At 47.3% G+C, this 286434-nt stretch overlaps 5 protein-coding genes across 8 annotated transcripts; 4 read left to right on the top strand and 1 right to left on the bottom strand.

Moving 5' to 3' along the window:
• The first annotated feature begins 196 nt into the window (after positions 1-196).
• XYLB (xylulokinase) lies at positions 197-48489 on the top strand. Of its 2 annotated transcripts, XM_045536516.1 has the most exons (19): positions 197-337; positions 2216-2298; positions 10511-10580; positions 15879-15959; positions 18123-18209; positions 18825-18953; positions 19914-19979; positions 21296-21368; positions 23193-23311; positions 25977-26058; positions 27849-27889; positions 28490-28605; positions 29438-29553; positions 30602-30675; positions 32929-33025; positions 38908-38966; positions 40429-40516; positions 43279-43373; positions 48102-48489. In XM_045536516.1, the coding sequence occupies exons 1-19, from the start codon at positions 281-283 to the stop codon at positions 48177-48179; spliced, it is 1611 nt and encodes a 536-aa protein (XP_045392472.1). In that variant the 5' UTR covers positions 197-280; the 3' UTR covers positions 48180-48489. The 2 variants fall into 2 exon arrangements, with proteins under 2 accessions (XP_045392472.1, XP_045392479.1); XM_045536523.1 differs by lacking the exon at positions 48102-48489 and having other exon boundaries at positions 32929-33021; positions 43279-43372.
• A 6895-nt stretch (positions 48490-55384) lies between these two features.
• On the top strand, positions 55385-57450 carry LOC123641168 (cysteine and glycine-rich protein 2-like). The gene has a single exon (XM_045555693.1). The coding sequence runs from the start codon at positions 55601-55603 to the stop codon at positions 56180-56182; it is 582 nt and encodes a 193-aa protein (XP_045411649.1). The 5' UTR covers positions 55385-55600; the 3' UTR covers positions 56183-57450.
• Positions 57451-68680: 11230 nt separating this feature from the next.
• On the top strand, positions 68681-97239 carry ACVR2B (activin A receptor type 2B). Its single transcript, XM_045555679.1, has 11 exons — positions 68681-68769; positions 91499-91706; positions 92056-92165; positions 92336-92487; positions 92575-92718; positions 93307-93450; positions 93761-93909; positions 95186-95300; positions 96031-96169; positions 96262-96392; positions 96936-97239. Exons 1-11 carry the CDS (start codon positions 68718-68720, stop codon positions 97128-97130), a joined length of 1539 nt encoding a protein of 512 aa, XP_045411635.1. The 5' UTR covers positions 68681-68717; the 3' UTR covers positions 97131-97239.
• Positions 97240-110258: 13019 nt separating this feature from the next.
• On the top strand, positions 110259-158137 carry EXOG (exo/endonuclease G). 3 transcript variants are annotated; one of them, XM_045536481.1, is made up of 6 exons: positions 110259-110454; positions 111691-111840; positions 115386-115525; positions 117059-117135; positions 119372-119486; positions 135526-136217. In XM_045536481.1, exons 1-6 carry the CDS (start codon positions 110292-110294, stop codon positions 135985-135987), a joined length of 1107 nt encoding a protein of 368 aa, XP_045392437.1. In that variant the 5' UTR covers positions 110259-110291; the 3' UTR covers positions 135988-136217. The 3 variants fall into 3 exon arrangements, with proteins under 3 accessions (XP_045392437.1, XP_045392447.1, XP_045392455.1); XM_045536491.1 differs by lacking the exon at positions 135526-136217 and adding an exon at positions 156958-158137 and having other exon boundaries at positions 110287-110454; XM_045536499.1 differs by lacking the exons at positions 110259-110454; positions 111691-111840 and adding exons at positions 112562-112580; positions 112674-112733.
• On the bottom strand, positions 157564-253567 carry SCN5A (sodium voltage-gated channel alpha subunit 5). Its single transcript, XM_045536507.1, has 28 exons — positions 253432-253567; positions 236794-237118; positions 234204-234322; positions 226345-226434; positions 224846-224974; positions 217874-217965; positions 214154-214384; positions 212577-212640; positions 211147-211288; positions 210422-210619; positions 209201-209380; positions 208163-208537; positions 202504-202636; positions 201307-201545; positions 192814-192987; positions 191148-191504; positions 186382-186822; positions 184691-184852; positions 181838-181958; positions 180885-181039; positions 173566-173739; positions 169487-169609; positions 168956-169237; positions 166715-166768; positions 165985-166122; positions 165199-165303; positions 163757-164027; positions 157564-161080 (listed from the first exon to the last, which is right to left on the bottom strand). The coding sequence occupies exons 2-28, from the start codon at positions 237064-237066 to the stop codon at positions 159843-159845; spliced, it is 6060 nt and encodes a 2019-aa protein (XP_045392463.1). The 5' UTR covers positions 237067-237118; positions 253432-253567; the 3' UTR covers positions 157564-159842.
• Positions 253568-286434: the final 32867 nt, after the last annotated feature.

Below are 286434 nucleotides of genomic sequence, written 5' to 3'. Positions count from 1 at the left end.
TGAGGACGCGGAGGCGCGGACTCGGGAGGCCGGCTGCGCTGGGGAACCGTTTACTGCACAGGTGAGAAGGCCGAGGCCCAGGCGATGCCGGTGGCGGTCCCCGCTCCGGTCCCCCAGCAGGCGGCGCCAGCGCGCAAGGCCGCCTCGTGACTCGGGTCCGGAGTCCGGCCGGGCGGAGCGAGGGGCGGGCTCCTGCGTCTCTGGGCGTTGGGCGCGGCGACAGACACGCCGCGGGACCGACAGACGGACGGACGGACGCGCAGCCGGACTCTCCAGGGCCATGGCCGAGCGCGCCGCCCGCCGCTGCTGCCTGGGCTGGGACTTCAGCACGCAGCAGGTACAGTCGCGAGGACACCTCCTCCGCGCCGCCGGGCGGGCTGGCACCCGCGCCGAGAAGCCTGGGCCCAGCCGCGGGCGCGCCTCCCGCTCAGGCCTCCCCGGGCCCCGGGTGCGTCGCTCGGCCATGCCCTGCTAGTGCCCTCTGACCGCAAGATGCGACGTCCACCCGCCCGGACCCCGGCTCTCCCGGAAACGGCAGGCGTCCCCGAACGGGACCCCGGGTGCCCAGAGGGGCTGGAGGACTCGGCGGGTTCGTGCACTGTCATGGGCACTGAGTGACAGGGACCCGAAGGAGCTCAGCTACTGTAAAGCAGGGGAACAGGTAGACATGTGCACATGCATCACCGGTGACCTGGAACCAAATAACTGCCTGAAACATCGTTTTCAAAAGTGAATTGGGTACAGTGTACAAATGGACTTCGCCCTTCCCTGTGACCGACCTTGGTTGGCACCAGCGTGCCTTGGTCTGTAGACACAGGACTGCTGGCCAGAGGTCTGTGCCACCGCCAGGTCCCTGCAGACAGGGCGAAAAGAGTCATAATTTGCCTTCAAGCTGGGTGTAGGGTGGCCAGAGGCTCCGTCTTTTTTTTTTTTGGGACAGATTCTCGCTCTTTTGCCCGGGATAGAATGGCGTGGCGTCAGCCTAGCTCACAGCAACGTCAGACTCCTGGGCTCAAGCGATCCTCCTGCCTCGGCCTCCCGAGTAGCAGGGACTACAGGCATGCGCCACCATGCCCGGCTAATTTTTTTTTCTATATATATTTTTAGCTGTCCAAATCAATTTTTTCTATTTTTAGTAGAGACAGGTTCTCGCTCTGCTCAGGCTGGTCTCGAACTCCTGACCTCGAGTGATCGGCCCGCCTCAGCCTCCCAAGTGCTAGGATTACAGGTGTGAGCCACCGCGCCCGGCCTCCAAGTACTTTTAAGAAGGAGCCTCTCTGGGTCGGGCGCGGTGGCTCACGCCTGTAATCCTAGCACTTGGGAGGCTGAGGCGGGCCGATCACTCGAGGTCAGGAGTTCGAGACCAGCCTGAGCAGAGCGAGAACCTGTCTCTACTAAAAATAGAAAAAATTGATTTGGACAGCTAAAAATATATATAGAAAAAAAAATTAGCCGGGCATGGTGGCGCATGCCTGTAGTCCCTGCTACTCGGGAGGCCGAGGCAGGAGGATCGCTTGAGCCCAGGAGTCTGACGTTGCTGTGAGCTAGGCTGACGCCACGGCACTCACGGGCACCAAAAAAAAAAAAAGTACTTGGGAAATATACACAGTTGCAGCCAAACCCCTCTCCTCAAATGGGTCAAGGGAGGCAGGTCCCCGAGGGGAAAGTTCTGTGGGCATCGGGATGAGTGGAGTTGCCTTGCTAGGCCTGTTTCCCCAACTGTCCAGGAAAGGAGTTATGCTCCTGAGCTTGGAGATCTGCTTCAGTGGGACATTGTGTCTCTGGGCAGTGATCATGGCCTGTGGGAACATTGCCTGGTCTCTCAGACCCCAGCGGACAGGGACCCCAGAGACATCTCCAAACCTTGCTTCCCGTTTCTTCCCTTCTGGGACTCTCTCAGGCCCCCTTGTCAGATGCAGGCGCTAGCGCATCTCATCTGTGAACATCTACCTCTAGAGGGTCTTGGCTTTGGCTGTTTGGGGAGCACAGATTCCTTGAGATAGGTGGGTCTCTCTACTCAGCCTGTTTCTTTATTTTACTAAATCTTTGAGTGCACCCCCAGATAAAGCCTCTGTTGCTACGATTACCATGACGTATCCCTGCCTTTAAGGAGACCTCTAGACTGAACTACTGCTAGGGCTTCACTTGGTGATGTTAGTACCCCTGGACCAGTATAGAAGCTGAGAAAAATTCTATTTTTTAAAATGCCTTCCAGGTGAAAGTTGTTGCTGTTGATGCAGAGTTGAATGTCTTTTATGAAGACAGTGTGCATTTTGACAGAGACCTTCCAGAATTTGGGTATGTACCTTGTGTGCATGTGTGTTTGTGGGGAGGTGGTGGTTTGGGGATCCTCCCACAACCTTTTACATTCACAGACTGCACTACTTTGGCTTCACTGAACTGCAGGAGTGGTGGTTGTGGTAGACCTCTCAGCATCTTTTTTCTATACCTGGAGTGATGTCTCCCCTGTTCCTTCCCAGTTGCATTCATGCATTCATTCATACATGCAGTAAGTATCAGTTGAGACTACTTTGTGCCAAGCATTGTGCTGGGCCCTGGGGTTGATGGTATACCAGAAAGAGAAATGGTCCTTGCTCTCCCAGAGCTTCCCATTGAGTAGGGAGGCTGATATCAACCAAAGAATCTCACAAAAGAGTATTTGGTTATAAACTCCAAGAAGGCCTCTGAAGGAAAGGAACTCATTTCTCCAAGTGCCACCCAGACTTGGGTGGAAGAGCCCAGGAGGGTCCCTAAGGAAGTAGTGCTTAAGCTGAGATCTGAGTGAGTGAAGTTAGCCAAGTGATGGAAGAGCATTCCAGGCAGAAGGAACAGTGTGTGCAAAGGCCCTGTGTCAAGAAAGAGCACAGTTCATTGATGGAATAAAGATAGCCAGTGTTTCTTGAGAGCAGAGAGGAGAGCCCTACGGGCCATGGTACCGAGTCTGTTTTTGTTGTGAAAGCCATGGTCAACCACTGAAGAGCCATAAGGGGTACAGGTGAGGTGTGATAGGTTGTATTTCTGTTTTGAAAAGATCTCTTTGGGTGCAGTGGGAGAGTAAATGGGGGGTGACCAGAGTAGGGAGACCATTGAAAAGGTTTTTATAGGTCATGCAGACAAGAAATGGTGGCTATGAGAGAATGAGAGAGCTGGGTAGCGAAATGGACAGGTCCTGGTGCAGAATTGAATGTGAGGTGTGAGGGTGAGGTTTCTGGCTGGCCTTTAGGAGGGATGGCGCGCTGTGGGAAAGAATGGCCTTTGGAGCGAAAGATCTTAAGTTCACTGTTGGATTAGTCTGCTAGGGCTGCCATAACAAAACACCACAGACCGGGTGGCTTAACACATTGATTGCCACACAAAAAAATCAGAAACTCTTCCATGGGGCCACAGTGTTTTATTACAAAAATAGAATAAAAACTTTGAGTGTAATTTAAAGGTAAATATAAGTAGAAAAATGAAATTTATTGACTTCTATTCATTTAATCCACATTTTTAGAATTAAATTGTCAATATTGAATGTAACAATAAGAACATCAACAAGTAAGATTTTGCATATGCTTCACGTGGCCCCAGAGTCAAAACTAGAGTGAGTTGAATACAACTCTCATGGCAGTTAATGTGTTAAACAGCAGACATTTATTTTCTCACAGTTCCGGAGGCTGGAAGTGCAAGATCAAAGTGCTGGGCGGGTGGTTTTCCTCTGAGGCCTGTCTCCAGGGCTTGCAGACGGCTGTCCTCTTGCTGCCTCTCCACATGGTGGGCGCTCTATACAGAACTGCTCAGTGTCTGCGTCCTACTCCCTTCTTTTTATAAGGGCATCAGTTACACTGGATTAGGGCTCACCCTAATGACTTCATTTGAACTTAATTACCTTTTTAAAAGCCCTGTTTCCAAAAACAGTGACATTCTGAGGTCCTGGGGTTTAGGATTTCAGCATATGAATTTTGGGGGTACACAGTTAAGTCCATAACAGCTGTGGACTTCTTGATTTTGAGGTAGCTCTGTGAGGTCGTATTAGAATTATCCCTTCCCATCTGTGTTAGATGCACGTCCTCTTGGAAGCCTTCCCTGCTGGCCCTTGTGCACCTCTTATGACCCGTCACATCTTGTTGCCATCTTTTTCCCCCTAGCTAATGTGGCCACTTTGAGCTGAGGTTGGAAGCTGTCTTGCTTTCGTATGTTGTATTATTGCAGGCCTTGTATGTTTGAGTTTTGGCAGTTTGTGTCTTTCAGGGAATTGGTCCATTTCATCTAAGCTATCAAATGTGTGGCTATAGTGCTGTTCACAATATTCCTTTATCATCTTTGGATGTCTATGGGATCAGTAGTGGTGACCCTTCTATCATTTCAAATATTGCCAATTTATGTCTTCTCTCTTTTTTCTTGTTTAGCTTGATTAGAGGTTTATCAATTATATTGGTGTTTCCAAAAAATCAACTTTTGGTTTTGTTGGTTTTTCTCTGTTTTTTTCCTCTTTTCATTTTCACTGATTTGTGCTCTAATTTTTACTTCTTCTGCGTGCTATAGGATTAAATTGCTCTGCTTTCTCTAGTTACCTGAAATGGAAGCTTAGATTATTGATGTTATGTTTTTTTTCTAATATATGCATGTAATCCCATAAATTTCTCTTTAAGCCCAGATGTATTTGTGGGATGCTTCAGCTACATCCTACAAATTTTCATAAGTTAGATTTGCATTATTTTTAGTTCAAAAGATTTTTTAGTTTCTCTTGAGACTTATTTGATGCCTAGATTATTTAGAAGTATGTTGTTTAGGCCGGAAGCAGTGGCTCATGCCTGTAATCCCAACACTTTGTGAGACTGAGGTGGGAGGATTGCTTGAGGCCAGGAGTTTGAGACCAGTCTGGACAACATAGTGAGACTCCTTCTCTACCAAAAAAAAAAGTATGTTGTTTAATCTCCAAATTTTCCAGCTTTCTGTTATTGAAAGAAAGTTTAATTCCACGGGGATCTAAGAACATACTCTATATGATTTCTATTCTTTCATTTTTTTTAAGAGTCAGGGTCTCCCTTTGTCACCCAGGCTGGAATGCAGTGGCATGATCACAGCTCACTGCAACCTCCAACCCCTGGGCCAAAGTAATCCTCCTGCCTCAGCCTTCCAAGGAGCTGGGACTACAGGCACATACCACCATACCTGTCCTATTCTTTCAAATTTTAAAAATTCCCTCTTCCATTTAATAAGTCAATCAATCCTCTCCATTGGACATTAAAAAAAAAGAATGTCTATAACCTCAATATAGCATTGCTTTTTTACTTAGTTACGTTTTTAAGATCTTTTAGTCAGATACATATAAATCAAGTTTATTCCTTTTCCACTTGCCATAATTGCATTGTGGGTTTTTTTTTACAACTTTATTAAAGTGTAATTGATGTACAATAAACTGTACATATTTAAAGTATACAGTTTTGATAAGTTTTGACATATGTATGCTTCTGTGAAACTATCACCAAAATCAAAATAATGAATATTTCTATCCTCTAAAGATTTCCTCATGCCTCTTTGCAATCCATCCCTACTCCCTGACTCCCCAACCCCTGGCAACCACTGATAGGTTTTCTACCACCATAGATTAGTTTGCATTTTCTAGAGTTTTATATAAATGGGATCATAATTACATATTCTTTTTTTAACTCTTTTTATTCCACATAAGCATTTTGAGATTCATCCATGTTGTTCCATGTATCAATAGTTTGTTCTTTTTATTGCTGAGTAGTATTGTATTAAACAGGTAGACTTCATTAAGTTTACATTCACCTGATGGGGGATACGGGGATTGTTTCTAGTTTTCTATTGTTGTAAGTAAAAGGCTGTGAGGTTCACATACAAGTTTTTACGTGGGCATATGCTTTCATTTCTCTTGGAAATGACAAATCAGGAGTGCAATGGCTGAGTTGTGTGGTAGGTATATGTTTAACTTTTTAAGAAATTCTTTCCCAAGTGGTTATTTTATTAAGAAATATTTTATTTTGTTAACAGGCATTACATCCACTTGATATGTATCTCAAAAGAAACAAAAAGTATACAGTGAAAAATCTTAATCTCACCTGTGACCTTGTCTCTCCCCTCCCTCTATCCTCTGCAGATTACTTCTTTAGTTAGTTTGTTGCATCTCCTTCCAGTGTTTTTATATGGAAATAGAAGATATGAATATTCTTATTTTCTTCCTTTCTTACAAGAAAAAGTACACACCATTCTGTACTTTGCTTTATTCACTTCACAATAATTTGGCTGTTTCCATGTTGGTATATAAAAACTAGTGTGTTCTTTTTATAGATGCATAGTATTCCATCGTATAGATGTATTAATACCATTTCCTGTTGAAGGTCATTGGCTTCTTTGCAGTGAAAAATGATGTAGTGGATTACCTTATGTTTGTCATTGCAGACATGTGCCCGTTTATCTGTCAGATAAATTTTCGGAAATGGAATTGCTGGATAAAAGAGCAAATAGATTTATAACTTTGTGAAATGTGGCCAGATTGTCTCCCAGAGCAATTGTATCAATTTACACCCCACTAGCAACACATGAGAGTGCCTGTTTTCCCACAGCTGTGCCAGTATAGTGAGGCTGTTGTTTTTGGTTCTTTACCAATATGATAGGTGAAAAATGGTGTCTCCATGTAGATTTACTTTGCATTTCTCTTATTATGAAGGAAGTTGAGCATCTTTTCATATATTGAAGGGCTACTTGAATTTGTTTTTCTGTGAAGTTGTTTTTCGTGTCGTTTGCCCATTTTTCTGTTGGATTGGTTATCCATGTCTTATAATTTCTAGGAGCTCTTTATATAGTAGAGGAGTTATCACTGTTGTTAAATGAATTAGAAATATATTTCCCAGACTTTTGTTGGGTTTTTACTTGTGTATGGATTGTTGTGATTGTTGTTTCTCGTTGGTTTTTCATTTTTATGTCACTGAATTTCGCACTCTCTTCCATTGCTTCCATATTTTGAGTCATAGTTTAAAAGGCCTTTCTCACTGCAAGATTATCAAGTAATTCTCCTATGTTTTCATCTATTTCTTATAAGATTTCAGCTTTCTTATATAAAGATATTTGGAGTTTATCCAAGTACATGGTATGACATTTATATCCAAGTTCAATTTTTTCCAGATGACTCTTCAGTTGTTTCCACAAACCATTTTTTAAGAAATCTTTACCATCTTTACCTCACTGATTTAAGATGGGAGCTTATCAAGTGCTACATTTCTGTGTTTGTTTAGGTCTGTTTCTGGGCTTTTTCTTTTGTTCCACTGGTTGGTAGATTCATTCATAAGCCAGTGACACATTGTTTTAATTATCCCAGCTTTACAATATGTTTTAATATCTAGAATTGTTGGTCCCTTCTGATTGTTCTTCTATTCCAGAGTTTACATGGTTATTCTTTCTTGTTCTTTTTCAAAATGTACTTCAGAATCAGCTTTTCAGGTTCTAGAATGCAAAATTGTTAATATTTTTATTGATATCATATTTATATTTATAAATTAATTTAGGGAGACAACTCTATGAGATTCCACTGAATCTCATAGAGTTGTCTCCCTAAATTAATACTTCCTGTCTATGCACATGCTGTGTCTTTCCATTTGTTCACATTTTCCTTTGCATATTTCATATGTATTTGAATGTTTAATATATGGATTTTGCCCATTGTGGTACATTGCGAAAATAATCATAATTCTCCATTTCTCCCTGTGCCCATGCCCTTTGCAACGTGACTTTGCAGCTCCTTCCATCACAAAGTCATTTCCCTTCCTGTTGATATGCTTTATCCAACATAATGTGGGGGAAGTGACATTCTGCCAGTACTAAGCCTGAGTTTCAAGAGGCCTTGCATGCCTCTGCTTTCATTCTTGGAACCCTGCCAAATGATCAAGCTCAGGCTAGCCTGCTGGAGAGTTGAACACACGTGGCCTACTTGCCCCCCTTCCCCAGCTAAGTGCTAGCCAGCCCCTAGCTACTGTTAGCTGCCCACATAAGCAGAGCCCTCTAACTACTATTGACCAACCCCAGATGCATGAGTGAGCCCGGAAGAACTGCTCAGCTGAGCCCAGCCCAACAACTGACTGATGGAATTGTGAGCTTAGTGGTTTCAAGCTTCTAAGTTTTGAAGTGGTTTGTAACAAAGCAAAAACTACCCAGTGTATATAATTATTTTTAAGCTTATTTCTATTTTATCGTTTTACTACTACAAGTGCTGGAGGGTGGCTTTTAGCAGAAACTGATAAGCTATCTTTCAAACTCATTTCCCTTTCCTCCTAGGCACACTGCTGCCATCCTTGCAGTTATGTTCAACCATGTGGCTGAGTTCTAACTGGCAGAATATAGGAAAAAGCAAATAGGGCTCTAACAGGCCTAGTCCATGAAAACCTCCTGCTCTGTCTCCTCCCATTTTCTAGCTGATGTGGGCATCCAGAGCAACCTTGGAAGCACACACTGAAGATAACAGAGCTGCCATCACCATGGGTCCCTGAATAACTGTGTGCGGCAGAGAGTTTCACTCCCCCCTCCTGCTCCTCACCACCTATGGATTGTGCTTTACATGACTGAGAAGTAAACTTCAACTGTGTGAAACCATGGGTTTTTTTTCCCTTAACTAATACAGATTTCCCCCCACATATCTTTTTATTTAAAAAAATGGCTCTATTGAGATATAATTCACTTACCATGAAATTCACCCTTTTAAAATGTGCAATTCAGTGGTTTTTAGTATATTCACAGAACTTGTAACCATCACCACTAATTTTATTTTATTTTATTTATTTATTTTTTTTGAGACAGAGTCTCGCTGTATTGCCCGGGCTAGAGTGAGTGCCGTGGCGTCAGCCTAGCTCACAGCAACCTCAGACTCCTGGGCTTAAGCGATCCTACTGCCTCAGCCTCCCAAGTAGCTGGGACTACAGGCATGTGCCACCATGCCCGGCTAATTTTTTTTTCCTCTATATATATTTTAGCTGGCCAGATAATTTCTTTCTATTTTTAGTAGAGACGGGATCTCGCTCTTGCTGAGGCTGGTCTTGAACTCCTGACCTCGAGCAATCCACCCGCCTTGGCCTCTCAGAGTGGTAGGATTACAGGCATGAGCCACCGTGCGCCCGGCCAATCACCACTAATTTTAAAACACTTTCATCAACTCCAGAGGATACCCTGTATCCATTGGCAGCCACTCCATGGGCCTCTCCTCCCAGCCCTGGTAACCACAGTCTTAGCTGAAATTGCCGGTTTTAAGTTGTCAAATAAATAGTGGAATATCTGGGTAAAATTTTCATCTGTTTTGTAAAGGCATCATTTTTTTCTGGTGAGTTTTTCTTTTGTCTATAGGAAAGTTTTGATTCTTTCTTCCACCTTTTCCCAAAAATACCAGTATTATTGAGTATAACTTATGTACCAAAAATGGCATCCATTAAAAACATATAATTCAATGTGTTTTGACAGATGTACACCTACACCTGTGAAACTACCACCACAATCAGCATACAGAATGTTTACATCTACCCCAGAATATTCCTTGTGCCCTTTAGCCTATCCCTTTTTTCCCTCACTGGACTTAGACAACCACTGATCTGCTTTTCTCTCTATGGATGAATTTGCATTTTCCAGTCTGTTTATATGAATGGGGTCATGTGACATGTGTTCCCTTCTGCCTGGCTTCCTTCACTCAGCACAATCATTTGAGATTCATCCATGTTGGTGTACCTATCAATAGTTTATATTTTTTATTGCTCTGTAGCACGACATCACGTATATATACCACAATTTGTCTATTTACCTATTTAGGGACACCTGCGTTGACTCCAGTTTGTTATTACAAATAAGGCTGTTATGAACAGATGTACTAATCTTTCTGTGGACTCATACTTTCATTTCTCTTGACTAGATACTTAGGGAAAGAATGGCTGGATCACAGGGTTATCTAATAGTATCCTGGTGTGGTTTCTGCACCTGGTTTTCTCTCTTCAACTCATAGTTGAAAGGGTTGGATTTATCAGCTCTTTGCACAAGGGTCTTGTAGGGGTGGAGGATGGGGAGAGGGTTCTAGGTAACCTTCTAGGGCTTGCAGTCCAAGGACTCCCTGGTCTGTTGCAATAGCCAAGAACTTCTTCCCGCAGACACAGCACCTCCGTGTGCCCACCCCTCCCCTCCCCTGTTTTGGAGGGCTTTTAATCCAATCCTGCCCTCCCCTGGTTCCTTCATGACTGCTACACCAGATGACACTGAGCCTGCCTTCCAGGGTGAGCCCCTCGTATATCTAGAGGCTTATTTAGAAGGTCTTTTCTAAGTATTGCAACCTCTGGACCACTCTGGGAAATTTCCATGCCTTCTCTTTCCATCTTTCCATCCTAGCAGCTCTCGTGCCTGTTCAATCTACAGTTCCCACTCGAGATTGGGAGGAGGTTCTTCAGCTGGAGGTGTTCAGGATCATCTCCCACTGGGCGCCCGAGGGCTTTGCAGTGCTTTGCCTGCCCTGAGGCTGTCCCACATCCTCTCGTTCTTGCAGGACTCACGGTGGTGTTCATGTGCACAAGGATGGGGTGACGGTCACTTCTCCAGTCCTGATGTGGGTCCAGGTAAGTGCAGGGATTGTTGTTCCCCTCTGTCCCCAGCCTGTCTCACCAGCAGACTTGGCGATTTGCTAGAAGCCCACAGAAAACAGTTCATAGTATCTGCTGAGTATCCCAGGTCCTCTTCTACATGGTTCCTGGGCCAGGCTCAGCCTCAGCTAGTGTCAGTACTCCTGGGCTGAGAGGACTCGGTACTGGTGCCACAGCAGCTGGCAAGTCCTGCCAGTAACCATCTTTAAGATACTACAGAGAAAATCTTTCCCAAACACTCTGTAGTCAGGCCCTGTGTTTGGCCTCCCTTGTACCCTAAGATCCAAAGATAGCCCTTGGGGTCTTAGTGCTCAGTCCCCCAGACCCCTCAGCCAGGGTAGGGGCACTTAGTGCTCAATCCCCCAGACCCTTCAGCCCAGGGTGGGGGCACTCAGAATCGTAACTTGTGGCCTGACCAGCTCAAACCAATCCCAAGCCAGGCCTGCCTGCTCAGGATTGATAAGAAAGGAAGATGCCCGTGGCCAGATCTGGTGACCCATGGGGCCACAGGACCAGGACGTGGACAGCACAGACAGACACGATAGGGCTGGGGGCTGCCTCATGCCACAGGGGCCCCCAGTCTCTGAAACTGGAGGGCAGCCAAAGTCAGCACTTAGTGTGTCTGCCAAAAGCTTTTTTTCAGTCCTCCAATACCTGTTTAACCAATTCCCTGTATTAAATTCTTTCTGTTAAAAATAGCTAGTATGATTTCTTTTTTATTGGCCTGACCCTGACTCATACACTGGAGAATTGGGGTAAAGGATGAATTTTATCCAGACAGGCTGGCTCAGGGGTGATGAACCTCTTCATGTTGGAAGGCCACATTAATTTAGCTGTAATCAAATAAGGCCGCATTCAAGAAACTTCAATTAAATGTACTTAAAAATGTATATTATTTTGTAAAAATCTAACTACTATGTACTTAATAATTTTGAAAAATAAAAACTATTTGTTAATTTTAAAGTTAACAACCTTTTAATGACTTTGCTGTGTCTGCTTTTTGTTAGAAAGCATTTGGATATTTGGTTGCAGCGTGGAGGTCTGCAGTTTCAGTCCATCCTCTAGATGGGGATCAGTCTTTGTGACCTTAAGGGCGTCTTAGTTGGGGTTAGGTAGGAGAATGTAGGTTTGCAGCAATAAATGGTTGAAAAGCAAGAAAGCATTTTTGGGGATTGTTGCCAAAGACGTGGGTATTCTACTGCATTTTTCCTTATTTCAGTTAGATCTTTCTGAGCATCAAAGACTTTAAAATGTCCTCTACTGAGAACTCAATCAATTCTATCTGTAGTTCTTTAAGTGCCTTGGTGATATCAACTAGGTGAGGCTGAAATGCTAATTTGAGTGCTATGTCATGATTCTGAAAGTCAGTGAACCTCTCATTGTATTTTCCAATTATTATAATAGGTCTATAACAGCTGTGAATTCTTCAGCTGATTCACATATGTCATCCTGCTCATCAATAACCTTTGCTAACTGGGGACAATGTTCATACAAAATTTCCTTTTGAAGAAGTGTTTTAAAAAAAATAACTTTTTTAGAGATGCTTAGGTTTTTTGCCACATATCATATATAGACTTAGTTTTACCTTGGAAAGAAATATTCAAGTTGTGGTGGCTCACGCCTATAATCCTAGCACTCTGGGAGGCCAAGGTGGGCAGATCGTTTGAGCTCAGGAGTTCAAGACCAGCATGAGCAAGAGCGAGACCCCCATCTCTACTAAAAATAGAAAGCAATTAACTGGACAACTAAAAATACATAGAAAAAATTAGCCGGGCATGGTGGCGCATGCCTGTAGTCCCAGCTACTTGGGAGGCTGAGGCAGAAGGATCACTTGAGCCCAGGAGTTTGAGGTTGCTGTGAGCTAGGCTGACGCCATGGCACTCTACCTGGGGCAACAGAGTGAGACTCTGTCTCAAAAAAAAAAGAAAGAAAGAAATATTCAAGTCATCTTGATTTGGCATGATATCACATGGAAATGATGCAATCCTTGCAGAGGTAAAATTTTGGCTAACACCTGTCCCTGCAATAGCCAACATATTTTATTTATTTATTTTATTTTTTTATTTTTTAAGGCAGAGTCTCACTCTGTTGCCTGGGCTAGAGTCCTGTGGTGTCAGCCTAGCTCACAGCAACCTCAAACTCCTGGGCTCAAGCAGTCCTCCTACCTCAGACTCCCATAGCTGGGACTATAGGAACATGCCACCAGGCCTGGCTAATTTTTCTATTTTTGGTAGAGACAGGGTCTCACTCAGGCTGGGCTCAAACTCCTGAGCTCAAGGGATCTTCCCACCTCAGCCTCCCAGAGAGCTAGGATTACAGGTGTGAGTTCCCACACCCAGCCACCAGTGCTCTTTAGAATGATAGAGCAAATGCACACTGAATACCTCATCAGTTCAACTTTAACGTGTTACAAAATTGATGATGCTGTTGCATTTGCATGAATATAGTTAACAATACTTACAACTTGTTTGACAGTGTCACTTAAAATAGTAGGATTAGCACAGAGATTTTGCTGATTTGCAAGATACAATGAAAATAAATGAGAGCATCTGGATGTATTAGTACTTTTTTTATCTGTGCAATAAACCTTTCATGTTTTCCTAAGATGGAAAGTGCACTGTCTGTACATAAGCTCACTCAATTTACCAAATTCAGTCCAACTTCGTGACATTTATCTTGAAAGTTGTTGAAAGTATCTATTACCTGTGTTCTGTTCTCAAGAGTGCCCAAAGCGAGTGACTCTTTGTAGCAAAGAAAATCTTCTGTTATGACCCAAATGAAGTATAAAACCTGCACCGAGTCAGTAGTGTCATTTGATTCATCCAAAGTGATTGAATGATATATATTTTCCTTTTGAAGTATTGCATGAAGTTGTTCTGTTATGCTGAAGACTAATTCATGCTGCCGATCAGTTATGGTTTTCTTTGAAAGAGGCAGTCGTTTGTACCTTGAAATATTATTGGGGTCTAAGCACCCTACAACTTTGACAATGCATTCTTTCACAATTTCTACATCTCTTTTTTTCCTGAGTATGTAAGCTATTTTATAAGTTGCTTCAGTGGCATTATTTCCAGGTTTTATTGCTCTTGAAGCAATTGTCAGGGGATGGATAAATTCACACCTAACGGGTGCGGTGCCCACTGTCTGGGGGATGGGCATGCTTGTAGCTGTGACTGTGGCGGTGCAAAGGCAATTTATGTAACCAGAGCGTTTGTTCCCCTGTAATATTCTGAATTTTTTTTAAAAAGAATAGTTTTCCAAAATTAAATACTGTTTGTCATTCTGACTAAAAGTCATAATAAAGAAATTAAGTTCATTTTTCTTTTTGGCAATTGCTGAGATTCTTTTCAAAACAAAACAAAATGTACTTTAAACAAACAAATTTGAAGTCCTACTTCAAGGTTTAAAAAAAAAAAAGAAAGAATTGTCTTTGCTTTTGCTTTTCATCTTTTAATTCTGCAGTACAACCTCTGTACCTCTCCTTCTAATTTAAAATATTTGTGGTCCTTATGAGTGTTACAATGCTGATGAGCATTGAATTTCTTTGATGTTGATATTGCAGTATCACAAAGCAAGCAAATCATCTTATCTTTAGCAGAAACAAGATAATATTGCAATTCCCAATCCTCATTAAAAAGTCTGTTTTCTTTCTTCAGCGTTCTCTTGGTCTTCTTTGGCATGATGGGCTATTAAGCAGATAGAATTAAAAAATACTGTCGAGCTGTGCAACTGTTCACAAATTCCACTTCAAATAGAAACACAGTGCACCACTGTCAAAAGTTGGTAACAGACTGGCATACTCAACCCCCCCATAAACTCTCACCAACCAGCCTCATGCAGTGGTGGTGCCAGTCAGGCTAGGGAAGTTAGAACTAAATCATGAGCATAGCAGCCATCAGTTTAGCCCTTATGGCTCACTAATGTTCTAACTGTGTGGGTCAATCTGGGAGGATTATTTTGTTGAAATTTATTATTTGGTATTTTAAGCATATTCATTTTAAAAATAAAATAAAAATATAAAAGACAAGGGCAATATATGAAACTTAAACATTTGTACCCCTGTAATATGCTGAAAAAAAAAAGAAAAAAAAAAGATCAGTTTGGAATGAAAAAAATGTATTAATAAAAATAAAAGGATTTGTTCTGTAAAATGTGGATTCAGTCAGAAGGCCACACTTAAGGACCTAGAAGGCCACATGTGGCCTTGAGGCCACAGGTTCTCCACCCCTGGGCTGGCTGGAAGGTACGTACTTCAGAGGGCTGAGGCAGACCGAGGGGCAGAGGTGGGAGGGTGGGGGGCCAGAAGCAAGGGTTGGTGTCAAGAGGTCCCAATGATGGTGTCTGGGCATCTGATAGGTGAAGGTCTTCACCTGGGCAGGTGAACAGGGGCTGAGAGAGCCAGGCTGGGGTTGTGGTCAAGGTGATTTCTGATCCTGAGCTGCACCCAGGACTGGACCTGTTGCCAGCTTTGCTGATCCCTGCTCCAGCTGTGCCCCACTCCCTGCCTGAGTTTTAGAAAAGAGAGCTAGAGTTGGCAGCCACGGCCAGGGCTGAGAGGAGCCCTTCCAGGATAGGGTGGGGATGGTGGAGTCAAGCAAAAGCTGGAGCGACTTCTCTGTCCTCAAGGAAAACACAGGCCGAGGTGACTCTCTAATTCCTGCTGTGGAATATTAGGAGGAGTCATGTCAAGCTCTGCTGGGCACTGCCATCCGTCCCACTCATGGGGACTTGCTAGAAAGAAGAGTCCAGCCAGACAGTGGGGGTGAAAGGGGGTCTGGGGGGAGATGGCTGCTGTGTCTACACACTCCCTCCGACCTTGGGCTCCTGGACACAGGGAGTCTGGGCCTGGAGCCCCACTCTCATAGGAACCCTCTACTTTGCTCTTCACTTCCCTGTTGCAGTGAAGTCAGACCCTTAATATGGTGGGTTGAAAATGCAAACAAAAGAAACCAAAATGTGAGCTGCCTTATTTTTTGCTCTTCCTGAGTGCTTAGAAGTCACAAATTGGAGAAGCAAAATTTGAGGATTGGTGGTTTATGATCCCCTTTATTTAAAATGTTTTTAGCATAATCGACCTTTTTATTTGATTGATGCTTACTTGTTTAATTAGCATGTTCTAGTGCACACAAATCCTGAGTCCTCAGGTCCCTGTTCATCGTCTGCCCGGAGCCCTCTGCTGAAATGGCGGGCACTTGCATTTCAATGCTGAGCCTTGTGTGTTTGGTTGATTCAGTGGTTCAGTGTGGTCACGATGGATTCTGTTTTTCTTCTCAGGCTCTGGACATCATCCTGGAGAAGATGAAGGCTTCAGGCTTCGACTTCTCTCAAGTCCTAGCCTTGTCCGGGGCAGGCCAGGTGCGTCTGCAGCAGTCTCTCTCTGCCACGTGACGGTGGCTGTCTTGGGCAATGGTGTAGGTGTCAAAGTGACAGCTCCCCTCAGAGGGAGGGTGCTCATTCTCAAGAGCCACTGCACACATTTCACTGTTAGTAAAAATCCCTAAAACTGTTTTACCTTGGACACTCTGTAACTTGCCGCCTTGCAAAAAAATATGAGACAATTCTTAGGATCAAGTATTATACAAAATAGGACACTTGGACTGAATAGGGGTCCTCCAAAGGGGATGGAGGAAGCATTTGAGAAGAATTTATCACTGTTTGGGGGTACCAAAATTGCTTTTCCATTTCCTGGAAGTAAAAGCAAAGTAAGAAATGTTACTAATAATGATAGTAGTTTTAGCAATAGAAAGAGCAGTGACAATAATATCAAGGAGCATTGACTGAGCACTTAGTGTAGGCCAGATACAGCAGTGAGGCCTTGACGTAATTACCCACCTTAATCCTCACAGCGATTCCATGGGGTGGTGCTGTGGAGTGGTTAGCGCAGGCCCTGGGCATGTTCCTGGGTTCGGTCCTCGGCTCTGCCATTGACAAGCAGTGGCCTGGGGCCTGTCATCCAGCCTTCTGGTGCCTCAGTATCCTCTGTCATGGGGTCATTGTGAGTGTTAAATTCATAGAACGGTGCCTAGTACCTAGGAAAGCTTATTTAAGTTTTAGCTACTGTTCTCATCATTGATGTTTACATGAGGCACAGAGAGGTGTGTCACTTGCCCAAGGTCACATAGCTGTGAGAAGAAGTCAGGACCTGAGTCCAGGGTCAGCCTCCAGTCACTTTGTCATGCTGGAATCACTTTTCTCCTTGCTGGACTACCACCTTCTGACATCCTCACTAGAGAACACTTACTAATTTTTCTGAAGATGCCCTTTCTCCCCACTCACCTCACAGAGATTTATTGTTCTGATCCTTGTTAAACTAAACAGAGATTGCCTAGGTGGTCTTTCCCGCTTCTCTCACCTGAAGCCCAGCCCTGGCCACCCATCTCCCTCCCAGACACCCTCCCATCGCCATGACCGGGCATCCCACAGGTGCCCCAAACTGAGCGTGTCCCAGACTGAGCGCCCTGTCTTCCCCAGGTCACCTTCTCCCTGGGTTCCCTTGCTCAGGGAGTTCGCCCCATCTGCCCAGGGGCACAACTCAAGTGTCATCCCTGGCTCCTCTGTCTTCCCACCCCATGTCCAAGGGTCCCCATGTCTGCTGACTTGTAGAGGACTTTTGAATCTGCTGTCCCTTCTGCAGCACCACCTCTGTCACCCCAGACCAAGTGCCTGTCATGTTTCTCTGGGCCTGCCTGGCTCCAGCCTACCTTCTCCATGACCCCAAGCCCTGGCTACATCACTCCCTGATAATAATCCAGGGTTCCATCCACCTCCAAGATAAACCCCAACCTCCAGAGTATGGGTTTCAGGCCCCTGGTGCTCAGGCCACCACCTCTCCAGCCTGTTACCTACCCTCTAGCCCAGCCTCAGGCCTACCACTTAGAATGCCACCCTTCCCTGGACCGGCCAGGCTGTCCCCTCCTACGGTTGCATGGAGCACACACCCTACTCTGGGACTCTTTCCTGTACTCACATCCACTTCTACCCATCCGTACCCCGGCTGCTTAGGTGCCTCTTCCTGTTCCCACAGCCCTCTCACTGCGGCTCCTAGGGTTTTGTAATTGTACATGTGTGTCTTTTCGCCTGACTCAATTCCAGTAGCCTGAAGAAGAGGGACAGTAATATCCTATTCATCTGTCCCAAGCCTGGCATGATCTATGTGCTCAGTAAATGTTTGTTAAATGAATGAATGAATGGGGTTACTGAATAAATAAATGAATTCCAGATGATATTGCAAGCAATATCTTTAAATGCAATTTTACCAAAGGCACTAAAATCCAGACCAATGGTTTTTCCTTGGACCCTTCCTGTAAGTTTTAGGGTCGACAGGGCAGAGTTCCTCCCCATTTTATCAAAATAGAAATTGAGTCTCATAGAAGGGATGAACTCTGTGATTGAGAGGTGGCAGGGGCAGGCTTGGAGCCCAGTTCTGTGGCGTGTGGTCTGGGGTCTTTCCCTGTCTCCAGGAGGCTGTGACACCAGTGTATGGCCGTATGAACATGTGCTTGGGCTTCCCCTCGACAGCAACATGGGAGCATATACTGGAAGGCCGGGGCCAGTCGAGTGCTGACAAGCCTATCGCCAGACCTCCCACTACACCAGCAGCTGCAGGTAACTGGCCTGTTGCATGAGACTGAGAAGCTTCTGCAAAGGGGGAGAAGGGAGACCTGCAGGCCCTGAGGTCTAGGGTTTCTGTGCATTGTCGAGGTGTAAGAAGGTGGCTTCGGCAGTAGTCCTGTGAGCACGGTCTGCCCTTTCTCCCTGGATGGAGTCTGCCTGGTGTCAGCACAGAGGGTTGGGTGCTAACCATCCTCATCACATGAGTCCCCTCCTGCCCAGAGCAAGTTTGGTTCATCCCCACGCCCCGGGTCAGGAATCTCCCTGGTGTGCGATGTCTCCTAGTGATGCTGCTGGGAAGGCAGGGCTTGGGCTTCTCTTTTCCCACTGGGTTCCAAATGGCCCAGAAAACCCATGCTCTGCTGCAGCTCTAGCTCTCCCTGCTCACTCCTTGTAGCTACTGTGGTCATTCCTTGTAGCTATTTCCCTCACTGGGTAGCCTCGGGCTTTCAGGGAGAGACCCCACTGTGCCAGGCAGAGGTTCAGGCTTGAAGGGCTTGCCCATAGGTCTCCAAGGTCACCTGGGAAGCTGCACCTGCTGTGGTGGGTGTAGCAGCTCTCCAAGTCAGTGGACAGACGTCAAGCCTGTACCTTCGCCTCTCTTTCCAGGCCTGTTTCTCCATCAGCGACTGCCCAGTGTGGATGGACTCCAGCACCACCACCCAGTGCCGCCAGCTGGAGGCTGCCGTGGGTGGGGCCCAGGCTCTCAGCCGCCTCACAGGGTCTCGTGCTTACGAGGTGGGCAGAGCCCATGCCGGGTTAGAAACTGGGAAGATGGTCTGGTCACAGGCTCTGGTCCCTTCTCCCTGGGTGTCTGGGAGGACGTAGCTGGCAACCTGCCTCTGTGGGAATCATGCGAGCTCATGGGGGTGTCAGCCCTGCAGAGCCTGGGTCCTAATCCAGGCCACCTGCCACCCTGTGTGCCTGTCGAGCAAGAGCATTCCTCCTGTGTGTCCCCAGGCCGGCCTGGGGTGTGCACACAGCTGTGCCCCTCGCATTGAGCGGCTGTGCATAGGGTGAGGATGGCACTTCTGTCTCAGCTTCTGTAACCTGGGGATAACAATGGGACTTACATTTGGGGTAGATTTGAAGTGAGAGCAGTCGGTGCATGTAAGACACTCGGTGCAATGCCTGGCCAAGTTAAAAAGAAAAAGAATTCTTCTGTCCTGCTGGCTTCAGCCACGGCCCCAGGGGTTGCTGAGATTCACCCAGCTTGGGTCACCTGACCTCACTGGAGCAGAGGTTTTGGGAATAGGGCCAACCCTACTTAGGCCACCCGAATAAGAAGAATATGCAACGGGGAAATACCTGAGTCCCCTGCTCTGGTGCCCTGGTCAGAACAGCCACCCTGCTGTGTGAAGAGCAAGGGTTAGTCACATGGTGTTGTCCAGTCCTGACGTGGGAGAGGCTGTCCCAGGAAGGCCCAGAAGTTCCTCACTTTCGTATCCTGTGGGTGCAGAGTGATTGTTACTGCCTGAGTATTTGGTTACCAAGAGCATTTTAAGGATTCAAAGGCCAAAATCAAGTTGCCTTGGGTGTTTAGCAGATATCAAGTATTTCCAGATTTGGGGCTTACTTTTAAAAGCTTCTATTCTACCTGCTAATTTGTAGAGCATGCTACATTAAACTCACTTTATGGAGTTGATTATTCAGTCTGTGTAGGATTTGGGTTTCTAAGAATTTACACTCCTTTTTCAGCGTTTTACAGGAAACCAAATCGCAAAGATTTACCAGCAGAACCCCGAGGCCTACTCACACACAGAGGTTGGTTAAACGTTCCTGTTTGACTTAAAGTCACAGTGGAATTCCTTTAATCATACTTTAACATAAATATATCTCTTGTGCAGGAGCTGAAAACATTGATGAGCCAGACATTTGAAAATGATATATTTGCTTTTTTCTCATTGTTCCGGGCTGTTTCCAAAGGGAAGAGAAAGGATGGACTGTGGGAGAGAGAAGTCAGGGGCTCTCATGACCAGAAGGGGTCAGGGTCAAGGTCAGGGTGGGTGCTATGGAGACTGGTGTCTTCCTGAGACCCCCTGAGTAGGAGATCTGGGTGTCCTTTGGCTGTGCCCACTCAGTTTCCTGTATGGTTAATGCAGGATGGCTACCAGGCACTTGATTGGCAGGGGTGAGTGTTTTCTTTGGAAGTGTGTAGGTCTGAGCCTTTGTGTCCCCATTTGTGGCCCCTCAGCCAAAGCCTGCGTCACAGGAACCCAGTTTCATTCCTGGCTCCGCAGTTGCTGGAAGCTAGTGCCTAACACTGCCCGAGAAGCAGCTCCACACCCTGGCTAATGATTTTCATCTTGTAACAAGAAAATGATCTGCTCCCGTTAAATCAAAGTGCCTTTTTAATCTTGGAAATTAACATGCAGTTCATTTATTTAATGATTCAAGGTTCCAGATTACTCTGCAGCACCAGCCATTAATGTGGGCTTTGGGTGGGGGGATAAAAACCCTCCCCAAATTCTGTGTGTGGAACGAAGGTGGCCTGATGGGGGACAGCAGGTGACAGCAGTTCTCTCCACGCGGCCAAGGCCCGTGGTTCTCATGGGAAAGCACAGACCCTCAGGCTGACATTTAAAACCCACCATCAATTCCTCTGGCTCATGACTGAGGTCTGTGGCTTCTGAGGGGCCAGCTCTCCTGAGCCCCCGAGAGCGTCTTGGTTAGTTCTGGGTCCCGTGGCCACACATCCACTCCCCTTGTGACCAGATGTGAAGACCACAGGAATGGTGGGAGGAAATCGGGGCACCACAATCTCCAGCATATGGATTCTAGATGGAAAACCAGCTTCCCGAAGCGTGGCTTTCTCCAGGGCGTCTGTGTTTCGTCTTTATTGAATCGGGCAGTTGTATGGCCTGTCAGAAACTGCAGGGAGTGAGGAGTCGGTTCCTGGTATTCCAGCTCTCTCCTCTGCAATACTCAGTCTCCACCGTTACTTGAGCGTTTTGCTCAAAGTTTCCACTTCCTTCCCCAATTTAAAACTCTTTTCATGTTGTGTGTGTGTGTGTCAGAAGCATCAGTAGCTTAGGGTGTGTGGAAGTGAGTCATCTCTCTCTCGTTTCCTTCTTTTACAGAGAATTTCTCTGGTCAGTAGCTTTGCTGCTTCCCTGTTCCTTGGCGCCTACTCCCCGATTGACTGCAGTGACGGTAAGCCTTGGAGCGCCGGTGCCTGGTCAGTAAGCGCGGCACGCGGGCATGGGAGCCCCATCCACCCTGGGTGGGTGCCAGTCTTGGGGGTATATTAGTTAGCGTTTACTGCATAACAAATGACCCTAAAGCTTAACAGCTGGAAACCACAAATGTTTATTTTCTCACATAGTGTCTGAGGGTCAGGGATGTGGGAGCAGCTTAGCTGGGTGGTCCTGCTGGCTCAGGATCTCTGAGACACAGGTGGCAGTCAGGGCTTCAGTCACCTGATGGCTCAATGTGGCCCAGAGGATCAACTTCCAGGGTCACTCACGTGACTGTTGGCAAGAGGCCTCAGTGCCTCACATGTGGGCCTCCATAGGGCTGTTGATGACATTGCAAGGAGGGAGGGAGGAGCAAGGGACAGGCCTGCAGAGTCATTTATGCCCTAATCCTGAAGCAACATGCCATCACTTCTTCCTCATCTTGCCGGTCACACAGTAGGTACCGCTTGACCCTGTGCAGTGTTGGGGGAACCTCATGCCGTGTGAACACCAGGAGAGGGGGCTTATTGGGGACCATCTTGGAGTCTGGCTCCGCAGGGAGCTATTTATAGAAGTTTTTGTTCACATTTGGTGAACTCAGGAGAGTTGTGAGCTTCTAGAATCAAAACTCCCAACAAGACTAAAATGCAAATGGTGCCATTGAGGAGGGAAACCTGGGAGGAAGCTGCTGAAGGAACTCTTGGACTAGTCTAAGAGAGTCTGAGATCAGAAAGAACATGGACAGAGCGGGGAGGAGTGCCCAGACCCACGGACGAGGCTGCAGAAAGGAGTGTGGGGCTGCTCTGAGCCTCGAGGGAGTTCACGGGAAATCTCTGAGCGCTGTTGTTTGCCAGGCATCATTCTGGCTCGGGGAGAGGAAGTACGGTGACCAAGGAGTGGTGCTGAGCTTCACGCACTATCTGGAGGAGGAGACAAGGTTCCCTGCAGCCAGCTCGGTAGAACTCAGACCCGCAGAACCGGATGCCTGGCGTGGCCTGCGTGTCCACCTGTGTTCTCCGCACCCGCCCGGGGTGGGGGCGCAGCTGCGGAAAGTCACGCCACTGCTCCAGTGGTCATTCCGGAGGGCCACGTGCCTCAGCCGGGGCTCCCCTCTGCTCCCCTCGCTCCCCTGAGAAGCCACCTCCTAACTTACCAGCCACCAGCGGCCCCTCCTGGGCACATGACTTCATCAGCACCCCAGCACCCCACCTCTGGCTGCCTCCACCGTGGCCCAGCGAGGAGGAGGCGGCCCCTCCTGTGCTCCGGGTTCTCTGCCCTGCCCCATCCTCAGGGAAGCCTTGGGAGCAGTAGGTGGTTTTAGGACAGACTTAGTGGGCTGGTCTCAGTGACTAGCAGGAGGAAGTCTGGAGAGGAGGCTGATAGCTTTCCTCAGAGGAGGCTGAGGAATCCCTGAGGGCTGAACCCTGTCAGCACCGGGGCTGCCTCTGAGTTGACACCTTGAAACCTAAGGGACATGTGGAGCGGTTCCTAGTAACACGTGGCTGGCAGTTCCCCAGGCCCAGGAAGGCCTTAGACGGTAGATGTCCCAGCCAACCGTGGTGTTTAAGCCTGTGAGGAATATTTGCAGGAGGTGGTTGTGCCATGTATTGCCAAGGGCCCTGCTGGCCTCTGGTCCTCTGGTTCCAGAATGACACAAGCATTCTATATACATTCTGTGAAGAAAGAGCTCCAGGTACAAGTTTGCTGCAAGAGAATGATCTGCTCTCCGCCAGATTTGTGCATTTTCACAAAAGGTCCTTTTTCAAGATGTTTCTGTTTTTTCATTTTTTTCCTTCCTCAGGTTCTGGAATGAATTTGTTGCAGATACAGGACAAAGTCTGGTCCCAGGCTTGCCTTGCTGCCTGTGCCCCTCATTTAGAGGAGAAGCTTGGCCCCCCAGTACCGTCATGCTCAGTGGTGGTAGGTCCCTTGCCAGAGAGCAGGCAGCTACTGGGGAAGCACTGCAGTTCTCTCTCTCTCTTTCTCTCCTCTTCATTCATTCTTTCGTCATTCATTCATCCACACACTGACATACACACGCAGGGTTTTCAGTTTAGCGTAAGGCAGGTGTTTGACATAAGTCGAATCGAAGTGTCTGGATCAGTGACTTGTACATAGGAGGTGCTCAGGTGCGTGGATACATTATTGCCTTATGGTGGGGGGACTTTGGAAAATTCCACTGGAAATTTATTAGAGTAGGGAAGAAATTGAAGATGATTGCATACCTAAAAATGAACAGAATGCTGAAATTCTAGGACTAGAGACCACCAAGCAAGCTGGAAGTGGGCAGTCTTGGGGAAAATATAAGGAAATACCAGGAAGCCTGGCAGAGCACAGGCCCTGGCACCAGACTGCTTGGGACTGAATCCTGGTTGTACCGCTAGTCAGCTTTGTGACGTTAAACTGTGTCTCCGTGTCCTCATCTGAAACAAAGGGAATGAATGGTACTATTTATCCTATGGGCCTGTTGTGCAAATGAGATGAGATAACATGTTCACAGTGCTTAAGGTAGTGCCTGGTCCCACTGGCAAAATCCAAAACATGTGCCCGTCAGACTGGCACCGCCTGTTCAGAATGGACCCTGGCTGTGAACGTCCTGTGTGTCCTGTGGAGACAATGGAGTAGAGAGAGACCTGGGCCCTGCTCTTAGGGCCCTTGGGCGGGTAGCACAGGCTACACAGCCAGAACACCAGAAAGGACTCTGGGTGGGACAGAGTGTTGGTGGGAAGGAAGGAGAAGGGGATCCTCTGCCTGGAGAGAGTCATGGAGCTGGGAGGTTTGGGCCACAAGGAGGATGGGGCTGTCGTGGGTAGTCCTCTTTAGGAGTCTCAGCCACAGCAGCACTTTTCTTGTAAGATTGGCGCTGACATGCTGAGAACAGCCTTGCCACCATGAGGCAGAACGTCAGCCAAACCATCAACATCCAAAGTAGGCCAGGAGGCCAGTGCACAGAGCTGACGGAAGAGTGATCCTGCCCCATAGGAGCTGACAACGCAAGGCTCACATAGGCTGCCACAGGCCAGAAAGACACAGGGAGGGCAAACAGGAAACAGCCAAGCCACTGGGACTGGTGTTCCACGCATGGCTTTTAAATTCCTGTAAGTTGAGAGCAGCGTTTTGTCCGCAGCAGCAGGCTGTTTGCCTTAAACCAGGACCACCTGCGTCCAAGAAGGAGCCTGTGCAGAGACAAACAGCTTGAGGATGGGAAAGAACTGATTCTGAAAAGGCACTTTCATTTGTCACATACGTATCACATGTTGGGGGAAACCAAGCAAGATCCATGTTTTGGATCATCTCTTTTTTTGAAGGTGGTGCTAGCTAGCTTTCTCTCATTTTCTACAGGAAAATATTTGCAGATATATTATGCTGGACCCTTCTCGAGCCCACCTTGCATCCTCCTAGCTCACCTTTTATGCCAGCCGTTGTGGCTTTACCCGCCCGGGTGTCACCTGACAGCACCCTGCCTGAGCTGCATTTCCCTCACTTTCCGCTTTGGGGCTTCCCTGACCCTGTGTGTGTGCTCTGTGAACCTGGAGGTGCAGGGAGTTCACCCCCCTTGGGACACCCTTCCCCAGTGGGGTGAGGGAGAGTGTGGATGGCTAGCTGCTCCCCTCTCCTGTCTCCAGGTGGACGGTCCTCAAGTCCAGTCACAGCTCCCGAAATGTTCCCCCCGCAGTGTAAGGAGCCCCCGCTGCCCAGAGTGGTGACCAGAGCTGCAGTGCACCCTTGGGCTGGCTTTCCCTCCTGCCCTGTCCACACTTCCCAGGTCCCCACTCCTGCCTCCTGGATCACTGCCCCACATAAACCACGTCACACAAGCCCTGTCTCAGGGTCTGTTTTCTGAGACAACCTAGGCCAAGATGTTTATTTTCCCAGGAGATGGCTTACTCTTATAAAAATCCAAAATTTTGCTGGATGGAGCAAAATTTTCTTCCCAGGCACCAGAAAATCTCATCATTTATTTTAAACTTTTGAAACTAAGATGTATTCAGAGAAAGGAAAGAAAGTTTTCTAACTCTGCTTTCTATAGAATAGAGGCCTGTCCGGAAAGTGTTCCTGCTCTCTGGTCCCACAGCCTCTCTCAGAGGGGCCGTAAGGGCTGTGGTTCCTCAGTGAGTGCCCCCGCCCCCCTACCTTTTCTGGTTTATTGTCCTTACAACATTGTTCTCTACACTTGGATGTCTGATTATTTTTAATCCAGTCCCTGGGATGGTAGAGCAAGTGTGCAAGGCGTTATCCATGCCCATGAGTTTGCTTACTGGTGTCCTGTTACTTTTTGTAAATGCTCTCTCCAGAATTTGCAGCCTACAGAGAAGGTACAGGTTGGGGATTGGTTTGTTCTAGCTGCCTGCAATCTCAAGACCAGTGGTTGTGGTTCCAAACCTGCACCAGGCTCCTCTGGTGATCTGTGAATCCGAGGGACGTGCCTGATTTGCGACAGGGAGTGATGTGATTCCAGGCCCTGCAGAAGATTCCTTCAGCTCCTGTGACTGGAGCCCGTAGCATTCCTGTGGCCTGAGGCGTGGTGGCTGCGCCGGGCAGGCAGGATTTACCTGAGCAGAGTGCATCTGCTTTCTCTCCTCAGGGAGCCGTGTCTTCCTACCACGTGCAGCGCTATGGATTTGCTCCAGGATGCAAAGTGGTGGCCTTTACTGGGGATAACCCAGGTGAGTACCTTGGGGGCCGCAAAGTCACTCTGTAGGTAGCCTGCCTGGGTCCCTGCTGGACGTTTGAGAATTCCAGTCCAGCCTCTTGGTGAAGCCCAAAATCTGACTCTTCCTACCTGCCCCACCTGACTGTCCCCAGGAGCCACTCGTGCCCCTCCAGGTGAGAAGTGCTCAGCCATTACAGAAGGCAGCCATGCCCACCCACCCTCCAACCTGCCTTTTCTGTTCCAAGCTGAACGTCTCAGTGCTTTCAACTTTTCCTTGAGGACATGGTTTTGAGTCTCTGCCCTGTCATTTGACCTGTAGCTATGACTGTTTCTCGTCCAGACACCTTGTCTCCTCCCTGGCTTTTCCTCTTCCCTCCTCTCCTCTAGGGGTTCCTGAAGCCACTCCCAGAGGGACCCTCAGGTCTTTGAAGAAAGGCCCACTGGGCCATGCTGAGTGGCCCTGACTGCTCCCCCTCAGCCCCACCCCAGGAAAAGTAGTCCTTTCCCTAACAAGCCACCAAATTAGGGTTAAAATTATGATGTCTATCCTTTCTGCCTTCTTTCTGTGCTCCTAAATAAGCATTGTTTCTGTGTGTGTGTGTGTGTGTGTGTGTGTGTGTGTGTGTGTGTGTGTGTGTGTGAGAGAGAGAGAGAGAGAGAGAGAGAGAGAGAGAGACAGGGTCTCGCTCTGTCACCCTGGGTAGAGTGCAGTGATGTTATTGTAGCTCACAGCAACCTCAAACTCCTGGGCTCAAGCAATCCTCCTGCCTCAGCCTCCTGAGCAGCTGGGACTACAGGCCTATACCACCAGGCCTAGCTAATTTTTTCTATTTTTGGGAGAGATGGGGTCTTGCTCTTGCTCAGTCTGGGCTCAAACTCCCAACCTCAGGAATCCTCCTGCCTCAGCTTCCCCAGAAGTGCCAGGAATACAGGTGTGAGCCACTGCGCCTGGCATAAGCATCGTTTCTTTTAATCAGCCTGAGCAGTACTTTTCTGCAACCTCATTTTAACAGTTGTCTAGGGTTCAGTTGTCCCAGCATTTATTTTGCCAATCTCCTGTGGCTGGAGGTTGGCGTTGCTCCAGTGTTTGGGCAGTGTGAATGACATTGAGATGCACATCCTGTCTTGTCCCTTTGTCACTGTGGGATGAGTCCTCAAAGGTGGGATTCCTGGAGCCAAGGCCTCTGACACACTCTGCTGAGTGAGCCCCACCACAGTGTGTGAGTGCCCCTGTGCCTTCCCCCCGTTTCTCCTTCACTCATCTGTTCATTCACTCATCATTTAGTGAGCACCTACTATGTGCTAGGCCTTCTTTCAGCACTGGGGCGTGTCAGCACACAAGGCAGATAAAGATCGCTGTTGTGGGGCTCATGTGTAAGGCAGGGCACAGATTTGAATATAACCTCAGCCCTTTCCTTTCCTTACTGCTGGGTAGCGTAAAGCCCCTCACACGCCTACCTAGCCTCTGTCTCTGCCATGTGTATCCTTCCTGTCTTGTCTTGGCCTCCTTGGTTCTCTACACTCCTGGGAGTGCCTGACAGTGGTGGGGAGTTTGGACCCCTTCAGGGGAAAAGCTTCCCCATTGGAATCAGAGGCCCTGACTACAGAGACCCCACCCTCTGACCCCTGTGACCTTCTCTTGGGACCTCCTGAGCCCTCAGCTCACCCTGCTCCTGCCTCTCCGCTAGGATGCAGGTGGAGCGGGGAAAGGTGGGGACTATGCTGCTGTCTGGGGGCACTGTGGTTTCCTTTGTGGTTCTTATGTGGCTTCCAGCTAACCAGAGGCTCCCCTCCCATTCTCAGCATCGCTGGCGGGCATGAGGCTGGAGGAAGGTGACATTGCGGTAAGGTGGCTTCTCACACCTGCAGGCTGTTTCTGCCCTGGGGGACCAGGGTGCTGGGGCTCAGCAGCATCTTTGCTTCCTATCAAAGGGTCTTCCGGCCCCAGAAGGCAGCTGAGGGAGGGGATGGGGGCCCACATCTTCCTTAGAAGGGCATTGCTCTATGCTGAGTGGGCCGGACCCCTGGCTGCCTTGACAGTGGCCACTCCTGGTGGGTGCAGTGGCAGAGGGTCAGACATAGGGCCGGAAGGCCGTGAGCTCCCCAGATGGATAAGGAAGACATAACCCAGGCCTTCCTGCATCTAGCAGGAAAGTCATTTGGGGAACCAGTCATTACCCAAACTGTTGCTTTGATGCGGCTGTGGTAAGTTCTGGACAGTCGGCGCAGAGGATCCATGAGATCCTGTATCTTGGGAGCTGACTTGACTCATTGGTGTGGGAGGGTCAGAAGAGGTTTCTTGAGGAAGTGGCATTTCATCTGAGGTCTGCAGCACGAGGAGGGAGGTGACAGGGGCTCAGGCAGGTGGGATGCAGAGCACGTCGCCAGCAGAGGGAGCCTGAGTGGGCGAACCCGGGGCTCCTCGTCTGTGCCCATCTCCCCAGGTCAGCCTGGGCACCAGCGACACCCTGTTCCTGTGGCTCCAGGAGCCCATGCCCGCCTTGGAAGGCCACATCTTCTGCAGCCCGGTGGACGCCCAGCACTACATGGCGCTGCTGTGGTGAGTCTGGGTGCTGGCCCGCACCCTCCCTGGGGAGGAGGAAGCAGGTGCAGGCAGCTCTGGCACCGTGGTGAGCCCCCAGATCATTCCACTAAGCAGGCTCATGTGGGCACCTGAGACCCCAGGGACCCATCGGCTCTTGCTGACAGCAGGGCTGGGTGGGGAAGAACCAGACCCCTGAGTCCCCCAAGCCCAGGTTCCAATCCTAACCCCGCTCCCTATATCCTGGGTGCCCTGGGGCAAACCCCACAGCATGTCTGAGCCACATTTTCCTGACAAGATGGGGAGAACGAGAGCATTTACTTCCTACTGCGGCTGTGACCTGTCTGGGACATGGTAGACCCTCAACAAATGGTGGGAAGGACGACCTGCTTCCAGACAGTTCTTACCGATGGGAGGTGCTGTGCGCTCTGACCACAGGCCTGGGGAGACCTGTCCAAAGCTACCGAGGGAGGAGGTTTCTTAGCCTCTAAGCTCCAAGAACGGTCGGAGAATATGTGGTCTAGTAAATCTAGCCAGCCCTGCCCCATTGTACAGGCGGTAGAATGCACAGAAATCCCAGCGCCCTGTCTCTACCTGCGGCTCCTTTGTGGCAGCCTCCTGTATAAACAGCCCAGGACCAGGGCATTTCCGGAGCCTCCCGGGGATGTGCGTGGGGGCTGGAGGCTGAGGGACAGCCTCGGACACCTGCGGTTCGGGTGCCCGCTGTGCGCTGCCTGCGGGGCTGTCCGGCCTGGCCTGCAGTCCCTCTGCCTGGGACTCGTAGCCGAAACTCATGGGTCCGGTCAGCAGGGGCTGGCTCCCTCCCTCAGAGTCGCGTGCACTTCCGCAGCTTTAAAAATGGCTCCCTCATGAGAGAGAAGATCCGCGACGAGTCTGCTTCCAGTTCCTGGAGCGAGTTCTCGAAGGCACTGCGGTCCACAGAGCTGGGGAACGGCGGAAACCTGGGTAGGCTGGGTAGTGACGCCCGGGCCTGTGAGGGGCAGCAGCTGCCTGCCGGAGGGGCAGGGCCTGGGGGCCTGAGTTTGCGGAGAGGAGGGCCATGGAGAAGTCCGGGAGTCCTGTCGTCTACACGTCTGTTCCACAAGCCTCACAGCCTGGCTTGGGACCCCGTCTTCTGTGTGAGGTTGCGGCCGTGAGGCTGTTCTTGGCTGCTGCTCCACGTACTAAGTGGAAGATCAGGCCATAGCTGCATCTGCTTTTTTTTTTTTTTTTTGTTTGAGACAGAGTCTCCCTCTGTTGCCCGGGCTAGAGTGAGTGCTGTGGCGTCAGCCTAGCTCACAGCAACCTCAAACTCCTGGGCTTAAGCGATCCTACTGCCTCAGCCTCCTGAGTAGCTCGGACTACAGGCACGTGCCACCATGCCCGGCTAACTTTTTCTGTATATTTTTAGTTGTCCAGTTAATTTCTTTCTGTTTTTTAGTAGAGACGGGGTCTCACTCTTGCTCAGGCTGGTCTCAAACTCCTGACCTCGAGCAATCCACCCGCCTCGGCCTCCCAGAGTGCTAGGATTACAGGTGTGAGCCACCGCGCCCAGCCCATAGCTGCATCTTCTGTCCCCTCAAAGCCTCTGGTGACAGCATCAGAGATGACAGTCTCTGCCCTGGTGCCTCCCTGTATAGAGCTTTCTGCCTGAGACACAGGTCATCAGGAAAGATGCCCAGCATCTGGGCAGGCCCTGGGCAGGGAGGGGATATGCCTCCCTTGATCAAGCCCGTGTTGGTAGTTTAGGATTGGTTGGGCAGCTGCTTCCTGGTCTGGGCTGCCAGGTGGGAAAAGCCGTCTCTAAGAAAAGCTAGCCTAGGCCCCTCTGGTTCCCTGTCCTGTTGAAGAGAAGGAACTGGGAATATTCACAGGTCTCACTTGGGTGACAAAGGGTGCCTAGGGATACAGGGATGTGGGGTGATTTTACCCTGCTCTTGTGTAAGTCTGTTGACAACATGATCTTTTGTTTTTTCAACCACTGACAGCTAATCTCTTCCTGGTTTTATTTCAGGTTTTTATTTTGATGTAATGGAGATCACCCCTGAGATTATTGGGCGTCACAGGTTTAATGCAGAAAACCACAAGGTATGTGTGTTACTGGTCTTGGAGCTACATTGGCTCCACTTTTGAGTATTAAATTTAGCCATTGACTATCAAATTATGCTGCTTTCAGGAACTTCGTTCATTCACTCATCCATTGACATAACAAACACTTTTGATATGCCTGGGCACATTCTAGATGCTGAGGAATCCGCAGGACCTAAGGCAGACACTTTCCTTTCCCTCAAGGAGGAGTGCAGAAAACCTGAGAGTTCTCTTCTGGGCTAACATTTGCTAACACTAACTATCACTGAGTACCGCAGAGCTTATTTCCTTGGCGATCTTTATCCTACACCTACCAGGAACTTACAGGTTTAGATCATAAATTTCCGCCTGATTAAAAGAGCCTCTGGGACAGGGAGGCACTCACATTTATTGAGCGAGGCACCATGCTCATGGTTTTCTGTATCTTCCTCATTTACATCTCAATGCAATTCTGTGAGGTGGGTGTTATTATCCCTCTTTCCAGGTAGAGAAGTTTAGGCTCAGAGGCTCAGGCTGAGTAACCTGCCCAGAGTCACAAGGTCGAGGGGGCTCCAAACCAGTCCTCTCTGTCTCTGAAGACTGTTTTCTTTCTCCTCCACCATGCGACCTCTCCCAGGAAGGATTCAGCTGGTTCTTGCTGCTTGGAATTGATGTTTCTGTTAGATGGTTGCTGGAGAGGCATCACATTTTGGATTGGATCTGAGAGATGTTTCTGACCCCTGTGAATGTCTGGGGAGCTTCCATAAGATGCTCTCTTTAGTGACTATAACAGAGTTGGCATTGGATTAGATAGCACTGCATGATGAGCTGTGAATGGAATGTTGTGTATAAGGTGTACAGAGTTCATCTTAGTCTTCTGATGGAGAATCAGTTTGGTTTCTGTTATTCAGAAAGAGAAGATATGCCTGTTCTCTTTTATGCAAATCAGCCCTAGATTTATCAAGGAGAATGTAGTGTTCTTCATTCATTCATTCAATAGATATGTGAGACTGGTGCTAGGCATTACAGACACAAAGGAGAACAGGATGCATGTGGTCCTTGCTCTACAGAGCCCAAGATCTAGGAGGGAGATGGATAGCAGACAAAGGAATGATGACAGCATGTCCTGATGGGACCAGAGGGAGGAGCCAGTCTTCCCAGACCCTTTCTAGGCTGTTGAGGGCATCCTGTCATATGCTGAGGTCCCTAACCTGCCTTCAGCCAGGGGGGGAAATTATATGCTACCCTCTGGCTTTGGCAGGGTTTCTTCATGTCCCAGGTGCCTCTTGGAGACAGTTGGTTATAGCATGTGAAATGGCTAGAAAAGAAAGAACAGAGTGCCGGAAAAGAAGGCAGTGGGTGGGCTGGGGACTTGCCCTAGGAGGGGTGATTGGGCACAGGCTTCCTTCAGAAGGTGGCCCATAGGCTGAGACCTGAAAGGACGAGAAGGATCTCGCCGTGGAAAGAGTGGAGCAGATTGCGGGCAGAGGGAACAGTTTGGAAACCAGAAGCAGGTCAGTAAGGTTGGAGCATCACAGTTCGTGAGGGAGAGAGTGGCAGGTTCCATCGGGGGTCTCAGTGCTGCAGAAGCAGGGGTGAGCGGGGGCTTGACACCCCTTAGTGCTAGCTTGAAGGTCACTCCGCAGTGGTGGGTTCTCAGCATGGGCTCATGGCTCTCACATATCGAATGTCAACTGGGTATTCCAGGCTCTTCACCTAATTTGATCATTACAACAACCCTAAAAAACAGGTGCCACTATTACCTCAGTTCTGTTAAGAAAGAGAATGACACTCGGCAAGTCTTACATAACTTATTCAAGGTCACGGAGCTGAATGGGATAGTCGGAACTTGAACCCTTGGCTGCCTGAGACTGAGCTCTGACTCCCACAGTGGTACGCATGTGAGGCTGTGAGCTTGTGTGTGTGAGTGTGTGTGACAGCGAGAGTTAGTGGATAGTAGCAGTCCCCAACCATTTTGGCACCAGGGACTGTTTTCATGGAAAACAATTTTTCTATGGACCTGGGGTGGGGGGGATGGTTTCAGGATGATTTAAGCAATATTACATATATTGTACACTTTATTTCTATTATTATTACATTGTAATATATAATGAAATAATTATACAACTCACCGTAGGTTGGGGACCCCTTGGTTAAAGAGCCCAGCTCTGAGTTCCAAATCTGGGCTATTGTTTAAAAAGATAAACACACACACACACACACATGAATGTTCTGCGAGAGTGCCTCACTCTGCCCACCTTTTCCTGGAGACAGGTCTCAGCATTCTCCAAGGACGTGGAGGTTCGAGCACTGATCGAAGGACAATTCATGGCCAAGAGGATTCATGCAGAAGGCCTGGGCTATCGAGTCAGTAAGTGAACTGCTGGCGGGATGTGTCCTGGGGTGGGGACTCAGGACCCAGCTCACACCCTGGGGCCAGGACTGGGGGACATTGTCTGTTAAGGCTCTCTTAACAGGGGGCCTCATGCAAGAGGAAGATAAAGCCTGGCCCTGGGGGGGGGGGTGAGAAAGTGAGTCGACTGGCACTTGTGGGCAGGCATAGCATAGGGGCAGGTTGTTCCTGCTTCTCAGTTCTGTCTCCAGTAGCCTGACCTCTTGGCCAGAAACTGTAGGACTTGGGAGAGGTCTTCCTGTCACCCTAAGCTTTAAGCTATAGATAAAACATCCTGACCTCTGGACACCAAGGACATGAGCAATGCAGGGTCTGGCTTGAGGCCATGACGCCACCACTGTGGAGCATCTTTCAAGCTAGCGTTGAGTCCTCCTATCCTGGCCAGGCCCCACCTGCCTATGTGGCACGGTCTGGGCCTTTCAGCTTGGAAAGGGGGGAGTAGGGGTGTAGTATCCCTGTTGAAACTCAGAAGACTGGTGTCTTAGTCTGTTTTCTGTTGCTTATGACAGAACACCCGAACCTGGGTAATTTACAAGAAAAATTAATTTATTTCTTACAATTATAGAGGCTGAAAAGTCCAAGGTCAGAGGGCCACATCTGGTGAGAGCCTTCTGACTCTGCAGAGTCCTGAGGTGGTGCAGGGAATCACGTGGCAAGGGGGCTGAGTGTGCCAGCTCAGTCCCATTCCCATGATAACCCATTAATCTATTAATCCATGAGTGGATTAATCCATTCATGGGGGCATTCATGACCCAATTACCGTTTAAAGACCCCACCTCTCAATACTGCCACAGTGGAGATTAAGTTTCAACAAGAGTTTTATAGGGGACAAATATTCAAACCACAGCAACTGGCATGGAGAGGGCAGATCCAAAGCTGGAGGAAGGCAAAAGGAGGAGAAGCGGATTTCTAGAACTTGAGCTGTGGAATAGGTAGCTTTAGGAGATCAGTGAATTCCCCTTATTGATGGCATTGGAGTGGTTTGGGGGTCTGGCTGGCTGACGATGGAGTCCACGTTTCTAAGATGCATTTGTCCCTCTGAGCAGCAACTGTTGTCACTCTAGAAGGCAGAAAAACCTCTGAAGCCTCTTTGCTTGAAGGTCTCCTTATGACACTTTTATGGGCAATCCAAGTTCTATGTAGTGTATGTTTTATGTCTTTGAACCAACCAAGTAAAAGGATACTATAAAAATACACATTAAGTAAACCTCTTGGAAAACCTGTTAGCATCTACTAAAGCCAAATCTACACCTACCCAGCAACCATACTTCTAAGTAAATGCACAACAGGAATTTGTGCACATGTTCACTAAAGAAGTACATGAGAATATTCATTGCAGCACTATGCTTAATAGCCCACAGTGGAAGCAGTCCAGTGCCTGTTAGGAGTAGACAGGATAGATGCACTGTGGTGTATTCATATATCACAATATAACACAGAAATGAAAATGAACCAGCCTCAACTGCACACAACAAAATGAGTGAATCTCACAACGTAATGCTGAGTGCCTGGCAGGAGTCCTCTGGCTGTCAGGAGCGGGTACTTGGGAGGGGACAGCCCAGCCAGTGTACAGGGGACAGGCAGTCAGGGCAGAAGGTCCACATGGACTCGGGAGGGGCTGATGGGATTGTGGCGTTATTCCCAGTTTTTAAAGCATTTCTTGCGCAAAACAGCATACAGTTTCTTATCCTGTTAGCAAGCTTAAATACAGAATCAAACCTGTCTTGCCAGCTCTGCTGGGTGATCACTTAAATGAATATGCTTGGAACTGAACAGGGTTACACACATGAGGCATCACTCTCCAGGCTGCCATGTGGATTGGCCAGCTTGAGATTTTGTTCTTGGTCAGTCATCATCTCATTCGGTTTTAATAGAGTCTAAAAAGAATAAAGAGGCACTTTATGTAAGAATGATAGTCATGATACTAATAACTGCCAGGATTTGTTGGGCACCAACTATGTGCTTGTTCCTCAGCACTTCATCCTTATTAGCATGGTACCTCTGAGGTAGGTGCTGGTATTATTCCTACTTCACAAAGTAGGAAACTGAATCTCGCAGTGGTTAGCCAAAGCAATCTTAAGCAAAAAGAACAAATCTGGTGGTATCACATTACCTGACTTCAAATTATACAACAAGGCTATAGTAACCAAACAGCATGATGCTGGTATGAAAGTAGAGATATAGACCAATGGAACAGAATAGAGAACCCAGAAAATAAAACCATCTACCTACAACCATGATCTTCAACAAAGCAGACAACATACACTGGGGAAAGGAAGCCCTATTCAATAAATGGTATGGGGAAAATTGGATAGCCACATGCAGAAGAATGAAATAGTACCCTATCTCTCACTGTATACAAAAATGAGTTCAAGATGGATTAAAGATTTAAATGTAAGGCATGAAACCATAAAAATTCTTGAAGAAAACATAGGAAAAACTCTCCTGAACATCAGCCTAGGCAAAGAATTTATGACTAAGACACAACAAAAATAAATAAATGAGACTTAATTAAATTAAAAGGCTTTTACGCAGCTAAGGAAATAATCAACAAAGTAAATAAGCAGCCTACAAAAAGGGAGAAAATGTTTGTAAACTGTGTATCCAACAAAGGACTAAACCAGAATCTATAAACAACTCAAACAAATCAGCAAGAAAAAAACAACCCCATCAAAAAATGGGCAAAAGACATGAATAGAAGTTTTTCGAAAGAAGATAAATGGTAAATAAACATATGAAAAAATGTCCAACATCACTAATCATCAGGAAAATGCAAATTAAAACTATAGTGAAATATCACCTTTCCCCTATCAGAATAGCCATTACTAAAAAGTCAAAAAACAATAAATGCTGGTATGGATACAGAGAAAAAGAATGCTTATACACTGTTGGTGGGACTGCAAATTAGTACAACCTTTATGGAAAACAGTATGGAGATTCCTCAAAGAAATAAATGTAGACCTACCATTTGATCCAGCAATCCCATTGCTGGGTATCTACCCAAAGGGAATGAAGTCATTTTATAAAAAAGATACCTGCACTCGAATGTTTATTGTAGTACAATTCACAATTGCAAAGATGTGGAATCAACCTAAGTGTCCATCAATTCATGAATGTGTAAAGAAGATGTGAGATAGATAGACACAGATATATATCTTACACATGTATACTATGGGGTACTACTCAGCCATAAAAAGGAATAAAATAATGTTGTTTGCAGCAATGTGGATGGAACTGGTGACCATTATCCTAAGTGAAGTATCTAGGAATGGAAAACCAAACACCATATGTTCTCACTAATAAGTGGGAGCTAACAGATAGGTACACACGGACATAAAGCCATATAAAGGACCTGAGAAACCAAGGATGGGGAGGGTGGGGGAGTGAGGGATAAAAACTTACCTATTAGGTACAGTGAACACTATTCTGGCAATGGGCACACCAAAAGCCCTGACTTAAGCATTACACAAGGTATCCATGTAACAAAAACAGTTGTACCCCCTTAATTGATATTTTGAAATAAAAAAAGAAATTGAACAGAATTTTGATTAAGCCCATCATTTTTTTAGCTAACATTTATGCATATTGTTTAAGAGGTTTGCCTCTACACCAGTATTATAGAAATATTGTTATATGTTTTCTTCTGTTAATGTTATAATTTTACCTTCTACGTTTAGGACTTTGATCCATCTTTTGTGGAGTCTTTGTGAATGGTGTAAATTAGGATCCAATTTAATTTTTGTCCATGTGTTGATCCAGTTTTCCAAACACTAGTGTCCCCTTTATAATTATCAAGTCCCTATACATATAGGGGTCTCTCTCTATACTCCCATTTCCACTCCACTGGTTTATTGGTCTGTTCTGGGACAAACTGTATTATTATGGCTTTGTAGTATGTCTGTGTTAGTTGGCTAGGGCTGCCACAACAAACTACCACAGATGGGTGGCTTAAACAACACAAATTTGAGTTTCTCACAATTCTGGAAACTGAAAGTCTGAAATCGAGGTGTCAGCAGGGTTGGTTTCTTCCTGGGCCTCTCCCCTCAGCTTGCAGACAGCCGTCTTCTCCCTGTGTCTTCACATAGTCCTCCCTCTCTGTGTCCCTGTGTCCTCATTTCCTCTTCTTAGAAGGATATCAGTCATACTGGTTTTGAGCCCACCCTAATGACTTCATTTTAGCTTAGTTACTCTTTAAAGAGATCTCTATCTTTGTCTTTATCTCCAAATACACTCATATTCTGAGATACTGAGGGTTACCACTTCAACATGAATTTGTGGGGGACATAATTCAGCCCATAATAATGTCTTGATACCTAGTATAGCAATTCTTCCCTCGTTGCTTTTCTTTTTTAAATAGTGTCTTAGTAGTTTATAGGTCTTTATTTTTCCATAAACATTTTATAGTAAATTGGTTCAGTTCTTTAAAAAAACACAATTGGAATTTTTATTTAGGTTGGATTGAGTTTATACACCAATTTGAAAAAAATCGACATGTTTATAATGTTAATTCATATCCATCTAAGACCATGGAATATCTTTTCATTTATTTAGATGTTATTTTTTTATCCTTCAGTAACAGCTTAAATTTGTTCTTCATAGAGACCTTTGGATTCTTTGCTAAGGTATTTCCTGGCTACATTACATTTCTGGTTCCCAGTGTAAATGATAATTTATTTTCTATAACATTTGCTAGTTGATTATTATTAGAAATGCCATTGATTATTATAAGTTCATTGCATATATGGCAACCTTATTAAACTCTTATTAGTTTAATTAGTTTGCTTGTTTTTTATTTTTTCTAAGTAGATGGTCTATGGTCAGCAAATAATGATAGTTTTATTTTCTTTCAATCCTTATACTTTTTGGGTTTTTGTCTTATGGCATTGACTAGTATATCTAGTACTATGTTAAACAGTGTACTGGATACTATGAATCTTTGTTTTGTTCCTAGTTGTATTAATTATCTATTGCTGTGTAACAGATTACTTTAAAATTTCACAGCTTAAAACAAGAATGAACATTTATTTTCTTACACAATTTCTGTGAGTCAGGAATCTGGGATCAGCGTAGCTGGGTGATTCTGACTGAGCATACCCCCCGAGGCTGCAGTCAGGACGTCAGCTGGGACTACACTCATCTGAAGGCTTGACTCAGGCTGGAGGATCTGCTTCAAAGCCGAGTTACTCACATGGCTGTTGGCAGGAGGCCCCAGTCACTTGCCATGCAGACATCTCTATGGGGCTGCGTAAGTGTCTTCATGATGTGGCAGCTGGCTTCCCACTGAGGGAGTGATCCAAGAGAGTGATCTGTATCAGAGCAAGATGGAAGCCTCAGTGCCTTTTATCACTCAGTCTTGGAAGTCACTCCATTATTTACACACAGTCCTATTGGGTACACGAGTCGACCATACTGAATGTGAGGGGGTATGAATGGTAGGAGGCAGGGGTCATTTGGAGGCTATTTTGGAGTCTTGCTAGCACACTAGTCTTAAAGAGAATGCTTCTAAACCTTTCTGTTAAGAATGATGTTTGTTATCAGTTTTGGATATATGGCCTTTGTCAATTTAAGGAAGTTCCCTTCTATTCTTGCTTTGTTGAGATTTAAAAAACAAATTACACAAAGGTAGGACAGTAAAGGTGGATGGGGCAGCAACCTCACAAGTAAATGGCACATGACAGGCCTGCATGGAAGAGTCAGCTTTGGATCTCTCCCAGTCCTGTGTGATAAGCAGGAGGCATTAGCCCATCACCATCCTTTGTGGCTGAAGAACTCTGGAAAAACAGCTCTTTCTGGTTTGGGGAATTGCCACAGCTATTTTGGTTTTTTCTTCTCCCTTGCAGTGCCCAAGACAAAGATTTTGGCCACTGGAGGAGCGTCCCACAATAGAGACATCTTACAGGTAATTGCTGGTGGTTGACCCTGCACTGTGGCCTTTCCCATGTGTGTTACAGCTAAGAACCAGAGACTCAACAGCAAGGACCGCCGCCATTCCCAGTCCTGCAGGAAAGGGGAGCTCACAGTCCACTCTCTCCAGGAAGCAGCTCTATTGCCTTAGAGTTCACACTGTGAGCAGGTTCTGTCACAGGTGAATTCAGGTGAATTCTGCTGCCCTGTGCAATCCATCAGCCCCAGCCTCTGAAGTCACATGGAGAGCACATGTTCTTCCACATGACACACCTTCTCCTTTCCAATTTAACTCTCTCTAATTCTCCAGTCAGTCCTCTTGTAACACAGTTGCAAGGCTATGTCACTGTCCTTCTGGTCCTCCATTATGCTAGAAACATATGACCAAAAGTGGAGCCAACCTGCAGATATCTGACACTCAGGCTGTCACTCTTATGAGGACACTCTGCATTTTTGGGTGTATCCTGAGGCTGCCCTGTTAGAATAATTGCCTCAGTTATTGCATCAGTTATTGACTTGTGATATACCTGTCTTAGGTAAGATTTTCTAGAAGCAGAGCCTGAAATGGGAATTCTTCTGTAAGTGTTTTGTTGAGAGTGCTTCCAGGAAGAAGGGAGTGAGGGACTCAGGATAGGATGGGACAAGAAGGATAAGTAAGCATGTGGTCTTGGCTAGAGTCGGCTTCAGCCCCATCCCAGGGGGAGCTCGAGAGCATGTATTACACCTCAGAGCTGGTTCTACCTTGGGTCAAGGGGCCAACAGTCTACCCTGGGGAAGGATTAGTGTGATCTCAAAGAGCGGCAGCCTCTGCTGGGCCAAGGTCAGTTCTCTTGAGGAGGGAGTACTGTGAGCCATTAGCAGCTGATACTCACGGCAGCTGGGGGAGGGCTGCACCCTGGTCCAGTGAAGGGGATCTGGGTAGGGCATCAGTGGCATCTACTGCAACATCTCTGATCAACTAAGACCCCCCCCCCAGGTTTTTTTCCATGTGAACTCCTCTTAGTATAGGTCCTTCATTCTAAATTTATACAACTTATCTTTTAGACCTAAATGGAAAACTTTATCATTATCTCCCTAAAACATGCTTTGTTAGTTTGGACTTGTTTGGGCTTGTTAATATTAGTCTAATACCCAGATGTCCCCATCTCTAGGTTAGTGCATTTGCTAGACATACTTCCTAAACCTTCTGCCTTGCCTTTGGTAGATGGCTAAAAAGTAAAGGGACAGCCTGGGGAGCTATGGCTGTCCACTAGGGACTCCCCCAGGTCATCCTGCCTCTATGATCACGTGGTCTCCAGGGCATCATGGCCAAGTGCACTCCCTTTAAGGCAGTAGAGATGGAATGGAAGGGGTCAGAAGACATAGGAGGAAGGAGAACCTGGAAAAAGGCATCCCCAAGATGTCCACGTTCCCTCTGAGGAATGACTTACCACAGTAAACCCCTGTGTCCCTTCCAGGTGCTTGCAGATGTTTTTGGTGCCCCTGTGTATGTCACAGACACTGCCAACTCAGCTTGTGTGGGCTCTGCATACCGAGCTTTTCACGGTAGGTTGATGGAGGGCGACAGCTGTCTCTGGAAGTGGTTGGGGCACTGGCTGGGCTGAGGAGCATGGAAAGGAGTGAGTGAAGTGTTCCCAGTCTTTGGGGACACTACAGTCTTGGGGGCTGTAGCTTCATTTTTCTCCCTTCCAGCAGGCAAAGATCAACCCATATCCTCTGTTCTTTCATTCTCTACTTAAAGTGGGGAAAGGGAAGGCCAGGTCCTAACTGAATCAGGCCTGGTCAGAGTCAGGTTCAGCACAGGGACACTGGAAAAGGGCATAGGGCTTGCTTGAGGGCACATGGGCATGGGTCTGGACAGCTGGAGGGCAGGAGGGGTGGGTGAAGCCCAGAGCTGTTTTTTCAGCAAAAACAAGAAGTTGAGACGAGGGGGAAGACTTCAGGCCCAAGCAGTCCAGGACCCTGGACAGCTCCATGGAGGACCATTGCTCTGATGGAGGCCTCGCTGAAACTCTAGATATTAAAGGATGGTCTCTGGTTTTTTTGTTTGTTTGTTTGTGTTTTTTTGAGACAGAGTCTCAACTCTGTTGCCTGGGCTAGAGTGCTGTGGCATCAGCGTAGCTCACAGCAACCTCAAACTCCTGGGCTCAAGCGATCCTTCTGCCTCAGCCTCCCAAGTAGCTGGGACTACAGGCATGTGCCACCATGGCTGGCTAATTTTTTTTCTATATATATTTTTAGATGTTCAGCTAATTTCTTTCTATTTTTTTTAGTAGAGACAGGGTCTCGCTCTTGTTCAGGCTGCTCTCGAACTCCTGACCTCGAACGATCTGCCCACCTCTGCCTCCCGGAGTGCTAGGATTACAGGCGTGAGCCACCATGCCCAGCCTAAAGGAAGGTCTCCTGTCTAGGAGCTTTCTGGAGGGAGCAGCACATGCCCACAAGGGCATTCGTCCTCCAATTTGGATCAATTTGTCCTGTCCTCTGCCTGCTCAAAGACTTCCTCCAGCTGCCCATGTACTTCTGGGCTTCATCCTTTCCTTCTAGTGGTTTTATTCTTTGCATGTTTACTCTTAACTTTTTAACATATCTATTTAAACGTATGTATTTCTGTCAACATTGAGAATTAGTCAGGGAACATATTTCTCTCTTAATTAACTCCTTGCTCTTTTATTCCTGTCTCTCCCCACCCCATCCACCTCCTATATCAAGATAACTTGGGAATTTATTTTCAGATTGTTTTGAAGTACATTTTGTATCCTATTGGCTTTTATTTGCACTTACCTATGAGTTTTTCTTTTTTTACCTTCCTGCAGTTTCTTTCTTCTTCTTTGTTTCTATGCTTCCCCCTAAATAAATATTTTAAGGGAAAACACAGTAGGTGATAATTTTGAGGTCTGACATGTCCATGTCCAACGGGTTTTTGTTACAGCCTCCCAAAGAATGATTAATAAAAGATTCTAAGTTCAAAATACTTTTCCTGAGAACTTTGAAAGTACCATTCCATAATCTTTTGACCTTTAGTGTTGCTTCTGAGAAGTCTGGGGTCCACTTCATAGTCCTCTTTTTGCAGAAATGGGAACGGAATTAATTACCCTTTAGGGACTTCACTGCTATGCTGCATTGTGTTTTGTTGTCATTTTTCCCTTTGCATGCTCATTTAGTTGCCAAAGGGTACCTGGGGCACTTCCCTGCTCTGTCCTCCAAAACCAAAGCCTGAGCTAAATCCAAGCTCGCCTGGCCCCACTGAGAGGCATATTAGCCACTCTATTTGGAGATCTCTTCTCCCCAGCCAGTCTGTGAATATGTGTGGAGATGGGACCAGAGTCTTTTGACTCAGTTCCTGTGCTGGCAACCCCACCACCATTCCATTCCCTCATCTATACCAAGGTGGGGATTTCTAGCATTTGGTCAGGAAAACTGGCCCTTGTGTCTTCAGAAGACCCTCCTTCACTCCTGGTGGTGGTGTGTTTCTCTGTCAATCTCATACTACTGCTTACCTTGCCTAGAAATTCCTCATTGTTTCTTGTCCACCTTTGTCAACCCTCCCTCTTCTCCAGCCCTGCTACTCATTTGCTTGCTGAATATTTATTGAGCACCTCCTGAATGCCAGACAGAGTCCTAGGCACCACAGCTTTGATGGTGACCCCAAGAGACAGTCTCTGGCCTCCTGGAGTTTACAGCTCAGCAAAGGAGGGACTTTAAATAAATAACCACCCAAATGTGTGGCCACAAATTGTAAAAAGTTCTCTGAGGAAAAGCAGATGGTGCTGAGGGCTAGAGGAGGGCTAGGAAGGGCCTCCCAAACAAGTGAGGTTCTTAGGGGCAACTTAGCCAAGGAGAAGGGAGTAGGTACATGAAGGTGGAAAGAACATTCCATACAGTGACAAGGCACTGAAGCAAAACGAGCACAGGGAAGACAGGCTGGCCAGAATGTGGCGATGAGGGGAGAGGGCAGAGGCCGGCAGACCCTCCACTTCTGTCATACGGTGGGGTTAACTGGCCCGTTCCATGGAAGGCACTACCTCAATGAACAAGACAAACTGCACCATGTTGAAGACAGGCCTGCACTTCACATTTTTCTGTTCCTTTTTTAAAACAATTTCATCAAAGCACAATTCATATGACACAAAAATCAACTGTTTTAAGTGTACAATTCGATGATTTTTAGTAAATTTGTTTAATTGTGCAACCATCAACATAATCCAGTTTTAGAACATTTTATCACCCCAGTGCGATCCTTTATGCTGTTTACAGTTAACATCATTTGCAATATACACTGATGTGAAATGACCTTTCCTTTCTAGGCCTTGCAGGTGGAATAGATGTGCCCTTTTCAGAGGTTGTGAAGTTAGCCTCAAATCCCACACTAGCTGCTACCCCAAGCCCGGGAGCTTCTCAGGTGAGAGACCATAAGAATTTGGTTGTAACACTTGCATTGTGAAAGCCAACTAGGTGCTTTTTTCCAAAAAGGTCATCTACATTAAATTTGGTATGCTCAACTATGAGGGAAATTCTGCTTTTTTGAAATTATCAAGAAAATGGAGCAAAACAAGCCAGGTTGTCAGTTGGAACTCACATATTGCTGATTTCACATCCAGGGGTCAGATGGATTACTGGGCATATCCCCATTGTTCTGTATGCCTCAGGGCAGGCCCTTCCATGTCACTGGGCTGGAGAAGCTACAGAAAGACTCTGTCACTGAAGCACAAAACGTTCTGGGTTTCTAGCACTCAAATCTCAAGTCTGATCCAAGATAACTGTGCGGTCACCCAGGCCAGGAAATCCCTGTGCAGGCCAACCCCACTTGTTGCAGATTTGGTTCCCCAGAGAGCAAAGTCTGAGATGTCAACTAAGATATGCAAGGTTTATTGGAGGGTGCTCTTGGGATCCACACCTGTGGAAGGGAAAAGGAGGATGCAGGATTGGACAGGGGAGGCGGCGAGCTGCAGTGCAATCTCATGGAGCCCTCAGCCTATCCTGCAGGAAGTTCTGAAGCTGAGATGACCCTTTAGAGTTTTACCCAGTTGGGCTGAGGGGCTGGGTCTTTATATCCCATGTCAATCAGTCATTGCATGTGGGCCACCCCAGGATGAAGTGAGGCAGCTCTCTATAGCCAGAGCAGTCCCCAAAACGGGCTGTCAGGTGAGGGCTGTCTGCCGGCAGCACCCCCAGTAGCTGGGAGACTAAGTTCTTCATTCCTGAAGGTGAATCTGGATGGTACACCACAGCATTCACCACACCACTGTACCTGTTTACAGAAGGTGCTTCCCCCCGGGGCAGGGGCGAGTACCTCTTGTAAGGAACTGTGAAAGGTCTGAGATGTACCTGATTTGCAGACTAACAAGTGAGCCTGCCACAGTTTCATAGATGCTGGGCAGAAGACACAAGACTCCTGGGTCAGAGACAAAGGGCTTTATTACTCATGGTATATCAGGCAGCATGAGCTTCATGCTTGGATCTGTTTCCCTTGGCCCCCAAGTTCCACGGGGTGATGCAGAGTGGGCCCAGGTAGATACTGTGCAAGTAAGGTTTGTCACAGTGGGGATCCTGAGCTTAGAAAACTCCCAACCTTTGCCCCCAAAGGAGACATTACCTTTATTATCCTTCTGTTCCAGAGAGAGGCACTATCTATGTCTGTATGCCTTACATCCTCAAAATGATAGTCTGGAAAAAAAGTAATTACAGGGCATGTAGAAACATGCGGAGAATTGTCTCCCAGCATGCCTTGGAAACAGGAGCTCATGCTTTCCAGATGACCAGACAAACCATACACACAGATGTGCTCAGGTTTGTTCTATTTTTCTGCTGTGTGTCCTTATGTTTACGAGGCCGCTCAATGCAGCGGAAAGATCCTACACTGAGATAAAGAGTGTTTGGGTTCTGATTCTTATTCTGCCTCTTCTTCACCGTGTGATCTTCATGTGACCTTGAGCAGCACTGCTCGTCTCCAGACCTCTGTTCCTTTATCTGTGAAGTGGGCACAACATCTGTCCTGCCTCCTTTTAACCTGCTAATTGTGAGGCTTTAAAAGAATCCTTGACCAAAATGGCTTTATTATGTAACAGGAAATCTGAAGGTAACATGGGTTCAGTGGTTCAACATCAGGGTTCTAGGTCATGTTCCCTGCAATCCCCAGAGCAGTGATGGATGGTGGGAACATAATGTAAGCCATATATGTCATTTTAAATTATATTAGTCTCATTTTTTAGAAATAAAAATAAACAGGCAAAATTAATTTTAATAATATATTTAATTTAATACAACATATCCAAAATATTGTCATTTAAACATGTAATCAATACGAAAAGTTACTAATGTGATATCTTACATTCTTTTTTGTTTTTTATGAAGCCTTGGAAATTTTGTGTGCATTTTATATTTGTAGTTCAAGGCATATTTCAAGGCTACCATGTAGGATAGTGCAGCTCCAGATGTGCTCCAAATGGTCACAGGACGTCAGCAGCTTCTCCAAACATCATGTCCTCACACAACTGTGTTCAAAGGCAGAAATCAGAGGGTGGCATTGGGCAGAGTCTCTTCTCACACACTTCTTGCATATTATCAGGGAGAGAAACATGGTCTATTACCTTCATACACACTCCCCCAACAGACACCACTTGATCATATGGCCCACTCTGCTTGTAAGACAGGCTGGGGGAGGGTGTGGTTCCTTCATCCTCTCCAGAAGGAGGCCAGAAGGAAGAGGGTAATTGGGGAAAGCTTTAGGGCAGCACATTATATGTAGCTCATTATATGTAGCAAATATTCTGTTCATTGTGGGTACTGCACACTCTCTGGCTTGCCCATAGCCAGAATCACTAATAGCTCTTGGAACCTTTTACCAATGAACCTAAATGTAACCTCAGAATCCTCAACAGCAGTTGCAAGCAGTGACAGTCTGTGATTGTTAGCACAAGTGACCTACTTGCAGACTGAATTTGCAGACTGGATTTAAACTCTTTGAAAGCAGGACCATATCCTCAATTCTCTCTCTGCAGTACCTACAGCAGTGCTTGTGCTCAAATGGAAACTCAAAGCAGTAATAGTGGCTTCTCCCTTGGTTCAGCTGAATGTCGTGATTTCCTTGGGAGAAATCAAAGCCCCCTTACCATTGTTCTCTGACTCCTTAATGTTCAATATAGGCTGGGACAGCCTTAGCCCCCTCTCCTGTGAGCCTCTTCATAAAGGGTCACCTGCTATCCTTTACTTCATTTTACTCATGGGGTCTATTTCCAAATACTTCACAGATGAATCGTTCACGGGGTTGAGCCAGAACATCAGTTGTATCATCCTTATTTGGAGAAACAAAGGAATTTATCCCCCTAAGTCCTCACAGAAGCTCAGACTTGTTGTGGACTTAAAAGCCAGTGGGCTCCCTCTCTCTGGCTCTGACAGACAGCCTGTGAGACCACCCCGAGCCTTCTCAGGCAGAGCTGCTCCAGCTGTACCAAGCGTAGGCCTGAGTTGCATAATCAGTTAGTAAAGTACTTGACTTTGGAGCAAATTAAGCCAAACTAAGAAGGAATGGGATTGGCATGAGCTCCTAGTTGTATTTACTCACAAGTCCCAGGAAAATCTGGGTCCCTTGGTCTTAGTGTTGTTGGCTGTAAGACAACACGCCCTCACCTGAGGTGCGCCTCCATTTCTCACGCAAGATTAAAGCCACAGGTGAAAACCGCTAAAGGAAAAAAAAGAGGAATGAAAGGTAAGAATGTGGGGTTGTGTTTCTTTCTGGTCCTTTTTCCCTTGTTGGTTTTTTGGTTTGGGTTTATTACACAGCACACTCCTTTCCTATTCCACATGAGAATTTGACTTTTGGTTAACTTTCTAGCTCTGTTTCCCTTGAGACCTAGTAAGAATGGAATATCAACAGTGTTCCAGGTCGGGCACGGTGGCTCACGCCTGTAATCCTAGCCCTATGGGAGGCTGAGGCGGGTGGATCGCTCAAGGTCAAGAGTTCGAGACCAGCCTGAGCGAGACCTCGTCTCTACTAAAAATAGAAATAAAAATTATCTGGACAACTAAAAATATATATAGAAAAAAAAATTAGCCGGGCATGGTGGCACATGCCTGTAGTCCCAGCTACTCGGGAGGCTGAGGCAGTAGGATCGCTTAAGCCCAGGAGTTTGAGGTTGCTGTGAGCTAGGCTGACGCCACGGCACTCACTCTAGCTCGGGCAACACAGCGAGACTCTGTCTCAAAAAAAAAAAAAACCCAAAAAAAAACCAGTGTTCCAGACAACATTGCTTATGTAAAAATGGTATTTATTTGGGAAACTGCATCTGAATTGGGAAAACTGTAAAGACCCAGTGGAAAGTCTTACTTAGGGCTTCCCTGAGTGCAATGACTCCTCCTGGGTATGTCCTACTGAGTTATTATAAGAGATGCTCCTGTGGGGCATGAGGTTCTGAAGCCAGGATGGTTCTTGCACCTGTACGATGTGGCTCTCAACTCCTTGGACCTGAGCTACAACCTGGGGGTGAGAGAGTAGGGAACGTGGGGAGGCAAAGAGACCCTCTCCTGGACAGGTGTGTGAGCTGCTGTATGAACCGCTACATGGTATCCCGTTGAAGAGGAGCACCTGCAGCCACTCTGCCAACAGGCTGTGTGGCTCCACTCTACCCTTCTGAGGGCCAAGGTGTGGCCCATGCTAGTACCATGAGTCTCAATATTGAGCAGTGTGTAAGAAGACCCTTAGTAGGCTTGGCACACTGCATTTAGGGTTATTTCCTTAGGAGAGCTTCACAGAAGTAGAATAACTGAATCACAGGCCATGGACATCTTAAGATAGATATAAAAGTCAAGTTTACTTCCAAAAAGGTTATACCACCAACTTTCACCAGCTATGCGATGAGACAGCCATTTTCTGGTACCAGAATTTTTTAAGCTTTTGTAGATTTGGTAACAAAAATTAATTTCATTTCATAATTTACAGTTTTAAAAATCTTAGAATATAGGTTTGAAAATTAGCATTTCCTCTTTTGTGAGTTGATGCTTCCTTTTGCCCAGCAAAAAAGTTAAATTACAAGTAAATGGGATATAAAATTTTTAAATCACAGATTGGAACCAGATGTAAGAGGCATCCTCCCTCCCTCCCCATTCTAAACTGTTCTTTCTGCCCCTGTAGGTGTACGAGGCCCTCCTACCCCAGTACGCCAAACTGGAGCAGAGACTCTTGTCCCAGGCCCAGGGGTCTCCAGAGTGAACGCTACAGGCCCAGGGACCCCTGTTGCCTCTGCCTGCCCGACCCACGGGTGCCCCTTGAGACATGGCTCCGCACAGCAGGGATCCTCTTCCTGTTCCGGGCAGCTCTGCCTGCCCACGCTGACTCCTTGGAGTGCTCCAGCCCTGTCCAGGGTCACCTTGAAGCCGGCCTCAGCACATCTTCCTGAAGATAGGTGGGCCCTTGAGCACCAGGGCAGGAAAGCATCTCTCCTTTTCTGTCTTTCATTCTAGGGGGCAGGATAACACTGAGTCTGGGACATGTCCAATAAAAACTGTGACTCTTCCCCTTACAAAGGCAGAATTAAAGCTAATCTAAGGTCCTAAATCAGCAGAATGGGGAGACAAAGCTGTCCCCCATCCCCTAACTTCAGCCTATCTCTGTCTCCAGCCCTCTCTGCCCACTCCTCCCCAAACCATGACCCACAGCCAGCTTCACCCCATACCTTGACCCTGCTGTCCATCCTCTCCCCAAATCCAGACCCCACAGCCTTTGCTTTCCTACCCCTTGACCCTCCCAGATGCTCCCGCCCTCCTTGGCTCAGCTGTCTGAGGTGCCTCCCAGGGCCCTCTTGTCTGCCCCATGCTCAGCTCTCCATGCTACCCCTTGTCTCCTTCAGCATCTGCTCTCGCTCTCTCCTTGATCTCCCCTCCCTCCCCACACCCTAGTGTAACTCACTTCCTCCCACCCAGACACACCTGACAGGCCTGGTGGACATACTTCCTGTGCCATCCCTTCAGCTCTGCCCACAGCCTGACTCCTGGGCACACCAGATCACTGGGAGGGGCCATCTCCCAGGAGGTACAGGCTAGGACTTCTCTCTCTCTCTCCCTCTCTCTCTCTCCCCCCCTCCCCTTCCCTCCCTTCCTCTTTCTCTCCTTCTCTCTCTCTCCCTCTTCCTTTCCCTCTCCCTCTTTTTTTCCCCTTGCAGTTCACTTGTTGAAGAAATTGTATCATTTCTCTGGATGAATTCCCCAAATTCTGGATTTCTTTTTTATTTTGGAGTATTTTTCATCAGCTGAAAAGTTGTGATTCTCACTTTCAGTTTTCTTCCTATGTTAGTATGGATGGTGAGTTCTTTTTTCTTTCCTCTTCATCCCTCCTGTTTTACTTTCTACCTCTCTATTCCTTGCTCATATTACAAAAGCCTTTCTTTCCATAGAAAATCCTCTGTGATCTGACTCCTGCAGAACCCTCCAGATTTTCCTTCTGTCCCAGGCTCTCACTGAACTCGGGACTCCAGCTAACCCAGACTACTTGTGGTCTCACCCACGGTGGACAAATGCTACAGACAGATTTGTGACCTGGTGGATCAGAGTTAGTGGGAAGTTGAAAGGAAGGGGCTTCGAAAATAAGCAGGACCAGAGGCATCACTTCTGATAGGGATGAAGCCATGTTGAAAGGGAGTGGTGTCCCTTGGAGGCTTGGTGGATGAAAGCGGGAAAAGGAAGCAAGAAGCTAAAGATAACAGCTCATCAGATAAAACAGCAAGTCCAAGATTCCGAAGAAACAGATGACTCCCCCATTCCCACCTAGGCATTACTTGTTAAAGAAATTGTACATGATTGACCCAACAGAAAAGGCTTTCTTGAACCATGAAATGGTAGACTGTAACACAACATCCCAACATGGCCCAATGTGGTGCCTCATGCCTGTAATCCTAGCACTCTGGGAGGCCGAGCAGGAGGATCGCTTGAGGACAGGAGTTCAAGACCAGCCTGAGCAAGAGCGAGACTCCATCTCTGCTAGAAATAGAAAAAATTACCTGGGCATTGTGCACGCCTGTAGTTCCAGCTACTCGGGAGGCTGAGGCAGAAGGATCGCTTGAGCCCAGGAGTTTGAGGTTGCTGTGAGCTAGGCTGATGCCACGGCACTCATTATAGCCCGGGCAACAGAGTGAGACTCCGCCTCAAAAAAAAAAAATTAATTAATTAATAAAAAAGAATGATTCGCTCTGAATATATCCTAGCAAACTCTTATACTTTCAAGGTAAAGAAATTATGTAGGCATCTTAGCCAAAATACTTAGTCTCTTAGAAAAGAAAGAAGATCAGTTTGTTATCAGACTTCTCGACAAAGCAAGATAGCAGTGGAACAATGTTTTCAAGAAACTCAAAGTATAAACTAAGAATTTTGTATCCAGGCAAGCTGCCCTTTAAGTATCAAGGATATAGAAAAAAGTCTTAATCATGAAAGAGCTTAGGGAATATTATACTCACAACCTCTTCCTTAGGATTCTACTAGAAGACAAGCTTCATCCAACTAGGAGATGATTGGGGAAACTTGAGCAAAAGGACTGGACGTGAGCATTGAGTATCTTTAGTTGTAGACCTAAGATAAAAATAAAAGTGCAGTAGAAGGATACTATCAAATGTTAAACACTTTGGCTGGGTGTGATGGCTGACGCCTATAATCCTAGCATTTTGTGAGGTAGAGGTAGGAGAATCGCTTGAGGCCAGCAGTTCAAGACCAGGCTGGGCAAAATAGCGAGACCCTGTCTCTACAAAATATTTTTAAAAAATTAGTCAGTGTGGTGGTATGTGTGCCTGTAGTCCTAGCTACTTGAGAGGATTACTTGAGCCCAAAAGTTTGAGGTCACAGTGAGCTGTGGTCAAACCACTGCACTCCAGCCTGGGCAACAGAGTAAGACCCCATATCTTAAAAAATAAAGAAAAAAAAATGATACATGCTTTGACAAGGTAGAAGTAATAAAACTGAAGAAAAAAACAAAAAAGGGATAGAGGAAGAGGAAAGTACAAAGAGTTCTTTGTTGCATAGGCAATATATGGGAGTCAATCTTATTAAAAGTTCACAAGCCAAATAGATGAAGCTTAAATGAGGAAAAAGGGGGACTAAGCATTAAAGGTAGACTATACTATTAAAGGTAATAGTATAGTAGTTGCTAGAATAAAAATACAAGTCTCCCTCAATGCCCAAAAAAAAAAAACCAATAAAGGTAATAGATCATATAGTGAAAAACATGCTGTAAATGTGGCATCATACAGTAAATACATATGAATCAAATCAGTAAATATGAAAGGACTTATCTATTAAAAGAAAAATTTCAGATTGACTTGCAAATCAACATCTTATTGTCTGTTATTTACAAGAAATACATCTAAAATAGTAATTCAGAAAGGCTGAAAAAAAGGGATGGGCAAAGACACAGCAGGCAGATAGAAACCACCAAAAGCAAAGATTACAATATCCATATCTGATAAGGTAGAATTCAGGAAAGGAAGGACAAAGAAGGATACTTTGTAATGCTAAAAGCCACAATTCACAGTAAAAATATACTAGTTACATATGTTACAGCCTCAGCTATTTGGTTTGTCAACTTGAACTGATAAACATCGATAAAGATGAAAGAATAAAAGTAAAATGAATTAGCATATAATTTAAAAAAATAACAAAAGAAAGGGTAAAGAAGTAATGAGGATGAGGACACATTAACAAGTTAGGAAAACAAAAAATAGAATTAATAAATGAATAGTATTTTGATTATTTGAAAAAATAAACTAAATAAAAAAGAAGAGAAAGCAGAAATACACAAAAATAATGGTGAAAAATTGACATTGAAACAGGAAAAACTTTAATCTTAAGGACCATTTTGTACAACTGTATGCAAATCAATTGCATAAATAAAAAATAAATTTTCTATAATTGAGAGTATAGATGAAATGGATAATGAACTAGGAAAATATAATTTGCTAAAATGACTCCAATAGAGATAGGAAGTTTTAACAGGCTAATTTTCATAAAGGAACTAGAAAAGATTATCGAAGAGTTACCCCATAAAAAGAGCACTAGGTCAGATGGTTTCTCAGGGGAAATCTACCAAGTCTTCACAGACCAGTTAATCCTAATGCTGTACAATCTGTTCCAGAACACTGGAAAAGAAGAAATGCTTTCAGAGTATTTTTATGAAGCAAAGATAGCATTGATCCCTGTGATAGGTTGCAAAAAATAAGCTAATTCTTCACTTGTCCTAGATCCACATACTTTGGAATTTTGTTGTGCTGTCCCACTCTGACTCTGGGCCCAGGCATGTGACTTGCTTTGGTCAATTGGCTTTTTCACAAACCTGATGCAAGCAGGGGCTTGAAAAGCACTTATGCAATTGAACTTGCTCTCAGTTTGCTCTCTGCCTTTGTCACAAAAGTTTTGTGCCTGATCTAGCCTGACCAAAGCCATCCAGGACCAGTCATAGACAGTTGACATGTAGGACCTACAGCCCCAGACATGTAGGTCCAGAGGACACCAGGAGCACTGCCCGGCCAAGTCCTGCCTAAATCACCAGTCTACAGATTCGTGAGCTAAATAAATATTGATTGTTTTAAGGCCTTGAGATTTAAAGTGATCTATTACACAGTAGTAGATAACTGACGCAGAAATTGGTGCCAACGTGAAAACCTAATATATGTGACATTGGAACTGGGCTGTGGATGGAGACTGGAAAAATGGTGACAAAACCATTATAGGAGGCTGAAAAAATACAAGGAAACATAGAGGGGACTGGGGAAAATGTCAGCCCATGTCACCACCTGTGGTGGCTTGGAAGATAGCAAATGTGCTTTTGGTTCATAAAGTGAACTCCAATTAGACACATAAAAGCCACAAAACTTTTTAGAGAGATATGCTAATGAAAGTGCATTAACCTGAATAAAAAGGGAATAATGTTAAAGACTCTGGGCCTCCAAATTTCTATGGGCAAGAAGCAGGCTGAGGAAGTTGCTCAAAAGGCATAGTTTCCAATGCCCTCTTCAGAAGTGTTCAAGCAAGGCAATAAAAAGTGAAAGGTGCCATAGCGAGTGAAGCCAGAAGTCAAGGAGAACATGGATCGGGATGCCACTTTCGGTGTGGCAGACACACTCTAATATGGCCTGCGGTGATCTCTGCCTCCTGGCATTCACATGCCTCCTCTTGACTGCAAGTGGGACCTGTGACTTTCTTCTAACAGGATATGGCAAAGGTGATGGGATGTTACTTAGTAATTATTACACAAGATTGTAACTTCCATTGTCCTCGCAGACTAATGACTCTCTCCCTTGCTGGCTTTGATGAAATAAGCTGCCCTGCAGAGACACCCACATCACAAGGAATGGAGGGCAGCTTTGGCCAACATCCATCAAAGGACTAAGGCCCTCAGTCCAATAATTCATAAGGAACTGAGTCCTGCTAGCAGCCACGTGAGTTTGGAAGTGAATCCTTGCCAGCTGAACTTCAGATGAGACCCCAGCCCTAGCCAACACTTTGATGGCAGCCTTGTGAGAGGCTGAAGTAGAGGGCTTAGCTAAACTGTACCTGCATTCTGATCTGCAGAAACTCAGATAATGGGTGCTGTTTTAAGTCACTAAAATTATGGCAATATTATTATGTAGCAGTAGATACCCAGGGAAGAGAACTGGAGCCTAGTTATAGAACATTCCTCATCTATAGGGGCACCTGGCAAGACTTTCCCAGTGGGATTTTGGAATTGCTATGGGCCAGTGACTGCTATGTGCTTTCCATTCTTACACTTTCCAGATGATAGTACTTTTGCAATTATCCTGTCCTTGTTTCATCCACTTATGTTAGATATGTGGGGGTCAGATCATTTGACTTTTAGTTCATACATTTTTGGATCATGAGTAGCAACACCCAGACCTTATGTAGATCATGAGATCTTGAATTTTGGACCTGATGTCATGTTTGAGATTTAGGAGGGCTCTGATGTGGGAATCTGCATATTATACATGTGGGAATGATGTGAATAATTGTGGCCATTAGGGAAAACTTCGATAGTTTGCAAAAATGGCCCCCAAATGCAGTGGCTCATGCCTGTAATCAGCACTTCAGGAGGCTGAGGTGGGAGGATCACTTGAGGCCAGGAGTTCAAGACCAGCTGGGGCACCATAACAAGACCCCACCTTTACAAAAAAATTTTTTTAAAAAGTAACTGGGTATGGTGGCACGTGCCTATGGTCCTAGCTACACAGGAGGATCGCTTGAGCCCAAGAGTTCGAGGCTGCAGTGAGCTATGATTGCGCCACTGCACTCCAGCCTGAGCAATAGAGTGACACCGTCTCAAAAAAAAAAAAAAATCGTCCCAAATGCTTCACACCTAATTGTCTGTATACATTTTGTTGCATATCTTTGCCAGTCCTCCTATTCTGACTCTTGGATTGGCTGTGTCACTTTCTTTGGCCAATGAGATGTTAGCAAACAAGATATAAGCTGAAGCTTGAAAATAATTTGCTTGATTGAATTTGCTCTCTCTTGCAGGAGTGCCATAACTATGATAACATGACTGGGAGGAGGCCGGGCACAGTGGTTCATGCCTGTAATCCTAGCACTCTGCGAGGCCAAGGCAAGAGGATTTCTTGAGGTCAGGAGTTGGAGACCAGCCTGAGCAGGAGTGAGACCCCATCTCTATTAAAAATAGAAAGATTAGCTGGGCATGGTGGCATACATCTGTAGTCCCAGCTACTCAGGAGGCTGAGGCAGGAGGATCGCTTGAGCCCAGGAGTTTGAGGTTGCTGTGAGCTAGGCTGATGCCACGGCACTCTGGCCCGGGCAACAGAGTGAGACTCTTGTGTCAAAAAAAACAAAAACAAAAAACATGACTAGGAGGATAACAAACACATGACACAGAGCCTGGTCATTCCAGGGGCTCCAGCCAGCAGTAAGTTAAATCCCATATATGTAAACTGGCCAAGCCAACATCAAAATCACCTAGCCAATCACCTCAGCTACATGAGCAGTAAACATTTTATTGTTGTAAGTCTCTGAGGGTTTGTAGTTGCTTGTTAGGCAACATTATTGTGACAATAGATAACTGATATAATACCTAACTTCATGAAGTTTGTACAAAATATTAATAAAACTACCGATCAAATTCCTATTAATATCAATGAAATTATCAATTTTATCAGATTATGTATAATTTATTTACTATAAACTATATTTATAAATGCCCTATTTATTAAATATCAAATTAATATCAATAAAATCCAAATACAATATCAGCAAACAGAAACCAATAGGGAATTGAAGATGATATATCATGACCAAGTGCAGGTTACTCCTAAATGGTTCAGGATTAGGAAGTCAATGAATATAATTCTGCATTTTAACAGGTCTAAAAAAGAAAGAAATTCAATTATATCTGCTGAAAAGGACCTTGACAAAATTTAACAGCCATTCCTGATTTTTACAAAATTGATAAAATCCAGCACCTACTTAATGAGGAAACACTAGAGTTGTTCCTGCTAGAATCAGAAACAAGTCACTCCACTTCCATTTAATATCACCAATATAGTCAGATTAAAAAAAAGACATAAAGTCTCTCTGACTGCTCACGCCCTGCCTTGGCCCGGCCTCGCTAGCTCCGCCTGTGGTGCGTGCTCCCACCTCGGACCTGAAATGCCTGTCTGGGGAGGTGGAAACAAGTGTGGGGCCTGCGGGAGGACCGTGTACCATGAGGAAAAGGTACAGTGTGATGGCTGGAGCTTCCACCGCTGCTGCTTTCTGTGCATGGTTTGCAGGAAAAATTTAGATAGCACAACGGTGGCAATTCACGACGAAGAGATCTACTGCAAATCCTGCTGTGGAAAGAAGTATGGGCTGAAAGGCTATGGTTATGGCCAGGGCGATGGCGTGTTCAACATGGACTGTGGTAAGAGGCTGGGCATGAAGCCAGAGAGTGTTCAACCTCACAGGCCTACAACCAATGCAAACACTTCTACATTTGCTCAGAAATACGGAGGTGCTGAGAAGTGTTCCAGATGTGGGGATTGTGTATATGCTGCAGAGAAGATAACTGGAGCTGGAAAGCCCTGGCACAAAAACTGTTTTCAGTGTGGCAAGTGTGGGAAGAGTCTTGAATCAACAACTCTAGCTGAACAAGAAGGTGAAATCTATTGTAAAGGATGCCCTACAAAGAACTCTGGGCCCAGGAGATCTGGCTATGGCCAAGGAGCAGGAGCTCTTGTTCATGCCCAGTAAAGGTGTAAACCCGGAACTAAGCATCACACGCTGAGAATCTCTTCATAATCTAGGCGCAGACAATCTTGTGAAATTCTACCAGCATTAGGTACTGTATATCCCTGTACTTGGATAGGCTGGCTAACTTGTAGGAAAAGAGCACTGCATCTTTTTCTTTATTCACCAGCATTTTCAGGAACCATTTCTTTTACATTTTAAATAAAACTTGAGTTTGGGAAAAAAAAGACATAAAAATAGGAAAGGAAGAGATAAGAGTTAAGAGAATTGATGCTAAAACTAATGCAAATGTTAAGAAAATTCAGTAAAGCAGCAGAATATAAAGTTTTAGTATAAAAAGAGTAGTGTACATACATACTACCAATAATAATTACATATTGTGAAGGACAGGAGCCCAATTATAATAGCAACAAAAAAAGTTAAAATACTTAGAAGTAGAGCAAACATTTGAAAAAGCTTTAAAAACATTCCTTAAAGGTATAAAAACAAACTTGAGTAAAAGGATTACTGAGAATCACAAAGACTTAGTGTGATCCAAATAAAATACCAAACTTATTTTTTGGAAGGAGGTAGATAGGCCTGGATCTAGGCAATGTGATTCTAAAGTTCCCTTGGAAAAGCACACAAGAAGAAACAGCTAGGAAAACTCTTTTGAAAAAGAAGTTCAGTAAGGTCCACCAGCCCATTAGATAAAGCTGCTAAAAAACATGTGGTATTTAGTTCAGGAATAGACAGAGCCACAGAATAATAAGTCCCAAAATAAACATAATTACATGTGGACCTTTAGTATTTGAGAAAGATGTTGGTTTGAAACACAGGGAAAAGATGGACTTTTGAATACATAATGTTAGGAATTTGGATAGCCATATGGAAAAATATAGAATTAGAATCATGCCTCATAAACCAGAATAAGTTCCAAATGTATCAGAGAGCTAAATATAAAATGTGAAATCAGACAAGTCCTAGAAGAAAACATGGAAGAATTCATTTATAATCTGGGAGTGGGGAAAGCCTCTCATGGCTCAAAATCCGGAAGCAAAAAATACAAAGATTCATATATTTAACTATGTGAAAATTGAATTTTATTTTTGTCATGGTAAAAAAAAAGCATAAGAGAAATCAAAGGACAAATGGCAAACTGTGAGAAAATAGTTGTGATTTACCTCAAAGACAAAAAAGTAATCCTCCTAATATATAAAAGACTTAAAAATTGAAAAAAAAAAGGCCAGAAACCCAAAAGAAAAATAGTCAGAAACAACAACAAAAGGCCATCTGCCAGAAAAAAATGCAAATACTCTTTAAGCATATTTTTAAATGCTTATTGACCAAAATCCAAAAGTTTGATAAAATTCTCTGTTACTAAGGCTGTGGAGCAACAGGCATTCTTACATTTCTGGTAGGAGTATAACTTTGCGTAACTCCTATAGAGGGAAATTTGGCAACATTTAACAAAACTAAATATGAGTATGATTGAACAAATCCAGTAGGAATCTGCATCAAGACACAATTCCAACATACACAACAGCATATGTATAAGGTTATTGTGAAATTATCAATAATAGCAAAATATTTGGAAAAAAGCAAATATGCATCAATATAGGCCATGGTCCATCCACACAATAAAAAAGAATGAGGAAGATCTGTATGTACCAATTTGGAGTGAACTCCACAAACACAGGACAGTTCTCTACTTAGTTCTTTTATTTCCCTCAGCAAAGTTTTATAGTTTTTAGTGTACATGTCACATGTCATACACATATGACAGAATGTCATACACATATTCTGTTAAATTCATTCCTAAGTATGTAATTTTAAAAAATTTTTATTGTGATAAAATATATGACATAAAATTTATAATTTTAATCTTTTTTAAGTGTACAATTTACTAGCATTAAGTATTAACACATTCACAATGTTTTGTCTCCGTCACCACTGGACAATTCCAGAACTTTTTTATCATCCCAGACTGAAACTTCTTACCCATTAAACAATAACTCCTATTTTCCCTTTCCCCAGACCCTGAAATCCACTATTCTACTCTACTTTCTTTCTCTATGAATTTGCCTATTCTTGGTATCTCATGTAAGTGGAATCATACACGTGTCCTTTTGTGTCTGGTTTACTTCATTTAGCATAATGTTTAATAGCTAATAGTTTAATGTTTTAAAGGTTCATTCATGGTTTAGCAAGGCTACCTAGTATTTGTATAACACATTCTGTTTACCCATTCATCCATCAGTGGACAGTTGAGTTGTTTCCACCTTTTGGCTATTGTAAGTAGTGCTGCTGTGAACATTGATGTATAAATATCTGTTTGAGTCCCTGCTTTCAATTCTTTTGGGCATTTACCTAGAAGTGGAATTGCTGGATCCTACGATAATTCTATGTTTAACTTTTTGAGGAACCTCTATACTGCTTTCCACAGTGGCTGCACCATTTTACATTCCCAACATAAGGGATCCAGTTTCTCCACATCCTTGTCAACACTTATTTCCTTTTAGGTACTTATTTATTTTTTGATAACAGCCATCCCAGTGGATGTGAAGTGGAATCTCATTATAGTTTTGATTTGTGCTTCCACGATGACAGGTGATGTTGAGCATTTTTTTATGTACTTACTGGACATCTGTATATATTTAATTGTTTTGATGCTGTTGTAAAGGTATCAAGACAAATATATACAGATGGCCAATTAGTACATGAAAAGGTGCTCAATATCAAAAATTTCATTTTCAATTGTTTTTGCTAGCACATAGAAATATTCTGTGGTATTCTACAGCATATAGAGTTATTCATTGCTAATGCATAAAAATTTATTTTTGTTTGATCTGGTTATCTTGGAACTTTATGAAATTCACTTATTAGTTCTGGTATTATTTCTTATCAGTAGAATGTGCAGGATTTCCACATATCATATCATATCCTCTGTGACAAAAAATCAGTTTTTCTTCTTCCTTTTCTCTTTTTTAATTTTTTTATTTTTTTTTTAAGAGACAAGATTTATTCTGTAGCCTAGGTGCAATCATACCTCACTGTAACCTCGAACTCCTGGGCTCAAGGGATCCCTTCAGCCTCCTGAGTAGCTGGGACTACAGGCACGCGCCACCACTTCTGGCTAATTTTTCTATTTTTAGTAAAGACAGGTATTGCTCTTGCTCAGGCTGCTCCTGCTCCAGTGATCCTCCCACCTTGGCCTCCCAAAGTGCTAGAATTACAGGTGTGAGCTACCGCACCTGACTCTCTTACGATTTTTCTGAAGATTTTTTTGTGTGTGTGTCAGTTTTAATAACTTGTACCTTTCAAATAATCTCCTTTTTTAATGTGTCAAATTTATTAGCATAAACATTATTTGTAATATTCCCTTATTAGCCTTATTTGTCTATAGTGATGTCTCTCCTTTCTCTTCATTTCTGAAATTAGTAATTTGTATCTTCTTCTTTTTTCCTTAATTAATTGATCCTTTCCTTTTCTATATGATCATAGCCTTTATATTCTATTGATTTCTACTCTGTATTTTTACTTCAGGTTTAATTTGCTTCACTTTTTCTAGCTTTTCAAGGTGAAAACTTAGATCACTGATTTAAGACATTTCCTCTTTCCTAACATGAGCATTTAATATTACAAATTTCATTGTATTCACTTCTCTAACTGTATCCCATAAATTTTCATATGTTTCTGTTATTCAGTTCAAAATGTTTTCTGATATCCCTTTTTTTAATTCATAGGTTAATTTCCAAGTATTAGGGGATTTTCCAGGTATCTTTTTGCTATAATTTAATTTTACTATTTAATGTGGTCTGTATGGTCTAAGAATATACTTTGTATAAATTGACATTTGTTTTCTGGCCCAGATAGTTTAATCTTGGGGAATGTTGTGTATGCATTTGAAAAGATGTGTTTTCTGTTATTGAATGTTCTGTAATTGACAATAATGTCAATTTGGTTCATGGTGTTATTCAAGTCTTTTATATCCTAACTGTTTTTCTGTGTACTTGTTATATCAATAACTGAGAGAGTAGTAAAATCTCCAACCATAATTGTGGATTTCTCCATTTTTCCTTTTAGTTCTTTCTGTTTTTCTTCATGTACTTTGAGGTTCTGTTCCTTGGGCATATACATTTGGGATTGTTATGTCTTCTTGATGATTTGACCCACTTATCATTATGAAATGCCTCTCTTTATCCCTGGTAATATTTTTTGTCCTGAACACTGTTTTTCCTGATATTAATATAGCTATTCCATCATTTATATGATTAGTGTTTGCATGGTATATCTTTCTTTAAATCATTTAAATTTTAAACTACTAATATTTGAACTCTAAACATTGCCTTTTAATTGGAGTGTTTAGAGTCCATTTACATAATGTAATTATTGACATGGTTTGTTTAAATCTAACATCTTGCTATTTGCTTTCTATTTGTTCCAAATGTTAATTGTTATTTTTTCCTCTTTTACTGCTGCCTTTTGAGTTATTCGAGCATTTTTTATTATCCCGTATAATCTCTACTATTGGTTTATTGGTTATATCTCTGTGGTGGATACTGTTAAATGCTGCTCAGATCTCAAGAAATCAAGAAATACTTCAAAAAGTAATTATTGTTCCCTTTGCTGAGATTCATGTTGACAGATAGCTTTGTGCTGACAGATCCTTCAGGGATTGCCTTGGTGGTAGACAGCCACCTTGCTCAAGGTCATTCCCCTACATCCTGTGCTGGCTGCAGGAATATTAAGGTCTGACTGCCCTGGTCCAACTCAGCAGAGTTCTGAAGAGTCATTCTAGCTCCGTAGCTTCATGTGGAATTGTCCAAGGTTATTATTGGGCTAGCATAAGAACCTAACTTCTTACCCTGCCTCCTCCTGTTTGTGTCCCCTTCCGTCCACAGGTATTTGTCCCAAGAGTACTCCCAAGAGTACTTAATAAGCACCCTGCACACTAAACTTCATCTCTACTCATAAGAACTCAACTTGCATCAACTTCTTTGTTCTAGTCTTTAGTGGTTGCTCTAGGTGTTGCCAATATGAATATTTTAACCTATTACAATTGTGTTAGTTTGCTTGGGTTGCAATGACAAAATATCATGGGTTGGGTGGCCTAAACAACAGACATTTATTTCTTCACAGTTTTGGAGGCTAGAAGTCCAAGATCAAGGTATTGGCAGGTTTGGTTTCTCCTGAGTCCTCTCTCTGTGGCTTACAGATAGCCACTTTTCTCACCATGTCCTCACATGGCCTTTTCTCTGTGCATGTGTGTTCTGGTGTCTCTCCTTCTCTTCTTAGAAGGACACCCAGTCGTATGGATTAGAGCCCCATGCTTATGACCTCATTTAATCTTAATTACCTCATTACAGGCCCTGTCTCAAAATACAACCACATATGAATTTTAGGGGAACACAGTGCAGTCCATAATAACAGTATACTTTTACATAATGTGCCACTTTACTTGAAAATATTGTAAAAACTTCTGTGTATTTTCTCCCTCCTGTCCTTTGTGCTGCTGTTGTTATTGTATAGTTGGCATACTTTGTTATTGTATAATTGGCATATATTGTTAATATTTTCAATTTAAACAATGATCTTTTAAAGAAACTAAAAAATAAAAAAACAATGAATTTTACGATTACTCCCATATTATCATTTCTGGTACTCCTTATTCCTTTGCATACATTCAAGTTCCCATGTGGTTATCATTTCCTTTCTGCATGAAGAACTTCTTTTGACATTTTGTAGTGCAGTTTGGTTGACAGAGACTTCTTTTGGCTTTTGTTTGTCTGAAAAAAGTATTTATTTTGGCTTTTTTCTTTTTCTTTCTTTCTTCTTTTCTTTCTTTTCTTCTTTCTTTGTCCTTTTCTTTCTTTTCTCTCTTTCTTTCTCTTTCTTTCTTTCTTTCTTTCTTTCTTTCTTTCTTTCTTTCTTTCTTTCTTTCTTTCTTTCTTTCTTTCTTTCTTTCTCTTTTCTTCCTTCCTTCCTTCCTTCCTTCCTTCCTTCCTTCCTTCCTTCCTTCCTTCCTTCCTTTCTTTCTTTCCTTCCCTTCCTTCCTCCCTTCCTTCCTTTCTTTCTTTCCTTCCCTTCCTTCCTCCCTCCCTCCCTCCCTTCCTTCCTTCCTCCCTCCCTCCCTTCCTTCCTTCCTTCCTTTCTTCGATAGGGTCTCTATTATTGCCCAGACTGGAGTGCAGTGGCATCATCATAGCTTACTGCAGCCTCAAACTCCTGGGCTCAAGTGATCCTCCTGCCTCAGCCTCCCGAGTAGCTGGGGTTGCAGGTGCTGGCCACCATGCCCTGCTAATTTTTCTATTTTTTGTAGAGATAGGATCTGGCTATGTTGCTCAGGCTGATCTTGAACTCCTTATCTCAAGCAATCCTCCCACCTTGGCCTCCCAAAGTGCTGGGATTATAGGTGTAAGCCACCATGCCCACCCACCCTGCCTTTATTTTTGAAAGATATTTTCTCTGAGTAGAGAATTCTAGTTGACAGTTTTGTTTTTTCTTTTAGTACTTAAAGATACTGTTCAATTTTGTTCTGATTTGCATAATTTCTGATGAGTTTTTGTCCTCTATCATTCTTAACCTTTTTTTCTCCCTACATGTCTTTTTCCTCTGCCTGCTTTTGTGATTTTCTTTTTATCACTGATTTTCAACAATTTGATTATAATTTGTCTTTAAACCCATGATGTTTATTGATCTCCTTGGATCTGTGGGATTATAGTTTTCATCAAAGTTGGAACAATTTTGGCCATTATTTCCACAGTTTTTTTTCCTGTGCTCCTCAGGACTTCAGTTAGACATTTGTTAGACAATTTGATATTTTCTCACAGGTCACAGAGTCTCTGTTCACTTTTTTCCAGTCTTTTTTCCTCCACATATGTATTTGTGCTAGTTCCTATTGCTATGTCTTCAATTTCACAGATCTTATTTTTCTGTAGTGTCTAATCTGCTGTCAGTTCCATCCAATTCATCTTTTTAAGAAAGGATACTGTATTTCTTTTATCTCTAGAAAGTCCATTGGTTCTTTTATATGTATATGTATATATCTTATTCTCTCTTTATTATGTTTATATTTTCTTTTAAATATTTGAGCATATTTCATGCCTGTAACCCTGACACTCTGAGAGGCTCGAGGTGGGAAGATTGCTTGACCTCAGGAGTTCGAGAATAGTCTGAGCAAGAGCAAGATTCTGTCTCTAAAAAAAAAGAAGACTATTTTAAATATTTGAGCATATGTGTACTAGCTTTTTAAAAATCCTTGACTAATTACTCCATCATCTCTGTCATTTCTGTGTCTGTTTTAATTGACTGATTTTTCTGTTGCTTTTGGGTCACATTTTCTTGCTTCTTCCTATGTCTAGTGATTTTTTTTTAATAGATGTTGGGCACTATAAATTTTTTGTTACTAAGTACCAGATTTGTTGAAGTCCTTTAAAAAGTGTTGGTCCTTTGTCTGGTGGGTAGTTAACTTATACATCAGATTGATCATTTCAAGGTTTGTATTTTTGTTTTTGTTTTTTAGCTTAGTATTGTGGTTTACAATAGCCTTTATCCTAGGGCCAGTTTAGCTTTACTACTATGAAGTGACTCTCTGGGTCTCCACTGAACGTCCTTTATGTTCAGTGAGGGCTCTCCACCTTGGCTGGTTAGAACTAAAAGTTTCCCCATCCTGTGTGAGTTTGTGGAGCTATTCAGCTTATAGTTCTCAGCCAGTCAGTCCCTCACCTCATGGAATTTCATTTTATGTATGTGAAACTTAGAATTTGGCAAAAGATCTAAGGTGATTCCTCTGCAGATCTCTAGCTTTCTCTGTGCAACTCCTTCTTTCCTGGTACTCTGCCCCTAAAGTTTGCTGCAGCCTTTTTGATCTCCAATTTCTCTTTCTCCTCAACCCTACAAGGTTGCCAGGCTCTGTGTGGGATCCCCCCCACTGTATAGTGGACTGGAATTTGTCTTCAGGCAGAAAGCAGGGGGCAATCACAAGGCTCACTTCATTTGTTTCTTTTTTCTCTGGGATTACAGCATTGTCCAATGTCCAAAATTAGTTGCCTCCTATATTTTGTTCAGTTTCCTTGTTGCTATTGCAGAAGGGCAAACACCATCCCAGTTACTGTGTGATGGCTGGAAGTAAAAGTCTTATCCAGCTCAATTTTGATTCCACTTCCAACAGTTTTTTCTCAATGTAGGATTCTGATCTAAAAGGCAGGCCCCCAGCTGGCTCAGTTTTAAGAGCTCTTTCTATCCTTACCAGAATCTTCTTGCATTCCCTTGCCTATTGGATTAGGGAAAACACTTCCCAGTGTCACCTGCTATTCTCAACTTACTGAGCCATGCTTTCCAGTAAATACATCTTAGCCATTTGGAGGTTCTGCTTTTCTCAGGCACCTCTGCTGCTTCTTGCACAGATGCTGGCCGGGGCAGCTTTTATTGTTGCTGGTAGTTTTGGGTTTGTCACCATTTGCTTGTATTTTGGTGCTTTTAGATAAACCTTGTCACCTGGTTTATTTGGGAATGTACATGGATTTTCTGTTTTTTCCACGTAGTTGCTCTGTGTTTTGGTGTGAAGGTTTTGAAATATTCAAAAGTTAAGCAGCCAACAACCAAACCTCCACCTTCCCAGAATCTGGTAGAAGTTTTAAGAGCCAGCATGTAATTTACTATGCTTTCTTTTCCCTGTCTCTGCAATAGTAGAAGCATGTATCAAAATGTAGCCTCTCTTAGCCTGCGTCCTTGAGTTATTACAAGGAGTAGAGCTCATTTGGTGACCCACAATGGACATGTAGTGTGAGTAAGAAATAAATTTTGTTGTTTTAAGCCATTAAGGCTTTGGGATTTTTCCATTAGTTAGTCTCTCTTGAGAGTTAGAAAGTGTTACCTTTCTACCCAAGGCAATTCATTTTATTGACCGCAAGGTAGCCACCATTAAGTTAAGAGAGGGGGTGGGGAGAAGTATGGAGTCAAGGAAGAAAAGAAATAAGTCAAAGAAATAAAGCAGTTTGAGAACCATGTCTAGGAAATAACAAATAGCTTATTAAGTTTTGAGGGAATTGTATTACCAAATAAACCATGCACCTCTCTACCACTCTATTATACAATATAAATGGTACCCCCTGAAGTTGGGTAGTGTGATACTGCTGTACCTAAATCAGCCACTATAGCGCATGTCTAACCAGGACCACTCGGAAGCTGAAAGAGGCTGGGACCACTTCTATTTTCTGAAATGAAGAAGTCCCTACATAAAATTACAAAATTTGTAGTTACTTTAAGAGTTCACCTTGCTAAATTAATGTATTTAATCCCATAATGGAATGCATTATGATTGTATCCATACCAAGTCTTATTATAATGCTATAGTTTTCCATCTTCTTCCATTAGTTTGGTACTGAATGGTGTCATGCTTAATTGTTTCTTTTCAATCCCTTGTTTTCTGACCCTGATTGTCAAGGAGGAAGAAGACCAGGGGAAAGAGTGGTCCTAACACACAAAATGTCTTGTAGAACTCACTGCCATACGTTCTATAGTGGACATTTAGGTTTTTGGGGTTTTATTTTGCTATGCCTTTCAGCTTCCAGTCACCCATGTCTGATATCAAATGTGGTATTTAGCACTCTTGTAGTTCAAAAGAACAGAAATCAAACTTGTTTTTCAGATATCTACCATTACCTTCCTCAACCAGCCTAGTATTTGTTTGATGGGCTTATGAACAAAATGGTGGTAACAATACAGGCTAATCCCATGAGCTCAACAACATGGATTTCAGCTTTCTAAGAGAATCAGGAGAAGGACATTCCAGCAGTGGGAATGGAGAATGTGGGGGCACTAAGGCAGAACTAACCTTAATGTGTCTGAGGACTAGAAAGCAGGCCAGTGTGTCTGGCTGATAGTGGTGAGTGAGATGGGAGAGGTAAGGGGGCTAATCACGTAGAGCTTTGTTAGCCAGTGTAATGAGAAGCCACGGGAGGGTTTCAAGTAAGGGAGTAATGTGATATGAGTTCCATTTTCAAAAGATTCACTTCAGTTGCTCTATGGAAGATGTTTTCTGGCTAGATAAGAATGAAAGCAGGTGACCAGTTAAGATCCCTTCCTGTTCACTGCTATAGCAGCAGCCCACATGTAAGATGTTAGGTGGTGGTACTGTATATGGAAAAAAGTGGCTGGGCGGTGGATCTGTTTTTGAGGCCAACTTGCTGATGGAGTAAATATGGGAGGAATCAAGAAAGACTCATAAAGTTTTGAGTTGAGCAACTGAGTTGTTGTTTATGCCATTCATTCAGACAGGGACAACTGCGGAAGAGTAAGTTTATGGGGAAAATGAGAAATTCTGCTTTGGTTAGGTCAAGTTCGAGATGCCTGATAGGCTGTCAAATAGAGTTGTCAAATAGGCAGTTGGATATGCAATTTTGGAGTTCCCAGAGAGAGCAGGGTGGAAGACACAGATATTTGAGCAACTTGGACGACTCTGATCCCTTACTGTGATACCTGACCTGGTGTGGCGTAGAAGAGAGGAACCAGCTAATCTAACTTTTGGCACATGGATTATAGTTGATACCTTCCAGTTCATACTGGAATGGAGACAAAGATTTATCCTTCCTAGAAAAGACACTTATGCTGGATATGAACTTGCCTTCTCTACCATTGTGGGTCTATCATTGTGGCCTGCTGTGGGATTACCAAATACCTTATACACAGCCAGGGTATCCCATACAACACTTCTTGCTTGGCACACAGTAGCATTAAATCCTGTGTTAAAGGGCCTAGATTATGGGTCACCTACAGGGATTGTGGCAAGGAGGGGCCATCATTGTTCACATAGGATTTTCCAGAACTGGAAAGGACCCTTCCTTAGAGACCCAGAAATCTTTCTGGGGAAAGTAACTACAAAGTCTGGTCCCTGAGGTGTTCCTGGTGCTTTGGAGACTGGGGGTAGTTGACCGTCATTTCAATGTCAATCAGGGCAATACACATTCTATACAATAGACGTTTACATAACATTTGTGTTTGAATAGGTTTCTGCCATTAAAAAGATACAAAACTCTGAGGGAGTCTAACCTCTTCGCTTTCCCTATGGGGAAACAGGCTCAGAGAGGTAAAGTGACAGGGACTTCTGGGTGCCACTTCCTTCTCAGCTGCTTTTCCCCTGCTCCTGGCCTGTTCCAAGCAAGGCTGTGGCAAGTCAAGAGAAGCCAGAGGACAATTAATGTATCTGAGGATCTTGGAGCCTCCTCCCTAAGCCATGACGGGCTTTTTCTCTTTAGCTGGGAGCCCCATCACGACCCTCCCAAGCTCTGGTTGTGTGACAGGGAGGGTGGAATCTGAGATACAGAACCATCCTTCCCCCCACCCCCACCACCAAGGAGAAACTTGGGAGTGAGAACAGCAGAGCCATTTGCTAGACAAGATCTTCAACTGCAGGGGACTGGAGGCAATTGAGAACAGTTTTGAAAATGCAGAATGAAAGTCGGAGTGCTGAGAACCATTTCGGGTAAGAGTGGGGAAGCAGGTTGCCAGAGGCCCTTTGCCACCTGCTGCTGCTCTGCAGGGCAGGGCTCTGCGCCCTCCCTTACTTGGATGGATTTAAAAAATCACTCTCCAGGATCTCCAGCTGTGCTCATTGTGTGTGTGGCAAGGGGTTGCAGACGTAGGGGACCACTTGTCAATTTAAAGAAGTCAGGCTTTTTCTGCCAGTTAATTCGCCCATCAATAGAGATACGATTCTCCCGCGCTTCACTGTAACCTTTATTGCACAGGTGGGGAATCGGAGGCTCGGAGGGGAATCCAGGCCATGGTTCCCGGGCTGTCCATTAACTCTGGGATCGTAGGGTAGCAAGCATCGGGAGCGTGGGCTCGAGCAAGCGGAGCAGGAATTCCCAGTGTGCTGACCACAGGGTCCAGGTAAAGTGGTCAGGGGCCCAATCCCGCCACCTCGGTTCGCACGCCTCGCCTCGCATTCCAGCCAGGTGGTGCACGCGCGTCCTCCCACGAGGGGCGGCGCCTCCGTGTTGTTGTTTCTCTGGAGCCCCGCCCCTGAGGGGGGCGCGGACCACGCGGCCGAAGGGCCCGCCTCCCCTCCCCCTCCCCGCCCAGCTCGCCCGCCTCTTTGTATCCAACATCCGGGTTTCCCCGCTGGCTCGGCTCCGTGGCCGCGGCTCAGGAGCCATTTTGGACTCGGTTCAGGTCCCCTCCCCCCACCCCTCCCCCGTTCATGGCCCCTCCGGACTCGGCCCCTGCGCCCGGGGCCCGGGCCCAGCCCCGCCGCGTTATGCCTGAGTCGGGCGCGCCCCGGCCCGTGCCCCGCCGACGCCCCCCGGCCCCCGCGTCGCCCCAGAGCCCGGGCCGCAGCCTGCGCCGCCCGCAGCGGCCCTGAGCCCGGCCCCGCCGACCGGCCCTTGGAGCCCGAACACTGCCCGGGGACGAAGGTGCAGGAAGCGCGCGGGGAACAAGACCGAAGGAAGGAGCGGGAAGGAGAGCACAGCCGCCGCCGGGCCCTGCGCGCCCCGGGAGCGCCGTGCGGCCCTGCCCGCGGGCTCCGGGCGTCCGCGGGGCGGCGCCGCGGAACATGACGGCGCCCTGGGCGGCCCTCGCCCTCCTCTGGGGATCGCTGTGCGCCGGTAAGGACGGGGCGCGGCGTGGGGGGCGCGGGGAGGGCGCGCGGGGCCGACCGCGGGCGCCGCGCGGTGTTTACCAACAAAGGGCGGGCCCGCGGCCTCGTCGCCGTGCCACCTGCACCCAGCTCGCACCTCCCGGGGCGGGAATTGGGGGCGCATTGGGCGCCCGGCTTCCGATCTTGAGGGGACGATCTTGTCTGTGCAGTCGTCTGAGGGGTTCTGGTTCGTTAGGCGTCCCCGAGATGAAGGCCGGGAGCCGGAGACTCAGGGTTGGGGTTCAGGCTACGCGGGCGCGTGGAACCCAGGGAGAGAGGGAGGAAAACCTGAGCGTGTGGACGGCGGCCAAGCGGTGGGCAGATCTAACTGGGGGTGGTAGGGATTGTAGGTGCAGCAGGGGCCCGGGTCTGTGCGTCCCTCAGAGCCACTAACTAGAGCGAAGCGAAGGGGGCGGCTTCACGCAGCCCAGAGGAGTCCTGGCACCCCATCCCACCAGTTTGCGTCGCGTCCCCTGCTCGCGGGCTGTTGGTGCTGGCTCCCACCTGCTCCCAGTTTCCCTGCGGGGCGCCCCAGGATGCGGACTGCTGTCGCCTCGCGGGACTGCTTTGTTTTGGGCACCTGGGAGGGGAGGGAGGGTAAAAAGCTAAACCAACAGGTCCGCGTTCGCTTGGGCCTTCGGGAGGCAAGTGGCAGGGGTGGGTGACCCTCACTTAGCTCGCCGGCGGCCGCGGTTGTGTGGTTGGGGGTGTTTGGCTGGCGCGCGTGTTCTCGGGGTTATGTGGGTGCGGGTGGATACACGCGGAGTTCCCCCGGGAGAGCGGTTTTCCCTCAAGGCCGAAGCACCGATTTCCCTCTCCGAGTAGTGCCAGGGTGCGCGCAGTCCAGGTGGGCGCGCTGGGACGGGCTGCGGGCGGTCTTGGGAAACGTGGGGAGCCGGGCGTTGACGCTCCTGCGGGAAGGTCGGGGCGGCTGTTACGCGGCAGCCCGGCCGCCAGGTCCTGCGCGTCTTTGTTCCCAGCCCCCATTACACATGCAGCGCGGGTCCCCCGCCGCCCGCAGTGGCAGCAGCCCGGAGTCTGGGAAACCCGCGAGGGGCGGGGTTGGGTGTGCAGGGGCGGGGCTCGGGTCCCCGGGCTACTGCGGGGGTGGGGATCCAGGAGCTCCCTGCCATCCCATCCCCACGTTCATTCCGCCCTCTCCTTTGTAAAGTAGTGAGGCTTAGTTTATGCCTAAAGCGAGTGAGTTTTCCAGTGGGGGTGGGAGCGCGTAGCCTGAGTGCGGGGACCAGAAGGCAGAGACCACTTCCCTGGTACCTCAGGACCCCGCAGGAGGTGGCGTCGCCGCTCTCCTGGAGCCGATTCCTGTGTGGTGGAGGCGAAGTGATGGTCCTGTTGAACTTTTGTTCCTTTCTGCCCCCTTCTCTTTGAGATGCTTTTTCCCCAATAAGGAGGGCTCTGAAGTGAAAGGGAAGGCGTGGCCCTGCTAAAGGGAGGGCGGCCAGCAAGCTGCTTAACAGGCATGCAGCGGCCCGCCTGGCTGCCTCCGGACCCCTGGGTACCTGATCCTCCATGTGCTTGGGCCCTTCCTTTTTCTTACCTCCTTCATTAGACAGGGCCGGGAGGCATTGGGCCCCTGGAAGGACTATTTCTTTGCTCTTTCCTCTGCTCCCCACTGCTAGCTTGGGCAGTGCTGAGCAGCGTATCCTGCTAGGGGGCAGCCAGAGTCAGACTTCAAGGATCTGGGTTCCTGCCCTGGGAGGAAGGTGGAGTAACTAGGTGTTTCTTGTGGTTACACCAGTCAGTCGTCTGGTGACCACTACCCTGCCCTGTGTGGAACTATGGGAAAAGAGCTGCCCCAGGTCCAGGTTGGGGCAGAGGTGGCCCTTCTCTTCCCTTGGCAGCAAGGATGCCCTTCTTTCAAGCTTCTGGCTTCCTGTTTAGAATTACCTTCACCCGCTGCAGCACATAGCCCTCTGATAGAAAGAAGATATAGAATAGTGCTGTCCAACAGAAATACTATGTGAACTTGTGACTTGTAATTTAAACTTGCCTTTCTTTTTTTTTTTCCCCTAAGAGATGGAGTTTCACTATGTTGCCCAGGCTGGTCTCAAACTCCTGGGCTCAAGTGATCCTCCTTCATCAGCCTCCTGGGTAGCTGTGAGTAGCGGAGACTACAGGCACTACCACTGTGCCCAGCTATATAACTTAAAATTTTCTAGTAGTGATGTTAATACAAGGAAAAAGAAACAGCTGTGTCTTAGCTCTGGCTGCCATAACAAAATGCCGTAAACTGGGTGGCTTAAACAGAAATTTATTTTCTCACAGTTCTGGAGGCTGTAAGTCTGAGACTAGGGTGCTGGCATGGTTGAGTTCTGGTGAGGGCCCTCTTCCTGGCTTGCAGACCTCCTCCTTTTCACTACCTCCTCTCGGACAGGGCTGGAGAAAGAGAGAGGGAGGGAGGGAGGGAGAGAAGGAGAGGCGGAGAGACTTATCTTTTCTTCTTTTAAGACCACTAATCTCATTCTTATGACCTAATGGCCCCATGATCTACTCTAACCCTAACTACCTCTCAGAGGTTTCCAAATACCTTTACATTGGAAGTTCAGGCTTGAACGTATAAATTTGGGGGGGGGGGGGCACAAACATTCTATAATGAGGCAGGATGATTATTTAATCTGATACATACAAATTAATCATTTTAGCATGTAATCAATATTAAAACAATAGACATTTTACATTCCTTTTTTGTACTGTCTTCAAAATGCAGTGTGTATCTTACTTATGCTTATAGAACATCTCAGCTCCAACTTTCTACATTTCAAGTGCTCTATAATCACAGTTGGCTAGTGACTACCGTATTGGACAATGCAGACCTAGAAGGGAAGGCCGAATTTATGCTGTAATAATGGCATGGTGCTTGTCACAAGATCAGTAGTCAGTTAGTTCTTTAAGTCTTTTGTGGTCTGTGCCTGGCCCACTGTCCTTGAGAAATAAGCTGTCTGGCTCTTGCATTGCGTGGACATCACAGACACTCTATGTATCTCATAAGAGCTCCTGACACCTGTCTCTGTACTTGGGGTTCAGATCAGAGGGCCTGCAGGGGCAGGGTGGAGCTATGTTCTGAGTGGAGTGTCAGGAGCCACTGACTGGGGAGGGGGAGCAGACTCCTGTCTGTCCTGCCAGGAAGCGCAGACCCTGACTACCCTCACAGGCTGACCATTCTTTGACCCAGAGCATTCAGCTCCCATGCAGGGGGCTCAATGCATAGGCACTGAGAGGTTGGCTTCCTGGAAGAGACCAGGGCTGAAATCTGAACACTGGGCAGGACCACAAAAGGCAGTAGTAAGGAGGAGGACATGTCCAGTGGCCAGAACAGGGTAAGTGAGGCAGCAAGGGAGAAACAAGCACAGTGAACGCCTCCCCACCGGGACAAGGTGCCCCTCAGGACTGGTACAGTGGATATGTGCAGGGCAGCAAGGACTTCAAGGAGTCCAATTAGGGGGCGACAGTTTTCTATTATTGGTACAAAACAATGTGTGCATACAATGTATGTGCACATATTGCATGTACGTTCCAGTTCCTCAGAAGGGCATATGTATGAATGAGTGAGTGAAGTGACCTTCATCCCTCAGGCCCAATGTAGTGGTAGTTGCCAAGGACATGGGCTACAGAGCCATGGGCTGTAGGTGCCCCTCTCTAGGGAAGAGGATCCTTTGTTACCTATCCTTGTACCTGCTGGGCACTCTAGGCTCTGCATTGACTGGCTGGCTGAACTGCCCTTTGGGAGGCGTGGGCACCCTCCCCAACTCTTAGAGGCCCTTCCAAGACAGATGATGTGAGAAACTTGCCCATCCTTCCAGGCCCCACAGCTGGGCGAAAACGTAAGATCCTAGCCCCAGAGCCTTCCACTGCTTGGGTGGACCTCTGTATGTACTACTCTGCAGATTTTTCTGGGTATCAGGACTCCCCAGAAGGTCCTGACCTCCTCTGACACTTCATCTAAGGAGCTCCCTGTGCAGGGAGCCCAGTGAAGAGCCTGCATCCTACATAGTGGTCCTTCATGTCGTGGGCATCTCAGAATCTGATGAAAGCTGTGGACCCTTCCCTCAGGAAAATAAATAAGTATATGTGTGCATGTACATTGTGTGCACACACCATTTTGCACTGATACTAGAAACTTGTTGCCCACTTATTGGACTCCTTGAAGTTCTTGCTGCCCTGCACATATCCACTGTACTAGTCCTGAGGGGCACCTTGTCCTTGTGGGGAGGGGTCCACTGGGCTTGTTCCCACCTTGCTGCCTCCTTACCCTGTTCTGGCCACTGGACATGTCCTCTCCTTTACTGCTGCCTTTTGTGGTCCTGCCCAGTGTTCAGATTTCAGCCCTGGTCTCTTCCAGGAAACCACCCCCTGAGTGCCTATGCATTGAGCCCCCTGCTTGGGAGCTCAGGGTAGGACAAGTGGGAACCAAGGAGCATCAGGTCAGGAGTTTAGATCCACTTGGAGATACTGACTTGTCATCAGGCACTGGGATCTAGAGGGGTGGAGGGAGGGTCTGGATAATACTTTTGAGAGCAACTCTGGATAGATAGCCCTGAGGCAGGGTCTTGGCTGCATGGGTCTCATTCTGGAACAGGGTTTCTCACCCTTGACACTATTGACATTTTGGACCTGATGATAGTTTGTTGTGTGTTGGGGTAGAAGGGGAGAGGGAGATGTCTTGTGCATTGTAGGATGTTTAGCAGCATCCCTGTCCTCCACCCACTAATTCCAGTAGCACCTCTCTGATCATGGCAACCAAAAATGTTTCTAGACCTTGCTGAATATCCCTGGCAGAGGTAGGAGCAAAATTGTCTCAGGTTGAGAACCACTGATCTAGAATGTTCTCATCATTTTAAAGAGGCAGACAGTCACGGGAGGTGGGGGTGATGGCTTCTGAGTGCACATCCATCGTACCCCCCTTTGGAGTCAAAGTCTGAGGTTGGATTCTCTTCAAAGCCTAGGGGATTCCTGCTTTACTAAATCTGCTCGGTGTGTGACAGTTTGGTTCAAAGTTAGTAGTTCTGGTATGTTGCTTGCCAGGGAGGAGAATCCTGGCGTCCTTGAGTTTTCCCAGAAGTGGTTCAGGTTTCAGGGAGGCGGTGGCTATGGGTGGCTGGGCAGCCTGCCTGTCCGAACCCGCCCACTCGCCTCTGACTGTTGCCCTAAGGCTGGCACTCTAGCCTCTCCCTCCTGCACGCGCAGAATGTCAGGAAGTGCCTGTTGTTGGGGACTCTCCGCCTGCCCAGCACCCCCTCTCCGCTCACCTGGAAGCCTCACAAGCTGAGGCTGCCCCTGCCTGCCAAGAGGAGCGCTGGGGTTGTAGCAAGACGCAGGCATGCCCTTTCCCCCGAGCGGGACTGCTGTGTGGCACTCCGAGGAGCCGCAGCGGCTGTGGGCCTGGAACCCCCAGGCCAGGGACACCAGGGCAGGTGGGCAGCCTCTCCCCAAAGGTATGGGTGCAAGTCTCTACGCTCTCTCAGGGTGTGGTGGTCAGATTGGAATCTGAGGGCAGGGCCAGGCTTCCTCCTGTGGACCTGGGGAGGTGCGGTGGGCAGCACTGCCTGAGACAAATCAGCACTGGAGGCCCTGATGGAGTAGTTGCTATCTACGGAGCCCTGTCTGTTGGGCTTGGGAGGCTGGCAGCCCCATGTTGCTACCCCTGTGTTTATTTTCTATTCCTCCCCTGGCCTACTCAGATGTTTGCTAGCTAGGGCTTTCTGGGAGACTCTTCTCTGATCTTGAACTCAGTGAGACAGCTTGCTGCACTGGGAACTGATTACAAACTGGGTTCTTAGGGTAGGAGGAAGCACATTTTTTTTCGAGAGCTGGGATCTCGCTATGTTGCCCAGGCTGGTCTTGAACTCCTGGCCTCAAGTGATCCTTGTGGCTGAGACTACAGGGACAAGTGACCGCACCCAGCTGGAGGAAGCATTCTTAAAAGCTTCAGTTTCCAAGTGCTCCACATCACTGGTGTGTGAAGTGCTTGGTGGGGTTGAGACTTCCTAGTTCCATCTCTTGGGGTCTTTCCAAAGGATACTTTATTGCCTTCTCAGATTCTGTCACCAATTCTTTGTTCGAAAACAGACACCTATTCCCTGGTTCCGGGCTTCCTTTTTGGTCTCTCATTCTCCAAGAGACTCACAGGTCCATCCCAGCCCTAGAGGTGCCTGTTCTTGCTGTCCTGTGGTGCTGCTCCTGGATGCCTAGGTTGTCGGGTAGAGGAAATGCTGCTGCCTTCTTCTGAGTCTTTGTTTATTAAGTTCATCAGGGATGTCTCTGTCTGAGACAATGGTAAGTACTGGAAATCAGTGGATAAAGCAGGCTAGGTTTGTTCAGGGGTTAGCTGTGCCTCCTTCTGGCCCAGGATCAGTAATGGCTTTCTGCCTTTGGACAGCTCCTTGCTGGTTATTCCAGGCTTGCTGTACACATACATGTGCCTTTTTCAGATCCTTTCTGGGACTGGCAGCTCCAGCTGGGTGTTTTCATTCAGAGACAGGTGATCGCTGGAAGTGGGTGTTGGAAAGGAAGCCTGCCTCACTGGGCAGATGTGTGGCCCTCCTGCCAGGGGAATGTTCTCTGGAGGGGCCTGGCCTGCTGGACAATGGGGCTTCTCCTCCCTGGCCAGTTTGTGATCTAGAGCTGAGGTGTTTTGTGAGGCAAGCTTATGCTCTTTGCAAACGTTCCTCTGCCGACTATTTCAGTTCCACTCTGACAACCAAGGAGGCTAAAATTAGTTCTGGAGAAGGAAAAGGAAGGCTGGTTGGAAACCCAAGCCCTTGGCTAGAGGATGGAGGTTGCTTCCCCAGTTTGTGGCTGAGCATTTCCGAGGATGTGACCAGACCAGCTGTTGTCTGTCCATCTGAGAAGAGGGAGGGGTCCCTGTTTCCTCCAGATCTGAACCAATTAGAACAGGAGGCTGAATTGGAAACTGACTCTCTCCAGTGTTGATGCCAAGATGTTTTTTCCTTCTGGCTTCTGCAGTGTGGTGCATGGTGTTTTCAGGTATGAGGACAGTGCCTTTTGATGAATGTCCAGTGTCATTGACAACCTCCCTCCTCTTTCACCCCCAACTTGGTTATTATGTGTCCCTTGATTCAGAAAGCATGCATGAGTTCTCAGAGTCCTAGGTTGGCAGCCATGGTTTAAGATTCTCTTATTTTATGTACTTTTTGGGAATTGCCTTCTCACCAAAGTTTGACATTGGGTTGGAGGGAAGCCCTGCGGTCCAGGGTTCGTGAGAGGTCCAGCTTCTCTGTGCATGAAGGACATGGGGAATCAAGGCTCATCTGCTCTGGGGCTTAGAAACTAGAGGTCCTGAAGAGTTAAAGAGGTGAACTCGGATTTTTCTTCCCACCTGGCTGGCCCTTCCTGTGAACCTTCTGCTTGGGGGAGGGTCTTGCAGGGCCATGTGGGAGTAGTGCCAAGCCAGGGCAATGCAGTTCTGTCTCCCCCACCCTGAAAAGCTACACCCAAAACTCCTTTCACCCAGGGGTCTCCCTGGGGTGTAGTTGGGGGAGTTTAGGTCATTTGGGCCCTAACTTCTTTTCCCATTTAAAGTTTTATTTTTAGTTATACAAATGATAACACATTTATTAAATAATTGCAGAAATTTCGATGCTGCAGATAAAACCAGGGTCTCCTTTACTACCTAGCCTTTTAAGATTGGTGTGTTTTCTCAAACTCCTGGGTTCAGGTTGATCCTCCTGCCTCAGCCTCCTCAGTAGCTGGGACCACAGGTGCATACCACATGCTGGGCTCATTTTTTTCTATTTTTAGTAGAGACAGGGTCTCCCTTTTGCTCAGGCTGGTCTTGAACTCCTGACCTCAAACAAACCTCCTGCCTCAGCCTCCCAGAGTGCTAGGATTACAGGCATGAGCCACCGTGCCCAGCCCATAGTGTGTATTCTTCCAGACATTTTTACCTGTGCATCTATGGGAGTACTTAAAGAAATAGACATTTTTTTCCCACCTAAAATGGTATTTTTGGCATTTAATTGAAGCATAAAATAAATACTGAGTAACATACAAGTAATTATCCTAAGTGTCAGCTCAGAATTTTCACAAACTGAATACACCTGTGTAATCAGCATCCAGATCAAGAAGCAGAAATTTACCAGCCCCTCACCCCACCAAGCCCGGTCATACTCCCTTTCGGTCACTACCCCCATGTCTAGGGTTAACAACTGTCCTGATTTACAACAGCATAAATTAGTTTTGCTGCTTTTTGTACTTCATATTGAATGGAATCATGAGTGGAATCTTATGGAATGAACTGTTTTGTGTCCATCCTTTGCTCACCATGTTTGTGACTTTCACTTATGTCATTGCATGTCTTAGCTTTTTAAACTGAAAGATCTGTTTTGGCAAACTTTCTAATACATATCGATCTCCTTTGATCTTTTAAATAGCTGTGTAAAATTCCAAAGTTTAAATATAGACTACATTTTGTCTAGTTTCCTTTTATTGATGGATTTTGTGGTTGTATAGCATTTATGCAGATTGTTTCTCAAGGATAAATGACAAGAGTAATTTCTGGGTTGTAAGGTATGTATATTTTCACTTTTAATGGATACTGAAAGATGACTCTGCTATCTTTTTAAATTTTATTTTAATTAATTTAAGTTTTATTTTATTTTACCGAGGTGATGGCGGTGGGGGCAGAAGCTGGGTGAGATGGCAGGTATCTCTCTGCAGCAATCTGTGAACAACCTTCTTATCCTGCCATCCCCAACCCCTGCTGAACTGCTAGATTACTGAGGTTGGAAGTAGCCCCACTTCATGAAGGGTGTCTGGAGAGGGGGAGGGCTCCCTTCCGCTGGTGCATTGTCTGAGAACTAGAGAGGCTGCTTTCTGTATCTGAGTCTCCTGGTTACTGTGCTGACAAGGGAGGTAGCACTGGACTAGCCAGCATGCACGGGTCTGGGTTTGAGATGGGCATGCATGTGTGCGTCTGTGTGTGCTCACTTACCATGCTCCATGCTGCCTCCACCCTCCAGAGAGACTAAGACACTTGTGAAGAGCTCTGGAAAATAGAGCACTATCAGTGAGCCCAGTGCATGTGACAGAACTCTGATTTCACATGTGGTGATAATGGTAATAGAGGGTATGGGAGAAACTGCAGTAGATTTATTTTAGAGTCTGATGAGAGGCTTCTCATGACAGAAGGAGCTCTGGTGAGTGTCTCTTCCTGAGTGAGTGAGTATATGCTTTGTTCACTTGTACAACCCTCTACCGTGGTTGGTAGAAGACTTAGGGAACACAGTTTGGGGAGACTTGTTCTCCAAAGCCCTTGCTTCCCATTCTCTTTCTCCAGCTTGTTGCCTACTCATTCATTACTATTGTACTGGGATTCCTTGTGTAAGCCCGCCTGTTTGGCCCTGCTCATGGATTTAGATTACATTGGATTTGTGGAAGTGTTTCTAGTACAAATGATGTCCCAATCAGCTTTCCCACATTGTACAGGTGATATGCACTGTTTGTGTTTTAGTTTGCTTAGGCTGCCATAACAGAATGCCATAAACTGAGTGGCTTAAACAACAGAAATTTATTTTCTCACAGTTCTGAAGGCTGGAAGTCCAGGATTAAGGTGCTGGTAGGGTTGTTTTCTGGTGAGGTCTCTCCTTGCCTTGCTGATGGCAGCCTTCTTGCTGTGTCCTCCATGGCCTTTTCACTGTGCATGTATATTTCAGGGGTCTCTTCCTCTTCCTATAAGGATACCAGTCTCCTACTGGATTAGGGGCCTGCCCTTATAACTTCATTTAACCTTAATTACCTCCTTAAAGGCCCTGTCTCTAAATATAGTCACATTGGAGTTTAGGGTTTTAACTTATGAATGGGAGGGGTGGCTCAATTCAGTCTGTAACAGTCTGAAATGGTGAAGTTGGTAGAAGGTGAATTCTGTTTTTCTTTTGAGTTACATTTTGAAATGGAAGTTCCTTTTTTCAGGGCTTTGCCCTGGTGTCTCTGATCTTGCTTAGCACTTTCCATGGGCAATCTTAGCTACATTGGTGGGCTCAGTTTCTGTGTATGTGTAGATGTGGCATTGCCTTTGGGCAAATTATGGTCCTGAAAATATGTCTAGAAGCTGGGTAAAAAGTAGGTATAGAGACTTCCTCTTTTGATAATCAGGACCAGACCTATTTCTGAAGGCAGTTGGAAACACTGGACAAAATGAAGAAAACATCTCTGGCTGAAGGCATTGTACAGCTAAGAAGATAGTGAAGACCTACCAGGCCCAGATGCATGAAAACAAAAGCTGAGAGCGATGACTTTGGCATTTGGGTCTGTTTTCAGTCATTCCTTAGGGGCAACTGGGAGGTTCAGCATTGCATTTGATAGCTTCTGGGGCTAGGAAGATAGGAATTGGAGTTCTGAGCAAAGGGTGGGTACAGTCAACCACTTTTGGGTGGAGGGGATCTCAAAGACTAGGAGTGAGGAGGACCCAATTGTAGACAACCCCTACAGTTGGATTAAAACATTCTGGGATTAATAGTATCTTTAGCTGCCTGCCAGAAGCACTGAATTTGTTCTGGAGGATTTACATCATTCTAGGCCTCAAATTATTTCTATAAACAATTTTGCAAATGTAGTGACTAGCTGATAATAACAAGCAGAAACATCACAGTTGAAGCAGATCTTGATGAGTTCCAGTTGTAATCATATACATATTTTAAAATAGCAGTGCTCACTGTGGTCAAGGAGATGAAAGAGTGGGAATTTTAGCAGAGAGCTGAAAACTATAGATAACCAAAAAAATCCGTTCAAAAATTGTTCTGTATTAAAAACAAATTATAAGAACTCAATGGTTTTATCGGAAGATTAGGTGAAACTAAAGAGAGAATTAGTGAATTGGATGATGGGTCAGAAAAAAATATACAGATTGAACTGCGGAGAGACAAAAAGGTGGATAATATAGAAGAGAGAGGAAGACACACCTAGAAGATGAAGTGAGAAGGTCTAAAACTCATGAAGCCACAGCCACAGAAGTAAATGAGAGAGATTGAGGCAGAAGAGATAATAGCTGAGAACTTTCAAAAACTAATGAAAGACATCAAGCCACAGATTCAAGACATCCAGTGAGTCTCAAATAAGATAATAAATAAAAAAATCCACACCTGTTCCCATCACGGTCAAAATTCTGGAAAACCAAAGACAGAATCTTGAAAGCAGCTAGAGTAAAAAGGCAGTACCATCAAAAGAGCAGTAGTTACATTGACAGGTAACTTCTTAACAAATGGTAAAAGCCAGAAGACAGTGGAATGGGTGATAGCTTTAAGTTCTGAAAGAAATAATTGTCAACTCAAAATTCTTTTCTTAAATTATTTATTATTTATTATTTTTTGAGACAGAATCTCACTGTGTTGCCCAGGATGGTCATGAACTCCTGGGCTCGAGAGATCCTCTCACCTCAGCCTCCCAAGTAGGTTGGATTGCAGGTATGTGCCACCGCTCCCAGTTCCTAACCTAACATTCGATATCAAGTGAAACTATCTTTCAAGAATGAAGATGTCATTATGTTAAGGGAAATAAGCCAGACACAGAAAGATATGCTCTCACTCATATGTGGGACCTAAAAAGATCTCAAAGAAGCAGGAAGTAAGAATAGTGGTTACCAGAGGCCGGTGGCTAGGGAGGAAGATCAGATGGGGAGAGGTTGGTTAGAGGGTAGAAAGTTACAGTTAGATAGGAAGAATAAATTCTGGTGTTCTCTTGCACAGTAGGATACTGTAGTTAACAATAACGTATATTTCAAAATAGCCAGAAGAGAGGACTTTGCTCTCACCACAAAGAAATGATAAATATTTGAGGTGATGGATTTGCTAATTACCCTGATTTGATTATTACACAGTGTACACATGTATCAACATTACATTGTATCCCATAAACATGTATAATCGTGTCAGTTAAAAATAAAACAAAACTTAAAAAGGCTTAAAGTAAAGAATGTATTCTTCCGGCAGAAGGAAAATAACCAGATAGAAGGTTAGAGATGTAGAGAGAAATGAAGAGCAGTGAAAATAATTCAGGCTTTTTTTTTTGGTATGAGAAGAATATTGAGTTTGAAATACACACAAAAACAAAATGCATGGCAACAATGCTGTATTGTATGTGGAAGTGGAGTGCAAATGAAGCTAAATTGTTCTAAAGGTTCTTATATTGTCCAGGAAGAGAGTGGAGCTGTCAGTCAGTGTTACATTTTGATAAGGCATGCTATAATCTTTAGGGTGACCACTAAATGATAGAATGATTATAACTTTCAAGTCAAAAAAGGGACAAATGGAATAATAGAGAATTCTCCAGTTGAAAAGAAGGCAATAAGAGATAAGGGAACATAGAGCAGGTGAGATAAACAGAACTAACATCCCTAGTGAACATATGATATAAAAATCCTTAATAAAATATTCATACCTAGAATTCAGTAATATGTATATATAATACTACTATTAATACATCATGACCAAGTGTTTTTATCCCAGGAATGCATAGCTGATAATAACAATCGAAAATCAGTCTAATTCACCAAGTTAACAGAGTAAAGGAGGACAAACTATACAATCATCTCAGTTGATGCAGAAAAAGCCTTTAATGTTTAATCTTTAGTTAATCCTCAGAATAAAGCAATTTGGAAATGCAGATGACCAAGAAGAGCCAAGGCAATCATTAAGAAAAAGGAAAAAAAAGGTTCTCCTACTGGATTTCAGGACTCATTGGAAAGCTATGGTAATTAAAATAATAAGCTTCTGGTGCAAAGATAACTGAATAGAACAGAATAGAAAGTCCAGAAATATATCCATGCCTGTATGGGTACTTAATTTAAGACAAAGGAGAAACGAACTCAGAAGTTGGGAAATTTATAGTCTTTCCAATAAAAATCAAAACATTACAGTTCTCTTTGAAGTGATATTTTATAGATATGAGAATTTATTTCAAAATTGGGAAATAGAACTGATGAGGCTTCACTGAGGGGACGTTACCCATTTTGGTGTCTTGGTATTGAAACATTTCATATTATGGCCACTCAAGCTTACGTTGGCTCGGTACATTACTTCCATCTATTTACTTTCAACCTGTCTTTGTAAATTTTTAATTTTAGATATGGTGTTTTTAGTTTTAGAATTTCTATTTGGACCTTTTTTATAGATTCTGTTTCTTTGCTGAGATAACCTCTTAATGTTTTCATTAGAATGTACTTTACTTCCACAGGAATACTTCTGATAGTTACCTTTTGCTCATTCCAATGTTCAGTTTTCTTAGGGTTGTTCTCCAGTGGTTGTATTTTCTCTTGAATATGGGACATATTTTCCTGTTTTTCGTATAGTCTTGGCTCATGTTTGAATAGTGTAAATAATAGTTGTGGAAACTCTGGATTCTCTTATCTTCTCAAAAGCATGGATTTTGTTGGGGTTGTCATTTATATGTTTTAGCAGATAATTATATTGACTGAATTCATAAACTCTTCCATGTGTGGTGGGAGCTACTGAAATATTTATTTAGTTCTTTGAGGCTTATTTGGTTGCTTGGAGTCTCTTCTGTGGCTGTGTAGTTCAGGGGTCAGCCAGAGGCTTGAACAGAGTTATGTGTGGACTGTGGCTACCATCCTGGACTGACTGTAATCTTATGTTTCCTTTGCTCATCATCCTGAAGATACTGATCATCATTTATCTCCTGTGTTGGATCTTTGAGTTTTTGTATCCTGTGTTTTCCTCTTTGTTTCCTCCCTCATTTTGATAGAGCACAGCCTCTAGTACATTTAGAGAAAGGGTGAATAGGAAGTACATATTTGTGATGTTGCTTTTTTGCTTTTCTGCCTTGCATTTCATTGATAGTTAAGTAGATGTGGACTTGTAAATAGGAATTTTTTTTCCCTCCAATTGTAAAGCACTATCCCATTGCATTCTAACTTCCAAGTATTGGCTGCTGGAATTTCAAAGGCATTCTGATTCCTAATCCTTTACTGGTAATGTGTCTCTCTGACTAGATATTTGTAGTGGGATCCTTTCTTGTCCCCAGGTTGTGAAATTTTACAGTGATGAACTTTTGTGGTGGGATGCCTAGTTCACAGCAATGTCAAACTCCTGGGCTCAAGTCATCCTCTTGCCTCAGCCTCCGGAGTAGCTGGGACTACAGGCGCATGCCATGATGCCCAGCTAATTTTTCTATTTTCAGTAGAGAGACAGGGTCTTACTCTTGCTCAGGCTGGTCTCGAACTCCTAAGCTCAAGCAATCTTCCCGCCTTGGCCTCCCAGAGTGCTAGGATTACAGGAGTGAGCCACCGCACCCAGCCTCCATTTTCTTTTTCTTGAGCTCTTTATTATTTAGGTGTTGTACTTTCTGGACTGGGCCTCCAAATTCTTTGTCTTTTCTCTTTTCTCTCCTATTTTCCATGTCTTTGTATATTTGCTTTATTTTTATGTGAAATTTCTTTATCTTCTAACCCTTCTGTTGATTTTCATTTCTGCCGTCATATATATTTTCATTCATTAATTCTTGAGACTTCTTTTGTTCTCTGGCCTTTTAACAATGTTGTCCTATTCCTTTTTCATGGGTGCATTGCTTTTTATGTCTCTGAGAGTAATAATACAATTTTTGAAAATTTTCTTCTCCCTGCATAGTATCTGTTTTTCCAAATCATTTTTTTTTTGTCACTTTCTTTCAGTAAGCGGCTTTTCTATAGCTGTTCGTATGTAAGGATGGACCTAAGTACTGCTTGAAAGCTCTGAGCCCATGGGTGGAGCTGGCTAACTTTAGGGTGATCTGATTGGGCTGTTTTGGGAATTAGTCAGATTCCCCTGAGAACCATTTTTTGTTTTCTGTCTGAAGGGTGTAGACCTGGATGTCAGCATCCTGGAAGTCACAAAGAAATGATACCTGGGGGTTTCTGTATTTGGTGCATTATTCTGTATTCCTTCTGTTTCAGTGTAATACCTGTGCTCTCAAATTTGCCTGCTTCTCTTTGTCCAGAGGCTCTCTATTTTATCTTGTTTAGAAAATAAAACTTATAGTCTCTTTTGGGTTGGGGAAGGGCATCCTCCAGCCATGGTAAGTAGTGATGGGATCTGAAGGTCCTTGACTACGCCTTAGCAACCAACCCTTCTGTCCTTGGACTCATCTTTACCCCATTCTACCAGAGATATCTGGTAACACAAACCGCTGAGTTTTGAATGGTTCTGTGTTGGAAATTATATTGCTTCTTTGCTTTTTCCAGAGTCAACTTAGGAATCTCTCTGATCCATCACCACTTGTGTATCTGCTTTCCAGCTTTGAAATTTCATTTCTGTAGATCTTTCCTGTTCTTACAGGTTTATGTCTTCAGAAACTTTTCTTTACTGTGGTTTTAGTGGATTTACAGGAGGGAGCAAAAGGAAATGTTTGTGTATAATCCTTGGTCTTTACCTGAAAGTTCTCTCTCAGTGTTCTTCAGGAATGATGGGGCCTGGAGGAAGGCATGTTGTTCCAGAGAATGGCCCTGGGTCGTACCTTGTTCTGTAGGAGGATGGTGCCAGGGGCTTGTTCACAAAGTCCAAAGTGGAAGTGACTTGAGGTGACTTGGCTCAGTTCCTTGTTCCTAGGTGGGGCTTCCGAAGGCAGATGGAGTTCCCCCTGTCACCTTGAAAAATGCTTCTGGACTTCCATTTCTGGCATTTATGGTGAGCAGCTGAAAATCCTCATATAAAACACATAGAAATGCTGGGAAAAGAATAATAAATATTCTTTTAAAATGTATATACATAGGTGCATGTAGAAGAAGTAAGAGAAAAGCAAGAAGGGGTTGGAAATGAGAGCTGTATGACTCCACTAGCTAAAACTGCTGATTCCCTGGGGACTTTGCCTAACTCCATAATTTAGAGATGTGGATTTAGTAGCAGTGTGAGGCATAGGAGACAAGACATAGAATTGAGAGGAGGCCCTCACATGGTAAGACTTCCATGGGGTGGGTTATACCTTCAGTGAAAACTTGGAGTAGAAGAAACATCCTTTTGCTGACAAACAGACTACATAATGCAATTGTCCGGGACTAAGTTGGTGGGGGGTAGAGGTGAGAGTAGTTTCCCCTGAGAATTTAAAACCATAGGCCTGTACTCATATGAGCTTGGAGTTGAAGTTTATACCATCCTGTTCTCTGGGAAACTCTAATTTGAGCCTATTAAAGTGATTATAAATTGGTAGTATACTGGGGAGTTTGGCAGAAGCAAAAACTGTAAATTATCTTTAAAAGATTGTCCCCCCAAACCTGACCTCACAATATTCCCACAGAAAAGGCTCCACTGAACATAAATTCAATATCCAAAATTCCAGAACCCATGAGGAAACAGCCTACCATGAGTAAAATCATTAGAAATAATGTCAGAAACAGACTTTTAAGAAGTTAAATTATGGAATTATAAGAGGGATTTGGAAGTAAGAAAAGAAGAGAAGTATCAAAATTGACCAGGAAGGTTTTTTAAAAAATAGAACTACTGGAAATGAAAAAATAGAATAATTAAATTTATAAATTAAGTAGAAGAGCTAAACAGCAGATTTGACACAGCTAAAGAGAAAATTAGTGAATTGAAAGTTAGACCTTGAGATGTTATCTGTAATGGTGCTTGGACACAGAATTGGAAAATACAAAATTGAAGGTTAAGAGACTAGACAGAATGAGAAGATCTAATGTGCTTGTAATAGGAATTTCAGAATCATAGAATAGGGAGATAAAATATTTAAATTGATAATAGCCAAGAATTTGTCAGCATTGATAAAAGTCACAAATCATTCGACTCTAAAAGCATAGTGATTTAGATAGTAGTATAGATTTAAATATATACCTAGACACATACCTTGTAGTAAAACTGCAAAGAGAAGATCTAACAAAGCAGCCAGAGGGAAAGGACAGAGTATTGACAAAGTTAAATTAATAGCAGACTCTTCAGAAACAATAGTGGAAGCCAGAAAATAGTGGAATAATATTTTCAAAATGTTGATAGAAAATAGTCTAAAATTTTATGTTCATCTAAATTGTCATTCAGGAAGAAAGGCAAAATAACATTTTCAGAAAAGCAAACAAAGGCTCCTTTACCAACAGATCTTCACTGAAGGAGGATGTTTTTCAGTAAGGACAGTGGTCCTTACTGAAATGAAATGTATACTGAAATGAAATGTATAACTTCCAGACCAGAAGTAGCTAAAATATGAAATTTAAAAAGATAATCCAAATGGAGGTAGCAGTAAAGAGAAACCAAATTTAAACATACTCAGTTAAATCCCATTATATTTATGATTACTGAGTATGTTTTTTTTTTTTTTTTTGAGACAGAGTCTCGCTATGTTGCCCGGGCTAGAGTGAGTGCCGTGGCGTCAGCCTAGCTCACAGCAACCTCAAACTCCTGGGCTCAAGCAATCCTACTGCCTCAGCCTCCCGAGTAGCTGGGACTACAGGCATGCGCCACCATGCCCGGCTAATTTTTTATATATATATATATATTTTAGTTGGCCAAATAATTTCTTTCTATTTTTTTGTAGATATGAGTCTCGCTCTTGCTCAGGCTGGTCTCGAACTCCTGAGCTCAAACAATCCACCCGCCTCAGCCTCCCAGAGTGCTAGGATTACAGGCGTGAGCCACCGCACCCGGCTGAATGTGTTTTTTAACTCTAGTTCAAAGACAGTCAGCTTGAATTGGGGGGAAAATGAGATGGAAAGATAATTTTTTTTTAAAGTTAGAAAAGATAAATAGGGAAAATAATAACCACAAGAAATGTCATGTAGCTATGTCAGCACCAGATAAATTAGACTTTTTGATAAAGAGCATTATAAATGAAGTGGGTGGGTTAGTATATAGTAAGAAAAGTTTTGTTACCAAGAATATATAAGCATTTCTGCAACTCAAAGGCAAAGCAACCCCGTAGAAAAATGGAAAGGGATATAACAGGCGGTTCTCAGAAGGAGAGGTTAATAATCATGGAGAGATGGTCAGTTACACAAGTAATCATGGAAATGCAGGTCAAAACCATATGACATTTCAAACTCTCCAGGTGAGCAGAAGTCAGGGTGGGTGAGGGTGTGGCCCAGTGGGGGCTGTAGTCTGTTGGAATGGAAACATAAATTGGTACATCCACTTTGGAGAACAGTTTGACAGTATTTAGTGAGTTGAAGATGCTCACACCCTCTCACCCAGCATTTCCAGGTTGTGGGTATATACCCTGGAGAAATGCTCACACATGAGCACAAGAAAATTTGTAAAAAAGGATTCATAATGCCATTGCTTAGATCAACAAACATAAATAACATCAAAGAGTCCAACAGGAGAGTGGATATTTAAGTTACGGTAAGGTTGTATAGTGGACTGAAAATGGTTACACAGCACTGAAAAGAAGGTGCAGTTCAGAGCTGGGGGAGAGTCAGCAGTATATAAAGAAAACATTCACTCTAGAGACGGGCTGCTTGGGTTTGAAACCTGGTTTTGACACTTAATAAATGACTTGGTAAGTTACTTAACCTCTTTGTGCCTCAGCTTTTGTAAAATGAGGGCCTGTACAGGGTTGTCGTGAGGATTAAATGAGTTATTATTTTGTAAAGTGCTTTGTATCATGCCTGGGATGTAGTGTGAACTGTGTAAGTGTTAAATGTGTATCAGTCTGGATGGCTTACAGATACATAGATGAGGAAGAAAAAGCAAACGTATCAGAGATTTTCTTTGGCTTCTAGAAATGAATACTCGAGTTATTCTCTCGTGTAAAAGAAATTCCGCCCGGGCGTGGTGGCTCACATCTGTAATCCTACACTCCGGGAGGCCGTGGCGGGAGGATTGCTTGTGCTCAGGAGTTTGAGACCAGCCTGAACAAGAGCAAGACCCTGACCAGCCTGAACAAGAGCAAGACCTTGTCTGTACTAAAAATAGAAAACTTAGCTAGGCGTGGCCGTGCAGGCCTGTCGTCCCAGCTACTTGGGAGGCTGAGGCAGGAGGATCACTTGAGCCCAGGAGTTTGAGGTTGCAGTGAGCTGTGATGATGCCACTGCACTCTAGCCGGGTGACAGAGCGAGACTGTGTCTCTAAATAAATAAATAAATAAATAGACAAAACGTGTGTACATTATGGATTCTTTTCTCCCCCATTGTATGTGCCACTCTGCAGTATTTGTGCACAAGTGTATGTGTGTCATTGTCTGTGTCTTTATGTCTTATGCTCCAGCCTTCCCCCTTAATCTCCCTCCCTCTCTTCAGGTTGCCTCTATCCCCACACCCTGGCTGTCCTTAATCTGATTCTGGGGGTCTGGTGGAGATGCTACTGTGTGGAGCTGGGGGAGTATGGAATCATGAGCTTGGATATACCACTGGATGCTAACCTTCAGGTCTCTTGGCCCTCCTTGGCTCTTCTTGAGGGACTTAATAGGGCAGCAGGTCCTGAGCAAACTCAGGGCTGGCTTTAGAGGGGTGCTGTCTGTGGGGAGAGGCTTCCTTTCCTCTTTGGGCAGACCTGGAGGCTGGACACTGGAGGGAGAACACTGACCCACCAAGGTCGTCCTTACTTGGCTTCCTCTAGGGCATGGAGGCTTTTGAGAGGGTGTGCTTTGGTGTGCTGGCAGTAGCAGACCCGAGGTAGATGCAGTGGCGAGTGGCACCCTTTCTCACCATCTACATTGCCCATGTAGGTGGGACCGGGCACCTGTACCCTGTAGGGGGTGACTGCCAAGGGGCCTCCATGAACCAAGAATGCTGTGGCCCTGCTGGGGTCCATAGTTCCTCTGGGAGATGTTTACTAGACTGGGGACACTGCAAGCGCAGAGCTCAGGACCCCAGGGGAATGAAGGCATGGCCACTCCAACTCCAAACTGTCCCCTCTTCCCCATCTCGCGTCACTCTTCCCTCTCCCTGCACTTTGAGCCCCTCACAGGCAGGACCCTGGTGGGATTGCCCCCTTTTCTCCCCAGGGCATAGTAGGGTATATCCAAGGTCCACTGGACTGAGGTGCTTCAGAAGAGAAAAGAGCCTCCCAGTGCTCGACCTCCCAAGTGCTCGTCCTTGAGCATTGAAACTGGTCTCTGTAGGTCCTGCTACCTGGATTGTTGGTTCAGAGTGGAGTCTGCACATAGAGTGTGTGTGTGTATGGAGGGAGGTATATATCTGGGAGTGGTATTTTCTCTGACCTGCCTGGACGTAAGGTTTGAGGAGCACTGGGGACTTCTTTCTGGCAGGGTGTGCCCCTTAGAGCATAGGGACTGCCTCCTGGGTACACTTTCACTTGTATACCTGGTTCCTTTGGAGGCCAGCGGTTGGGTTGGCTGTGGCTCAGGTATGTAGCAAGCCCCTTGTTCTGGTGTCTGGGGGGCATACTCTCCTCAGAGTTCTGAGGCAGCAAGCGCCCCCATCCTGGAAGCTCGGCTTCCTCTCCTGCCAGGTTGGGTGAGTGGGTTGTGGGTCAGGGGGAGCCTCCTGTGCATGGGTGCCCTGGCTCCCTGGTTATTTGGGTAGGGCCTTATGGTTGGAATATTGTCAGAAGTTATAAATGGCTGAGTGTGTGAGAGCCAGGGAGGAGAGAGGGGGAGGGGGGAGGCCCCTGGGTCTCCAGCTGGGAGCAGAGCCTGGGTGTGGTGTGGGAAGGGCACGGAATGTCACATAGGGCTCTGAGTACAAAGCTCTTGTAGGCCTGGTGTGACTTGATGGACCGGGGCCCTACAGGGGGCTTGTGTTGTGAAGGATTGTCTAGACAGCAGGGAGGGGTGTGGCTCTAGTATAATAGCTAACGTGCCAGGCATTGTTCTAACCACTCTTAAAGTGCATTAACTCATTTAATGCACTTTAACAACTACTCTAGAAGGTAGGTACCGTTATTATCCCCTTTCACTGAGTAGTTAGGTCCTGTGCCCAGGGTCACACAGCTGCAAAATGTCCGAGTAGGATTTGAAATCTGGTGAATTCAAGGCTGCAGTTTTGCAGGGTTACCTGTAGGAGGATCTGGTCAGATGAGGGTCAGGTGACATCCTGACCTAGGTCCTATCTGGAGCCTTGAGGTTTGCTGCTTGCCCCAGTCAGATCCCCCTGGAAGAAGCCTCCTATCACTGCAAGGAGGTGCAGAAGGGGTGGGGTCTGACTGAAGAATGGCCACTCCTGTGGTGAGGACATCTCCCTCCTGACAACCAGTCAGTGTCCTTCTCCCTGGGGTGTACTCTGGGAAATCACGCTCTTTGCTCATGAAGGCCACTGATGGGGGTGGAGAGGAGGCTGAGGAAGTCCTGGGGCTGTGCTCGAATTCAGACGTTTTGCACTTCCCCACGGTCTGGACAGGGTTCCTTCTCCTTGCAGCTCTAGCCAACCTTTCAGGCTGCGGTGGGCTGGCTGGCTAGTTGTCCTTCTATGGGATTGACTCTGACCCCTCCCTCTGCCTAGGGTGGGAATAGTTGTAGGGGGAGACTGGCCAGGGATGGTGCCCAGTCATTGGCCCACAGTCAGCTTGAGAAGCACAGAGATCATGGGTGGAAGCTTGGTGCTGATTTCTTCTTGTGGGGTTCTGGCAGCGCCGCCGCCTCCCTCCATTGTGGGCGTCCTGTAAAGGGGCGATGGCAGGGCTCTCCCAGACAAAACCTCCTTTGATATCTCCATACTCTTTCTGATCACAGGGCTATGGGGTTCATGGGGACAGTGGGGGCAGATTTGGGGCTGGGACTGGGGGTTGTTTTCTAGGGGATGGTGAGGAAGATGGATTTGGTGAAGGTTTGAGGCCATGTTTGGAGGAAGGTGAATGGGCGGTTGGAGGCTGAAGTGTTTGTCCACCTGGATGGCACTTCTGCAGGGGGTAAAAGGGGATTCAGGAGTAGATGGGGAGTGCCCAGGGTTGTAAGGAGCCCAACCCAGCCGGGAGGATGATAAATAATTGCAGCTGAGCCACCAGCTAGCCCTCCCAAGGCACGAGTTCCCCTTGGAGACTCTGGGAGCCTTAGCCTGTACAGCAGGCCTGATTCCTCACCCTGTTCTCCAGCCTCGCTGGGCACCAGCTGTGTTGTTGGGGGTGGAAGGGACACTGGAGTCTGGGCAGAGAGTTGTGGAAGGCCTACCTGCTGTTGTCCCTGGGGGGCTGTGGTGAGCAGGGGGTGGGCAGAGGAAGGAGCAGCAGGAACCCACCCCCATTTGTAGTTCCTCCAGGTGGTCCTTGAGGTTTGTATCACAACCACCCAAGACAGACAGAAGTGGTTAAAAACACAGATTCTGCCCCTTTTCCCATTGGATAGGTCTGGACTGGGCCTGGAAATACGTATTTTTAATAAACACTGTTGGCCGCCCCCGCCCCCGCCCCATGTGCAGTGATTCTGATGTGCACTGGGATTTTGAGAGCCCCTTCATTAAGTTCTGCTGCCTTGGGGACGTTGCCTCAGGCAGGAGGCTCAGGCCTTATTGGTGCTCCCTTTTGTGCATCTGGCCATCAGTCTGCCTAGCCATTTATCCATCCTTCTGTGGCGTTAGGTTTCCTGCCTCTTCACTCTTGCTTGGGCCTAGGGGCAGCTGGAATAGGAAAAGTGAGATGGGGGCTGTTGCTGGCTGGCACACAATAAGATAAGAGGTTTTGGATAGGTGGCCTGGGTCCCACATCGAGTGCAGAGGGATTGGTGACCCTCACCACCCAGCCTCCTTCCCTCAGGGTGGCCTGACACCCAGGACTGGGAGCAGGAGTTTGGGGTGACAGCCCCAGGAGCATACTCAGTGGTTCTGTCTCCTGGGGGCACAGGTTCCGGGCGCGGGGAGGCTGAGACCCGGGAGTGCATCTACTACAACGCCAACTGGGAGCTGGAGCGTACCAACCAGAGCGGCCTGGAGCGCTGTGAGGGTGAGCAGGACAAGCGACTGCACTGCTACGCCTCCTGGCGCAACAGCTCTGGCACCATCGAGCTCGTCAAGAAGGGCTGCTGGCTGGACGACTTCAACTGCTACGACAGGTACCCTGTGGGTCACCCTATCCTCTTGGGCCCACCTGTGCTTACGCTGCCCCCTGGGCCTTATGGGTTTCAGGATGTCTGAGTGGGAGCGAAATAGCAAGAAAGGAGCTCTTGAGGTGATGCCCGGGCCTCAAGCGCTTATGTAATCCTGTTTGCCCTGCCTAAGCCTTGAGGAGGGGTCTCGGTGAGTGTTGACTCCTGGCCGTCCCTCTTCAGCTTTGGGTCATACTTCAGGGGAGGTAGGTTCACATTGTCCCTGGATGTTGCCTGTGAGGTGCTGTGTCTGTTGGGAGGGGTTTGGCTGGGTATCCCCTAGGTGAGGGGTATATGGAAAACTTTGTGCCTCCAGGCAGGAGTGTGTGGCCACTGAGGAGAACCCCCAGGTGTACTTCTGCTGCTGTGAAGGCAACTTCTGCAACGAGCGCTTCACCCACTTGCCAGAGGCTGGGAGCCCAGAAGGTGAGGGAGGCTGGGGGAAGAGGGCCCTGACCTGGCAGACTGGGTCTCTCCTTAGCCTAGAGCTCTCGTCTCCTATATTGGGTGGGGAGTGGCTACGGGGCCCTCTCTTCTGGCTCTGGCAGTATGGCAGTGGGCGGGCTGTGTGACACAGGGCTCCGTGTGTCCTCTAGTCACGTACGAGCCACCCCCGACAGCCCCAACCCTGCTCACGGTGCTGGCCTACTCGCTGCTGCCCATTGGGGGCCTCTCTCTCATCGTCCTGCTGGCCTTCTGGATGTACCGGCATCGCAAACCCCCATATGGCCATGTGGACATCCATGAGGTGAGACAGTGTTGACTTGGGACAGGGTAAGGGTAAAGGTAGGGAGGCTAAGGCAGACTTTATTAATAAGCCCTTGCTCTCTCCCAGGACCCCGGGCCTCCACCCCCATCCCCTCTAGTGGGCCTGAAGCCACTGCAGCTGCTGGAGATCAAGGCTCGGGGGCGCTTTGGCTGTGTCTGGAAGGCCCAGCTCATGAATGACTTTGTGGCTGTCAAGATCTTCCCACTCCAGGTGAGTGAGTGAGGGGCTCCAGGTCATCCACACCCACTCTGGCTTTGAGCTAGAGCCTGTCCTGCCCTAGGGCAATCCAAGCCCACAAGGTGGGGTGAGAGAGAAATAAGCCTCTTTGGGAGTGGTTGCTCACGTTGCTCTTGGTGGTGGATTTCATGCAACAGTGAAATTTTATCATAGTGCTAGGGTAGGGCTCTGCAGAACCTGATTAACTCTGGTTTCCAGGGTTTTGTTTTTGACATTAGATACCAGATTCTGCTCAGAGGCCCTGGACACCAGGCCACCCCAAGCAATTGCCCAGGGCACTTAGCAGAGCCGGGCCTAGCTCTACCTCTTATTTGTTGGGTGATGCTGGGCCACTCACTCCCCATCTCTGGATATCATTGGCCCTGTTTGTAAATTAAGGTGCTGGCCTGAAGTGATCTCAGGGATCACTGTTGGCCTAGTGCTTCAGGGCCTGCCTCAGTCCCATTCTTCTCCAGGGTCCCTTACAGATGCTGAGGCTAGGGGTGGGGAATGAGGTGAGGGTGGCCATTCTGCTGTAGAGCAGTGTAGCTGCAGCAGGGCTGAGCTGCCGCTCCACCTCAGGACAAGCAGTCATGGCAGAGTGAACGGGAGATCTTCAGCACGCCTGGCATGAAACACGAGAACCTGCTACAGTTCATCGCCGCTGAGAAGCGAGGCTCCAACCTCGAAGTGGAGCTGTGGCTCATCACAGCCTTCCATGACAAGGTGAGCCAGAGTCATCAGAATGGACTCCAGGAGGAGAGGGAATGGTGTCCTTGGTGGCCTTCCATAATAAGGGGACCCCTGCCATAGGTGTGGATATAGGTGGTCTTACAATAAGAACCTCTAACTCTGGGATAAATTCTTACGATAAGAGTAGTGACTCCATGGTTGCCGCCCTCTGACCCTGTACCCCTTCCTGGCCTCATCTATCGATTATAGCCTCCCAGGAAAGGAGCCACTAGCCCACTGAGACATCCTTCCCTGGGGCTGGGTCCCAGAGCCTGTGCCCAAGTTCTGTGCTACCTTCTTTTAGGGCTCCCTCACGGATTACCTCAAGGGGAACATCATCACATGGAACGAACTGTGTCATGTGGCAGAGACGATGTCACGAGGCCTTTCATACCTGCATGAGGATGTGCCCTGGTGCCGTGGCGAGGGCCACAAGCCGTCTATTGCCCACAGGTAACTGGGTTAGCAGGTACCTTCCCTGTACTTGGCCTGGAGCTGCAGAGAGGGTTGGTGGGTGAGAGCAGAGTCCAGGGATGTCTCAACTTGTTAAACACCGAACATGCTTAGTCTGCCTGCAGTGTGTAAGAAGCCTCTGGGCACAAACCCTGGCTTTCCACCTGTGTCCTGGGAATGGTGTGGCCGCCCGAGCTGGTTTTCTGATGCCCTCTAATGGTCACATGAAGTGCTGACTCCATTGCTTTAGTAGGAGAGATGGCTCAGCAGTTCTCAAACTTCTTGGTCAGGACTCCTTTTACTCTTGAAATGACGTTTGTATACGTGGGTTATGTCTGTTGATATTTGCTATATTAAAGCACACATACACACCCTGTTAGCTGACAGAGTGATTATACTGCATGTCATTAAGCTTCTGGAAAACTCTATACTCACGAAAGAATGAGCAAAAAGGCAAATAATAGATCATTATGAAAATAATTTTGACCTTGCACATCCCTTTGAAGCAGTGTCAGGGACCTTCTGGGGTCCTTGAACCACATTTTATAAGACATGGCATAAAGTTATCACTGTTGTGCTTGCTTAGTGGTAGGCATTGCTCTAAACACTTGAGAAATACCAATTCTTTTAACACCAATTACTGCCCTTTGAGATAGGTTCTGTCTTTCACAGCTGTGTTTTACAGATGGAGGAACACTAGTACAGAGAAGTTGAGTAACTTAGACTGGTTTAGTCTGGTTCTGGGACTGTGAGGGAGGGGAATGAACCTCAAATTCCAGGCCCTGCTCTTCCCTGCCTTCATGGTGAGCTTGAGCCCCTCAGGGGCCTCTGCAGGATCCTGGGCAAGCTAACACTAAATTCCTGTTCTCATTCACATTCGAAATATTGCAAATTCTTCCCAGAAAAAAAACTCAAATCCTATACAGTGTTCCTGTCGCCAACACCTCTGAGAATGTGTGGGCTGGCTTTGATACTGTGGGGACTGGGACAGGGTCTGCCTAGCCATTGGGGTAGGTATTGCTTTGCCAACCCTGGTGGAAGCCTTTCATTGAAGTGTAGTAAGGGGCTCCCACACCTGTTGTGGGCTGCTGAAGCTACGTGCCTGTGCAGCTTCACCTCTGTAGTCTGGTGCAGAGCCTGAACCCTAGATAGGGTGGGATGGCCTGGTCTGCGGGCCGTAGGGCACAGACTCTAGTACGTTGGGAACAAGATGTTCAGGAGCAGGTTAGGCTGGACCATGATATTCAGCTTCATCTCGGCCCACTTGTTTCCACAGGGACTTCAAAAGCAAGAATGTATTGCTGAAGAGCGACCTGACGGCTGTGCTGGCTGACTTTGGCCTGGCTGTTCGGTTTGAGCCAGGGAAACCTCCAGGGGACACCCATGGGCAGGTAATAAGCCTCATGGAGGGTGAAGAAGAGAGGGGCTAGCCCAGGGTGTACTCTCTGCCCTTCTGGTGAGGGTCACTGGGTGAATTCACAGCTGTCGGAGAACTCAGAGAATAATGCTCCTGTTTTACCAGTGGGGAAACCAAGGCTTGGAGGGCAGGGTAGCTTCCCCAGGTCAGTCAGCTTAGGAACGTAGAGATTCCCCATTGGAGTTTTGGACTCTCGTCCTTGTAGTCTCAGTCTTTCTCTTTTTCTCTTTCAGTTGTATTAATAATTATTAAACAAGATAAAACAGAAAGAAATGTAGTAAGAATCCAAACCAAGAACTTACAAAAAGTGACTAAAAATTAAACTTAGCAAATCATCCTAAAATAATCACTGTTAATATTTTTAAGTGTTCTCCTTCCCCCTTTGTCTTTGGTCTAAATCTCAGTAAAATATGCTTTATCTGTGTAGCGCCTTGTGGTATTGCTGTAGTAATTTGGTAACAGTTCCATTTTAGATTACTGTTACTGTGAGTGTATGATGTTTTATAATTATCATCAAAGTATAATTCATGGTGTAATCTCTCATAACTCTGTCATGAATGTGATCAATCAAGGCTTGCCATCACTGGTATCCTGCTCTGAATTACCCCCATCTGGTGTGCACAGGCCATAGCTCCCATGTCCCAGGTGTGTGTGCATTTGTGCATGGCCAGTCACTGTAAACCCTGCCTTCCTCTGTCATGTAGGTGGGCACGAGACGGTACATGGCCCCTGAGGTGCTCGAGGGAGCCATCAACTTCCAGAGAGATGCCTTCCTGCGCATTGATATGTATGCCATGGGGCTGGTGCTGTGGGAGCTCGTGTCTCGCTGCAAGGCTGCAGATGGTGAGGAGGATGGCAGCCCTGGGCGTCCTACATGGGGGTTAGGGAGCAGCGGGACCTGGAGGTGATCATACCAGGCTCTCTCTCACCCCTAGGACCTGTGGATGAGTACATGCTGCCTTTTGAGGAAGAGATTGGCCAGCACCCTTCACTGGAGGAGCTGCAGGAGGTGGTTGTGCACAAGAAGATGAGGCCCACCATTAAGGATCACTGGCTGAAGCACCCGGTGAGGGGCCTGGGTGCAGGTGACTCTGCAGTGGAGTGGAAAAGGGAATCCTCCGCATGTGGCAGGAACCTGAGATCAAGGGGGAATGGGACAAAGAGAAAGTCTGCCATGTTCCCCTGGACTATACAGAGGTGTCTCAGGGGCTGTGGGGAGTAAGAGAGGAACCGCTACATTTTGTGCCCTTGTATGATTTGGGCTCTGCATAAAATTTTGTTTGAATATTGCTGCTCTAAGGCAAGCAGCTGTGTCTGCCCTAGGAAGAAACCTGGGCTCCCCCCTGCCCCATGTATGTTGAGGTTCACTGAACCTTTCCTGGGGCTGTGGAGGGAGGTCAGTAGGCTCAAGATGGTGACTGCTAGGAAGGAAGGCATCCTGATTCCTGAAGTTTCTCCCCAGGCTCCTGCTAGTGGAATTGCCCCTGTGGTTGGGGCTGGTGGGCTCTGCCTGATTCTTGGAATATCATCAAGTTTTCTGTCCCCCAAGCTTGTCCTCACTGAGGGCCTCTAACAAAGGTGTCTTTCCCCTCTCCCCAATGCTGCTCAGGGCCTGGCCCAGCTCTGTGTGACCATCGAGGAGTGCTGGGACCATGATGCTGAGGCTCGCCTGTCTGCGGGCTGTGTGGAGGAGCGGGTGTCCCTGATCCGGAGGTCGGTCAACGGCACTACCTCGGACTGTCTTGTCTCCCTGGTGACCTCTGTCACCAATGTGGACCTGCCCCCTAAAGAGTCAAGCATCTAAGCCCAGGACATGAGTGTCTCTCCAGACTCAGTGGATCTGAAGAAAAAAGGAAAAAAAAGTTGGGTTTTGTTTTGGAAATCCCATAAAACCAACAAACACATAAAATGCAGCTGCTATTTTACCTTGACTTTTTATTATTATTATAATTATTATAATTATTATTATTAATATTATTTTTTGGATTGGATCAGTTTTTACCAGCATATTGCTCTACTGTATCGCAAACAGCGGACATGTCAGCAGGCGTTGAGGTGCTGAGCTGTGATTGCAGAACCAGCGCCATGCTGAAGAGCCTCAGCCACCTCCTGTCCTTTGGGATTCATTTTTCCCGCTTCTCTTTGTTTGTCGTCTCAGAATCTGTGACACAAAGAAACCCATCTCCTGTCTTAGGAAACCTAATGCTGCAAACTCTACCTAGAGGAACCTTTGAAGACTGTTACATAAGAACATACCTTCCTCAAAAGAGGAGTTTCCTCTCCCCTCTGCCCTCATCCCCCCCTCCCATTTTATTTTGTTTTAGTGAGCTTAAGAAACAGCAGATGCGTCTTTCACGGATCTAACGGGTGTTGTCCTGACCGAGAAAAAACGCGAGGATAAGGATGGTTTGGACTGGAGTTGGAAAGAGAGGACGGTGCTGGGGGTAGGGTTTGGAACAGAGCTACACTGGACTCGGGCACATCCGGAGCAACATCCTTTGTTACGGAGGCTACTTCTCAGGTAACCAGGAATCGAGGGGAAGGACCTTGTGGAGGCCGAGCATTAACGGCAAGAGTGGGGTTTGGAGAAAGTCTAAGAGCAGGGGCAGCCCTGACCCACACCTTCTGGCCTGACTCATTTCTTTCCACGGACTTGGGCTTGGGCATAGGATGAAATGTGGGTTTTGCCCTAATTTTAAGTGTAGGTGAGGGTAGAAATCATCACAGTTTAGTGAAGGCATTCTTCATAAGACACGATGCTGTAAATATCTTTAGTGGAGGAAAAGTTGAAATTCTTTGTCTCCTCTTGGAGAAGTTCAGGGAAATGCCCACAGGGGGCGCCCTGCACAGGTGGGAGAAGAGGATTTCCTGGCAGGGCCCACGAAGGCCTGCCTTGCTGGGAACCTTGAGAGTCCTGCAGCTCTGGCTCTGCCCCTTGTGGTGACATTACCATCCCCTTTCTGTGGCTCGTGGACACAGCTTTCTCCAGACCCCTCAAAGTGGTGCATATTCTAAAAAACTGTTTTTCTATTATGCCATAACCTTGCTCTAGTCAGTGAATGTTCCTAATGCTGCTGTTTCAACATTTGAATTTTTTTTAACTTATAAAACATGCTAAATTTTTTTTTAAACAAAACACACATGTCCACACATACACATGCTTTGCTATGTGGCTTCCAAGGTTTAAATTTTGAAAAGTAAAAGAATTAAAACTTCACGACCACAGATCACCTCAAACCAGAAATACCTCAGAATTTTCTACTTGTGTAAGTTTTATTATATATTTTGTTAGTTGTGTTGTCTTGTAGTAACTATATTTTAATGTAAGTTGGCTTTTATGACAAGGAAGTTTAAAAGAAATAGAGAAAAAGAAAAAAAGTTTGCATCTTTTAGGGAGTGCTACCATTTTTGTTTGATAACACCCCCTTGTAAATAATTGTCATCAACTGTAGGTTGGCTGTTTGGGCCGAGTCTGGGCATTCATCACTCTTGTTTGTGAAGGCATTGCCTTCTAGTTTCTTTAGATAATTTTATTTTCAAACAGTGCATCTCTTAATCTTGAGGGTAGGCAAGTTGGTGGGTGATGGGGAGAGGTTGACTTGGGGGAGAACTGAAGAGGGCTGCCTCCTCTTGGGTTTTTTGGAGTTTCAGATATTTCCCATTATTTGATGGGTCGGTGTTCAGAATGACAAGTAACCCCACTTTAACTTGGTAAAACTGTGGCCCTTAGACCCACTTGAGGTAATTTTACTTTGAGATTTAATTTTTCAGCAAATGAGCAGCAGTGTTGGAAGAGATCCGTGGTGCCTTTGTGAATCTGCACGGTGGCTTGGGGCAGTCTGCTGGAGCAGTTTGTCTGGGAGTGAAGGGGTCTCGCCTTGGCCAGTCTTGGAGTCTGCCGTGTAAGAGGGCACTGCCCATGCCTCGGGCATCTGTTCCCCTCTCAGCATGCTGTGGACAGCGTTGGGGCCTACTGTGTGGGCTGTCCTTTTCTCTGGGTGTTTGGGCACAGGGTGCTGTGGGAGGATAAGTTGGCTTCTCTCTCAGAGATCAGTTTTTGCTTCATGGGTCAAAATGTCGGCTGGCCAAGTGGTTACAAGGATAGGTATTTTTGTGTTGGTAAGTTATATTGTCTTTTTTTTCTTTCTTTCTTTCTTTCTTTATCTGATTTTGTGCTGTGGTATTTTTCTTCCCTTGGAATAATTTTTAACAGCAAAACAGGCCTTACAGCAGTTGCTTTCCTTTTCCATTCATTTTTTTAAGAAGCTTTAAAATATTTATTGAAAAGTGCCATATGTAATTTCTTTAGCTTTCTCCTCAGGCAGTGCAGGCATCTCTACTTTTTGCCCTCAGAAGAAACAAACCACTAACAAATGTAGCAGATTTACTGCAGGAATAATCAGATCACTGGTCCTATCTAGTGCTGAACACTTAACCCCAGCCCTTCTGGGTGATTTTTCTTTTGTGTGCTGGCTTGATCCTTGTCAGAAGTTTTGGCCAGGCCCAGGGAGCGTTGAGCTGTGTTTCTGGTGTGGGACTTTCAGTCAGGACACAATACAGACAGGGTAGGCCTGCATATCTTTTCTCTGGGTGGCTTCCCTCTTGGCCAGCTCTGCACCAAGCTGCTGTAACATCCCAATGGGGTCTTGCTGTCAGCATGAAGTATCAGGAGATGGTACTTGTTTGGTGTGGCCAGGGAGAAGGGAGAGTTGGGGTGGGAGTGGGGGTGTGTGCCAGTTCTTTGGGCTTCAGGCTGCCTTTCCCTTCATGCTATGGTGTAAAATGCACCCATCAGTAGAACACTGGTTGCTGATGGCTAGAAGATGGTGGGTGATTTACTTTCAGGGCATGTTTCTGGGAGCCTAGGTGGGCCTTTTGCCGCAGATAAAGTATTCGTTTGCTGTCATGTGTTCTTTGAGGAGTGAGCCACTTAGAGCCTTGGTTTGCGTTTATTGGCTCTGCCTGTGCTTTTCTCCACAGGGACTTCATGCGACATCCTCTTCTGGAGAGCTCAGATAATTGCTACCTTTTTTTTTTGGACCCCAAACTGTCCAATACTGGCCTGGCATCCTTTTTCCTACCCATGGGAGGGGCTGTCCCATCCAGGGTGGGCGGGGGTCAAGTCGAGGGAGAGAAATAGCCAAGGATCCTTTCTGCTTCCTTCCTGGTGTGCTGTCATCCAAGCAGATTCCTGGCTATAGGGATGGGCCTTGGGGGAGAACATTGTTTGAAAACATCCATGAAAACTGTGGGACGTCATCCCTAGCTAGAGAAATCCAAGAATGAACAAGAGAAGGAGAAAGCAAGTGAGGCCAAAGGCCATTATGTTGCAATGTCCTGCAGAGAGGTCTCAATGATGGGGCATCAGGGAAGGCTGTGGACATAGAGTCCAGCCATCCTGGCCTGACATGAGCTGGGTTTTCCCCTGGGATCATTGATCTCTAGCAGGAGTCCTTCTTTGAATGAGTTACTCAAGGGCAGGGGCTGCATATGGGCCATTCTTGGGAGAAAGGGAAAACGGTGAGCATCATCAGCCTTTGTTGTCCAGCATGGCCTTCCTGTCCTGTCAGCTCTGGATAGGGACCTAGGGGGATCATTCCTGCCTGGAGAGGGCTTAACCACATGTACCAGCTGATTTTGACTCTGCATTCATCCTGTCTGGACTTGGGGGGTGTTTGCGCAGAATGACAAGGGCTTTGTCCAGCCTTGAACATCTTCAGGAGGCTGGAGCCTCTTTCTCACATACTCTCAGCAGAAGGAAGGGTTTCTCATCTCGAGGCCACCAGGATAGTTCTCCCATTGCCCCAAGGAGTCAGGCCAACCCTCTTGACATGGCTTGATGCTTTAAAAAGCAAAGCACTTGATCCTACAGTCCTGCTCTGTTGCCTTTCTCTCCAGTTGGCCACATCTTGTTCCCTGTGTCCTTCTGCTCTTCCATGGGTACCTGGGCTATGTGTGGGGCTTTTCCTTGGTGGCAAGCCCAATTGTGTATTGAATGTCCTCCATGTGCTGTGTGTGGTGGTGAGCCCAACTGTGTATTGAATATCCCCCATTGCTGTGTGTGGCTCCAAAAGCCTATCACATGGTCCCTGCACTCTGAGCCATAAGGGTGGCAGGACTCGATGGCCCTCTTGCAAATAGAATTTTGCCTTTTTCAGTATGCAGTGTAAAGTTCCCAGCACCTATTACTAATACAAGGATTTGCTGATTTTTTAAATAATATAGTAAGCAATAAGTATGTAAATTTTTAGAATGGGTACTAGAAGTTGAATAGCCAGTCATTATTCTCAATAACTTTGCTCACTAGAAAAGTATCTAAATTGGAAAACAGTTTCCAGGAGTTAACCCAATTTGGTCTTCAGTCTCAGTAATTTCAGCCTGTTGGGTTTTTGATGGCACACCTTGGAGAGATAGCCAGGTCTGGTTCAGATTTCAGGGGCATCAGACCACACTTTTTTAAGAAGCACAGTGAATCTGTTCATCTACTTCCCATCCTTGGGGAGCAGCTGGAAAGGGAAGAGGTTAAGGTGGCTTTTTCTCCTTGTCACTTGGATGACATGAATTCTTTTTGGTCACTAGCTGTTTGCAAAAGCTAAAACTAATAAAATACTCAGCACCTCATGTGTTCAACCTAGTAATGATGGTTTAAGTCTCAGTTGATATAATGTTTTAGATAAACAGGCCCAGTAATTCAGTTGATGAACTGTATATCTTCTCAGTCTAGATTTGTAAATGTTTAATGAATTCAGGGTTATACACGTAGTTGTAAGATTCCGGGTAGTTGATTTGTAACCAGCAATCTACCTATGAATGTATCCCAAACCTTTAGAAGGCTTGGAAAAGCTTTTTGATATAATGATTTCATTTTGTAGGAAAAGGAAATTGAAGTTTAAAACACTCCTTTGGAAACCAGTTGACTCAAGAACTTTTTTAAACAGTGGGTTCAAAAGGCCCATCAACAAATAAAAGTCCAAATTATCTAGTGGGATATTTTGAATGTTCCTGTTTTATGCTCATGTTGGGTCCATTGTAAATTTTGATTTGGATAAGAATTTGAATTTGAAGAATTTACCATTATTTAAATTTTTACCGAGTTTTTACATTTTCCTGACAGTATCTTCCAGGTATGAATGAAGCAAGACTTTTTGCTTGCTGTACTTCATGTAACCCTGTAGTGCCAAAACCAGTGATTGTATATTTGCTCCTATGGCAGCTCATAGAGATAAACAGAAGTGGTTGTTCCTCAAGAATTAAAATACGTATTCTCTAAATGCCAGTTTGTTGTGATGGGCCCCACATTGCAGTGTCTTTGGATTGTCTGGGGCCTAGGCAATTCTCAGAACTACTGTAGACTAACCACAGGACACTAAAGAAATATACACCTGACTGTATGTGTATACTGAATAGATTATACAAACGTGTGGGCTATTTTGGACATCTAGAGAAAAATGTTAACATTTACTTGCAGAGTTTATGTTTTTGAGCTCACAGTTAGGATATCACCCATGAGTTAGTTTTTCAGGAAGGTGAGGATGGATTTTTTTGCGAATGGGTGAGTTCTGTCTTGAGTCCTGGAACTTCTGCTGTTTGTTGGGTATGGACCCATTCCTTGACTCTCCTAATCATGTTTGCATTGGAATGTTGTTACCACTGTAAATAAAAGGGTAGGTTGTATAATAGATAACGGGACACTTGAAACTTTACTTTAAAAAATCTATAGCTCTACATATATATTTAGTTATATCACCTGATAAATTTCTTCTACACAGTGCAGAGATTGTTTTATACCACAGATTATTTTTATAAAGTTAGTGAGTTTGAATGATTCTGTAGTCAGAGCTAGTGAGCTTTACCTTTCAAGATAAATGTACACTGGAGCATGAGTGGCGTGGAACTCTTATGTAGCACTTGTATGGATTCTTGTGATACACTGGCAGACTGCTGTCAACTTATGGGTCTTCTTTGGCCAAAACTCCACTTGTGGCTGTATAGGACAGTAATGCTTCAGCTTTGCTCTTTGTGGGTAGGGAGGACAGGGGCTGGGAGAGGCGAGAGGCGCCTGCAGTGTGTTTTACATTTTGTTCTTCTTCCTGAAATTTCTGTTGAACAAAGGGTTCTGAGGTAAAAAGTTAGTTTGTAAGCTCCTGCTATAGGATGTAGTTGTGTGAGGCTGTTTGGGGGAACAGAAACTGTATAGGGGTGCAGATTGGGGTGGGATGGGATGCAGATAAGATTCAGGCTATAAAAACTTTGGGGATTTGGTGGTTTGAATAATCTACCAAACTGAATTATCTAGGACCAAATTATCCAGTTTTGGGGATAGAATTATCCAGTTGAGTAATTGTTTAGAAATGGGGAAAGGGTGGCATGTGGACATAGTGATCAAATGAAATGACAGCTGCCAGGCACATTTTGTCCTCTCTGGTCAGGACTGTTTTGGAGACCAGAGTGGTTGGGTTGGCTCGCTGCTTTAATCTATCGAGCCAGCCAGGAGTGCATTGAAGAAGCTCAGAACTCCAGTAACAGCAGGGCATCTTTCAGATATCTCCAAAGGGATTCCTGCTTTTCTTACAGAGTTCAGCATCACTGCCATAATATAGAAAGCAGTCTTCATTTTAGCCTCTTTATTTTCGGGCAGAGAATAGATGGTTATTTGGGTGGGACTTTTGGTCGGGATGTAGGAGAAGTGAATAATTAAGCTATTCCTGGCATTCGTAATGGCCAGTTCTGAGGCCCAGCTAACGGCCTGTCCCCCAGACCTGCCCGCTGGCTTCAGGCTGCTGCCTCCAGAGACAGAGGTGCACTGGATGGGATAGTTTTGTCAAGAGAATCCCTAATGTGTCATTTTAAACAAGCTGTGCTTTTTATTCATCTTGTTCAGAGTATAGTTTTACACCTTACTCATTTTATACTTGGAATAAATTTAGTTCCAGCAGATCTAGTAGCACTCCAGGAACCAACCGCATCACTCCTTTCTCTGTTTCCTGTAAAAGAACATTTCTCAGCTCTCTAGCCACGGGTCTTGGAATGTAATTCTGTTGTGCCTTTGTTTTTGTCACCTTTCTCCCCCCAAAAGCAACTGCTGTAAGCTCTTTTCTACTTGTCTTTTCTAGCTCCCAACCCTCTACCTTTTTCCTTTTTCCCATCTCTAATTTCTGGACGCACTTCTGTGATCCAGGTATTTTATGAACCAGTTACCTCAGACCTCATGTTGAATAGTGTCACCGTCTGGGTCCTCTTGATACTGCAGACTTTGAACATACACACGCAGGAACCCTGTCGGGTGTGAGCACTTAACTTGTTTTAAAGCAAAACTCTTCCCAAGGACTGAAAACAGGGCTTCTGGCAAGCTCTTCATGGCACTGTGGCGGGATGGGTCTAGAGTGTCATCTGAATGGTGCTTCCTGTGTTTCTCTTTGAATTCTGCCATTTTTAGTATTCTCATGTGTCTGAATAGGCAAAGTGATTTAATTGGCTGGTCTTGCACGCAAATTAGTTCCAAAGATGAACTCTTTGTAACTTATTTCCAGTCACTAAAGCTCAAATGTAGAACATTCCTTTAAATGGCAGGATAAAAACCCCACCATCCCCCACGGTGCATTTTGGGAAGATGTCTGTAGCATATGTTGCTGTGAAATTAGGCCTTGCGGGATATGGCTGTTTGTCATTTTGATGTATTTTAAATAAATATATATATATTTTTTAAAGAGTCTTTTTTACCAGTTCAAAAAGTTTAATTAACCAGCAGTCACCACATCTGAATTTTTGTCTCTGGAGCATAGATGGCAGACCAAGATTAAAAGTGGTAACTCAGGCACATGAGCATGGGCTGCCTGCCGGTGCCCTCCTGCTGTCCTGCTGACCATGGGACACCAAGTTCAGTGTGTTCCCAGCAGGGGTCCCGACTCGGCCCTCTGGTTTCTGCCCCGTTCAGCGGACTGTTGACTTCAGTCCCTGCAAGTGCTTCAGCCCAAGTGGGGTTTTCTCAGAGCACTGCCACAAGATAAGTGTGTGTTTAGCCAAATAATTTCTCCATTAGGGAAAAATGCAATCATCCAAATTTTACCAACAATAAGAGATGAGAGTAGGAAAGATTAGGCAACATCTGAGTTTTAATTTGAAAAGTGTCCATGTCATTGTGAAAGGCCGTCTGGGAGCAAGTGATCATTAGAGATTCTTCAGAAGACCTCATCTGAAAATGTTAAGATTGCCAGGGAGGGAAGGAATTGTTAAAATGCCAGCGGCTTTTGTTTCTCATTTTTTCCTAGAATTCTGTAAAAACACAAAGAAAATTGAGTGGTACTTGAGAATTGAGGGGAGAGAGTTACCACAGATTAGAAACATATTTTTAGATTTCAGTTCCATGCCACAAATCCACACAATGCCATTTTTCAACTGTACAAAAGAATCTGCTTGTGAATTTGACATGATCTTAATGATAGCATCAAAGGCCAAATTTTTCACCTGTTGATATTTTTCCACATTTGTCCTTGAATCTGAAAAACTTCATACAGTACTGTAAATTGAACTTAACATCGAGTTTGATGTCAATTCTTGTGAAAAGAGCTTTCTGCATGTAACAGACATACAGTTAAAGAACACAGCAGAGTACAAAATTTGCAGAAACAGTTTTGGAACCAACAAAAAACGTCACCTTTCATTTGCCATCTTATGTATCAGTTTTACCAGCTACTTCTAATTTGTACATTATTTGTAAGGAAAAGAATGAAAACCCTAAGACTTGTCTAACTTAGTGGAGAATGTGTGTTTTGGGCTTAGGATGGATAGCTAAGACTTATTGAGCTGTGTTATCTAACTTGTATATATAAATTGTAATTAAAAGTTTGGATTCACCTGTTTCTCACAGTTTAAAACTATGAGTAATTGAAAACTCTGGAAATGTGACTAGTATATGATTTAAGGCTGTAGAAGCGAGGAAGCTCTTTCAAGTGCTAAAACTAAAGACTTCTAGTTTTTGGCTCAAATTCAATAAGTACTGTTTGTATACCAGGATATGTGAGATGTAAATGTAGTAGGTCACTTTTCACCCTTGTAGCTATAAAATAAAAATTTTGTAGAACAGAAATAGCTTGTACTACTGAATTAACAAAAGTTATACTAAAGTATCATGTTTTTAAAAAAATATATATACAGAGTTAAGCTTGTTGCTGTTACCCTGTCTGGATTTGAAAAGTGTGCTGATTTATATATATATATATATGTGTGTGTGTATGTGTGTATACATATTATATGTATACACACACACACACACACACACACACACACACATCTAAAATGGCCTAAAGCAGACATCTGTGTAATTACAGTTGCAAAATGAAAAAATTTTGGGAAGAACATTGTATCATAGTTCATTCATTTGCAGTGGATCTTTGTTCCTTTTTACTGTGGTAATTTTAGAAATGAGTGTCAGGTTTGAAATTAGATTGCTAAATTGGGGTTTTGCTGCTTGAACTCTGCACTGGGTCCTCAAATAAACCGATGTGAATGTAGTTTTTCCCCCTGTGTGAAGAAGCAGCCACACCCCCAAAAATAGGAGGAAAAATCTAGAACTATTTCAAGTTTTATCTTTTTGTATATGAAAATAAAATAATAATAAAAATCTTGTTGTCTCTCTTAATCACATGGGCAGGGGAATGAAGTTTCTTTCCATGGGAATTAGAAATAAATAAAATGGCATTCCCCAGCCTGACTCAAGGAACTGACTCAAGTCAGTTCCTGCTTGATATACATGCAGTTGTTAATGGCTGAGTGCCCAGCCTACCATGGTCCTGTAGGGCTGGAGCTAAGCACAGATCTCTCTCCCTGTCTGCTATCTAGAAGTCCAAGGCTTAGTTGGGGGCAGTATTGGTTGCTCCTAAGTGGACTGTCCTGGGATTTGGGGTAGGTTTCTGGAGGGCAGGGGTATATCTTCCAAATCCCCAAGACACCCCCCCACACCAGTCCTATTTTTTGCAGTCAACCCTGAGCAATGTTTTTGAAAGTGGAGCAGAGAAGCCTTGAAAATAAGCTGTATTCAGAACTACTGCAGAATACAAGCTCTGCCATTCCCAAACTTCACTAAGTATTAGGGTCATTTGCCGAGCTACTCAAAAATACAGTTATGGGGCCCTACTCCTGATCAGAATCAGCAAACCAGGTCTCAGGCCTTGGAATCCCTGCCTTATTCTCACTAAATAAAACATGGTTCCTCAATAATAAAATAGTGATGGTGTTTAATACCCAACAAAGAAAACAGGAAAGTCCCAGAAATCATCTTACTGCTTTTTACAGTTATAAAATTTTTTTTTGGCTTATGACTAATATTTACCTAAGTAGAGAAACACCAGCTTTGAATCCTTCTGGTGGGCTTAATGCCTTTTAATTTACCATTTATTATGAGGATTAAGCAACCTGCTTAAAATTCCTGGAGAAATTTTTTTTTTTTTTTTTTTTTTTTGAGACAGTGTCTCGCTCTGTTGCCTGGGCTAGAGTGAGTGCCGTGGCATCATCCTAGCTCACAGCAACCTCAAACTCCCGGGCTCAAGTGATCCTCCTGCCCCAGCCTCCCAAGTAGCTGGGACTACAGGCATACGCTACCATGCCTGGCTAATTTTTTTTCTGTATATATTTTTAGTTGTCCAGTTAATTTCTTTCTATTTTTAGTAGAGACGGGGTCTTGCTCTTGCTCAGGCTGGTCTCGAACTCCTGACCTCGAGTCATCCTCCCGCCTTGGCCTCCCAGGTGCCAGGATTACAGGTGTGAGTCACCATGCCCGGCCTGGAGAAATTTTTTGATGGAAGAACCCTTTATTTAGGGACCAGTTGTCCAGTATTTGTTTTTGCTCTTTCAGATTTATAAAGCTCACCTTTTATTAGTGAGTACCCCTAATGAAGAACACAGAGAAGGAAGGAAAGACAAAAGGCTGACATTTTTGGTAGAGTATCTTGGAGCTAAAAAAGCTGATAGTTTGAACCTTAGGGGTCATCTGGTGAAACTTCTTTCACCAAAGAAATCTGACACAGAAGCTGGTTTATAAAAGCAGGTTTGTGTGAGTTAGCAAGTAGAAGAGGGCTCAGGGGCCATTCACCTTGCCCTCCTGTCACTTCCTTAAGTCTCAAGCACACCCATGAAAGAGTTCCCCTGATTACAGTTTAAAAACTACTGGTCCAATCCTTTCATTTTACAGGTGAGCAAAATGGCCCAGAGGGAGTTTCCCTACTGCAAGCCAGGCAGCCCTTTTAATTCTTGATCTCTTGGGACTAAGTGTGGGATTCACAGTTATTTGCAAGTAGAGGATCTGGGTGAGGAAAATTATCTACCATTGATCTGTCTAGTATTTAGCACAATGTTCAGCATTTAGGAGGCCCTTGAGAAATACTTAAGTGACTATGTATTTAGTAAATTCTGTTGGAAGCTGCTGAAGTAGCCTTCAAGCCTACAGATACCAGTGTTGTCTGCTTGCATTTGCCAAAACTCAGTTGCAAGTGACAGAAACCACTGGACAAAAAGAGGGCTTCACTTGGAAGGATCCTGGAGGAAATGGCCTGGCAAGTCTTGAGTAAAGCAGGATGTACATGGGCTTCAGAAGGCTTGGAAGCTGGGGTCTCAGCATTGCAGGCTTTCTCCACTGTGTCAGCATTTTTCATTGTTGCTCAGTGCAAGACCAGATGCATCTGCTCCTTTGTCTACTTAGCAGGAAACAAAGCTGAAGACAGTGCCGGAGTGTCATATGTCACAGCTCTGCTACCTGGATCAAGTACCAGATCCAAAATCCCTAGAGAAGATTGGTTGGTCTCAATGAATCAGGGTCAGAGACCCAGAGGATTATACAACATGACTTCACAAGAGGTATTTATTTGATGGTGTCAAACAATATCTACACTTCTTCAGTTGGTTGTTAGAAATGGCCTCCTGCTGAGTGAATCATCATGGGGGTCAATTGAAAGATATTCCTACCATTTATCCAAGAAATGGGAAACTTGAAGGTTCTGCAAAGAATTAAGTCCACATGGAATGCTGGAGATTGTGCTGCAAAATCAAGACTCATTTATTTGTGAGTGGTAATCTATCCTTCGTCAGGAGGCAGTCAGTAATCTGGATTTTATATTCTACCGAGATAGCTGGAGGCCTTGGCACATGTCTGTAGCCCCAGCTACCTGGGAGGCTGAGGCAGGATTCCTTGAGCCTAGGAGTTGGAGACCAGCCCAGGTAACATAGCTAGACTCAGTCTTTTAAAAACAAAATTTCTAACATTAACATTTATAGAGCACTTAATGTCATGCCTAGGTACTTCCCTGAATGTTTTACATGTGTCATCTCCTTTAATCCTCAAAGAACCCTATGGTCTAAGTATTAGTAGTATACCCATTTAATAGAGGAAACCGAAGCCGAGAAAGCTGAAGTAACACCCCAAGGCTGAGTGCGGAGTCTAACTCTGCAGTCTGTCACATGGAGTACTGTATTGGTAAGCCATTCTATAGGAGGTATGAAGCTATTTTTAGAAGTTATGATTGGCATACAATGACATTTTGAAACCAGGTGACACGAAGACATCCAGTGTGGCACAGGTTTTGAAATCAGACCCAAGTTGTAATCTCGGCCCTTAGTGTAACCATGTGCAAGTGTTTACTCACCTATTAAATAGGACTAAAGGCATTTTCTTCTCAGGACTGTATATACACACCACTAAGCCCTCAAGTCATCATTATCCCCACTCATCACCCCGTCCGGTGGCCCAAGGATGGAGGGCAGGAGGTGCGCCAGGACCTCCAAGTTTGCCACCAGGGGGCGCGCGAGGCCCTCAGCTTGGGCGTGCCAACGCGCGGGGTCTCGCCTCTCCTGAGGCTCAGTACCAGGCAACTCCAGGTTGCGCATGCGTATCTTAGTCCCGCGGTTGCGATTGGCTTTCGGGCTTTAGACCCGGTGTGCGCATGCGCTATGGTCAAAGGCTGCTGCCTCGGTTAAGATGGCTGCCAAAAGTCTTGCTTCCCGCCTCAAAGGCTCCCGGCGTTTTCTGAGTGGCTTTGTGGCCGGGGCTGTAGTGGGAGCCGCAGGAGCCGGGCTCACTGCTATGCAGTTCTTCCGGAATCAGAGCGCTGGGGCAGCGTTGGCAGTGAGGGAACCGGCCGGTAAGTCTGTGAGCCCATTCTCCCCTCCCTGGCCCGGGTTTTCGCGCCGCGACTCCTACCTGGGGCGTGAATCGCAGTCCTTGCCGCGCAGCTGTCACCGCTGGCGGAGCCCGAGCCCAGCCCTGGGTGTCCTGCCTGTCCGCCCTCCCGGCTCGGCCTCCCTTCCCTGCCTCTCGGCTCGCCTGCCTCCCTCGTGCCCTTCCTTTCCCTGGGGATCTTCGTTTTCTCCACAGACACCCCCACCCCCGCGTTTCCTCCCAAATTATTTATCATGATATGTATGTTTTAATGTGTATCCGCCACTAAAATTGTCAGTTCCATAAGAGTTGGGACTGTGTATGTTTTGTTCTCCATCGTATAACCAGCACGATACCTGGTATGTAAGTGGCATTCGGTAAGTGTGGATGAAGTAATAAATTAACACAGTTTTAGTAGATTAGTTAACTGCCCTTATTTTGTCATTGTGCAGTTGAAGGATACCTGCTGTCCCTTCTTCGAAGAATATAAATTCTCATGTTACCACGGTTACCTTATGTTTGATCCCCCCTCCAAAAAAAATGAACACATGCTCATTTCTTGAACTTTCCCCCGACATGCTAATTTAACGTGCTCCTTTTGATTTTTGGCATTTAGCAAGACAGTTACTCTGATGGTTCTGGATTTGACAAGGCATCAAGAGAGAGTTATCTTGAAACTGACTCACTGTTAAACGTGTGCTTAGTTTCTCCCAATAGGAAAAACAGTACCTAGCAGTCTTGCTACAGCGCACGTCTCACTAAAAAACTAAAACTAAGTCTGTTCTTGTTCTCACTCTTAAACCATAATAAGTAGGTAAGATCTTTTGCATTCCATCCTATCAATGACTAATTGCTGGTAATGACATGAGTTTTTCCTTTGAGTGCTGCAAAAAAAATAAAGTTTTTTGTGGAGCAGAGATTTGGAAATTTAATGTGCAAGATCAATAAGATCAGGTTCTTATTTAAAAGTTAATGCAATAACTGCCCCTTATCTTGATATAACTATACAACGGATTATAGGCAAAATCAATACTTTGCCTACTGCCTATTTTGTCATATAAATAATTGCAAAACTGAGATCTGCTGGTTGATGAGACTTCTGAGCCAGCCCTTTATAAATCTCACCCCTCTCCTTTTCTTCATAATCTTTCATTCTTAATAAGAGCCACTAATTATTTGTTGGTTTTTGTCTCCCCCCCCCCTTTTTTTTTCATTTTAGGATCTGCAGAAAATGCTCTCTTGGGACAATTTGGATTCCCTTTAACTGGAACAGAGACAAGGTGTTACACTAATCATGCCTTGTCTTATGATCAGGCAAAGCGGGTGCCTAGATGGGTTCTTGAACATATTTCCAAAAGCAAGATAATGGGTAGGTGGTTGGAAAAACAAGTAAAGGTATCAATGAAAGATGTTTACAAACTTAAAACAGGAAGGAGTATTGATAACATTCTTAACCTTTTTCACATAATAGCACATGTAGAAAATGATATTTGTATAGCTCACTGGTTAAGTGAACTCTGCCTGGCAGCCAGGGAGCCCCACACTCTTCCCAGCTGTCTCAGGGCTGAGCAGATCCATATCTTGACAGAGGAGTTTGGAGGCTTTGTCATAAATATTGCTGCAGCAAGCACCATTCATTTTTTACCTCAACAAATATATTTTTTAAGTGCCTACTATGTGTCTGGCACTGTGCTAAACCTTGGAGATGTGTCAGTGTCCAGAGTAGATGGTCTCTATCCCAATGGCACTTTCAGTTGGGGGAGTGCGTTAACCTAGCAAACAAATAGTTATGAATGTATAATTATAACTGATAACTTTTCAGAAGGAAGTGACAGTAGGTTAGGATAGTATAATTAAGGAACCATAAAGAGTGTGATGAGAGATTGTAACATGAGAACCTGATTTTAATTAGCGAGGCTTCTCTGGGAAAGTAGACCGAAAGGTGGGTGGAAATTACCTAGGCATGGGCATTCTAGGTAGAAAGCACAGTTACATCCTTGAAGGCCCCGATGTGGAGAAGAGTTTTGTTCTTTTAGGGAACTAAAAGAAGACCAGAGTGGCTGGAGTGAGGGAGAATGTGATGTGAAATGAGGCTGGAGAGGTAGGCAGGTGTGTAAATCTGTTTGTATGTTGTTATGTCTTGGTAGTTTACTATAATTAAGATGATCAGATCTTGATAACTAATGTCAAATTGGTTTCTAGGTAGATTCTTCCATTTTACACACTCACCATCACTGTTCTGTCTCCCAATCCTTACTCATGGTGAGCATGTGTATCTTTGAGCTTTACCAGTTTAATAACTGATTTTACTTGTGTTTATTAATTATCAGTGAGGGTTACCATTGTGAATTATTTTTCCTTTGTAAATTACTCTTTATCCATTTTCAGTTGGGATATTCTTTTTTGATTTGTAGGAGGTCTTTTATATATTAAGTATAATATCTTTTGTCATAGTTGTTTTATTACTATTTTGTTATTTGCCTTTTAATATTCTGTATGGTCCACATATTCTCCTTTGCTTTAAATTGTATGCTATTTCTATAAATATTAAAATGTTGATGTTAAAATTAGTATGTGCCATTCTAGAGTACACAACAACTAGCAGAATAGTAGGAGGAATATACTTGCTGTTAGAGGGAAACTGATATAGGTGAAAACTTCATCACAGCAGTTGAAAGTTGATTATAAATTTACATCAAAAGAATCTGATTTAGTCTCAAGCCTAATAAATTTAATGTAAAAATGTTCCCAAGATAAAAGGAATTTCAATTTTACTAATTTTGTCCTTCTGTTAAGTTATCATTTTCAGAAGCATATAAGAAGAGCAGTACATTTCATATTGTAAATCCTGTGAGCTGAGTAATTTTGGGGCAGTAAAATAGAGCCAATTAATATTTGAAAATAGGGAGCAATATACCCATATTTTACTTGATTTTAGTGTAAAGGGTCTTCTGTTTTCAGTAATGATGGACTAAGTTATTCAGACTAACTCTACTGCTGAAAACAGCAGGGAATGTTATTAGCAGTATACAAAAAGTATATTTTTAAAAAATCACTTAAGAAAAGTGAAGAGCCAACAGGATAGTGGAGAATTGCCAGGCCAGTGTTTGAGGAAAAGCCAGAATCCATAGAGGTAAGGGCAGTCCTGGCAAACCAAAACGACGTTTGCCTTTGATTTCACCACCTAATAGGGTGAGAGGAAGATTGAAGGAAAGACCTAGGGCTCACCCAAGGTAGATTTTCTAATAGGAGACCCGTCCCACATTAACCCGGAACTCCAAAAGGCTACACCCTCAGAAGGGAACTAACCTATGCCTGCCCATTGTAAATGGAAAGTTGTCTTGGCACAGAGCAGGGAAGGGTCAAAAGGAAAATAAAAAGCTTGTCTCAAAGAAGCTGAGGCCACATACTGGCTATGATGCAGGCTTGTAGCCAAATCCATACATCAAGTGTAGATCCTTAATCCCTGAGTTTGGTTTAATAAGGTTCTCACTGGTAAGCTGCTGGTTGCCCAATAGAAGTAAATTGACATCTTTTCTCAAGGAAGGCGTCATCTTCTTAGGCCTTTGGAAGTTCCCACAAATGATTTTTCAAGGGCAGTGGGCACCAGGCAATGATAACTAGGCACACAAAGAAGTGATTCAAATGGTAATGGCACTTAAAAGTATGCTAATGGTAATTCTTCTGTATTAGCAGTTATTTTTTTCTTCATGAAGTGATTTTTTTTTTTTTTTTTTGAGACAGAGTCTTGCTCTGTTGTCCAGGCTAGAGTGCTGTGGCGTCAGCCTAGCTCACAGCAACCTCAAACTCCTGGGCTCAAGCAATCCTGCCTCAGCCTCTCGAGTAGCTGGGACTACAGGTGCGAGCCACCATGCCCAACTAATTTTTTTTTATATATATATATTTTTAGTTGTCTGGCTAATTTCTTTCCATTTTTAGTAGAAATGGGATCTCACTCTTGCTCAGGCTGGTCTCAAACTCCTGACCTTGAGCGATCCTTCTGCCTTGGCCTCCCAGAGTGCTAGGATTACAGGCGTGAGCCACCGCGCCCGACCTTCATGAAGTGATTCTAAAAAGCTTAGTTTTATTACCTTACTCTGAACCTTGGGATCCGATAGCTTTAAACTTTTCTTGGCTGAGTGAAATCACATTGGAATCATCAGTTTCATTGATCTCCATTTTATACTTCTTTGAGTAGCAGTGTTTCATTTCTCTTCATAACTTTTGTAGTTTAACCTTATGACAGTGGAAAATGTAGTGTTGAGATTTGCTGATGTCCTCTGTGGTAAACCATTATGGAGGTATTAGAAAATAAGTAAAAATTGAGATTTTTTTTTTCTCCCATGTGGTACTCAGATACCCTGTTTTAGGAATTTCTGGGTGGAGCCCATAACTTAAATGTTTGTTTTGTCATGGCTTAAGAGGTAGTAAGCAAGAAAACAAAGACACCCCTCTCCCCATCCCCCAGGCTGTGCTTGCCCAGAACAAATTATTTTGTATCTCTATACATATCCATTATTTCAGTACACATAAATTTGTCAAAATATAATTGTACAATACGATGCATGGTGGTCTTTTTAACACGAGTTTATTTAGTAGCCAAGGTTTTTATACAGCTTAGCTGTTTGGTCATTGTTTTTACTTAAATATTATCCAGAGGAGTTTTTCTTTAACTGGAAAGACCAGAATCAAAATTTTATGAGATAGCTGTACTGTATGAAAGGCATTCTTTCCTAGACTGGTACTTTCTAAATTCAGATGAAGTATCTGAACTATTCGAGGAACTTGAGGCATGCATGCACTTCCTAATACTTGCTGCTTGTAGAGAATGGCAGCCAGTAGCAACCAGCTTGACTTGGTTAGAAAATCTTTTTATCTACTGATGACTTACTCATTTTGTGTATTTTTCTTCAGGTGATGCAGACAGAAAACATTGTAAATTCAAGCCTGATCCTAACATCCCTGCAATCTTCAGTGCCTTCAATGAGGACTATGTCGGAAGCGGGTGGTCACGAGGACACATGGCTCCAGCGGGAAATAACAAATTTTCAAGTGTAGGCATATTTTGGGGGAAGAATGGGAATATGGGGCTGATAGTATGTGTATAGTAGAACTTGGAGATTAAAAATCTAGGAGCCAAACCTTAAAACTTGAGAACTTCCATACTCTTATTTCTTGTTTTTTTTCCTGATTTTAATTCTCTTTGTTCAGATGTCAAGACTTTTAAACAGGTTGAATGATGAAAACTAAATGCTATAAAAAGGGAACTGGAAAGCCACTGGGAGCTGAAGCTACTCATTTTTATTTTGAAAAACTTCAATATTTGTAGGAAATTTGTTGAAACTTGTAGAAAAGTTGAAAAAATAACACAGCAAATGCATTTTGATACATTTACTTTATATACATATATATATTTTAACATAGCAAATGCATTTTGATACATTTACTTTATATACATATATATATATTTTAAAATCATCACCAGAAAGTTGCAGACATGTAATACTTTATCCTTAAATACATTGTACAGGAGCATGTATCATCTAAGAATTGAGGATATTTTTGTATATGAGTATGATTTGTGTATAAGAGTATCATACCAAAAAGTATATACAAATGTATTTTTTATATTTGTGCAATAATATTACCTGAAATACAATTTAAATTTCATATTTTCCAAATTGTCTCAATTATATCCTTTACAGCTTTTTTTGATCCAGTATCCAATTATGAATCGCACTTTACATTTAGTTTCTTGTTAGTCTCCTTTAATCTAGAGTGATTTCCTTGTCAAAAAGGGGGAGGAGTATCTTTTACAGCATTGACATTTATTATGTGAACTATTGGTGGCTATCATCATTAAGACAGTGGTTCTCGACCTTGGATACTCATTCATTCTAATCACCTAGGGAAGTTTTCAAAAATCCTGGATTTGTACTCTGGACTTATTAAATCACAAACTCTCAGGGAAGGGACCCAGGCATCAATATTTTTAAAGCTCCCTAGGTAATTCCAATGTGCACCCAAGAGTGAGAGCCACTGCTTGAAGAGAAGGTAATCGTGGCATTGGCAGTTAGTGTAGATCAATGAAGAGAAATATGAGATAGAGCCTTGTGTATGAGGGTCAGAGGGATGAAGTGAATTAACACATAGTGGTCAGATCTCAGAAGGACAAGGAATTTTTCTCTGCCACTTTTGAATTAATATGTTTGTACTGTACTACTTAACTAAAAATTTCTGAGAGTTGACCTTTGTTGAGAAACTCTGCCAGTGGCTTAAAATCAGAAATTACCCTTAAGCTTTATATTGGAAACTTTTAGTTCTTAAAATTTATATTAGAGGCTTGGATTTTATAAATGATGAAGGTAAGCACACCAAACTACTTTGTTATAGTCCTTATTTTGAATAATCATCATAAGAGCTTTCTGTCCTAGAATGGCTGTTGCTTTGATTTATGTAAACAAATAGTCACTAGTTGTCTCTAGAGCTAATGTATAAGGAACTGGTTTTCTGTGTCTGCTTTGTAAAATATCTTTTAAAGGAGAAGGCATTTCAGCACAAGTTATTATTTTTCTTTCTTTTCACAGAAAGCCATGGCTGAAACCTTTTACCTTTCGAATATTGTACCTCAGGATTTTGATAATAATTCTGGATATTGGAACAGGTAAGGGGTGAGAGTTTTTAAAATATGATTCTGTGGAAGGTGAATGATGTGACAGGAGAATGTACTAATGTGTCTATTAGTTGTTTCTGTCTTTGTTTTTCAAAAGCTGACCCTCTGAAAATAAATTCTTTGGACCAGTTTTCTTTGCTATATTTTGGGAGTACATTCTTCTGTGGAAGAACGGACTTCAAAACATAGCTGCTTTTTTGATCATCTTTGCCCCCGTTCAAAAGTCAAATTTTGAGAGAAACTACTCAAAATAATATTCCTGCTAAAAACGGAGACAGTAACATCTTTCTTGAGTGTGTTCAGAGGATGCTATTTTTTCCTGGTATTCCAATGTTCCTGAGCTTTTTTTTAAAAAAAAAAAGTTGTGGTACAATTTAACTTAACCACTGACCAATTTTTGATAGAACCTAACTATAAAATCATCTAGGCCTTCTGCATTTTTCTGACTCTGTTAACAAGTTTTGTCAGGTGGTCTCTTTAAGCATCTAAAACTAGAACTGTCTGAGGTTGTTTCAGGCTATTTTTTTTTTCTTCATATAGTACTTTGTGGTTTAAAGTAAGTGAGCGCCCCACACTAAGTAAAGACTTCAGCAGTTATCAGTCATGGACACAATTGTTTCATCCACATACTTTTGCTTACCCCTACCCAGATTATTTTGAGCAGATCACAGATGTTTTATCCGTCAATATTTCATTTTATATTTTTAGAAGATAAGGATTTTTAAAAAATATACTGTAAGTGCTATTCTTGCCCCTAAAAACTTTAACTGTAATTCGTTATTACCAATTTTACACTTAGTGTTCACATTTCCCTGATTATCTTTGTGTATGTATGTATTTATTTTGGTTGGTAGGTTTGAATCAGGATTGAGACAAGATCCATACGTAGATTTGATTAATATATCTTTTCAGTCCCTTTTAATCTGTAGTTTTCCCTTTCTCTTTTTTTTTTCCTTGAAAATTATTCGTTAAAGATCTGTGATGTTTGTCCTATAGAGTTTCCTTCCCATATTCTGGATTTGCTGGTTGCATACCTGTGGAAGCATTTAACATTTTCTTTTCGCCAAGGGATAAGTTTTTGGGATTAAAACTTTACCTTGTAATTGGGTATATGTGCTATTAAAAAAAAATTGTTTTTACTTTTTAGGTAAGAAAACAAGGGTGATGACATGCATTGTTATCTCATTGAAATCTCTTCCAATTGTAGTATAAGAAAGTGCATGTTAAAACTACATGCCATTTTTTTCTGGTAAATTCACATAAACAGTTTTTAAGTGATACATCTCAATATAAAGATTGTTGTGAAATTGCTTTGTCATGTGTTGGAGTTTATAGAGTAAATTGGTCCAACCCTATTAAAAGTATTGGTTTTACATTTGATCAAGAATTTTTAGGCCGGGCGCGGTCGCTCACGCCTGTAATCCTAGCACTCTGGGAGGCCGAGGCGGGCGGATTGTTTGAGCTCAGGAGATCGAGACCAGCCTGAGCAAGAGTGAGACCCTGTCTCTACTAAAAATAGAAACAAATTATACGGACAGCTAAAAACATATATATATATATATAGAAAAAATTAGCCGGGCATGATGGTACATGCCTGTAGTCCCAGCTACTTGGGAGGCTGAGGCAGGAGGATTGCTCGAGCCCAGGAGTTTGAGGTTGCTGTGAGCTGGGCTGACGCCACGGCACTCTAGCCCGGGCAACAGAGTGAGACTCTGTCTCAAAAAAAAAAAAAAAAAAAAAAAAGAATTGCTAAAATATTTATTCAGAAATTCTGGCACTTGAAATTTATCCTAAGGAATTACTACAATGTTGTATTATATAAGAAATGTGTAGATAAACCCAATTGTCCTGCAGTAGGAATGGTTAAATAAATAAGATACGTCAACTCATTGGCATGATATATAATTTTTGGAAAACATTTATTTAAGAACTATGGCACTAAAAAATGCCCTAAATTAACAAAATTTCAGTTCTAAAATGTATGCTGAGTACACGTAGAAAAATGTAGATAATTGTGCTAATGTGTGTGATTTTTAAGTTTTTTTATGCAATAAACTTTGTGAAAATCATTGCTTATATTGCTTATAATGTCTTGTGCCATGTTATCACTTAAGATAATTTTTCAAATGCAGTATTCTTAGTGTCTTTCCTAGGAACTGATAGGATTTGCTGCTTTTCTGTATGTATGTCTGTGAGAATATCATACATTTTTTGCTTTGTTTTTCAGAATGGAAATGTACTGTCGAGAACTGACAGAGAGGTTTGAAGACGTTTGGGTAGTATCTGGGCCTTTGACCTTACCTCAGACTACAAATGATGGAAAGAAAACAGTTAGTTACCAGGTAGGGATATTTTTTAACATTCAGGTTTATGTTCTTTGTATAAAATCATCTCATTCTGTATTCTACTTTTTAATTTCATTTATTCAACGGTATTTATTTGAACACCTGAGGTGATAGGCATAGTGGATATAGTGATGGATAAAAAACTATTAACTTCAGGGAGCTCACAATTTAGAAAGAGAGACATGAACAATTAATTTCATTAAAGTGATATGCTGTAGTAGAGATACATAGACGAAGTGGTGGCACGAAAAGACTGACAAACTCTACGTGGGTGGTTCAGGAAGGCTTAACAGCAAGAGATACTTGAGCTAGATCTTGACAGATAAGTATTAAGAGTGAACTGAGTCAGGAGGGGAGCATGGGAATTCCAGAAGATGGAAGTATAAGCATGGGGCATTTGTGGTCAATAGCATGGTTCTGTGATTTATGTATTTATTTATTCATGGACACTAGAGCTTATGGTACAAAAAAGTCTGGGTGGCTCAACAGGGTGAAGATTTCTACAAAAACAGGTGGATAAGGGCCAGATAATAGATGACTTTCTATTCCCTGATAACGACTTGGGTTTTAAGTTTTAGGCACTGAGAAATCATAGATTTGTTTTGGGTTTTGTAAAGAGGATTCTGGCAGCAGTGTATAGAGGTAGATAAGAAGGGTCACTTTTAAAGGAAAGATTAGAGGCAGGGAGATGAGTTAGGGCATTACTGCAGTAGTCTTTATGAGAACAGATAAGGGGCTGACCTCAAGCAGTTAGAGTGAGGAAAATAGAAGAATAAAGGAAAGAGTAACCATGAATTAACCTTTTGGATGAGGAAGAGGGAAAAGTTCCAGGATAACAACTGGATTGCAGTGAGTTGAATAAATGGAAGGAAAAGCTTTTCTTTTAGAAGCTTGGCATTTTTAAAAGGTGAAGTTTTGTTTTACATGCAAGATACTTGAACACTTTTATAAACTGAAGGAAAGGGAGATTAAAGATACGAGAGTATAACTGGTGGTGTGAGAGCTTCAGATATCTAGTGTTGCTAGGGAATTCTTAGGCCAGCCTTCCATATTGGCAGTTTACAGAATAGCATACCTGAAGGGCAAGTGTTCTGCCAAAAAAACATAACATTGAAACTTATCCTGCAGAAATATTCTGAGGATTCTGCCAATATGGTGGCTTAAATGATAGGTGATACTGTGAGGTCTACATAGGGTAGGGAACAAGGTGGTGTGAAGGGAAGGAGGTGATTAAGTAAAAAGAGACGGATTAGAGGAGTTGCTAGTAAAGCCAAAGAGGAGGTATATTTGGAGGGAATACTTAGCTTAGCTCTGGGAATAAAGTAGATATTTAAAAAATGCTGGTTAGGTTAAATAATTGCTTAAGAGAATCTGTGATAAAATTGAATAAACCTGAGGAACAGATTTGGGGGAGGAGGAGCCTTCAGAGTATATTCCCTCTTGACTTCCTTATTATCAGCCTGTCTTGATCAGATGTGCAGTGATGTGTAAGCATCCAAGCATGTGTGTAGGTCCCTATGAATAGCCCACTTTCCTTTTTCTCGTACAAAATTATCTATCCAGCTGCCTCTATTTGTTGGATGGAGATGGTAGAATGGTTGTTTTCGAGGATTCTCACACCCTTGGAGAATTCCAGTAGTTCTTATGGCAGTGAAAGAGGGCTAAAGAATTAGTATTTTAAATTAATTAATTTTAATTTCTCTCCTCTCAGATTAATTTCTCTCTGATCAACTTAGCTAGTTTAATTTTAGTTTTTTTTTTTATAGTCGTAAAAGAAAAAAATGGCTTAAAGCTTTCTGTATTCCCTTATTTTTCAAGTATTATTTATTCTTGGGCTTTGTTAAATCCTCTTTGCTCTTACCACTGGAAAAAAGGTTCTTCTAGTTTTGATTGGTAAACCTGAAATGATCAAATTACAGTTCTATGTGTGCTTTGTTTCCATAAAATTGTAAGATTTATATTACTAGCTTACTGTATAGTAGAAGAAAAATTTATACAGTTTAAAAGGAAAAATCAACCAATAATTAAGAGCATTTCACTATACAGTTTTTTATGTGGATGTTTCTGTTGAGTACATGTTGCCTAAATGCTGTAGTGGAAAATGTATTGTTTTTCTTAAGCTGAATATAATTTTAAAAATATATGAAAATATTAATATCGTATATCTCCTAGCTCTTCCTGCCGAAAGGGCCTAGAAGCAGTAATAGGCCATTAGCAGTGAGATCAGATCTTGATTTCTCCTGTGAAAAGGACCCAGCACTTAGAGAAATGGTTGATTCCAGGGGTGGTACAGGGAAAGTGCACAAAGGAACATCTCGTGCCAGAAAGCAAGCGAGTGCTCAGATGAATGCTGGGGACATGTCAGAAAGACATGAATCAGCTTGAGGGAGCTCCCACTTACCATATCTGGGACTACTGAATATCAAAATAAAATGGATTATAAACCTATTGAATTAAATAGGAATCCATATTCTTAATAAATAAGTAAATACATGGGATGTAAAGAAAAGCTTCTGCTTACCATAGAATGCCAATTAATAAATTTACAAGATAGAAAGAGTTATGAAAATCATTCTGCAGCCATCATGGTGATAAGTGATTCAGGCAAGAATCATCAGTGGATGCTAAAATTAATGAGTGAAAGTTTTATGAGTGGGGCATTTATATAGTCTAAAATATCTCCCCATAAATTATTTATTAATCATAAAGTGGGAAATGATAACTTTACAGTAGAGAAACACCCCTTTACCCAAGTGATCAAATTAATATTGCCAGTAATGGGACTTACTGATACACTGTACTTCCTGGTGTGATGTACTGAGAAGGAAAAAGTATTACTTCTGTGACATTTCTGCCAAAAAAGCATAACATTAAATCTCATCATGCAGAAACAGCACGCAAACGCCATGTGAAGGACATTCTGTTAAACAGCTGATTTGTACTTCACAAAAGTGTTGGTGTCATAAAAGACAGAGGCGTAAAATTTGACTGTTCCAGATTAATGGATACTAAAGAGTCATGAAAACAAAATGTGTAGTGTGATCTTAGATCAGATCCTAGACTAGAGAAACAAAAGTTGCTGACAAGGACATTTTTGGGAGAATGGGCAACATTTGAGGTCTGTAGATTAGATAATTTTATCAGTATTAAGTTCCCTAATCTTGATAATTGTTCTGTGATTATGTAAGTGAGTATCTTTGCTTTTAGGAAATACATCCTGAAATATTAATGTTTAGGGGTAAAAGGGTGTGTCTGTCCCAAAAAGTTTATGGAAAATAGAGAAAGAGAGATAAAGCTAATGGAGCAAAATGTTAGCAATTTGTGAATCTGGGTGAAGGTTATATAGGAAGGAGTTTTCTTTGTGCTGTTGTTGCAAATTCTAAGTTTGTAATTAATTCAGAATTTTAAAAATTTGTATATTAAAATATGTATTTATAAAGATATATATTAATATATATCTTTTCTGTACCAGAATTCTTATTACACTGAACTATATAAAGATAACCGCTGAACCGGGCACTGAGCGCCTGGGATTCCACTTAGGCTGGAGGATCGCTTGAGGCCAGGAGTTTGAGGCTGCAGTGCGCTGATTGCGCCACTACACTTTAGCTTGGGTGGCTAAGCAAGACTCCATCTCTAAATAAATAAGTAAGTGTGTAAGTAAATAAATACATGCATACATATATACTAAAAATGCTTAACTTGGTTTTCCTAAATATAATAGTTTATCAGTGAGTAATACACAGACATGTTTAGGTAGCCTTGAGCACAGTTTCAAGAGAACTATCAGCTCTCCTCACCCTATTTAGTGCCATAGTGATTAAACGTGTGTGAGGTCAGTTGAGATCATCTTCCTGGTATACTTTGAGTAATAGTCTTGTTTTGTTTTTTTATTTTAAAGCCTTACTGGTGTTAGGTCCTTTTTTTTCAGAATCTGGGCCTCTAATCCCATATCATTGCTTTTCCATGTCTCTATTAATTTATATATAGGACCTATCCGTGCTCACACTGGCAGATCTTTAATTCAGCAAATCTTCAAGTACCTGTTATGTGGGAGGAAGGTATTCAGAATTGTAAACGACATGCCCCAACCTTGATTACATTCTTGATTACTTTCTCCCTTCCTGTATTTCATGTCCTGGCAGACATGTGTCACTCTTAATTTCTTTGAATCAGCAAATTTTATTCTCTTTCTTAATAACATTTTACTTAGACTTTACTGAAGTTCTGAACACCTGCAAGTATTGGAGAAGCCTCCAGTGAGTTTCTCTGCCTCTAGTTCTGTTGGCTACCAGTCTATCTGGAGTCGAGAAATCATGACAGAGAAAGTATACAGTTTGACTTTTCCTCATCCTCAGAACCATCAAAAATGAATAAGATCAAAAGAACAAAAAATGGAACTCCATTTATACTGAAATTAAGGAATGTTTATAGTCCCATATCAAAGAAGTTCAAATAATATCTGCAAAATAAAGTACAGTTTGCACTAAATTATAAAGGATATTAATTTGACATGTCTCCTGTTATCAAAGCATGGGACAGGGTCCTTGAATTAAGTAAGGAAGTTCCAAAAGGGCCCCACTAATAGCAGGCCACTGGAGAAACTTCTGGTGACCTGTCTTCTCTTATCAAAGCATGGGACAGGGTACTTGAATTAGTAAGGAAATTCCAAAAGGGCCCTACCAGTAGCAGGCCACAGGAGAAAGTTAGATTTTACCCCTTTACCTTGGAATAGTAGGAAGGGCAGGGTGGTTATAGTCATTAAAAGCAGTGTGTATTTCATGTCAGATCTGGCCTTGTATCTTTGCTTTAATACTTACTTGCATGTGGTCCTGGGAAAATGGCCTGTCTTTTTTAAAGTTCAATTTCATCTGTACAATTTGGATAATTGTAGTAATTTACCTGATTGGGTTGTTAGGATCATTGTTTGCTTGGTAACTAGCACATAGGAAATGTACAGTAAATGTTAGCTACTATTATTCCTTTGGAGGCTGACTTATGAGTGAAGATCAGGATGTTTTGTGTATTCTTTGGTGTATGTGCCCATAAACCTGTGATTTCTAAGGTCCTTTTTTTTTTTTTTTCTCCTTTCTCATCCATAGAACCTCAGAGGTCAGGTGCCTTTTTATTAACTTTAAAGCACAATTTTTGCAGTCTTCTAAACAGAGATAATGGTTTTGAAACTTTTTTTTTTTTTTTTAATTTTTTATTTTTTTTGAGACAGAGTCTCGCTTTGTTGCCCTGGCTAGCGTGAGTGCCGTGGCGTCAGCCTAGCTCACAGCAACCTCAAACTCCTGGGCTTAAACGATTCTACTGCCTCAGCCTCCCTAGTAGCTGGGACTACAGGCATGCGCCACCATGCCCGGCTAATTTTTTGTATATATATATTTTCGTTGGCCAGATAATTTCTTTCTATTTTTAGTAGAGACGAAGTCTTGCTCTTGCTCAGGCTGGTCTCAAACTCCTGAGCTCAAGCGATCCACCCGCCTCGGCCTCCCAGAGTGCTAGGATTACAGGCGTGAGCCACCGTGCTTGGCCGGTTTTGAAACTTTTTTATGAATTACATGTTATGTTAGAAGTTGTGAAATTAGATACTTCTATTAAATATGGCTTAGCCTTGATGCTTTTTTTTTTCCTCATGGCATTGAAGTTATAATTGCCAGACTATCTTTTAATGAGTCTTGAATTTAAACTTTAAAATTCTTTTATTATGCAGTTATATGTGTATGATAATGAAAATGTTAAATCTTAAAACATGAATGTGAAAGTACATGACATTGTAGTGAATTCAAATGGTACAAGACAAGCTGAAAAGGTAAAGTCTCCTGCTTACACTCCCAATCCCACTGTCCAGTTTTTTAGTTGTTCTGGTGGTTATTTCTATATCTCAGAATAATGAGTGCTAAAATATTTTATTTATGATTTGTCAATTATTAACAGCTGATTCATCTGTATGAAATTTATTTAACTCCTTGCATTGCTGCAATCTCTGCCAATCACACATGCAGTTTTAATTTAGTTCTTCTGTTGGTAAACTTTACATCATATACTTTACATAATGTAATTAAACCTTTACTTCTTGGTCTATCACTTATATATTGTCAATGTTTATGGCATTTTTACACTTACGTTTGCTAACTATAATTTAGTCTGAGGCTTGCCTATAGCAGAGATTGTAAACTGAGGTCTCCTATGGCACTTCCAGCCCATGGAAGTATTTTATTTGGCTCACATGGTATGTTACTTTCTAATTAGTAGGTAATATTTAATGGGAGATTTCACATAAGTCTAGATTTTAGCATCTCTTTAAAAAAAATTAGGTGACTTGATCACACTTGGCATACACTCCCATAGGCCCCAGTTCACTAGATGAGAGTATCAGTCCTCTCCTTGGATTGAGTACATTTTCTTCAGTTCACCATAGTCCTCACCCAGCCTATTTTACAGTCGAGTCTTTGTTGGTCTTTGACTTTATAATCCCAGGTCTATTAAATATATAACCAGCATTTATAGTATTATGAGTGTGTAAGTAGTATGTTTGGACTTGTAGAGAAGTAGATATAATTCTATATCATTAAGTCTGTGCCCCTTGAGAGATAAGTATTATCACAAACAACAGAAAAACTGAGAAGTAGAAGGTAAATGTGGCAGTGTGTTATAATTACTATTTTTTAAAATGTAATATGCTTTTACTTTCTAATTCAGGTAACTTAGATCATATAACCTTATCATACTATTTTTTAAAAAGGTAAATCAGTTTCTTCTTGACAGTCTTAGAGCCTGACTTTCTGTTCTAATTTGGATTACTTGTTTTTTCCTTCCTTCCCTTCCTTTTCTTCCTTTTATTCAACAAATATTTATTAAGCTTCTACTGTGTATCTAGTGCTCTACTGGGTGCTTATGATAAATAGCAATAAACAAGGAAAACAAAATATGCTCTCATTATTGTGGAGGAAATACACAGCAAAAGAAAATGCCATGTAGACAAATAAAGCATGGTAAAGGATTGTAGTGGGGGTGGGAAAGAAAGAGAGGGAGAAGCAAGATTGAGCAGAAACCTAAGTGAAAGGAGAGAGCAAGCCATCTGAGGAGTCTTTCAGCTAGAGGGAGCAGCAAGGGCCAAGACACAGGGATGAGACTGAGTTCGGCATGTTCAAGGAACATTATTCTGCTCAATGTGACTAGAGCAGAATGAGCTTGAGAAGGAGGTAAGTCATAGAGGGAGGCAATGGGAAGAAGTCTGAATTGTATTAAGTGAGATGAGCCTCTCTTACAGGGTTTTGATCAGGATAATGGCATAATCTGGTTTGCATTTTTCATGTCCACCCTGGGTGCTTGTGAAGAATAGAAGAATAGGTGGAAATAGAAGGACCAGTTAAGAGACTAATGGAGTTGTCTAAGTGAGAAATAATAACTTGAATAAGGTGGTGGTGATAGAAATGGTGAGAAATGGTCTGATTTAGGATGTGCTTTGAAGGTCGAACTGATGGGACTTGCGGATGGGTTGGTTGTAGAATAAAAGGGAAAAAGTCAAGGATAAATAACATGTTTAAGTCTGAGATGATGAAGACCAGAGCGGAGCAGATTTAGAGGCTAGAAGTTGGGGGTGTGTTTTGACTATGTAAATTTGGCATTATTTGAGATGTTTTGTAGGCAGGATATGAATTTGAATCTCAGAGAGGTTGGAAGTGCTCAGAACACAGATGGGGTTTAAAGCTATGATGAGATTCTGTAAGTGAGTGTAAATAAGAGAAAACAGATTGAAGTCTGAACCCTGGAGCACTTGAACATTTAAAGGTCAAGAAGAGGAAGATCCAGTGTTAAGAGTCAGAGGAGCAACCTTTATGGTAGGAGAAAAACCAGGGGAGAGTGGTGTTCTAGAAGTCAAGTGAAAAAAGCATTTCAAGGAGGGAACGGTCAGTTGAGAACTGACCATTTGCAACCTCAGGAAGCTGTTTTAGTTTTAAGTCAGCTGTTCATCTGTCATTCTGTTTCTTTTCCTATACTCCTACCTTGGGTCTACTTTATCTTTAAAGTGTCTCTCCCTGTTTTTCTTAGATTCCTTTTTTTCTTCTTTTTTACATTACTGGAGTATATCCTCAATTTTTTTCTGCAGGAGTCAATGGACAGTAAATTTTCTGAGTCCTTGCTTGTTTGAAAATGTCCTAAAACTCTGGAGATGGGCTCAGGAATCTGCATGTATGACAAGCTGTCTAGGGCAGTTTTATGTACACCATCAGATTTAAGAATCATTCCTTTGTTAGAGAGTATTTTTCTCACTTCATCCTGGAGGCAGAACAAAGCTATGCTACTTCTGTTAGTTGCACAATAATTTTGCACATGGATTTTTCAGTCACACACCTTGATTTTTTTTTTTTATTTCACCTTATTACAGAGGTACAAATGTTTAGGTTACATATATTGCCTTTGCCCCACCCAAGTCAGAGCTTCAAGCATGTCCATCCCCCAGATGGTACACACCCCATCCATTAGGACACACCTTGGTTTTGATACCCTTTATTCACTAGAATATTACTTAAGCAGTGGTAAAAATGTAAGATTTGGCTCCTTCATCTTTGTTTTATCTTAATAATGTCATCACATCCATCTTTCATCTTTCATAATTTCATGACAATTCTTAGTCCACTAATGTACTACTTGCTCATTCTCAGCACTTTCATGAATATGTTCTTTTTTATACCTCTGCCATTTCTTTTTTTTTGAGACAGAGGCTTGCTCTGTCTGTCACCCAGCTAGAGTGCAGTGGCATCATCATAGCTCACTGCAACCTCAAACTCCTAGACTCAAGCTATCCTCCTGCCTCAGCCTCCCTAGTAGCTGGGACTACAGGCACACACCACAATGTCCAGCTAATTTTTCTATTTTTAGTAGAGACGGGGGTCTTGCTCTTACTCAGGCTGGTCTCAAACTCTAGAGCTCAAGCAATCATCCTGCTTTGGCCTCCCAGAGTGCTAGGATTACAGGTGTGAGTCACGGTGCCTGGCCTACTGCCATTTCTTATGCATATACTTTTTAAATTGGAAGGAGGGGTTTCCTTTAACTAGGAACCATTTTAATCTCTACTCATTAATTTTTTGCAAAGCAAGTTAATATTTTTTAATGTTTTATTTGGAAATAATTTCAATATGTAGAAATGCTGTAAGAGTAATACAAAGAACTCCCCTATATCTTTCACCTAGATTCACTTAGTTAACATTTTGCCACATTTGTACTCCCCTCATATATAGGTATACATACAGCTGTTTTTATTATTTTCTGAATCATTTGAGAATTAGTTATAGATATCTTGTCCCTTTCCTCCTATTCTGTTACATAACCGCAGAATAATTATCAAATTCATGAAATTCAATGCATAAGAATACTATCTGTATTTATAGTCCATATTCAAATTTTACCAGTTGCCCCAATAATATCCTTTATGCGGTCTTTTTTTCTGATCCACGATCATGCATTGCATTAAGTTGTCATGTCTCTATAGTTTCCTTTAATCTGAAATAGTTCCTCATTCAGGCTTTTGTATTTAATGGCACTGATATTTTTGAAGAGTACAGGCCAATTGTTTCAGTTTGGGTTTTTCTGTTGTTTGCTCATGACTAGTTATGTTTTTGGCAGAATATCACAGAAATGATCTTGTGCCTTTCTCAGCGTATCACATAAGAAAGTGGATAATGTCAGTTTGTCCTATTATTGATGATATTAACTTTCATTACTTGGTTAAGATGGTGTCCACCAGGTTTCTTCAGCATTTTCTCCTTTGGAATTTATAAGTAATCTGTGGAAATACTTTGACACTGTGAGAGCATTCTTTTCCTCTTCAAACTTTCACCCAATAGTTTTAGTATTTAGAAACATCCATTGATGTTTCTTGCCTGAACTATAACTATGATAGTTGCTAAATTATTTTCTAATTCTTATTCCTTCTACAGTTATTCATTGACATTCCACTGTTAGAGCTTTTCCTACTAATTTGTTACTAGTGTAGACTCACAGTCTTATTTTTATTCAATGAGTTATCAGTTTACTGTGATTATTTATTTTGATGCTCAAATTACCCCAGATTTGGCTAATGGGAGCCCCTTCAGGTTGTCTCCTATGTCTTTTTGATGCATCTTCATCATTTTTTAGCATTTCCTACTTTCTGGCATGAAGCTATGTTCCAGGCTTATCTTGGCCAAACTCTGTCATCAGCCATTTTTCCAAGGAGCTCTGGTTCCTTTTAGTAGGCATTGATATTTAGAAACCAAGATGTGGACGACAAGTTGATTCTTGAGTGCTTGCTCTGCTGCTTGGCTTGTTATGTATGTTCACCACATTTATTTTTAGCCTTTTATAGTGGGTGGAGAGTGCCCCAAAGATCACAGTACACAAATTCTATTACCTCTAGTGGTTCACTGTTGGGAGGGCCTTTATTCTCCATCTTCTATGTTCCTCTGTTTGAGAAGGGGATTTATAGACCCTGGTTATTAAGAAAGCAGTTAACTGTGTTTGTATTATATGTTATGTATGCATATGTAAAGTTGAATGTTGACAGGAATCCACATCCCTGGAGAGGCATATAGTCTTTTTATTTTTCTCAGAAGCATATCAAAGTGACATCTACTTTTATATATTTATGTTTTTCACTAATGTTTCCTCTATAATAATACAGCTTTTGTTAGATTTGGCATTATTTTTCAGGTCAAACTTGATTTCAGGTAGAATTTTAAACTTAAAAATCTGTAGTGTATCTAGTAGCATGAAAGTGAAATATAGTCTGTTAGTAAATCAAATTGGAAAAATTGTCTGGAAATTCTTGCCATTTTAATAATTTAGTTGGGCCAAAATTTTTATACATATGCACACACACTGTATAAACTTGGGAGAATTTGGTTAAGGAAAACAGACATGGCAGGCAAAGCTAGGGAAGAGATGGGAAGAGGTAGGATATGTTCTAAGAAACGATGAGTTAGAGCATTCACATAGAGAAGACTACAAAAGTAAAAGGAAAGGTTGGGGCCTGGTGGCAGAAGCCTTGAATGACAGGCTAAAAAAATTCAGGCTATTCTCTAGCAAACAGGGCCTCTTAAAAGTAGGCAATTCATAATAAAACAAATGTGGGTAAAATGATGTCCTTTAATGATTGTTGGGAAAGGGGACACAGCATTGCCCAGCCCTAGAAACTGGTCTGTTCCTCTCAAGGAACATATAATTTGAATTGTGAATTCCTGTTTCCAAAGGAATGTCTTGTAATTATGTATGGCAATTCAGAATGCTTGCCAAGTGTTTTATTTTCTCAGATCTAGCCATTTAATATTTACTACTTGTTTACAACTACATTCTGAACCTTATTTTAAGAGAATATACCCAATAAAAATGGAGTTTATTTAGTTTTCTATCTAAGCAATGAAGCATATATGTGTTTTTACTTTAGAGGAAGTGAAACAAATGAACTGGCATTTATTGAAGGCTGTGTATGTCAGGTGGTATGTAAGTAGCTTTTATATATGCTATCTATTCAGTCTTCACTTCAGCCCTTACAAAAAAGTAGTCATCCTCTTTATAGACAAGGAAATAGAGGCTTTAAGGGGTCAAATACAAGGCATATAGCTAGTAATGGTCAAAGGGAGGAATCCAAACATGGGTCTGTCTGACAATTGCCAACGATTCATAGCATAGTTCTTTGAAGCTCTCAGAAGTCTACAATAAAGGATTTCTGTGCTCTTCATATACAAAAGCTTAAGGCCAGCAGGTAATAAAAGATGGTGTGGATGGAGAGTAGTTGCAAGTGATATTTGCTAGCGTGCAAAAATAAGAACAGAAAGTGGGCCAAGAAGAGGATTCCTTATAGCCAGGCAGAAATGTCTGTTAGAATATGTAGGAAAGGATCACATCATCGTAGAACTTGAGCGAATGTGAGCCTAAGGGAAGATTAGTAGCAGTGATTTTATCAGAAGTGAGTCATCTGACAGCTCTAATCAGAATCACCCCCTTTATTATAGCAGAGGTCATCCATGTGCTTTCTTTGATGTGCCTGTTTGAAGAAGAGATTGGTTCCAGACAATTGAAATATACCTGAAGATTCTGGCTTGGACATTATAAATGACCTGACAAGAAAGTGAGCTTCAGATTTGACAACTCAGTGGTGGTGGTAATGTTAGAAGTCTTTGCCAATCTGTGTTCTCTTTCTATAGCAGCACTTTCCAAACTTCCACCAACCAACCCTAGAGTGGGAGGAAATTGAAAACATGCCCCCAAGAGTCTTGAGGCATCACCTGAAGTGATAAGGGATAATTTTTTTTTTAAGTTTTCTGTTTTTGTTTTCTGGAAGTTTTCTGAAAACTTTTGTTCATTTCTATATCTATTCGTTTGAATGAAAAGTAAATTATTTTACTGGTTGTCTCCTTGCAACTTCCCCCCGCCACATAAATCTTCAGGTACTATCGACAGCCTGGGAAGCAGGCATTTGTTTTACTGTGACTTAACAGGCTTCTACCCATTGGCCCAGAGCAGGCACCCCAGCGTGAGAAGTACTGTCTTCCAGGGTTTGAGCTGCCACACAAGCATCCGCTGAGGCTTTACAGATAACACAAGGGGCAACCACATTTTTGTTGACTTTCCTACACCTTGTGACTCCCTCACTTTTCCTCATTCCTTCTCTTTTCTCAGATATGGATTTCTTATTTATCAAACTACCATCTTTTCTTTCTTTCACTTGATTGGCATGACTTTTTAAGGGCTTAGTCTCTTGATATGTCCCAGTAGTTTTATTTTTGGAATTTCTTTTTTTGCCTTCCCAGGGGAATATAACCAAATATATCTATCTGATTCTAACAGGTACATGTTTTTTCCTTATGGTGCTTCTTAATATTTCATTTAAGGCACAATTGCTGTATATGTGACATTACAAACGGCAGACTTAGTGTGGGTGTTGTTTGCTGCGGGTCTCTTTTGGGACCAGGGGATGGGATGTTGGTGGCAAATTGTCATTTCTGTTTCTCATCGAAGGAAACAAGCTCAGGCCAGCATTATAAGAAAGCTAACTTCAGCTTATGAGTGAGTGCCAGCTTATGTATTGTATTTTCTAGTTATTCCCAGTCAGTTTCCAATTTTTGTTACTATCTTGGCAGGAATTCTGTGCTTTTTAGTAATTTAACAGCAGTGAGGGTTTCCTTTGTAAAGTATTTTTATACCTAAATCTTATATGAAAAAGGGTTGTTGTGATTTGCTGATACTAAATACTAGGTTCTTGTTAAGACTTTGTTTGGGACATCATTTGTGTCCAACTTGCTTTCTCCTTCTGAAACCCCATTGTTGACTTTCAACTGGTCTAATCCTGCTTGATTCCATGTTTCCCCACTATCCCTCTGCAAAACCATCTTTTGAACCCAGTGCAGTTGTAGTCCCCATCTTTTGAGTGATGTCCACTATAGAAATAGCTTTTTACATAGTCTTGCATATTTAAAAAATTTTTTAAACTAACGTGTCATTGTATGTATCTTCCTAAAAATTTCATGAGAGAGGCAGCGTGGGTATTTCTATTACCTATTTTATAAATGAAGAAATGAGAAACAAGTGGGCATGACTTGCAGCTTAGTGAAAGCCAGGGCTTGACCAGGTCTCTGGGCTTCAATCCACTGAACCATTCTGCCTCAGTACCCTAGTTCTGTTTAGAAACATTTTCTGGAAGTCTTCCAATTTTCCCAAAAGTGAGAAAAATTTATTACACAGGTTGAATTGTCTACAAAGAAGATAGCCCAGAAATATTTTAAGATCAATTTTTTAAAAAATCATCTTAAATTCAAGGAAGACACAGTGGATTTTCTGAATTTCCAAAAAGGACTGGTCCCTGTTTTAGACAGGTTAGAAATGTTTGCTTCTTGAGAACCAAGCACACTAAATCAGAGTAGAGATAGTGAACAGTTAAAGTTTTATTTTTCTCCTTATTTCTAGGGATAGTAGTTTACCCCTTTGAAATATTTTGAGAAGGTCATGGGTAGAAGGATCACACGTTGTGGTTCCTAATAGGAATTTTTATGTCCATGAGGTTGCTCAAAAGTAGTAATGGAAGTCCTTTTTAGCTATTGTGAGAGTTTTTAAAAACCTATAGAAATGGTACATTTCTGTGAAGTAAAGCTGTGGTACTTAAAATGTCACACTTTTCTTTTGGCTGGAATTTAATGAGCCTGAGTAGAGGCTCTTGGTAGCAGCAAATTGGCATGACCAGTTAATTATTTTCGAAAATTGCCATGTGTTTGTAGACAAGGAGTCCATGAGGAGAGAAAATAATCAAGGGAATGGTTAGAATCTGCGAACTGTGCTGCAGTGATGAGAAATGTCCACGAGGTGGCACCAAGAATTTGCTTAAGTGTTGGATCCCCAGCTAGTGCCTGGAACACTTGAAGCCCATTTCAACTTCTCTCCCCTTGTGAACTATGGCCCAGCTGCAGCTGTGCCCTCAGCTCTGGTCCCCACCTTCCGCTGAACCCCTCTAGTGCTGGCTGCTATTTGTGTGCTATATTGGCATCTAACCACATTCTGCCTGCAGTGAAAGCTGTGGGTATTGGCTCCCCCTCCAGATGATAAGTTTCTTGAGAGTAGGCACCAGCTACATTTACTTTAAAACTTATTCCTTTCTCTATTAACAGCAGTGCCAGGCACTGAGCGGCATTGTTGAGTTAACACCTCTTGGTGATCTGTGGACTAATTGTGGACCTCCATAGGGCTCACTGTCAGTATGTTTTTTTGCTTTGAAGAGTATGTTTATTTTCCCAGGTGCATGAATGACTTTTTGGGGTAAGGGTGGGGATTTTGTCTTGTAGATTGTGTAGTTTCCTAGACTACTCTACACCACACCCTGACCAACCACTTTCAGTAACTTCAAAGACAACTGGTTACAGAAATCATTCCTGTATTTGGGACTTCCCTGCAGTCCTGCAGTTGGTCTTGGCAGTGGGACCTCCATGTGTGACAGACAGCAGATGGCTGTGGAGTTCCCAGGCTGTGTGCTATGTAGGTAGGAGCTTGGGAAAAGCAGAAAAGAATCCTCCTTTGTAGCTCTCATCCCTCTGACTTATTTAGGGCCTCAACAAGGAATCCTGCCACAGGCATAGCTGTCTGATTAGGAAAGAAAACCTACTCTACCAGGGAAGGGCCTGGGAAGGACAGTAATACCATGAACATATTTTAGTTGGATTATGTCATTTTATTGGGGACCATTAAGTAAATGGATGTTCAGTTTTTCAGAAAACAGATTAGGCTTTTAAGCCAATTGGAAGGAAATCTGAAAAGGTTTCATAATAACGTTATTTCATGAATATAGCCAAACCACACAGGCAACTAAGTTACATTTTCTAGGCCTGATCCTGGCTCTGGTCTCTTTATTGTATGGATGCTTTTCCAAAGTGTGATTTGACAACATAGTCAAAAGTTCTGTGTTTGATAACAAGCCCGAGTGTATAAAATTCTGAGCAAACATCATTTACATTTACTCAATTTAATTAAAAAAATGAGCCAGAATCTAGGCAATACCAGAGATAGTAATGTTAATGTGGTGTCTGGCTGCTTCTCTAAAGGCTATTTGTTTAGTTCCCTAAGTGAATTTGATAAACTAAGGCCATATTTTTATTTCTAGAGCTGGGAGTACCCAAGTTAGCAGTTTTGACCTTTGAATGTTTAGAGCATGAGAAGTTCTGATTATGAGATGAAGAGAAAATGACAGCTTTTCTTGTCCATTAAAAAACCAAGACTCACTCATGGCATTCCTTTGTCCTTTGTCCTACAAACAGAGCAGAAATTGTGACCTCTGCTCTTTAGGGTGGCATTATTTTAAAGAAGCAATCAGAATTAACCTGTTAGATACTATCTTGTCTGTGAATCTGTATTTTGGTTTATTGTCTTTGGCAATTGAATTTAAATTCATTGGGATGGGGTAGGGTGGCTTATAAGTGAATTTTCAGAAATGCATAAGTCTTTTTAGGAAAAATTTGGAAATTGCTAACACAAATTGGCATTGCTAATATGATGGTTTTGTTTTTAGGTGATTGGTGATGACAACGTGGCAGTCCCCTCACACCTTTATAAGGTGATCCTGGCCCGCAGAAGCCCAGTATCTACTGAACCTCTGGCACTAGGGGCCTTTGTGGTACCCAATGAAGCTATTGGCTTCCAACCCCAGTTAACTGAATTCCAAGTGAGCCTCCAGGACCTGGAGAAGTTGTCAGGACTGGTGTTTTTTCCTCATTTGGATAGAACTAGTGATATCAGGAATATCTGCTCTGTGGACACCTGTAAGCTCCTGGATTTCCAGGAGTTCACTCTGTACTTGAGCACAAGAAAGATTGAGGGAGCCCGATCGGTGCTCAGGCTAGAAAAAGTCATGGAAAATTTGAAAAATGCAGGGATTGAACCAGATGATTACTTCATGAGTCGCTATGAGAAGAAACTAGAAGAACTCAAAGCTAAGGAGCAGTCGGGAATCCAGACGAAAAAGCCATCTTAGTTTTTATCTCAGAAGATATGTGGTATTATCTGTAGCGAAGCAGGCATGCCCTCTTCAGGCTAATCTATTTTAGTGGCGTTGCTTAGAAAAAATGATGGAATTCTAAATTTACAATTTAAAATTCCCCCAAAAGATGAAAGATCTACAGTTTCTTGGTCAGTATTTTATTGACTTGGGAATTTTTTTTTTTTTTGAGACAGAGTCTCACTCTGTTGCCTGGGCTAGAGTGCTGTGGCATCAGCCTAGCTCACAGCAACCTCAAACTCCTGGGCTCAAGCGATCCTTCTGCCTCAGCCTCCCGGGTAGCTGAGACTACAGGCACGCACCACTATGCCTGGCTAATTTTTTCTATATATATTATTTTTAGCTGTCCATATAGTTTCTTTCTATTTTTAGTAGAGATGGAGTCTCGCTCTTGCTCAGGCTGGTCTTGAACTCCTGAGCTCAAACAATCCTCCTGCCTCGGCCTCCCAGAGTGCTAGGATTATAGGCGTGAGCCACCGCGCCCGGCCTGACTTGGGAATTTATTGTTATGAAAGCTGTTACACCTGCAGGAGGGTAATCTGTGAAATCAACAGGAGAACTATGTCCACAGATGGCACTGCATTTGTATCTTTCTGGATATAAAGTTTATGAAGGCACTGTTTACTTTCATGCCTTCAAATCATGCATTGTCTTTAATGTATCTGCTCAGCCTTCGTGGAACACAATATTGTACGTTTTTTTTTCTCCTGTGACCTGAGTTGGTCTTGGAGATGGCTTTTAGAAATACTCTGTGTCTTAGCCTGTCCACTTGTACTGATATTTGTTTATTTTTTTATTTTTTGAGACAGAGTCTTGCTCTGTTGCCCAAGCTAGAGTGCAGTGGCGTCAGCCTAGCTCACAGCAACCTCAAACTCCTGAGCTCAAGTGATTCTCCTGCCTCAGCCTCCTGGATAGCTGGGACTACAGGCATGTGCCACTGTGCCTGGCTGATATTTCTTTCTTGTTTCTCCTCTCATGAACCTGCTATCTTTCCACTTCTGTCTATATAGAAGCACTCAACAACTGTAGTTTCTGTTCACTTAGTGTGTTCTATCTGCTAGGCTCAGTGTATTTTCTCACAATTACCCTTTGAGGTAAATATCACTATCCCCATTTTGCCTGTGAGGAAACTGAGGCTTAGAGAGCTTAGTATCTTGCCAAGGTTCACCTTTCCAAAGAAGTCTGAGATATACACGACTAAGAGAAGAAAGATAGCTGAGGTAGACTCAAATTTTCCCTGACACAGACTGAGGCTTTTGACTCAGAAATACATACCTATTTCCGTGACTCTCTGTGGGCCTTAGGCCTGCTTGGTGAGAAGCAGGTTTCTTGTCTCTTATGCAGGCCCAAAGGACTTTAATGTCCTTTGACTTGAACTCTCCTTAGCTCTTTCGAAAGAGACAGAACAGATATTTGGGAGTTAGGATGATGCTTTGTCGGATTTATCAGAGCCCCTGCTTGCCTCTAGGGATACAGTTCTTTTAGTGACCAGATGGTGCCAAATCAGTGTGTTCCTTGCTTTCCAGATGAGCTTTTGTTAAAATTAAAGAATCTAAGAAGGGTGTGTGCGCATAGAATCACCAGCTTATGGTTTGCTTGCCTGTGTGCCTGCTGGTCTACCTGGGTAGCATAGGGCAGGGGGTGCTTTGGGCCAAAGGTCCAAAGGCAGTTATCTCGGGGGGAAATGGTGGCTGTTTCTCTGAGCCAAATCTCTGTAGATTTGGGTTTACATGGAGTCCTTTTATAGACTCAGAAGTATAGGCAGTCAAATGTTTTGAGGGCATACGAACTTATCTAAATCTGTCGTATTACTGCTGTCTTTCCAAGTGGTATTACACGAACAATTTTTGTGGTGTTTTTGTGTTTGTCTCTAAAAAATGCCAAGGCTTTAAGTTAAAGATAAGACGATAATGATTGACCTTGTTCTGCTCCATGTGGGTAAAAAAGAAAAGTTGAGGGGTCAGAACACAGTAGCCTGATTAATACCGTTCTGTTTTATCACACTGTTCCCCATTAGCTTGTGCCAATCCTCCTTTTCTCAGGCATGTAGAGCCAAAATGTCACTGTGACCAAACAATCTTATTTTCTGTCCTCATAGGAGAGGTGATGGGGGGACCTGGGTGTTCCTTCAGGAGCCTGAGGGGGCAGCTGTGTGGGATAAGTCCTGGGTGCTTACTGCCCATCTCTAGAGGCAAGCATGCGACTCCCTTCCCCTGTCACTATGCTCTGCGCCACTCTGCTGACCTGAATTGCCAGCAGCCTTGGAGTTATTTCTTGTGCTCTTCTCACTCCTGCCTCTCCACTTAGATGGTAGAGAATCTTGATTTTTAGATCAATAAGTTAAAGTGTCTTAGGATTTTATTTCCTGTGAAAGATGCTACCTGGTCATTGTGAAAAATAGATCTGAGAGTTTGTGATACAAAATTGTGGTTTGTCTATCCTCTTTTTTATATGTAAAAATTTTGTTGGTATATAGCAATGATGCTTGAATTGTTATCTCAACACTTTCATTTAAGAGTACCCCATATAAACTTGAAATGTAAGTACTGATTAGAGCTTAGAATTTTCTTCTGGGTCAGATCACTTCAGACCCCTCGATGTGGCTGTTGATTATTCTGGATGCTGGTGCAGCAGATTCCTAGCCCTCCCCCTGGCATCAGATGTGTCCCTCGAGATGCAGATCAGAGAAACGTCCAATTACCAAGCAAACCTGAGCAGATCACCATCCAGTCAGTACCTCCCTGGGTCCAGCTGGATTCTCTGGGAGATCCTCTGCCAGAGATTCTCTGCCTTCTGTCCCTTTTACCCTCAGAGAGTCCTGCTCTGAGGGGAGGGCTGCTCTGGAGGAACTGCCAGTCTGGGGGGCCCTGCTGCTGGAAGCCCCCATCTGTGGGTGAGGGTGCTTCCTCCCTCGTCTTTCTCCACTCCCCGTGACATCTTTATTGTGAAACTCCAAATTCTTTGGTCTCTGGATTGAGGCTGTTTCACCAATGATGTATGTAGCAGAGGTGGACCTTATACAGTAAGTTGCAAAGGTTAGGAGAATGGGCATTGACACCTAGGCACCTGCTAACACTTCTGCCCTCGCACTTTGACCTTCAAACAGCTGAAAACTTTTGGCCCACCTTTAGGCCTTTGATTAGAGCTGTAGGCTGAGCCCTATACTTGGAATGACCCTGAATGTTGCTATGTCATCTGTGTCTCCTGGCCTCATCCTTGTAAGTGTTGTTGACATCAACTCTATGAATCGCAAGCTTCCTATTGGCAGTCCATCCCTGAACCTATCTCTGTACCCAGGTCTGCTTTCTATTCCTTGCTTACCCCTTCATGCCTTTGCCCTGTGTCCCCTTCATCCTTCTGGGGCTTCCTGGAACACCCGTGTGCCTCCTGGATCCTCTAGTCATTCTGGTGGCACATCGGGCATGGAACTCCTGCTCCTGCCTGCCTCCATGCCCAGCCTTTCAGTCTGGCCTGTTTTGCTAGATGTCACATTCTTGGAGATTGTCTATCAGGGATCCAGTGTTCCTTTATCTAGCCCAGCCCCACCTTCAGGGACCAACCGGCAGGTCATCAGAGAGGCCAAGCAAGATGAACTGTATTTTGACATGGGCCCCGTAGAATTCAGGGCAGTGGCTATGTGGACAGGCTTCTCTTTCATGCTCCTGAACATGCCATTGTGGCCAACGGGCTGCTGTGCGCCTGAGTGCACAGAGTACCTCTAGGGGTCGCTCTGGCCCAATGTCACACTGCAAGACTCAGTCTCAGCTGTGACACTGTCCCAGCACAGAACTTCCAGCTCTGTAAGCCACAAAGAACGCAATCAGCCTCACGTCAGGCTCCAGGCTCTCAGGCTAGATGGAATAGCAGAGTTTATCTTGTTCAATGGGCCTCATGTTTGGCTCACATCACAATAACCTGGTTGCTTAATTTTTTCCTCAACTTTATTTTGAGAAATTTCAAGCCTACAGAAAAAAGAGTACAATAATTGCCCCTCTCCCAATGTTTTGTCTCATTTCTTTCTCTTCTTTTCTTGAACCATTTAAAAGTAATTAGTTTTAAAAAAACTAAGTTGTAGACATGACACTTTTTAATACTTCAGCTTGTATTACCTAAGAATAATGACATTCCCCTATATTTCTAAAATATATCTAAGAAAATTACAAAGAATTCAATATCATCTAATAAATAGTTTCTATTAAAATTTGCCAAGATGTTCCCAAACGTCTTTCATACTTAAAAAAAAATCCAGGTTTCCATGCAAGGTTTATAGTGTTATATCTAGTCTCTTAATCTAGAACAGTCTGCCTGGTGAGCTTCAAATAAAGATTTCCCAACCACATTCTTGAGATTTTGATTCAGGAGGTCTGCTATGAGGATGGAATCTGTGTTTTAAGTAAGCAACACTAGTGACTCTGATGATCAACCGAGTTTGGAACCACACTGTTCCCTACTGTGCCTCCTCCCTCTTCCAACACATAAATCCCCTAGACGGGAGTCCTCTGTCGGATACACCTTTGAGCTTCTGAATATCTCTAAGGGAGAACTTTCTCCCATCCTTTTGGGCCCCAGGTACTCAGTTTTCTTTATAGTAGAGCTTCATAAAATTAAGCTGCAACCTTGCCTTTTACTCCTGTCCATCAATGACAGGCCCAAACTGCTATTCAAGGCCACATAGAACTAACTGACTGGCATCTACTTTCACCTGATAGTCCTTTCAAGATAGAAAGCTCATTAAGACATTGTGGCATCTCATTTCATGCTCAGGTGCATATTAATTTAGGACCCTTCCTCATCGTGATTTTACGTGGTCTCATGATGAGGCAGCCACATCTGGGCAGAGCATTAGGACGTGGTGACAGTGCTGAATTGAGTTGGAGTATTGACCTCTCTTCTTAGGGACACTCCACTTTTCTTACTATACCATTGGTTCATGTGGAACTCATTCCAGCTAACAGCCTCAGGTCTTTTTTGCATGATCTCCTGTCAAATCACTTTCCCGTTATGCACTTACATAGTCAATTTTTGGAACACAAATGTGGAATTTTTATGTATGCACAACTGTTAAGATTTCATCTTGTTATAGTTTCTACTCGTCTTCAAGCGAGTTCACAATCTTGCTGATCCTGATTTGGCCATCTGACATGTTAGCTATGCCTCCCGGCTTTGAGACGGCAGATTGGATAAACAAGCCTTCAGTGTGTTTGTTAAAAACATTGAATGAGACAGAGCCAAGGAAGATCCCTTTGGTTAAAAATTTATTTTATATGGCAACCTGCTTCACACACTTACCCAACAAGTTTCATGTGGTAATGTGCTCTGATATTTTCTATTAAGTTCATTTCTGTTTCTTTAAAAAGAAAAACAACACTAAATTGATTGCACGGTCTCCATCGCAATCCGCCTATGAATCACTCTGGGACAGGGAGAGAGCACGCCACATCTCTGAGTCCACACAGCATGGCTGGGCCAACGCTTTGGACACCTACGGTAGATGGGGAGGCACACTCGGGTCCCACTTCTCACGCTCATCTTTCCACTTGCCATTAGGGCAACCTTGGGCAACTGACTTCATCCTTCTGAATCAGGTTCCTCATCTGGAAACAAGCTGAGAATGACCTGCAGGATTGGTCGAGGGCTGACTAAGATAACATATGCAGTTTAGTAAGCTCTTCATAAATGGTAGCCGGTTACTGTGAATCCTTGAGATTGGTTCTTGGTGACTGATAAAGGTCATCCTGATCTGAGAGGGTGAAGGACAGAGCCTGACCTCAGTATGGTGTTAAGCTGTGGACCCGGTGGAAGCAGTTTGGTCTCTTCTCAAATCCTAAGACTTTGTATGATGTGTCCTACCTGCCCTTTGACCATATCAGAGTTTATAATTTGCAAAGCATTTTCCCATCAGAGTTTATTCATTCTACCATTTGAATCAGTGCTATTCATTCCATTTCACGAAGGAGGAAACCTAAACTCCAGGAATTTATACAAGCTTTCCAGCTTCCCGTCTAATGTTTACCCTCCAGCCCCACAAGGTTGTTGCAGTTATTTTAATTTGCTTTATGATTCAATCCTCCATGCATTTACTCATCTTAGCCCTACGATGCCCTGCTAACTTTTTAGAGGCAGGTACATAGTGGAGTTGACTCCTTTCTGGGACCCCTACAGGATTCTGCAAATAGTAGATGCTCAAGAAATGTTTTGGAGTTACCCCACAAGTCAGCAAAGTTGAGCTTATCCTGCTTGAGTCCTAATGTGCTCATTCTCCCTGTGGTCGGGTGGGGACCTGGGTCTGGCTGTGTGGCTGTGGGCAAGCCTCTGTTGAGTACAGCAGAGCAGTGGGCCTGTGTCTCGGATAACTCCAAGGTACTGTGCATTGCTGACAGCATGCCTGAATTCCCAGGGCGCTTTCCCCGGGCACTGTGCATTAGGCTTTGCAGCGTCTGATCTCTGGTCTGAGGCAGCTCATCCTGGTAGGAAGATGGGAGCAAGGAGGTGGCAGTCAGAGTGTGCTAAGCAGGGACTTTTGTGTGTTTTGTCCTGGGGGAAGCAGAGCTAAAATTAGGTCTTCCAGCTGTGTGCAGGTGTGAAACCCCACCCTCTCCCCTACCCCCAACCAGGAGCTCAGAATTATTTCCATTCTCTCCCTTTTCCAGCTCCAGTTACTCCACAGGCACGAGATAAAATGTCCTGCCTTTGGTGATGCTGAGGTCCTTTCTACCAAATGTCTTCTAAGGCTGTGGGGGTGGGGACAGTGGCAGCCAGTGGCTTAAGTTTGCTCAGCCTCCCCAGCACCTCTGAGGCCTTGGCACAGCTGGGGCCAATGCTTTGGATCCCTAACACAACCTGTGCACGGCCCCTGACTTCTCCCACTGGCCTCCCAATTGACGTGCTCTGTGCCCCTGCCATGCCCACCACTTCAGAGGGTGCCTTTGACCCCTTGCCTTTCAGACACAGGCAGAGTAGACCCCAGCTGGGGCCAGAGATGGGAACCCAGGACAATATGACGTGATTGTGCCCTTGATCCCTATGCAAAGCTAAAACTTGAATAGACTGGGCACGCCTCAGGGATAAATGTGCACCTTCGTCTCCTTGCACTACAGCTTTTGGGACTCTGTTCTCAGGGGTCCCCAGGCTGATGCTCAGACCCTTCCAGATTCTGGTCTGGGGTCAGAGCCTGTCTTCTAGCTCTGGCTCCTCTGTGTACTTGTGATACGATTTTAGGTAAGTGGCATCTCCTCATTCCTCGTTTTCCCTGTCTGTGAACACAGTCTCCAGGGGCCCTCCCCATTTGGTGTCTTTGAACTGTCCAGGGCAGAGCAAGCCTTGGAGAAAGGCAGCTGCAGGGGTGGTTTGCAGAGGAGGCCGGTGGGGCAGGCTGGAGGCTGCAGGGGCAGAGTGGGCCGAGGGCCTCTGAGGAGGTGTGAATGAGGGAGGCAGAGCAGGGCCAGTGTGGACAGCCCTGTCCCAGCCCTATCTCCCGTCTACGACACCCTCTCCACACCCCAGCCCTGATAAGCGGGTGTGAGCCACGGCAGCCTTGTGACAGGCCCTTCGGCAGGGAGGGTGATGGCGGGGGTCCACTCCACTTCTGAATTCAGACGTCAGCATCTTTCTTCCCCACCCCCATTGCCCTGTCAAACTAGACAGGCCCTACCAACCGGCATCCTCCCTGACACCAGCCCTAGGCCTGGAGACTTCGTTTCTGCTCCATGAGGCCCCAGCCTTCTCAAGGGCTGGTGAGAACAGACCTCCCTGGGTCCCTTCTGGCAAAGTACCAAAGAGGATGGCCACCTGCCCCCCAGGCCTGTTCCGGCAGCGACTGCTGTTGCTGGGGCCTGGCACACACGGTGCTTCTTATCACTGGGTGCACCTCAATGGCTGGTCCTCTTGTCTCCTCTCCTCACCCTGTCTGCTCCAGTCCCTGTGGCCATCAGTTTGCAGTCATCCTCCCCAACTGCCCAGCTGTGGGGCCCCTTCTCTGTCTAGGCCCACACTCTTTCCTCTAAGGCCCCAGCCACTGTTCGCCAGAAGGCAAAGGCCAGAAATCCCTTCTTTCTGAGTTCGTGGGCATCAGGTGGAGGGAGCGGAGAAGTCTTGGAGAATGAGAATCAGAAACTTGGAGCTGTAGGGAAGGGAAGAGAAAGACAAATAGGACTGAGCCAGAGGCTACAGGGTCTATGTCCAGGCCCCATCCCCATGGCCCCAAACTCTGAATTTCCTTCCACTCTCTGAAAGGCTGTCTCCTGTGTTGAGAGCTGAAGATAACTGTGATTTGCAAGCTACGGCCATCCTGGGCCAGGCAACCCCGCCTGTGTGTGTGTGTGTGTGGTCGGGGTTGCTTGTCCTCTGTGTGCATTGCTGCCTGCGGGTTCCATCCTCAGCCTCTGCACAGCTTCTGAGGCATCAGAGCATACTGACTAAGAGCACAGACTCTGCAGCCCCGTGGCTCAAATCCCAGCTCTGCCACCTGAGCAAGTAGCTTAACTGCTCTGTGCCTCAGTTTCCCCATCTGTAAAATGGCGATGGTGACATTGATGATAGATACCATATACCTTGTAGAACTGTTGTAAGTACAATTGAGTTAAAACACGTAAAGTGTTTTGAACAGTGCCAGGCACACAGTAAGCACCATGTAATTTTTGGCCATTATTACTATTTTTGTAAATTTTATTTTAATGTAATTTCAAACTTACATACAGAAAAGTTGCAAGAAATTCCCATATACCCTTTAAGCAAGTTCAGTAGTTGTTTATATTTTGCCCATTTATTTTATCATTCCCTTTCTTCGTGTGTGTGTGTGTGTGTGTGTGTGTGTGTGTGTGTGTGTGTGTGTATAATGTTTTTTTTCTGGATCACTTGAGAATACGTTGAAGATATCATGCCTTTTTACCCCTAAATACTTTAGTGTGTGTTGGTCAGAACACAGATATTCTTTTACAAAACCACAGTACTGTTATCAAAATCAGAAAATGTAACATTGTGTAATCCACAGCCCACGTTCACATCTCATCAGGTGTCCCAATCATACCTCCTTTATGTCTTTTTTTTTTTTTTCCTGTTTCAGGTTCAGTCATTGTATTCAGTGTTCATGTCCCTTCAGCCTTTAATCTGGAAGAGTTCCTCAGCCTTTCTTTGTGTTTCCTGAACTTGACATTTTTGAAGGGCGCTGGCCAGTTATTTTGTAGAATGATGTTACTGAGATTCTGTTTGATGTCTCCTCAAGATCAGTTTCAGGTTGTGCGTCCTTGGGACACTTACTATAAAGGTGGTGTCATGTCTTCCTCAGAGCGTCATGTCAGGAGGCACACAGTGACAACCTTTCCATTTGTTAGAGATGTTATCTTTGGTCACTTACTTTAAGTGGTGTCTGCCAAGTTCCCCCACTGTAGAATTACTGTTTTCTCTTTGTAATCAATAAGTAGTTGTGGGGAGACATTTTGAGATTCTATTCCTCATCAAACTTTTCCTCACTTATTTTCTCCCACTGATGATTTTCTACTCCCTCATTCCCTCTAAACTTACTAGTTCTCCCATTCAAACTGGCTCCCATGTCTTTTGACATATCTCATCGGTCTTTGAGCACTTTTTTCACTTTCTGGCACAAGAAGATGTTCCCAGTTCATCTGGTATTTTCCCTGCTCTAGCTCCGAATCCACCATTTCACCAAGTAGCCCCGGTTCGTTTTAATGAAGCATGGTATGTAGAGACCAAGGTTTGGGGGCTGGTGTGCTCATCGACATGGGTTCATTATTGGTTTTAGTTGACCATTTTTACTATCTGTTCGCTTAGATGTGACGGTAGGGGCAGCACTGAAGAGAATGCAACTTAGGGACAAAAGTGGGGGAAAGGAGCGAGATGACATGCGGAGGCTCCCCTCTTCTTCTCTAGCTCTTTGGGTCTTCCCCACCTGCTCTTTCCTTCCTTCCTCATGACCTCATCTCCCCTTCTTGGTCAGAATTCCTCTGGAGATTCCAGCTGTGGGGAGCTTTAAAACCATTTCCCCAGCTACATGTGTGATATCAGAGGCAGGCAACTATGTGACCTCTGTGTGTGAACAGCCAAAGGCAAAGATAATTTACGAGAAAGGTTTTGCTTAGAACAATCCTGTGACAAGGTGATTGGGGAAGACACATTTGGAAGATTTCCACCTGGAAACGTTCCTTTTTGCTGCATAAAAAGCCCTCAGACCCCAGCCTGTGTGGAGTCTGGGGATGGGCTGCCACTGGAGTCTGTTCTCCAAATAAGCCTTGTCAAGGCTCTGAGGACTAGCAAGGAGGATTTTTTTTTTTACTTTTTCCACATTCATTTTCTCTTTGCATATATTCATGGGGCACAAATACACTTTTGTTGCATTGATATATTGCACTGTGGCGAAGTCAGGGCCTTCGGTGCAGCAAGAAGGATTTAAATGCCTGGTACAGCCCACTCTCCTGTCCACAGGTCTCGGAGTTTCAGGCAGAAATAGAGTCCAGAAGGGCACTTGAATGGCTCTTTTAGTTATGCAAATGTAGGGGGAGTGGGTGGCTGTGTCCCCCACTTGGAGTTAGTTAACTGCTTTGAGACAGATCCAAAGCTTTCTTTCCTGGAGATCTCTGATGTGAATAGCTAGTCCCTGGGGGAAGTGCATTAGTTGACAAAAGGAGCCCAGAGCCTCTGGGAGGGGAGGAATCACTATTCACCTGCTGCTGTGTCTTGAGACTTGAGAGAGATCTGCTGGGATGGAGTGAGGTGGCCATGAGAAAGGCTTTGGGCCATGGCTTCTGAAATGGGATTATCTCAAGAAGCTGGGTGCAGCGGTGCACACCTGTAGTCCCAGCAACTTGGGAGGCTCAGCCAGGAGGATCACTTGAGCACAGGAGTTTGGGGTTGCAGTGAGCTATTATGACACCACTGCACTCTAGCCAGGGTGACAGAATGAGACCCTTTCTCCAAAAAAAATTTAAAAACATTTTTTTAATTAAAAAAAAAGATTATCTTGAGGAACCGGGAGTTTAGGGTGGTGACTGAGGTTTCCAAGCTGTGTTTCCTGGGGTGGGGCTGACTGTAGCGTGGTGGCAGGCCTGCTGGAGAGCTCTGGGGACTCTGCCGTGCGGAGACTATGCTTGTGCTTGTGGCCGGGGGCTGTGGTTGTCCACAGGAGTGCGATCTAGACATGGGTCAGAGTGGGGGCCCCTGGGCTCCGCTTGACTTGGAGGAGTGACAGTGCCTTCCGGTGGCCTGGGCTGGACCCTATGAGGATGTTGCGAGTGTCCTTGAGAATGACATGGCAGTGCTGGTGAGACCCCAATCCGTATTTTGCTTGTTTTTAAGCAATTCAAGCAGACAGTGAAAGTCCCTCAAGGGAGGGTCTGGACATACCATGTAAATTCTTGACTGGTTAATAGAAAAATTTAAAAGCAGGTTGAGGCCACCTTTGTATTCTGTGCTCAGGGGACAGTCCATATAGCTGGTTCACAGCAGCCAGAGAAGCCCGTGTCGTCCCCAGCACCAGTGACATGTGTGCTGCCTCAAGCAGGTGCTGGGAACTTGTTCTGATCTGGGTGGCTGGGACCTTGAATTAATTCCGAGGCAGAACGTGCCCGCAGTGCATCCTCCATTCTGCTGGCCACGTGCGCGGCGGGGCAGATGTGGGAGGCGGAGGGCCTGCCGGGAGGTGATCTGAGGCGGCCTCTTGTGCACCCTCTCTGCTGTCCTGGCCTGAGACCAGCGGAGCCTCCTCTCCCACTTTGGGGTGATCTGTCCATCAATTTCAGATTCTAAATAGCTCCTGAGTTTCGAACTCTCCACTGTCCCCATCCTGGCCCATCATCTCTTCCCGCAGAGACCACCTGACGGGTTTCCCCTCATTCATTCTTGTCCCCCGCAAATCTTTTCCTCAGAGCAGGAAGTAGGGTCTTTCTGAAGTATAAACCTGATTCTCAACCAGGCCCCTCTCCCCAAATAATGAAAAGTGTATGTAACAGTAAACCTCTCCGTGGCTCCATGTCCCTCTGAGTTGTGTCCTGACTCCTTTCCTGGAGCCCCCAGGCTGGACTCCCTCCCACTCTCTGGGTCCTGCTGTGTGGACTGTCTTTCCCTTCTGGAATGAGCCGCTTCCCTTCCAGCCTAGGGTCTGCATACCTGCTCTTTCCTCTGCCTGCAGGTGCCACTGCCGATCACTCAGATGCCACGACTTCGGCAGAGGCCTTCCCTGCCTCTCTGCCCTGGACATCCTTACTCATGGCACCTTGAACTCCCTCCACACTTCTGTGGCTATAAACAGCCCTTGTCTATGGATCTGGAGGGCCATAGGCCTCCCTAACTTGACTGTGAGCTACACGAGGGCAGAGACCTTGACTAGTTTAGGTCATTGTTGTAACTCCAGAATCTCTAAGATGCTCGATGCATGTTTGCTAAAGGAAGGGTGGACAGATGCCTCGATTTCCCCAGCTGGTCCCATATATAGGCTGACCTCACTTGGTAGCAGTGAGGGAGGGAGGGGGACCTGGAGCCTCCAATTTGGCCCCACCACTCATCTTCAGCTTTCATTTACCCTTCAGACGCCGTAGCCTCTGCAGGAGGGAGAGGGGGCCTCCTCAAGTGGCAGGGGGAGCTGGCAGGGGCAGAGGTGTGGCTGCATAGTGAGTGTAGCCCTGGGGCTGGGTGGTCTCAGCTGGGGTGCGAGAGCAGAGAAGTTGGCATCGGGGGGCTCCGTGGCTGGGGCCTTGTGGCAGGCGGGTGGTGAGGGCAGCCCTGAGGGGGTGGCCGGCCCAGGGGAGAGGAGGCACTGGGTGGCCCAGGTGCCAAGAGTGTCCTGGTGGGGGCTGGTGGCCGAGCAGAGCTGCCCACAGTCAAGGAGGTGACGATGAGCATGAAGAGCATGCTTAGGGGAAATGTAGGGCTGGAGGGGTGGGAAGGCTGGAGATCCACCTCCTGCCCTCGCCCCTGCTCCTGCTCTCGTCTTCCCACCCCCTGCACCCAGGCCCTTGGCAGCTCCTCTTCTCGCCGATCTGATCTCGAGAGCTCCCTGGCCCTCAGCCCCCGTAACCCCCTGCCGTCTCCCAGCCTGCAGCCCCTCAGTCCTCCAATGGCACCCGCCCTGCTCCCGCCCTGCTAGTGGCCCAGGCCCTGCCCAGCTGCTCCTTCTCTCAGCACCTCCTCCTCGCTGCCTCGGCACCCTGGCACTCGCCCCAGACTCCTGTTGTCCTCCCCACCCCACTGCCCCCGGCAGAGGGGCTCCGGGACTTGAGTGCTCCCCTTGGGGGTCCAGCTCTCCCAGAGTCAGGGTGGGGTGAGGACAGGGCTGCTGGGGCCTGGCCCTGCACAGCTGTGGCGCTCCCTAGGGGAGGTCAAGGGGTGGAGTGGGGAGAGCATGCCCAGTCCCGGGGGCAGGAGAGGGCCCTGCGAGGCCACGCGGCTTTCCCCAGCCTCCCAGTACCTGTCGGTCTTGCCTGGTGCCACCTGCCCTTCCCAACTCTTCCCGTCTCCTCCATCTCCGCTGGTCCTTCCGGTTTCTCATTGGCCCTCTCATGGGTGCCTGAGAAGCTGGGCCCCAGGCCCTTCTTTGGGTCAGGAGTAGGGGCTGAGCTTCCTGCTGCCTTGTGTGCGTGACTCTGTGTCCCGTGGGCGGGTGGTTGCAGGGGAGCCCCCGGGTGGTGGAAGGGACCTGAAAGGTGTGTTGGTAAACAGAGCAGCTCTGGAACTCAGTGGATCTACTGTGGACAGGACTTAGAGACCATCCAGTCCTCCCCGCCCCCCACAATCATTTGCAGATGGAAACACAGGGCTCTGAAGAAGGAAATGGGATTGACACGAGCAAGTCACATGGTGGTTAGTCATCATTATCACTGTGCTGGACATTTATTAAGTGCTCACTGTATACCCAGGATTACTGTACGTTCTTTACAGCCCTCACACCACTCTGGGACGTGAGTGCTGTTATTGTCCCCATTTCACAGAGGAGGAGGTGGAGACAGGAACACCAAGGCCAGATTTCCCAGATCACGCAGCAACGGAAATTGTCCCCTTCACAGAGAGTCCTGATCCTTCCAGTGATGCAATAAGTGTACGAGCATTGTTCAGAGTTCCTTAAAAACAGTGGCAGACATTTTACCACAGAAGATAAATGGCACGTGAAAAGATGCTCAGCATCATTAGTCATCGGGGAAATGCAAATTAAAATTACAAGACCCACCTGCTTGAGCAGCTAAAGTTAAAGGAAAAGAAAAAAGACTTACAATACCAAATGTTTTTTTTTTTTAATTTTATTTTTTGAGACAGAGTCTCACTCTGTTGCCCGGGCTGGAGTGCCGTGGCGTCAGCCTAGCTCACAGCAACCTCAATCTCCTGGGCTCAAGCGATCCTACTGCCTCAGCCTCCCGAGTAGCTGGGACTACAGGCATGCGCCACCATGCCCGGCTAATTTTCTCTCTCTATATATTTTTTAGCTGTCCAAATCATTTCTTTCTATTTTTAGTAGAGACAGGGGTCTCGCTCTTGCTCAGGCTGGTCTTGAACTCCTGAGCTCAAACAATCCTCCCGCCTCGGCCTCCCAGAGTGCTAGTATTACAGGCGTGAGCCACCGCACCTGGCCTCAATATCAAATGTTGGCACGAATATAGAGCACCTGGAACTCTCATTGCTGAATGAAGAGTGAACACACATTTTAGAAAACAGTTTGACAATTTCAGTTAAAGATACACTACTTACATAACACGGAAATTCAACTCCTAGGCATTAGCCCAAGAGATAAAATCACAAGCCCACACTAACACCTGTACACAAATGTTTATCGCAGCTTTATTCATAACAGCAAAACATTGTAAGCGCCCCAAATGTCCGCTAACTATGGAGTGGAAAACAGGCCAGAGCAGTCCACATGATGGGAAACTAGTCAGCGTAAACAGGAGCAACCTGCTGCAGGCAGCGCTGCGGATGAACTGCGCTAAGCAAAAGCAGCCGGGCACAGAGGCCGCGCGGAAGCATTACTCCATTTGTACAAACTTTCCAGAAAGGGCAGATCAGAACAGAAAACAGATCAGTGGTTGCCAGGAATGGGGGATAGGAAATGCTCAGTATCTTGATTATGGTGGTGGCTATACTGCTTATATATTTGTCAAAACTCATCAAACTGCACATTTAAAAGGGGTGAATTTCATTGTATGTAAATTACACCTCCCTAAACCTGATTTAAAAATAAAACCAGTAGGCTGGGAAGGGGTGGAAAATAGGAGGGTCACTGGTAGGTCGGAAGAGGAGGGAGGTGAGTCAGGCCAGTCCCAGGGGAGAGTACCAGGCAGAGGGGACAGCCAGGGCTCAGCACTAGGCCAGGGCTCAGCAAGGACAGCCAGGACGTGCAAGGAGTTGATGCAGCTGAAGTGGATCAAGAGACGGCTTGTGGAGGGTCTCTGACAGGCGTGGGGCTGGATCAGGGACCGGATCGTGGAGGGCCCCGGCAGGGTGCGGGCTGTGACCCAGGGTGCCATGGGGCCTCTGGAGGGTTCCCAGCATGCAGTGGTGTCATCTGACTTGATTTCAGCAGCCCCAGGTGGCCCCTGTGTGGAGAATGGTGGGGCGAGGACCAGTGAGGAGGCCACTGCAGGAATCCGGGAGAGGGATGACGGTGGCCCAGACCAGTGTGGTGGCAGTGGAGGTGCTGAGAAGCGGCTGGACTTGGGCTATATTTCAAAGGCAGAGCCAACAGGACTCCCTGCCGAAGTGGATGTGGGATGTAAGAGAAAGAGAGGAGGCAAGGACAATGTCAGGTTTTGGCCTGAGCAGCTGGAAATCCAGCCGGGCACCCCTGTGGGGGCCGTTGAGTGGCTTTAACTGCCTCCTGGGGCCTGTGGGTGAAGCCAGGACAGAAGGGAGGGGCTGGGCCCTGCTGCTGGCTCTGGGGCGCAGGGAATGGCTGCACATACTGGTTATTCCATTACCCTTTATTTATTGGCCTTATTGGCTTTTGTCATTTCCTCGCTGTCTCCTGTCTGGAGTGAAGGCTATAAATGTGATGGATTGATACAGGATACAGGAGGCCCAATTATCTCTGTTAAACCAGCCTCTCCTCTTGGGCAAGCCCTCCCTGCCTCCCCTGTCCTTGCAGCAACTCCTATAGCCTCGCATGCAGGAGAGGCCTGGTCCCCAGCCCTCCAGGAAAAAGGGTGCCGCCTGAGAGGTGAGAGGCAGGCAGATGGTCCCCAAGGAGAGACAGCTCCAGGCAGAAATACCGGAGGCAAGCTCAGCCCTGGCCGGTCGTGCCTAGTATCTACCCGAGCACACGCCCCCTGACGCGCTGCCCCGCACAGCGGCTGGCACGGAGCAGGGCAGCAGGAGGACAGGACATACCGCTGGCCGGTCAGCCCACATCCGGGGAAGGGGCTCTGCTCTGACCTCGCATGCCTTTCTGGAATCTGAGCTGGCCTATCTCTGCACAAAGGCTGGGATGATGGGGCTTTTCTCTCCGGCAGCAGGTGCCTGGCAGCTGCCCGGGGATGCCAGCCCCGTGAGCTGGCATGGGAGGAAGTGCTTGTCAGGATGGTCATTACACGTGCTGGGCTCAGGCTGGCTCTGCCCGACCCCTGCCACTCAGGCCGGCTTGGGATACCCGCAAGAGGGTGGTGCCTCTTGATGGGCCCCTGGGGTCCCTCTGGGGTCCCCCCCAGATGGAGCTTGGCAGCTGCCAGCCTTAGCATTATTTCTGAACAAGTCCCTTGGCCACCCTCTGACTCCCCTTTGGCCTGTGTGCCTGTCTCTGTCCCTGGAATGCCCTGAGGCCCCTGACCCGAGGGGGTTGGGGACAGGAAGCCTGAGATTCATTCCTGGGGTTTCAGGCATCTCCCTGTGCCCCTCCTCCTCCTCCCGGACACAGACCCTAATTTCAGCCTCCACGCCTTGCGTGTGCAGGAGTGCATGTGTGTGAATCTGCATGTGCTTTTCCATCTGGGTGACACTCTCAAACGGCCATGGGTCTGACCTCCTTCCAGAAAAAGAAAGAGTGGAGGGTAGAACTGCTGGTGAGAAAAGGGCAGGCGACTTCAGAGGACAGGAAAGGTTCAAATGGGGGAGAGGGTCCAGGGGACCCCAGCAGAGAGTGAATTGGCTCACTGATGTGTTTCTTCTACAAACATTCCTGACTCCTCATCTGGGCCAGGCACCGGGGAGGGGCTGCGAACCGTGTTGTGAACAAACAGGCCTGGCCTGGCTTTGCACAGCCCTTGGGCTGGCAGTCGCAGAGTGCTCAGAGCAGTGGTGGGGTGCAGAGGCACCGTGCCAGCACAGACAGACCCTGGGAAGCAGCCAGGGCCAGGAGACACTAGTTCTGGAAGCTTCCCTGAGCCGCTTGGTGGCTGCCCTTTGGCATCTTCCGCCATGCCCTTGCCTTGCTCTCAGTTGCTGTCTCCGCTGGTAGGAGTGCCTGGCCCCTGTGTCCCCGGGCCTGTCCAACCTTCTGGATGCAAGTCTCGTGGCTGTCAGAGCTGCCGGTGGAGAAGCTGCTGGCACGCGGGTGGGGAGCTGCCAACGCCATGGCCCGAGGGTGAGAGCTGACGTCTGTGCAGGAGCATCTCCCTGCCTGCCAAGGGCTGAGATCTGGGCTGCGTGCCTTCCCTCTGACACAGGAGCCGGCGCCCGTCACTCACAGAGCCACCCGCTGCCTGGACCCCAGCCTCACCCCCAGTGCCCAGTGACAGCTGCGGCACTGCAGCAAGTGCAGGCCTCCTCTCAGCCCGGCCCTGCCCCTCGCGGCTCCCCCCAGGTGAGCTGCCCACATCTCTAGCGGGCGAGGCCCACCTCAGGCAGCCAGGGAAGACCCCACCCAAGGGGCCAAAACCCCCAACTCCAAGCCTTGGCCTCACGGACAAGGGGGAAGCCACCTCGCTGGCCCAAACCGAGGAGATAGTGTCCCTGGAGCTTGTGTGAGAGGAGACCTGACCCCCTTCACAGCTCATGGTGGGGTCGCAGCTTCGGACCCTCTCCTCCCTTCACACCCCCCTCCCGCCACTGCCCTACTAGCACGTGCCAGCTGCCGAGCTAGGGCTGGGGGGGGGTGACGGTGAGTCACGGGCACAGGGGCCCCATCCTCGCGTTGCTTTTCAAGTCTTTTCACTGGGATTCCTCATAAGAAATTCGTTTTCCACCACTCACCAGGTCACACACACAGGCCCTCCCCCAAGTTCTGTGCATATCTGAAACAATAGTTTTATGAAACAATGCTCGCCCTTTCCACACAGGATATCTTGCTATTTAAATTCGGATATTCTTTTTACAAGAGGTGGTTGCAGCCTACTTCTCTGGGCCGTGACCTGCGCTTTGAAAAGCTAAAGCTCTCCTCTGGTTGGGGAAAGACAACTAACCAAGTGTCACAGGAGCTGGGGGTGGACTGTCCCTGCCCCGGTGTTGACCAAGGGACCAATACCGGAGGTTTCAGGGTGCCAACCACACACATCTCTCTTCTGAAGACTGTTGACAAGGACATGGTGCCAGGCATATTCACGGCGAGGACGTCAAAAGGGGTCTGAGAGAGCAGGGGGCTGAGGGAGCCCAGGAGCCAGTTTCTTTGGCAAGAGCCGTTGCTGTGTTGTTTCCAGGACCCTGTAGCCTTCCCCTGGGGAGGGCTGTGGGGGGCGCGTGCCACCCTGTAAACCCAGGCCTGCGAGGGGGCTTCGGGAGGCTTCTCAGAGAACTTCTCAGATGTGGGAGACACAGAGGACGAGGCAGCTCGAGGGGACGGGTGAGCGTGGTCTGACTCCGGCCTGGGAGCCTGCAGTGGGGCCACTGCAGAGTGTGCTGCCGCCAGGGCACCGTCTGCCTGTCGGGGAGAAGCCGCCCCGCCACCCTGTCTCTGACCATCTTAGGTCGGGCTGACAATGTAAAGTGACTGTAGGCTGCTGTTCTTTTACTCCAGACCGAGCTGAAAAGCTACAGGATCTGCCTGGGTTTTCATCCAGGCCGGGGAAGGTGATCTCCACTGAATAAAGCTGAAGCGGACAGGGAGGGACAGAAATAAAGGTTGGGTTCTATTACATCAGGGCTCATGTTTGCTCGTGTTCCAGCTCCTCGGGCGTTTGTGGGGGGTGTTGGGTGCTGCGGCAGGGGAGGGACCAGGAGCAGGGCCAGTCGTGGGGAAGGGGCTGGTCGGTGTCAGGGAAGGTTCTCAGTGGAGGGACGTTCAGGTGAGGCCTGAGGACAGAGTGACAAGGAGAAGAGTGTTGTGGGTAGGGGAACAGCAGCTGGCACGGCTGGGGGAGGGTGAGCCGAGCCTCTGAGGGGTTGGAGCGAGGTGCAGTTAGAAGCTGGCAGGGCTGGAGGCCCTGTGAGGGGTTTGCCTTGATCCCGAGGCAAAAGGAGGCCAGTGAGTGGTCTTGTCCAGGGGGTGATTACCTTGGATTAAAATAGCTCTCTGGTAGCAGAGTGGGGAGAGTTTGGAAGGGATGAGGTTAGAGGAAGGAGCTGGCCTGGTGGTGTCCATGAGGGGAGGTGCTGGCTTCAACCAAGGAAGGGCAACAAGATGGAGCCCAGTGGTGGGATTTGAAGACACCAGGAGGCCAAGGAGGTGAGGGGTGAGGGAGCAGCGGAGGGTGGCCCGTGGAGCACCTCCACAGACAGGCCTGGGGTGAGGCAGAGGCAGTCAATGCTGGACGGAGCTTGAAAGCTCTGGAGATGCCCAAAGCAGACAGCGGGACAGGCTGGCCTGGGGCTGCAGGGAGAGGCCCGGGCTCGGGATAAAGACTCAAGACTCTTCTTCCAAGCCACAGAGGGGACGGGAGTGTGTTTCCCACGCTCTCCCTGGCAGAGGGCGCGGGGCCTAAAGAACTTGAACATTAGCCAGACCCTGGAGGACGTTCTCCCAAAGGAAGCAGGAAGGGCACACTCGGTGAGACAGGAGGAAGCACAGGCAACAAAAGAAAAAGCAGACAATTTAGACTTCATGAAAATTAAAACATTTTGTGTAACCAAAGACAGTATCAGCAGAGTAAAAAGGTAACCACAGAATGTGACAAAACATGTGGAAATCCTGTATCTGATAAAGGATTGATGTCCAGAATATATAGGGAACTCCCAAAACTCAACAGCAAAAAACAACCCAATTCAAAGGACTTGAATTTCCCCAAAGAAGATACACAAATGGCCAATAAGCACAGAAAAAAATGCTCAATATCACTAATCGTTAGGGAAATGCAGCTAAAACTACAATGAGCTAAAACCACCTCAAATCCCTTAGGGTGTCTACTATTAAAAAAAAAAAACCCAGAAAATAGCAAGTGTTGATGAGGATGTGAAGAAATTGGAATACTTGTGCACTGTTGATGAGAATGGAAAATGGTACAGCCACTGTGAAAAACAGTATTCCTCAAAAAAGTAAAAATAGAATTGCTATGTGATGCAGCAATTCCACTTCTGGGTATATATCCCAAAGAATTGAAGGCAAGGTCTCAGTGATATCTGTGCACTCATGTTCATAGCAGCATTATTTACAATAGCTAAAAGGTGGAAGCAAACAAAGTGTCCATTCGTAGGTGAATGGATAAACAAAATATATACACCGACATATTATTCAGCCTTAAAAAGAAAGGAAATTCTGAAAAGTTCTGAAAAGCTTCTGAAAAAAATTCCTAAAAAGGAAGAAAATATGCTACAAAATGGATGAACTTTGAGGACATTATGCTAAGTGAAATAAGCCAGTCACAAAAGGACAAATACTGTATGATTCCACTTATACGAGGCACTTCGTCAAGTTCACAGAGACAGAAGGTAGAACGGAGGCTTCCGAGGGCTGGAGGGGAGGGAGAGTGGGGAGTTGGAGTTTACTAGGTACAGATTTCAGTTTTACGAGATGAAGAGCGTTTGGAGATGGGTGGTGGTGATGGTTGCACAATGGGAATGTATTTAATACCACTGAACTGTACAGTTAAAAATGATTAAGATGGTAAATTTTCCGTTATGTGTATTTTACCACGACTAAAATAATTGAAGCAAAGCAAAGCAAAGCAAAGCAGGAGGAAACCCTGGAGAGGGTGGTGCCACAGGAGCCAGGGCAGGAGAGGATTCCAGAAAGGGCTGCTGGAACCAAGTGGAACGCTGCTGGGGGACACAGAAGATGAGGACCAAGAAGGCGCTGCTGGACCGAGCCACGAGGAGGTTCCGCGTGCTGGCAGCGCGCTTTGGCGAGTGTTGGGCTGGCTGCAGCGGTGGGGTGCCGTGGACCAAGGAGGAAGCCGGTGTCCGGTGTCACAGGTCCAAGGCAGCCACGGCTTCCGCCTGCCCCTGGCTTGACACATGGGTGCCGTCCATCCCTCCTCAGGGCTCCGACTGGGAGTCCTAGAAGGCAGGACCGGGGTGTCCTCTGCTGGGGGGCAGACTGCTCTGCCCACGCCCACTCGTCCTGGACCAGCCCACACTCCCTGCCGTTTTCCTGGGAAGATAACCGCAAGTCCTTCGCGGTTCTGGGACTCTCCCTCTCCCAGCCCCCAGCACCACTGTTCTCCAGACTTGGTCAGGATGAGCCCTTCTCACGGGCTCCTTGGGCCTCTGCCACCACCCTTGTCAAATCTCAGCACAAGAACAGAGCCCAGACCAGGCGATGTAAGCCATTTATTGGTTTGTTTTAAAAATATGTATTTTATTTATACACGACGTTTGGTGAGAAGTGCTTGATTAGTTCAGACAACAGCTGGCACTGATGCTTGTCCCCCTCCTTCTTCCTACCCTCTTCTCCCCTCCTGCTGGCCACTGTGCAGTTCTGGAAATAAAATGAGAGCCATGCTAAAAGCTAAGGGGTCGGGTCTAGCTCGTCCCTGCCCTTAGCCACACTGTCTGCAGACGGCCCTGGGCACCTGTCTCTAGGCTCTCGGGCTGTCCACACACACAAAACCACAGTCTCCTTCCGGCCAGCTGGGCTGGCAGCCCGGCCTGCCTCCCAACCGCATTCCTGCCTGTGCGGCGGGCGGTGAGGGCCCAGGACGGGCACACGCCTGTCCAAGCCTTGAGAGCAAAGCACAGAGATCTACAAAAATAAGATTTCCACTCAGAGAAGTGTCACTGGGACAGTTAAAACCGAGTCCCACACTGGACTCAAAGGGGACACAAGAGAAATCTCTGGGGGTGGGGAGGGTTGGTGGCTGCGGTTGCCACCAAGGGAAATAGGGTGACAAGAAGAAACATAATACTGTATGCGCTGGCAATGCCCCCCTTCAGCACTGCCGTGAGTGTCGCAAACGTCCAGCCCTCTGACAGCTCGGCGAGGTAGGTTAGGAGCAGCCAGCCCGAGAGGGCGGGTGAGACTGAGGTGGCCCGTGCGGCGGACGCCCGGCGGAGGTGGCTCTGCTGGAGAGCGGGAATCGGGCAGCCGAGCCCCTGCCTGTTCCCGCTCCGCCAGCTGTTCTCTACATTAACAGATTTGCATATGCTAAATAGGATTGTCAGCAGCTGAAGAGGTCCTGGGGCAATTGGACTAGTAAAAGTATTTTTCCCTGAAAAAGCCTTCTCACAAGACCTATGGGACATCCTGGACCCTGCCCCCAGGAGGCCCTGCGTGTGGGTGCCACCAGGACCCCGGGCTGAGCCAGAGGGGCTGGTCCAGGCCACATGGCTCCATCTCCCAAAGGGGCCCGTGGTTCGTCCCCCTCCCAGGGCACGAGAACTGGGCCCGACCACCCTGAGGCTCCTCCCTGCACAGGGCCAAGCTGCCCTCCCCACTCCCGGGCCACGCGTTTGGAGAGAGGCTGGGGACCACACGGAAATCCCTTCTCCACACGGTCAGAGGCAGGAAGGTCCAGAGAGAGCCCTGGGAGACGGCAACAGGTTCCTCTCTTCAGACGGGCTGAGGGGCCACCGCAGCCGAGCACTGTTGAACTTCTCAGGCTCACACCCACAAAGCTCATCCTTCTCCTCCCTTGGCCTGTTGGGCAGGGCCTGCCAGGTTCCGGCCGCAAGGACAAGCAGTGTGCCAGGCTGTGGGTGGGGCTGGCCCCCTAGTGCCCCTCGGTGTGAAGGTTAATACTTTTATGGGAGGGGAAGAAAAGGCGATGTCAGTGCCTTGGATCAGCCCCGGGACCCAGGCCACTCTCTGGAAGCTTTTTATTTTTGTAGAACTGATCCCACGATGGCCTGCATAAAGACACAGGGGAAAAAATGGGACCTTGGAGACAACAGGCCAGTGTTAGCCCCACTGACAAGGACACCATCCATGGGGGCCAGTGGGGAGACCTATCTCCCTTAGGCTGGGGGCAGAGGTGGTTGCCTGACACTTGCCTGAGGGGACCCTGGGCCCCCGTGGCCTGTGTCTGGCCTCCTGACACCTCAGCCCAAGCTGCAGGGGTCCCCATGCCCCTGTTGGGGCAGTGAAGGCCTGTGGGGGCCACACTGCATTGCACTTTTGCTTCGAGAACAGAGTTCCGGCTGCTCCATAGACGCTCTTGTTCAGGGTTAAGAAGAGGCAGCGTGAAATGCTGCCGACGTCCATGGAAAAATCTTTAGTTCTTTGCTCAAGTAAAAAAATATCAAATATAATAAATTTATGAAAGCCCATTCACAACATATACAGTCTCAGTTTTATATTTCGCCTCAGCAGCTGGGATGGAGTTGCTTTTCAGAGCCCCTGGGCGTTGCCTGAGCAGACCAGGCCGCGGGTTTCTGTGGGGCCTTCAGGGACAGGATGTCCTGAAAGGTCAGCTCTTTCAACTGCTCTGGCTGCCCACGTGACACCACGGAACTCTGCCTCGTCGTCCGCGGGGCTGAGGCTCATCTCTTGCCCCTAGAGCTCAAAGCCAGGAAGGCCCAGGCTGCTTTGTGACTGCATTCAGGTTTGCCACAATGCAACAGGCTGCCTCTCAGTGTGCCCTGGCCAGCTGGGGCGAGGCTCACACGATAGACTCCCGGTCCCTGTCTGGGGACGGGGGGAAGTCGGCGAGATCTTCGCTGCGGCTGTAGTCAGACACCGGCACCTGGAGGTTATCGCTGGTGGCTCTAGTGACGCTGTCATAGGAGGGTGGGAAGGAGGTGGAGGAGACGGAGCTAGAGGGTGGGCCAAGGGGCCGGGAGAAGTTCTCGTTCATCATGTAGACGATGAGGCCCTCTCGCTCAGGGGCGTCTTCTTCAGAGAGGCCGCTGCTGCCCGCCTGCTGACGGAAGAGGAAGGAGGCATGCTTCATGGAGCGCTGCAGCAGGTGCCTGCGGAAGGCCCTCTGGATGACCGTGGCCGACACCTCCTCGTGCTTGCGCCGGAGTGTGGTGGTGATGGGTTCGTAGGAGATCTTGGATGGGTTGGCCGCCATGAATTTCTCCTCCATCTGGATCTTCAGGGCGTCCATCTCCCCAGACTCCCCGAGGACCCTCTTGGTGAAGGCGAAGAGGATGTCCATGCAGTGGATACGGTCCCCACTCACCATGGGCAGGTCCATGTTGATGAGGTTTATCTGGTTGGGCTTGGCGATCCGGAGTGGCTCAGACAGGGCATCGGCAAAGTCGGACAGGGCCGAGTACTCAATGAACTGGGTGGCCTCTGGGTCGAACTTCTCCCAGATCTCGTAGAACATGTCAAAGTCGTCTTCGCTCAGAGGCTCGGTGCTCTCCTCTGTGGCCACGCTGAAGTTCTCCAGGATGATGGCAATGTACATGTTGACCACGATGAGGAAAGAGATGATGATGTAGGTGGTGAAGAAGAGGATGCCCACAGCCGGGCTCCCGCAGTTCCCTCGGGAGCCATTGCTGTTGGGCAGATTGGGGTCACAGTACGGGGGGCCCGTGTTGAGGATGGGGCTGAGAAGGCCGTCCCAGCCAGCCGACGTGGTGATCTGGAAGAGGCACAGCATGCTGTTGGCAAAGGTCTGGAAGTTGAACATGTCATCGATGCCGGCCTCCCACTTGACATAAGCGAAGTTGGCCATGCCGAAGATGGAGTAGATGAACATGACGAGGAAGAGCAGCAGCCCAATGTTGAAGAGGGCAGGCAGGGACATCATGAGGGCAAAGAGCAGCGTGCGGATCCCCTTGGCCCCTCGGATCAGTCTGAGGATGCGGCCGATTCGGGCCAGGCGGATGACCCGGAAGAGCGTCGGGGAGAAGAAGTACTTCTGGATGATGTCTGAGAGCACAGTGCCTGTGGGAAACAACAGGGACTGTGGTCACCGAGGGCACCTCTGTCCTCCCTCCAGCCAGCATCACTGGGGGGGTGGGCAGGTCTCTGTACAGCAAGGAGCCAGGGAGAGGAGGCCCTTCCAGGAGGATTGGGTCAACTGGGCATGCTAGGACTGCCTCCTCTTGCCTCTCTTAGTCTCTATTTCTGCATCTATGATGCAGAAAATGAGGACCTACATCCTTTACAAAGTGCCTTCTCAGCCCCTTTGTTCCTTAATCTTCAGGGCATACCCGCACCATAGAGCCGTTCTGGACCCATTGTCCACATCATGGTTCTGAGGCCAAAGGGGGCCTGCTTGGCACCCTGGAAGCCCAGCTTGGACCAGAACTCAGGCCTTTTTGCTTATCACTAGTCAAAGCATGGTCCAAGGACCAGCAGCCTTGAAATCTCCTGGGTTCTTATTAGAAACGTAGCTCCACCCCCAGCCATTGTGTTTTAACAAGCCCAGATGATTTATGTGCACATTGAAGAGCGAGAAAACACTGGCCCAGAAATCAGTCCTCCCTTGATACCACAACATGCCTCAGGGTCTTCTCTCAGCCTCTCTGTGATGGTTTCTATCCCCTCCCCACTCTGCTTCCTGCCAGGGCTTCCTCACCCCTGAGTCTCGAATGACTACCTGGGTTTGGAGTTTTAAGGGGCATGGATATAAATTATAGGAGAAAGAGTGAAACAAACTTGTCTCATATTGGCCCAAGTGCCGTTTCCAGACTCCTCTTATAATGCCACTGGCTCACATGTGGCCAGTGCTTACTGTCAAGCTGAGCACTTTATAGCCATCATTTCATTTAATCCTTCCCGTCACCCTAGGAAGTGAGCTGATACCATCATCCTCATTTTCCAGAAGAGGAAACTGAGAGGTGAGATAACTTACCCAAGTTGCCACCTAGTGAGTGAGAAGCTGGGATTTGACTCAGACATGCTGGCTCCAAGTTGACCTCTTAACAATGCCTCTCTGGTATGGCCAAGCACAGGACCAGGAGAAGATCCCAAAGTACATGCTTCACCTCCCAAAGCCTCTGAGACTGTCCCCTAGTGGTTCCATTCCTACTGCTGGCGTTCCTGCATTCTCTAAAGCTTCTGTCTGGTCTGATATGGCACAATCTCACCCTCACCCCTGCCTGGCCCCTCCCTACAGCATTCCTGACCCTGCTTTATGCTTCTGCCCATCTGTCCATCACTGCAGCAACAGCAGTGCCTGCTCTGCCCCTGCATTACCTTGGCATTGACCAGAGGCCGAGGCCATACATGGCAGAAAGACAAAAGTCAGAGTCACCCCAGTGGGGGTAGAGGCCCATGGGGCTAGGGTCAAGAATTTGGGTTCCAAGTACAAGCAATGAAAGAAAAAATATAAATAAATTGGTCTTCACTAAAATTAAAAACTTTTGTGCTCCAACAGACACCACCAAGAAATGAAAAAACCCACAGTCTGGGAGCAATACTATTTGTAAGTCATATCTGAAAAGGGCCTAGTATCCAGAATATATAAAGAACTCTTACAACTCAATAATAAAAAGATAAATAAGCCAGTGAAAGGATTTGAAGAGAGATTTCTCCAAGGAAGGTATATTATACAAATGACCAATAAGCACATGAAAAGATGTTTAGAATCATTACATCAGAGAAATACAACCCAAACCTCAGTGAGATACCACGTCATATCCACCAGAGTGGCTACCATAAAAAAATGCAGACAACAAGTGTTGGTGAAGATGTGGAATAATTGGAATCCTCCTTGATGGCAGGGCTGTACAAAGGTGCAGCCACTTTGGAAAACAGTTTGGCAGTCCCTGGAAATGTTGGGTTAGTGGTTGCCAGGGGCTGAAGGGAATGGAGAAGAGAGGGAGTGAATACTAAATGGGTAGAGTTTCATTTGGGGTGAAGAAAAATTAGATAGCGGTGATGAATGTGGAGCTCTGTGAATACACTGAAAAGCACTGAATTGTATACTTCAAAATGAATTTTACATTGATTTTCTGTGAACGTTATGATATGTGAATTATATCTCAATAAAGCTGTTATATTAAGAAAAGGCATCTTGGCTCTGAGGTCAAACAGACATAGTGAGGACCATCTCCCCAGTTGTATGATCTCCCTCCCTCGGTGCTGACTTTACAGGGTGAACTGCATGAGTGGGTGACATCTGACGGGGCCTGGCACACACCTTGGTGGTTAGACTCCAGAATTTTCCACCCTACGGACAGCTTCTACCCTAGAGGGCCACCTACCTCCCATCCTGGGGGACTCACCTCCTGAGTGAGCCTCTGGGGTGCACGCTTTCCTCTGGGGGGGGTGAGGAAGCCTCGCCGTGCCCACTCCCTTCCCCAGACTCACCCCTGAGGCTCCCCCAGCAGTCAGAGAACTGGCTTCCTGGGTCCTCTGGAGGGTGGGGCCTGGAGCAGGTGCTGGGTCCTCCGCCAGGTTGGCCCTTTTCGCCCAAGTGGGCCTTCCCAGACAAGTTCTCCTTGGAGGGGTGTGTGTGTGTGTGTGTGTGTGTGTGTGTGAGGGGAGGGGTGAGAAATGCAGAGAAAAAGAATGAAGGAGGCTCGTGTTGTTCTTGGCATAAAGTAGAAGCCCAGGGCTGAGGGAGGCCTAGCCTGGGGAGGGCTTCTCTGTCCAGCTGACTTGCATACCCACCCACGATGGACAGGATGACAACCACGAAGTCGAAGATGTTCCAGCTGTTGGTGAAGTAGTAGTGGCGCAGGGCGGCCATCTTGGTGATACACTCGCCCGTGAAGATGGCCACGAAGAGCAGGTTGATCTTGGTCAAGATGCTGACCTTCTCAGGGCTTTGGTCATCTGTTTCCACCATCATGGTCACCATATTCAAGCAGATGAGAAACATGATGGTGACATCGAAGGCCTGCTTGGTCACAATGTCGAATAGGAAGCCCTGGTACTTGTTCTGAAAGGAGGGACACATGGGGTGGGCTCAGCAGGGCCCTCAGGCCGGCCAGCAAGCCACCTGCTGCTGCCGCAGCCTGACAACCCACCCAGCCACCCACTCCACCTGCTGGGGAGCCCAGAGCCCACCACTGCCATGGTGCACAGGGAGGAAGAAGTCACACAGAGGGAAATAGCTGGCTCTCCTGCAGAAAAGCTCCCTGGGCTTCAAGGCTCAGCCCTGAGGCTCTCTCCTCTGTGAGGCCTTCCCGGATGGCTTTGTAGAGAGAGGTTTCTCCTGCCCTACCTTAGCACACTGCTCATTGTGCTTCCCTTTCTGTTCCCACAGTCTGAAGGCTCGAGGTCAAATTTAAACTTTAATCCTAGTAATTGTGTTAGCCTTCAGATTAATATATTTTCTCCACTCTTTTTATGGAATTGATTTTATTTATTCTACTAACTATATTTATATGTGTCTTTAATTGTAAATCAGCCCAGATTACTTTGGGGAAGAGATAAGATTATAAATAACACCCCCCCCCCCACTAATCTAGAACCAAGCATAGTGAATAGGAAAGAATCAGAGGAAACTGATGAATTGGATTAAAAAAACCGGGGTTGTTACTCACTAGCTAGTGATTTAGGTAACATCATCTAATTTCTTTGAGAACTCCCTCCCCCCTGTTCCCCAACACACACACACACACACACACACACACACACACACACACACACACTTTTTTTGAGAATGGCTTGATGGGGGCACAGGAGTCAGCCTAGCAGGAGCTCCAGCTCTGCAGAGCTCCTGGCTCTACTCACCAGGGGACCCTGGAGTACAGCTCCCTGACTGTTCTGGGGGCTCCAAGGATGAGGCTATGAATGGGGGTGGGGGCTGTGAAGCCTGCCCTGCTTTCCCTGGGGAGAGCCTGCGCCCTGGAAGGGAAGCAGGGGGCTTACTCAGAGGCAGGGCGCTTCCTGTGGGTGGGAGAGTCCCCTGGACGCTGCAGCCTTCTCATGCCTTCCTCACTGTCTGTATGAGGCTAAGGCCTCTCTCTGTGGCCAGACATTTGAGCATACCCCTAGGATGGGCTGAAAGACTGAAGAGGCCCTGCTGGCTGGCTGTGTGGCACAGGAGTACCCCAGGGCCCCCAGAAGATCCTCCCCACTCCCCTTGAATCCAGAGCCGAACTCACCAGGGGCCGTGGGATGGGCTTCTGGGGCTTCTTGGAGCCCAGCTTCTTCATGGCGTTGTAGTACTTCTTTTGCTCCTCTGTCATGAAGATGTCCTGGCCCCCTAAGTGCAGAGAGACAGGTACCAGCCTCATTTGGGGGTTCTCAGAGGCCCTGGCATGGAGGCCACAGGGATTTTGCCTCCTTGGTGAGGATGCCAGGGTCAACTTCCTCCTTGCTTCCTTTCCTGGTGGAGAAAGTATGTCCCCATCCTGCACCAGAGAGTCTTCCCGAAACCTGCTTATCCAGGGTCCCTGTCCCCATTCACCTTGAGATCTCTCTGGCTTTGTGACCTGCAAATCCAATCCCCCCCTGTGGCCCCTTCACCCAGCTCAGCCAGCCCAGGAGTCCTCTCTGCCTGGGTTTGCCTGCAAGCCAGTCACAGCCCCTCCGAGGGGGCTCCACGAAGACCTTGGGCCTCTGCACAGGCCCCACCCACAACCTCTGAACACGGACCAGGTGAACAGCCCCAGCCCTCACCCCAGCTTCTCTCAGCAGCCTCGTCTCTCAGGCAGACAACGGCAGGAGTGGGGCCCCCACTAGAGCTCCTTCCTACATTCTTACAGGCCTAGGCGTGCTACATCCATGGACACACCCTCTCCCCGCCTGATTCCAGCAGGGGCAAGAAGAGGACCGTCCCCAACAGGGAAGGTGAGATGAGGCCTGGAGCCAGAACGGCTCCTCGATGCCCCGGCACCCAGCCCTGCCCTGCCCTGCCCAGCCCAGGTGGGAGCCTGTGCTCTACGTATCTTTTTCTTCTGTTGGTTGAAGTTGTCAATGATGACACCGATGAAAAGGTTCAGGGTGAAGAAAGACCCGAAGATGATGAAAATGACAAAGTAGATGTACATGTAGAGGTTGTACTCCCACTGGGGCTGCTCTTCGTACTGAGGGAGAAATCGCACAGTGAGGTCAGGCAGACGGGGGGCCCGGGATCAGACTGCGGGAGGGGCAGAGGCAGGGGCTGGCTGGGGTTTGCATCCTGTGGGAGAGAGGGTGTGGCCAGAGGAAGGTCACCAGCCCAGGGGTGTGTGTGTGTACAGAGCCAGGCCAGAGGTCAGTGGGGATAGAGATGAGAAGGTGGACAGTGGCAGGTGAGGACAGCCGGTATGCTGGGCACAGCGTCAGTGTGTCGCTTTAGCCAGAGCCATTCGGAGCCTGGAGTATAGAGGACGATTGGGTGGGGCGCAGAACAAAGAAGAGACTTGATTTGCATCTCTGTTGCTTCCACCCTATCCTCCTGGGGGAGGTTCAGTAAACTACTGTGAGTTTAATTTCAAAGACCTATGAGAATTGTGGGACTTCTTGGGAGACCTTGCAACTTGCCCCAGGGGCAGGCCTGGGCATTCCAGAAAGGCTGAACCCCAGGTTGCCACGTGAGATCTTGCCCTTGACGGCTGGGCTTTTGGATGTGGACACTGGTCCCCTGGTGGCCAAGCAGCCAGGAGTCTCAGGTGTCTGATTTGGTGGGAAACTTACCCCTCTGGAGTCCACAGCTGCATACATAATGTCCATCCAACCTTTAAATGTTGCCTGGAAGGAAAAGACAAGATGAAGACACTCATTTAATTCTGCATCTTGCCTGAGCTGCTTAGGGCTCCTGTGTGGACAGATGAGGCCAGGGAAAGGGCCTCCTATAAGAAGCAAGAAGCAGGCAGCCTCACCCCACCCCTTCAGCAGTGTCCAGCTGTCTGGGCAGTCAGAGAAGGGCCTTACTGGGGCTGGAGGTGGAGGGGAGTAGACACTCCCAAGAGTTTGCCACGGCTTGAAGGAGGTCTGCCCTTCAGATCCACATTCATTTCAGATTCTAAAACAACAGAGTCCTGACAGTGGGTGCCAGGGGCAGAAGAGTGGGGCTTGGCCTCTCTATTCTGGCTTGAGGTCACCCCCAGTGCCGACCTGGTCCCCCCGCCATGCGCCTCACAGAACCATGTGGCTTCCACTCCATGGACTTTCACAGGAAGTCCCTGAAGAATCCCAACCTTTCCTTGTATTTAACGGGGTCCTTTTGCCAGCAAAGTGTTGGTAAATGGTTAACAACTGACTTTCCAGAAGAAGAAAAAGCCCTGATTGTTGTTTATCAATTTCTCTGGTGTAAATATTCCCACCATGGTCAATTTCAAGTTCCCGGTGCCATGTTACTGTACACAGAGTTGGGAAGAGATGCGCAGGAGCATAGCGTGATAGTATTTCCACTGTCCAGTTATTAATACAATAGATGAAACAACCTCAAGAGCATAGATAATAAAAAGCAACAATGAGTTTTCAGTATTTATTACATTTGTTTTAATATCATTTAGTTAATTATAAGTTTATAAAATTTAATTTTTTATAATGGTCACGTTTAATAACCAGCTTGCAAAATTACTGAAAATATAACACTCAGCTCTTGTGTGCTGGCACAAGCTGGCTCTAGCACACCACACCAAGGGGCTAAAGAGGGAGGCTGAACGAGACAGAGCCCTGGTGCTGGCTCCATTGTCTGCGCCAGTCTGGGCTGCTATGCAGATTCAGAAAGAGCCCAAGAGGCATGCTTGGTGGGGAGACTGAATGCCCAGTGGAGTCTCACTTGTGTTCTTGGCAAAATCCAATCCTGCCCCAAGCCTCCTTTCAAGGCACCAGCTCAGCTACACAAACTTTCGGTGTCTAAGAGTTCTTATGAGGCAGGTAGAGCAAAGGGGGAAGCTGAGGCTGCCTACAGAAGGCAAGTTACTGCAGGCCCGGTGTCAGGAGGCCTTTATCTATAAAGAGAGGGCTGGAAATGCCTTGGGACTGCTGGGGACCACCCAAGTTTATGAGATGCTTGTGACTGAATTCTTTTCAGCCACTGAGTGGTTCTGTCTGGAAAGGTGAGCAGTTCTCAGTGTACAAAGAGGGATTTTCCTTTCAAAGTTCTGACATTCAGAGGGACAGTCATGGGGATGGATAGCCCTTTGGGTTTGGCAGGGGAGTCTTTGTGAGACTACTGCTGCTGGGATTTAAGGGACCGGTAGAGGTGTGAACGGATGAGGTGTGAACGGACGTGCAAAAAGTTTGCAGGTGAGAGTCTACTGAGTTTTCCTCTGCTTTCGGGACTAGAGACAGGTGTCTGGACTTGAGATTGGGATAGCAAGACAAACAAGTTGCAACTCTATGCATTATGGCTCTGACTGCATTTCCGCTGTCAAGGCTAATTTTACGGCATGTGGTATAATCACTGAAGCCACCACACTTGCAAAATCAATGGAAACTCTCGAAGGACTGCGTGCGTTTTTAAATATCACACATCTTGCACATCAAAGATGGAAATACACATATTCTTTTAAACAACACAAGCGCTAACACTACCTTTTATAACAGAGGGTGGCCAGAGTTACAATTTTGATAATAGTTCAGGCTCTGGGTAGTCTGTGGTCTTTCGTTTTTAACCTGTGCTGCTACATTGCCAAAGTGAAAGCCTGAAGAGGTCAACTTGACTAGTGGCTGGGGGCTGGCTCTGCTGCGGTGCTGACCTGGCCCCATGCCACGCATCTTGGAGAATGAGACCATCTGTTCTAGAACTGAAAGTCTGGGGACTTCCCAAGGGGCCAAGTCCCTGGAAAGTCCTTAGCCTCCATTGGGCACTGTGACTCTATTGTGAAGATCCAGCCTCACTCTCCCCACCTGCCCACATCGTGGGTGAAGGCATGTGCTGCTGGACAGCCAGTGAGAGGAAGGAAGTCCCTTCTCTCTGGGACTTACCACTTGCAGAAGGGCCAGGTACCCAGCACCCACGTTGTCAAAGTTGACTTTCACCTTGGTCCAGTGCAATTCGCCAGTGACGTTGAAGGACTCACACTCGCTCTTGTTGTTCACGATGGTGTAGTTCAAAGGCAGGTCTCCCTCAGTCTGGTTGATGCACCTCCCGAACTTCCCCGCGAAGAGGTTCACGCCCATGATGCTGAAGATGAGCCAGAAGATGAGGCAGACGAGGAGGACGTTCATGATGGACGGGATGGCGCCCACCAGTGCGTTGACCACCACCTCCAGGGGACAGAGAGGAGGCTCAGTTCCTGGGGTCCCCAGAGCATATGCCCTTATCAAGACCCCCACTGACTGAACTCCCTGGCTACAGGTGGTGGTGGGGTGGGGCGTGGACCCTGCGGTCATGATGGTGGAAGAGGCCAACCCCAAGGCTGGAAGCCCTGGTGGGTAGTGAGGGGGATAGTCTTAGGTGACTCCAGAACATATGCCTTTGCCTTCCTGGTGGGAAGAGGCAGCAGCCTCTCTTACCCTCATGCCCTCAAATCGTGACAGGGCTCTCAGGGGGCGGAGTGCACGCAGAGTCCGCAGTGACTTGATGGGGCCCATCTCAGCGAAGCCCAAGGTGTTGGCCACCAGGCTGATCAGCGAGACCTGTGGGAGGCAAAGTGGAGGTGCAAGGATGGGGATAGCTCTAGAGACAGAATGTGGGACTCTTGGCCCCCCTAAGCCAGGGCTGGGTGTGCGAGAGCCAGCAGGCCTCTCCGAGTCCAATCTTTAGTATTCCTAAGCTGGATTGTCCTCACAGGCTGCTGTGCCTGGGGCCAGGCTTCCTGGAGCCCAGGAGTGTCCTGGCTTTTAGACCTTTACTGAGAACCTGCTGTGTGCACTTCACACGCATGCTCTGTCACAGCCCTGCTAACCCTAGGGCATTTGGATGCATCCTCCCTGTTCTACAGATGAGAAAAGTGAGTTCCAAACCCACCCTGCTGGTGTGGCAGAGCAAGGGCACAAAGCCTGGGCTTTTGGTCCCACATTCTTTCCTTCAAGTCAAATTCTCAGGCCTTCTTAGAGATGCCTCTTTTGGGGAAGGAAGGGCAGTCCTGGGTTGAGTGTGAGCAAACAGGCAATCCTGGGGCACGTCCCCACAGTCAGGGTTGGCAACAGCCCAACATCTTCAAAGGAGGAAAGCACAGGTGGGGACTTGGTGGCAATGGGAGCCTCAGCTCTCTGTTCCCTCTGCCCCACCCCACCGGGGCAATTCTACTCTGGATTTTATCCTTCTAAAGCTCCATGGGCAGCTACGCCCTTCCTACTTCACCACTGGCCTGTGATCACAGGCTGAAGATGGCCTCCTGCCTGACCTCCCCTGCAGTCACCATTGCCACCACCCTGGAGCTCAGGTAGCCTGGGTGGGAGGGGCTGAGGGCAGGCACCCACGTCCCCCAGCCTCCTTCCAGGCTTGGCAGCTCCAGGTGGGAGGGGGCTGGGAGAGGCATGGGGGAGGAAGACTCCTGGGATCAGCTTCCGTGCTATTGCAGCTCACTCCTCAAGAATGCCGGGCTGCAGGTTCCCTTTCCTGGAGAGGCAGGGGGCGCCTCTCAGGGCACCTCTCCTTGAGGGCAGGGGCTCCGGAGCGCCGAGTCCGGCCAGTCTGCCTGCCCAGTTTCTAACGGGCCGCCCTGTGGTCTCTGTTCTTTCCAAAGCTTGCCTCATCTGCTCCGCCCATGGTCTCCCCGTCTTAGGTGATGGCAACCCCATCCCTCCAACTGCGCAGGCCACAATCTTTGGCGTCATCCCTGCCTCCTCTCTGTCTCTGATACCCTGTGTCTAACCCATCAGGATTTCCTGTTGGCTCTGCCTTCAAAATACATCAGAAGTTCAAATATTTCTCACCACTTCCACTGCCACCAGCCGGGCCAGGCCAGTGTCATTCTGCCCCTGGATTACTGCCAGAGCCTCCTAACTCTTCTCTCTGCTTTCACTGTGCCCCTCCCCCCTTGCCTCCACGGCAGAGTGAACCTTTCAGAACCTAAGTCAGTTCACGTCACCCTTCTGTTCAAAGCCCTCCACTCCCTCCCCATTTCATTCGAAATAAAAGCCCGTGTTTTCTCGAAGGCTGCACCCCACCCCGTGCCATGCAGTCTGGCCTCTCCGCTCCCGCGCTTGCCTCTGCTCAGGCACCCTGACCTCCTTGCGGTCCCTCCAGTGTACCGGGCCTGTCCCCACCACAGGACCTTTGCACTGCTGTTCCAACCTCTCTTTGGGACGTCCTGCTAGACATTTGCCCAGCTAACCCCAACTTCCAATCTGCTCAGATTCACCTAGGGGGGCCTGCTCTGGCCATCCTATTTAAAGCTATAACCTGCACCCTCCCCTCCAGCCCACTCCTTGAGTCCTGGCACTCCTGATCCCCTTCCCTTCCCTACTTCCTTTTGCGCCATGGTACCTATCACTTCTAACATAATCTAAAATTGGCTTATTTGTTATGTCTGTTGTTTGTAGTCACCTTCCTCCATGTGGGCAGGAGTTTTTGTCTATCTGTCCCCTGAGATCCCCAGCACCTGCAACAGTGTCTACACGTAGTAGATGCTCAATAGTATTTATTGAAAGAAAATGCATGAATTGATCCTGGAAACATCTTCCTAGACTCTGAGGCTTGAGACCAACTTTCCCATGAAGTGTGGGGACAGGGGTGGGGTGGGGGTGTGTGAGAGCACAGCCAGTGTCCAGAAGGCTGCATGCCAGCACCCACCCCCTCCTGCTCGTGCTCCGCCAAGGCTCCTCCGTGCTGCGAGCCTTCCCCACCGCTCGTTCTGCTACCTCGCGCCTGTGCAGGGAAGCACGGACAGTTCCCTTCCTCTGGCCTCAGCTCTGAGCTCCCCAAGGGGCTGTGTGGCAGGTGGTTGGTAGGTGGGCTTCCCAGAAGCCTTTGCAGATTCCCTCTGGCCTGCCTTGGGGACGTCCCCCAGCAGGTCCAACTTCCCAAGAAGCTGCACGAACAGCTGGGTCAGGGAGCCTGAGGCTGAGCTGCCAGGATCCCAGGTCCTCTCATGGCCCCTCAACATGGAGGCCTCAGGGTCCTCTCCCTCATCTCAGGAAGGCTCTGAGGGCTGGGCCAGGCTGCCAGGGCATCTACTGCTCCCTCCCTCCCTCCTTTCCTCTCTCCCTCTCTCTACCCCACACCCCTCACTGCAGCATTAGCATCCTCTCAGCCACAGGGTGACAGAAAGAGGTCCACACTGGAGGTCCAAGCACCTGGGTCTGTGTCTCTGTGCATATGCTCTAGCCCAAGGAGCCCCTCCCATATGGCCCCCCACAGGCTTGGTGGCCCAGGCCTGGACCCTGGCCAGGCTTACTGGGGGCTGAGTCTTTCCCTTTGGCCTCTGAGTGGGCACGGAGACTGAGCACAGGAAGGACAGCCCCTGCTGGTGTGCAGAGCCTGATGCCAAGCTCAGAGCCACTGAGAAACCTGGTGCCCTCTGGAAAGCCCTCTCAGTCTGCAGGTCCTGGCCCCATCCCCCATCCTGTTTTGAGGGATCCACCCTGAGATACACTCTCCTGAGCCCTTCGCCTTTGTCGTGGCTCCCTGTGCCATCAGTGAGCGCAGACACAGGGCTGCTCTGCACCCTGAGCCTCGCTATTTTATTTTATTTTATTTGAGACAGAGTCTTGCTCTGTTGCCCTGGGTAGAGTGCGGTGGCATCATCATAGCTCACAGCAACCTCAAACTCCCGGGCTCAAGCGACCCCCCTGCCTCGGCTTCCCAGAGTGTAGGATTACAGGTGTGAGCCACTGTGCCTGGCCTTGAGCCTCGTTCTTTCCCCACTGGCTACTCTCCCACTTGACAGTGCTCAGGGTCCCTGCACTCATCCTGCTTGGCACTCAGTAGTGTCCTGGGGCCTTAGCTGTGGGGTAGCAGCTGCCCACTGCAGCTGCCCACTGGATGCTGAGAAGACTCGCCAACCTCCTGCCCCGGGCCTCCTTGGACACACCCAGGCAGGAAGCCCTCAGGGCAGCAACACAGAACCCCGAGCTGGTGCTTGTGGCCTTCCTCCTTCTCACAGCGACTCCAGCTCCCTCATCCTCCCCAAGTGGTACCTTCTACCCGAGCTGGAGGATCTCTCTGCTTTCCCACCATCCCTGCACCAGCCTTCTCCCCTCTGGCCTGTGGCTCACTCTGTCCCCCTTGTGTGGGCACAGGGGCTCTGACCCGGCCAGCCGTCTGGTGGGTCTGACAGACACTGCGCAATCTGCCATGCTGATGCTACAGTACAGCTTGTCTGTGCGCCTTCCTCTCTGGCCACCTGAGCAGGTGAGCCCCCCGACCCCCGCCCCGGCTCGCACCCCGTTCCTGGACTACTCTCTGACGGTCTCCCCCTGCTCTGGCTCCAAATTGCAGGTGCCGATGGCAGGACTCTGTTCTTCTATTTCTCTTCTTCCTTCCAGGCTGGGGACCCTGAGGGCAGGGCCTCCTTCCCCTCTGCCTGCCTCACAGCTCAATTTGACTCCTGTCAGCCCAGTCTCCCCCCCTCTCCCCCCACCGTCTCGCTCTCCCGCACTGGCAGTGGGCCTCCCCTCCTCCGTTCCCCTCGGGTGCCCACACTCACGTCCACAATGAGGAAATCGAGCCAGCACCAGGCGTTGGTGAAGTACTTCTTGAAGCCATAGGCCACCCACTTGAGCAGCATCTCCAGCACGAAGACATAGGTGAACATCTTGTCGGCATACTCAAGCAGAACCTTGATGGTCTTCCGCTCCTCCAGGTAGATGTCCTCGAAGGCCTGCGGACAAGGCCGGGCAAGGACATGACATCCTGACCACTGCCAATTCCACCCGGCAGTAGGCACCATTTGTAACAATAGCTGCTGCCCAGGAGGCGGGGAGGTGAGAAATGCAGTGAAGGGGGGTCCTCCCGGTCATTAGTGTGCCCTCCAAGGTGGGTGTGTGCCATTGGTGGGGTGAGAAATGGCCTTATGTGGCAGGTGGACAGTAAGGCAGAACACCCAGTACAAATGCCTCTCCCACCACATTAAAGAGCAAGTCTCAGTTTTGGGCTAGTGCACCTTTAAGATCTTTCTAAAACTTGCCAATCTGCCTTTTTTGTTTGTTTGTTTGAGACAATAGTCTCACTCCATTGCCCTGGCTAGAGTTCAGTGGTATCATCATAGCTCACAGCAACCTCAAAATCCTGGGCTCAAGTGATCCTCCTGCCTCAGCCTCCAGAGTAGCTGGGGCTACAGGCCCTGGCCACCATAACCTGCAAATCTTTCCAGTTTTAGTAGAGACGGGGTCTCACTCTTGCTCAGGCTGGTCTCGAACTCCTGAGCTCAAGTGATCCTCCTGCCTGGGCCTCCCAGAGTGTTAGGATTACAGGCGTGAGCCCCCGCGCCTGGCCCCAATCTCCCATTTTAATAAGGAGAGAGGGTGCGCAGGCTCGGCTCACAGCTTTCTGTTGGAAATAACATAAAACTTTTTTTGTTTTCCCTCCATTTTGTTTTTGCTCTATTTACTTTATACAGTTATCTACTTTTCATAGGAAATAATATTGGTTTCTAATTAATAATAATGATTAAATTCCACTATACAATAAATTTATTTAAATAAACAGAAAACAGTGAGAGTTGTTTGAAAGCAAAAATTTAAGTAAGAGATAGTAAAAGTGCTTTGTAGACATGAAGTTTAGGAAACACAGGAGTAGACAAAGTCAAATCTCCTGCAATCCTCAGAATTTAGGGGTCAAAGTTTCTAAAATGCTAGGAGCTCTAAGTCTTTCTCCACCTCCTCATTTCTGCCTAAACCCAAATTCCTGAGCCAACACAGCAACTCCCATGGCTCCCAGCTGCCCTCTTCCACCTCTTGTATCTGTATCTGTTCCTCTCGAGTTACTTCTCCCCGTCCACAGTGTGCTCTGCGGCTCCCCATCTAAGCAACGGAACACGTCACTAGGGCCCTGGGGAGCTGCCTCCACCTGTCACTGCTGGGCCTCCCTGTTTGACTTCAGGGCCTCTGTGAGACACAGTGACCCAGGGGCCAGTGCCGACAGGAGTGCCCGAATAGGCACTGCTAAGGCATACACATGGCTAACTGGGTCAGTGTAGACAAGCACAAGAGGGTAATTCAAGTCCCCAGATGGACTTTGGGAGTTGTTCAAGATAAAAAGAAGGTGTATTTTTCCCAGGTATGTTTCTCATAAAAAATGAAATGATGTAGAAATTATAAAAAAGAAAGTAAAAGGCATCCCCAATTTCATGATACCAAGCAACCACTGATAACATTTAGGTAAACGTTCTTTTTGACAGTATTTGTGTGTCTGTGAGCACACACCCTCATACATGCACACATATACACACCACAGTTTTATAAGATATACTAAATATTTGCTTTGAAATTACTTCTTCCACTAAACAATATGTTGTGAACATTCTTTCAAAAGGCTTTCAAAAGACTGCATGATATTTCATTATTTGCATACGCTACTACTGTTTATTTAGCCAATAGTTCTATTAATGAACATTTCAGTTGTTTCCAATTTATCCCTAGTGGAAACAACATTGCAGTGAACACCTTGTCTGATTATTGTGGAGGATAAATTGGGGTGGCAGGCCGAAGGTGTGCTTTTGGTACTGGTTGAGAATGGGGCCCTCTGAACAGGACACAAATTTACACTTTATCTACCGTGCACAGAGGCGGCTCTGGCCACCTCTTCACTGACCCTGGTGCTTTTTCTCCTTTTTCACTCCTCCCAGCCTCGTGAATTAAACTTGCCTTTCATCGCATTTTAACTTATGTTATTACCAGTGATGGCAAAATCTTTTCCTTTTCCATGTTTGCAGTGTTCCTTTTGTGAATTACGTGTTCATATCCCTTGCATTTTTTACGTAAGCATCTGGTTTATTTGGGGACGTTAACTCTTTGTTTGATAACACTATCCTAGTTTGTTCTGTGTGTTTAAATCTTGTTTACTTTTATTTACTGTACTGAAGTTCTATACTTCATTTGTTATTATATCATTTAATATGATTATATCATTTATTATAATTTTCATTTAGTAAACTGTATGGTGTTGTGTTAAGAAAGCTCTTTCCTATTCCAAGTCTGGAAAAAAATGGCCTTTCTTTTCTTTTCTTTTTTTCTTTTTTTTAAACTTTGTCATTTTGGTGTTTTGTATTACAATTTTAAAAATCAAATATATTTTGGTAAGGAGTAAATAGCCATTTTAATAACTTTTTCGGAGTAGCTTGTCAACTGTCCCAGCACTTTATTAAGTAATCCACTTAAAATCCACTGATTAGAAGTCAACTTTATGATGATACTACATTTCTATATTTACTCACACTGATTTCAGACCTCTTTATGTGGTTTTACTGCTCTCTGTATATTCCTGAATTAGTATCACATGAATTTCCTGGGATATTCTAAATAATTTTTAAGACAAACTTTAGCAATGTTTTGTCAAATTCCCTCAAAAATGTTGTTAAGATCTATTGTTATTGCACTGACTCTATTAGGAACTAATATGAAGTCTCCCTACCCAAGACCATGGTATGTTTATCTATTTGTCTTCTTTCATACTTCTTAGCAAAGTTTTATAGTTTATATATATCTCTTACACATTTCTTGTTATATTTATTCCCAGTTGTTTTATGCTTACAGTGCTTGGCATGTAAGGAATATCTGAGAAATGTCACTTGTGACTAAATGGTTTCTCTTAGTATAAAACAGCAATAATGGCAACAATTTATTTTATAGCTGGTCATATAATGTTAATAGATTTAAAAATTTTTCTAGGCAGTCATATTATCTACAAATAGTGATAGATTTCTATTATTTTTAACTTTTGTTTTTATACTTGACTACTTAGATTGACTTTAATTCTTTTGTTTTCCAATTTTTATATCATGTGTTCAATTTTCTTAATTGCACTGGCTAGTACCTCAAAACTATTATTAAATAATGAACAACAGCTAAAATGTAGTTAAATTACATTTTCTTATTCCTGACTTTAATGAAAATGTTTCAAGTGCTCTTACTACTAATGATAATGATAGAAGTTAATTTGAGAGAAAGTTTTTAATGAAATTAAGAAAATATATTTTATTTCTATTATTATCAGAGTTTTAAAAATCAGGCATTCATTGAGATAATTATATGGCTTTTCATCTTTGTCCTGTTCGTATAACTAGATTCCCTAATGTAGTACCATTCTGACATTTTAGAATATGACATATTTAATCTTTGAATTATATTTCTGGATCCTATTTGCATGTATTTTGTTTAAGATTTTTGCATTATTATTTATAAGTATGGAGTATGAAGTATGAGAACTGGTCTAGATTTTCCTTTTGGTATACTTGAGGTTTTAAAAATCAGCATTATTTAGCTTTAATAAAAAATAATTTATAGACTTTCCATCTATTTTCACACACTAGAATGTTTTAAATAAGATTGGGATTATTTTCTTCCCTAAGAATGTGAAAGAATCTGCCCTTGGAGATGTGAGAGATTAGATTAGTTAGTGGATATCTATTTGATTGTTTTAATTTTTCAGAGAATCAGCTTTTGAGTTTTATATATTAGTTTTACTATTTATTTTATAATTCATTAATACATATTTTTATTTTATTAATTACTTCATTTGGTTTCCCTAAGTTTATTTTGTTATTATATTTATAATTTCTTGAGTTAAATGATTCATTTATGTTCTCTCTATTTAATAATGAAAGTGTTTAAGTAAATGAATTTTCCTCTTATTACAGTTTTGGCTACATCCCACATGCAGTATTCTCAATATTGTTATTTTCCTACCATAGTTTTTTCTCTACCTCTATTTTTCTTTTCTTATTTTTCTAGATTGCAGGTGGATAGAATTTGTTAAATCATAACCTTTGATTTATAGCACACTATCATCTTTGGTCATGAATGGCTCTTTTTTATTAATTAATTAAATGAACTTCCATGAACCTACCACCAAGCTACTTTCTGTTAGACTCAAGGTTTGTTAAAGAATGACTTTTACATCTGAAGTGATGGGCTTTGCAAAAAAGAATGACATTTACATTTTTGGTGTTTGTTTTTAATCCTTCTATTTTTGCTATTTCTACCACTTTCCTTACCTATAAAATAGGCTTAATAATAGTACCTATCTCATAGGGTTATTGTGAGAATTGAGTTAATGTTTATAAAATGCTTGAAATAGCATCTGGCATATAGTGAGTGCTATTTAAGTGTTAGCTATTATTTTTATTATGATGATGTTATGTCAAATTTATTAATTGTGTATATTTTTTAGATTTCTAATTGTCTTATTTTTTCTACTTGAACATCAAGAACTAACAGAAGTGTAGTAAAATCTCCTAGTAAATATTGTACTATTGTCACTTGTTTTTTTCCAGTGGTTTTTGTTTTATATATTAAGTAGTGTGCAATCCCAAGAAAATATATTCATAATACAGAGTGTCCCAAAAGTCTCCATACAAAGGAAAAATTTTGTAAAATTTTGTAAATAAAGGTACAGTACATTTAGCTACAATTTCCCTTTTTCCCTATATATGGAAAGTTTTGGGATACCCTGCAGTTATATTTTGATTACAGGTTGGACCCTCTGTGTCTTATCTTAAACTTCTAACCTTGAATTCAACAAAAAAGGGCACCCTGATTCTGTTGTCATTATTTGCATTTGCCTAATCTACCTTATTGTTTTACTTTTGATATTTCTAAGTCACATTATTTTAGGTTTGTTATTTGAGAGCACATAGCTGTTTTTTAAAATTTATTCAGAGTCCTTTTCTTTAAAAGATGAATTTAATTCAGTTACATTTATTATTAAAATACATGTTTGATCTTGCCTCTGCCATATTATTTTTTGTTTTCTGATTTTATGTTTCCTTATTGCTTCTTTTTCTTCTATCTTTTGGTGTAAGATGTCTGTTTTCTTTAAAATTTTTTTCCCTCAGCAATTTGGAAGGGATATAGTTTGCTTTCTGTTGAACAAGTTTATAACTTTAAATAACACACTGAGACTTCTTTTTCTCAATATATCATTGACATGGTTTTTAACAACAGTGCTTGGCTGTCTACCCTGATTAGATTCACCAGATGCTTGCCAAAACTCCTCCTCACTTATGCTAGGCTGAGCTTTTCCTCCACAGCCCAGACTAAATGGCTCTGGCTGCCCTTGTTTGTGGCTGTTTAAAAACAAAACTCGTTAACATATTGTCAAATCATCCTTCTCTGAAGCCTACAGAGATTTGGCTCTAGCTGCTTATGGTAAAACAGCAAGGAGGCTGCAAGCCATGGCTCCAGGCCCACTCTGAAACAAGGGAATGACAGTGTGGGGTGGGGTGGAATGCCCTGAAGTTTAGAAGTGACAGTCACAGTGCCTCCCCATGGCCTGTCCCCATAGGAGGAGGCAGCATGAAGTGAAGGCTCATAGCCTTGGATCAAAGTGCCCTTTCTCACTCTGTAGTCCAAAGCATTCCCTGCTACTTGCACATCCATGGGGTTCTTACCTCCCCAACAATATAGGTGCTTGGTCTACCTGCACCAGGAAAGTTTCCATGTCTTCTGCCTTCTTAATCACCCGTCTCCCTGCTCATCAGCACCTTCCAGAACCCTCTCCAGGGCTGTCCCATCTCTCCCTAAAAGGGCTCTGAGAGATCAGAGCAGGCTGCTTAGGAGCCAGATGGGGCATCCCTGGAGGGCCTCACTGCTCCTCTCAGCCTCAATACTTCCCTGTCCCCCATAGTTCAGCTCCATCTGCTTCCTCCAGGGAGTCTTCCCTGATGCTCCAGCTCCCCCCACCTCCCGTAATGAGTCCTCCACTCTGTTCTTGCTCCACTCTTTGTTGTGCTGGACTTTGACTATCTTGAACCTGCTGAATTTGGTTCTTTCAAGTAGACTGGAAGCCTCTGAGGCCAGAGCTGAGGTCTCCTCCTCCTGTTACTCCTCCATGGCTAGATACACAGGGCTAGATATTAATACAAGGAGAGCTTAGAAAAGACCTATGGAACAAATGGAAGGTCAAGAGAGAGGACTCTGGAATCCAACTGCCTGGGTTCCAATGCCAGATCTACCATTCCTGAGTGGTCAGACCCTGGGCAAGTTAATGTTTCCACAAAGGGTTGTGGTTGTGGGGATTAAATGCAATGATGTGTGAACTATATGGTATCACCTTTAGCCTTTAGAAGACATGGACTAAGCTGATAAAGACACTACTATCAGCCAGTGTTGTTAACTACATCGTAAGGACCTGTGCTACAGTTTGGTTTGTGTGACCTTTCCAAATCTCATGTCAAAATTTGATCCCAGGTGTTGGAGGTGAGGCCCCATGGGAGGAGTTTGGGTCATGGGGGTGGATCCCTCATTAACAGTTTGGTGCCATCCTCATGGTAATGACTGAATTGTTAACAAGTTTGGCACCTCCCTGCTCTCTCTCCGCCCCCATCCTTTCTCATCACCTTCTGCCGTGAGTGGAGGCTTTCTGAGGCCCTCATCAGAAGCAGATGCTGGCGCCATGCTTCTTGTACAGCCCGCAGAACCAAGAGCCAAATAAACCTCTTTTCTTTCTAAATTACCCAGCCTCAGGTATTCCTTTATAGCAATGCAAACCAACTGAGAAAGCCTGACAGGACACCTGATGCTGTGTACAGGTGGGTGTGTCACCAGAGCTCTGGTGTGGGAGGCTGGTGACCTGGGGCAAATCATTCTTTTTTGTGCAACAGGGGCTGGACATATGGCCTCTGTGAGCCCTTCCTGATCTGGCTTTGTACGTGCCGTGGGTGGTGAGTTTGTGAGCTGCTCCCTGCTCTGGGGGCCTGGGGAGCACATTTCCAGCAGAGGCTCTGTCCCAGTTTCTGGTCTGGCTTTCCCTGCCCTCCCCTCCTCCTCCAGCCCTCTCTGCCCCAGCCCTGCATCCCCGAGAGGGTACCAGTGCTCCACTGCTGAGCAGGATCATGAAGATGATGAAGCTCTCGAACCAGCTGTGCTCCACGATGCGGTAGCAGGTCTTGCGCAGCCGCCACCAGACCTTCCCTGGGGACTGTGTGGTGTCCACCGCACAGCAAGGACAGCGCCGGACACAGCCTATGCGAGAGGTTGAGGGTCAGGCCCAGTTCAGGGCCTGCAAATGCCCATGTCTAATGGCAAAAGTTTGGGTGGCTGAGGGAATGGCTGAGTTACAATGATGAAGACAGGGCCACATTGTGGGGGGAGGGCTGTGGGCACTGCCCTTGGGGCCACACGCTCAGCAGGTACTCCATGGAGGGGCTGGATGCACTAAGCACCCAGGGAGTGGGTGAACAGCCTGGTAGGTCTGGGCAGGGGCAAGGCTGCGGTTGGGATGGGTTCCAGCTTGTCCTCTGCTCATCTGGGAAACCCTCCCCCTGGGGAAATGTCAGGAACTCCTGGGGTGCTCTGTCCCTGGGGCTTCTCCATGTTTGCAATGTCTGAGCCTTGGGAAAGGCAGAGCCCCTGGGGACAGCCCCCACTGCAAACCTTCATTTTATCCCCAGCTGTCCTCCAAATATACCACACATTCATAAAAGCTACAGATGCCAATCATCAATATGGTCACATGTCACACCTGCCTCAAGTATTTACAGAGGGCCTACTATGTGCCAGGCGCCATGCCAAGGCCTGCTGGTCCAGGGGTGAATTAGAGTCAGGCCCTGCTGCTGTGTGGGCATACAGTGGTGCTATCACACCACAAACACAGTGTCACCAGTCCTTGGCGTGGCTGACTCCTCGGCAAATGCAGGAACCCTCAGGGTCACAGGGGAATGGAGGAGGTGGGCAGACATCCAGGTCAGGGTGAGGGTGCCACACGGCTCTGGGCCTCAGGGTGGGACTGAGACTGGGGCAAAGGGCTGCCCAGGCCAGTACCTTCAGTGAAGCAGTCCTCTGGATCCTTGACGTCCTCGCCGAGGTCAGGGATCTGCTCCAGGAGGTCAGCAGTGTTGGTCACATCGGCTGTGCTGCCCTCGGAGTAACTGTCCTCCTGGATCTGTGGGCAGGGGTGTGGGGTGGGCTGAGCAGCCTTCAGCCTGTAGCCCAGAGTCTGGGGGAACTTGGGGCTCCCTGAGGGGAGGTGGCCAGACCATCCTCCCCTGCACACCCTGGGATCTGTGGTCCAGGGTGAGGGGCAGGGAACCTGCCACAGAGCCACCTGGGGCCAGTCAGGGCTGAGCCAAGGCTGGACCTCGGGGCTCCTGGGTCCACAGTTCTGGTCTGCTGGAGTCTAGGGCTGGGATGCAGGGGATATGGAGGGGTTCTGGGAAAACGCGGGGATGGGGACTGCTGGGAACAAAACAGGCATGGGGCAACAACATGGACACACACTGGGTGTGTGTGGCTTGGCACATGCAGTGGGAACAGGCATGCCACATCCAGAACAGAGTCAGACCCAGCATCACACGGGCACATGCAGGCAGCGATGTCAGACACGAAGAGAACACCCAGCCCATACTTTCTGCCCAGTTCCTGTGCATGCTGGTGTCCAGGGCAGAGGCCTGGAGTAAGACTGAGAGGGTGCTGAAACCTTCCCCCCTCCGGCCATGCAGGGGTCTGCACCACGACCTTGGTAGGCTGATTATAGGGAGGCTACCGAGAGGCGTGTGCATGTCCATGTGCTCTTGTGAATGTCTGTGTGTGTCACTTGTGGGCTCAGGTGGCTAAGGGTGTTGCCGTGGCCACTGCAGGGCCCTGCCCAGTCCCCCTGCTAGACCAGTGCACCCTTTCCCAGCCCCTGTGAGCGCTGGCTGCTTAGCTGGCCTCCCCTCCAGAGAGCTGCCATCCTTGAGGGGTGCCCGACACCAGTGATGGGCTGATACAGGAGTACACAAGGCCAGCCAGCCCCTGCCTTGAGCTGGGACAGGGCTGTGGTGCAATTCATGCTCCAGAGCTCCCCTTGGGACCAGGCTGAGGCAGACCCTGGCTGAGATGCCTTCTAGTAGCTTCTTCCTTTGCCTCATCCTGCTTCTCTTACTTCCTTAAAGGTTTCTCCTGAGAGCAGCCCCTCGGCAAGTCATTTACACAGGAATCTCTGTCTCAGGCTCCGCTTCCAGGAACATGACCCCAAGGCAGGTGCGCAGGGAAGGGGTGTCAGTGAAAGAGATCCGCCATTTGCTGCAGGCCAGGGCCAAGCCCCCCAGCCCGGCCGGCCCCGCCCCTCATCAGCTCAGGCCCAGGCTGCAGTTAGCGATGGGCCCGTCTGGATTCGTGGGCATGCCTATGCTCCCACCGCTGCCTTCTCCTCTCCTCCTTTGGTGAGTCACTCTGCTAAAGTCTCAATGTCCTCTTTGCAATTTTGAGGTTTGCGATGGAGAAGGGCTGGATTCTGGGGGGAAGCAGAGCCTGCTGCTTGGTGCAGGGTGGATCCGTGGCCAGAGGGGTGAGGCTCTGCCTATCATGGTCCCCCACGGCTTGGAGGTCCTCTCCCTTCCCCTTCCAGCTCAGCTGGGTCAGCAGGGGCTGGGCTGTGAAAGCGGCCGGCCAGGGGAGATCTTCGTGCTGTTTTTCTCTCCAGACACTGGAGCTGTCTAAAGTATGTGGGGCTGTCATGCGGGAGGACAAGTTCTTAGGATTCTACTGCAGGTGAGACGCGGGAGTCCTTTTTCCAGGAAAACCCCAGCCCATCTCTCGCCCCCTTTCACAGGCCCCACCATGAATTGATTTGAAGAAAGGAAGAAGTTACGGAACTCGTTCAAAGGCCAACATTCTGGTAAGAGAGCCCCTCCTCTCCTGTGACTTTCTGCCTCTCTGCTGTCGTCCTGTTCCCACGTGCCTTCAAGTGTCAGACCATCCAGGGGGGCACCATGACCTGCACAGTTGGGACGATGACTGCACTCTGCCCTCGCACTCCAAAACTGGCCATGAGCACGAAGCCTCCCGTGAGTCCATTCACAAAAGGGAGAAGTCACAAGTGCTAGACTGCGAAGCGAGGTCTGCAGGGCAATAGCCACCATGCACTTTCTCTGAACATGTGGCCACCACCCTCCACAGGCCTGACGTGAGTGAGGTTGGGTGGCACAGTCAGCAATGCCACCAGCCCTCAGCTCAGAGGTTGCAAACTCAGCGCTCACAGAGCCAGCAGGTGAGGACACGCAGTCAGGCAGGTGGCTTTGTGGCAAATCAGAGAGCTCCACCAGCATCCAGAAGGCGGCTACCACTTGTCTCTGGAAGGGTAGCACCTCTTCCAACTTTTCAAGAGAAGCCAGAAATGCAGACTTTTACATAAAACCTAACGAGTTTTAAATGGTCGTAGCTAATTCAAAGTAAATCCTTTTTGTGGCCAGAACAAAACCCAGTGGTAGGCTGGGTGGCCTCCTGTCTGTGGCCTCTGCTTTGCTGCAGGTTAAGAAGCAGCTGGTGGCCAACGTGGCAAAAACTTGCTCTCAGAGCTCCCTTGAAGTCCCCTCTGGATGAGGAGATTCACAGGACAAACGCTCGCCAAACAGGACCAAAACACAGAGACAGAATGTGAGGAAGTGGTGGGTTAGTCCTGTCTGAGTCCCGGGCTGGCTGCTCTCAGAACTGCCCTGAGACCGTGGGCCCTGTGCCATCTCCCCCTGTCAGGACAGGGACGCCCACCCTCCCCTCTGCAGTCTGGTCTCCCACGCTGCCCGTGACAGCGGCAGCTCCCAACAGCAAATGCAGACGTGTCCTGAGCCTGTCACAGCCTGGCTCCAGCCCAAGCAGCAGCGCCCAGCCGGCTTCAGGGACAAAGGTGTGTATTACCTCACTGCACCCTGCGGCCCGGGGCTCTGCTTTCCGCTGCCGCCGCCAGTCTCCCTGAGACGCACTGGCCTCGGCCTCAGAGGAGGTGGTCTCTGACACCTGGCTCCAGGTCCTGGGCTCCGGGGGGGCCTCAGGGCCACCGGACACAGGCTGGGATTCCTGCTGAAGAGACCCCAGCGCATGAGCTGTGCCCACGCACCCAGGCAGAGGGTCTCCAGGGCCCTGGCCCTGTGGCCGTCAGGCCCTGCTCATGTACCCGGGGCACTGCCTCCTGCCCTCCTCATGAGGCCTCCGTCTCACTGCAGAGCCCTCCCTCAGGGGCCATAAATGGGCAGCAGGGAGGCTCCTGGTGGGTCCAGGCAAAGGGTCTCTAGCCAGACAAAGCCCCTGGCCAGACTGCTGTAACTCCCTTTCCTGAGTCTCTGGAAGGTGCAGCCGGGCCATGATGCCCAGCTCACAAATGCTGGCAGCTCCGCTTCAGAAGGACATGCTGACTTCCCCCATGAGTTCCCACAGCACCCCCGTCTGCCTGCACGTGCGCGCTCACACACACACACACACACACACGCACACGCACACACACGCTCACACACACACGCACACACACGCTCACACACACACGCTCACACACACACATGCACACACACGCACATGCACACACGCACACACACACACACACACGCACGCACACGGGCCCCAGGGAGCCACAGCCAACAGGCTCAAGGAAGGAAAGGAGAAGGAAATACAGGGGCAGCTGGAATTTCACTCCTGTGCTGGAGATAATTGGAAGCCGTGGTCCTGGCAACGCCAACCGCCCCCCCCCCCCCAACAGACATGGCCACCACCCCGCAACCTGACTCAAAGGGCCAAGGCTGGCCTCTGGGACAATAGGGAGGCAGGAGGACGTGAAACCAAGCCCGGAGCCTCAGATCAAGTTCCACACGTGAGGAGTGGCTGCTCTCCACGGCCAGGCCCACCCAGTGTGGGCCAGAGGAAGCGGCCAGGTTGGCCTGACTCCACAGAGAGCCTCTCCTTGCTGCTTGACCTAAAGACCCGAGGAGAAGCCATCTGAGCCTGGCCCAGGCCAAGGGAAAAGCAAGTGGGGGGGCCCTGTCTGCTTTGCCCAGACTCTGGTCCCAAGTGTTAAAAATAACAGGTCGGAAGATAAGATAGTGCTGTCCCTGACACTCCGTCTTAGGGATGCTTATTTTTAAATCTCAGAGTTAGCCCTGGGAGAGGGAGGAGGGGGCAGTCTGGAGGTCAGAACGCCACACTCTTCCCTCACTGCGACATCCCACCTTGCTGGTCCTGGGGGGATGATGGTTGGTGTGGGGACTGGGCCCGGGGGCTCTGTCCTAGACTCATGAGGAACTCCTGGCAAGCCTTTCTCTCTTGCCATGCCTCAGTGTCTCTGTCTGTACAATTAGCTCCCAGGACCAGGCAGGGAATGAAGGACAGCACCTCCCCATGTCCCCTCCTGAACGGGGCTAGGGAGAGAGGGCTGAAAGCTGGTCTGAGCACCCTTCCGAGAGGCTGGCTGCTGGGGGGAGGGCCGGCCTTCTACCCCCGGCCCCCTCCATGCTCAGGCCGTTGGACCAGGGCAGCCACTTTGAACAGGCTGGGTCCCCAGGACAGCAGAGCGCCGGGCCCTATATGAACAGGTGCTGCACACAGGTGGGGTGGGAGCTCACCTGCTTGCTGGACTCTTCCTCGGTGCCCAGGCTGTTCTCCTCATCCTCCTCTTGGTCATCTGTGTCCGACTCAGCCACGGCGATGGGCACGCACACAGGCTCTGGATCCCCAGGGGCGCCCTGGCCTGGCCGCTTGCCTTCCTCAAACCGTGTTTCCTTGCGGGCCGGGGGCGCCTTCTCCCCCTCTGGGGGTGGCGGGGAGCTGGGGGTGCCCATGCAGCTGGGCAGCTGGCCACGGGAGGCAAGGGCCGCGGGCTTCTGGGGCCGCCGTCGCAGGAGCCCACAGCAGAAGTCCCAGGTGGTCCGCTTGACAAAGCGCAGGCCCCGACGGATGCGGGCCAGGGCCAGCTGGAGGTTGTTCATCTCGCCGTCCTCATCAGGGGCTGTGAGGTTGTCTGCACTGAAGGAGCTGAGCAGCAAGGCCAGGAAGAGGTTCAGGACCTGCGGAGGCAATGGGTCAGGTCCTGTGCCACGTCGTGGACGTGCAGCCTCAGTTCCACGATGGGGCCCAGAGACATTAAGGACTGCCTATGACAAACACCTCTGAGGCTCGAACCCAGGGCCCTGGACCCTGATCCTAACTCCTCATTCTCTTGAATAGGGAGGGTTTGGCTATAAAAGAAAATTCTAATCCCTCTTTCTAAGGGCTCAGACACAGTCTGAATTAAGGATGTTCAGAACCCGGCCCCTGTGTCCTGGCTCAGGTTCAATGGGAAAACTAGGTGTTCATCCAATGTCAGAGCCTACAGATGGGGACAAGGCCCAGCAAGGGGGTTGGCCAGGGTCACATAGGGAGTAGGCGGCAGAGCCTTGTCCCGGCACCAGCTGCTTGTACACACAGGCTTCCCTCCCTTCCCTCCTCTTGCTGCCTTGCGGGTAACGGGGGCATAGGGGCATGGGGGCACAGGGCTGCTCCCTGGGAGGTGTGAGTCCAGGCAGGGACAAGACAGAATCCCACCCAGAAGCAACGTGGAGCTCTTGGGGCTTTCCTGGGGAGGGGCCTGTGTGTTTGTTGGTGAAGGATGGGTAGAGATCTGCCCCTGAGCTCCCCACAGAAGCCGGCTCCGTGTGCAAAGGTCTGGGACTGCTGCTGCGCCCCACTCTCCGCCCGCGCCCCACACTCCGCCCGCGCCCCACTCTCCGCCCGCACCCCACACCCCACCCGCGCCCGTGCTTTCCAGCTGAGGGACACAGCAGCCTGGGCAGAGAAGGGGGCGATGGCAGGAAAAGAGGCCAGGAGGGCTGGGGCAGCCCCCAGACACTTGGGCTAACCGTGGGGCCAGGCCTCGGAGAGGCGGCTGTCTGGGAGGGAGGCGCGTGGAGGGCCTGTGTGAGGGAGAAAGCCCGATGAGCTGCCGGAGTCGGCGGAGGGGCTGCGGGCTCAGAGGTCCCACAGGGCACTCACTTTGCCGGGTTGTTTATTAGGGCTTGTGGCGCAGATCCTTGAGGGGATTTGCATAACCCCTCTGCCTTTGGATGGTTCTGGACAACTCACTGTCAAGCCATCCTGCGAGGGAGAAGCTTTAGCTTTTGCTTAAAAAGAGGGCTTTTGCTGTGTGGCAAGACTGGGCTTGGGCCCATTTCTCAGTTTCATGAGGGGGTCAACTAAGACGGTGGTGGGCTGGCTCCCGCGTAGGGTCAGACAGCCCTGAGCATCCCCAGGCCACCAGGCCCACTGTGGGCTTGGTGTCTCCTCCTCCCAAGAGCCCTTATGGCAGGGTGGCATGTGAGGGTGGGTGCACAGTTCCCCTTGGAAATCCACTCTGAGCCCCTGTTCTGGCTTCTCACGAGCCCCTAAGAGAGCTCCGCTCCCCTCACCCCTGGGGACTCCACACCTATCAGGACTCCAGGAATGAGAATGCTGATGACAGCAGCCTCAGAAACATGCCTTTGGTTTAAAAGTAACACATATTCATGTGGACAGTACGCAAAGTTGAGAGGAGGCACTCCCATCCTATCTCTGTGGAGAGATGAGCACTTCTGACACCTGGTAGCCTTTTTTATGTCATCACTGGGCGGGGGCGGGGCATGTGATGCGATTCAGAGCAGCTGTCTACACTGACCTCTGGCCTGGCCCCTGGCCTTTGCCCACAGTGGCTCAGGCTGCATGGCCCGCCCCTGTTCCTGGTGTCCCACTCTGGTCCCTCCCCCACCAGCCCTCAGCCACACCTGCCCCTACATCCCCTGACCTACAGGAGCCTTGGGCCCAGGCTGGGGGCAGGGCAGGGGGGCGCCCTGGCAGTCCCATCAGCCCACGCGGGAGTCTAGGGCCTCCCTCGGCTCGGCTTTAGAAGTCCGGCTTCTTCTGGTGCTTCCCCGTCAGCCGTGCTGCCGCTGCTCTCCTCCCCTGCCTGATCATCACTTCCCATTTCAATGGCAATCTTGCTGCCACCCACGCCAGGCAGCAGCCCAACTCCTCAGGCGGCCGGGGAGGGGGCTGCGTGGGCTGGCGTTCGCTTCCCTCCTCCAGCAGCCTCTAATCTTCCCGTCCCCAGGCAGATCTGCTGGGAAATCGCAGGGCTCTGTGTGTGAGGGCAGCTCAGCCCGGCCCTGGCCTGAGTGCTCGAAAACGCCATTCTGCTTAGAGAGACAGAGTCTGGCAGCACCTGGGGTTGGGCCAGGGGCTGAACGAGGCTCCACCCCAAGGGGCAGCCACTCTGAGGGGACAGAAGGGGGGTTGTGGGAACAGCCAAAGAACTGGGTTCTATTGGCACTGTGCACTGACTGATGCCCTGGTTCCTCTTGGGGCTCTGGGCTCTACATTTGAGGCCTGAGGGGCACTGACTCCAAAGTGGCCTGTCCTGTCCTGGCTGGGTCAGGGCACATGGGAGGAGAAAGCAGGCAGGTTTGGGGAAAGGCTCTGAAATCTACAGCTCATAGTGCTTGCCCCATAGCAGGCTGGAAGAGTGGACCTAAAATCTTTCTGTGAGCTGATGAATCTCTGAGCTGCCCACGACAGAGACATACAGCTATAGTAGGAGCCAGACAATGCAGGTATGATGGCCGACCGTGTGTGGGCCCCCTGGGCATCCTGGAGGGTGGCTTCATGTCCACAGTGGACACTGATTTCTGCCTGAACCACTGAGTTGCTTCTACCTTGCCTCTTCCTAAGGCTCCTTCTCTGGCACTTAGACTTTGCTCTCTCAACTCCAGAATTCCCCACATTGTAAAGACACAAGGCAAGATGCACCTCTAGGACAGACAGGTGGCCATAGGAGCAAAGGTGTGGGCCTTGCACGATGTAACAGCAGGGATTCCAACCACAACTGCTCAGGGTGACATACAAAGCTCCTACAGGGTCCCACGTCACCTGGGCTTTGCTCACCCTGCTTAGAATTACCTGTTATCAGGTCCACTGTAAACCCTCCTCCAGGAAGCCTTCCTTGATATACCTGGCTGAAGGGGAGTAGCACCCACGGGTTCCTCCTTAATGTCTCTGATCACTCTGACCAGTCTGAGAGTTATTTCAGGCCTGTTTGAACTCCCTACCTCCCCAGTGTCTCAAGAGGGTGAGCAGTGTCAGGGTTGGCACCACGTTTACCTCTCTATGCCCAACGGCATCTGGCACAATGGTTTGCATGCAACAGGGGCTCAGCAAATGTTTGTCAAGCTGAACGGAAAAACCGTGTGAAAATTCATTGATAGTAAATGACAACAAAACAATGGGTAGATGAGCAAATAAATACATGAATGAATAAAAATAAGTAAATAATGAATAAATAGGTAAATAAGTAGGTAAATGAATAAATGAACAAAATGCAATGAAGAATGAGTGAATGGATGGGTGGATCAATGAGTGAGTGTGTAGACAGCTGGACAGATAGATGAGGAGATGATGGATGGGATTGGTAATGAGTGAATGGATGGGTGGATTGATAGATAGATGGGGGTGGATGAATGAGTGGAGGGGAATGAATGAATGAGTAGATAGATGAGTGATGGATGAATAGAGGGATGGATGGGTGGATAGACGGATGGGCAGATGGATGTGTGTATGTGGGTGAATGAACAGAGGTTGATGAATGGGTGGTTGATGGACAGATAAATAGATGGTTGATGAATGAATGGATGGATAGATGAGTGAATGAGCAGGTGGGGATTGATGGATGGATGACTGGATAAATGGATGGGAGGATTGGTAACTACCAATCCCCTAGATTGATGGAAAGGTGGACAGATGGATGAGTGGATTGGTTGGTGGGCAAGTAATTGAGGTGTGGATGGATGGTTAGATAGATGAATATATGTCTTTTTTTTTTTTTTTTTGAGACAGAGTCTTACTCTGCTGCCTGGGCTAGAGTGCTGTGTTGTCAACCTAGCTCACAGCAACCTCAAACTCCTGGGCTCAAGCAATCCTCCTGCCTCAGCCTCCCGAGTAGCTGGGACTACAGGCATGTGCCACCATGCCTGGCTAATGATAGATGAATATATGAATAAGCAGACAGATGAAAGAATGAATAAGTAAATAGACTGTTGATAAGTACATAGTTGGATGGATAAGTGGGTGCATAGGTGGGTGGATGAATGAATGGGTGAGTAGAGAGATGGAAGGATAAGTAAATGAGTAGACAGATGGATGATGGGTAGACAGTTGGATGAGAGATCGATGAGTGGGTGGATGGTCTGATGGATAGATTGCTGGGTGAGGGAGTAGATAGAAGGAAGGGTGAGTGGATAGATACATGGATGACTAGGTTGGTAGGCAGCTGGGTGGACGAATGGATGGGTGGGTGAGTGTGTAGGTGTAAGGCCCTTAGCCAACTCACCACAAGGTTGCCAATGACCATGACAAGCAAGAAGACCAGCAGGCACAATGACTGCCCAGACACCTCCATGCAGTCCCACATGGTCTCGATCCACTCGCCACAGAGGATGCGGAAGATGATGAGGAAGGCATGGAAGAAATCCATCATGTGCCAGCGAGGCAGCAGGCCTGAGTCGCTGATGCGGTGCCTCAGCTCCGAGTAGTTCTTGCCAAAGAGCTGCATGCCCACCACGGCAAAGATGAACACGATGATGGCTAGCACCAGCGTTAGGTTGCCCAGTGCCCCCACTGAGTTCCCGATAATCTTGATGAGTGTGTTGAGGGTGGGCCACGATTTGGCCAGCTTGAAGACCCGCAACTAGGGAAGGAGGAAGAGAAGGGGTTCTTGTGAGGGGCTCTGGGTTCCCAATGCCCATGGATGCTCTTACCTTCCCCAGCTCCTGCCTGAAAGCCCCGGGAGCCTTTGAAGGTCACTGACACCTGTTTTGCCCATTTCTCCAAGAGCATGCACTATTGTTTCTCTCCACAGCCTGAGGGCAGATTCCCTGGGCACTGCTCTGGGAGTCAGGTCAACAGCTCCAGCCTCATCTCCCCAACTCATCTCTTCTCTCTGTCCCCACACCAGCTTCCTACCTGCCTCAGTCTCACTTCCAGAAACTGCCCAGGTAGATTCTCCCAGCATGGAATGCCTTTCTTCTTTTTGATCTATCCTCATCGAGCATCCTTCAGGCCAGTTCCAACTATCTCTGACTCATCCAATTGCCTCCATTTTTCTCTCCTCTCAGTTATCACAGAGAAAGGGGGCAGGTATTTAACATTTATTGAATGCCTGCTATGTGCCAGGCCTTGTGCTTAAGATGGATTAACTCATTTAAGAACTCCCAATAACCACAAAATATCGGCACTATTACCTCATTTGACAGATGAAGAAGCCAACCTCTCTTGTCTGAGTCCCTTGGCTCACAGCAGTGGAGTCAGGATTCGAACCCACAGCTTTGGCTTTCCCTACTGCCTCCACCATCCTACCCTCCTACATCCCCCAGTGGAGCCACACACAGTGCTCAGGACCTTCTCCAGGAAGCCTTCCCTGACCATACATCCAGCCCATGTTTGGAACTCTCAGGCATTTTGAGCTTCAAGGGTGGTCCAGAGACCAGGAGCTCTGACATTACCTGAGACCTGCTGAATCAGCATCTGCATTTTAACAAGATCCCCAGGGAGTTTGTGTGTGTGTTAAAATTTTTAAAATGCTGATTCAGAAACCAGCAGGCAGAACCTTGGATGAGCTGTGAGCAGACCTGGCTCCACCTGTTACTTGCCATGTGGCTGTGGGAAATTCGTTTCACCTTTCTTAGTCTCCTCATCTGTGAAATGGGGATGTAGTAAAACCTGGATCCTGTAAAGACTAAAGGGGTATTGTGGCTTTGCGAATCATCAGAATGGCCACCCCAGTTGCCCCTTGGGAGGGATGTCTCCTGTCCAGTCTATCTCTGCACTCCCACCCAACACCACCAGCACTGGGCTGGGCACCCAGGGGCACCAAGCAAATGGCTCTTGGGTGAAGGCATGACACATCACAGTAGGGGTGACTGACTGGTGACCTCATGGGGTGTGTGCCCAGCCCTCCCTCCCTCCCCCCAACTCCCTACAGTGGGTCCAGCCAGTACCAGGCGGAAGGAGCGCAGCACCGACAAGTTGCTCATGCGGGACAGGCCCAGCTCCATGAGGCTAAGGATGACGATGATGCTGTCGAAGATGTTCCAGCCCTGCTGGAAGTAGTAGTAGGGGTCGAGGGCGACGATCTTGAAGGTCATCTCTGCTGTGAAAATTCCCGTGAAGACCTGAGGAGGGAGCAGGAATCAGGGGTTCCTGACATTTGGGCTGGAAAGACCCTCTGGCCAGCAGGGGCACCCTGCCCCCTGCCTCCTGCTCCACCGGGTCTCCCCCTAGGCTGCCAGCTCTGACGGCACCCAGGCTCCCAGTGGGGGCTTGCTCGGCCACGGCCCAGGCCCTGGGGGACAGATCACTTCTCCATCCTTCTTGGCTGCTCACCAAGGGCAACACCAGCCTGGCCTTAACAGCCTGGGCTCATCGCGGGCTCCCAGCCTCCCAGCTCTGGAAGACACCTGAGACATGACCCAGCGCCAGACTCCTTCCAGTCAGTATCTCCGCAGGAAGTGCCTTCACCCGACACGTGCCCAATCCACACATCCCCACAGATACTCATGGCTCTCCTGACTCAGGCCTCTGCCCATGCTGTTCCTGCTGCCTGGTGCGCCCTCCCTCCCTGTCCACATGGTGAACTCTTCCACTGTAAGAAGAACCAGCCACCATTTCTCAAGGGCTGACGATGCGCCAAGTCCTGGGCCAGAGCGCTTTGCATGTGCTGTTTCTTTTGATCTGACCAACAATTCCATGAGGGAAGTATCATTGTCTGCATTTTACAGGTAAGGAAACTGAGGCATGGAGAGGTTAAGTCACTTGTCTGGGGTCATGTAGCTAGTGAGTTTGAGAATAAGAAGATGAACCCAGTGCTGTCCTTTAAGACTTAGGGCAACCCCCTCTCCCTTCTGGAAACATTCCTCAGTGGCCAGTGTCTGAGCTTCGTCTGGTTCATGAGCCCCAGGCTGCCAGCCTCGGCCAACAGAGCCCCATGGTCAAGGGGCCCACAGTGTGGGGGGCCAGGCAGCCATGACCACAGCCAGCTGCCCCTTGCTGTGCCAAGTGCTGTGACAGGAGCACATGAGGTGCGCCCTTCAGGCCTGCTTGTTACACCCACCGTGCTGCTGCTCATTTCTGGAGAGTGGAGCTCAGGAAAGGCCCCACACCTCACTTTGCCCAGTTTCCCAGCTATTTTGGCAGCAAAATAGCAGATTTTAGGCGGAACCAGGGATCAGGAAAAAAAAAAAAAAAAAGACAGAAGAGGCTCTTGGGGAATTCCTTTGGGGAAGTGATAAATAGAAGATTCTTTGGGAATAACAGCATCGCCTGGAAGCTCTTTAGAAATGCAGAATCTTGGAAGACCCCAGACCTGCTGAATCGGAATCTGCATTTTTGACTTGTGAAGTTTGAGAAGTGCTATTTTTGAACATGTTTTCTCAAACTTGGTGTGCTCTGGAATCATCTAGGGAGCTTTCAAAATACTGATGCCTGAGTCCTATCCTAGAGATTCTGTTAAATTGGACTAGCCCAGGTTTGGGGGTTTTAAAAATCTTCCCAGGTGATTCTAATTCTAATTCTATTTCTAAGAAATATGTAAATTTTGGTACCAGACATCCTCCTTCCAAAGGCCACGCGGATCAAAGCTCGATGGTTTAAGATGTGCAGAGAATGGCCGTCAGACCCGGGGTCCAAATCAGGGTCTGTCGCTGAGTGAACTTGGGCCAGTTTCTTCATCTCTTTGAGCCCTGAGTGTCCTCATACATAGCATGGGGATAGTAGTAACTCCATAGGAGGTTTCTAAGAGTTAGAGCTAGCGGATTCAAAGTGGATGTTCTGTATGAGAGGGCGATTATTGTTATCGTCGGCAACATTTATTATGACTGCTGACGGCGGCCAAGAGCTCCAGACCCAGGCAGGGGGTGCCTTCAGATATACACAACCCTGTATGTTTTATAGGCTCGCTGGGATCTGGCAGATGGAGACTCTGAGCATGGTGACCCACTCCCCCTGACTCCTGGCAGGAGGTCCACTAGACCGTCAGTGCTAATGGTGGCTTTCCAGGTAGTGGGGGAACTCTAAACTCTCCCTGACCTTGGTATATGTCTTTAATAGGATCATACTCTACACATGTCAACCTACATATAAAACATAATACCTGGTGAACGTCCTTCCATGCCAATTAAACACAATCTACAGCATCATTTTTTTCTTTTCTTTTTCTAATATTTGTGGCATATTCCACTGTACAGATGTGCCAAAACTAGTTTAACAATTTTCCTGTGATAGGCATCCTTTTTTCCCTATTAAAAACAGTGTCACAATAAATATCCTTTCACATATATGTTTTAAAACAACTTGTCTAATTTTTTTCCTAGAATGGATTTCTGGAAATGAAGTTGTATCGCCAGTGAAGATTTTTAGAGCTTCTGACACATACAGCTAAATGATCCTCAGAGGCAGGTTTTAACCAATTCCATGAGCTGTATGTGAGTAACTGTTTCACTTTAACTATGCTAATACTGGGTATTCCATTTCCACCAACTTTTCTAACCCAATAAGACATTGTTGTTTTATTGATTTTACCATATTTCTTTGATTTTTGTATTTCTTCTTTGGTGAAATTGTTTGATCATACCCTTTGCTTACTGTTCTATTAGGGTGTTTGTTTTTTTGGTATTGTTTATAAATATACTTTATATAGTAAGGGTATTATCCTTTTGTCTACTATACGTATTGCCATGATTTTCCTGGTTTGTCATTTACCTTCATTGTATTTTTTAAATTAAAAAATACTTCAAGAATGTATACTTTAAGTATAGGTTAATATAATTAATGAGTACCTTTGTACATACTACCAAACTCTGCTGAATATTAACACTTTGCCATATTTGTTTCAAATCTTGTTTTATTTTTCCTTACAAAGCAGGGGTCCAAAGTGGGTGGAGGAAAGACTTAGATAGCATTTGCTATATGCCGGGCACTGTTCTAGTGTTTTACACATATTAAATCATTTAATCTTCACAGTAGCCCTATGAGATATTATATTATCTCCATGTATATTTTTTCTTTTTAATTTTTTATGCCTCTCATCTCCATTTATTTTATTTTTTATTTTTTTTTGCATCTGCATTTATAGACAGGAAAACTGAGATGCAGAGATGTTAAGCCACTGACCCAAATGATGGCTTCCACCACGTGCCATCACAGATAAAACTGAAGCCACCCATAGTACCACATTCGGTCCCCTAGATTTGATGTTTATCATCCTACATGTTTTTACATTTTTAACATATATAATAATAACACATAGTAGTTTTGAATTAGTTTAAGCTTATATAAATGGGCTATGCTGTACATATTCTCTTTCAAGTTTCTTTTATTCTTAACATCATGTTTATAAGATTTATCCATATTGATACATTTACACATATTCATTCTACTTGTGTCTAGTATTTCAATTTATGAATATACCACAATTTATGTACCCACTTTTTAAAATGAATGGATAGATGTTTATGTTGATTTCAATTTTCCCTGTGACTAACAACGCTGTAAAGAACTTTCTTTTACATGTTTCCTTGTACAGATGTGCGAGACTTTCTAAATAATATATACATCTGAAACTGCTGAGTTGTAGGGTGTGCACATCTGTGACTTACTGGATACTGTACAATACTCCCCCAAATGGCTGTACGAAATCCACACTCTTACAAACTGTGAGTTCCCACTGTTGCACATCCTTGCCTACACACAGAAGTTTATTTTTGATTCTCTTATGGGTGAGAATTAGTGTTTCAATATTGCTTTAATTTCCATTCCTCTGTGTTTCTCTTCATTTGTTTATTAACCATCCAAATCTCCTCCTTTGTGATTTGCTTGTCATTTCCTTTGTCCATCGTTGTGATTGTGTTTTTATTACTGGCTTGTGCCTCTTTTTCTTATTGATGTGTAAGTGTTCAATCTTATCTGGATTTCACATCTTTCTATTAAATACTTTCCATAATATCAATTTCTAGCTTGTGGTGGTGATTTCATCTAGTTTGTAATATCCTTTGTTGTACAGATTTTAATACAGGTGAACTTAGCAATCTTTTCTTTCATAGCATAAACTTTTTGGATTGTTTAGGCATTCCCAACCTCAAGATCTTAAAGCTTTTTCTCCTATTTTTATTCTTTTAAAGCTTTAAAGTTTTGCTTTATCACATTTAGGTGTTAAACCCAATTCCTCTGCATCTAATTTATGACTATGATGTGAGGTAGGGATCCAAATTTATTTTCTTCCTTATAGATGACCATTCTTCCTAGCATCATTTATTGAACAATCCATCCTTTTCCTACGGATTTATAATGCCATCTCTGTTATTTATCAAGTCTCCAAGTATAGATTGTTCTATTTCTGGGGTTTCAATTCTGTAGCACTGATCCATTTTTCTATCTCTGCACCAAGGCTATACTGTTTTTGGCTTTATAATATATCTCAATATATTTTAGTAAATTCTCCAATTTATTCCTTACTTTATCTTGATAGGCTTTATGTTTCATATGAATTTTAGGATTGCCCTGTCAAGTTCCATAAAAAAAGTATTGAGATTTTTCACTGGAATTACACTGAATTTATAGGTTAATTTGGGAAGTTCTGATATCTCTACAATATTCAGACTTTCATTCATGAAAATGGCATATCTCTCCACTTATTTAAGTCTTCTTTTATGTTTTTCAGTAGTTTCATAATTTTTTCATATAAAATTTATACAACTTTTGATCATTTATTCGTAGATTTCTTAGTTTTTATTGTGAATTTAAGTATTGACTTTAAAAAATTACTTTCTCCAATTCATTGTTGATGGTGACTACTAGGAGCAATATTTGGTATATTGAGCCTGTACCCACTAATATTGTTAAACGCTCTTATTAGTTGTAATAGCCTCTCTGTAGATTTTCTTGGATTATCTATCTAGACAACAACATAATCTGGAAAATAATGTCAGTTTTGTTTTCTTTTCTTCCTTCCTTTTTTCTTCTATTTCTTCCCTTCATTTCTCTGCACTACATTCTGCACAAATTCCTTGGATCTAAATTTATATTCATTTCATTATCTCTCCAGCTGTATCAATGTGCCATTCTATTTGTACATTGAGATTTTACTCTCCATAGCCATATTTCTCATTTCTAGAGATTTTCTTTGACTGTTTTTCAAAGTCATCTTATACTTTCTTATGTTTTTAATCTTGAACTCCTGGCCTCAAGCAATCCTCCTGCCTTGGCCTCCCAAAGTGCTAGGAATATAGGTATGAGCCACCATGCCCAGCTCATTGTGTTATGTTTTTAAACCCTTCTTTTATGTCTCTTGTTACTACAAACATTTTTATTTTATTATCTCTATTCAACAGTTCTACCGTGTGACATTTTTAAGGGGATAAATCTGATTTTGTGTGTGTGTGTGCATGGGTGTGTGTGTGTGTGTGTGTGTGTGTATGTGTGTGTGTGTGTGTCTTCCTTCTGACTCTTACTCATGGTGGAATATTTCCTTGTGTTTTATAATTTGGGAAATTCAGTTTGGCCTGGGTTAAATGTATGTGCTTCCAGAGGAGTTTTATGTTTTTCTCTTTCAGGGACCCCAAGATATTATCCTAGGATCATTTTATATGTTACTTTTTAAGGCATAGGTTCCAGAACCATTCGGATCTAAATCTGAATTCCAAATCTGTATAAGGCCAAATCTATAGTTGCAAGTTTCCAGGGATTACTTTTCTCCTCCTTCCAGCCCTGGCTAAGAAAGGGCTTGTTTATCATCTCCCAGTGTCAGTGTGCAGGTTTTTTGTGGTTTGCCATTTTACTGGACATATGATCATTGTCTTATGGGGCTACTCATTTCCAATCTCTTCTCACATTGTCCCAAGGCTCAATGTCTTGTCTCTATGTGCTCATAAAATCCAAGCCTCCAGATTACCCAAATCAGCACCTCCACACCGCACCCAGGGCAACTACAGAACCATTTCACATGTTTACTGCTATGGTTTTTAAGCTCCTCTTTGTTTTTGGCACCTGTGGATTTTGTTACAGTAGTCCCCCCTTATCTATGGGACAGACCTCCTGTGGATATCTGAAATCATGGATAGCACCGAACCCTATATATACTATACCTTTTCCTATACATACATAGCTATGACAAAGTTTGATTTATAAATTAGGTGTGATAAGAGATTAACAACTTCTCTTTGGCATGTATTTGGCTTCTCTTTGGGATATCTGAACTGCTAGCATCACTACTCTTATATTTTGCGGCCATTATTAAGTAAAATAAGGGTTACTTGGACACAAGCACTGCGACACCACGACAGTTGATCTGATAACAGAGATGGCTACTAAGTGACTGATGGGTGGGTGGCATGTACAGTGTGGATATGCTGGACAAAAGGATAATTACGTCCCTGGGCAGGATGGAATAGGATGATGTGAGATTTCATCATGATATTTGGAATGGCATGCAACTTAAATGTTATGAACTGTTTACTTCTGGAATTTTCCATTTAATATTTTCAGACCATGATTGACTGAGGGTAACTGAAACCAGGGGAAAGTGAAACTGCTCATAAGGGGGACTACTGCACTTTGTCATGGTCATAGTTAAGCATTTCAAAAGAATTTTGCTATATTTTTAATTGTTTCAGAATAGGAGACTTTTCTGGTTTTCTTGTCCATACTGTTGCTAGGAACAAAAGTTTCACTTGCCTTTTATGTTTGTTTATGTGACGGGCGAAAAAGTTAGTCAAATCCATCAATCTTCTCTTTTATGGAATTTGTCTTTAGAGACATGCTTTAGAAAGGCTTTCTTGTACCAAGATTATTTATCCATGCTTATTTTACTTACACTTAATATTTGAACCACCTAGAATATTTTAGATGCAAGAAAATCAAAACTTATGTACTAGCAATAATGCTATTCAAATATGACAAAAGATAGCTATAACCCAACTACACTGCCTGTGATTAGTGACTGAAACACAAGTTTAATACAGCTGCAATTCAGCACCTGGCTGCTCAGTGAAGCCATCAGTGCTCTTCATCACACGCAGCTTGCTGCTCAGTCCAACCCCATGGTCACAGTCCAGTAAAACCAGAATCAACTGAAACACCACCTGAAGACAACCCCATACATCCAACAGTGCCATGAGACACCTACAGACTGAGATAGAGCTTCCCCTTTTGTTTGCGTACAGAATAAGGGAAAAAAAAGTAAAATTATAGTAAATGGAATCAAATTAGTGAAAAAATTTGAATAGACACTGCAGAGAATGTTCTAGAGTCCTGGGTCTGGAAAGTAATAAAAGAAAATCCTCACACCCCACAGACTGGGAGACCTACCTGCCTGTAGGGCCCCCTGAGCCCACAGTCACAGCTGGGCCTAAGGCAGGGCTGGGTCTGCAGTAACTGAGAGCTTAGACCGAGCGGCCAGAGGTCCTCCTCCCCCACCCAGCCTCGGTGATGGTCGCAGGAGCTTCTTAGGCCAGTGGGCTCTTGCCAGCTCTGCCCCAGCGTCCCCTAGAGAAGGGCTGACTCCGTGTTTACCTGCACAGAGCCAATACAGCCCTGTCCCTAGGAGTCAGAAGACAGTGGCTACATGCCCAACTCTGCCCCTCCTGTCACCCCTTCTGCCCCTGGGCCTCAGTTTCTCCATCTGTATAGTCAAGAGGCAGGACTTGATTTGGTTTCCAGAAAAAAAAATCAGAATTAGAATCCAGACATTCTGACTTCCAGGAACAGGCTCTTTAACAACAACAACAATAACAGCACAGCTAACATTTATTTTGAGTGCTTATTGTTTATCAGACTCTGAGCCAACCACATTACACACATTATCTTATTCAATCCTCATTAGCTTCCTGTGAGGTTGATACTGTCATACTAATTTTGCATTTATTATATTCAACAAATACTTATTGTGCCAATTCTCGAGACTAAGTAATACGCTTGAGGTCACATAGTAAGAGCTGAGTCAGAATTCAGATCTAACTCTGCCTGATTTGCTCACTACACCCAGCTATCCATCCATCCGGCTCTCTGTCCTTCCCTGCCACCCTCCCTCCTCCTATCCAACCATCCACCCATCCTTTCCCCCATCCAAGAGCACTGATGCTCGTCTACGCAAGCTCTGGCCATGAGAGAACGGCCTCCTTCTGCACGCACTCTCCTCTCCATCTACTAGTTGCCAAATCTCATGTCTTCACACATTTCAGGTTTACCCCTGACTCATTTTTGTTTTCTAGCCTCTGGGCATCTTCATAAACCTTTAACCCCAACCTCCAACTCCAGACCTACATCTCTCAGCTCCTTGGGAGGTGACCCTGAGACTCCCTCCCTCCTCCTAGATGTCTTCCATGATGACTCCCACCCTCAAAAGATCCTTTATATCCAGGATCCCTTGCCCCTGTGCCAGCTGGCTGAGAGCCCCTCACACCAGGACGCCCATTCGCAAGTCAGCTGCAGGTGGCCCTTACCAGGTTTCCAACCTGCAACATCTCCTCGAATTCAGTTGTCATGTTGTAGTGCTCCAGCGCCATGAAGAGCGTGTTGAGCACGATGCACATGGTGATGGTGAGGTCAGCAAATGGGTCCGTGACCAGGAACTTCACTTTCTGCTTGATGGACAGCCACAGTGGGCAGCACTCCCAGATCAGGTAGCGCTGGGCGAAGCGGATCCAGCATGGCGGACACTTGCGGTGAGACTCCTCCAGCTCTGGGGGTAGGGTACAGCCAGTGAGTAAGTTTGTTTTTATTGACTGAGTCATATGTATCTGGTGGCATTCCAGGAAAGATTATCACTTACTTGGGGAGATGACAGGGCTGCTACATGACAGCAGGACGGCGAGTGGGGTGGGGAAGGCTAAGGGAAATGGGTGGCCTGTGTCCTGGCTCCTTACTCTGTAAATATGACAGAGGAGGGCCACAAGGACAGGAGGTGAAGATGGATGTGAGGAGAACAGGGATTGGACAGATTAGGACAAATGTATCGCTTGCGACAGCAGTCCTGCGTAGATGTGGAGGTAGTGAGGGGAGGACAGGCTGAAAATGATGAGACAATAACTGCGACAGGTACGTTCAGACATAAGGAAGCCCAGGAAAGAGCAGGTAGGAACAGATGTGGACATCTGGGGCGTGTCAGGACAGATGGGGGGGATGCCGGGGACAGACGAGAAAAGATGAGAATACACCATGGACAGGAGGGAATAGGATGAGGGTGCCGAGTTCAGACTGGAAGGCATGTGGGGTTGCCTAGGGCAGGACCAGTGGGACAGACGTGGGATGCCTGGAATAGTGTGAGGTAGATAGGGGAATGGCTGGGAACTGGCCGGAACAGGCATGGGTGTGCCCGGGACAGCATGGTCCTAGACAGACATGGCTATGCTTGGGAGAGGACGGAATGAGACCGATAAGAGCCTGGGACAGGCCAGGACAGATGTGGGAGTGTTTGGAAGAAACACAGACATGAGGATGCCCAGGAAAGAACAAGGTGAAACAGATGAGAAGACACCTAAGGACAGGCGGGGCTCATACAAGGTTATTCAGGACAGAAAAGTCTAGGACAGTTGTGGGGATATCTGAGGCAGGCCAAGAAAGACGGGGGGTGCCTGGTTGAGGCTGGGAGAAGGGTGCCCAGAGCAGGAGGCGGGGGGGACAACACGTGGGCTGCTGACCTTCCAGTGCGCTGGTGAGGACACTGACTGCGCTGAGGGCCCGCTGCCGCGCTCCTGGCTCCTCGAAGCCATCTGCACACAGAGCCTGCGGGGCAGGCATCTGGGGCCCGGCTGGCTCCTCTGACGGTGTGGTCTGGGTGCAACCATGAGATATGTGTCACCCCGGGGATGCAGGTCCTGCCCCCAGCCCCCGACTCAGTTTGAGGAGGTCACAGGGGGACAGGATGGAGGTCTTGATGGGACACTGGATGCTGGGCTTCTCTGTTCCCAAATCCCCCTCCAGTTAACAAGTCCCCCCACCCCTCCTGCCAACCATTATCTCCTTCATTCTCTTTTCTTTTTCATGACCTCTCATCAGCAGTGATTCCTGAATGTAGTCGGGAAACTACATGTATCACAGGTCCTTCCTGAGCCAGATGCTGTCATATACATTAGTACATGCAAAAATGATCTGGAAGTCTTAATTGACCACAAGCTCCCTGGAGTCAAGAGCATAAAGAAGCTGAAAAAAAACCTAACATGCTCTAAGATGCCAACAATAGAAGCATGAAGCACAAAGCTCAGACATGGCTGGTGGGAGCCATGTCTTTTGTGGAGGCAGCTTGGCTGGATCTACCAAGAATATTTTAAATAGGCCCTGCAATTCCTCGTCTAGTAATCTAACTTCATAAGTAATGATACACATGCACCAACAATGTACATAAATGATGTTCATCTTGGCACTGTTCCTAAAACTGCAAGAATAAAACAAACCGTCAATAGAATATTAAAATCGAGTATAGATACAATCCAACTCCGGACTCTGACCCAGACAATAAAGACAATGAGGTGGCTCTGTGTGTGCTCCCGTGGGAGGAGCATCTCAAAGACAGTTTGATGAAAAAGCAAGAAAAAGATCTCTAAGATACACACCAAATCATTATTTAGGGAATGGGATTATGGGGAAGGGAAAAAGAAGGAGAAGTCCCTGTTCACTCTGAGTACTTCTGCACTGCTGGATTTGTTTTCAACGTGCATGCACCATCTTTCTAAAGAACCAGACCTGACACAGAGGGGTGGAGTGCTCTGAGAAAGGAAGGGGGAAGTCAGGCATTCTCCAGGCTTACTCAGAAGAGGGCCCACAGAGCCTTCATGTCAGCAGGGTCCTGCATGGCCACAGCCCATGCGCCGAGCTGGGCCTGCTGGGGGGATCGGGCTGTTGAGCACGCAATAGTGAGGCTCTACAATATCCATAGGGCAGAGGGAAGATGGGCTACCCAGGGTGGCAGAACCAGGCCTGGAGTGGGCACCAAATAAATCTGGGCTCAAGTTAAAGTCAACCTTTGCCGCAGGTGGGACTGCTCCAAAATGTCGCTTAGGGAGGTAGTGAGCTCCTGGTCATGGAAGTATTCAAGCAGAGGCACCTGAGACAGCTGAAGTGGCTGATGCAAGAGTACTGAGGTACTAGGTCCAATGCAACCATGAGTTTGGCCAGCTTAACTCACAAGCATGTCTTACATTCTCCCAACTTCCTTCCTTCTCCTTCTTTACCATCTACGATGGTTTGGGTTATCATTGAGCAAATGTTTCCTCTCCTTCCCCTTCCGCTGTGGGTGAAGCAGACTTCCCTGCCCCAGTGGTGAACGACTTGCTTTGGCCAACGTTATTGGAAGCGAACAGAAGCCTCGAAGGGGCTGGGGCTCACTGCCTTGCTCTTGCGCTCCAGGAATCCTCCACAGAAAGAGCTTCCCCAGGTATCTGCCACCGCTTGGCCTCAGAACAAACACATGGGGAGCATCCCTGAGCCTAACCACCAGCAAGACATCAAGCCCAACCAACGTGCAGTCCGGATCAGAGCTGCCCAGCCGAGCCTCACCCAGACAGGCCAAATGGTAGTCAACCTGCGGATACGTGAGCGTGAGAATAAAGGCCTGTTGTTAGCCATTGACTTCTGGGGTGGTTTGTTCCATAGCATCATGGTGGCACTAGCTGGCTGATACACCACCCTAGTGCAAGCTCTCTCCATCTCTTTCCTAAAACTCCAGCTACAGCTTCCCAACTGGCCTCTTCTCTTCTCTTCTCCCTATGCTCTGCATAGCAGAAGGGGATTCCCTTCAAAAGTAAATCAAATAATGTCGCTTCTCTGTTCAACAACTCCCCTGACCACACTGCTCCCCATCTTATTCAGAGTATAGTCAAACTTTTCTATAGCCTACAAGGCCATGCACAGTCCAAATTCTAACTCACCAAACCCACATCCCTCCCTAATGTGTCCAGCACACTAGACCTACCAGTTCCTCTCATCCCTTGAATACATCATGCCCATTTCTCCTCAGGGCCTTTGTACCTGCTATTCCCTCTGCCTGGGACACCATTCCCCCATATCTTTGTGGCTGGCTTCCTAAAATAATTTGCTTGTCAATTTTAATTTCACCTCCTTGGGAAGGCCTTCCCGTGTATTCTAACAGCCCTTCTCCTCATCCCTCCCCTTAGCAACTTTTTATCACATGACCCTTACTGCTACCTGAAAATACTTGTCAGTTTCTCTGTCTGTCTTGCTGCCTACATGTAAACTCCAAGAGGTCACTGCTATACCCCTGGAGCCTCAAACACTGCCTGGCACTCGATACAGCAGGCTGGCACCAGATAATTATTTGGATGGATAAATACTTGTGGATCAATCAGGAGGGTTGGGTTAGAGTTCTAGCCTTGCTCCTAACTTGCTAGGCCACCAGGGGGAAGTGAGGATGAAGATGTAATGTGTGGAGGGAGAAAAAGAATGGCGATTCAGTATGCTCCTCCCACCTGCATCAGGCTTTCCAGGCACTCTTTTTTTTTCTACTTCAAAATTTTACAGGGTACAAATGTTTAGGTTACATATATTGCTGTTACACCCCACAAGTCGGAGCTACAAGCAGCATCTGCACCTCTCACCTCTCACAAAAATCAACTCATGGTGGATAACAGACTTAAACCTAAGGCAGGAAATCATAAGAATTCTAGAAGAAAACGTTGGAAAAACTGCTACAGACATCGGCCTAGGCAAAGAATTTATGAAGAAGACCCCAAAAGCAATCACAGCAACAACAAAAATAAATAAATGGGACCTGATCAAATTAAAAAACTTCTGCACAGCCAAAGAAACTATCATGAGAGCAAATAGACAATCTACAGAATGGGAGAAAATGTTTGCATGCTATATATCCGATAAAGGACTAATAACTAGAATCTATATAGAACTCAGGAAAATCAGTAAGAAAAAATCAAATAACCCCATTAAAAAGTAGGCAAAGGACATGAACAGAAACTTTTCAAAAGAAGATAGACTAATGGCCAAGAAGCATATGAAAAAATGCTCAACATCTCTAATCATCAGGGAAATGCAAATCAAAACCACAATAAGATATCACTTAACTCCAGTGAGAATGGCCTTTATCAAAAAGTCCCCAAATGACAAATGTTGGCGTGGATGCGGAGAGAGAGGAACACTCATACACTGCTGGTGGGACCAGGCAGTCTTATACAGGCAGGGGACAAAGTAAATCTTCAGCCCACCCCTCCCCCCACCTCCCATCTGGATAAACTAAACATGAGCTGCCACTGGCCGAGTCCTTTCTTCCCACTCCCGTGTCGGTGAGGCACCCACCATATGCCCAACTGTGCTTTGCTTTCCTACTAGAACCTGGCAGAAATGTCTCCTTGGGGACCCAGCAGAGAAGCAGAGAAGGCATTCCCAGGGGCCTGCAGCCTGCTAATCTCTTTGACTTTTCAAATGTCTCCATCTTGGTTCACTAATTCCTTTAACTTTGCAAATGACCCTGTCTTGGCCTGTTAATCCCTTTAAGGTTACAAATGGGTCCCACAGAAGTGAGAATGGGTGAAGTCAGAGTTCCTGGTAATGAAGTGTTTGAACTTGGATTCCTCCTGACATGTGCAATACAATGAGATGATTTTCTCCCTAATGAGATTAGGAAATTCTATTAGCGCCCCTGGCTGCTGACCTGAATCCCTGAAGCTGAGGCTGTACCTGGGTGGCTCGTGTTCCTGGAAGCCAGGAACCCTCCTGGTGGTGGGCCAGGCCTCCCCAGTCCTACCTAGAGGCTGTGGTCTGGCCCCCATGGAACCATGTCCTTCCCCTGTGCACCCTGCTGCAGAGGACAGTGAAGGCCTGAGGCATCCTGCACGTGCACAGGAGTCTTTACTCCTTCCTACTCGCTAAAACCAGTAATGTCAATAGATAATAACCATAAGGCAAGTACTGGTCTAAGCACCAGAACTTGTTTGAACTCTTTCAGTCCTCACCACAACCTACTGACATGAGTATTACTTTTATTTACAGATGAGGAAATTGAGGCACAAAGAGAGTAATTAACTTGTACAAAGCCCCACAGCTCGAGGAAAAGAGGCTCCCCCTCTTCAGCTCCTCCTCCACCTTCCTAGTCAAGTGTCCGTCAGTCCCAGCTTCCTCAGAAAGTCTGCCCTCCTCTGCCTCCCTGCAGGCGTGGGGGCTGAGCCACACATTTGGCTTCTTCCTGGGTGGGCTGCTCTGGGTGCTGTGTTGTGGGGAGGGGTCAGCAAGGACACTTGAAGGCTGATTGAGCAGTCATCGGTCTGTCACTGGATTGACTGCATGACCAAAGCTCTGACTGGCCTTTCGTGATCTGGCCAGTCCCTTCCCAGATAACTGCAACTCCTCTCCCTTTCGCTCCCTCTGTTCTAGCCACAGTGACCTCATGGCGTTCCCTCCAACAGGCTAGGCATGCGTTGTCTCAGGGCCTTTGCACGTGCTGCTCTCTATGCCTGGAACATGCTTCCCCAGCTGACGGTAATGAGGGTATGTTATTATGATGTTGTAACAACATCACACTGCTCATGTATGTCTTCAGTCCTTTCCCCGTATTTGCCCCTGTGACGCTCACAATCCTGAGGTGGGTTTTTAGACTCTGAAGCACAGAGAAGTAAGGTAACTTGCCCACACCATCCAGCTAGTAAGTTTTGAACTGGGATTCAAACCCGGTGTGTCTCTGGAGTCTGGGTGCTGACTGACCACTCTTCATACCACCTCTCCTAGTTCCAGACAGCAGCCTGGCTCCCATCCCTGCCTCCTTCTGCTCTTTGTTTAAATGCCTCCTAAAGAACAGGGGTTCCCGCTCCCCTTCCCCAGCCTCAGTACCTATTACCTGGGCTGATATTGAGTTACTACTTGGTAAAGTACTGAACTACTTCAAACTTGGTGCATAATTGTTGCCCAGAACCCCTTCAGTGTCCCCTCACTACTCTGGCCCTTCTCCCAGGCCCCCTGGACTGCTTGCCCCTAATCCAGCAGCTGTAAAGGGGTATCACCTGGCACGGCACAGGGTCTGCGCCAGCGTGGCTTCTCAGCGCTGTGCCTTACCAGCTGTGAAGTATTTAACTATCATCCTTCTTCAGCACCATCACATAGCGTGTGTAATACATATATACACACGTTTTTCTTCTTTCTTTGATTTTTGTCAGCCTGCTGCCATTAGCATGGAAGCTCTGTGAGGGCAGAGATTTTTTTTTATAGGTTTATTCACCCCAGAGCCCAGCACGCACTAGGTGCTCGATAAATATCTGATGAGTATTTTTGGACTCGGCACTGGTGACCAGTTTGGGAGACCAGCTCTGCCCTGGCTCCTGCATCTTGGGGCTGGCTCACCGTGTCCAGGGGGCGCTCCGGCATCACAGGGCGGAGGAGGAGGCGACTCCCTGGGGACGTGGCCTCAGGGTCACCTGCCCCCAGCAAGGAGACCACCCCGTTGCAGTCCACAGTGCTGTTCCTTTTGCCATTGAGGGCGTGGCCGGGAGCTGAGGTCCCGGGACTGGGCTGGCCCTGGGCACTGGGCCGGCGCAGGGGCCAGGGCACGAGCAGGGATGTGCGGTGGCTCTCACTGTCCCCTGCTGTGCTGTTTTCATCATCTGCAAAATCTGTCTCAGAACCCAGGTCTCGCCGGCGAAAGGTGAAAATGCTCCCGCGGCTGGAGCGTGGCTTCATGGAAGTCCTGCTGAGGCCGTGGGAGAGGCTGAGGCGATTCTGAGGACACAGGGAGAGGGGATGTGACCATGACAGCTCCTCACATGACACGCTCCCAGCCTGTCTCTTGTGGCACTGGCCCCAGCTCAACTTCTCAGAGCACTGAGAGCTTTTGCAGGCCACACAGGAACTAGGTGGGCTGAGGTGGGCATATTTAGTGGGGAGGCATGTAGGGTGACACATAACCCTACATCTTGTAGGATCTCTACTCACCTTAAGTCTAAGCCTTTGGGGCTTTCAGCCTGAAGCTCATCTGGGCCTGAAGGGGGCGCTAAGGCAGGGAGAGGGAGGCAGGAAGGCTGCTGGTGCTACAGACAGGCCTGGCCTGAGCAGGAGCTGGGGCACTCAGCTGTGCCCCTCACTCAAATGGACATGTCCTTGGGCTCCAGCCAATCCATACCATAGGGTGCCCCCCAGCTCCAGCCCCAATACTGGGGGACTGGCCCCAGAATGGGGATATCATAACACCCAAACCCACCCTGACCCTCTGCCTAGGCTTCTCCATTCTAAGAACGGACATGGGAAACAGGAAGGGCTGGGAGAGAGCCCAGGGCTGCTCTCCTCGGGAGCAACCATGGGGGCTGTGAGCGTACAGAGGCCCAGCACGATCGGCTTTTGATGCCAGATCCACTTGGAAGGGCCGGAACCTCGGCTGGGGATTACCGTTGCTCTGGGACCATCTTCCGAGTCCAACTTGGGGAACCTGTCCTCCCCACACTCTTCTGTCCCCGAAGACATTCGTTTTCTCCTCTTGCTCCTTCTCTCGTGGCTGATTACTGGGGCCAAAGGGGACATCTCCAAGGAGCTGTGGGACACGGTATCCACACCCCTGATGGTGAGGGCCTGAAAAAGGGTGGAGGAAGGGATGTCTTGGTCGTTGAGACTTTGTGCAGCCTCAGGCTTAGGCAGGCCAGGCAACTCTAGTGACTTGGTCCTCCCCATCAGTACGGGGACTTGCTCACTTACCCCAAAATGAGGGCATCAGACAGAGATAGGCTCAGATAGACCCTGAATATTTTGAGAAAGATCGAGATCCAGGAAGGAAAAGAGGAGTGGCTGAAATGGGCAGCCATTGAAGAGGGGAGTGTGTGGGAAAGGTGGGAGAGGGGTGAGGATGAGCAGGGGAAGTGGCAGATCTAGAGGGCATGGGATATTCCAGAAGGTTCAGCTGGCTAGCAGGGTGCTGGAAGAGGTGGCATGGGGCAGTGAGAAGAACAAATGGATGTCCACAGCCTGGCTTCTAATAGCTTGCCCTATAATCAGCCTGCAGCATCCACCATGTGGGGGACTGTGGACACCCTCACACTCAACAGGTGTGGGAACGTAACCCCACAGAGCACTTGCCCCACAAGGTGGGCCTGTGGGTGGCCAGGGTGGCATCACCAGTGCTTATTTTCTGACCTTGGCCCTTCCTCGCTATCTTGCCAGATGGCATCCCTTGACCAGAATAAACTATGTCCAGGGTCACATCGGTCTCTTTTACCTAGTATGCACCATGCTCACAGGGACCACCTTTATCCAGCATGCACCATTTTACCCAGCTGGCGCCACCCTCACCTGGAAGACACGATGACCACAGGGAACAAGTTTACCCACATACATCACTCTCATAGGGCCTACCTTAGCCAGCAGGTGCCACTTTTACCTAACAGGCACCTAACAGGCCCTTTCTTTACCCAACAAGTTCCAAATTTTTACCCAGAAGACATTACAGTTATAGGAAATACCTTTACCCAGCATGTATCATGCCTACAGGCACCAGCATTACCCAGCATGCACTGCGCCTACAGGCACCAGCTCTACCCAGCATGCACCGTGCCTACAGGCACCCACAGCCAGGTGAAGGTTTGGTCTGGAAGCTCCTTGGGGGCACTGCTCACCCACCTCATGCTCTTTCTTGAGCATCTCCATGGCCTCCTGGAAGCGCTTTTCCTTCTCCTCAGTCTCAGCGATAGTGGCTTGGTTTTGCTCCTCATAGGCCATAGCAACAACAGCCAGGATCAGGTTCACCAGGTAGAAAGAGCCCAGGAAGATGACGAGCATAAAGAAGATCATGTAGATCTTTCCTGCGGACCTTAGGGTCTGGGGGAGGAAGGGGGTAGAGGTCATCCCACTGGGGCCCCTTCTACATTATGGCATTTCCAAGTCACTCGGTCGGGCTGTGCCAGGGGTTCAAACAGCCACAGCCTCAGGAGGGGGGCAGAGCACGTCCCACCTATAGAGAGGGATGTGTGCCAACCTACAGAGGAGAGTCACCTACATACAGGGGGCAGTGTCCCACCCACGGAAGGAGGCAGAATGTCCCACCCAACTAGGGGGAATGTTGTGCCTACAGAGGGAGAATATTCCATCCTATAGGGAGGAGGAGTGTCCCATTCACATAGTAGCCAGTGTCCTATATAAAGGGATTGGTATTTGGTACCAGCAAAAACAAAATTTCTTTGCTTGCTAAACATCTCTCCTTCAGATGCAAGGGTCCTTGTCCCCTGTCCCCTCCACAGCTCTTGCCAGTGAGGAGGCTGCTGGGGACACTTCTGGCTAGTCACTTTTGCAGCCTGGACCCTGAGCCCATATCTGGCATCCCTCTGCTGGCCCGGGCACCCACACACCTGTTGGTAGAGGCGCTCCCAGCAGTCCTGTGTCATCAGGCGGAAGAGTGCGAGGAAGGCCCAGGCAAAGGAATCGAAGCTGGTATAGCCGTGGTCAGGGTTCTCGCCTGCCTTTAGGCACCGATAGCCCTCAGGACATGTCCTGCGGCCAGACACACAGACTGTTCCATGCTGTAAGGGGTCTCTGCCCTTAAGACTCTCACTGGGCCTGACTTGTCTCCCTGGGATATGCCCCACTGCTCCGTGAAGCTGAGCCTCACAAACCCAGTGCCACGCTGCTGAGTCCTGCCTCCATGACTTTGTTCCTGCTGTGCCTCCCACCCAGGACTCCGTCTTCCTTCCTTCCCTACCTGTGTTCCACTAGCCGCAGTCCAGCTCCCTTCCACCCACATGACACACCAGCCCCAGCCGCTGTGTGAGTTGCCTCTCCCCACAGAGAGGCAGTACGAGGGCCTGGCTCACTCTCCTCCTATCTTCCCCACGGGGAGCTGAGCATGGTGCAGCACACAGGGGTGGGAGGGAGAAGTGAGGCTTGGCTGAGCTGGACAGGATGAACCCAGTGCAAAGGCAGGGCCATGAGCCCACGTGCATGACTGCACACAGGCCCTGGTGCAGTGAGGCACACCCACAGTTCACAGAGCTGGAAGCGACAGCCTCTGACCCAGAGAGAGGCTGCTGGGCTGGATTCACGTGTGTGTGTGTGTGTGAGTGTGTGTGAGTGTGTGTGTGTGTTTGTATGCGTGTGTGTGACAGAGAGAGAGAGACAGAGACTTGGCAAGTAGCAGGATGCAGCCAAGGGACCTCTGTACCGTGCTAATGCCCCAAGGCCCTCCAGACAATCTTTGTAACAGGACGGGGGCAGCAAACTTGGGCTCCGGACCGTCACCCTCAGAGATGTGGGACTGTAACTCCATAGAGCACGGTCCCCAAAAGGTGAGCCTGTGTGCCCCTCGCCCTCCTAGCCTGTGGCACAGCTACACTGCCCCCATCCTGTGTGCACAGGGCCCTGGAAGCTGCTCGTGGCTCCTGAGAGAGGCCAGGCTGCTCTGGCTGCACTCATCCCTGAGGGACAGATGGGAGGAAGTGAAGAATAGGGTGGGAGGGAGCAGCCCTGGGGAGCTTTGGGAAGGGAACAGAACCAGGGTTGGGCTGGTAGGGGCCATGTAGGCCATCCTGGGCTGTCCCCCAGTCCCAGCCCACCTTCGGGACTCTGTTGGCCATCCCTGCAGGTCTGTCCCCCACCTTTCTTTACCAGCTGTCTCCTCTGTGCTGGGGTTGGTGGGGAAGCTGCCAGGGTCGTGGCAGGGGAAGGAGACAAGAGAAGGCCTCACTGGGGTCAGGGGCACAAACGGAAAGCACGGTCAGTTGGGAAAGCACCAGGAGACTACCCGGCCTGGGCAAGGGGACCCTGGGTAGTGGGTGCCACATACCCGGCATCAGAGCTGTTCCCGCATAGTAACACGTCGGAGGTGCCATTCTTGAGCAGGTAATTTTCTGTAAGAGAAACATCAGATGGTGGGGGCACGTGTGGCCTAGACTCCTGGGGTTCCCGCCTTGTGTCCAGGGCTTTGGCGGTCTTCCTTCCTGTTCTCTGCCTCTGTCCTGCCCCCCTGCCTTCTGCCTGGCCAGGCCTGTTCTACCGGCCTTCCTGCTCCTCCTCCGCAAACATTCTGCTGCCAGTGTCCCCACATGCTTGGAAGACACAGGAAGTCCTGGGCAGGGCCTCAGCTGTCCCCACAGGGAGGTTCTGCAGCCTGCTCCAAACCACTCAGGGGGCCCTGACCACTAGGCAAGGATCTGGGTGGAGTTCCAGCTTGGCTGCTGAGTTGCTGTGTGGCCTTGCCAGGCTGCTGCCCAGCTCTGGATCCCTTCCATTGCACAAAATGGTGGGAGTGATGCCTGCCACAGTCACCGTGGCAACACTGTGGTCTGTTCAGATGGGGCTGGGGCTGCACCAGATGAGACACGGGACCCTCACCTTTGTCCTCTTTTCTCTGGCCATCATTAGTCCCCATCACTCCCCATTACCTGCCCTCATCTTAGGCAGCAGTTCTCAAAGTGTGGTCCTCGAACTGGAATCATCAGCATCATGTGGGAACTGATTAGAAATGCCACTTCCCGAGTGCCACCCAGACTCAGTTACTCAGAAACTCCAGGGGAGGGGCCCAGCAGTCTTTGTTTTCTGGAGCCCTCCAGGTGACTCTGGTGCACGTGGAAGTTCTAGAACCACTGCTATAAGGCCACAGCTGAACCATAAGCAAATCTACTCATTGATTTTCTACATTTCTTTTTCCAAAGTGGATTGCTAGCATATGTAAGAGGCCCTAACTGCAGAATGGCTCTCGGGGTCCCTGTGGCCTGGAATCTGGCCTTGCACCAGTGTCTACCTTTGAAACGGATCGATGGTGCGAGTCAAGAGTGGTGCTGGCCGCTCCTCCATGAGAAGGTAAAGAGAGGAAGGTAAAACACGGGCAGCGACACCACACGTGGGGCTCACGTGACTTTGCACAATCACTGAGCTTGTGCCAACCTTCTCGCACGGTTCTGAGGTGCACATGTACGGAATTAGCATCCTGGCGAAGAACACTGACGCTGACTGGGAAATCCCAGGCCAGGTGGGTGGGCTCCACTCTGAAGCTCAGCGACTACCCAGGCTCCATGTCCGCCCTTCTCTAAGCTGACACTCCCCTGCAGGCAGCCGGTTTCCTTGCCGTTCCAATAGTCTAGGGTCAGTTTTGCCTCCGAATGCTGCGCTGCTGTTCCCCCGTCTTCCTTTCCATCTAACTCCATCCTTCCCGTTGTTCAAGCGTCGCTTCCCTGTCTAGCCTGGGAACTCAAGAGGCAGGCCTCAGTCTGCTCCCCTCTGTCCTCTGTCTGGGCCTCCAGGCATCAGGTAGGGCTTGCCCAGACCTGGAGGCCAGCCCTCCAGTGAGGCCTGTGTGCGAGGTGCCCCTACGCCGATGGTCTGTCTCCCAGAGCCCTCCCCAGCCACAGAGCGAGTCCGCACCTGGGTCATTGAGGTAGAGGTCCAGCGATTTCCAGACCAGGCCGTCGGCCTCCACAGAGCCGTTGGTGCCGTTGAGCTCCGTGAAGTTGCGCACACACTTGTGCCTCAGGTTGCCCATGAAGAGCTGCAGGCCGATGAGGGCAAAGACGCTGAGGCAGAAGACCGTGAGGACCATCACGTCAGCCAGCTTCTTCACAGACTGGATCAGGGCCCCCACGATGGTCTTCAGGCCTGGGGAGGGCGAGAACGAGCTTGGAGCGCTGTGCTCTGCACTCTGCTGTGGGGGGCCGGGCCCGAGGGAGGGCACTGGGCCTCCCAGGGGTCCTGAATTGAGCTGGGTGGGGCCAGGGTGGGCAACCTTGACGTGGGGACAGAGTGAGGGAGGCTTCTCTTGGAGTTTTGGGGCCCAAGCCCCTTTCCCCAGCTGCAGAGGTTCTGTCCTAATTTCCAGTCTGGCCCTGCATTTTCAGAGGGGGCCTGGGCCTCTTTGCGGAAAGTGCTGTTTTCTTGAGGAAACACAGACTCCAGAGCATGTCCCCCTCGGACTGGTCCCAAGGTATGCCAGGGCCACCACTTTTCACGTAGTCCACAGGGAAGGGGACTGTGGTCCAGCCCATTCCAGGGCCATGCAGGGGCCTCGGCATTGATCCCGAGATGGGGAGAGACACAGCATTCCTGGTAGGGGGTCCTCCTGCTCCACTGCTGGGGCCAGCTCTCTGTGATGACACGAGATTTTGACTGTGTGAAGGAAATTTGGGGACCCGGGGTCTGGGGTTGGGCCGGAGCTGGTGTCTGCGTGTGTGCTAGCGGGTGGGGCGAAGGTCTGGCAGAGCCATGGTGGGTAATGTCCTAAGGGGCCTACTCTGGCTTGGGCCCCTTTGGGGAAGGTTCGGGGCAGGGGAGGGGTTGACCTGCGTGGCATCTTCCTGCTTGGCCTGTCCCTCTGGGATCCTCCCCGTCCACCCCATTCCCCACAGCTGAGAGGCTGTGACCTATTAGTTGCATAGCCCAGCTCCCTGCGGAAGCCAGCACCGCACAGCGGAAAGACAGAAAAGCACGTGTAGACGCGTCCAGTCTGAGCCTTAGCGACTGTCCTAGGACAAGTGCGAGCAGAGCACGGGGAACGAGGGGGCGCCTCTGCCAGCGCAGGGCCCGCCCCTCCCGCCCCTCTCCCAAGCGGCCAGATCTCAGATTAAGCTCCATCCATCCATCGTCCAGCCGGTTAATGTGTTAGGAGCACCCGTGGCAGTGCCTGCTGCTGCCGAGCCTGTGACCCAGAGGCAGGGCGGCAGTGGGGAGCAGACGCGGGGGGAGGAGAGGCCGCCTCCCCGCGGTGCTGCCAATGCCACCGCCCGCCAGGGGCTCAGAGGCGCTCAAGGTTCTCTGTGGAAATCGTCCTGGCAGATGTTGGCAACTGCCTGGGCAGTGGGCGGACCTCACAGGGCTCTGGGCACAGAGTGGTGCTGCTGGTGGGACGCAGAGCCCTGCAGAGCCCAGAAGTCCTCGTCTGGGGCAAAGCTCCTAGTCCCCTTGGTGGGCCGTGTCTGGCTCTGCCCACTGGGTCTAGAGACCCTGCCCCAGTCTCTAGGGGCACGAGTGAAGGTGGGTGGTGGGCAGCAGCTCGCTGCCTAGACCGGGCTCTGCCTCGGCTGTCAGGCTAAAGTCTCTTTGTCCTAAAGTGTCCCGTTCAAGGCCAGCAAGGCACCCCTGACCTGATCTGTGGGGACAGTGGCCAAGGGCAACCTGCCCCTTTGAACATTTCTCACAGCGATGAGAGTTCACTTCTGGCAAGAATGGTCCTGCAGTGAAGTTGCAGGATTCTAAAGAGACCCAGTAAGGGACAGTTCTGGGGGGAGCAGCCAGGAAATCCTCCTGTCACGGAAGTCCTAACAGGCTGGGTGGAGCGGCCCTTGGAAACCGGCCATTCTGATTTCAGTCCCATTTTATGGAAAAGGAGGCTGCGGCACGGAGAGGACGAGGGCTGTTTAAGATGCAGCTCCAAAGGTGCCTCCTCCCCAGGCTCCATAACGCTGACCGAGGCACTCTGCCAGTGACCACTTCTGGGGTCTGTGATCCTCCCTGTGTTGCCGGCAGCTTTGAGGAGACCTCACAGGGCCGGGCTGAGGTTGGTGGGCTTCCCCTTTTCTCCCAGGACTGAGAAATATTTCCCTTTGTAATTTTTTGTATATAAAGCAGGCTGGAATATGACTTTTATTAAGTCCTGTGGTCGGTGTGTTTATCTACTCTGGTGGGGTGTGTGCCTGTGAGCACGAGTGTGTGTGTGTGTGTGTGTGTGTGCATGTGTGTGTGCACGCATGCGTGTGTGTGTGTGTGTGTGTGTGTGTGCACGCGAGCCATGGTCTGTGACACCTGTCTCAATGGGATGGCTCCACGGGAGTGGCTGGAGGCACACCAGCCCCTTGTTGCTAGCCCTTGGCAGGGGTCTGTGCCACTTGTGGGGGGCCCAGGGGAGAAGCAGCCGCTGTACATATACCATGGGGGGTTCATCAGCCCGAAGGCTCAGATTGAATACGGCATAGCTGGGGGCTTCTCTTATAAGATAATTAGCCCCACCAGGAGGAGTCTGAATTCCTTACAGAGGATGCTTGGGGCAGAGACCCAACGCCCTGGGGACAGCGATAGCCAAATGCAGGCCCCAGGCCCGGGAACCACGAGCATTCCAAGTCAGGAGTAGATGTGACCACCCAGTCAACTAATGCTTCCTTCAGCTCTGACACCTCCCCACAACAGTGGCATGCAACCTGTCCCCGGCCACCTTCTTAAAAGAGCCTTTCCCAGTTCTGAGTGGGCTGCATTCAGAAAAGCCTTTTGGAAGGAGCCTCTGGGCACTGCCCTTCCAGAGCGAGTTCCTCCAAACAGGAGGACCTTTGAGTTTGGATTCACTTGAACCTGGGGACAGGGAGTAAAGACTTAGGACAGGGCAGTCTCCTGGGTAAAATTCAACATCGGCACCGGCACATCACACAGTCTGGCTCAGAAATCACCCAAGTCTTTTGAGAGTTTTCCTGGATGGATGGGCAGAATGGTTTCTAGAGAGGCCATCTGGGCTTAGAAGATTTCCTGGGTACAATTGCCAACATCTGTCACGGAGAATTTCTTCCTGAGGCTACCATGCACGGTTTGCTAAACCTCTACCGCACCATGCAGCGAGGGCTGTTAGACGCCAAGGCCCAGTGATGCCTGTCCACAGATTACTCTGTCTTACAAACTGGGGCTGTGGCTCCGGCTGTGCATATATCGCCAGAGGGAGCACACGGCAGGGACTGGCACTTGGTCATAAAAGACCGTGCGGAAGTTTTCCCTTTTTGTTCTGGGTGTGTACATGGTTCCCTCCAACAGTTCTTTCAGTTTCCTGATCAGAGGATGACACCTCAGGCTGAAACAATTCATGTACAAGCTTTTAGCTATTCAAATAGCTGAGTTCAGTTTGGAAGAATTTGGGTTCAATGTAAGGATGTCCACACAGCCAGTGGGGTGCTCTGTGCCCCTTGGTGTCTGTGAGAGTGGGCTTTGCCAAGGTGGGCAGCCTGAAGCCCATTCTGAGGCTCTGGGGGAGATAGCCCCGCATCTGAGCTCTGGAAAAGGTATTCTGGTGACAGGCACATTCGAAGGGGCCTCCTGGAGGGTTGCCTTGGCTCCCAGGTGGCTGGAAAGGCCCAGGCATATCCCTCCAGCCTTGGCATTTAACCTGATTTTCACCTGAAATGACTGATATAGTTTTCAGGGCCCGGAGGACTCGGAAGGTGCGTAAGGCTGAGACATTGCCCAGGTCCACAAATTCAGTTGTGTATCTGTAACAAGGGAAATTCACACACGAGACAATGACAACACGCCAATAGGAGACACACGGTCAGAGGAGGACAGGGAGTGGGGGAGACAGAGAGAGAGTCACTTGTAGCTGAGATCTGCCAGGCAAGCCCGGGCATCTTACCTGGGATAACTGAAATAGTTTTTAGAGCTCTCAGGACTCTGAAAGTTCGAAGAGCCGACAAATTGCCTAGTTTTATATTTTCTGATACATACCTGCAGAATCAAACCACAGTTATTGGGAATTACAAAGCAGAACCTCTGCTGCCCTCCCCGACCAGCCCTCTCCCTCTCCCCTTCCCACGGGAGGCCGTGGCTGGCCTTGGCTGGGCCTCCCCCAGGCTTCCTTCCTGATTCCAACCCTGCCGACACGAGACCTCAGCGTGGGTGCCTTAAGGACATCCACATAGCAAGCTCTCTCGGTGATTGTGCCATGAATACCCAGCGCCCAGAGGCAACCACTCTGCCACATTCTCCACCCCACTGGGGACCAGGGCATGAAACCATATATGGGTCTGGGGCCGGGGACAGATCGGAGTGAAGAGAGAAGCCCTGTTTCCCAGGAGGCTCAGGTCAGGCAATATAGGCAGCAAGTGGGTTTCTGGTCCCGGTTTTGATTCATATTTTTTGTGGTCTGTGATCAGTTCATGCCTGGCTGCTCTGATCCGTGGGAGCCCGAAGCCCTGGCTGAGACCACCACAGAGAGGTGGCTGGGCCTCTGAGGGCTGCCCTTGTTCGTTCCAACCACGAATCTCTCTGTGCAAGGAGTGGCTCAGGAGTCCCTGCAGTCACAAAGTGGAGGTGGCCTGAGTACTCATCGGAAGAAACAGAGTTCCCAAGACAGGGGCATTAGAAGATGGGAAGAGAGGTTTCGTGAATATCCGTTGTTCAGCTACTCACAGGCTAGGGGCAGCCCAAGAAGAGAACACAGTAAGATGAGGGGCCTTAGGGTGGCACTGGTCCCTCCCCAGCAAGCCCACTTCCAGTCTCACCCCTGACCCTTGGTGTCCTCCAGGGATGGCCCTGGGTCTCCGCAGGAGTGGCCTTGGGAGGTGGGCAGCTCTCCTGGGCTCCACCCTGCTCAGGTCCGAGTGATGCTCAGCAGGGCTGAGTGGCTGTGGGGGCCCCACCTGGAACTTGGACAGCTGTCCATCTCTGGTCCCCACAGGCACAGGAGGAAGCAGCTGGTCTCTGGGGGCAGGGACCTGCCCAGGCAGAGTGTGAGGACATGCTGTGGATGGGCCACATGACCAAGAGGATGTCTGAGAGGTGGATGGACAGTGTGTGACCAACGGGACAGTGGCAAGTGACTTGTGATATTTAACCAAAGGCCTCACATCCAAGGTATCTGACATTTAACCGAAGGTGTCTGGTGTTTAACAAAGGACACTGGACTCAGGATGTGTGATGTTTAACCAAGTGTGCCTGACCCGGGCATGAGTGCTGTCAGAGCCGGGATGTGAGCCCTGCGGTGGCGGGTCAGCGTGAGGGGGGCCGGCAGTGCATCTGGGCTCACTCTGCTGGGCAGGCTGGGCCTCCAGGCCCTTCCGCTCTGTCCAGAGCTTCTGCATTCCCTTTAGGCTACGAGTGTCTATAGGAAAGGACTCAGCACACAGAGTTCAGGGACTCAATGTCCTGGGGCCAGTGGGTCCAGCCTGGTTAATCGACACTAGGCTGACACCAGCCTCCTCTCTGTCCACTTGAGAGGCTCTGCCATTTTCCCGGGTCCTGTGGACCATGCCTGCTCCCTCCTTACTCCCATATCCCTACAGCGATGGGAAGTCAGCAGACACATGCCCAGAGCTTTCCTTCCTCTGTCTATACCAGACCTTTCTCTGGTGTGGCTCCATTCCATCTCCCAGACTCACTTCATCTTGCAAATCTTTCTCCAGTGCAGTGGTTAGAGGCAGCCCCATCCTTCACGGGGGAGCAGAAGTCACCTCCCTTGTTCCGGCCCATAGACACCTGTTAATTTGGTGCAAGCTCCCTCTCAACTTTTGATAGCTATTATATTCTCCACGATGGCTCAGACCCTCAGGCCTCTGGCCCACATTCTTCTCTCAGGCTTGAGAGGCTCTTCTCTCAGTCTCCATCCAGACCTGGTGCTGCCACAGGACTGTCAGGCTGGACCTGGAATATTGCTGCCATCCCACGGAAGCCATGGTTCCAGCCTGCTGGAGGCTCTGGGCCCCATCTCCTTGGGCAGGTCTACCACGTGCGGCCTGGGCAGACAGCTTCCCTTGCTCAGGATGCTGGTTTTAAGGCTGTCTCTTCTGGTTACAGGGAGTGAATGGTGTGCTGTGCAGCTCAGAGGGAACTGGCCATCCTGGCTTCTTTCCTGGCCCTTACAGACCCAGTCTTTCCCCTGGTGTCTCCAATGAACACCCACCCTGCCTATCTAGCTTGGGCTCTGCCTGTCTCTGCCAGTCCCAGTGTAGAGCCTGCCCCACTGTCAGTGTCCCCAGCACAGGCAATGCTTGCCCTCCATTCATCGTTTGCCTCCTCAGCAGCTCGTGCCAAGCACAGAGAAGCTGGGATCCCAAGGTGACAAGGACAGGCTGGTGACAGAATAGGGGAGGACCATATCTGTGCTCCTGGCAGGCTTGCAAAGCCAGCTGAGTGGCTGGGAACAGGAGTGGGGCTGATGGCCGTGTGTGTGTGTGTGTGTGTGTGTGTGTGTGTGTGTGTGTGTGTATGTGAAAGCAACCGTGAGTTGGAGGAAGTCTTGAAGGAGGAGCAGGGCTGGGTGAGGGCACAGAGTGTCTGGGACCACGTCTGTGACATGGGGGTTGCTGTCTCTTTTACTGTGCCTAGAACTTGGTGCCTGGCTGCTGCTCATGTTGGGACTCCAGGCCCCCACTGAGGCCACTCTTGGGGCCTCTTAGTGTGGCAGGCCAGGAGGAACCTTTCATACAGCACCGGGCCCGTTTCAGAGGTGGTGAGGGTGGGGTGGCATGTGTGTGTGTTGGGGAGGATAGAGCTTTGCCCCTCTCAGGCTGGCAAAACCCTCCTCCAAGTCAGTCTACTCCCACTACGGCCAAGCTGCTGGCCAGGGGCAGACAGCTGGGGAGGCATGGCTGGCCCTGGCACAGGAAAAGGTGGTGGGTGAGAATGCTACCCCTTCACCAGCCCCAGCACAGGGGGAGCCTTTCTGGAGGCCGAGGAACCATGAGGATGACAGACCTTCACCTCGTTTCTGCCCCACCCTTAGCTGGCGATGGTGAGGCCCACACTGCTAGCTACAGTGGGGATTGCCACCCCTCCTCTCTGCCCTCCCTGCCTCCAGGTTTGGTTTCCATAACAACCCCAGGAGGTAGGAGGCTGTGCTAACTAGCAGGTAATGCCCAGCGGTGAGGGGGGCCACAGGAAGAGCTCTGGCTGGGGGGTGCAAGTTGAGGCTGGCAGGCACCCAGCACCCCCACTCTGGGCCCTCTCACAACTTCTAAGTTGGGTGGGGTGAAGGATGAGGTTGAAACCTGGCCAGAAACGTCAGACTTGGGGTGCCTCTCCATCCATCCCATGGCTGGGAGTTAGGTTTTAGTCCCAGTGTTGCTATTGATTCATTCTGTAATTTTGGGTAAGTGGTAGGTTCTCTCCAAGCCTCAGTTTCTCCATCTGGGTAATGAAAGGTAGATAGGGAGTTTCACTGAATTGAACTTTTCTGCCACTCGAGACTCTTTTCGATCATCTTAGGAGCTGCGTGTCATGGAACCATTTCATCTATAACGGGATGCATTTCAGAGGCAGTCACTAATTGATTTTCATAAGGTAGGATCACTGTCAATCAAAGCTGCCAGTCAGTGCAGCCAAGACCCCAAGGCTGACGTCCCAATGGGTCCATGCAGCCCTACGGGAAGTGAATGTGCCACTTCCATGAGATGCCTGGAAACTGGAGGTTGTCTGAGCTTCTGAGGCCCTACTCTGCTTTGTCACTCGGTTCTGGAACAGCGTGAAGGCCAGCAGGCTGCGGTGTGGGAGGCACACCTGCTTTGAGATTCGGAGCAGAAGGAGCAGGTCCCCACAGAATCCCTTGGGGAATGACACCAGGATCCTCCCACGAGGCAGGACAGGAAGACTTGCTGCGGGCCTGAGGTCACACAGAGCATCTCCCAGAGACACGGGCTGAGCACAGGGCAAAGCCTGGCCCAGGCTGACGACTTTCCCTGGGGTCCAGGACCGTCTCCAGGGTACCACTGTCTTGCTCAGGCTCCAGGATGGGGAGGTAGGAAAGGCTCAGGCAGACGCGTCTCCTTCCCTGCCCAAAGCCCCCTCCCTTCCTGGGACATCCAGCTCTGAGGGTCCTATGGATTCTTGCCCTCCACCCCACAGGGAGCCCCACAGCCCAGGCCTGGCCTGGCAATCCCACTGCATTCCCAAGTCAGCGCAACCTCCCAGCTCTGACACGAACCGTTCTCCCTCCTTCTCAAACCTCAGACCTGCCTCCCCACTCTGCTCTCAGCTGATGATTACGCTTCTCATTTCACTGAGAAAATAGAAGCAATCAGAAGAGAAATTCCTTCTCTCACCATCAGCTCTACCAATCTACCTCCCTCTCCACCTGAAATTCCATCTGCCCTGCTCTTCGGGTGGATGCTCCACTCGGCACCGATTCCCACCTGCTGGGGCCTGCGCAGGGCTTTGCTTTGTCCCCTCTACTGGATCATTCCCACCAGCCAACAGAGGCACCACTCTTCTTCAAAAGTCCTCCCTCGACCCAGGTTTCCTTCTGACCACTACACCATTTTCTGTCCCAATTTATAGCAAACCCCATGTAACAGACATCTGTCCTCGCCACACCTCCTCTCCTCCACTCTCTCTCGAACCCTCTTGAACCAGGTGCATGTCGTCCCTTCAGTGGAGCCCCTCTTGTCAAGGGCACCAGTGACCTTCACGCTGTCAAACCCAACAACAGTCCATTCTTAGTCATCATCTTCCCCAGCCTCCTTGTGCTGTGTTTCCAGTGGAATCACATTCCTCAGGGGTTTTCTGAACGCTGCTCTTTCCGGGCTCTCCTCCGCCCTCCCTGGCTGGCTCCCTCAGTGCTGTCTTCTTTCCTGCCCGGGAGACGCTGGAGTGCCCCACCACACATTCAGGCCACAGGCTGCACTCGCTCCTAGGTGATCACATCCGGACTCCTGGCTTTAAATACCATCTGTATCCCGACGGCTTCTAAATTTATATCTCCACCCTGGACTCTTCTTGAACTCCAGACTGGTATATCCAGTTGCCTACTCAATATCTCACCCTGAATGCTTTCGAGCATCATACATTCCAAACCAGACTTCTGATCCCTTCCTCCCTCGGCCAGCGCCTCCCTCTAACTTTCCATTTCTACAAATGGTAATGTCATTCACCCAGCAGCTGCTCCAACCAAAACCCACCATGGGGTCTCCTGTCGGTCCTACCTGCAAAGTGCATCCAGAATTTGAGCAGTTCTCCCTGTCTCCACTTGGACCCTGGTTCTGGCCATGATCCTCTCCTGGCTACCAGTGGCTCCCAACACACCTGGCTCTGACCATGACCTAGGTGGATGGTACGATCTGTCCCCCATCCCACCCGCCTGTAACTTCAACTCCCACCACTCTTGCCTTTGCTCACGCAGCTCCACCCAGGCCTACATCTACGCTGGACTTGGGGCAAGGGGTATTGTCTCTTTGAGACACAGTTTTCCCACCCATAAGATGGAGGGCTGGAGTCGGCTCACAAACAGTGTAGCTAGAAACAGAGGTTCTGACGCACCTTCTAACTACCACGTTCTCCATCTAGCTTGAAAATGCCCATCAGCAGGATCCAGCTTCCCTCTTTGTTCTCTCTCCCTGACAGCATGGCTGAGCTCAGGGATGCTCACGTCTGGAGTTAAACAAAGACTTTGTCATGAATAGGTGGATTCAGTAAATCCAAGAATCTTAGAAAGTGGGAGCTGAACTGAGCTTCTGATACCACCAAGCCCAACACTGTCCTTTCACACGGGGGGAAACTGCAGGGCTGAAAGGGCAGGGAGTATAACCCTTGCTGAGGCATGGTGCTCACACTGCGTCCTCAGCCTTCAGAAAGGGTTTGATGGCAGAGCTCCTGCTCAAGACGTCTGCACAGCAGCCCGCCCTGCTCAGTCCTCTCACCAGAGCCTGGCGTCTGCTGCCTGATCCTTCCAGGGAGGAGTGCCACCTCAACACTGGGCCCTCGGTGAGGGTCTCCTCTTAGGCAAGGAGGCCGAGCCTCAGCCTGGGCTGCAGCAGGCCTGGGGTCACATTCGCTTTCTGGCTGGCTCCCTTTGCATCCTTGGCATCAGTCTTCACTTCTGTAAAATGGGCTAAGTACCCTCATCCAGCCTACTTCTCTGGTTGGTGTGAGGATCCACTGGATTTTGTTAGTGACCAGGTGCTTTAAAATGTGCCAAAGGTGGAGAAAGCAGACACACCAGGGCACCTGGTGCGAGTTCCTGGGGATGCCTGGTCACTTCTTCAGGCTCCTTTGTTTTACTGAGATTTCATTCTTAATCACTTTGGAATCCAGGTCAGTGCTGGAATATTGGTTTCTCTTGGTGGAAAGGGCAGAGAATGCTAACACAGAATCTTAATGATGTCCCGTGAGCACCGACCGGGCTGCCGTGGAGGCACAGAGGAGCCAGTGGACCTGACCACCAGGGCCTGGCTGCGCTGCTGTGGACATGTCTCTCCCCACCGGGATGAGCAGGGGGCCTTCACCCTGTCTTCCTCCAGCCTGTGTGCAAGCTGCATGTGGACTGCAGTGGGGAAGCCAAGAAGGGCGGGTGGCCCAGGGCCTAGGGGCGTGCACACCCCCAGCCCAGTGAGGCCTCGCCTGGAACAGCACAGCACAGCACAGCACAGCGGGGGAGACACTTACGCCATGACAATCACGCTGAAGTCCAGCCAGTTCCACGGGTCCCGAAGGAAGGTGAATGCATGCAGGCAGAAGCCTCGAGCCAGAATCTTGACCAGAGATTCAAAGGTGTAAATGGCGGTGAAAGTGTACCTGGGAAGGAGAGGCCGGCGGGGTTTCTCAGGGAGGCTGAAGCCAGGGGCCAGGTTCTCCACATGGTGTGAGCCCCATGCAACTCCCCTTGCCAGGTGCTGTCAGGCCGGGCCGTCTGCAACACCCCCTGGCAGAGCTGGAGATGCAGGTTTGCTCTAAACATGTGGCTACCTAACCCATCTTCCCGTGTGTTTATCCTGTAGGACCAAGTGGCTGCCATGTGCCCATCTGAACTCTCTCTCGGTTGTCTTGGTGCAAGGAGACCCCCTATCTATTTCCTCACCCTGGCCCTGGGGTCCATGTGTGCCACAGGCATATGGTGGCCATGGGGTCTGTGCTGTAGGACAGTATGGACGGGCGGAGTTTGTGGGTCCTTAGCGGCCAGCAACGGGGGGAGCATGGTCCATCCTCACCACCTGCAGGGCAGGGGGGTCCAGCTGTGTCTACCCTGGGCTTGACTGGGGTGTTGTTACAGTGCGTGAGGCTGTTCTCTCTGCCTGGGGCAGCCTGGGAATCCAAAATGCCTGCATGCTAGGACTGTGGCCCACAGGGCTGGAAAGGGGAGGGCCCCACCCCAGGTCTCAGAGCAGCTGGACACACCAGCACCGACAACGCTGTTGGGTCCTGTGTGAGCACGGAGAACGCCCAGGCGAGCTGCTGTATTTAGTCAGGGAGGCTGCCCCGACATTCTGTCGGTCCCATGAGAACAGGAGCCAAATGCAGCAAGGGCCTATCAAGTCCGCCGAGAACCTCCAGGTGAGGTGCTTTCGTTTGGGAAGCACAGACCAGAAGCAGTTTCCTAAAACTGTGTACATGGTGATAGGAGGCAGGACTTGGAACAAAAGGTGGCAGAGTGTATTACTGAAGTGGGGATAGCCCCAGGCCTTCTCCCGGCGGCCACACCTCCAAGCCTCACAGCATGAGGTCAGTTATTTCTCTAGGGCTTAGTCTCCTCATCTGTCAAATGGGGGACAGTGGCAGTACTCACCCTATTGTGTCGCCATGAGGGTAAAGGAGATGATGTTTATTGCTCTATGGCAGAGCCTGGCATGCACTGAGTGCTCAATAAACTACTGTCGTGACTTCAGAGCCTTCTCTAACGTTGTCCGTCCTCTTAGGGAGGGCACGGAGAAATCCCCCACTGTGCCAACCTGGAGGGCTTCCTCCCATGTGGGCACAACTTAAAGCCCACTGCTGGACTGGGAAAGGCAAAAGAGGGTAGAGGCTGAGAGAGGAGCCCCCCACCCCAGGTGGGCAAGTCTCTGGGCCGGGACACAGCTCTCTTCTGGGGTGACTTTAGAGGTTATGGCACAGAGTGGAGAAGGAAGGGAGAGGGACAGGGGGAGGGGAGAGGCCCTGAGGATACTCACTCGACATACTTGGTCCAGGGGGGAGGGTCGTGCTGGGCCATGAACACGCAGTTGGTCAGGATGGTGCACATGATGAGCATGCTGAAGAGCGTGGCGCTGGGGTCAAGGAAAGCCAAGCACGGGGGTGGCCTGCCTCTGGGGTCATCCCTGCCAGGCCAGTGCCGCCAGATCTACAAAAGAGGGCCTCCGAGGAGACACTGGGGCTGTGGTCAGTCCATGCCAACCCCTCCCTACTGAGGCTGGTCTTTGTCCCCTCCGCGGTCAGTCCATGCCAACCCCTCTCTACTGAGGCTGGTCTTTGTCCCCTCCCCGGCACTTGCAGCTGGGCCCCCGCCCTGCTCCACAGTACCTAAGAGGCCCCAGACACCTGACACCACACTTTTGGGAGGGGAAGGAGGAAAGTGGGCCCCCCCAGATCCCCCGGGTGTTTACCCACAGTCAGGAGGGTGCCCTGTCCTCGGTCGCATCAGAAGGAGACGGGCATTTATAAACTGCTCCTTGGGGAGGGGAAGGCCAGGGTGGCAGGGATCCAAGCTCCCTCCTCCACCTCTAGGGGGGCAGCCCCAGCTAGGAGTGTGCCTGGGACTTCTCTGCAGAACTGCTCTGCCACCAAAGGGCTACAGACCTGGTCAGGACCCGGCCCCTGGGCAGGCAAAGGCTGCTTCTCCGGCTGCTCCCTCCTTTGCACTGCCCTTCACTCTTGCCCTCTCTCCATCTAGGGAACCCCTGCTCACCTTCACAAGCCCCCCGGCAGGACCCCTCCCACCCCTAGCCCTTTGTACCCCCACGGTATCTGGCACCCCTCTTTTTGGCTGTGGATGCTCATTGAATGGCAATGCCCATCTGTCTCCCACCGAAAGGGGAGCTCTTCAAATGCTGGGACTGTGCCCTGGCCATCCTTGTGGGCCCTTGGCCTTGAGCTGAGCTGCCCCAGGCTTTGGCCCTGACTCTGGCTGTTGCTTCAGGCTGAACAAGGCTCCATCTAGACAGACCTCTTCCGCCTCTGCCCCACCTCTGCGAGACCTGCAGAGGAGCAAGGGGCAGACCCCGGGGCTCTGGTGGGCTGGGGCAACCCCAGAGACCTGGTCTGGAACAGGGACAATGTGCTGCCCTCACAAATCCTCTCCCCAGCCCCAGAGGAGAGGCTGGGCCTCCCACTCCCCGTGGCTGCCCCCAGGCACACAACACCGGCCAGCCTCAGCCCCATACGCACAGCTGCAAACCTGCGATTCCCACAGGTCACCTGGAGCCACAGTAATTGAGCTCCAGGGGCTGCCTCTTTCCTCCCCAGCACAGCTTCATCTCGCCTGATGGGAGACCAGGCCAAGCGGGCGTGCTGACCGCCCTGGCTGGGCATGGGGGCTGGGGGAGGCCTCTTAAGGAATCTAACCAGGTAGATGCCCTCCACGCCTCTGGTCCTCCTTCTAGGGAATCCAGGCAATCGGGAAATCGGTATCCCACACCCAGCCTCCAGCTATGGTTATTTCTCCAATTTTTCTTCTCAGATGAGAGCAGATCAGGCTTTGGGAATCCCCCCTTAGTCAAACCAGGGCTGGGCCAACAGGACCACTCAGTTCTGATGCCAGGGCTCCAGGAAGCCTCGATTTCTCCCTGGCCAAAGGGCACCGCTCCAGGTCCGGGGTCCCTCCCTCAGCTTGGTGTCTGCCCAGGCCTCTGCCTGTGTGAGGGTCTCCGTGGCCAGGCTTACGTCCCTCCCCAGCTTCCAAGGCAGGATCAGGTACTCATCTCAGTTCCCCTTCTCTCTCTCTCTCTCTCTCTCTCTCTCTCTCTCTCTCTCTCTCTCTCTCTCACACACACACACACACACACACACACACACACACGGCCTGCACCGGGCTACACGCCAAGGCTTTCCTCACTGGGCAGACGGTTAACAAGCCCCTCGGCCAATCTTTATTCTTCCCTGCGGATCCATTGCTAAACTGTCTACTGAGAATTCCAGATGATTCCTGAAATATGCAAATGGTGATGCTAAGAGTGAATACGTATTGAGCCAGGCTCTGCTCTCTGTGTCCATTAACTAATTCGATTCTCTCAACAACCCCATGAGGCGGGGACTGTCTCCATCTCAGGAGGTGGTGAGACTGAGGCACTAGGAGGAGAAGCTGAAGGTCACTGTGGTGGGCAGAATGATGCCCCCCCAAGGTGGCCACTCTGCATCCTGGCAACTGTGAGTGTGCTCATTTATATGACAAGAGGGACTTTGCAGATGTAATTAAATTAAGGATTTTGAAGTGGGGAGATTATTCTGGATTATTCGGGTTGACTCAGTGTAATCACACAGGTCCTTATAAACGAAGGAGGGGGGGAGGAGGGAGGAGGGTCAGAACCAGAGTGGGGTGATGCTCGACAGGCCACTGCGGGCTTGAAGGTAAGAAGGGGCCATGAGCCAAGGAACGCAGGTGGCCTCCAGAAACTGGAAAAGCCTAGAAAACAGACTCTCCCCTTGGGTCTCCAAAACAGGACGCAGCCTTGCTGATACCTTGATTTTAGCCCAGTGATGAGAAAGAACCACTTTGGATGTCTGAACTCCAAAACTGCAACATGATAAATTTGTCTGGTTTTAAGCCATGAAGTCTGTGGTAACTCGTTACAGCAGCCGCAGGGAACTACTCCGGGTACGAAGCTGATCAGTGGCAGAGCCAGCCCCAGCTCCGGCTGTCCTGATCTGGGCCTTACTCCGAGTCCCCTGCTGCACCATCTCTGCACGGTGACATTAAGGACCACTCTCCCGCCTCCAGACTAGAGGCCCTGCGTGAGTCACACTGCTTCAGGCTCTCACCTGCCAAGCAGGTATGCTAGTCCACACCTGGCCTCTGCCATCCACAGGCGGTGTGAAAACCAAATGAGGTAAAGGGCTCCATCAAAATCGAGGAGATTGCCACCAGGAGGCGGGGGGAAATTATTTGTCATTTGTAAGAGCAAATCCTACCTGGGCATGTGTGCCTGGCCCTGGGTGGCAGCCAGGGAGACAGTGGAGTCACATCCCCGAGATGCTCTGCCATGGGATGTTATGAGAAACCAGACACACCTCTGGCTGGGCTGGGCAGGAAGGCTTCCTGGAGGAGGCATGTAGACAAGCACCAAAGGCGGGCCAGGGTTCCTCCAGCAACCAGTCAGTCCAGCTGGCCATGCTGCAGCGGGTGGACTGACGACTGGAGGGACCACTCTCTGTGGAGCCAAGCCCCTCTCAGCTCCAGGGGACCATTCACAGCCCTCCTTAGAGTGGAGAACAGATCCCTCTGCAGGGAGTAGCAGAGTGGACGGGCTGCCTTGGACAGGAGGACTTGGCTGGACCCAAACAGAGGTGAGAACTAGGACACGCAGACTCATGGAAGAGCCAGGGCACACAGCCCTTCTGAATCCTGCCACCAGGGCCAGGCTCCCACAGTGGGCAGTGACAGGAGCTGTCTATCTGGGTTTTGTCTTTTCCAGATACAGCAATGGCTCAGGGTGAGGTTCGGTGGCTTCTCATCTCTCTGCCACTTGACTGCTCACAGTCCTCGCCTGGCTCCCCTGGCCTATAAGCATGGCGCTCACACAGTTCCCTGTCATTCCTCTGTGTGTCTGCATGCGTGTGTATGAGACCTCTTCCTACCCTGGTCCGTGTGGCTCTGCCCAAAGCGTACCCAGGTCCCTCATGGAGCCCAACATGCAGCCAGCACTGGAGAGATGAGTCAATTGAACTCTGGCCAGAGCACACCTGTTTGCAATGCCTGGTAATTTCAGGCCGACGAACGCTCTGGTCCCTTGTGTGGGCAGAGGCAAAGGCCAGCTCTCCAGGCCTGAGCTCAGCTGAACATCTTCAATCTTGTCATGTCATTGTCCCCAAACACCCACTCCCAGCCTCATGATTAAAATGCCAGCGAGGACTGCCTGCATGGGTTATGAGGAGTGCCTGACACTTGGGTTTTCTAAGTCTGCAGATCCCAGGGCATCGAAAAACTCCCAAAGAGAAGGGAATTAACTGCGTGTGTGTGTGTGTGGGGGGGCATCTGCATGTATTTGTGCTATTAAATGAACACACAGACACAGACACAGATACACACACACACACACACACACACACACACACACACGGTTTGATTGCCCATTTGAATCTGGTAGAGAAACGTGGGAGGATTTTGTGAACAGATCCTGTGCACCCAGGAAAGCAAATGCTTCTCGGTGTGAACGTGAGGCCTCTCTGAATGCAATTGCGGTGGAATGTGGAGTTCAGTTGGTTTCTTTTATTTAATCCCTGCAGGAACACATTCTGCAGCAGTATAAAAAAATACATAGGACAAAAAATATCATCCTACATGCCCATATTTACTTTTTCGGCAACTTCCCAGGGATGCATTGCAAGCATAGAGCAAACAGCAAGCCAAGCTGAACCACTGTGCACTCACTACAGTCTGTGAGCTCTTGGGTTGTTACAAGTCACCAGGTTACCCTGTTTTATTTTTACATTTTTTTAGTGACAGGATCTTGCTCTGTTACCCAGGCTGGACTACAGTGGCACAGTCATAGCTCACAGCAGCCTTGAACTCCTGGGCTCAAGGGATCCTCCTGCCTCAGCCTCCTCAGTAGCTAGGACTACAGGCGTGCGCCACCATGTCCAGCTAATTTTTCAAAAGATTTTTTAAGGCCGGGCGCGGTGGCTCACGCCTGTAATCCTAGCACTCTGGGAGGCCGAGGCGGGTGGATTGCTCGAGGTCAGGAGTTTGAGACCAGCCTGAGCAAGAGCGAGACCATGTCTCTACTAAAAATAGAAAGAAATTATCTGGCCAACTAAAATATATATATAGAAAAAAAATTAGCCAGGCATGGTGGCGCATGCCTGTAGTCCCAGCTACTCGGGAGGCTGAGGCAGTAGGATCGCTTAAGCCCAGGAGTTTGAGGTTGCTGTGAGCTAGGCTGACGCCACGGCACTCACTCTAGCCTGGGCAACACAGCGAGACTCTGTCTCAAAAAAAAAAAAAATTTTTTTTAGAGATGGAGTCTCACCATGTTGCTTGAACTCCTGGCCTCAAATGATCCTCCTACCTTAGCCTCCCAAGTTGCTGGGACTACAGGTGTGAGCCAACACACCCGGCCTTCTTTCTCTTTCTGTCTTTGCTCCACCTGCCCTTCCCAAAGAGGCTTGCACAGAACTTTGCACATGTAGGACTTAGTAGATGTTTGAATGGATATAAAAATTTAGGCAGAGCAAAAGTTCAGAATTCAAAACATAGAATCAGACTGTTCATTAGAAATGCATACTGACTCATGATGGGTACAGAGTTTCTTCTGCGGTGATGGAAACGTTCTGGAAGTAGCTGGTGTTGGTTGCATAACCTTACGGATATACTAAAAATCGCCGAATTGTGTTCTTTAAAACGGTAAATTATTATGGTATATGAAGTATATTTCAATAAAAAAATGCACGGTGAGCTAGCAGATTCCTAGGCCTCACACTGGTGGTTCTGGTCTGGAAAGGGTTAGGAATCTTGATTTTAACAAACCTCCCAGGTGAGACTGAGGTTGCCCTCACAGACTGACATTTGGCAACAATCGTCCTACAGCAGTGTACACATGGGGACATCGCTAAAACACGGGTTGGGGGGGACAAGATTTGGCAATTTCTACAAGATTCCGGGATGCTGATGTTACCGTCCTTGCACCACACCCTGAAAGTCAAGCCTCAAGGGTGCAGCGGGGCTGCTCCCAGACCCCACAGACCTAGGCCTCTTCTCCCCTCAGTGCCCGCTGAGCCCACTAAGTGGCGCTGTTGAGGGCCGGCAATGTGCTCCCATCCCCAGGCAGTGGAGCGTCAAGGCAGCGACCAGGAGCCCAGTGTAGGGCCGCACTGACGCTCAGCACTTCCCTGGGGCAGCTGCCCTGGGGCACACGTGCCGGATAAGGGCCCTCAGGGCAAGTCCTGCCATGTAGAACCAGCACCTCCCACCCTCAGAGCCACTGCTCAATGGACCGTCCGGCCAGGATTGAGCACCCCCACTGCCTCCCTGGCCTCGCATCTGCCCCACACCCAGCCCAGGGCCTTGCTGGAGCCCTGGGGCTGCTGCCTCCCTGGAGGCGTCTGTGGCTGCCAAACAGAGCTGGGTTGGTTAGATACCTGGAGGAGAAGCCCCAGGTGGGAGCTGGAGGATGCTTTCAGAGAGGCCACACCCTTGGAGTGAAGCCACAGACAGGCTCAGAGCAAGAAAGCAGCTCACCTTTCTTCCCCCTACTGCTCTGTCCTCACCAGGCCATGACCACGTGCTGGCAGGAATGACGGCTATTTGTGTAGCTGCCTTATTACTCGCAGGGGACTGTGAAATTCCCAAGGGGCCAGGACTGGGTCTTATTCAGCTCGATACCCCCAGGGTGCCCAGCTAAGTGTCTGACACCACGGGGAGTGCAGGAACTGTCGCAGGATGGCTCCACATGAAATCCAGAACCACTCAGTCCCACAAAGCAAGAAGCAGCTGTGAAGGACACGCTGCCCCTGAATACAGCCCCTCTCCACAGCATCTGCCCACCCTAGAGACCACTCTGCTGATGCCACGGCCACAGCGTGCATGGGGGGGTTTCCCTAGACATGCACGTGTCTCAGGACCCCCACATGGAAGGCAGGGGTGAGCCGGTGGAGGGAGAACAGACCTGCGGCTGGACAAATGCATCTTACTGTGTGGCTGCATGCAGATAACAAAGTGGCACTGAGCCCCTCCAATTAACCCGTGGGGTTAGGGTCAGGCACTGGGGCACAGGTGTCCCTGCCTGGATCGGAAAAGCCCCTGATCTGTCAGTCTCAGTCCTGGTTAGTTAGTCCCTCACTAGGCAGCTGTGTTCCTGAAGCCTCCTCCCCTGTCCAGAGGTTAATGGGTGACATCTTCGTCCTGGCCTCAGAAAAGGCCCATTCAGAGTAGGGACTTTGGGGGACCCTGGGGAACTGTCAGGCCAGCCCAGCAGACGCACGGTCAGTCCTGCTGCGGAGCCCAGCGGCACTGCTTAGACTCACAGCAGAGCTGGCTGCCACTGGCCAAAGAAAGGGCTGCCCCAGCCCGCACAGTAAAATACTGATGCCTCTGCAGCTGGCACTGCCCTCCCTGAGAGGTCCCATCTGAAGTCCAGAGAACAGGCGTGAGCAGGTCCTGGTGCCCCATGCCACATGCTGCCTGCGCGAGGGCCTCTCCAGGTCCCCCTTTACACTGCATCGGTCTGATAGCTCCCCTCCGCAGGCCAGAGCTTTTTCAGGCTGTGGTTTATATAATTTAACGCTAACCAGAGTTCTTTGAGATACTCTAAAACTGCAAACATTTTGTCAACACCTAATCAAAAAGCAAGTGTTGCCTCCCTCGAAAGATGCCCACGTGTGAATAAACCGGAGGCCTCTTTACTGGGAAGCGCTTTGTCCCTGGCGGAGCCCTGGAGACCTGCTTGAAGGTCCCTGAGAGTGGGTGGGGAGGAGGAGGGCCCAGGGCGAGTGGTGGGAGGCGGCATTTGGAGCCCATGTCAGAGCCAGGGGAACACTGACAGGTCTCATTTCTTCTGAGATCCTCAGTAGCTTAGCCTCTAGGCTGTTCTTCTCCACAAGAATCAGAGGAGGGTTTCTCAAACTTCCATGTGCCCAGGAATCCCCTAGGGATCTTATTAAAATGCAGATGCTGATCCCTTGGTGGGTCTGGAGTAGGGTCAGAGGTTCTAACTTCCAGCCAGCTCCCAGGCAATGACCGTGCTGCCCCTCTGAGGCCCAGGAGGAAACTCAGCACCACCCCCAGCCCTACACTAGGGTGCGGGTGGGGGACAGCACCCTGTGCACATCTCCAGTGTGGGCCCCCAGGGTGCACCCAGCAGGGATTAGCTGCAAAGGATATGAATGAACCAGAATCTTCACAGCTGCTCTCCGGATGGGATGGAAGGGACTGAGGACATACAAGGCGTTGGTGGCACTGAACCGGAAGATGGTCTTGCCTTTATTCAGCACGATGAAGGTCTGTGGACAGAGAGTGGCATTAGGTCTTTGTGGAGAGAGGCTTTTGGGGGCAGCTGCTGGCTCAGAGCCCGGGGACTGTGGCAGAGGGCTGGGGTGGGCGGGGAGGGGGGAGGCGGGCAGCAGGGGCACATTCAGCAGGTCAGTGGACCCTCATTGCCTTGCCCATGGGTGGGTGGGGGGAGGTCTAGTTCAGGGGAATGTCAGGTTGGTTGAGATTCAGTTTAGTTTCAAAATTACAGTCCCAACAGGAAGGGGCCTTTCATGACCTTGCCTGGCTGCCCTCACAGCAGAGGTCCAGAAGATAGTGATGCCTCCTCCCTCCCCGTCTCCCTCAGCTGGGCCCTGCCCACCCTGCACGGCTTCCCTCCGGCCCCTGGGAGGAGGGAGTGAGGCTATGGCTGGGGCGTGCTGGGCCAGCAGGGAAGATTTGTGGGTGGGGAGAAGGGAAGAGGAAAGGACGGAACCAGCCTCAGAGAGGGCTGCCCCCAGGGCCCTGTCTCCAAGAGTCAAACGTCAGCCTCACCCCACCCCAGAGGAACAACCTAGTGTCTCCCTCTTGGGGGGCTCATGAGCAGCCCAAGGTGGCCCCTCCCCGAGCTTCCGGAAGATGCCTTTCTGCAGGGCACTACAGACACGGGGTGGACGAGTGCTGGAGGCTGAGCCATGTGCATGTGAGGTGCCAGTCTGGGCCACAGCAGCCCACCCCCACCTGCCCAGGCGTGTGGTGGGCACAGCTCTGGGATCTCAGTTCTCTAAAGACTGAGCTGGTGGGACAAGGTTCTATTTAATTTGGGTTGGGGAGACAAGTTGACCAGATAGATTAGGACCAAAAGCTCTGCCTCTGTCACCCTGCGGGACTGCAGGCGTGGAGGCCAAGGGTTGGTAAGTGGGGACAGAAGGGTAGAGGCCTGAATCATACCTGCAGCTGCTGGGCAAGCATTCCCAGACACAGCGACAGAAGAGAAGGTGTCCCTGACTCCTCCCAGGCTCAACTGCCACCAGCCCCCAAAAGCCCAGCCCTACCATGATCCCAACCTCAGTCAGGGCCACCTGCTGTGACGCCTGCCTGTCCCAGCTGCATCTGGCCTGATGGCCACCGATCGGCTCACCATAACCTTCGCTAACTACCAGCAGCGGCTGAACCCCAACCCAATTCTTACGGACCAACCACGACCTAGGCTTGCCCACCCTGACTAATCCTACCTCCTGGCCTAACTCTGACCCCAACTGTGGCCCCAATCCACGACCTTGACCACACCCGAGTTACTTGAACCAGGGGGCAGTTCAGCTGGGAGCCTGGGAGCAGGACTCGGGTCAAGGCCTCCTTTCCCACTGTTTATGCAGACTGGGTGGGCTTTTCCCTCACACCTGCGCCCACTCACACACGAGTGCACACACTCGGGCAAAGACGTGCCTGTGTCACCCTCAGGCTCTTGGCCTTAAACACAGTCTCACAGCCACATAGCCTCACACCCGCCATGTGCTCATGTTCACAGGCACCCTCACGCTGACCTCACTCGCCCCGCCTGCCCTCGAGGGCTTCCCCAGCCTGGTGCTGATTGCGGTAATGTGAGCAGCCACTGCCTCCTTGGTGCTCAGCCTTCCGGGGAAAGGCCTCCCCCAGATTCAAATTCGCCTCCCTGCAGCATGAGGCCTGCAGGGGTAGGCAGCCGGGGGGTGAGACCAAGCCCCCACAGGAGCCCTGTATACCCGTGGCCTGGCCGAGGGCAGGGCTGGGGCATGCAGGCCAGAGCAGGGGCCAGGGCGGGGAGCTCAGGCAGGGTAGTCACCTCTTCGGTAGGAGCCACGCTGGGGAAGCCTGAGTCACCCTGTCCTAGCGGGCAAAAGCCACTTCCTCTCCCTACACTCAGGATGGACAATGGCAGAACCCCCCTGCCCCCAGTACTCACTGCCCCCTGCAGATCTCCCACTGGCCTTCCTGGTCCCATTGCTGGTCTACAAGGCCCAGGGAGCTGGCGCTGTGGCCCCAATCTAAGCCAGCTGGCACAGCCAACACCTGGTGATTTCTCCACACTGCCAGAGGGGTGGGGTATAGGGGTACGTGCTGTCCCTAGTTAGGGGAGGGGACCACGTCATGTGCTCTGGGGCCCAAACTCAGGGTGGGACTCGGCTTGACTCTAATTCACACACACACCATGGGACGGGGAGGAGTCCTCCAGAGGTGCAAATCTAACCACAGGTAATTCCTAGGGAAGGTGCTCCACCGGAGGCAGGACTTCAACTGGTGCTGCCCTCTCTTTTCCTCAAAGCACCAAACTAGCATCTCAGGCTGCATAATTCCTATCTTTAATTCCAGAATTCCAAAATTAAGGAGACTGGAATACAGATCACCAGTGACTCATGCCCCCCAAGCCCAGGGGCACCCACCCCAAGCCGAGCCCCTCTCCGTCTGCTCCACTGATGGGGAGCTGCATGGAAGGGGAGGCGAGGTGGGGGTGGGCGGCAGTCACCTTTTGGGTGCTATAGAAGGGGTCCAGGTCCTCCAGGGGCTCCCCGATGAGCTCTCGAGGTGGGTTGCCATAGAGATCTGGCAGCTTTTTGGAGGCCTGCAGGTCCAGCTGGGGCTGGGGAGCCTCCTCCTCAGGCAGCCCGTCACGGCTCTCCTGTGAGGTGGCCGAGCCGCGGGCCTGCTTCTCCGCCATGCGCTTCTCGATGGCTGCCAGAGACTCCCGTGTGAACCTGCGGAAGCTGCTGGTGCCCCGAGGTAACAGGAAGTTTGCCATCTTCTCATCCTGCTTCTGGGCACAGGCTCTGCTCACGCTGCCTGTGGGGAAGCTGGAAGACACAGACAAGACCTGATGCTACGCCCAGGGCCAGGGCAGGGGCCAGGCCTGCTGGGGAGTGGCTGTGCTGGGGCAAGGAAGGAGACGTCTGTAAGTTGCTCCAGACCCTGGGCTACCAACCACTCCACAGGCACATCTGGCCCACGCTGGGCTGGGTAAACCCAGAGCCCTCCCAGCTGTGGGCGTGCATGGGGACTGGCAGGGAGATCACCCTTCCTTTCCGATCCTGACAACAGCACGTCTGAACGCAAGCAGGCGAGAGCGACTGTGTCATCAAAGCACCTTTGCTCTGCACCACTCAATACAAACAAAAATGCTCACACCTTTGGGTTCCTTAACTGTCATCACTCGAGACACTTCCACAACTGGTGTCAACCCACCCACCCTGGGCTAAGGAAGGACACCCCATGGGGCAGGGCTGGGGCTGTCATCTTTTAATCCCAGATCCCTAGCAGAGCTGGTCCTGAACAAACGAATGACTGAACGAATGATGAACAAACGCAGGTGAGGAGTAAGGACATCAGAAGGCACAAGTCCTGCTCCTCCTCTCAATCCTTCTCTTCTACAGGAAACCCCGGAGCCCTGTGGAGGGCAGACTCCTCGCCTAAGTGGCAGGACCCAACAGTGGGGGTCGTTGTCTGGTCTCCCCAAAGCACCAAGTGCCCGTACAGGGGAGGCTGCCCAGACTTCACTTGGGGCACAGGAGGTGTCAATTGATGGAACACCTGTGTTTGACATAGGAGACCCAGGAAAATCCTGTGGGTTTTTGGAAACAGCTGGACAAAATTTGGGGGTTGTCATCCAGATGTTGGCACCCTGGTGTACACAGCTGGGGTAGAGCCCCTAATGAGAGGATCTCAAAGGAATCCCCAGAGTGCATCTCCAAACCAATCTTGTCTAAAAGGTGAGAAGTGTTTTCCTTGCCCATCTGAGTTATTTCGCTTTCTTGGAAAGGTTAAAATATTGTATAAAATTAGCCTGGCACTTTAGGTAACTTGAAGATAACTCTTATTTTTCTGGCTGTCTTCCACCCCCATCCCCCTGCTGTTAAATATATGCACCCTTACAGATTTTTTAACAACCAGATAAAAGTCTAGCAATAAATTGAATTATACTGTAAAAAAAAAAAAAAAAAAAAAAGAAAGGAAATGCTGATGGAGCATCTCTGGTTCCTCACACTGCTCCTTGCTCCCCTCCTCCCAAATGTGAACAAATGAAATCTGATCCCAAGTGACAGTAGAACCGAAAATGGTGACCACTCATCAACTAGGACATCCAGCCGGCACATGCGTGTGACGCCAAACCGGGAGAATGTGGCCCCCAGTGATCCAGTACCTGGTGTGAACATGTTCTGCCCATGACACTGCGGGAGAAGAATGCACTCCCAACTGCCCCACCAAAACAGGATGTGGTCGGAGCAGCTCCTGAATGTGACACCAAGCCAGGAGGCTGCGTCCACTAATTGCCACATCAAACCCAGGAATGGCCAGGCACCCACTCAAGGGGGAAGGGAGGACACCTGTTGGAGATCTCTGCCAGGACAGACTCCCTTTCTGTCAACCAAGGGCCAGCTTTGCCTTGATCTTACTCCTGCAAAACATGTCACCAGTGACCCCAATGAGCTACTGCTGCACCGACCCTTGCACATGGCTGGCAAAGGGCCTGCACTTCAGGGCCGCAGCCCTGAGCACAGTGGATTGTCATGAAGCAGGCACCTGGCCAAGGGACAGGTAAACACTGAGCAAACAGAATACAGCCAGGCCTCCAAAGGACACCTCTGGTCCCCAGGGAAGCGAGGCATGGCATGCTTGAAGGGAAGCAGGAAAGAAGCTGCAGGACCTGCACTTTAAGAGCCACTCCATCCTCTGCGTCTTTTTCTTGTTTCATTCAATCAAGTTAAAGGAACATCTTTGTTAAAAATAGCAGGTGAAGGAGTAGGTTCCCATTTTATAAAAGCATTTCCCTGTCTACCTTCCATTTTTGAGCAAACAGACAGACATTTGTAACACAATACTCATCGCCAAATGTGAATGGGGATCTTTTTTTTTTTTTTGCTGATGGAAATTTGCGTAATTTTAAACTTTTTTCTTTGTACTTTTCTTCATGACTTGAATTCTTTATGATGAGCTTGCATTATTTTTACAAAAACAATGCAATCATTAGTCTTTTTATTTAAAAAAAAACCCAGTCTGGATGACAGCAGCTTCTTGCAGGGCAACCCTCTCCACTGTGAGCAATCACTAGTTCTGTAAATTGGGAAGCCACCTCTTTTGCTTGGAACCATTTCCTAAAAATAGTGTTCTCTGTCTCACTGTATCCATCTGTGACCATATGCCTGCAAGAGCTCTGGAGACGCGCGTACGTCCACGGACCTGCAGAGGCTCACTAGTGCACACTGGCAAGTGTGTGTGAGTGCGTGCAAGCTTGCACCTGCACACGGGTCTGTTCTCGTAACGATGTTTCAATCTGTATTGAAATAAACGGCTCATGTAGACAGGTGTACAGAAGCTCACAGGTGGATGAATTTCCACAAATGAACACACCTGGTAACCAGCACCTAGACAAAGAAGGAGGCTGCTCCCAGTCTCCCAGACCAGGTTGCCGGTCACTAACTCCCCTCCTTTGCCAGGGAGCCACACTCCTGACTGCTAACTCAAGTTGGTGAGTTTAGGCTGCCTGTGTAGTTTAATGGCACTTAACAGACCACTTGGAGGGGTGGGGAAAGGGTTCAGGGGAGAAATTGCATCTTCTCCTTAACCTCTAACTCAAATTTAGCATTTCCTTCAATTATGAACGTAGGTAATGAAACAGAAGTGCTAGCGGTCGGTACCTGCGACCCAGAGAAACTGCAGTTACTTCCCTGTCCCATTAAGGTTGCTGCTGCTATCTCAGATATCACTAATGCTCATCAAGACTTCAAAATTATAGTACTTAGACCCGCTGCCAGATTTTATTATTCAAAGCATCAATAAAGAAGCACATACATTACTCTATCAAAAATTGGTTTTTAAGTGTTCTGAGAGCTATATTTCAGTACAATTGGTTTCCTTTTTAATCCTATGCATTTTATTTTGTCTTGAAATACGCAATTCTGAGATGGGCTTCACCCAACTGGATGAGAAAGGTTAAGAGTCCACTTGGTCCCTGCTCAGCTGCTGACTCTGGGGTCCCCCCCTCTGCACCTCAGCTTCCTTATCTGGAAAGTGAGGAAGGTGGACGAGGTGACCCTCCTTGTGTTTTCCGGGATTCTCTGGTGCTCTCTCTCACCGTGCTCCCCACACAGCGGGTTCAGCCTCTCCTCTGGCTGCCTGCCGGCTCTGACTCATCTGGACTCTGTGTCCTTTCTAGGCAGGGGTGGAGAATAGCACGAAAGGCTCTCCCAGGAGAAAGCCTGGCCTTGGGACTCCAGTCTGCCCCATCTTTAGGCCTGAGAAGTCCTGTTCTGAGTCCTACAGTGGGAGAGGCAGAGAGACCTCCCGGAGCCAGGTCCCAGGTCCTCAGGGACAGACAGAGGCCAGGGAGCAGATGCCTAGGCTCATGTGTCCAAGCACTGCCACACCCTCCCCATCTTCTCCATCCCAAGCCCTGGAGATGAGGCCCTCCCTGGGTCCTAAGAAGGGTCTTACCCAGCTGGCTTCTGGCAGAGCACCCACACCCCTGGGGGCCTGGCCTGGGAGAGGTACGGGCCACCCAGGGGAGCTGCTGAAAGCAGATTCCAGATGAAGTTCCCTGTGCCCCAGGGGCCAGGCTGCCTCAGGTTCCAAAGTAAACCCACCAGGAGCGTCCTTTGTCTCTGGGTCCCGCAGGCGGCTCCTGGTGGGCGGGCAGGATCTGTTCCTCCCTTGTTCTCCTGCCGCCTGCACCTGGCTCTGGCCCTGCCCTTCCTTCAGCAGCTCAGGGCCCACGCCCTGCTGTGGCCAAGCCTGGCTGAGCCCTGGCTGCAGGGTTTCCGGTGCTGCCAGGTTGAGGAAGGCTAAGGGGTTTTCTGAGGATGCTCTGGGCTCAGCCTCAGCCTCACCCCTAAGGCCTAGGAGGAGGTCAGACCCCAGCTTTTGTGGGAAGGACTCACGCCCAGCTGCAGAAGGCTGTCGGGGCAAACACATGAACAGGAGGCGTCTGTCTCGCACAGCGCCAGCGCGCAGGGGAGGCTGGACCTGGTCTCATTCCAAGACCACAGCCACTCTCCCCTTAGATGCCAGCACCTCATGATTCTCCCGTGCCCAGGACAGCTGCTCCATCTGTATCAGCTTCTTCCTCTGCATCAGCCCGACAGAAGCTCTCCGGGCCAGGGCAGCTGCTTCCAACTGACCACTCTTACTGGGCCAGTTTCCCTTGTCCTTTCTGCTTCACTCTAGCCACCCCCCACTGCATCCTGTGCCAAGTTCATCAGCCTCTGGTTACTGGGCACATCCCTCCCTGGGTCCTGCTGGCCCCTGAGAGTTAGTGGGAGCAAGCTGGGAATCCTCCTTTTCAAACTGAGTCCTCCTGACATCCTTTCTTCTAGCACCGGCCACAACCCCCAAGCCCCACCCAACACTGCCACCGCCATGCCAATGCCACTGCCCTGGGACAGGCCTCCTCGCCCCTGTGTGGACCATGGCAGTGCCTCCCTCTTTGCCTCCATCGCACGGTGCAGCCCCCACTCCAGGACTTAGACATCCCCACACACTCTCCCCACCCAGTGCGATGGCAGAGTCACCTCCTGCTCTCCTCTCAGGACACCTTCTCTGACTGCCCGCCCACCCACGCTGACCTCCTCCTCTGTGCCCCGCACCCAGCTCTGGCCCCTTCCTGGCCTCTGCAGGTCTTCCCCAACAGCCTGGAAGCCTCTTCTTAGGGCAGGGGCGGTCCCTCCTCCGACCCACTGGGCTGTATTGGCTGTTCACATCAGGGCAGAGACGTCGTGGGGGAGATTATTGACTGTTCACACCAGAAACTGGGATCTCCGTGTTGTCCTCTCAATCGGCCTTCCTGAAGGAGGATTTCTTGAATGCAAGAGGCACACAGCTGGTGCTCAGTCAACGACGGTTATGGTGCTATGATGTGGGACACACCGCCTGGCAGCCAGAGTGCAGCCATGGGGACTGTCTGGGGTGGGGACCGATGTGGGGTGACCAACTCATTCGGGTTTTCACCGGGGCTTTCCCGGTTTTAGCACTAAAATTCCTGTATCCGAGGATCCCCCTCAGCCCAGGACACACCAGGGCGGCTGGTCATGCTAGGGTGAGGCAGGAATTGACATGACTCTCCTGCTCCCTGCCCACTCCCATCCCTGATCCCAAAGGCAGGCACTCTTCAGCGTCACTCTGGCATTTTGGTCGCCTTGGAATCGGAGCCTCTGGAACACAGCATGCAAAGAATATTCTTTGCCATGTAAATTTATGCAAAGCACTCTGTGGAAGTGGTTCCCAGGCTTCCTAGAAAATCTCTGCCGTCTTCCTCTGCTCTGTGCTCCTCTCTCCTGCCTTGCAGTCCAGGTGACCTGGGCTGGAGCACCCGCCGCCCCAGGCTTGCAGTCCCACGGGCACCAGGCACGAAGTCCACCTTTGCCTGGCTCCACCGCACTCCGCTCTGCCTGCCCCTCAGTGCTAAAGAAGAGACTTCTCGAAGCCAGAGACTCTCTGATCACACCCTGGTCACACTCCACAGGTGAGCACAGGGTCCACGCTGTCCACTCAGGCCAGAGGGACACACTGGGAAGAGTCTGGATGCTCCTAGACTAACATCACCAGGGACAGGAGAATGGGACTAGGGGAAGCTTGACAAGCAGAACTTTACCCCAGCCATCCACAGGACCCCAGATGCAGAGACCTCTCTCACTCTGGGCCTCACTCCCTAAATCTCCCATCAGGACTACCAGCCCCCCTTGTAAGGCAATTGCATTTCCTCCTTCAGGAGAATATGTTAATTAATCAACACCTCAACTCACAGACTCATTTTATTAATTGATGATTCAGTGAGCATTTAGTCAGCACCCACTGTGTACATGGTCCTACAAATGACTTCATAGAATACTTTTCTTCCCAAGGAGTCCGATCCCAAATCAACAAGTGATTACGGGGAAATGAAGAAAAGTCATCAGCAAAGAGACTCCGTGGTGGCTGGCACAGAAATTCACCCAGATTTGCAGAGACTGGTAACAAGGAAACGCCCCGGGCCAGGGAACTCGGCTTCGTACCCACTCTCCCTCCCTTTCTGGCCTCCCCACTGCCCCTCTTCAAGATTTCTAGTTTCTATGTGGGACAGGGAAGTGGAAGTGGTTGGGGCTGTGCTTGGAAGCCAGTCTGCCCGCATGAATCTGGGCCCTGGCCACTTACTTGCCTTCTGCCTGTGGAAAAATTAATTGATGTTTCTCTACTTTAGTTTTCCCGTCTGTAAAATGGGATTAATACTAGAATCTATTCCACAGGGCTGCTGTGAGGCATAAAACTGATAGTCGTGTATGCTTGACACACAGCAAGTGTTTAACGAATGTCAGCTGCTACTGCCACTGTGGTTACTGTTGGCATTATTGTTCTTACAAGAAAGCCAGCTCAGAGGGCCCTCCCCGTCGCCCCCACCGGCCCTCTGCCCGGCTGGCTCATCCCTCTGTGCTCCTGGCACACTGGAATGCCCCCACCTGCCTCATCCCAGAGCACAGCAGTCTACCTCCACACCTGCCTCTCCCCTCACCTCCCACAGCAGGGCCTGGGGAATGAAGGAATGAAGGAACGAATGAGTAATGGATTAGTCCTATCGCCCAGACACAAACTCACACCGTGACGAGGTCCCCTCTGGACCTCAGTTTCCCTGCCTCTGAGAGGGGGGTGGCACCTCACTAAGGGCCGTCTCAGCAGTATCACAAGCTCGTCACGTGCCTGGCACTGCACTAAGGGCTGCTTGTGGATCACCTTACTTCATCCTTGCAACAATCCTGGGAAGACGGGGGTTATTATCCTCATTTTACAGATGGGAAATCTGACTCTGAGAGAGATGAAGTGAGCCCCGTCTGCATGAAGCCAGGCCTGGGAGCCTGACCACTGCACTATATTGCTTCCCACCTCTGAGGACACAGAGAGCTGGGGGAAGGGTTGTGGCATCCCTGTGCCCACCTGCCTGGACTGAGCAAGTCTGTGACCCTCACGCCAAGGCTGAGTTGACCCCGTTGCCTCATCTGAGGCTGGTCCTCCCTCTACACAGCCCGAGTGCCCACGCATGGGCAGATGCTCCCAGGGAGACCTGGCCGATTTCTGCCCATGCCCAAAGAGTCAGCAGTTTCTCTGACAGAACCGATTCCCCAGCAGTTTTCCTCTCCAAATTGGCGGACGGTGTGGCTCACTGGCTACTCACCGCATGGCTGGTGTGGGGCGACCAAGTGCTTGGAATGTGGCCAGTATGGATTGATGTGTGCAGGCTTAGCACGATACGGAATGCCAACTATTAATAATTTTTAATATTGACTACATTAAACAGATAATATTTAACAAGATATATGACGCTGGATTAAATAAAATGTGTTACAATTAATTTCACTGGCTTCTTTTTATTTTTTAAAATATGGCTGCTAGAAAAGTTTAAATTCCATATATGACTTGCATTTGTGGTTCATATTATATTTCTATTGGATGGCACTGCCACAGAGTTCCAGCCACCAAGCCCTAAACCCTTACAGAATTCCACCTGCTCTGGGGCTGGGCCTCAGGCCTCTGGGGGTGGTGGGTAGGGGTGGGGCTGAGGAAGTGTAAGAAGGGTGGGGGGTGGGTAGAAGGATCCCTGGTTTCTGGCAGTGGTTGTGGGTGGCTGTGGAGGCCCAAGCCACAGGTTGGGATGGTGGGATGTGGAAAGGGAGGGGTGGGGTCGACAGCATGTTTCAGCCCATCCCTCCCACCCAGGCAATTATCTGCACAGTCTCGGCTCTCTCTTGGGCTAACAGCTTGGACAAAGGCTCGGCGGGGGTGCCAGCTGGTGCTGGTGGCCTGTGTATTCAGGTCCCTGCTCCCAGATCAAAGGCAGGGCCTCAGCTAACCGGCTCCCTGCAGGCTCCACTCCTTTGAGGCTGCATAAGCATTAACCCTGTCCAGTCCAGACCCTGGTTCTGGGGGAGGTGGGAGAGTCTGAGGGGCCTGTCCTTCTCTTGTCCGGATCCCCGGCCTCCTGCAATCTTGGGAAGTCCTGCAGAATCACCCCCATCCCTCCCAAAGGCGGAGGCGAACACACCCACCCCAGAAGCCGGGGATGCCCTCATTTACATGCATTTGCATCTCATTTATTCCAACACCCAGGCTGAAGCTGAGGCTAATTCAGCTGACAGGAAAACCCCACCCACTGTAGCTCTGCTGCTGGGCTCTGCAAAGTGATTCCCCAGGCAGGGATGAAACGGGGGTCCCTGAGACCAGAGGTGGGCGCTGAGGGGGGAGCTGGCCCTTTGGCCTGAGCCCTGCATTTAGCTCACCTCCCAAGGACAAACTGGCCTGGGGGTAGCTACTCTGTTCCCCTAAAGATGCTTTTTCCTTTGTGCCCCTTCCCCACACTAAGGATGGGGGTCAGGGATGGTGGTAGCTCATTCAACCCATTGACTGTTGAGCAGTGTCTGGGTGCCAGGCCAGGGGAACTTCAAACTCCCCTGGTCACTCAGGATCCCCCTCCACGGGGCACACAGCAACTCCCTTCCCCAGGCCCGGGTCTTCCTTGTGAGCCACCTTACACATGCACAGGGGATCTATGAGGTTGTGCTGAGTGGCACTGCACTGTCAGCCAAGGCCTGCCTGGCCCTGCCCCAGGCCCTGGGTCTCCAGGGTGGGGACCTGAGTCATCTAATACCTGAGACCACCGAGGCCCAGAGTTAGAGAGCCAGCTCAGACACCGGGGTGTTCTGCTCCAGACCCCGGACCATCTCTGCCACACCACACAAAACATAATCAGGCCAGACAGTGCCCACCTGTGGCCCAGGAAACACGCTCATGGCACAGGGGTGCCCGAAAGACAGCAATCCGCATCCGAAGTCTCTGTCTCGCCCGGTTCCTTGCAACTCATTTTTCTCAGTACCTGAGCTGGAAAAAGGCTTCACAGGGGAACTGCGCGCTGATGCCATGGCAACTGGGGCATTTATGGGGCACCTACTGTGTGCACTGAGGGAGCTAGAAATGCCCTCAGCGAAACCTGGGAGGCCAATCCTCTAGGGTCTTTCAGTGCCCAGAGGGGGAAAAGCCAGTCCACCAAGACACTAAATCTGTGCTACAAAAGTATCCATGACATACAAGAAATTGCACAGATTTTAGGTGTACAGTTGGATGAGTTTTCATAAATGCATGTTACCTGTGTAACTGTTACCCCAATTAATATAATAAACGTTCCCCTCAGCCCAGAATGTTCTCCACTGTGCCTGTCAATCAACTGCCCTGATTTCTATCACCATATATTAGTTTTGCCTATTTTAGAACTTCACATATATGGAATCTTACCTTATCGGCTCTTTTGTGTCAGGCTGGTTTTTGCTCAGTGCAATGTTTTTGAGATTTTTTTTCATCTTATTTGTTGTCGAGTGCCACCTAAGCTACCTGTGCAGGGCACTGTGAACACGAGTAACCCATCCGAGGACAAGCCCTAATTCAATCGTAACAGGTGAGGACTGGAAGGGACCTGAAAGTCCAGCTACCTCTGGGGACCGTAAGCCCCAAGGGATTCCTAAGGAGCTTTTTTCTCTCCTTCCTTCAGGCAGTTCCTGAAACAGAAGCTCAGCAATTATACATCTAACAGGCACCCGTGCTCAGCAAGTGAGTGGGGGCTTTCCCTGGGTTTCCAGTGCTGTTGGCAACTAGCTGTCACTTTATTTAACTGGCAGTCTGTGCTGCATCCGACCAGCACGGTGGCGGGGCTGGCGCTGCAAATGGCCAGCTGGGTTTCTGGGCCTTCTTCCGCTCAGGTCTGGCTGTGGTGGGTGGCCTCTGGCCCTCAGCCTCCCTGCACCCCCACACTAGTCAGTCTCCTTGGGGTGGGGCCCTGGGCCCAGCAGGGAACGCACTCAGGGGCTGGGGTGCTTCCAGGGAATACACCCAGAGGCAGCAGAGCTGCACAGCCCCGGGCAGGCACCTTGGCTCTGAGGGGCTTGTCCGGGCCACTTTCCTGCTCTCAGCCCGGTCGATGAGGCTGGGGCTTTGATGGGCAGGCAGGGAGCATTGATTGGGCTGCGCTGGTCCCTCCCATGGTGTGATGTTTCCCCCCATCTTAGATCATCCGGGGTACCTCCCAGCCCACCTGAGTGTGGGGGTGGCTAATGTAGCCTGAGAACTGATGTGGTGCCTGAAGCCAGATGACCTCTCCCTGTTCTGCCATCTCTTTGAAAACTGCCTCTTGAGCCAGGTCCTTCCTTCACACAGGCCTTCGAGGAATTAATACCCGCCAGAAAGGCGTTCACCGTCCTCCTGATGCCAGGAGAAGCCTTCCTCCTGTTCTAAATCCATTCCCAGAAAGCACAGGGACTCCCTGGGCAAGGGCATGGGAAGTCCTGGGCTGAGCTCTGCTCACATCCCTGTGACCTTGAGCCTAGGGAGGTGAGCAGCACCGGCCCCAGGGCTGTAAGGAGGGCAGCAAAACCCTTGGTGATGATGACAGAGGGATTTCCAAGTGGGGGAGGGATCTTCCTGGGCCCACACCAATGCTGTGAGAGCAGCTCCGTCCCTCCACTCGGCTAATATTCCCGTGGGACACGACTTTCCACTGCCTCCCTGGGAGATTTAATCAGAAGAAACTGAAGAGGAGAGAAAGAACTCAAGTCTCAGAACGTAAACATTCTCTCCCAACATCAGGCCCAAAGACACGATCTGATCTCTTTCACCTCTCCAAATTCTGTGCATCCTCCATGGCTGGGCTGCAATCCCACCTCCTCCAGGCAGCCTTCCCTGGCTGCTCTGGGCCACACTGACTTCCCACCAGGGAGGCTAAGCCCCTAACTCCAAACTTGCATTCTCCCTGTCCTGGGCAGGTCTCTCTCTCTGGCTTATGCGGTGAAGTAGGGAGGCCTTGAGGGTCTTCAGTATCCCTTTCTGCTCCTCCAGAATAGTAAACAGAAGAAGGAATGGACAAGAGAGGTGACAAACTGTTCCACCAGACTCTGGCTTCAAAAATCACAACGAAATTTTCAGTTGGGGTTTGAGGCACACCAGGTACCCCTCTGGAAAATGAAGAGGTTCTGGGTACCTGGCTCCTCAGCCCATGGCCGTGACTCTGCAGGGAAGGGGTCAGGGCAGCCACGGCAGGGGAGGTGACACAAATTTCAAAGAATCTATAAGTTAGATGGCCCAAGTGTCCTGCCAGCTGTGGTGCCCACCCCCACAAGGCCTGGTCCTTGGATTTTCCCCCTATTGGGGGGTCCTAGGCTCCAGGAATTGACGTGGGGTCTCTATAAATAGCGTCATTCCATATTGATCATCTTAAAAAGACACGGTATGTTCTAGGCCCACGGAGAGGAGAGTTCTGTCTAAAAATAGTCTCATTCCCAGGAACTGCTGCCAGCCAAGGCGAGTGGTGTAAGCCATGCATAACCTAGGGGCAGTCTGAAGGGGCAGTCCACCCAGAGGGTGGGGGTCCGAAACGGAGGCAGGGAACCTCACCTCCCCACCCCATTCCCTTGGCTCCAGCCACAGTAGCCAGCCCTTGGAGCTTGTCCCTGCCTCAGGGCCTTTGCACTTGCAGTTTCCCCTTCAACATCCTTTCCCCAGATCTCTTCAGGTTTGGTTCTTTCTTGTTATTTGGGTCTCAGTTCAGTCTCCTCCCTCAAGAGGCCTTCCCTGACCAGCCAGTCTGAAGCCACTGCCGTGACTCCATCGCATCACCCTGCTCTATTTCCTTCATCGCACTGGTCACTATCTAAAATTATCTTCTGTAGTTATCTGCTTAATACCGTCTAGTCTGTCTTTCCCCACTAGTATGTAAACCCCATGAAAGCAGTTGTTAGGTCTGTCTTGTCTGCTGTCTAGAACCTTCCATGGCACAAAGGTGCTGATTGTCCTGTCCAGCTCTCCCCACCACCCCAAGCTGAACTCTGCCGCAGCCCTCTGCACTGGGCCGGCCTGGGCTGGCAGCAGGCAGTGGGCATCCCGTCCCAGGCTCACTCTGCCACTTCTGCCATTCCTGTAGGGGACCCGCTCCCACAGCGTCCAGCCTCTGCCCACGGGCTGCCCACCTCGGCTCCCTTGTGTATTTTGCCTCAGGACTCTGGCCCCTCCGCTCCAAATTCTGGCACCCTGGATACCTGCTCTAGATGACCTCATCTTGTCCCCAAATACAGATTTCTGGAACACATTTCTCCTCAGAGCAAGGACTCCTTCCCTTTCCTGCCCCCAGCTTCACCAGAAATCATAGTTCCTGCCACCAAAATCTCCCTCTCAGAGACGCACAGGAAGAGTCACTTCGCTCTGGGCTTCCCTGACGGCCCCCTGGCCAAGGCACAACAACAGCATATCCGACTGGCAAGATCTCCGGCCCCTTGCTCTGAGGGAGAGGCTTCCCCCACACGCGCCCGCACATGGGCGCTGCATGGACACACACGCCTGCAGGGTCCACTTCCGGCTCTCCCGACAACCCTCCCTTGACCGCACCCCTCCCCAGCTCCCTTCTATCTCTCTCCTCCCTCTCCAACCATCAAACTCTTTGAAAGAGCTGTCTACACATGCTGTCCCCACGTCCTCACCTCTCGCTCACTCCTCAACCCACTCCAGCCTGGCTCCCATTCCCACCAAGTCATTCATTCATTCATTCATTCAGCAAGAACCCGTCTGCACTGGGCAGCACATTCTGTGGGCGCTGAGAATGCACCAGCACCCTCACCGTGGCTCAATCTAATAGACACTTCTTTTTAAATTATTCATTCTTTTTCTATCTATTCACGAACTTCTCAGAATGTATCTTCTTAAGTCTCTCAGCAGAAAGAAACAGGGGGTTTCCCCGCCTCCCTGGGACATGCACTCGCCTTGCCTTCTGCGACACCTCCCACTCCTGGCTTTCCTCCTACCTCCCTGGCTGCTCCTTCCCAGCCTTCTGTGCAGACCTCTCCTGCCTCGATTGCTGCAGTGCCTCTGGGCTCCTGACTCGACCCTTTTCCTTCTCACCCTCTACACACACCCATTAGAATCACCTGGGTGCTTCAAAACTGCTGATGCCCAGGCCCTATCCCAGAGCCAAACGAATTAGCATGTCTGGGGGTGGAGCATAAGCATAGGTATTTCTATTTAAAGCTTTCCCAGTGATGCTAATGTCACCAGGATTGAGAATCAGAGGTCTGCACTCTCATTCAACGCCATGGCTCCAATGACCAGCCTCTCCTGTTTCCACCTCTAGCCCGATCTCATTCTTTAACACACTTCCCTCCCAGATCCTTCCTCTAACTACCTGCTAGATGTTGGCATCTCTCCCTGGAAGCGCTACAGGTTCAAATTAGAACCTTGAAACATCTATCACTTCTTTGTTCTTCCTCAAGTGTGCCAACCCAAACTTCAGTTGCCCCTTCCCCCTCTCACAGAGTGATACGGGGCAGCACATGTCCCTTAGCGAGCCATCGAAGTTAAGGATGGAAGAACAGCATGTCAGCGAATGGAGAAGGAAGGTGGAATGCCACGGGTTCTATTATCTGTGGCCGCCTGCCAGTCCCTCTCCTTTAATCGAAAGACTTTTGTTTTGATGGCACCCATGGTCTGTGCTGGGGAGGTGGTATAGCACAGGGCAGATATATTGACACCTGGGCTCAAACCCAAGTTCTGCTACTCAGTAGATGTGTGACAGAGAGCAAGCTATTTAACCTTTCTAGGCCTCCAGTTTCACCATCTGCAAAATGGCCATTGTTACCATCCCCACCTCCAGAATTGATGCAAGGATTCAGGGAGATGAGCCTTATAAAGACCGGCCTGCAGAAAGCACTCAGTGAATGTTAGCTATTTTTAGTACCATTACTGAGGATAAATTCCCAATTCCTGGGCAGAGCTCACAAGGGCCCCTGTAACTGTGACCTTGGCTTTAACTCCGCGCTTCTCTACCTCATACCATGGGACCCAGTGAATCACTCAGCAAATAACTGTGCTATTTCGCATCTCTGTGCTTTTGTACATTTTGGTCTTTGTGGCTGGACTGCACTGTCCTTCCCTGGAAAACTCCTATTCACCCTTCAAAACCCAGTGGGTGGTTATTTTTGTTAGAAAAATACCCTTGACTCTCTGAGCCAAAGGTAGTCGCTTCTCTTTTGAGTGGGCTCTGGGGGTACACTTCTATCATTGCACACCCTTCAGTAACCTTCCCAAGGGTCAGCAGGAACCAGCCTCCTATGAACAGAACAGAGACTGCCACTTACCACTGTCCCAGGCTGCCCTCAGGACTCCCTTCTCTTTGGATTGCCCGGGCACCAGTCTCCCCTGTTCTCCCATCCCCATCTGTCTCTTGTGCTTCCCACCACTCCTTCCAGCTCGATCTTTATGCTGAGTGAGTCAATCCTGGAATTGTTCCAGAGGAGCTTTGATCACCACTCAGAGACAGGCCAAGCACCCTAGAACACAGCAGCTGCCCATGCCACATTGGGCTGAATGCTGGTTCCTGGCACCCCAGGGGCAGTTCCCCTTCTGCTTAGACCCTCTGGAGTCAGTTCTAGGCTGACTTGGCTCTCAGGAAGTAGATCTCAAGGGATGTTCACACTGAGCGGTGCCCCCGCCCCACCCACTCTCTAGGTGACCTTGGATAAGTCCTTGATCCCCTTTGGGCCTTGATTTCCCCACGTGCACAATTGGTAGCGATGAGAGAGTTAGATTAAAGGTTTAACGGGGCTCTTTTCAGCATAGGGCTGAGGATTCTAGCATAGAATCTGCGTTCCACACCCTGGCTGTGCTCTGACCCTCCGCTCCCCATGCTCCTGTGACAGCAGCCTGACCCATCCTCATTCCACCTTCCCTGCCCACCCATGTGCACCTGCCCAACTCTAACTAGGTGGAGAAAAGGTCAAGGAGATGGAGTTAAGGGCAGCAGCAAGGGACTGGGCTCCCAGTGGCCAGGGTCTCTGCTGCTCAGCATCCCCCTAGCTCCTGAAGGGTGGTGGGAACCTGGGAGAGGGCTGAGGTGCCCTGACATGGCTGGCCTGTTTGGATGGTGTTGTCTAGGCTCATTGGGACAGGTGCCTGGGGTCTCAGCAGGAGGTGAGCAGAGATCTGGGGAATGGAATGCCAGCCCAGGACCTCAGGAGGAGACTGATCCCATGGCCTCAGGCTGGGCTCAAGGCACCAAGGAGAAGAGTGAGGGTCCTGCTATTATCTCAGCCATGGCCTCCGGATTCGCTATGCGCTGCCCTCCAACAGGTGTTTCCAAGGCAGGCCTACTGCCAGGGCCTTATACCCCACATCCCTCCCCACCCCCATCACCACCACTCCCACTCCCCACACCTCCCGCCCCCGCCAGCCCTTGAACCCTGGAACAAGACTAGCCTCCCCCACTTCCTCCCAGGCCGCCACCAAAGACGATCAAATAACACAGAGGTCGAAAGCCGCCCCCCTCATGAGGGCGCGTGGATCTGTCCACCTCAGAGCAAGGAGGGCAGAGAACTCTCCCCAACCTCAGCGCACAGAGATCTTTCCCCCTTCAGGGTGCACAGAGACCAGCTGGCAGAGATGTGGCCACTTTAGGGCGTCAGAGGGCACCGAGATCTCTTCGTGGTCTAAGCGCGCAGAGATAGGACACACATGTAGACATCTCCCCCGTGAGGGCGCACAGAGATCTCTCTCAGGTCAGAACGCGCAGAGATCTCATCCCACGAGGACAACCCCAGCGGACGGTTTCCCCGGGCCCAGAGAAAGGGGGTGCTTGGCCTCCTCCCGTATTCCCAGCCCTGCTCTGTCAGTCGCCCCCCGTCCCCCGCTCTCTGGAACCACATTCACTGCGCGTCTAGTCGCCACTCTGACCTTGGGGTCTCCGGCCTTAGGAATCCGAGTCCCAAACGCAGACCCTCCTGGAGCCTGCGCCAGGGATGGCCGGGAAGCTGGGGCCGCAGCGCCCCCTCCCCCGGCCCTCGACAGCGCACAGGGAAACCCGGAAGGAATGGGAAGGGGAGGGGGGCGCGCGGCGATTAGAGACTCCCGCCCGGGAGATCCCCTCCAGCCAGGCCGCTCTGCGCCCCTTCTGCCCCCGCTCGCACCCCCGGGGGCACTGATGGGGGAGGGAGCGGCCCGGGGAACCCGGGGCAGGGGAGGGACACGCAGGGGCTGGAGGCTCCGGCCCTCGGGGAGGAAAGTTGGGCGGCGGCAGGCGGAGGGGGCTCCGGCCGGGCTGGGGCTGCCGGGCGCGGGGGCGCTCGCTCACCTGCTGGTCCCCCGGCCCGGCCCCGGGGTGGGCAGCTGCTGCTCCGCGCGGACTCTGCTCGGTGCGGGGCTCGGGGCACTGGGCGCAGGCTCAGCGGCCCCGGGGGCGCGATCCCCGCATCCCACGGGCGCCGCCGCCGTCTCGGCTCAGCTGCTCGGCTCGGGCTCCTGGGCTCGGCGGGCGGCGCGGGCTCGGACTGGGGGCGGGGTCGGGGGCGGGCCCCGCCTGGGCTCGGCCTGGGGCTTGGGGCCCCGGGCTGGCTCCGCCCCAGAGCGACGCGCCAGGGCTCCGCACGTGGCGCTCCGCCCGATCAGAGGGCGAACACGCCGGCACCGCCGGGGCGCGCACCCCCACACTGACCCGGGGGCGCCCCGCCACAGACAGCCGCCCACGCAGGCACGGGCAGACAGACGCACAGACAAGCGCACGGGGGGTGCACGCACCGACCCGAGGGCGCTTCGCCACAGATGGCCACCCACGCGGACGGGGACAGGCACACAAACACTGGCACGCACTCCGGCACACGCCAGAGTGTACACACACACGCCCTCACTGGCTTGGGAACGCTCCACCAGGCACCCGCCCGCGTGGACGCGGACATACACTGACACTGGCACGCGGTCACATACAGACATCCGTGCTGAGGAGACACTGAGATACGCACACCTGCACCGAGACAGAAACACACTGACACACAGTCACCCACACAGACCCAGAAAGACACATGGACACGCACCGACACTGAGGCAGACACTGACAAACTCAGTGCAACACCTGCATGACCCAGAGACACATACCCACTGACACACTGACACAGAGATGCACACTTACAGAGCCACACTCGACTGGAGACACGGTGACGGCACAGAAATCTGCACCATGGTAGATACCTACGTGGACACACGGACACACATGCTGACAGAAAGGAGCGAGCATGCAACCCACACAGACATCCACGCCAGCACAGACACGAACATACTCACCTACATCCACCTCCCGAGCCACATACAACCTGCTCCTCGACACACACATGATGACGGTGAAATAGACACATGTACACACAAAGTCTGTCACACGGACAATGTCATAGGTGTGCACACACCCCGAGAGACAGCGGCACACATGTGGACACAGAGGCATACACCGATGAACACAACTGTTCGCACACCCCGGCCGACCTACAGGGAAACATACATAGAGCCCATAGGAACACACTTCTTGTTTAAACAAAACAGGCCACCACCTTTTGTCTGCAGGCCAGTAACATCATTGGAAGGGACAGTGCACTTCTCCCTGTGTGGCGGCCACTGCCCAGAGCCATCACAGGAGCACACACGCGTGTATACACACACACACACACACACAGCCTTTGTCTTTTTTCCCAGCAGCATTCAATTTTCCTGTCAAATTTTCAAGGCTCCTATAAGCAAGAACTGCTCTTGGAGGCAAAACGGTACTGAGGTCTCAGAGGGCACGGAGATGCCCAGTTCCGGAGCCCAGAGGCTGAGGCTTGACTCTGTGTTACGCGGATCTTGGAAAGGTGGGAGGGGCCAAGAAGCGGGGAAGGGGTGAACCCTTTGGGACCTGAGTGTGGGGCTCCAGCGTCCCTGAGAGCCCCTTACGTATATACAGAGGGGCTCCCCGTGCTTTCAAGAAGGAATCAGTAAGAAAGTCAGTCTACGGGAAAGTTCAGGACACAGGACCCTCTGGCCCTGAATTGGGTGGGGTGTCTGGTGGACAGACAGATGGACAGATCTGTTCTGTCTCTATCGCTGACTGGCCTCAGGTTGTCCAGCAGCTCCCACTAGCGGCAAGAGTGAGAAGTGCAGGCACTGTCCACTTTTCAGCCCGGGGTGCGGGACCGCCTTTCCCAAGTCCCACCTACTAGGCGGGAGGAGAGTGCAGTAGCAGGGAGGTCCTCCCCTCCCTGAGCTCTTCGACCACCGGCTTCTGGGCCCCAGAATGGAGATTCACACTTGCAAAGGGACATTGGGCCAAGCAGCAGACAGGGTTGCTGGGGGTGGGAGCTGGTAGCAGAGGTGGGGTTTTCACGTTCCTCTTTAGTACGGATGTGGCCAGCAGGAGAGGTGGGCTAAGCCTGCTGGGTCTGCATGCACCGGGATTCCAACAAGGGGAGAGAAGCCCGGGGAAGGAGGAACCACAGCTCTAACCCTGTGGAGATTCAGTCCTGAAACACGCCTGGTGGTCCCAGAGAGGTCGCAGCGTGCGGGAAAGGGCACCAGACGTCTGGAGATGGGCACCTCCTACAAGGAGCCCTCGCCAAGATCTCGGTTACTCGGTTACGCCCTTCTCTTTGCCAGACCCTACTTAATGAAAGCAGTAAGAGGAACACGTAGTCAGCAGTCAGAGGACAATCAAAGGTTTTTTGAAAACTAGTATTTCCTTTATTCTGCCCCCACTTCAAGTTCAAAGTTGGGTTAAGCACATTGTTGCTGGGGATCCCTGCACATCCCGTCTTGTATTATTTTATTTTATTTCTCCCCCCTGCTACCACCCCTCACTGCCATCTCCCTCCCACACAGGTGCCACTCTAACAGATAAAGGTCTTCAAATACGTAGTATCGTTGCTCGTGCAAATGTGTTTTCTTTTTTGACTGCCTCAGGCTTTCCGTTTTATATTTCACTTTTATTGAATCTACACGTGGAAGACGACACGATGGGGTTCCCCTAGTTGAAGGCATCCGTATAACCAGCACACAGAAACCAAACATTATAGCACCCCAGAAGTCCTCTTGCCTGGGCTTCCATCACTACCCCAGGTTAACTATTGCGCTCATGTTGAATTCCTTCTGCTAGTTTTGCGTAGTTTGGATATTTATTTACCATGATGTCATATGGTGCAAACCCTCTTGTGTCTGGCTTCTTTTAATCAGCTTTACGCTCCTGAGATTCATCCACATTGCTGCTCATTGTAGTTCACTTTTTCTCATTGTGTAGAATTCCATCCCATGAATATACCAAGATTTATTTATCCATTCTACTGCTGATGGGTGTTTGGGTGGTTTCTAGTTTGGGGTTACTATGAATAGCACATCTATGAACATTCTAGCACATGAATTTTTGTGCTACATACCTGGGAGTAGAATTGCTGAGTCATGGGCTAGCATGTGTTCACTTTTAGTAGACATGGCCAGACAGTTTTCCAAAGTGGTTCTACCAATGTATATTCCACCAGCAGTGAACATGTGAGTTCATCTGCATCCTCTAACACTTAGTATTTGTATCATTTCCATTTTAGCCCCTTGAGTGGGTATGCAGAGGTTTCACATTGTGGTTTTAATTGGCATTTCCTTGATGACTAATGAAATCGAGCACTTTTTCATGGTTTATTGGACAATTGTGTGTATGTGCTTTTCATTTATATAAATGGGTATTGTTCTAGATTTCATTCCTTTTCTTATGTTTCTCCCTCAACACTCTGCTTCTGAGTTCTCTCCATGGTGTGGTGTAGGCAGCTATTTCTTTGCTTCTGATAGCTGCAGAGCGTTCTGTACTTATGCATCTACTATACTTTATCCATTCTCTTAGAGGAGACAGATTGAAGATGGTAAGTGGACGGAAGAGTAGTAACTGCCTGTGTTTCTGTTCTCTTCACTCTGCTAGTTCCTGAGTTGGAGGTGGGCAAAGAAGCAAGTGTTGTCTCAGAAACCCCTAACGCTCAGGGCCAGAGGCATCTTAGAATGTGGAGGTGCGGGTTGGGGCTGAAAGCAGGTGGCTCAGTGGAAAGGTGACCCACAGGCCAGCAGACCCAGAGATGCCTCCCCAGCCCTGCCAGCCAGCTCTCCTCTAGGCAGGCTTCCCTCTGAGCTCTGGGAGGGGGGCATCTGGCACGGTGGAAGCAGAAGCGAGGAGCCTTACTGCAAGTATGGGGTCTAGTGAGAACCCTGGTTCCCTGTTTCTGCTGGGTGCTGGAACTCTGGCTCTTATGTGCACATTCCCACTAGGCAAGGAGGTTGGAGATTTTCACATTGAGAAACTGACCAACCTGAGAGAAAAGACCTTTGTTAGTGGACACTGCCTAACCATCCACATGCTCACCTGTCAAGAAGCTCTGCCCACTCCACATTCATTCCCATCCCTCTTCCTCCTTGCCTGCCTCTTCCATGAGGGCCGTGAAGCTGAGTGTTTGTCTCTGCAGTGTTCCCTGTACCCAGTGGCGGCCATATACCTTGATGATGGCCAAGGATCATACATAAACCTCTGCTGGGGAAGAGCAGCTTCTGGGAAAGCATTTGCTTTCCTGATTAAAGAGGACCGGAGCAGCTATATCTGCTGTCTTCCCTCTTCTAGCTTCTCCCTGCCTTGAATGAGGACATGATCTTGGAACTGATGAAACCTTTCTCAGCCATGAAGGTAAGGCCAGGAGATTTGCAGAGACATTGACCCTGAAGACAGTGAACCACAGAACCAATACCTTCCTACTTCTCTCTTACTCTTTGTTGAAATATATGAGAAAGGATTCTTTGCTATTTGTGGCCAGATTGTTGTTGGATGGGGAGGGACCCAGGAGCCCAGTTGTTCCTAATACAGACTGTTTACCAACTCTCCTACTTTTAGCTTCACCCTTCGTCACCCACTTTCAAAGGCACCCAATGCCTTGAGTCCTGGGAATTTTCCAGGGTTTCAGGGAGGGTGGGCACGCCTTGCTGTCTTTTGTCACTGTTCCCTCTGCAGGTGCTTTGAATTCCGCCTTCCCCACTCTGCCAAGGCAGTTACTGCTCAAACTTCAGAAAAGTTGTTGTCATATCTGCTGTTGGCTCTTCTGGCATACATTTTGTTCTTGTAGGGTTTATGCCTTTTAAAATTATTTCACTGTGATTTTAGTGAAGTTTCAAGAAATGTCTTCAATTCGCCATATATTGAAGAAAGCCCTGCATTTGAGTTTCTACCCCAGACAATTTAAAATAGTAATCAGATGCCACCCTCATGTGTTGTCAGCATTCTTGCTTTATTTTGAATGCCTGAGCAGTTGAGACCCTCTGTCTTAGAAGGAGCAGGGAAAAATAGAAATGTATTCATGGTCAAAGGCAAGGACATGACCTGCTTCCAAAAGGGGATGGTGACCTGCTTCCACCCTTTTCCCTGGATGATGGACAAGTTAATGCTCTTATCTGAGGGACCAGGCAGGGAGCCCAATTCAGATCACCTTCGCCTCCGCCAGGCCCCCGCTGGTCCAAATGATGCCGGCCTGCAAAGGAGAAAGAGCCGCCCCTTCCTCAAGACACTTGACTGCCATCTGCTGGAAGCTTGAGAGAAAGTAGACATAAATCTCTGATGACTAGGCTTGTGCATCATACCCCAAAGTTGTGTAAAGCACAGCTGTCCATGGCAGCTGGCTCCTGCCACCACCTATCCCATCTCCTCTTTATAAAATGCAGTCCCTCACCCATCAGTCTGCCATTGTAGTGACCAGGAAGCAGGGCTGCAGGACCAGAAGCCTACATTGGATTCATCACTTATAGTCCATGTGACCTTGGATTAGACACATAACCTTTCTGGACCTTACTTTACCCATATGTAAAATGGGATCCTTGTCTACCCACCTCATTGAATTGTTAAGAGGAGCAAATGAAATAACATATGGGAAAGTGTTTTAGATATGGAATAAAGGGTTTACAGATTGAATTTGACGGTCATGTTATTTAAAGCCTATTCACCCTTTGCCTTCAATTGTGTTCCTTAAAAATAGACTCTGAGGTGGATATTTGCACACAGCAAGTTCCTACGGACACACTTGGAAACAAGACGCATCAGGACGAGAGAGAAGCAGGGTTGAACTCTAATGCAGTTGCAAAAAGGGCCTCAGCCAAACCTTCCAGGAGCTGTGGAGCTGGAATGACCCCTCAGAGTTGTCCCAATTTGAGGTCAGAGGAGGGTGAGCGAGCTTTTCTACTCCTGCTTTAACCAGTCACTGGCTGTAGGCTGCTCCTGACGAGAGGCCGTCACCTTGGGTGAGGCAGCTCCCGCGGGGCAAGGGCAGTGCTCAGAAAGGGGCACTGCTGGGGGCCATCAGCAGCCTGGCAGCTGCAGGGACAACAGGACCTCCATCCCGAGAGCAGCTCTGGGCAGCTCACGGCAGCAGGCGCTCCGTCCTCGGGTGTATGTGGAGGCGTGTTGTTTTTGGTGGATGCAAGACGGAAGACAGGGAAGGAAGAGCCAATGATCCATTCTGTATACTGCACAGCCTGCCTGGTCCGAGCTCTGTCGGGTAAGAGGCACGGGCTGCTGTGTTGGCACTATCCCTTCCACGCAGCGGCCTTTCTGACAGATGTGTCGCTCGGAGCATATTCTACAGAAATATCCCGAGTCCACATAGGGCAACCTCTTCCCCGCCTTCCATCACATTCTACTGGGGACATACGGTCACTCTGAGTTCTGCCACCTCCGTGAAAGTGGGATGGCTGTCCTGCGTTCTGTCATAGTTAACATCAGTGCGATGGGGTAGTTGTGTAAAGGGTCGGGGCAAGACATTATTCAGAGGCTGCAGATTCAGAGCCTGGTGCCTGGATTCACCCACAGATGTGTTTTGGGGTGGGGGGGTGGGGACAGGAAGAGTGTGTCAAAGAGTTTACAATAATGTGAATGTCTTTATCGGGGACATGCCCTCTCCAGGTCTCTTTTGTCCCTGCCATTCCTTGTTGTATTATGTTTATTAACATTACGTGCCCAGGCCTGCAGGTATTTGTGTTTCTCTTTCGTGGATCAGGGTCAAGGAGCCCCGTGAGGATTCTGGAGCACCCGGTGTGGCCTCATGTGCCAGCCTCAGAAGCAGGTAGGCGCTGGTGGGAGGGCTGGGAATTTGGGGTTCCGCGCAGGCTGCATGTTGAGATGAGTGAGCAGGTCAGGGACGGGAGTAGGGCTGAGGATGGAGGGAGGTGGTGTGAGCACAGAGGAGCTGGTGAGCTGTGCTCAGAGCCGGAGGCTCCTGCTGGATGGGAGTTGTGGCTGGGCACTGTGTTTCCACCAGCATTTTATGTTTGTACCTTTAAGAAGCATTTTTATTGATACACACCACATAGATGAATCTTAAATGTGTCAGGCTAGGTGAAAGAAGCCAGCCTTAAAAGGTCACATGTACGATATCATTTCATTTACGTGGCATTCTGGAGAAGGCAAAATTAAAGGGACAGGAAACAGATGCGTGGTTGCCAGGGGCTGGGTGTGGGGCTGACTCCACAGGGGTGGTGCAGGGGAGAGGGGGGATGTTCTGTGTCTCACCCAAAGTGGTGGCTCATGGCTCTGCGTTTGTCAAAACTCACAGAACTGCGCACCAAAAAGAATGAATTTGCCTGAATGCAAATTAAATTACAAATAAATATAAATTTCAAAAAACAAAAAAGAAGGCATTTTTACCTTTTGGAACGGAAACGGCGCTTCCTTCAGGAAGGTGTGAGTGCGTGGGTGTGTGAGCAGGAGAGAAACACGGTGACTGTGGTTGTTAAAGAGATGGTGGCCAGAGCCGCTGCTGGAACAGTCCCTGCGTCGGAGGTGTTCCGTCTCTGCTGCTCTGCACGTGAGCCTGAACCGGAGGCTCTCGTTGCCCAGAAACAGGAGTCTGGACTTCGAAACAAAAGACCGTTTTGTTTTTCATTTTGATGAGACATTTTCTCCCCCGTGTTTCCATGGTGGAGGACAGGGAGGGAGCTAGTGAATGAGGACTGTCCCACACGTGCGGAACTCCTGAGTCCCCCCCACCCCCTGCCACCCCCAACCAGCTCCTTTCTTCCTCCAGCATCCACAGCTTCTTCAAAATAAATATGCCACAGATACAGAAAAAGGACTGGACATGGGACCAGCAGAGCCATTGACTTAAGTCCCAGTGCTATGTAGACTAGCTGGGAGACTGCTCTGGGCCTCAGTTTCCCCAGAAAAGCCGTGGGATTCTGAAATCCTCCACTTGCTCCACCTCTAATATTCAGCAAGAATGTGGCTATAATGCATGACGGAGGCACTCCTGGAAAGATTCAGCCTCTTCTGGTGCCTTTCCCCTGCCTGGGGCTCCCTCCCTCTGTGCACTGACAAGAGTCCTGGTTGTCCCTGCCTACCCCATGCCACCTGCACACTCCCAAGGGAACAGAATAAACAAAGGTGCCAGACCTGACAAGAGAATTCAGAAGACTTTGGTTTTTTTCACTGGGAGTCAATGCTTCGGGCCAGAAAATGCTCAGAACTGGCAGCGGCTGACAAAAGCTGCCTCTTGTCTGCAAGTATATCAGCTTCTGAAAGAGATAAGAGGCAGGGGCTAGAGTGCAGGCTTCTCAAGTGAACACTGACAGGAGAACAGAAGAGCTGCCTCCCACTCTCCCCGGCTCGGAGCATCCGGGCTGCCAGGGCGGATTGTCAACCACTCCAGCCCCCTCACTGCTCTGACGGCGGGAGACAGGCCTGGGCACCGGCAGTGACCTGCCCAGGGCCTGTAAGTGGTGGTGGCTGTTGCTGGGGTCCCTGGGGGCAGGTCTGGGGACCTGGCATCCCAAATGTGCACGGTGGGCATGTGGAGCTGCCCTGGACTTAGCTGTTGAATGGAGGAAGCCTTGTAATTTGTGAGCACTGCAGACAACAGACCCTTGCGCCTCCCATTCTGGGAAAGGAGTGTTGGGGCCAGATTGGCCACACTTCCCAGGGAGCCTGGCTTCAGCCTGGGCCACCCTCAGGGCCACAGCCTTATCAATGGACCTTTTTAGGGGAAGATCAGTGTGACCACTGGGCTTGGCTTTTGTTTTTTCAGAAGTTTCTACTGAAAAGCTCTCACCCATCCCCAGGGTCTGAACCTCTTCTGAAATACCTTTATCTAAGCTCCCCAGCTGGGACGAACACCCAGTAGAAATGCCTTGTCCTATGGTTGTAGCCAAGTCTCTGGGGTGCACACCAGGGAGTGGCCCCTCATTTGCCTCTTGGCTCACGTGCCTGGTCCATACTCGTTGAATCACACTAAGAGACAAAATTGAGCTGTTTGATGCTTCTAACACTGCTCCTATCCCTGCTGTGATGAACAGAATGGATGAGGCACTCAGCTTCCACTCCAACATCCTTCTAGTGCACCTTTCTGTACCCAAGCCAGAAGTTTAGCAAGATTTCCCAGACTCTTTTGCAGACAGACTTCTAGATTTGAATTTAGGTTCCACCAATTAGATGTGCTAGCGCGAGATTTGAATAGCAGGTTTAAAGCAGAAAGCAACTTCCTACTACTTTGGCTGTTTCTCCTGGCAAGCATGGTCAGGGAGCTATTGGGCTTTTCCATATCATCATTAGTATCCAGTGACTTGTGATTGAACTTATTAGTATAAATAAGCAATATGCAGCTGTTGCAGTGGCTTCCTGATTGTAGTAGGTTAAAAATTCTCTGCCAAACCCCACAAAGAGGTGGGGTATGTTTTATTTCCTCTTATATCTGGGTGGTCCCTGTGACCTGAGTTGACTAACAGAGTGCAACAGAAGTGTTGGCATGTGATTTCTGAGACTGTACCTTAAGAGCTTTGCAGCTTCTCCCTTCATTTTTTGAAGCACAGAAAGTCTGATCACCATGCTGTGAGGAAGCTCAAGATTGCCATGTGGAGAGATACAGTCCATTTGAAGGAGCACTGAGATGCCAACATGTGAATAAAGCCTTTTTGGATCTTCCAGCTCATCCCAACCACCAGATGAATGCAGCTGAGTGAATGACCCCCACCGATGCCACATGCAGCAAAAGAGCCACTCAGCTGAGCCCTGCCCAGAATCCTAACTCACAAACTCATGAGCAAATTAAAAGGTAATTTTTTAAAAGACCATTAAGTTTTGGTCTTAATGGTTTAAGACCATTAAATTGTTACATACCAATAGACAACGAAAACGCTGATCCTTGGATCACAGCTATTGTGATGAGTTATTTTTTAAGAAATTGAGATATGATTCACATAGAGTAATGTTTAAAATCTACAATTTGGTAAATTTTAACATATGTATACATCCATGAAACTGCTACCACAATCAAGGTAGTAAACATATCCATTGCCTCCAAAAGTTTCATTGTGCCTCCTTGCAATCCTTCCCTTTTGTCCCTTCCTGCATACCCTCCCCCCACCTATCACCAGGCAACCACTAATCTGCTGCTTTCTATCATTACACATTAGTTTGCATTTCTCTGGAGTTTTATAAAAATAAGATAATACTATACATTTTTATTTTTTTGATCTGACTCTTTTAAGCTTAATTATTTTGAGATTTATCCATATTGATTTATGTATCAATAGTTCACTCCTTTTTATTACTGAGTAATGTTTTATTATGTAGTTGTATCACAATTTGTTTATCCATTCACCTATCAATGGATATTTGAGTTGTTTCTAGTTTTTAGCTATTATAAATAAAGCTGATATGAACATTTATGTACAAGTCTCTGCATGAACATAGGCTTTCTTTTCTCTTGAGTAAATATCAAAGAGTGAAATGGATGGATTATATGGTAAATGTATGTCTGGCTTTTTAAGAAATTATAAAACTGTTTTCCAAAGTGGTTGCACCATTCCCACTAGCAGTGGTAAGTTCCATTTCTTCCACATCTTTTCCAAGATGTGGTCAGTTTTTTAAAATTTTAGCTAGGTGTTTAGTAGTATATCATTGTGGTTTTAATTTGCATTTCCCTAGTGACTATTGATGTTGAGCATCTTTTTGTGTACCTATTTGCTGTTCTTATATCTATTTTTTAGTGCAGTGTCTGTTCAAATCTTTTGTCCATTCTTTATATTGTTGTTTATTATTGAGTTTTGAGAGTTCTTTACATATTCTGGATCCAAGTCCTTTATTGTATTTGTGTTTTGAAAATATTTTCCTACAGTATTTGGCTTGTCTTTTCATTTTCTTAACATTATCTTGGACTTTTGGTTTCAAAAAGGTGGCATAGATGCAAGCTGGCTTCACTCTCCTCCTCCAACAGAAAACAGAAAACAAGTATATACCACTGAGATTATCACCAGAAATATCTCAGAATTAAAATATGAAGATAGGTCAGTTCCCAGGGCCACAGAAAAGGGCAAAACCTCTGAGCAGATGGTAAGAGAATTGAGTTTCCATATCTGCAACTCCTCTCCCACAATCTGCCCAGAACCAAGCACATGGAAAATTTCCCCCAGCTCATGTTCTATACTGAAAAAAGTGAGATTGAGGTGGACAGATAGCTTCCCCACCATCTTGGGTTTCCTGGCAGGAGACTTGTCCCTGCCTCAACCCACAGGAAGCATTGTGAGTGCCCAAAGGGAGAAATTTCCCTGAGGACAGGCACAGACAAAGGGGAGAGGCAGGAATACCATCCCTAGCCCTGAAAATTCTGCTCTGTAACTTGGTCAAAGGAGACATGAAATCATAGTGGCTATTGCAGCACCACACTGTAGGTGACATGTTACACAGGTCCCCTGGGTACAAACCCCTAGCCAGCCTTTCTACAATGATGGGATATCCCCTTTGAGACCTCCTTCATTCTGTATGGATAGTGCTCTGATATTTTGGTAGAGCTGAGGCCAATCTGGACTCAAGGTGCCATCTATTGCTGAAAAGGAGGCAGTGACCTGATGGGAAAAAATATAAGAAATTCAACAGGTAAATTATAAAGAATCTCTAAGCAAACATACCCAATAAAACTCAAAACAATCCAAACAGAGAAGACTAGAATAAATAACTAATCCTTCAATGCAAAGACATAAATGTATTCTACAAGAAACAACAGCAAAGAAGGAACCATGACCTCCCTAAATGGGCAAAACAAGGAAACAATAATTGATCCTAATGAGATAGAAATATGTGAACTCTCTGACCAAGAATTCATGATAGCAATTTTAAGAAAACTCAGTGATCTCCAAGATGACACAGGAAAGGAACTCAGAAATTTATCAGATAAATTTAACAAAGAAATGGAAATAATAACAAAAATCAAATAGGAACCTTGGAACTGAGAAGTATATTTACTGAGTTAAAAAATTCACTGGGGCTCTCAACAGCAGAATGGATCAAGCAGAGGGAAAAATAAGTGAGTTTGAAGATAGGTTATTTAAAATTACATATCAGAGGAGAAAAAAGAAAAAAGGATGAAAAGGAATGAAGATCAAGATATAGAAAATTACTTCAAAAGACCACATCTAAGAATTATTGGTGTTCAAGAGAGAGTTGATCAAGACCTAGGGGTAGGAAGCTTATTCAAAGAAATAATAAAAGAAAAATTTCCCAAATTTGAGAAAGATATAAATATCCAGCTACAGGAAGGTCAGAGAACATCAAACAGATTTGACCCAGATAATACTACTCCAAGGCATATAATAAGCAAAGTCTCAAAAATCAAGGCCAAAGAGAAACCCCTAAAAGCAGAAACAGAAAATAGGCAAATAACATACAAATGAACTCCAATTTATCTGGTAACAGACTTCTCAACTGAAACCATACAGGTCAGGAGGAAGTGGAATGACATTTCTAAAGTGCAAAAAAAAAAAAAAAAAATCCTGCCATCCAAGAATATTTTATCCAGCAAAGCTATCCTCCAAATATGAAGGAGAAATAAAGTTCCAGACAAAAAAACCTAGGGGAATTCACCACTACCAGACCTGTCTTGCAAGAAATGCTAAAGGGAAAACAAAACAAAACAAAATACTAATGTGCAAAAAGAAAACATTTGAAGATATAAAATCCACTCATAAAATTAAGTACAAAGACAACGCTCCAATACTGTAACTGTGGTGTGTAATCCATTCATAACTCTAGTATGAAGCCTGAAAGACAAATCTATGATAAACAGAATAGCTACAGCAACCTGCGAAGGGATAAGCAATATAAGAACATATAAATTGAGGCAAAGTCAAAGGTGGCAAGGAAATGGAGTTAAAGTATAGAGTTTTTAATAGTTTTTGTTTGTTTTTGTTCTTCTTTGCAAGATAAGCTGTCATCTCTTTAAAATAACTTGTTATAAGATATTTTTGTAAGCTGCATAGCAACCACAATGCAAAAATCTGTAACAAATACCCTAAAAATAAAAAGCAATAAATTAAAACAAAATACCAGAGAAAATCATGTAACCACAAAGGATGACAGTAAGAAGGAAAGAAAGGAAGAAACAGAGGAGTTATAAAACAAGCAGAAAATAAGCAACAAAATTGCAGTAGTAAGTCCTTACTTATCAATTATAACACTGGATTGTAAAGGGACTCAATTCTTCCCTTAAAAGACAGAGTGCATTCCTGCTTAGAACTAGAACCAGAAAAGGTTGCCTAATGTTGCCACTTCTGTTCAACATAGTGCTGGGAGTCCTAGCCAGAATAATCAGGCAAGAGAAGGAAATCAGGGATATCCAAATGGGGAAAGAAGAGGTCAAACTATCACTCTTTGTTGATGATATATGATCTTATACCTAGAAAACCCCAAAGATTCTGCCAAGAGGCTCCTGGAATTGACAAATAAATTCAGCAAAGTCTCAGATTACAAAATCAATGTACACAACTCAGTAGCATTCCTATATGCCAACAACAGTCAAGCTGAGAATCAAATCAAAGACTCAATGCTTTTCACAATAGCAACAAAGAAAATAAAATACCTAGGAATATATTTAACGAAGGAGGTGAAAGACCTCTACAAGAAGAGCTACGAAACACTGAGGAAGAAAATCATAGAGCATGTAAACAAATGGAAAAACATATTATGCTCATGGATCAGCAGAATCAACATTGTTAAAATGTCTGTACTGATTTACAAATTCAATGCAATCCTCATTAAAATACCAACATCACTTTTCACAGATCTAGAAAAAATAATTCTATGCTTTGTATGGTAGCAGAAAAAGACCCTGAATAGCCAAAGCAACCTTAAGCAAAAAGAATAAGTTGGGAGACATTACTTTATCAGACTTCAAGCTATACTACAAGGCTAGAGCAACCAAAACAGCATAGTACTGGCACAAGAACAGAGACGTAGAGCAAAGGATCAGCACATAGAACCCAGATATAAAACCATCCTCATATTGCCATCTGTTATTTGGCAAAGCAGACAAAAATATACACTGGGGAAAAGAATCCCTATTCAATAAATGGTACTAGGAAAATTGGATAGCCACATGTAGAAGACTGAAACAGGATCTGCACCTCTTACCACTCACAAAAATTAATTCATGATGGATAACAGACTTAAACACAAGGCATGAAACCATAAGAATTCCAGAAAGGAGTTTGGAAAAACTCTTATAGATATTGGCCTAGGCAAAGAATTTATGAAGAAGACCCCAAAGGCAATCACAGCAACCCAAAAATAAATAAATGGGACCTGATTAAAGTAAAAAGCTTCTGCACAGCCAAGGAAACAATCAATAGAGTGACTAGACAACCTACAGAATGGGATAAAATATTTGCATGCTATATATTTGATAAAGGGCGAATAACCAAAGCATACAAAGAACTCAAGCAAATCAGCAAGAAAACATCAAATAACCCCATTAAAAAGTGGGCAAAAGACATGAACAGAAGCTTTTCAAAAGAAGCTAGACTAATGGCTTATAAACATATGAAAAAATGTGAACATCTCTAATCATCAGGGAGATGCAAATTAAAACCACATTGAGATATCAGTTAACTCCAGTGAGAATGGCTTTTATCAAAAAGCCCCAAAACCACAGATGCTGGTGTGGATACAGAGAGAAAGGAGCACTTATACACTGTTGGTGGGACTAGTACAACCTCTATGGAAAGTAGTATGGAGATACCTCAAAGAACTAAAAGTAGACCTACCATTTAATCCAGCAATCCCACTACTAGGTATTTACCCAAAGGAAAAAAATTCTATAAAAAAGACACTTGTACTCTTAATGTTCATAGTAGCATAATTCACAATTGCAAAGATGTGGGAACAATCCAAGTGGCCATCAATACATGAGTGGATTAATAAAATGTGGTATACGTATACCATGGAGTACTACTTAGCCATAAGAAAGGGTGAACTAATACCTTTTGTAACAAGCTGGGTGGAACTGGAGACCATTATTCTAAGTGAAGTACTACAAGAAAGGAAAAACAAACACCACAGGTACTTGCTACTAAATTGGAACTAATGGATCAACGCTTACATGCACATATGGAAGTAAAATGTAATGGCACTCAAGCAGGTGGGAGGGGGAAAGAAAGGATGGATAAATTCACACTTAACGGGTACAATGAAAATTATCTGAGTGATGGACACACTCATAACTTTGACTCAAACTGTACAAAAGCAAATTATATAAACAAAATGTTTGTACCCCTGTAATATTCTGAGGGGAAAAAGAAAAACCCCAGAGTGGTTGGATGGATTAAGAAACAAGACTCAACTATATGCTGCCTACTAGAAACCACCTCACCTATAAAAACACACATAGATGGAAAGTGGAGGGATGGAAAAACGTATTCAATGCAAGTGGAACTCAAGAAAGAGCAGGAGCAGCTATACCTCTAGCAAATAAAATAGACTACAAGTCAAAGACTATAAAAAGAAACAAAGAAGATCACTATATAATGATAAAGGGGTCAATACAGTAAGAGGATAAAATAATTGTAAATATATATGCACCTAACACCAGAGCTCCCAAGTATACAAAGGAAACGTTAATAGATCTAAAGGGAGAGATAGACTGCAATACAACAATGGAAGAGGACTTCAATATCCCACTCTCAGTAATGGGCAGATCATTTAAGCAGAAAATCAACAAAGGAACCTCAGAGTTAAACTACATACTGGATCAAAAGGCTTAACTGACATTTGCAGAACATTTTAGCCAACTGCTGCAGAATACACATTCATTTCATTAGCACATGGAACATTCTTCTGAATATATCATATTTTAAACCACAAAACAAATCTCAAGAAATTAGAAAATGTAGGAGTTATATCGAATATCTTTTCTGACTACAATGGAATAAAATTAGAAATCAATAACAAGAGAAACTTTGGAAACTACATAAACATATGGAAATTAAACAATATGCTCCTGAATGACCAATGGGTCAATGAAGAAATTAAGAAGGATATTAAAAAGATTCTTAAAACAAATGAAAATGGAAATACAATATACTAAAAAAATCTATGAGATACAGAAAAAGCAGTACTAAGAGGAAAGTTTATAGCAATAAATGTCTATATCAAAGAAGTGAAAGACTTCATATAAACAACGTAGTTATGCACCTCAAGGGAAAAGAAAAGCAAGAACAAATCAAACTCAGAATCAGTAGAAAGAAAAACAATAAAGATAAGAGTAGAAATAAATGAAATTTAGACTAAAAAATACATAAGATCAACAAAATGAAAAGTTGATTTTTTGAAAAGATAAACAAAATTGACAAATCTCTAGCTAGACTAAGAAAGAAGACCCAAATAAATATAATTAGAAGCAAAAAAGGGGAAATAAAAACTTGAGATGATAGAAATACAAAGGATCATTAGAGATAATTATGAACATTTACAGGCCAACAAATTGGAAAACCTAGAAGAAATGGATAAATTCCGGAACACATACAACCTACCAAGACTGAACCATGAAGAAATAGAAATCTTCAATAGACCAATAGTAAGTAATGAGATGAAAGCCATAATAAAAAGTCTCCCATCAGAGAAAATACCAGGACCTAATGGCTTCACTGCTGAACTCCACCAAACTTTTAAATAAGAACTATACCATTTCTACTCTAACTTTTCAAAAACTTTTTGAAGAGGAAGGAATACTTCCAAACCCATTCTATGAGGCCAGCATTACCCTGATATGAAAACCAGACAAGAATACAACAAAAAAGAAGATATAAATGCAAAAATCCTCAACAAAATACTAGCAAACCAAATTCAACAGCACATTAAAAAGATCATTCACCATGATCAAGGGGTTCATCCCAGGGATGCAAGTAAGTTTCAATACACAAATCACATCATATTAACAGAACCAAGAACAAAAACCATTTGATCATTTCATTAGATGCTGAAAAAGCATTTGATATAAATCAACACCCCTTTATAATAAAAAACCTCAAGAAACTTGGTATAGTGGCAACATGCCCCAAAATAATAAAAGTCATATGTGACAAGCCCACAGCCAACATCATACTGAATGGGAACAAATTGAAAGCCTTTTCTTTAAGATCTGGAACAAGACAAGAATGCTCACTTTCACCACTTTTACTTAACATAATACTGGAAGTCCTGGCCAGAGAAATTAGGCAAGAGAAAGAAATAAAGAGCATCCACACTGGAAAGGAAGAAGTCAAATTATCCTCATTTGCAGACAATATGATCTTATATCTAGAGAAACCTAAAGACTCCAGAAAAAACTATTTGAACTGACAAATTTGGTAAAATTTGCAGGATTCAAAATCAACATACAAAAATCAGTAGCATTTATATATGCCAACAGTGAACAATCTGAAAAAGAAACCAAGAAAGCAATGCCATTTATAACAATTGCAGAGAATATAAAATACCTAAGAATCTATTTAACCAAATGTATGAAAGATTTATTTAAAGAAAACTATAAGACACTGACGAAAGAAATTGAAGAAGACACAAAATAATGGAAGTATATTCCATGCTCTTGGATTGGAAAAATTAATATTGTTAAAATGACAATGCTATTAATACCTAAAGCAATTTACAGATTTAATGCAATCTCTATCAAAATACCAATAGCATTTTTCACATAAATAGAAAAAAATACTAACATTTATATGGAACCACAAAAGACCCTGAATAGCCAAAGAAATTCTGAGCAAAAAGAATAAACCCGGAGGCTTCACACTACCTGACTTCAAAATATACTAAAAAGTGACAGTAACCAAATATGCATGGTACCGGCATAAAAACAGACACATAGACCAAGGGAGCAGAACATAAGACCTGCATATAAATCCACACATTTACAGCCAAAACATTTTCTTTTTTCTTTATTGTTTTACAAGATCTCCCTCTGTCACCCAGCCTGGATTTCAGCAGCACAGTTATAGCTTACTGCAATCTCAAACTCTTGGGCTCAAGTGCTCCTCTTGCCTCAGCCTCCTGGCATGTGCCACCACACCTGGCTAGTTTTTTTATTTTTTTAAAAAAGTTACAGGTCTCACTACTTTGGCCAGGCTGATCTTAAACTCCTGGTCTCAAGCAATCCTCCTGTCCCAGCCTCCCATGTATATAGTCAATTCATTTTTGACAAAGGTGTGAAGAACATACAATGGATAAAGTACAATATCTTTAATAAATGGTGCTGGGAAAACTGGATAACAAAAGACAACTATGTGCAGAAGAATGAAAATCTCTCACCTTGTATAAAAATCAAGTCAAAATGGATTAAAGACTTAGATTTAAGACCTGAAACTATGAAACTACCAAAAGAGAATATTGGAGAAATGCTTTAGGACATTGGTCTGGGCAATGATTTTTTTTGTATAAGACCTCAAAAGCACTGGCAACAAAAACAAAAATAGACAAATGGGATTACATCAAGCCAAAAAGCACAGTAAACAATAAAATGAAGAGACAATCCACAGAATGAGAGAAAATATTGAAAACTATCCATCTGACAAGGGATTAATAACCAGAATATGTAAAGAGTTGAAACAACTCAATAGAAAAAAAACAAATAATCTGATTAAAAAATGGATAAAAGATCTGAATACACATTTCTCAAAAGAAGACATACAAATGGCCAACATGTATATGAAAAATGTTCAACATCACTAATCCTCAGGGAAATGCAAATCAAAACCACAGTGAGATATATCTCACCTTAGTTAAAATGGCTTTTATCAAAAATACAGGGAACAATAGATGTTGGTGAGATTATAGAGGAAGGGGAATTCTCATACACTGTTGGTGAAAATGTAAATTAGTACAGCCACTATGGAGAACAGTTTCCTCAAAGAACTAAAATAGAACTACCATATGATCAAGCAATTCCGCTAATGGGTATATATTCAAAAGAAAAGAAATCAATATACCAGAGAGATATCTGCATTCCCTTGTTTATTGCAGCACTATTCACAATAGCCAAAATATGGAATCAAGCTAAGTGTCCATTAATGGATGAATGGATAAAGAAAGTGTGGCATATATACACCACAGAATATTATTCAGCCATAAAAATGAACAAAACCCTGTAATTTGCAGAAACATGGATGGAATTGGAGGTCATTATGTTAAGTCAAATAGTTTGTTGTCTCCTCCTCCTCCTTCTCAACCTTTAAAAAAGGTAGAAACCATCATTAACTCACGGGATGTATAAAAATGAAAGGGCTACTGGCAAGATTTGGCCCAGGCCATAGTTTGCCAACCCCTGGTCTAGACCAGTGCTGTATTATACAACTTTCAGTGATAATGTGATAATGGAAGTTTAGATTTAAATAGCCACAGGTGGCTAGTGGTGACTATATGGGATTACACATATCTAGATCCAGTAACCATGGAGTATGTCAATGGACCTCCTGGGTCCACTGTGGTTTGAACTTGGGTCATAGCTCCATTTATCGCCTGACCTACAATAGCCTCCACTTTCTCACTTAGAGCATAATGACATTTTGAGTCCCCAAGAATTAGTGTCTATTCAGAGCCAGTCTCTTTTAAATCCTGAAAAGTCTGGATATTTCCTTTCTCCCAGTGCACAGTTACTATAATAAATGAATGCAAGTCCCTTTGGAAAAAGCCTGGTGGCATATTTATAGTATATACTTATAGAAATTCTGCAGGATCCTTTCTCAAGGGGATCTTGTGCTTCCTTCAATAAAAGAGATCTCATTTTGTGAACTAGTTAAGGTTTGGAAAGTTGGTGAGAGGGTATGACTCTTTATTGCAGTGACTCAAATTACGTTTCTGGACACTAGATCTGAAGTTTTTCCTATTAAATAGATCAAAGGCATTTTAGTAGGCTTCTCATCTATTTAATTCCTAAGGCATTGTGATCAATTAGCCATCCTCAAAGATCCCTATGCTTCAAAATATTTTGGTTATCTCTTCTCCCCTGCCTTCCATTATCATAAAAGTGCATTCTTCTTATCTTTTAATTAAGGTAGCTAAACACTGCCTTTTGGCCTCTGCTATTCTGGAATTCCATCATCCCACTGAAATCATAGAGCCCAGGTCAATGATAGCATATACCATCATTATGCCTGAATTAGGACAGCCACTACAGAGCCTTTCAAAGATGCTAGTCCTCTCGTCATTAATGCCTTACAGAAGGGAATGTCCTCTGGCTATCTTGAGGGGTATACTGGAAGGGTTGATGTGCAGGTCACACATAGTAAATCCACTCTCATATTTCATGTTAGTGAACTTCTCAGTATTATGCTAGAGAAGTTCTAGTATCTCAGCTTCATTGAATGTAGGCCACTATTGAATCCAAGTTTCAGTTAACTAATCAAATAAACTGTTAGAGTTACTTCTAATGCTTCTGTTGGGTAATTTCTGTTGACCTATCTCTAAACTCACTGATTCTTTCTTCAACTGTTTCAAATCTATTGATGCATAAGTTGAAGGTATTCTTCATTGCTGTTATTGTGTTTTTGATTTCTAGTATTTCCATTTGATTCTTTCTTATAGTGTTCACCTCCACTGAAATTATTGATCTGATCTTGCATGTTGTCTACCTTTTCCATTAAAGCCTTTAACATATTACTCATACTTAATTTAAATTCTCAGTCTGATATTCCCAATTTCTGTGTCATATGTGAGTTTAGTTCTGATTATTGCGTTATCTCTTCAGACCATGTTTTATCTTGCCATTTTGTGTGTTTCACAATATTTTTGTTGAAAGCTGGACATGGTGTATAGTTCAGAAGATATTGGGGTAAATATTTTTATGCTTGGAGATGAGCATGCTATTTTTTTTTGCTAGGCCTTTAGTGTGGGCATTTGTGTTAATCTAGTCAGTAATTGGGCTGCGTTTAAAGGTTGTTCCTCACTTGGCTTTGTGTCTTCCCTTTGTTGCTGGTCCTCAGAGGGAATTAAGTTCTTTCAGCTCTCTCAGTTGTATTCACTGTTATTTTTACATGTCACTTGCTAGCATGGCAGAGGGGGCAGAGGAGGGAAACAGTTTTTGATGTATTGATTTAGCCTTAGTCTTAGGCAGGTACTGAGACTTTGGACTGTGGCTTCCAAAGGCGTTCCTGACTCTCCATATAACACCAGGCCTTGCATATGCTTCTGTTCCTCTCCATGAGGACAGAGGCTTTTTTTGTTTGTTTTATTTTGGTTTTTGTTTGGTTTTATTTTTTATGATCTTCCAAGGCTGTGGTGGGTTTTCACCAGTGATTTCAGGCTTTCATTCTGTTGCCTTTCCCCTGTAGACTAGGGCTTTTTTTATTTAGGGGAGATAGGGAACATGGGTCTGGATGGAGTTTTGACAGTGGCTGCTGTTCCCCTTCCCCAGGCAGCACTGTGGAGGGAACGTTACCAAGACTCTTCCCAATCCTCCCTGTCGCAGTCAGAGGGGGCTGCTAGAGTAAAACGATGCAAGAGGACGTGAACTCCCCTATTTGCATGTCTTCCACTCCCCAAGAGCTTTACACTTTCATGCTACCTCATCCTTGTCTTTCACAATTCATTAAAAATTTCTGGTTGAGTCTTCTCACTGGTTTATATGTTCAGCAGCATGTGTTCCAGGTAAGCAAATGTTCAGGTCTTGTTCAGCCTGTAGGAGCCTGTCTGTCTCCAGATAGTGGGTTAACCGTTTTCCCTGTGATCTCAGTTCTCTCATGGATTAGGAAGTCATTAATTTCTAGCTTTTTTCTTGTAAGAATGGGAGCAGTGCTCTTTTCAGCTTTCTATATCTCCCAGCTGAAGCTGGAAGTCCTCTCCACTTATTTTAATAGAGATAATTTAATTTAAAGAATTATTAACTAGCTATTAAGGTGTTAACTAGGTAATGGAAAAGGTAAAAAGAGAACAGTATCACAGAGGTAGCAACTGCAGGAAGCAGATATAATTAGATAGAGCTGGAGGTACAAAGCAAAGAGCTGGGAAAAGGGGCCCTGAAGAGCTGAAACTTTGCTTTAAGGAGGGCATTCTGGTTGTCTAGTGAAGGTGTTTCTGGGAGTACAAGCGTGATAAGGTTGGTTCTGCAAGTGTTGGAACAACGCAAACTAGACTCAACTGCTGCTGTGGGAAGGCTCTGCTGCCTAGTACACTACTGAGTTCCCAAACCTGTGGATCTGCTAACATAAGGTTCTTTTAACGAAACTTTACCATAATGGGATTAAACAAAACAGATGTTTACTTCTTCCTCGTGTGAATTAATTTTGAAAATATGCAGTCTAGACCGAGTGTGGTGACTCTGCTCATCAGGGACCCATCAAATCTGTCTTTCTAATCCACCATCCTAATTCACAGCTTCTAACACTTCATGGTTCAAGGTGGTCTCATTTACATGGTAAGCTGGGTGGACAGAAAATTTCAGCCAGGTGTGGTATAATCCCAGCACTTTTGAAGGCTGAGGTGGGAGGATAGCATGAGACCAGGCTGGGCAGCATAGCAAGATCCCATCTCCACAAAAAATAATAAGAAAATTTTGCTAGGCATGGTAGTATGTGCCTATATTCCCAGCTATATTCCCCTATACTCTCAACTTAAGAGGCTGAGTCAGGAGGATTGCTTGAGCCCAAGAGTTCAAGTTTATAGTGAGCTATGATAGCTCCACTGTACTCTGATAACCGGGGTGACAGAGCAAGACTTGTCTCAAAAAAAAAATTTTCAGTATTTTTATTGGTTTTTTTTAAAAGACTCTTTACAAAAAGCAAATAAGTTTAAGCAACTAATTGATAAGAAAAATTAAATCTTTTAACCTTTTGCTAAGTTACTATTTCTCCCCAAAGGCTAAAGAAAACTGGATAACGTGTTTATGAAAGGTAGACCCTCAGGTAAAATAGGTTTGCTTCTTTTTCAGAGCTATCCATGCTGAGTCCAGGCATAGAGAATGCTTTTTTTGCCCTATTCCTTAGTGAGCTCCTCCTTGAACTCAGTAAGTTTAGTTAAGACAAAGAAGTTAAGTTAAAAACACTAAATTGAACTAAATCAGTCTCCAGAATACACCTTTCTAGTACTCAGCTGTCTATTTTGAAACTCTTTTGTAAAAGAAATTTTACATCTATAAAGGATATCTCCATTTGTAAGAATGTCTGCCTATGCACCAGGAAGAGAGGGAGGACTTAGTCACTAGAAACTCTTACCATTAGTTTAAATTTACATAACAAGTGTCATCTTTGTTTAGGGTGCTTTTCAGTGCCATCTTGTCTTAACTGGGCCTTTACCTACACCCTCCTTTGGTTTGAGCAAATGTTGGTATAATATTTAGGCTTGAAGTCTCAGCTCTGTGCTTTTGAGATATAACTTTTCTATCTTGTTTTACCTGAGTCATCCCTTTAGAAGTACACATTTAGGGTTGCCTAGCTAACAGTTGCTTAAGGCAACGAAATAGGCAGTTGGAAGGTTGATAGTCTGAACAGGGAAAAGAAAAACCATTTGCAAGCTGGCAAATGAAAAACCATTATGAAAGCTGTAAGACATATTTCTGTCTGTGTGTCTTTATGTGTTATGTGTGTGTGATATTTCTATGTGATCTAAGGTAATATTTGATAAATATAGCTAGTTTTAAAATTGTTGGTAAAATAAAATAGGAAAGTCTCTAGAATTGTGTCAGCATTAAATACAATTCAGACATTTTTGCCTGGGTCTACTGTCAGGCAGGTTTATGCTGTCTCTGCTACATGTTTAAGGATGTAAGATTGCTGCTTCTGTAATATTCTTGGTATTTGCTTGATTTGTCTGTGAGCTAAAGCTATAAAGGCTGTCTGCTGGGGTTCCCCGTAACCTTGCAAACATCATACTGTGAGCTTGTCTTTGGTTTTGAACCTCTGGATTTTGGGGCCTGGACAGGTGGACATGGTTAGGCCTGGGGACAAATGCATGTCCTCAGAACCTGGGCTGTCAGCCCCAAAACAGAGACAAGTTCAATATGGTCTCATTCTCCCTGGTCTAACTATGCATCTTGGCCATGCTGGGAAGGATCATATCCTCCAGGAATAATCGACACAGCTCTATCTTCTATCCTGAGCTTTATACCTAGTGTGTAAATTCAGGACCCAGACAGGCCCTGCCCTTCATAGCCATCCTGGGTATCACAGGGGTATGTGGGACCCAGGATGATTGGTGAAGATATTAGTGTCTTCGTTTCAAAATTCTTTTTAGTAATTGAAAATCTTGAAGTCATAAAAGCTTTGAGTCATTTCTAAGTAAGTTGAAATACTAAAACATTAAGTAGATATATGTTTAAGTTTATGTACTTTGGCATCTTATTTTTGTATTGTAGAGACAACCTAAATATATTTAGATCTGTTAATAAACAAAAAAACTGAAACATCTTTCTAAAAAATTATGAAATGGTTTTCATTTACAAACACAAAAAACAGTTCAAAGTTACCTATTTCCTAGGCTTTTCACAGAAAATTAAGGTTACTATGAATTAAAATTGTAGTTAATAAGTGTAATTATAACTATTAGATATAAGAGAAACAATATTATATATAGAGCGTATGAAGAAAGTAAGATGTGTTTTTGGTGATGAAGGTTATAAAAAAGACATGAGGATGTGGTTTTTGTTAAAGGAAATGTGATCTGTCTAGTTATTTAAAGCCTATCTTAAAATGAAGGAAAAATGATATAGATAAATCTAAATAGATAAAAAAAGTTGGGGAACAAAAAAAAAATAGAAAAAATTTGTAAGAACTTACAAAAGGTTTACGGAAATCTTGTGTGGTTGAAAGCTAAGATGGGATGGATTTGTTTGTAATGTTTATTAAAATTAACTCTAGCATTGATAATACAAAAGTAAAATTTGATTTTATCTTTTGAACAAAAATTTCTTGTAGTATTAATAAGAGATAGTAAAACATTTTTGTTCACCTTTTGAATAAACTGCAAAAAAAAAAAAAGAGGGGAGAGAGAGAGAGACAGATTCTGTCTCATGCCGTTTTTATTAGGTCTTTTGATTGTTTGAAAAACTGATTCTCCTCTTGTACTGAAAACTCCAGCTCTTGTCCACAAGGCCAAATCAGAAGAAGGAGGACAAATGTTTTGGGGAGGAGGAAAGAGATTACTTTGCCAGCAAAGGAGGAAAAATGGCAGATCTCATCTCAAAATCCAAATTTCCTGAATATAGGCAGAAATATAGAGCTTTTAAAGGGAGGGCCCCTCAGTTCAAGGCTATTGTGGTTACCTGTTCTGATCGTCCCATCTGTGCCAAAGACAAAGCCCGGGAACTCCACCAGCTGCCCACCTGGGGGGCTAGCGCCACCTGTGATAAGAACAAAAGACCTTCTCCCTGCTCCTCCTGGCCTGAGGCAGGGATATAGGTTTCAGTTCTGAAAAAGAGTGGGGGAAGTTTCAAAGAGACAGAAAATATTTTTGCCATTTTCCCCCCTAGGCCATTCCCTATTACAGTATTCCCCACTCTCAATTTTACACTTCCATATCTATGGGAGGAGGGGCGACTACCCTGTTACACTCTCTGTCAAAGGTTTTTGCTTTTTAAAACCCTTTATCACTTTGGCTAAATGACTAATTATTATTTCAGTGACCTGTGATACTATTTTGATTAAGTGTTTTAAACTTTCAGTGTATTTGACAGGCTTCCCCAAATCAAATTTCAAATTCTAAATTAAGTCTTTTTGACCAAAACCTAACTTTGGGATGTTCCAAAGTGACCCTGCACATCCAAAAGAGAGATAATAAACAGATATATTTGATATGTCAAATTATATGGGAAGCAATGTCAAATAAGAAATGATATTTAACCTTCTTCAAGTTATATTTTTATAGATATATTATTAATATATATTCCAAATGGTATGAGATTCTTAAAATTCTGATGTCTTTGTATATGTTATCACTTATAATTGTGGTTATTATGCTAAATTATTATCACAGAAATAACCAAATTTCCTTGTCAATTGTGTCTTTAACCATGACCATTTTAAGTTTTATTTCCACAATTAATTGCTTTCTCTGAAACCTCTTTGTAAGCAATTACAATCCTAAAGTGTTGTGTATTCAGGGAGGTTCATTGAAAGGAGAGAGAGGACCCTGATGAACACTCTTGAATATAAGTTTCTGATAACTTTAGGATTATATCACTTGGACTGGGCAAGAATTTCCAGAACTCTAATGGAGAGACTGACTGGTTTATAAAACTGCTAACCCAAGCAGGAAAAAAACTAACTGAATACCGAGGAAATATTTTTTCAGATTTTAATGCTAAATCAGCCAGTACTGAAATTGTTAAGATATGCAGGCCAGGCGCGGTGGCTCACGCCTGTAATCCTAGCACTCTGGGAGGCCGAGGCGGGTGGATTGTTTGAGCTCAGGAGTACGAGACCAGCCTGAGCAAGAGCGAGACCCCATCTCTACTAAAAATAGAAAAGAAATTATACGGACAGGTAAAAACATACATATATATAGAAAAAATTAGCCAGGCATGGTGGTACATGCCTGTAGTCCCAGCTACTTGGGAGGCTGAGGCAGGAGAATTGCTCGCGCCCAGGAGTTTCAGGTTGCTGTGAGCTAGGCACTCTAGCCCGGGCAACAGAGTGAGACTCTGTCTCAAAAAAAAAAAAAAAAAAGACATGCAATTCAAATTAACTCCATGGTCCAAGTTAAATCACCTATGATAATCCATTTAATATACAGCACTATGTACCTAAATTGGAGAAACAAAATTGGTATTTAAGAGGATATAAATCCAATGTTAAGTGTGGACTCATGGACAGCCTGGATGGCTGCCTGCTCCGTCCTGGGTCCTTAAAGCTTCCGTTATTAAAAGCTCTGCACTCTGTGACTCATCATGAAAGAGATAAAATGATCCAAATTATATTAAATTTGACAGGCATGGTAACTGTTATAAATTGCTAAAACGGTTTATAACCAATGTTTGTCAAACCTGTAATTCTGGGAAGACAAAACTTCAGGTACAGTTCTACTACCTGATAAGTGGTTTGAACACTTATGGAAGGATTTTATTCAATTGCCATTTTCAATGCATGTTTTCTGGTTCTATAGATGCTTTCCCATGTATGCAAGAAGGCCAATGGTATAACAGTGGGCAAAAGTTTTTAGAATATATTTCTCTCATGAGGAAATCTCCAGCAATAGAGGTACTTGTTTTACTGGACAAGTTGTAAAACAGTTAAATAAGGTGTTACAGATACAATAACATTAGGCAAAGGTAACTGGTTGACTGGATTGCTTTGGTGAAAGATATTGCAGATTAATGACAATCAGACTACTTCCAGTGGAAAACATAAGGTGACCCCTTATGAAATAGTCACGAAGGGCCTATGTTCCTCATAATAGAACTTCATATATCATCTGCAAGGCTTCAATGCATTATGCCAAAGTGTATTTTCATCAGGTAAAGGAAGCTTTGCATGATCCACCAACTGAAGACAACCAAACCCTTCACAATCTAGAACCCAGAGATTGGATATTCTGAAAACAACATCAGAGAAAGACTTTGCTTGTCACCCACACTGCAGCAAAACTTTGGGACCTCACACCTTGAATCCATAATCTCACAACTCAGAAAGGGCCCCTCTAAACTCTTGGAAATGTACACCCATCGGAGACCTTAAGGTAAAGCTAACCAGAGAAGTTTCTCCCCTTTAGCAAATGGCATCCTAGATGTGGACAGTTTTCCCAAGATCGCAGATCAAGACTTCTCTGCCATCATGAAATTTTTACCTCTCTTAATTTTTCCTTGCTTGTGCCTCTGTGAACAACAATACAACTAGAAAAGGGTCTTTGTGTGCACCCATGACGTATTCTTTTATTTTTAGAGGATTTTACAGCCAACCTTATATTAATACATGGGCAGATTTACACCTTGATGGATGGAAGATGAAAGGCCAATGTGGGCTAGGAATTTTAAGGGTATATTTGTTGCTCCATAATCAGTCAGAAACAGAACATTGGTACACTCTTCTTAACCTCCATCATAGGTTACAGAGAACATTGCCAGGAGGCCTTCACACTTCTGGATGGGCATCATTTGTTAGGTCCTTTTCCCATGGTTTGGAATAAATATAAATGAAGTAATGATCAGAAATTAATTCCTCATAATAGGCTCTATAGCAGATTCTACTGCAAAGGCTATGGTTGCAGAACAGACCAGACAAAATTGTACTAGATAATAGAATTGCTCTAGATTACCTGCTGGCTGAATAGGGAAGAATCTGCAGTTGTTGACACTTCTTGCATGGGATTAATGAACAGGCTGCTTGGTTAAAATGAATAGACTCTTCTTCTGGCTCATTCTTTGATCTATTTGATTTTAATTGCATTGGTTCATGGGGACCTGGCTAAGAAGCATACTCCAAACTCTTGGTATTACCCTCCTGATAGTCATAAGAGTAGTCTCCCAGGTGCACTGCATTCTCTCAAAAGTTTCAAATGTTTGCATGCAGCCATCTGTAGAATGTCAAATGGTTTCTCTTCGGCTGGAATGACAAAACTCAAAGAAATGTGTGATCATTAGGACACCATGACCCATGGATTATATGCTGAGACCGAAAACCCAAAATACAGTAACTGGGAATAGCATTAAAGCCCTAAGTTTTGGTCACACTCTCACCTAGGTGAGAAGCTGACCAAAAGGGAGAAATCGTTACATAAAATTATGGGAGTCATTGCTTTGGACTGAGCTTGTTCACTAGGCCCCAACAGACCAGACTAAACCAAAATGGAGTCACTCATGTTAAGTGCCATGTAATCAAACTGAAACTTTAAGGAAGCATCTAGATCCTAAAACAGACCAGTGGTTTTTTTTTTCTCCTGAAAACAGGAGATTCCAGCATAATAAGGAAGTCCCCTCTGCTCTAACTTTTACAAAAAATAACCTGAAGTAACCAGTTTTTTGCTATTATCCTGTTTCCTGGTTTCCACATTATAAAAACCCACTGTTCTGCATTTCTCAGTGGGATTTGAGACCAAAAAAGTCCATTTACAGTGGGGACAGAGTGGTGTCAATGCTTAAAGTTTTGGTCAACCTCTCAACTTTGAGGTTGACCAAATTTTGGGAGGTTGACTAACAGGGGGGAATTGTTAAATTAAGTTTAGCTTAATTTACATATATTAAATTCAGTCTAAAGGTTTTTCTGTACATCGTGAACTATACAGATATGTAAATAGACTATAACCTACTCTCAGCGATCACAGAGTTTTGGCCAATCATAGGCAGGCAACTGTCCAAACCATGTTCAAATGGCTGTCCACTGACTTTTTTATGGTGTGCACAACAAGGGGGAAGCCAGAAAGTTTCTACCATAGTCCTCTGCTGACCTGAGTGGCACAAGCTGAGCTACTTGTTAAGGTCACAGCAACTTAGTGTAAGGTTTTGTGCCTGGAAAAGGAACCATGACAACTGCTGGGTAATGTCCCAATTTAGAGAGTCTTGTTACAAACTGTGAATTCCAAAGTAGTCCAGTACAACAAACTAATGGAAAAAGGGGCCAGAGATGGTTATAGACTTATTGGGAATCTTCTCAGTTTATGATCTGCAGTGAGAAGCTAGAACTTGAGCTTGTAATTAACCTTTTATTTCACAAAGAAGAATTGAGAGGGGAGGTGGGGATTCACTTGGTTGCAGGGAAGTTAACACCAAAATCACAGTCTTCAGTAGTGCTTTGAGAGGGTGTAGATAGCAGCTTCACCCATCTCCTCAGTCAGAGGCACGCAGGTGATGGGTAGGGAGCTGGGTCTCACTTCTGGGTGAGACCTTCTGACACCTCCCATAACCTAGAGGACGAGATTCCCTTTATCCAGGAGCCATCTACTGCAAGCCTCTGGGTGGGGAGATGGGGATGTGGACAGTGGGAAAATGGCTTCCTCATTCCGAGCAGGAAGATGTCTGGGGGGTTTGTCTTAATTTGGGTTCCCACAAAGCAGGAGCTGAGACAAGGATTTGGGGGCAGGGAGTTTATTTGGGAGGTGATTCCAGGAAGCAAAAGTGAAGGAGCAGGGAGCATTAGCCAAGAAAGGGAGAAACTCCCATAAAAGCTAGTTACTGCTGTGGGCAACTGGACAGGGCAGCAACTGGGGGGAGCCAAGAGAGTTGCCTAGGGTGCAGAAGTTAAGGAGGCACTCACTCGCAGGTTCATGAGAACCTGGCCTACAACTAAGGCCCAAACGTGCTAGGGATTCTCTGAGGAGCTCAGAGCTGTCCCTCTAAGGAGGCTAGGGTGTTTATCTTCTAACGTTTGTCCTCAATTGTTGAGGGTTGTCCCCAAGAGTGTCAATATGCCCCTGTGACCCTGCACTTCTGGGCTGCTGTGCCTGTGTGGAGAAAAGCCCAGTGGCTTTAGAGAAAGTTTTGAGACAGAAAAGCTGCAGAGTTGCATACAAAGTCAGACAAGGCAAAGGATGTGGCATGGGGCACCAATAGCACCTGCTACAGAATGGGAATAGTAGGATTCAGGCATGGCCTCCCACAGTGGGTTTTGGAGGAGCTATCCTTTATTCCAACTACCAAAGTGCTGGGTGTGTCCAGAGAGGAGCCTGTGTGTGTTGAGATGCTTCTTTGAGTGTGAGCACAGTGTTACCCAACTAACACCGCTCTACTCATTGGGGCTGGGGCAGCAGCATTGCCCCCTGTGAGGTGCATAGTGTGAGGTGCATAGTCTCTTTTTAGCTTCCTTCTGGGCATGGAGAGCATCGCTTAGCATGAGGATGCTTAGAAGTTATGCTAAAAGTAATAGATGGTTGGCCTGCAAGTGCTCCTCTCTAAAGAAATATGGGGGAGGAGTCGATGGCACTCAGTGGCTTATTGCAGGGGGTGGAGGCAACATGGAGCCATGGCTGGCCAGCTCTGCATGAGCCACAAGGCAACCCCGTGTGGGCAGCAAACAAGTGCTGGCATCATCTTATTTGGAGCAGTTTAGGGTCAGCTAGGAGCGAGCTTGGTTGTGGGTGGAGTGGGCCTACCTTTTCCGCTACCATGGGTCATGGACAGAGTGATGGGAGTTACTACGTCACTGGGCCCTGGTGGAGGTCATGAGGCTCAATGCATTTCTAGGCAGTAAATTTAATGTTTCAGAGAGTTTGGGGGAAGTAATCACAGTGATACAGAGAGAAGGCAAGACCCTGAGTCAGAGCACTGAAAATATAGATGGTGAGAGGATGGGTTTGAGGTAGAGACTGCAGAACCTAGCTACAGATGGAGTGTGTGGAGAGGCAGCAGTCATGGGTGACTCTGAGTGTCCAGACTAGGTGATTGGGAGGCGAGTGGTAGCCTGAAAAGGGGCAGAGGGTGCTGGCGGCTAGTTAGGGGAAAGAGAAGTGAGTTAGAGTGATTTGGGGACACTCAGGTGGACATAACCAGAAGGTGCTGGAGCCAAGGGACAGACTTGGTGAGGAGGGGTGACCTTGAACTCTAGGGAGTGCCGACATTTAAGGATGGCCAGAGGAAGAGGTATTCAGAGAGGGAGAAGGAGCGGAAGTGGAGGAAAGAGAATGTTTCAGAGAGGGAGTATTACAGGGAGGACTCAAGCCCTTTTTTCTCTTTGCCTGGGAGAGGGCCAGTGTTTTGGAGGCTCTGCTGTTCTCCATTAGGAGGAAGCTCTGGGAGTTAAGCACTCACTTGAACATTCTATATCTGCTGAAGAATTTCATGATAGTCTCAACATAACAACCCCTCACAGAGCTCTTTTTCTCCTTTAAACCTTACAAGGCATTTTTATTCCTTTTGAACCTCTTTGGTGGGTTTGGCAGGGCAGAAATCTTTACTCCCGTTGTGTAGACAAAGAAGCTGTGACGTGAGCAACAGAAGGAATCAAATTGGGACCTTCTACCCTCTCATCCAGAGCTGGTCCAGAGGGCCATATTGCTGAGCTGATGCATTGGAGTGTTTCTGAGTGGATCATTTGCAGACATCTTCAGCTTCCAAGTGCTTCTGGGGATCCCTGTTCTAGCCACAAGAAACATTGTTATTCAACAGGCACACACACGCACATGCCTTTAAATTGCTTTCTAATGCAATTAAATCTGGAAGCAGGAAGCAGGAGCAGCTACAGTTCTAATAATCAATTAACTCAGTTCTGGTTAGGGAAAAAATGAACCTTGTTCATGTATACCACTTTAGAATTTGTTATCTTCGTACAGTGAATCATACTGACCAAATTCTGTTGTCAGAATTGTTGTCAGTGGTGTTTTAAAGGATCAATAGTAGACGTGAACTTTCTTAGACATATTCAATGCCTACAGACAAATCCTGCCATTTTCTACCTGAACTTACTGGGGTGATGATTCATCTGGATTCCTCAGGAGGACACACTTCAAACATATTTCTACTTCAGGGAATGTAGGAATGATCTTCTGGAGCCAGAGTTCATTGCTGATATTTGGACCCTAAGGAACATTTATTTGGAGGAAAAGTGCTCTGCCCTCTCACCATGGATGGAGGTGGAAGCAAACTCCCTAGTCCAGGTCGTTGGTGTCCTAGCAGAGCAGGCTTGGTGACTTTTAGTCAATATGCTTGAGAGACTAAAACATCCATAGTTCAGGTCCCCACTGGGCACAACCCCCTACCTAATCTCCCTGCTCCCAAACTAAGTAATTTGTCACTGTGCCAGAAGGATCTTCAGGAAACACAAATCCAACCTGCAACTTGTAACCCTTATAGGCAGTTTTTGCCTACCCAGCTTCCTTCCTCCTTTGGTAATAGTGTCTTAACTATTTTTGTGGGGGAGGGTTGTTGGTGGGAGGAGGTAATTGCGTGTGTTCCCCTTGGAGTTATTGATCTAAAAGCCCCTGTCTTCCTTCCCTGGAGCTGGGCCAATCAGATGCTCTCTCCCTGGAATTTGAATCCTGACTGGACACCAACAGAGAAACAAGCTGGATCTGATTTGTTCTGCGCCCCCCCCCCCACCCCGCCACCCAACAGATTGTTTATTGATGTCTGCTGCCTAGAAACCTACCCAGCCTTGGCTACTGTCCTCC

The sequence above is a fragment of the Lemur catta genome, chromosome 1, assembly GCF_020740605.2.
Source record: "Lemur catta isolate mLemCat1 chromosome 1, mLemCat1.pri, whole genome shotgun sequence".
NCBI classification, from domain to species: domain Eukaryota; kingdom Metazoa; phylum Chordata; class Mammalia; order Primates; family Lemuridae; genus Lemur; species Lemur catta.
This window is presented reverse-complemented; position numbering and strand designations above follow the sequence as displayed.

Bases quoted from the DNA above. Each gene is read 5' to 3' on its own strand.
- LOC123641168 (XM_045555693.1), top strand. From the start codon at position 55,601: ATGCCTGTCTGGGGAGGTGGAAACAAGTGTGGGGCCTGCGGGAGGACC.
- ACVR2B (XM_045555679.1), top strand. From the start codon at position 68,718: ATGACGGCGCCCTGGGCGGCCCTCGCCCTCCTCTGGGGATCGCTGTGC. The intron at 92,488-92,574 runs GTGAGACAGTGT...GCTCTCTCCCAG, and splicing joins GCCATGTGGACATCCATGAG to GACCCCGGGCCTCCACCCCC. The intron at 92,719-93,306 runs GTGAGTGAGTGA...GCTCCACCTCAG, and splicing joins TCAAGATCTTCCCACTCCAG to GACAAGCAGTCATGGCAGAG.
- XYLB (XM_045536516.1), top strand. From the start codon at position 281: ATGGCCGAGCGCGCCGCCCGCCGCTGCTGCCTGGGCTGGGACTTCAGC. The intron at 26,059-27,848 runs GTGAGTACCTTG...TCCCATTCTCAG, and splicing joins CTTTACTGGGGATAACCCAG to CATCGCTGGCGGGCATGAGG. The intron at 29,554-30,601 runs GTAGGCTGGGTA...GTTTTATTTCAG, and splicing joins GGGGAACGGCGGAAACCTGG to GTTTTTATTTTGATGTAATG.
- SCN5A (XM_045536507.1), bottom strand. From the start codon at position 237,066: ATGGCAAACTTCCTGTTACCTCGGGGCACCAGCAGCTTCCGCAGGTTC. The intron at 208,538-209,200 runs GTAATCCCCAGC...CTGTGTCCTCAG, and splicing joins AAGATGGTCCCAGAGCAACG to AATCGCCTCAGCCTCTCCCA. The intron at 173,740-180,884 runs GTACCCTCTCGG...CCTTGTCCGCAG, and splicing joins TGCTCAGCAGTGGAGCACTG to GCCTTCGAGGACATCTACCT.
- EXOG (XM_045536481.1), top strand. From the start codon at position 110,292: ATGGCTGCCAAAAGTCTTGCTTCCCGCCTCAAAGGCTCCCGGCGTTTT. The intron at 110,455-111,690 runs GTAAGTCTGTGA...TTTTCATTTTAG, and splicing joins GGCAGTGAGGGAACCGGCCG to GATCTGCAGAAAATGCTCTC. The intron at 115,526-117,058 runs GTAGGCATATTT...TTCTTTTCACAG, and splicing joins GAAATAACAAATTTTCAAGT to AAAGCCATGGCTGAAACCTT.